This window comes from Macaca fascicularis, chromosome 7 (assembly GCF_037993035.2).
Source record: "Macaca fascicularis isolate 582-1 chromosome 7, T2T-MFA8v1.1".
NCBI classification, from domain to species: Eukaryota; Metazoa; Chordata; class Mammalia; order Primates; family Cercopithecidae; genus Macaca; species Macaca fascicularis.
The window spans coordinates 58,223,732-58,512,089 of NC_088381.1; the positions used below are offsets into that span (position 1 = coordinate 58,223,732).

General features: G+C 45.3%; 3 protein-coding genes across 5 annotated transcripts; 2 read left to right on the forward strand and 1 right to left on the reverse strand.

Moving 5' to 3' along the window:
• Positions 1-22,567: 22,567 nt before the first annotated feature.
• On the forward strand, positions 22,568-194,378 carry CEMIP (cell migration inducing hyaluronidase 1). The gene is made up of 29 exons (XM_005560260.4): positions 22,568-22,814; positions 115,949-116,058; positions 120,722-120,868; positions 121,722-121,860; positions 122,910-123,146; positions 126,280-126,459; positions 129,810-129,880; positions 130,843-130,938; positions 131,616-131,737; positions 137,484-137,616; positions 138,363-138,554; positions 149,085-149,260; positions 151,514-151,723; positions 162,399-162,604; positions 163,625-163,694; positions 164,593-164,721; positions 167,220-167,305; positions 168,227-168,358; positions 171,545-171,580; positions 171,662-171,817; positions 174,514-174,694; positions 175,895-176,110; positions 179,316-179,527; positions 180,466-180,651; positions 184,550-184,754; positions 184,924-185,010; positions 185,678-185,835; positions 189,668-189,768; positions 191,511-194,378. The coding sequence occupies exons 2-29, from the start codon at positions 115,965-115,967 to the stop codon at positions 191,636-191,638; spliced, it is 4,086 nt and encodes a 1,361-aa protein (XP_005560317.3). The 5' UTR covers positions 22,568-22,814; positions 115,949-115,964; the 3' UTR covers positions 191,639-194,378.
• A 26,469-nt stretch (positions 194,379-220,847) lies between these two features.
• Positions 220,848-231,804, reverse strand: MESD (mesoderm development LRP chaperone). Of its 3 annotated transcripts, none has more exons than XR_012415248.1 (4): positions 231,523-231,804; positions 229,115-229,167; positions 223,894-224,126; positions 220,848-222,156 (listed from the first exon to the last, which is right to left on the reverse strand). XR_012415248.1 is itself a non-coding variant. In XM_045395895.3 (3 exons), exons 1-3 carry the CDS (start codon positions 231,733-231,735, stop codon positions 221,898-221,900), a joined length of 705 nt encoding a protein of 234 aa, XP_045251830.1. In that variant the 5' UTR covers positions 231,736-231,804; the 3' UTR covers positions 221,020-221,897. The 3 variants fall into 3 exon arrangements, 1 of the variants encoding a protein (XP_045251830.1); XR_012415247.1 differs by having other exon boundaries at positions 229,115-229,170; XM_045395895.3 differs by lacking the exon at positions 229,115-229,167 and having other exon boundaries at positions 221,020-222,156.
• A 10,847-nt stretch (positions 231,805-242,651) lies between these two features.
• TLNRD1 (talin rod domain containing 1) lies at positions 242,652-245,712 on the forward strand. The gene has a single exon (XM_005560261.5). It carries the CDS (start codon positions 243,989-243,991, stop codon positions 245,075-245,077), a length of 1,089 nt encoding a protein of 362 aa, XP_005560318.1. The 5' UTR covers positions 242,652-243,988; the 3' UTR covers positions 245,078-245,712.
• Positions 245,713-288,358: the final 42,646 nt, after the last annotated feature.

Here is a 288,358-nt window from a genome sequence, read left to right on the forward strand (position 1 = left end):
GATTTCTGAGGCTATTTGTCTGCTGCTTGCATCTTCTGTAATCATTACCCCCCTGTTTTCTTCTAAACTATTTAGTAAATTTCCTTTCGTCAGCCAAATATCGGGAAATGATAAATTGACAATAACAGAAACTAAGGTGGCAAAGCCTTTTGCTTCATTGGTTTTGTCACTTGATGTGGATGGTTTGTATCCACTGGAAGCAGCTCGTGCTTTCCCAAAACTGAGGAGGGGTGTTTCTCCACTTTTTGCCAGGGTTTGGCTTGGGAACAGCATTCCTCTGAGAATTGCATGTGTGGTAACAGTGAGAATCCCAGGAAGAAAACCTCTGTTGGCTTCTGAGAGACACCCCTCCTGAGCTGCAGGCTTTTTCTAGAGCTGTTCTCCATCCAGACCTGGGGCCGGATTCCAGGTGTTCAGTTTCCAGTAAGTGGGGTAGCGGTCTCCTCTCTCAGTGCCTTACTATTTCTCCCTAGTCAAGAAGGAAAAATCAAGTGGCTACCTGACGTCCTTGCAAAGTATAGAGAAGGTATATGTATTATTTCTAATATATGAATTCATGTCTTACACTTGTGGAAATCTGTTTATAACTATTAAAGGCCTAGAAGTAACATTCCCAATCCTCCCATCTCAGCCTCCCAAATTAGCCACCGTGCCTGGCTAATTTTTATGTTTTTTGTAGAGACAGGGTTTTGCCATGTTGCCCAGGCTGGTCTCAAACTCCTGGCCTCAAGCGATCCTCCTGCCTTGGCCTCACAAAGTGCTGGGATTACAGGTTGAGTCTCCACACCCGGCATTTTGTACTTTATAAAACACTCTTAAGTTGCACTACTCACAGCAGAGCTACTTGATCAAGATGAAGCTCTCAAAATAAAATAGAACAGTAATATTTGAAGAACTAGGGGAAAGCAAGCACAAATTATCTTCAAAAAAGTATACTATGCCCAGGCAGTTATAAGAATAAATTCCTTCAAACTACTAAGAAACAATTCCGTAGTATATTAACAGTTCCAAAGGTGCGTGCACGCACACATCCATTCATACTCAAAGACTAAAGTGGAGCTCACATACAGAGGCAAAAGTGCTAAATAAAATACTGCACAATCAGTCCTCTATCAAAAGAACAATATAGCATGATCAAATTAGACTTATACAAACACATTAGGAGATTGCGTTACTTTCTGTTTACCAGTAGTAACTAGTTAGGAAGTTTCATGGCCAACAGACCTCACAATAGTAACACAGAAAACATACTCAGTGCAATAATGAACCTAGAAGATGTCGTGACTTCTGTTTTCTGCTTTGTGATGGTCCTGAGATGTGAACCACCCCTTCCATTGAAAACAACTAACACTACTGAATTAAATGGTAAAAATCTAAACAGATGCATAAACTGTCAAGAAAATAAGACCTGCGTGCAGACTAAATGCAAAGTAAAGATAAGAACTGACAGGGAGGAGGAGCACTGAAACTAGTTTTCTCTTTGAAGGAATTTGCTGGACTGGTTTATTCTGAACACTGGTTTTCCAGTCTGGTGAATCTCAGAGCATTGAACAAAACCTAGAGCACCCTCCAAGGCAGAAGATCTACTTGGAAACGATCCTCTTTTAGGGCAAATTCTTAGGATCATTTCAACAGACACGGAGAAAACATTTTATGGAATTCAATGTCCCATTTAAGTTAAAAAAAAAGCTCTTATTAAGGAATAGGAGGAAACTTTTATGTAGAGAGATTATCTCCAAACATAATAAGCATTATACCAAGAGGCAAAACATTAGAACCATTATGCTACTTTAGATTGGAAATTAAAGATAATATCCACTACCCTCACTGTCTTCAAAGTTACACAAAAATTTCTAGCAAGTTCAGTAGGGTCAAAAAAGGTAAAAAGATGTAAGACGTGGAAAAGAAGAGGCAGTAAATATGCTCTAAATCCAAACTATTGTGATGGTTGCACAACTCACACTTGTCAAAAAATCATTAAAATTTACATATAAAAATCGATAGATTTTATATGTAAAGTATACCTTAATAAAAATTATAAAAAGAAATGAAAAAAACTTATTTTCGGGTTATGATTGTCTATGTAGAAAATCTGACAGTATCTATAAATTATTAGATTTAATAAGAGTTTAGGTTGCTAGACACAAAATCAATATACAAAAATCTACCTTATTTCCATAAATCAGGAAAAATATTTAATAAGTCATAGAAAAGAAAAATGCCACTTACAATAGTATTAAAAAGCATTAAATACCTAAGACTAACACACCATGTACAAGACACGTTCAGGAGAAAAAGCTATAAAGACATTAAAGAACACCTAAATTAGAGATACACCATGTTTATGGAAAAGAGGTCTCACTATTTAAATACATCAGTGCTTCCAAAATAGATCTGTGGGGTTAATATGATTCCAGTCAACATCCCAATAGGCTTATTTCTGGACCCTGATTCTAGAAATGTGTGATTCTGAAATTTGTATGGAAGAACAAAGGGCTAAAAATAGCCAGAATAATTGAAGATGAAAAAGGTGGAGATAAATACCTTACCAGAATAAAGAATTCCACCTGAGAAATGTCAAGATTCAAAAGCCTCCATCCTTCCAATTCTGTAGTGTAGAAAGCCTTGCCTGACACCCGATTCTAGGTTAATGTCCCTCCCAAGTGCTGTCTCCATATTTTGTACTCCCCTGCACATCGCAGTTATCATTAATATACTTAATAATTTTTATATTATCATTAATATAAATAGTTTATTTGTGGTTCATATAATTCCAGAAGTTATAGCCATGTATTAAGACAAGAAAAATTTATCTGGGCATGGTGGCACATGCCTGTAATTCCAGCTACTTGGGAGGATGTCTTGAACCTGGGAGGTTGCAGTGAGCCAAAATTGCACCACTGCACTCCAGCTTGGGTGACAGAGGCTGACCCTGTCTCAAAAAATAAATAAAGTAAAATAAAATAAAATGGTTTTAAAAAAGGAAAAAAATGAGATATGTATATCTCATGCAGTAACACCCAAGAGAAACAACTGAAAGATGATTTAGAATTAATAACAGATTAATAAAATAATTGGTGACAAAATGAATCTTGAAACCTCAAAGAAATAAATTTTTAGATTTGATTTATTTAAAATATAAAACTTTCATATTAAAAATAGTATACTCTAATGACAAATTTGGGGTAAAACATTACAAAGCATATGATAGATAATGTAAAAATATACTTAGTTATCCAATGATTGAGACACTCCCTGTGTGAAAGAGCATAGGACACGAAGAGACTGTTCATAAGAGATTGTTGTCTGTAATAATCATATAGATTTAATTAAATAATCAAATATAGCAAATAACTACAGATTTAAATAGTAAAATTCCATTTTAAACAATGAACTTGGTACAAATATTTAAAATATAATACCCATTGGTGGCGAGGGTGTAGATAAATGGGTTCTCTAAAATTACACTGCTAACTTTATATATCACATAGGTACAAACTTACTAAAGTACACCTTGTCTCAAAATCCTAACAATGTTCAGTCACTTAATGTAACTCATTGTTTCTAGGAATTTAGCCTTAGGAAATAAGATGAGCTAGAATTATATGGGATAATTACTGCTCTACTCTTAGTAACAGTGAAAGCTCGCAAACAATCTGTTTTCAGCCATAGGATTTTAATTATTGTGTTTAAACAACGAATTACTCTGCAACCATAAAAGATAATGCCATAGAATAGTATTCAGTGACATGAAAATATTTTCTTTTTTTTTTTTTTTTTTTTTGAGACGGAGTCTCGCTCTGTGGCCCAGGCTGGAGTGCAGTGGCGCGATCTCGGCTCACTGCAAGCTCCGCCTCCCGGGTTCACGCCATTCTCCTGCCTCAGCCTCCCGAGTAGCTGGGACTACAGGCGCCCACAACCGCGCCCAGCTAATTTTTTTTTGTATTTTTAGTGGAGACGGGGTTTCACCGTGGTCTCGATCTCCCGACCTTGTGATCCGCCCGCCTTGGCCTCCCAAAGTGCTGGGATTACAGGCGTGAGCCACCGTGCCCGGCGAAAATATTTTCATAGAGCTAGGCATGGTGGCTCACACCTGTAATCCCAGCTGCTCAGGAGGCTGAGGCCAGAGGATCACTTGAGCCCCGAAGTTCGAAACTGCAGTGAGCTATGATCACACCACCGCACTCCAGCCTGGGTGACAGAGTGAGACTCTGCCTCTTAAAAGAAAAGAAAAAAAAGAGAGAGAGAGAGAGAGGCAATTGAATCTCATCAATAGAAATGTGCCTCTGTTAATGTTTTGGTTCATGGCCAGCTGTTTGTCCAAGTTTGGGGGTGTGGAGGAGGTGCAGGAAGCAGTGGGGGGCAGTCATATACATGAACTATTTGGTATTCACTTTTATCACATAACAATGTATCTTGAAAATCTTAAATTTTTTTTTTTTTTTAAGAGATAGGGTCTTGCTCTGTCACCCAGGCTGAAGCACAGTGGCACGATCATAGTTCACTGCAGCTCAAACTCTTGGGCTCAAGCAATCCTCCTGCCCCAGCCTCACATGTAGCTGGGACCACAGGTAATTTTTTTATTTTTCATAATCTCACTATGTTGCCCAGGCTGGTCTCAAACTCCTGGCCCCAAGTGATCCTCCCACCTCGGCCTCCCAAAGTGCTGTGATTACAGGCATGAGCCACCACACCTGGCCCTCTAAGTGTCTCCTTAATATACATTTACAAAGAGGAATGTCCCAACCCATTCTTCAGGATTCATGTGAAGTAGTTGTTATATACAATGGTATCAGTAAGAGCTTTTGTTATCATAATTTGTTCTGGAACACCACTGGATGGCACTATCTAACTCCCCCAGAAAATGCTGCTTTTACTAAAGAGAACAAGTATTGGGGTAAATCGCCTCCGCCTGTGTGTGAGGGTTATGCAGCCAATAAATGAAGTGCAAATAAATACCGCATTTCACTCTGTCCAGCTCTAATGCTTCCATGTGAGGCTTTGCCCACTAGGATTTCAGCAGGAGACACAGGCATTTCCCGTTGGAACTTGCCTGGAGCTTGCCCTGCTGGATGGGTTCCAGGCAGAGGGCCAGCCCTGGTGCAGGAGGCCCACCTGCTCCTGACCCTGTTCCTTTTCAGCTAGAGGCCTTGACCACTACCTGGGCCTCAGAATCCTGATGTGTGAAGTAAGGGGTCCATTTCATCTGCAGTTCTTCTATGTGTGTATGGTAAGACATACATAACATACAATCTACCTTTTAAACCTTTTTTAGGTGTGCCAGTTCAGGGGCATTAAGTGCATTCACATTGTTGTGCAACCATCACCACTATCCATCTCTAGAACTTTTTCATCATCCCAAACTGAAACTGTGTACCCACTAAGCAGCACCAACTCCCCATTCCCCCATCACCCAAGCCCCTGGCATCCACCATTCTACTTTCCGTCTCTATAAATTTGACCACTCTAGGTATCTCATATATGTGGAATCATTAAGTGTACTTGTCCTTTTGCGTCTGGCCTATTCACTTAGCATAACGTCCTCAAGGTTCATTCATGTGATAGATTTTGTTCCTTTTTAAGGCTGAATAAGTTTCCATTGTATGTATATACCATTGTATTAGTCCCTTTTCATGCTGCTGACAAATACATAACAGAGACTGGGCAATTTACAAAAGAAAGAGGTTAATTGGACTTAGAGTTCCACAGGGCTGGGGAGGCCTCACAATCATGGCGAGAGGCGAGAAGAGCAAGTCACATCATACATGGTTGGCAGCAGGCAAAGAGAGAGCTTGTGCAGAGTAACTCCTGTTTTTAAAACCATGGGATCTTGTGAGACCCATTCACTATCACGAGAACAGCAAGGGAAAGACCAGCTCCCGTGATTCAATCATCTCCCACTGGGTCTCTCCCACAACATGTGGGAATTATGGGAGCTACAAGATGAGATGTGGGTGGGGACACAGAGCCAAACCATATCAACCATATTTTCTTTATCCATTCATCCACTGATGAACATTCGGATTATTTACACCTTTTGGCTAGTATGAATAGTGCTGCTATGAACATGGGTGTGCAAATATGTCTGAGACTCTGCTTTCAATTCTTTGGGGTATATACCCAGAAATAGAATTGCTGGATCATATGGTAATTCTATGTTCAATTTTTGAGGAACCACCATATTTAATCTGTAATTCTTTAAAAAAAATTTTTTTTTCACTTTTTAAGTTCTGGGGTACACGTGCAGAATATGCAGATTTGTTACGTTGGTAAATGTGTGTCATGGTGGTTTGCTGCACCTATCAACCCATCACCTAGGTATTAAACCCAGCATGCATTAGCTCTTTTTTCTAATGCTCCCCCTTCCCCGCCACCCTCCCCTGACAGGCCCCAGTGTGTGTTGTTCCCCTGTGTCCATGTGTTCTCATTGTTCAGCTACCACTTATAAGCAAGAATGTGCAGTGTCTGGTTTTCTGTTCTTGCCTTAGTTTGCTGAGGATAATGGCTTCTAGCTTCATCCATGTCCCTGCAAAGGATATGATCTTGTTCCTTTTTATGGCTCCATAGTATTCTATGGTGTACATGTATCAAGTTTTCTTTATCCAGTCTGTCACTGATGGGCTAATTTGCAATTCTTAACAGGAGTCTTGGGATCTATGACCCCCTTTGACTCCTTAACAGGAGTCTTGGGATCTATTGACCCCCTTTGCATGCCATACTTTGGATGCCTGTATGGGCATTTTTCTGGGGAGGAAATCCACAGTTCCAGCAGAAGGAATCAATGATTCTGAAAGATTAAGGACATAGAACTAGATGGTTTTTACAGGTTCTTTAAAAATCAATGTTTTTGGCCTCTGAGAACTGTGAGAGAAGATTATGGAGAGGTTAAGGAGCTTGGATTTATCCCACAGTCAATCCCAGGGAGAGGCATGAGCTTGTTAGAACTCTTTGAGTAAGAAGGGAGTGTCTGGTTGTACCAGAGTGGAGTGTAGAAGCGTTTACAAGCCCAGAAGAAGACAAGACAGCGAAGGAGTCCTGGATGCAGAGACAGCAGGTCTAGCTGGGAGTTTTTGTGCCATGGGAACCGTGTGACCTTGGGCAAATCCCTTAACAGCTCTGGGCCTGTGCCTTATCTCTGGAATGGTAATAATTCCTTGACTACACAGTCAAGTAAGGATCAGGTGAAATTCTGTAGGTAGAAATAAATGCCTTGCAAGAGGTAATGGAGGCTTGGACCCTCTCATTAAATAGATGGGCAAGGTCTGGGTTTAAAACTAAACAGAAAACACTTTGAAAACTCTTGGGTAAGACAGTTTACCCTGTCTGTGCCCTCACTAGGTTGTTACTTTAAATCATTACTCTGCTGCTAAATGATTTACCATTTGGCTGGCCCCAGCTTGTTCACACCTGGCCCTGTCTCGTTCTGTCTGGGTGTGGGTGGAGATGGGCCCAGGGCCTCCAGACCTACACAGATATTGTCTTCTGTCTGAATCGCACCCTGCCAGACCTCCAGTCTTCAGGCTCCCACGTGCCCTGCAGATAGATCTGTGAGACACAAGTGGCTTCTGAGCCCCTCTAGCACATTCCAGGATGGGACCTGGAGGAGGTCAGGGTCCCTAAAATAAAAAGCCAGTTTGGGAAAGAAGTGGACCCTCTCTATGTTGGTATCAAAGCAAGGGCCAGGGGAGCCAGCTCAGAAGAGAGCAGAGAAAGATGTTTGAGAAGCCTGAGTTATATTTAAGAGGGGGGCTCAGAAGAACTTACAGGAAAGATGCCCTTTAAACAACTTTTTTTTTTTAATTTAAAACTTTAACATTTTATCTAAAGAAGTGGATAAAAGATATTTTTACAGTTTAAGGGGGAATAAAAAACCCATATTCCCACTATTGAACCTGAAATAGAATATTACCAGGACCTTAGAAACTCACTTTATCTTGTTCTCCCGCAATCACATTCTCTTTCCTTCTGTATTCCAGAATAACCTCTATCTTGAATTTCCTCTCACTCATTTTCTTTCCTATATAGTAAAAATGTATGTGATATATGTATATCTATATATGTTCATATGCATGTATCACATATGTATGTGTATGTATGTTATATAATCTGCTCTTTAAGATTTTGTACAAGTTTAATCCTACTGCTGTACTTTTCATTTGGTTTCTTCTTTTTTTTTTTTTTTGAAACAGAGTCTCACTCAGTCCACCAAGCTGGAGTGCAGTGGCATGGTCTCCGCTCACTGCAACCTCTGCCTCCCGGGTTCAAGCAATCCTCTTGCCTCAGCGTCCCAAGTAGCTGGGACTACAAGCATGCGCCACCATGCCCAGCTAATTTTTGTATTTTTAGTGAGATGGGGTTTCACCATCTTGGCCAGGCTGCTCTTGAACCCCTGACCTCGTGATCCACCCACCTTGGCCTCCCAAAGTGCTGGGATTACAGGTGTGAGCCACCCCACCCAGTCTATGAAATCTTTTGTTGGTGGACATTTAGGTTGTTTTCCAGGCTTTTGCTATTAGTTTCGTACATCTTACAACGTGAGGGACTCTGGTTGAAGGTTCTTAATTTTGGCAACATACTGAAATTACCTGAGAGGCATTTACAAGTGCTGATGCCTGGGGTGCAACCCTTAGAGATGCCAATTTAATCAGTCTGGAGGGGGTTCCAATGGGCACTTAGAAATTGAAAGCCACTGCTCCTGAAAGGGCTTCTCAATCTCCAGCGTGTACACAGATCACCCGGGGATGCAGGTTTTGACTCCGTAGGTTCATGGTAGAACCTGAGATTCCGCATTTGTGAGAATCTCCCAGGGACTGCTGGTCCACAGCCCCATCTGAGTATTGCTGAGTCATTGGGGATCTGCCTGTTCAGCTTCACCAGGTAATGCCAAGTCATTTTCCAAAGGAAGGGCACCAATTTACCCTCCCACCAAGAGAGGATGGGAGGTCTAGTCATCCACATGTGGCATCCTCTAACTTTGTAAATTTTTGCCTAGCGGATGTGAAATGTTATGCTCCTGATTATACATGAGAATAAGCAACTTTTCAGAAACATGTCATTTGTAAGTTCTATATTGTGAAATGTCTGTATATGACTCTTGACTACTTATTTGATAGAGTTCTATATTTTTCTTTACCGAAGAAATTATTTACATATTCTAGATACAAATCCTTTGTATATGATCAATATATTCTCTCCATTTGTCCTTTGAAGAGAATTTTATTTACTGATTCTTCCTCTCAGTGATATCCCAGTTGACATATTAGTTTCTAATTGGGAAGCTTCTAATTAGTTTCTAATTTCTTGCCACTCCTATATGAGCCATTTCAGCACTATCAACTTCTCAGAATCATTTAAGGAAAGATATATGTAAAGTGCAGACTGAGGCTAGGCATGGTGCCTTATGCCTGTAATCCCAGCACTTTGGAAGTCCGAGGTGGGTGGATACCTGAGGTCAGGAGTTTAAGACCAGCCTGGACAACATGGCGAAACCACATCTCTACTGAAAAAGTACAAAAATTAGCCAGGCATGGTGGTGGGCACCTGTAGTCCCAGCTACTCTAGAGGCTGAGGTAGGAGAATCACTTGAGCCTAGGAGGCGGAAGTTGCAGTGAGCTGAGATCACGCCACTGCACTCCAGCCTGGGCAACAGAGTGAGACTCTGTCTCGAGAATAAATAAATAAATAAAACAATTTAAAAAGAGCAGACTGAGGTCACTGGGCAATCGCCTAAGGCCAGGAGTTCAAGACCAGCCTGTACAACATAGTGAGACCCTGTCTCTCAGGGGAAAAAAAAAAAAAAAAACCATTTGGTGCATAATTAATGAACAATAAAAAAATATAATACACATTCTTTTTTTTTTTTTTTTTTGAGACAGAGTCTCGCTCTGTCACCCAGGCTGGAGTGCAGTGGCATGATCTTGGCTTACTGCAACCTCCACCTCCCGGGTTCAACCGATTCTCCTGGCTCAGCTCCCTGAGTAGCTGGGATTACAGGCACCTACCACCATGCCCAGGAAATTTTTGTATTCTTAGTAGAGATGGGGGTTTCACCATGTTTGCCAGGCTGGTCTCGAACTCCTGACCTCAGGTGATCCACCTGGCTCGGCCTCCCAAAATGCTGGGGTTACAGGCGTGAGTCACCGCGCCTGGCCCACATTCTCTTAAACAGACCTTATTTGCCAAGCTGACTGATGGATAGAATTTACTCACGCATTCATTAATTCAACAAATATTTCTGGTTCTAAACATTCAATTTGGTTCTGGGGGATGCAGCAGTGAACAAAGCTCCTGTCCTCTTGGAGCTTATATTCTAGTAGAGGAAACAGACAATAAACAAGTGAGCAAATAAAAAAATAAATTGTAGCACACAGTGTATTACACACATTTTGTTTTTCTCAACAACAAAAATGCTGAGAAAGTGATTAAGGGTGTCAAGTCTTTAGGCGTTTGGGAGGATGAGAGTGTAGTGGTTTGACATGTATCTGTGACGTTTGTTTACCTGAGCTTGAATTTTAGCTCCACCTGCTACTAGCTGTGACACAGGGACATTATTTAACCTCTCTGTGCTTCCTCACCTGTAAAGTAAGGATGATTTATTACTTACCTCATAACATTAATGTGAGGATTATATGAGCCTAGAACATACTGAGCTCTCAATAAATACTAGCTATTAATCATCTGGAGAAACAGAATGTTTTATTCTCTACTGAAAGGATTTTCCCCATGAGCACATTAATAAAAAGCCTCTTGGAAATGTATGGGAAATGGCATCATTCATTCAATGTGTACTGAAACTTGATTCATTCCAGGCCCTGAATCATGCATAAGAATGCCTTTTGTGTATAACGGTACACCTTGATTTTTAATTTTTTTAGTAAGAATTTTCTTTGTAAAAATTTTTATCTTTAGAAACACAGGAAGTGTTTTCATTTCTCTTCCACATATTTAGAACCAGTGCCCTCCCCTCAGAATGTCTCAATGCAAACACAAGCATGCACAGCTTTTCTTCTGAAGACAGCGTATATTTCTCCAGCAAAATGGTTGATTTTAAAAGAACCAGAATGGCCTGACAGTATCCAGCACTTCAACTGATATAAAAGGGAACAGTTTTAGGGTAATTTCACAAGTCAGTCTTTCTCTTTCTCACACACACAGAGACATACAGAAACACGAACACCACTCACCAATTGTTTCGTAAACTTGCTTGCCTCCTGTATTTGCAAATTACATCAGCTTGTTGACGTGGCTTATACTTTGACTAGAAGAGTTCATGTGCCCAGTCAGGATTTGCAACAAATACAGAATCACAAAACTAGGAGAGTCCTTGACAAATATCTGGTATGAAATTACCCAACATGGAGTAGGCCACAAATTTCTGGGGAGTAGGCAGGTGGTAAGGAAAAGGAGAGGAGAAGAGAGGAAGAATTACTGCAATATATCCTGGAATTTATACTTTCTAACCATTATCTGTAAATGAAATAAATATATTTCACCTACACATTGATGGTTCTTCTCTAACGTTTATGATTAATAAGCCATTCTACAAATTCATTTTACAGCATTTTTGGACTCACTGGTATCCTATTTTGTAAATATTTTCTTGACCAATAATTAAGTACAAATCCTATCATGTTGGATTCTAGTGGTTCTCAGAATGTGGTCCTTAGACCAGCAGCATCACCTGGAAACTCATTAAAAATGCAGATTCTGGCCGGGCGCGGTGGCTCAAGCCTGTAATCCCAGCACTTTGGGAGGCCGAGGCGGATGGATCACGAGGTCAGGAGATCGAGACTATCCTGGCTAACATGGTGAAACCCCGTCTCTACTAAAAATACAAAAAACTAGCCGGGCGTGGTGGCGGGCGCCTGTAGTCTCAGCTACTTGGGAGGCTGAGGCGGGAGAATGGCGTGAACCCGGGAGGCGGAGCTTGCAGTGAGCCAAGATCACGCCACTGCACTCCAGCCTGGGAGACACAGCGAGACTCCGTCTCAAAAAAAAAAAAAAAAAAAAAATGCAGATTCTAAGGCTGGGTGCAGTGGCTCATGCTTGTAATCCCAGCACTTTTGTTACTGGAAAGGGGTCCTGATCCAGAACCCAAGAGGCAGTTACTGGATCTTGCGCAATTAAGAATTCGGAGTGAATCCATAGAGTAAAGTGAAAGCAAGTTTATTAGAGAAGTAAGATAACAAAAGAATGACTACTCCATAGGAGGAGCAGCGACATGGGCTGCTCAGCTGAATATACTTATGGTTATTTCATCATTACATACTAAACAATGGGTGGATTATTCACGAGTTTTCCGGGAAAGGGTAGGCAATTCCTGCAACTGAGGGTTTCTCCCCCTTTTAAACTACGTAGGATGACTTTCTGATGTTGCCATGGCATCTGTAAACTGTATTGATGCTGGTGGGAGTGGCTTTTAGCATGCTAATGCATTATAATTAGCACATAATGAGGAGTGAGCAGTGAGGACGACCAGAGGTCACTTTCACTGCCATCTTGGTTTTGGAGGGTTTTGGCCAACTTCTTTACCACATCCTGTTTTATTAGCAGGGTCTTTGTGACCTTTATCTTGTGATACCAGTCCTGACGACCTCCTATCTCATCCTGTGACTTAAGAATGCTTAACCTTCTGGGAATGTAGCCCAGCAGGTCTCAGACTTATTTTACCCAGCCCCTGTTCAAGATGGAGTGGCTCTGGTTCAAATGCTCTGACACTCCTGAGGTGGGAGGATCTCTTGAGCCTAGGATTTTAAGACCAGCCTGGGAAACATAGTCAGACCCTGTCTCTACAAAAAATAAAAAAATTAGTTGGGCATGGTGGTGCGTGCCTGTGGTCCCAGCTACTGGGGAGACTGAGGTAGGAGGATTGCTTGGCCTTGGGAGATCAAGGCTGCAATGAGCTGTAATAACAAGCCTTTCAAGTGATTTGATCTGATTCATGCTATATTTAAATAAATAAGGCATCCTACTGAGAATTAATTGCTCTAGAAAGAGTTTTTAGAAGTATTTCCTAGAAAGGAAAAGACTTACTGTTCTTTGTTCATAGTAATAAGTGAGAACTGCTTTTAAAGCTGCCCCAGCCCTTCAGTGACAAGTTCCTTCTGTCAGTACACATGCTTCCGAAGGCCAGCCAATCAGCAACAGCCTCCCTCCAGGGACCATGCTTCTAAAGGTTTTTTATTCCCTAAAAATTCCCACCGCTGAGTCGGCCAGCCTCCAAGTCCTGCACTCCACAAAACTCTGCAGAGATCAGCAGCATGCTGTGTTCACTTCTCCCATTGCCAAGCTGCTATAGAGCAGCGGCCTCTTCCTTCCACAACTCCAGGCAAAAGTTGGATTCAGTCCAGAGGTCACCCCTCTGACACTTACAGGGGTATACATTGTAAACACATGAGGTGAGCCATGTGGGAGGTAACGCTGAGTAAATGTGTTGACTTGGAGAGGCTGTCACATTGCTGCGACACATACATACACCACACGGGCCAAACCAACCACATCAGCAGCCCTGTGGGCTACAGGCCATCAGTCTGCAGCATCCAAATTAGTGCAATCCTTCATTTCATACACTTAATTCATTTTAGGCAGTCCAGGAAGTATTAGGATGCTCTGGAGAGACAGAAAATTAAATATGTATATAAAATACTTATATATATAGTCATGTGCCTCATAATGATGTTTTAATCAATGATGAACTACAGTAGTGGTCCCAAAAGATGATGATGATGATGATGATGATGATGATGATGATGATTTTCTTTTTGAGATGGAGTCTCACTCTGTCACCCAGGCTGGAGTGCGGTGGTGCAATCTCGGCTCATTGCAACCTCTGCCTTCTGGGTTCAAGTGATTCTTCTGCCTCAGCCTCCAGAGTAGCTAAAATTACAGGCACACGCCACTAGGCCCAGCTAATTTTTTTGTATTTTTAGTAGAGACGGGGTTTTGCCATCTTGGCCAGGCTGGTCTTGAACTCCAGACCTCAAGTGATCTGCCCACCTCAGCCTCCCAAAGTGCTGGGATTACAGGCATGAGCCACCACACCCAGCCAGATTATAATATTATAATTTTACTGGACCTCTTCTACGTTTAGATACGTTGCCTATAGTATTCAGTACAGTAATGTGCTGTACAGGTTTGTAGCTTAGGAGAAATAGACTATACCATATAGCGTAGGTGTGTAGTAGGCTGGACCATCTAGGCTTGTGAAAGTACATGCTATGATATCCACACAATGATGAAATCGCCTAAGAACGCATTTCCCAGAACGTATTCCCCTCATGAAGTTATGCATGACTGGGTATAGATATATGAGAGGGGATTTATGAGGGGGATTGGCTCACACAATTATGAAGGCTGAGCGGTTCCACCACAGGCTGTTTGTAAGCTGGTGACCCTGGGGGGCCAGTAGGGTGCCCTAGTCCAAGTTCGAAAGCCTCAGAACTGGGGAAACTGATGGTGTAACTCTCAGTTGGGGACCGAAGGCCTGAGAACCAAGGGGCCAGTGGTACAAGTCCTGGAGTCCCAAGACTGGAGAGGCTGAAGTTCACATCTGCAAGGACAAGAGGAGGTGAATGTTCTAGGTCCTGGAGAGAGAGAGAGAAAGAGAGGGGGAAAAATGCTTTTGTCTCCTTTTCTGATTTATCCATGCCCTCAGCTGTTTGGATGGTACCCACCCACACTGAGGGTGGATCTTCTCCACTCAGTCCACCAACTCAGATGCCAATCTCCTCTGGAAACAGCCTCACAGACATTCAGAAGGGATGCTTTACCAGCTCCCTAGGTTTTTTGTTTGTTTATTTTAGACATGGAGTCTTGCTCTGTTGCCCAGGCTGGAGTGCAGTGGCGCAACCTGGACTCACTGCAACCTCCTTCTCCCGGGTTCAAGCAATTCTTCTGCCTCAGCCTCCTGAGTAGCTAGGATTACAGGTGCCCGCCACCACACCCAGCTAATGTTTGTATTTTTAGTAGAGACGAGGTTTCACCATATTGGCCAGGCTGGTCTTGAAGTCCTGACCTTGTGATTCACCTGCCTCAGCCTCCCAAAGTGCTGGGATTACAGGCGTGAGCCACCACACCCAGCCCTCCCTAGGTATTTTTTAATCCAGGCAAGTTGACATGTAAAAATAAGCATCACACAGGGGAAGGGAATTGCCTGAGAGCAGAAACTGATCTAGTGACAGCTTAAATACAGCCCATTCCCATGCTGGTGCACTTTGTATGCTTTGAAAAGAAGGTAGGCTGGGCGCGGTGGCTTACACCTGTAATCCCAGCACTTTGGGAGGCCGAGATGGGTGGATCATGAGGTCAGGAGATCAAGACCATCCTGGCTAACACAGTGAAACCCCATCTCTACTAAAAATAAAAAAATTAGCCGGGCGTGGTGGCAGGCGCCTGTAGTCCCAGCTACTCAGGAAGCTGAAGCAGGAGAGTGGCGTGAACCCAGGAGGCGGAGCTTGCAGTGAGCCAAGATTGCGCCACTGCACTGCAGCCTGGGCAACAGGACGAGACTCTGTCTCAAAAAAAAAAAAAAAAAAAAAAAAAAAAAGAAAAGAAAAAAGAAAAGAAGGTAAAGGATTTCATGGCACTATAAAAAAAATTATGCTTATGTTGTTGTCATTGAAACCATGAGGCGTGCACGTTGTAGCTAAGGGTATTGGCAAGTCTACTCCTTGATTATCTGTGGATGAGCTAGAGTACCTAAACAGCATTTTACCTATCCAGATGGCCCCTGAACAACCTGAGTTTGAACTACATGGGTTCATTTATACATGGATTTTTTTCAATAAATATATTAGAACATTTTTTGGAGGTTTGTGTCAATTTGAAAATACTTTCAGATGAACCTTGTAGACTAGAAATAATAAAAAATTAAGAAAAAGTTAGGCATGTCACAAATGCATAAAATATGTGTAGATACTAATCTATTTTATTATTTACTACTATAAAATATACACATATCTAGTATAGAAAGTTAAAATTTATCAAAACTTATGCACACACTTATAGACCGTACATGGCACTATTGTAAGTCCAAAGAAATACAAACATAAAGATGTAATATTAAACCATAACTGCATAAAATTATCTGTAGTACACGCTGTGCTACTGTAATGATTTCATAGTCACCTCCTGTGGCTATTGTGGTGAGCTCAAGTGTTGTGAGTATCCGCTTAAAACGCCCTGTGACGCTAATCATCTCCGCATGAGCAATTGTTTCTCCAGTAAATTGCGGATCTCAATGGAAAGTGATCTCTTGTGGTTCTTGTGTATTTTTCATCCTCTTTAGTGCAATACCGTAAACCTTGAATAACACCATGCCTCTACTGAAGCTGGAAAGGCTCCAAAAAAGCAAAGAAAAGTCATGACATTACAAGAAAAAGTTGAATTGCTTGATACGTGTCATAGACTGCAGTCTGCAGCTGCAGTTTCCTGACATTTCAGACAGAGGATTCATCTTGAAAACAGACATGTAAACTTATGGTATTGACACAGTACAGTACTATAAATGTATTTTGTCATCCTTGTGGTTTTCTTAATAACATTACTGTAGCTTCTTTTATTGTAAGAATGAAGTATATAATACACATAGCATACAAAATACATTTATGTTATTGGTGAGGATTCTGGTCAACAGTAGGTTATCGGTAGTTCACTGTATGAGGAGTCAAAAGTTATACTTGGATTTTCTACTGTGCTGGGAGTTGGTGCCCTTAACTCCGCATTGTTCACGGCTCAACTGTATTTTATTTTTTAAGACAGACTCCTGTCTTAAAAAATCTCTTTGGGATTATTGTATGAATTGTAACGAAGAAATGTTTATTTGTAGGTCTACTGAGCATCTACTCAGGTTGTCATTGTGCTGGGAACAGAAAGATAGGTAAGATGCATCCCTATTCTCCAGTGCTCACAGCTGGAGGTGGGGAGGTAATGGAAGACATGCAGGGTTGGGGAGATCAGAAAAGGTTTCCCAGAGACAGTGACATTTGAGTTGGGTCTTGAAGCATACCTTCACATGTGCCATGCAAAAAGAAATAAGAACTCTTGAGAAGTGCCCAAATTTTCCTGAAATGCACACATGGGAGTGTTCAGAATGCTGAAACCAGTAACAGGGGAGTGATTATATAAATTATGTCCATTTTAGGAAATGGCATGACACTGTAAAATAATGTGGAAAGAAATTTAAGACTGGGCGTGGCAGCTCAGCCTGTAATCCCAGCACATTGGGAGGTGGAGGCAGGTGGATAGCTTGAGCCCAGGACTTCGAGACCAGACTGGGCAACATGGGAAATCCTGTCTCTTCCAAGAATACAAAAATTAGCCAGTCTCATAGTCCGGTTTCAAAATATATAAATAAATAAATAGATTAAAATTAAAACAAGGAAAAAATTTATTAAAAATGCTAAAAAATGGGCCGGGCGCGGTGGCTCAAGCCTGTAATCCCAGCACTTTGGGAGGCCGAGACGGGTGGATCATGAGGTCAGGAGATCGAGACCATCCTGGCTAACACGGTGAAACCCCGTCTCTACTAAAAAATACAAAAAAAACTAGCCGGGTGAGGTGGCGGGCGCCTGTAGTCCCAGCTACTCGGGAGGCTGAGGCAGGAGAATGGCGTGGACCCGGGAGGCGGAGCTTACAGTGAGCTGAGATCTGGCCACTGCACTCCAGCCTGGGAGACAGAGCGAGACTCTGTCTCAAAAAAAAAAAAAAAAAAAAAAAAAGCTAAAAAATGAATAAATGTTTTAAAAATTTTTTGAAAAGAGATTTAAAATGCAGGGAAATGTGTTTGATATATTATTAAGTGAAAAAACAGGCTTATTATTATATACAATTTGGCATTTAAAAATTATTTACATTTTTCCTTTTTTTTTTAAGAGACAGGGTCTCTCATGTTGGTCAGGCTGGAGTGCAGTGGCTATTTACAGCCCTGATCACAGTACACCACAACCTTGAATGATTTTTCTGCCTCGGCTTCCTGAATAGCTGGGGCTATCGGCTCAGGCCACCACACCCAGTTTTAAATTTTTGACTAGGTAATAATTCACTTAGTTCAAAAAGAAAAAAATCACAAAAAAGCACATAAGGAAAAGTTGACCTCCCACCCCTCTTCCATCTTCCCACCCCTCAAGAAAAATCAATTGCCAAATAGGAAACCATATTATTAGTTTCTTGTGTGTCATTCTAGATAATTTCCTATGCATCCATAAATAACTGCAAATACAGAGTATTTTTCCTCCCCTTTCTTTTTGCACAAGTGGCAGTGTGCAGACATATCCTATATACATTGCTCCACACTTTAATTTTTTATTTTATTATATAAAATTTACCCTATTCTTGGCCAGGCACAGTGGCTCATGCCTGTAATCCTAGCACTTTGGGAGGCTGAGTTGGACAGATCACTTGAGGTCAGGAGTTCGAGAACAGCCTGGCCAACATGGTGAAATCCCATTTCTACTAAAAATACAAAAATTAGCTGGGTGAGGTGGCACACAGCTACAGTTCCAGCTACTCTGGAGGCTGAGGCAGGAGAATCACTTCAACCCAGGAGGTGGAGGTTGCAGTGAGCTGAGTTTGTGCTACCACACTCCAGCCTGGGCGACAGAGTGAGACTCTGTCTCAAAAAAAAAAAAAAAAAAAATTTATTTTAATCGTTTTTTAAACAGCTGCATAATACTCCATCATATAGATGCAACATTATTTAATTAGCCCTACTACTAGGCCCTTAGGCTAGTTTGTTGTTGTTTTACTATTAAAAATAGGGCTACAATGTATAACCTGGTGCTATTCTTTTCACACATTACAGCTGTAAGATAAATTCCTGGAACTGCTGAGTCAAACATTGTGTATGTTTTCTTAAATCTTGTCAAACTGCCCTCACAGGTTGTACCAATGTAAGCTTTCATCAGTGATGTATGCAAAGGTTTATTCTCCACCCCTACTGGCCTCCCCTGCAGCAGAGGTTGTATCAAACTTTTGGATTTTTGCCAGCCTGACAGGTATTTCATCATAGTATTAATTTGTATTTCTTCATTTATGTGCAAAGTCGAGCATCTTTTCAAATGTTTGGTAAACCACTTGGGTCTCCTTTTCCACTGCATGTATGTTATTTTTGTAAGAAACGCTCATTCGTGTATTCATTCCTTGACAGTGGACTACACGTGGACTTTATGTTAGACACTATAGGAGTTACTATAGGGTAGAAGGAACTTGAGAGACATAACCCTTGCCCTCTCAGAACATGCAATCTGATGGAAGAGAGTAATTTTGAGCTAGCTATTGAACATTTATGGAACACTTACATAAGTTATCTATTTGTGCAACTATATATATAACTTATACCTGGAAAAATGCTTGACTATATACTGAAATTAACAGAAATAATTTTTGAGTAGAAGTAATTTTTTCTTTCCTTTGTGTTTTTCTGTGTTTTTCAAGCTTTTGTAATGTACATACATTATGTTTGATGTTAGGTAATTTCTTTTCGTTCGTTGTTTAAGTTTTTCAAGGTTGGTTGGTTGGTTGATTTTTTTTACAGGGAACATGTATGACTTTTTGCAATGAGAAAAAAGGAAATAAATAATAATAAGACATCATATATACACCGTTTACCTATGTTTTAGACATAAATAAAACACAGGAAAGAAGAGATCTTTCTCTAGAGTGATGGTGAGTTTGAAGAGGAAGATGTAGAAATCCACTTTCAGAGCTGGAATTTGCTGTCATAAATTCCAGCACAGGCCTTCACTCACCAGAAAAACTGAGGACCTGGCTCTCCTCAGCTCGGCAGCCTCTTCTGTGTCCAAGACAGGAATCCAACAGCTCTGAGGGCTGGAAATCTGGCCTCCGGACCCAGGCCTGGGAATTTCCCTTTTCAGGCCCAGTGTCTAAGGGCGACCCCTGTTGGTGGAACTTAAATATGCTCATTATTGGTGAGTTGTTTCTCCAAGATGCCCAATTCAGTTTTAATTTTTTGTGGGTCTGCTGGAAACCTTGAGGCCCACAGCCCACTCACACACTACCCTAACTACATCCTGCTTCCCTTTTCTCCTTGTCCCCCACGCATTTACTCCAGATTTTCCTGGACAACTGGGTCTGGAGACTTGGCCTATGGAGCCACAGGTGTGGCCAACCTTTTAAACTGTAATAAGGCAGGCTACTGTAGGGGCAGGTGCTGGCTTTGCTGATCAGCAGGTGGAGTGTGAAGGTCCTTGTTTTAGGGAACAGATGTGGCATCCTGTCAGCAGACTGAGGATGCCAGACTTGGGCAGCTTGAGGCAACAGTGAACAGGCAGGCCATTCTACTGCACAAGGATGTAGCTGAGGGGACTGTATCCCACCTGAGGAAGGTGGGCTGGAGGCAAATGCAAAGAATGGAGGAAGGGCAGGCTTTCTGGGTGGGAGGTCACACCATTGATGGGCATTTCCCTTCTCTCTGGAGACTCTCTGCTGGGAGATTTCGGCAAGAACCAGAAAACCAACACAACCTTTCCTGACCAGCTCTTTCGTGTCTCTGCATTTATAAGAGCAAGACCTTGGATTGGGGAAGTGTGGGTAGTAAATCCGCCAGTGTCATGTTGCTATATTTATCCATAAAGAATTACCCGGCTCGCCCCGTTCATCACTGAATGCTGAATGGTAGTGCTGAATAGAGAAATGGCTGGAGAATCTGGTTTTAGACATGCGGAGCCTGTTTGTAATTCATCAGCATTGCTCTTTTCTCCTGGGTATCGGTCTGTGATAAAGAAAACTGGATACAAGAGGAATGTGCTGGGCATTTCAGTGCTTTGAGAAAACATGACAAAGCACTTCTCAGGGCCCATCCCTAGACAGGACCCTGCCTTTACCACTTCATCTCCCAGATGCCTGTGGAGCCAGCCCCTCACCAGAGAGCTGTCTGGCTCCACTCAGGCCTCAAATCTACTGTCTGTTGATGGAAAATCCTGCATGTCATGCCAAATAAGGCTGATTCAAGGCCGACCTTTCTCCATTTGGGCCAAATGCCCAGCCCCCCCAAACCCCTAACACACAACTGTTTGTGTGTCTGGTTTCCGGGGGCTCCTTAAGGAAGAAAAAAATAAACAGGAATCATGGTGAGGACTGGGGAGGGGCCCTGAGGGCAGGGAGGGGGCTCCAGTTTATTCGGCTGGAAAGAAAAGGCTGGGGAGGAGGGCTTGCCTTTGGATCCAGTTCATTACTTCCCAATAAATCAAAGAAGGGCTGAGAATCCTGACTGCCATCCCCAGTAAGGATCAAGTTCAGCTTTCTGGAAAAGGCCTAGAGGTGGATTGCAGGACTTCCCGGTTTAACCAGGTGACAAACGCTTCTGCTTTAGCCCAGGGGACATGATTACAGACTTCCACAGCTTTTGCCGACCACAGCCTGGCCTTAAAGTCCAGACCTAGATTCCCGAAGCTAGTGTGTACCGCACAGAATGGAGACCTTGCCTGAGGAGGTGGTTCTCAGAAAACACTGCCAGGAAGGAAGAAAGAAATGTATATTCTAGGAGGCCTCTGCTAACCAGGAAAGGGGGCTGAGTCACACTCTAAAAAGTGGAAGGGGCAGAGAGCAGGTATCAACGCCCTCATTTTACAGATTTCCTCACCTCCCTGCAAAAAAACCGCCCTGAGACTCAGACAGGGGAAGTAGCTGGCCCTGGTCACACAGTAGGTTAGCGGTAGAGTTGAGAGGAGTCTCCATATGCCCTCGGGATGTGTTGTGATGGACTTTTCCTACTGATACTGTTTCCTCTGGCAGGGGAATGTCTAGACCAGTCGCACCTTCTTGCTTTGACCCTTCAGAACTTTGGCCTGTCCAATTAAAGAGGCACAGAGCCCTCCTACCCACAGGAAATGTTTCTAACTTACCGAGCACCTATTATGTGCCTAGAACTTGGACTTTACTGATCCCATTTAAGTCTCACCATTCTAGTGAGGAAGCATCACAGAACCCGTTTTCCCGATGAGGAAACTGAGGCCGGGAAGGGTCTGAATCCAATTTCAAACCAAGGTGGCTTTCATTGAACACCCACGCATTTTCCTCTCAGATGAACTGCTAGGCCAATACCAAAATCTCTCAGGCCACTCTTTTGCTGCTGAGTTAAAAGAGATCCTGAGACTTAGCCTGGGACCCCGACTCGCGGAGATTCTGTGGCAGGCGAAGACCTTTTCTCCTGTGGTCCACTGCCTCTTCGCCTCGGAGGACGCCGCGGGGCGCGAGCGGGGTACGGGAGACCCTGGCTCCTTGGAGGCCCGGGGACTTGCTCTCCGCGGTCCGCCGAGGCCGCTCCACGGAGTCCTGTCCTCCAGCGCCCTCACCTGGCTGCTGCGGGCGGGACTCCGCGCACCCGGGCTCCGCGGGCTCGGGTCTGCGTCTCCCAGAGCCGCCGCCAGAGCCCGCCCCGGTCCGACCCGGGCGCAGGGCCCCCGCCCCACTTGGGCAAGGCGGGGGCGCGTGGAGGGAAGCTTCACTGGGGGGCGAGGGAGGGAGCTTCGGTGCCGCGCGGGCGTCAGGGGCTCCGCGGGGGAGGAGTCAGTAAAAGTGGCTATAAAAGCGGCAGCTCCGGCTGACTACCGGAGAGCTGGCGCGCAAGCAGAGCCCAGCGCGGTGCAAACGGACCGAGCCTGGCGAGCGCAAGCGGCGCGAGGAGCCAGCGGAGCTGAGTGCGGCCAGGGTCTGAACCCCGATTTCCCAGACGAGCTACCACTTCGCTTGCCCACGCCCCGGGTGCTCGCGGCGCCTGGCGATCAGCGACCAGACGCCCGGGGCCGCTGCGCTCCTGGCCCGCGAGGCTTGACACTGTCTCGGCCACCGACCCAGAGGTAAGAGGGCCTGGCTGGGGGCGTCAGGGATGAGCTGACGGCCCATGCCATGGTAGGAAGGTAAAAAGCGGGGGCTCGGGCCTCCACCCGGCATAGGGTAAGCGTTGCCCGCCTCAGTTTCTGTTTGTCTGTCCACCCTGTGCTGTGCTCTGACTGTCTGTTTGTCCATGCGTCTGTTGATGGGCACACGCCTCTGGCACTGACCTCTGTGGGATTTCTCTGAGATCTTGTGATGCTTTACAAGCTGCAGGTGCCGGGGGGCGCTGGAGTCCCCAGAAGGCATCCAGAGGGGGCAGACTCCTGCTTTCCGTAGATTTTTCCTCCTCTGAATGGCACCTGGGGCTTGAGCCCGGGAGAGTGTCTCGCCGAGGAGGGAGTACCACAAGGGTCGGGTCTCGGTGTCCTGCCGACTCGGAGCCAGCTCAGGCCGAGCGCTAGCGGGCGTGCGCCTAGCAACAGGTCTGCGCCCTGCTGCTCCTGCCTCAGCACGCTCTTCCTCCCGGTTTTCCTCGCCTCCCAATGCCTCCGGGACAGCGCTAGGCACCCAGCGACGCGCTGGCGCGGGGCCGAGCTGAGGCAATTGCAATGTTAGATGAACCCGGGGTCCTCTGCTGATGTTTAGACTGAGATTCCATACGTGGCATCACTGGAAGAAGGTTTGGTGGTCCCTGGCAAAGGACGTCGGCTGCAAGAAAGGTCGCGTTAGGTTGGGAGGAAAGGCAGAGTCCTGGCTGAGCGCTAGCCAGGTCTCCCGCTCGCCGGGAACGAGGGCCAGTGACATTCTGGAATGGACCCCGCGGGATGCGTGTGCTCATGAGAGAGGAGCGCGATGCGCCCTGGGTCCTCAGCCGCAGACACTCTCCGCGACAGCCGCTGTTCCTCAAGTGTCGGACGCTACGGCAGTCCCAAGGATCTCCGCCAGCTGCCGGGTTTGAGGTCCTGAGTCCTTCTCCAAGCAGCCAACGCTACCCACAGGTGAGAGCTCCCTTTAAAAACTACCTTTTGATGTGTGAGCCAGTGCCTGGCTGCAGCCCCATCCCGGGGACGGTGAGCCGGGGAGCGCGTCTCTCCATCCCTGCGGTCTGGAAAATGATCCAGGGCGCGCCCGAGGGCGGTGAGCCGGCGGCTCTGCGTGCCCAGGCGCGACGCCACCATGGACAGCTCCCAGCCACTTCCTCCAGTCGGGGTCTGTGGCCCTGGGTCTCTGGGGAAGTCGTGCACTTTCTTCCCAGACACAAGGCGTTGGGGCGCTGGGACAGAGGAAACGGACTGATAGTCCGAGGGGGCCCTCGACTATTACCACTCAGGAGGCAGCCCAGTCCTCAGGAGTCTCTGGTTTCTGACCACGTCCTAGCTGAGTCGGCAGGTGGCTTTCTACAGGACCTCCCGGGGGCACTCTGTGGTTCTCTGGCTTTTCTATGACACCACGGAGACCCCTCAGAGCTGTTAGGGAAGTGCGACCCCTGAGAATCCGACCCAGGCAGTGAGATAATGCCAGATACAATTATGCCAGACATAATTAGGGATCCGGCTCAAACTGTTTTCTGTGTAGGGCACAGGTTCATGTGTTCCATCAAATTAAATTATTTATTTAGTAAATATGGTATTGGGAGGATATATTAGTTTCGTGATTAATGATAGAATGGAGAAGAAATCAAATAGAACAAGTTTATAGAGAATGCAACCGGATGTATTTGCAAAAGCAAGTATGCTTTTCTGATCCTAACAGTTTTGTTCAAAGCCCATGACATTCTTAAAGCAATTTCCAAAGGCTCCTCTTTAGCCCAGTAGATGACTTTTCAAGTTGGTTACTTGAAACAGGGTGGAAAAACCTGTAGGGTTTAATCTGTGCATCAAATTAAAGGTCTCCCTCCTCTGGTAAGAAATGACACTGGATGGGGCTCTTTTTGTCATTTCCACCCATACAGAAGTGTGTATTTCCTTTATTTCAAAATTACAAGAAACCCAGGTCTGCTTTTTTGGTGACTGACAAAGGCCCATGGAGAGTAAAAACAATTAAACACTTCTTATAAAAAAATTTTGAGACAGCATCTGTGACTTTTGGAAAATTGCTCAAATGTTTTGTGCCTGTTTGCTGATCTGTAAACTGGGAATAATGCAATCCCATCTTGTAAGGTTGCTATGAGAATTACAGTAATTGGTACAACGTAAAGCATTTAATCCAGTGCTGAGCACAGAGAAATCTTTTAAAATGGTAGCAATTACAGGTATATTTTAAAGACAGTTGTGCATTTCTTTTGAATTATGTTCACCAACCCTTTGTCCTCTCTCTTAACCTAGTAACTGTTTGATAGGGGCTCCATCTTCACTTTATTTTGCATCCAAGAACTTGTTGATGGAATTGATGAAAATTCTGGAATTGATCACAATGCAAAAAAAATTCTTATTTAAAGACAAATGGAAGAATTTTTATGTGATAAAAATCAGTCAACTGTTTTCCCCTACCTATACTACTTGGAGGAAAGATAAAAGTAAGTCATTTTCAAAATATTATCACAGCCCTCTGGTTCAGATGATCAGTTCTTCCTGATTGTTCTCTCACGAGAATGCAAAGTCTTCTAAGAGGCTTTGTTGTCTTTCTGGGAGTGAAGTACTCTTGGGTATTGATGGGGAGTGGCCTCCAAGGCCTGGTTTCTAGATCACTCCCGGATGAAAGCTTTATGGAGTGGAACTTTGTCCAGGGGTTCACTGAGTGGTCATTGCCAAGCAGGAAGCACCTTACTTCATGCTTGAGCCTTGCTTAGGTGTGAGATTCTGACCAAGACACTTGCTCTGCCCAGAGCAGTGGGCACTTACTTGATCCCGGCTGGACTGGAGGGTCTCCTCCAGCTCTGCATTTCAGGGTTCTGTCTGGTAGACATCACTAATACATGACACACCACAGAAGTTTGGAGAATGCAATTGTATAGTACCCAATCTTCCAGTTAGAGTTTTTTTTTCACAAAAGTGTGTGTGTGCGCGCATGTGAGTGTTTTTATCCCTGTCAGTTTTACATTCTGGTGCTCTTAGATTTTTATTCTTCTCCTCCTTCTGCTCTTAATAGTGCAGAAGGAATCATAGCTTCTTCCATCTAAAAGGATTGGAGTCGAAGAATACATGCTACGGATGCTCAGAGTCTTTCTATGAGATTACTGATGACATGAATGGAGCAGGAGGATATGGGGCCTTGGATGACCTTGAATTCCTGACTGTCTTCTGTGGACTCCTATGCAGATTCCAGTTTCCAGCATACATTTGGCTTTCTGGTAAGAAAACTATTGAACTTCAGGACACTCTTGGAGTGAAGGGCCAAGGAGGGGAGGAACTGTCATGAGAAGTGGTAGAAACGAGCTCTTCATCAGTCCTGTGGCATTCTGCCTGTTGCAGCAGTACCTGAATCCTCAGGACAGACAGATCAAATGGCAAGAGTGGCATTCAGTGGGGAAGGCCAGCAGGATGGAAGGGGTGAATTCAATTATTCTCATCAGCCTCCTTTGAAGCCTGCTGCTTAAGTGACCTCTTTTTATCACCTGCTGTGGTATTGGCAGAACATCACAATTTGATGGATTAAATGCAATTTGCATTTGCAGTTATAGTTCAAAAGAGAAATGCAAACATGTAGGTTGGGTTCCTAAATGGGGACAAAGTTAAGTTTGTGAGCTACATCCACAAGACTGCATATCTTTTCGAAGTATGCATAGACTTTTCAAAGTCTGGACTACACATCTCTTTCTACATGATGGCACATACCCAGATGTTTGATCTTATCAGGGTAAAGCATCAGCTATCTCTCACTGCTTGGTTTTTGGCCCTTATCTGGAGGCAGTTTCAGCTTCCTTTGGACAGTGAATAGGAAAGGATCACATTGTTACTCTCTTGTATCTGGTTGGGTTGGCAGGAGGCTGGAAGTGGCAGTGGGTACCAGGGGAGACTTCTCAGTGGTGGATTCCTTTATACCATTTTGTAAGCTATTCAACTGGGCCTGACCCCCTTTCCTTAAAGTCTGGCAGGTGGAAACATTGCTAATTTGAGTAGGATGGTGACTATCATGGTGACTTTTATTAGAACTGTACCTCTTTGCTTTAGCCACTCTCTTCGGGGGCCATCTTATCATCTCTGGCAGGCCCTCTAGTTCTTCTTTTTCTTCTGTGTGCCCTGGCACTAGGCTTTGTTCAACCTTGGTTCTTCAGAAGGGAGGCTGTTTGCAGAGAAATGTCATCAAATATACATTTGCTGTCTGCTTAGTTCCCTTGGTGTCAGGAAACACACAAGCCCACCCAGAGGGAGAGGAGCTACTACTCCTCTCTGCCCCTGTTATTTTTTAGGGCCTGTGCCTAGGCTCAGCTTGACTCCAGGAATCTGAATCCACCCTTCCCTCCCCACCCCTGCAGGTGAGTGAGCCCTGGGGAGCACAAGCAGGCAGGCCTTCCTTGCACAGGCACCCGCTCAGAGCAAGGAGCTGGAGAGCCTAGCTCCTTGCACTAGAATGTCTTTGAATCTTCTGGAAAGGCAGTCGTATCATGGGTTTAGATGCAACTTCAGTTTAAAGTGCTTTGCCCAGACTTTGAAAACCTTTGAAGACCAGGTCTTTGAAAGCCCTGTGAATTTCTTTCTCTCCTGTCAGTAGCAGAGCCGTACCATTAGACATTTTCTGTTACGGAGAAAGCACATCTAGATAGTTGTTCTGGCATGGAAGGTGTCCATGCCAGATTGCTGTCTCACCTGTTTTTAGACATCGCACAGAGGGGAGAGGGCCACAGGCTTCCCCAGGAGCCTGCTGCACTCTTTGGCCCTCTCTGAGGTGAGGAGTTCATGCTGTTCTCCAGAGTCTTTGTGGCTGTAAGGTATGCACCCAGCCCTTGGGACAAGGAAAGTACAGTGGCCTGGAGGACAGGCACCCTTTTCTGTGGCTCTGCCAGTCAGGAAAGATGGGAACCATTGGAGTGTTCCTTGGGGACTGCTTTATGGGTGCCAGTCACTGTGACTGTACTCCTTGCCTGGACTATCAACCAGGACCTGGGCAGGTTCCTCGACTTCTCTAGTGGGGTTAGGTTAGACCAGTGCTTCTTAGACTTAAAATATGCCAGCAAATCATAGCAGCACATGTTAAAGTGAGAGTTATGATTTGGCAGATCTGAGATAGGACCTGAGAGTCCACATTTCCAACATGCCCCCAGGTGATGCTGCTGGTTCACAGAGCTGCCTTCAAGCCGTGGGGGCCTATGTCATTATGACATTGATGACTTTCTGTGATTCTGATTCCAATTCTTTTTGGTGTAATTTAAGTCAGTTCCTGTTGTCCAAGTTGAGGAAGCCCAGCTGGTCTGTGCCCTCCTAATGACCTTATAATGACCCTTAAAATTCTTGGAGATAATTATTGTCGCCCCTAAGCCATCTTATCAGCAGACTAAATATCTTGGCCCCCTTTAAGTTTCCACTTTTCCCTGTCATAATAAATTTTCCAAAGCTCTCTGGATCGAGCTACTTTTAAGTGCAAAATCGTTGTGCAAATGGCAATTTATCTTTGCCTGGCAGAGGCATTTGAATGTAATTTTGGTGGTATTAAGAGATCACTTGGGGAATTTCATCTAACTCTGGCTCCAGACACTGAGAATGCATGTTTACATTTAAACAACTATTTTAGACTCCAAAGATCACAGTTTCTTCTTTTTTGAACCTGAAAATGAAATTTAAGACCTAATTACCTTCCTCAACTCCCTCCCTGTGGCACTCCTGGGAGGATGAATTGGTCATCACCAGTACATTCTGGGTAGCCCAAGATACTGGTGTGCAATTGTGTTCTGTCACCCACCACCACAGTCGGAAGCAGAAAATAAGTTGAGTAAAAGTTTTTGATAATCTTCTATGAGGCAGGCCCTGAATGAGTCACTGAGAAGGCAATTGAATACATGGTTCCTGTTCTCAAAGAACTAACAGCCTGGTGAGGGGACAGACATCCCAGTCAGAAGTTGTTGTACAGGGTGATGGGGGCTAGGACAGATTAGTCAGGAGGAGTGGAGGGCAGAAGACCTGCTGGAGGAATGAAGAAGACCATAAATTCAGCCAGAGGAGATCCGAGGAAGCTTCACTGAGGGCATATGAGGAGAGTCAGAAGCTCAGAAAGGCCTAAACCCCTTTCTTCCTGCAACCTCTCAGGTGCATGAAGTTTCTTACCTGCCTCAGGTGCATAAGCTCCCTTACCTGTCCAGGTACATAAGCTCCCTTACTTGCATCATGTGCATAAGCTCCCTTACCTGTCCAGACTCCGGGCTACACCGGGCATAAGAGAGAGTACTTCAGAGCAGCCGTTAGGCCTCTTTCCTTTAGTCTTTTACACTAGTAATTTAAAAATTACTTGAACCACAGAATGATTTTTCCAATAAAATCTTAGTAAATCCAATTTAAAAACTAGATAAGAAGTGGCTGTGGTTGGGGGTGGGAGCTGATTTTTGTCTTGAGATCTCTCAAAAAGTTCCACAGAGCTTTTTGGGCTCCAAGGAGCACAGTCTGAAAAACTTCGGTCCTGGGTCATTTCATTTTGCTTTTGGCAGTCATATCAATAGTGTTAGCTTAGTTTTATTGCGGTTTGTGTTGCTGTGTCTTTTTTTTTTTTTTTTTGTGACAAAGTCCCACTTTTGTCACCCGGGCTGGAGAGTAGTGGCATGAACACAGTTCACTGCAGCCCAGCCTCCTAGGCTCAGGTGATTCTCAAGCCTGCCAAGTAGTTGGGACTAATTTTAGCTAATATTTTTGGACTAATTTTAGCATTTTTGTAGAGATGAGGTTTCATTGTGTTGCTTAGGCTGGTCTAAAACTCCTGAGCCCAAGCAATCTGCCCACCACTGCCTCCCAAAGGGCTGGGATTACAGGTGTGAGCCATTGAACCTGGCCTGCTATGTCTTTTTAACATTCTGGATGTCTTGCTGTGTGTGTGTGTGTTTGTCCATCAAACAATTTTCAGTGAAAATTGAAAACTGGAATTAAAATTAAAAACAGAAATCTGGAATTATCGCATGTGTGATAATCCAACAAAGATGGGGTACGTGGAGGACCGGTGGGAAGGGTTGTATAGGATAGGTGCTGGTCCGGGAAACTCCAGCTTGTAGCTGAGCATGGGAGAGACAAACAAAGCTGTGAGCTTTTTGCAAAAATAAGCTTCTTATTTACAACCTGGTCTGTTAATCTTTTTAAATCTCCCAATATTTTTTATATAAAAGCTGGTAAGGAAAAAATACCTTATTTTCAAGGTTTAAAATTTGGCAAGTTCTATCCAGGATCTTGCATCCTTTTTCACTGATGTCAAAAAGCCAAATTTGATTGATTGCAAGATGTTTTGAAGGTGGGGTTTGAAAAGAGGAGGCAAGTCAGATGGATAGGAATGGAAGAGCTCTGTTGCAGAGGCGCAGTGGGGAGTGGGGGCTCCAATTTTTAGCTGTGGCTTCTGTCTGCCTCCTACAAAGCTCTCCTCAAGGGAGAAAATGATACCCTGAATGGGACAGCACCCGAAGAGAGGCTGCCCCTCGCTGATGGGTGGTCCCAGAACTTAGAAAGGGATCTGAAGAACCCTTTCTGGGCCTGGAGCCAGCTCTAAAAACATGATCATATGAATTATTGAAGATGGTGAGAGTAAGGCTTCTTCAGTCTAGAGAGTTTAGACAACACCTTCACCACTGGAAGAACCCTTCTAGGTATGTGAGGAACTCTAGCAGAGGGAAGGGGCACCCTGGCAGAGGGGTTTCCCTCTAGGATGGGCATTTGCAGTTGCCTGGCGCTCCTTCTGCCAGCCATACCAAAACACTTGCCCTGGACAGTGTCAAGGAACGCTGAGTGTTGGTGGGTGATCAGCAGCATCTCTTTCAAAGGGAAGCCAGCCTCCTGTCCGGAGGCCTTTGCATCAGCCCACATCACCATAGCAACTGGAACATACTAAAACAAAGACTGACTCCCAGACCTTGGGATTCAGCCTCCCTCTCTCTCCTACTTCCTAGATTTTTCCTCAAAGCTGGACTTAGGTTGGCTCCTTGGTTGTGCTTGATCTCTTAGCACTGGTAACCACAGATCTTGGTTTCTAAAATCCCATGGAACAGTCTTGGGGGCTGGTCAGTGGTGAACCTGAGCCATCCACTTGTACACAGTGGCTGCTGCCTGAGCTCTCACCATGTGTGGACCCTTCTTCTCTCCAGCTTCCTGAGGAGGCAGTGGTAACTACAGGTGGGAGACAAAAACACTGATGCTCAGAGTTACAGAGGTGGTACAGGCTGATGCCCTTGGGTGTCTGTCTGGCTCCTAGTCCAAATCATTACTTGTTCACCTTCTCTGGAGGACTCTTGTCATGCTGTGATGGACTTATTACCAGCTTGGTCTCCTCAAGCCTCCTAAAGGCTCCCCTCAGGAGTCCTAGTGAATCCTGGGTCTCCAGTGCCTCCCAAGCCCCTGTTGGTGTGTAAAGTCATGCTCCTTCTTGTAAAGAACAGTAGGATTGAGCCCCAAAAGGAGTGCATAAAGGAGCTAGTTTGAGTGCACTATTAAAAAAAATTTTTTTTAAGGCCGAGTGCAGTGGCTCACACCTGGAATCCCAGCACTTTGGGAGGCTGAGGCAGCCAGATCATTTGAGGTCAGGAGTTTGAGACTAGCCTGGTCAACATGGTGAAATCCTGTCTTTACTGAAAATACAAAAATTAGCCAGGCATGGTGGCATGTGCCCTTAATCCCAGCTACCGCGGAGGCTGAGGCAGGAGAATTGCTTGACCCCGAGAGGTGGAAGTTGCAGTGAGCCGAGATTGCGCCACTGCACTCCAGCCTGGCCAGCAAGAGTGAAACTCCATCTAAAAAAAAAAAAAAAAAAAAAAAAAATTTCTTTTAGAAGAGGATGGTGGTTTATGACAAGTCTATTTCAAAGCTGATTGTGTTACAGGCGCTGAGTAATTCACTCTTATGCTAGTTTTCCAAAGGTTTGGGTTCAGGAAAACCTCAAACATAGTGGCTAAGTACTTTTCCTTTCCTTTCCTTTTAAAACCCTGTTTATTTTCAGAGGCGTTTAATCCATATGTTTTAGATCCATTTCCATGTTACTCAGCAAAAGATTGTTTTGCACCAACATTGCTGAGCCATGAGTGAGTCTGCTCGTCTCTCTTCCACTCCAACTGGTGCTTGCAGCTGAGCCCCATGCTCACGGCCAGACGACTCTAAAGCCTTATATTAGACACAAGGAAATGTAAGCACTAGAGGCAAAAGAAAAATCAATAATATTGACCCTATCTTTATTTAGAATTTTGATATTTCATTCATCGTGACATTTTTGGTGCTAATTTTGTTTTTTAAAGTGTTGCATTGCACGATTCTTTATATTGATGATTGAGCTTTCTGGTGGCCTCTTCAATTTTGCGCCCAAGGCAAGTGCCTCACTTATCTCACTCTCATCCTGTCCCTGGTAAACACCCACCTCCAGGGCCCATTCTGGTTGGAAGGTTAACATCCCAGTCAGTGTGGGTTCTGCTGTGGTCTCCCAGGCAGAGATCAGTACCAGAGACAAGGCAGACATGCCCTTTGGTGATCCTAAAGGCTCCTCTGAGCCCTGTTGATTTGAATTTGGGGTGTGGGACTCCCAGAGAAAGTGGAGAAGAGAGGAACGTGTGTCCTTTTCAGATTTGGCATCTGAAGTTGCTCTCTTCCCTTCTCCCTTGTTTCCCTTCCTTTTCGGAGAGGGCAGGAATTGTGGTGCTCCATAGTAGAGTGTTTTGCAAATTCTGCTGGGCTGATGTGTCACTCGTCTGTGACTGCTTCAGAAGACACTGAGTTCATCAGATTTCTCAATTCAGTTCCTGGTAGTGAGAGAGAAAGCAGTTGGAGGATTTTGGCTTTGGGACTTCCATATGCAGGGATTTCTTCTTGCTTAAATGATTTTTTAAAAATAAAAAGGCGTGGCCATCTCAGTGGTGTCTGTTTGGTTGGTAGCTTTGAAGAGGCTCGGAGATTCCTCTGACTACATAATTGTGGGTTATGTGTATGCCTGAACTTTCCAGGTGACTGAGAAACAGCTGAAATCTGTTCTACATTTTAAAATCATGGTGTAATGTTACAAATGGTAACACATTAATATATCCTGGAATTTTCTGAGAATGACCATGTAGTGAAGTTCATTTTTACTTTAAACATCTCCATATAAAATTTCTTTAAATAAAAAGCTATTTTTGACATACAAAAAAGATGATACTTCTGTTGAATCTTGCGTAATAAGCATGAACTCGAGCTTCTGCTCTGTTGAGGTTGTTTGAGGACATCACCCCTCTGAGCTCGGGGGAACAAGGGGCAGAGAGGCCAAGTCACTATTTGAATAGAGCCCTGCTCACGATGGGCCCTTGGTGGCCATTGTGGGATACGCGGTGCAGAAATCTGTGGTTTCCCTCAGTGGAGATGGCTTCTCATCTCAGCCACGTCCCAGTACAATAAAGAGTCCTTTCTTCATTCAGAGACAAGACCTCTACTTGGCTCAAAGGCAGAGACTTTTCATGTTCTGTTTTACTCCCAAGGGCTGGCACATAGTAGGTACTCAAATATTTTTTAAAAATTCAAATGAATGAGTCCTGCATCTGAGCACCAGCCCCCCAAGCATGTACATTTCAGTACATTTGATATTGACCCTTGTGTATTCTTCTCTGGTATTTGAATGAAACTAAAGCCTGCTAGTCAACTTCTCAGAGGTCTGTACTCCTGTGGCTTTATGGTTATTTCCATCAACATCATTAATACTCAGTGTTTACTGGGCACCTAAAACATTCAGACTTATGCAGAGAGCATTACATGCATCATCTTATTCAAGCTTCCTGACAACTGTGAACAAGACATTGTCCTGTTTTGCAGATGGAGACTCAGTGAAGCTGCATCACTTACGCAGCTCCAGGTGGAGGCCACTCAGCTCAAGATGGTGGAGTGGGAACTCGGACCTATGTCACCGTGAGTCCAAAAGCTCTTCATAGTAACTAATGTTACTTGAATCTTGGATTTTGAAAAAGCATGTTGAGGGGAATATTAGAATTCACAGTAGACTGGATTCGTAAAACAGTATTCATAGAGTTGAATTCATTGAGAGTAATTGCAACCCGAATGCACTCATCGTTGACCCACCAATTCTTTCTAGATACTTGGGATTCAGAGATGACTCCATTGCATCTCCCTGCAATGGAGAAGCTCACAGTTTAGTTGGGGAGACAGACAGACATTCAACTACCTACAATCCATGCTGTAACAGAGGCATAAAGAAAGCAATATGGAAGCACTACAAAGTGATGGTAAACGACTTTGCTGGGGAAAGAGACAAGGTAGCATGGAGGAAGTGATATTTAATTGGGCCTTAAAGAAAAGTACAATTTCTCCTAGGCCAGAGGATGGAGGGTTAAGAAGGAAGGAATATCCTGAACTGAATGCAGAGGATCAAAAAAAAAAAAAATATATATATATATATATATATATATATATATATATATATATATATATATATATATATATATTTAGAGAAGAGAAGAACTAGAAGTTTCCTGTGGCTGGAAATGAGATCATAAAGGTGGGGCAGGGCTGTAGCTCCTTGAAAGCTGAGTCAGGGAGTTCGACTTTTCACCTGACTGAAGTGTGTGATCAGTTGGTGGGCATTAGGCCCTTGTACCTGGTGGCAGGTATCTAAGGTTGGGCTTGTCTTCCTCCCTCCCAAGGGTGGTGTTCTTGGTAAGAAATACATTCCAGAATCCCACTCTCACTCTAGATTAGTGGATAATGTCACTGCTAGGGCTCAGTAAATACCCTTCAGCAAGAAGGATAACTGCACTGCCCAAAGTGAATTGTTGCTACCAGGGTAACAGGGCCCAGAAGGCGATAGAGAGAAGATTAAGTCAGGGTCATTTCAGGGGTCTTGTGGCTCGAGTCACTGCCAACATGAGGTTTCTTCACGCTGCAAGTAGAGGCTCCAAGCCCTTGAAGAAAATGTTCCGAGGCTCCTAATCCCAGGTCCTTGTCTCACAATATCCCTTTGGACTGATGCGCCCCTGTTTCCTGTATCCAGTCTCAGGGCTGGGGTGAGGAGGGTTTATCCTGTGGCCTCTGTGCTGGCTTTTCGTGAGTTGTGTAGATATTGTGATTTTTTCATAATTCTTCATGAATTCTTGGGCAAATTTCTAACTGCCTTGTTGACTGACCTGTAGCAGAGGTGGCGGAGGGAAAGTGGGATAAAGGGACAGCATTTCAAGTGAGACTCACCTTTGGGGAGGAGGGAGTAGTCACTACAAAGGGTGCAGATTCAGCTCAAATTTCGTCAAAGCTTAACTGGATGAGATGGATACTCTGAATGCAGTCTGGTCTGCAGATGCGCCCTGGGTGATCTTCCGGAGTCCTCATCTCTTCTCTGCACTGTAGTTGTCATCAGACATTTGGGTGATTTTAGCAAACCAAACGCACCCACAAATATTTTTTAGTGCCATCCCTGTAAGTGGACTTAAAGCAAATCTGAGTATGCCCACCAAGTAGCCAGAGGAGAGAAAAGTCACAAAGACTGGGTTCTGCCATTCAACAAAAACACGTTAAATTCAGATCACCAATATCTCCAAGATGGTTCTAATCAGACAAAAAGAGAGAAATGTGAAGTATTCCAGGAAGAGCCCCCTTAGGTTTTCTTGACTGCAAAATAAACTGTTCTCCATATTCTTTCTCCATCAGTTTGCATGCTCTCTACTTTATATATCTTCCTTGGGTTGTAGAATATTAGAGCTAGTATAATGAACTGGGAAGGGGCATAAGCTTTGGAGCCCAACAGTCCCAGTTATAAATCTACCTCCTGCACTGATTAGCTGGGTGACTTTGGACAGGTTACTTCACCTTTCTGTGCCTCAATTGCTTATCCATCCCCTAAAATAGGATGATTATATATTATTCTGAGTACTATGTGAACTAATACATGGAAACTTCTTAGAGTTATGATCTTGTACATACTAGGTATACAAAATAGCATGTCTCTTCCACTTGTCAATGTAGCTGATTGAATTAGCAGACACCGTATGTAGAGACAACCATGCTGTGACTTTGAATTTACAAACTTTAAACCTTTGACAAGCTATGGGCAGTAGCTGGTCCTAGAACAAGCATCTGAATGGCTGAGGCATATGCTCTAGTGGTCCCTTGCAGAGGAAGAGATTGTGTCTCCTTGGTGTGGTATCTGTCAAGCTCAACACTCCATGAGATCAGGAACTAGTCCATCTCAGTCACCATTGTATCTCCGGAACTGAGACATTCAGGCATGAACGTTATCCATAGAGGAGAGCTACTTACTAGCATTTCCTGAGATCTACTACTTACACTAACTTTATAAGTGCTTTACATATATTGGTAGGATACAGAATAGAGAAAGATAGTCCAAATCTTCTGACTTCTGGTGAAAATACAGTTTAAGAAGTGTAAAAAGCAGATTTGCTAGTATCTCTGTGCCCTGGCTCAGAATATCACATTAAGAAGGTAAATGTTGGAGCTGCAGGTTTTGAGATCTGCGTGGGTGGCAGCAGGTTGGTGCAACAGTGAAATTTGAAGGGCACAAACTCCTTGCCTAGCTTGGCTGTGTAACCTGTCCAATTATTTGCTTTCATTCCGGATGTCTTTCCCACTTCTGCTCTCTGAAAAAGGAAGATGTTGAGAGGCACATAATTAATTTGGGTGTGTAAGACCAATGCCCTCAAAGTTCCTTATTTACTTATCGTTATGTATAACTACACACATTATCAACATGAGGTTGAGTCTTCTGCGGTGGGTGTTTGTCTCTTACCCAAAGTAAAGGGAAGTGATTACCATTGAATGGTGGAACTCTGGTTATCACAGCCGGGTTTTCCACAGGTAGGACTACCCACAATATCAGAACAATTTATCCCTAATTATGGTTTTGGAAATGAAGCTTAGGTGAGCCCTTCCTAAAATGCATTTCTCAGTAGCATCACTTCCTTGAGCTGTTACTAGATATTCTAAGGTCAAACAAATTTGAGACAAACTGGGCTAAACAAAGTTGACCTGTTTTCATTTTCCAATATCTTTTCAATGCCTTTGTAAACCAGCATGCACCATGTCTTTCAGGGAGAGGTACATAGTGTATAGTATCTCTCAGATGTGTTGGTCTAGGGAATTCCCTTTCTATTTTCACAGAGGACTTTCTGAGACTTGGGTGCTGTAGGACCTATGTTGGGGAAACACTGAGCTAAATATTCAGTAGTGGGATAGGATGAAAAACAAACACCACATGCAACTGGGCATCCCTGCCAGAAATTCTTAATAGGTGCTCATTACAGTTTTATTAACACTAGGGTCCTCTTTGAACTTAAGTAGAATGCTTTTGTCAAGTTGTTTTTGTTATTTATGATTTTATTTTTAAGTCAAAGTGTGCCGAGTATGTTCCTAGTTTTGGGGATTTGAAAAGTGGGACAACTTGAGGTCAAAGACCCTCCAACAGTTTATCTTTGCCTTTCTGTTGTCTCTGATTTTTATCTGGTTTAACCACAGATAACCCAGTAGTCCTGCTTGGCCTCTAGAGAGGGTGGTAGCTTGTCCCAAATGGTCACCAATCAGAAATTTCTCCCTCACACAAAACAACAGTGAGCTTACAAAATTGTAGTATTCATATTCATATGACTATTTTCTTTTAACCGGAAGTTTTTCCTTTGCTTGTCTGACTCATTCACTCATTTATTCTCTCATTTAGCAGTTTACTGAAGTCAGCTTATAATATTGCAAAGGCTGCTAAGCTCTGGGGATGCAGCAGTGACCAAAATGAGCTGAGACCTGCCTGCATGGAGATTACAGTCTAGAGCAGTGCTGTCCTGGAGACGTACAATGGGTGCCACATTTGGAATTCTGAGTTTTCTAGTAACCCCACTAAAACAAAGTTTAAAAAGAAACAGGTAAAATTAATTTTAATAATATACTTTTTTTCACCTCATACATCCAAAATATTGTCACTTCAACAGGTAGTCACTATAAAAAATAATGAGATTGTTTATGTTTTTTATACCAAATCTTCAAAATTGGTATATATTTTCTGCTTACAGCACATCTCAATTCGGACCCACCATATTTCCAGTGCTTAATAGCCACAGATGGCTAGTGGAACAGTGTAGGTCTAGAAAGAGAGACAAATAAAAAAAATAGGTAAGAAAAAATCACGGGCATATGTGATTCCAAACTGTGGTCAGTGATATGAAGCAAAGTTGATAGTTTCGAGAAAAAAAAATAGGGGATCTGCTGCAAGTGGCTGGTGGAAATAGAAGTGGGAGCAGGGAGAGAAAGCCTCTTTTGGCAAGCAACATGTAGGCAGAGCCTAGGAGGATGGTGAGTAGAAGATAGAAAGACCAAGAGTGGGGACAAGGATGTCCTAGGTAACAAGGATGTGGAGAGGCCTCAAGATAGAGAGTGAGAGAAGTCCAGATTGGCTGGGGCAGGGAAAGTGAGGTGAGAAGCAAGGCAGGACTGAAGGGGAGGCAGGGGTGAGGGGGCAGCAGGGGGATCATGCAGCATCTTTTAAACCACGCTCAAGATTGTGAACGTCATCCTGAAAGCAATGGAAAACATGAAGTGGTTTCAAGCAAGGGAGTTACATTGTCTGATTTTTCTGTTTTTTTTTTTTTTTTTTTTTTTTTTTTTAAGGGATCCCTCTGGCTGCTCTCTGTCTGGGTAGGTGAGGGTGATAGGCAATAGTTGGCAAAAATAAATGCAGGAAGATGGCAGGGGATGCTATGGTGCTGGGCTGGGGACCTGGTGATGGTGGGTTGGAGTGGAGGCAGCAGGAAAGGAGAAGTGTGGGTGGATCCAACTGGTGTTTAAGAGATGAAATGGACAGACGGAATGGTGGAGTGGACATGGGATGAGGGAGAGGGAGGTGTCCAGGAGAACTCCCAGGATGTGGGATGAGCATCTTGGTGGATGTTAGGAAGACTAGAGTGGGTTTGGGCTGGAGATTATACTCCAGGACACCCTGGGCACGGCCAAGCAAGAAACCTTGCATCTTTTCAACAGGAGTTATTCATTGCTCTTGAAAAGCCAGGTTAGGTGCAGTGGCTCACACCTATAATCCCAGTGCTTGGGGAGGCCAAAGTGGGAGGATTTCCTGAGCCCAGGAGTTCAAACCCAGCCTGGGCAACACAGCAAGACCCCCATCTATAAGAAAAATAAATTGCCAGTTGCCGTGGCTCACATGTATAGTCCTAGCTACTTGGGAGGCTAAGGCAGGAGGATCACTTGAGCCCAGGAGTTTGAGGCTGCAGTGAGCCATGATTGTACCACTACACTCCAGCCTGGGTGACAGAAGAAAACAAAATTTTAAATGATATGGAGTTTTTTGTTATTATCTCTGAGGAAATAATACAAAATTACCTCTGATTCATTTTGCAATGTATTATTGCAGTAACACACAGCTTGTACCAGAAAATATTTTCATAAAGAGATGGCTTTTCTCACAACTTTAAACTTTAAAAATAGCATTTAATCAGAGCTTACTAGGATTTTAATTTCTTTGTTTGTTTATTTATTTAATTGTTTTTGAGATGGGGGCCCTCACTGTGTTGCCTAGGCTGGTTTCAAATTCCTGAGCGCAAGCGATCCTCCTGTGTCTGCCTCCTGAGCAGTTAGGACTATATGTACATGCCACCATGCCCAGCCTTAGCAAGTATTTTGAAGAGGGCTTTGAATTAGCTTCTCTTTGTGGATTACACTCAGAACTGTAGAGTGCTTGGTAAATGGATAGGGCTGCAGTGAAATCCACTGTCACTAATGTGTGTTCTCAGTGGGTCCATTTTTCATCCTGGAGAGCTCTGATGGAGAACTTGAAACTTAAGATGTAGTCAAAAAGAGACTGCCAGGAAATGAATGAGCAGACTCAGGGTATTCTGGATGAAATGCTCTTATTACAAAGACTCTTGGTGCATGTTCCATGTCCCACTTATGTGTTTGATAAGCCACCAATACATGTATCAGTCTGACCTGTTTACCGAAAAAGATACCAAGACTTGAGAGCTCTGAGTCACTGCCAGGTAGATCAATAAAACCATGAGATATTGCAGGTGCTTAGACCATTTATTCAGCAAACGTTTATTAATCAACCACTCTACACCAGACATGGAGAATGCAAAACCCAGTAACTTATGCTCCTACCTTTCAATCTGGGAGCATGGGGTGGGTGAGTGGAGTCATGCGAACACATGAGATTAATACATTTTATGTCTATATAAGGCAAAGAGTGGGCAGAAAAGTGGTACCTCATTATTCTTGGGGGAATTAATCTTTGACTTGAACCTTGCAAAGCATAGTAAGAATTCGTCTGCTGATTAGAGAGGGCACTTTAGCCAAAGGGCAATCAGATAACCCAGTACATCAAAGGAGCCATGAGTGTCTCAGTGTGGCCAGGGTGTAAGGATGAAGCCGGATGTGGAGAGAGATGGGGCTCTGACATGAAAGATGTCCAGAGAAGTCTTATTAGGTAAAGCTTGGAAAGGTTCCTGTAACACTTCATGGCACCAGTTTGATGGACCTGGCCAGAATTGCCTACGGGAATTGTGCACAGCAACCTGTGATTGTCAGAAACTGAGAAGTGGAGGTGATTGCAGATCATTATAGATGATTATAATGTACATCTACAATGATATAGGGTACAATGTGTATTTGAATATAATCTGGGATAATGATATCTTTGGTGTAGATACAACCTCCATCGCTATTCGATGCCACAGGGAGCACCTAGAGTGTTCCGGTGCTTTGCCAGGCATGAGCAGTGCTGGTGTGTGGAGGGTAGAGAGAGTGCAGGGAGGACAGGGGCATGCAGGGTCCAGATGCTCCTGGGGTGCTCATGGTCTAAGCGGGTAGAGAGATGTGTACGCATGAAAAGCAACAGTCACACTGTTCACTGTTCTTTTCTGGGCACAAGGGAGGATAATGCATTCCACACTTTCATTGTTAGTTGTGGTCAAGTGTCTTGTCTTAGTGAAATAGGAACTGAAGCTGTGTGTGTCATTTCTAGAAGAAACGTACAAAAACTAACACACGATTCTTTACCTCCTCTTTCCTCTGCTGCAGTGACTGGCAATGGTGTGGATGGAGGGGCCAGCTTGGGTGCTTAGGTGCACATAACAGCACAGGGTCCTCCACACACCCACGGTGGACCTGGGGGCTAGGTGAGAAAGAAGTCTTGCAGCTTTAGGTTCTTTATTACTGTAGCAGAGCATGACCCATCCTCACTAGTAAGCAATGCCAGGCAGTCTCCACTGTGTTTTAGGCCACTGTGTAGAAAGGAAATGCTCCTTCATTAATTAATTCATTCCACAAGCATTTGGGTCTGTGCTCTAAGCACTGTGTGAAACCAGCCTGGTTCTAAGACTTTTGGAGGAAGGAGCAATAACTAGGAGTTGGAGTGGTCAACAGAGGCATTTTATTACATTTTTAAAAAGAACCTACATGGTGCATGTGTATATACATATTACATATTTTTTCCATTATGTAAGCCACATAACCATGTTATTTCCTTATAACTTGGGAAATACAGAAATGAAAAAGAAAAACTCATAATCCTACTACTGAAGATAGACACTGTAAGAATTTTGATGAATTTTTTTAGTGTTATTATTGTATATTTTTTACATAATGTTGATAGAATTTTACCTTATACGCAACACATCTTAAAGTTGATTCATAGCATTTTCAGCTTTCAAAGTCATCTTTTTAATTGCTATAAAATAACATCAAATTTATTTCTAAATTTTTACTATTAAACATTTAAAATGACCATTTTATATACATTTTTTCCCAAGTTTTGCTGATTTCCATAGAATGATTTTTAGAAGTGTAAGTAAACAAGAAAATGGCCTCCAAAGATTTATTCAAATTAACACTCTCATTAATTGTGTACAACAGTGTTATTTACACTAATATTTTATATTACTATAACTTAAAAAATAATTTTAATAGGTGAAAAATCATAGCTAATAGGTTTGTATTTCTTTGATAACTGTAGAGGTTGAAAGCCATCCTACATTTTTGTTTACTAGTTATTTTTAGTTTTTGGGAATTATGTATTCATATCATATGCCTATTTATGTGGTATTCATACTTTTCTTATCAGTATGTCTGATCTCATTACATATTTGAAGTTTTCTCTCCTGTTCTTCCCTTTCAGTTATTTTGTAAAATATGTAAAATATTTTCATATTTGAAACACAGTTCAATGTGTTGATCGTTTACATATTGATTTCTTTTTTAAAGGTCCTGTGGATAGATTTTTACGTTCTTTGACCTGTCTCAAATTTATTTCAGTTCCTAGTGCAAGGAGAAACTCTAACACAATTTTCCCTTGAATTTACTAACTTGTTATCCCAGGACAGCTTCAAGGAACAATCTTTCCTTTATCTGTTGATTTGTCCTGCCAGTAAAAGCTTATTTGATCCAGTTATCAGTGTGGAAGATGACAAGAATAAGATAAAGCTAGCACAGTGGGAATTCAGCCAGACATTTGATCTGACCATCAGGGCAAACTTCAGAGATTCAATCTTAGCAGACCAAGCCTGGGTGTGTCCCAGGTTTTGCAGAGATGTGGCCAGCTTAGGGATGTTCTGAACTAGGGATTTAGCCAAGTGAGGATTAGCCTGGAGTGGCACACTGGGCTGCCAGCCACCTTGAGGGCACTAGATCCAGGCAGTCCCTGCATAGCACTGGTTGGGAGAGGAACTAGATGGCTCTTCCCTAAGGCCTCATCTGTGTTTCTCTCAATGAGTTGAGGCCTGAAAGGGGCCACCTTGGAACTCCCACTTGTGGCCCAGGCTAGGGAAGGCCTGGTCTGGAGAGAAGTCACAATTTTGAGTGTCATATATAGCTTCTTCTGCAAAATGGGAGCTTATGAAAGGTTTATTCACAAATAGTGTATGGAACAGAACTACCCTGCACAATCCTGTTACCGAGCATCTGCCTGAAGGAAAAGAAAACACTATATTAGTATCAAAGAGATACTTGCACTTATATTTTTATCACAATATTATTGACAATAGCAAAGATATGGAATCTAAGTGTCCATCAAAGGATGAATGGATAAAGAAAATGTATATATATGCAATGGAATACTATTCAGCCACAAAAAATAATGAAATCCCGTCTTTTGCAGCAACATGGTAGTATAACCAGAGGTCTTCATCTTAAGTGAAATAAGCCCTGACTTGATCACAAATTTTGTAAAATAATTTATTATTTTTTAGAGAGACAACATCTCTCTCTGCCACCCAGGCTGGAGTGCAGTAGCATGATCATAGCTCACTGGAGCCTGGAACTCCTAGGCTCAAGCAATCCTCCTGCCTCAGCCTCCTGAGTAGCTGGGACTACAGGCACACACCACCATGCCAGCTAATTTTTTATTTATTTTTATTTTCATTTTTTTGTGGAGACGGGATCTCATCATCTTGCCCAGGCTAGTCTTGAACTCCTGGACTCAAGTGATCCTCCCAACTCAACCTCCAAAAGTGCTGGTTTATAGGCATGCATCACTGCACCTGGCTGGAAATTTGTTAATAGTCTATGTTGAAGGGGTAGCTGAAATCACCTCACCATCCTCTGGGTTTCCAGAGCACCTCCATTCTTATAGCCCATGTGAGTTGTATGGTGGGGCGTGGTTCCATGTCCTTTCTTTCCCTCTGCCTGTGACTACCAAGAGAGCAGGGCTCATGTCATTTATTTGTAGAGTCTCAGGGCCTACTGCAGGATCTGACAGAGTCAATGACTGCTACCTTTGCGGAATGAATGAATAAAATCATTAATGGCTGAATGTGGCTGGTTTTTCCATGTCTTCCCACAGCTGGAGTACTTAATACTGGTTGAGACAACTCCTTTTAAACTGTTGGTATTTCTCTTCAATAAAGTCTTGGGAAAACCTTGACTTTCATGTCATTTTACTTTGGGACTTTTTCCAAAATCCAGGCTTTAGTTTTCATCAAACACATGTTATGATCATGCTCTTAAGGGGTCTTTACAAACCATCATCATGCTCTTGAGGGAGTCTTTTGAAAACCTTACTTTAGATCAGAGTTAGAGAAGAAACTCACATTCTAGTAGATTTGCAGAGTAATTGACATTCTCACCATCTCTGTTCATATCTGAAATATTTCAGTACTCGATGTGGGGACAAAAACATTGAGTTTACACCTTCTAATAACTTTCCAAAAACCTGTTATAAAGTAAAACTGTTGATTTGGAGGTTTGTAGATCTCTGGGGATATAGCTCAGCCTTGGAACCCAGGGCCTACCATAGCTGGGCTACACCTTCCTCTCCAGCTTCTTGTCCAGCTGCTTCTCCCTTTCATTTTAGACTCTAGCAACATCCCAGAATTGTATGGTCCTGTTGATGCAATGCTGCTTGTTGCCATCTTGCTGTTGTAAATGCTGCTTTCTCTGCTCAATCATCCAGCAAACTACCGTTCATTCTTCCTGATCCTGCTGAGGCATCCCCTTCTTTGTGAAGAGTTCCCTCTCTCTTTCTCCAATGTATCAGTAAGCTACTGCTGTGTAACAAACTACCCCCAAGGCAGTGGCTTGAAACAACTGTGTATTATTGTCCTGGGGGTCAACCAGCTGGTTCTGCTGATCTGGACAGGCTTGGCTAATCTCAACTCCCTTTTGTGTCTATCGGCAGGACAACAGGAGGCTGGCTGGTCTAGGATGGCCTCATTTATGTGTTTGGCATTGGCTAGCTCTCAATTCAGTGGATGAGGGTGACTGGGCCATGTGTCTCTCATCACCCAGTAGACTAGCCTGAGTTTGTTCTCGAGATGACTGATGCTGTTCTGTGAGAGAGAAGGAAAGCATGCATGGCTTCTGAAGGCCTGAATCTCAAAACCCAATGGCACACCAGCACTTCTACTGCTTTCTTTTGGCTGAAGCCAGGTCAGTTCACATTCAAGGGGAGGAGATTTAGACTCTACCTTTTAATGGGAGAAGTTGCATAGTTACATTGCAAAAGACAAGGATCTGAGGGGAGGAGGGAAGGAGAAGCGGAATGATTGATTGATTTTTGTGATCAATCCACTATACCCAGCTTTGGTAGAGGTACTTACTCTGTAGTACAATTGGCCTTCCATACTGTGGGTTCCATACCTATAGATTCAACCAATTGCAAACTGAAAATATTTGAAAAATGTTTGCATCTGCACTGAACATGTACAGACTATTTTTCTTGTCCTTACAGGATAATAATACAGGATAACAACTATTGACAAAGCATTTACGTTGTGTTAGGTATTATAAGTAATCTAGAGATGATTTAAAGTATACAGGAGGATGTATGCAGATTATATGCAAATACTGCACTCTTTTATATTAGGGACTTGAGCATCTGGAGAGTGTGGTATCTGAGGGAGTTCCTGGAACTAATCTGCAGTTACCAAGGGACAACTGTACTATTGTACTTGGAAGTACTCATGTGGAGTCATATTGTATTGTTTCTTTGAGTCCTAATTCTGCCAACATGGCTTGGTACTTGCATTAATCACAGCCTTCTATCCTCTGAGTGCAGTAACAAGGCACAGGGCACTGAGTGCAGTAACAAGGCACCTGAGAGTGGAGGTACCCAGGAGGCAGGCACCCTAAGGTGGGAAAGGGACATATGTACAGAATCATGGCTGCATGTCCTGAAGGCTGGCTTAAGCCGTCAATGGCTGCCGGGCAGGGTCCAAAGCCCAAAGGAAGCCCTGTTACCTCTTTCATCCTTCCTGATGGCTCTGCCTCTGCCTTCAGCTGGGCGTGGGCAGGCCCTACCCACTGAGGCTCCAGCCCTTACCCACAGTGTCAGCAATGCAGCCTCCAGAGGATCTGCTCAGGCCCTGCCCACACACCCGGATGTTGACAGGGGCATGGCTCCAGCACCAGCTCTAATGGATAGTCTCATCGCTTTTAAAATAATGACCATGGGGCGTGGGCTGGCGAGAGCAGTGACATCACTTTCCTGCAATTCTGGGTCAGTTCCTGCTGCTTTTCTCTGTATCTTTGAATGACTGAAATAAATCTACTGGTTGGGTACATTTCCTGGAAGATTTCTGACATGTTCACATGTCTATCTTGGAATGTGGTCAGGAGAGCAATGGCTTTGGACTTAGAGGTCCTGGGTTCAAGATTCTGCTACTAGCTTGCTGTATGACTTGGACTAGCAACTTAACTTCTCCAGGCCTGTGTTTTCTCATTTGTACAATGATGGGAGGAACACCCTTGGTTTTGTAAAGGAATGGTGAGGACAAACTGGGATCTTTTAGCAGAGCCACTGTCTTAGTTAGTTTGGGCTGCTATAACAAAGTTCCATAGATTAGGTGCCTTGTTAACAGCAGAAATATATTTCTCACAGTTCTGGAGGCTAGAAGTCCAAGCTCAGGATGCCAGCTTGGTGGGGCTCTGGAGGGCTCCTAAACACCATTATTCTTCATTCATGCTTCTCAGAGCCCTAAGGAAGAGAGTGATTCCTTAGTTCAATTGTGAACTGCTCTTGCCACTCTGTACTTCCTCATGTAAAGAAACCAGACTTTACATCATGGGTGACCAGTCCCGCAGAGTTGTACAGAACCTCCCTTGGGGCCACAGGATGGCTGGATTCTGTCCCCTCATATACAAGGAGGTTATTGGGATAGGATTTCTCCCTGAAACGAGTGTGTATATTCAGAAAGCTAAAGACGACTTCCCATGGTCATCAGATCACTAGGCAGGAATGCTATTCTCCTGATGGATGTGTGGAAAGTATTCAATTCAATTTTGACCCAAAGCTCCAGGCATTGGATTAGGAAATGCCAAACCCAAAACATTTAACTTTAGAATTTATGTTTTTAAAAAACCAAAATGAAAAATAATCTTAGAAGCAGCAAAATACTATAATGGAAATTTCCCTGGATGGGGAGACAAGGTGGTGAAGATGACAATGATGATGCTGATGGCCAGACACTGTGATGAGTATTTGTATTCATTATCTCCTTTAGACTTCCCAACAGCTCCATGCAGTTGGTTCTAGACTATCCAGATTATCTAGCTGAGAATAAAAAGGTCTGAGAGAGGTTAAGCAACTGTCCCACAGACACACAGCTAATCTGTGGTGTGGAAGAGATCTGCTGCCTGAGTTCAAGTTTGTCTTGGGCTCCAGACCCACAGGTCTCTGCTTTGCCTCTGACTCATTTTCTGTTATGGGTAAATGGCTGTCTTTGGACTGCGATGATCCCATCTGGAATATAAATCAGTTGGACCCTGTATTAGTCTGTTCTCATGCTGCTAATAAAGACATACCCAAGACTGGATAATTTCTAAAGAAAAGAGATTTAATGGACTCACAGTTCCACAGCTGGGGAGACCTCACAATCATGGTGGAAGAATGGAGAAGCAAAGGCACATCTTGCATGCCAGCAGGCAAGAGAGCATGTGCAGGGGAACTCCCCTTAATAAAACCATCAGATCTTGTGATACTTACTCACTATCAAGAGAGCAGCACTGGAAAGACCTGCCCCCATGATTCAATTACCTCCCACCAGGTCCCTCTCACAATGCATGGGAATTATGGGAGCTACAATTAAAGATGAGGTTCGGGTGGGGACACAGGCAAACCATATCAGACCCCAAGATCTCTTTTCAGCTCTAAAGTACTCTGATCCCTGTGTCTTGCATCTTGCAGAAGAAAATGATGCCTTTTCAGTGCCTTTTTTGTAAATAATATGACTGCATAGTTAGAGAATATGGGAGAGAGTGTCTCCTTTATTTTGAAGACATAACTGTGGTTTGGTGGAAAGAGTTCTGGACTAAGAGACAGGAGGCCTAGGTTTTACTTTTAGCTTTAATACCATGTGGCCATGTGACTGGAGGAAGGCTGACTCTTCCAAACTTCAGTTTCTCTACCTGAGAAACGAGAAGCTTGGACAGGACTGGCTCTAGGCTTCTGTCAGCTCTGACATTTGGGCAAGGATGCCAGGCACCTCATCTACTGCTCCAGATGTCCCAGGAGAGGTGTCCATGCAGGATTTCAACTTGCTGAAAGCACATGTGTCTTTCCTAATGAATGATTGGGATTCCTTCACAGGAGAAAATCTCAAAAACTCTGGGAAAGTCTCTAATGTCAGAACAAACTCATCTTCCTTGTATGATAAAACCAAGATCTTTCCTCTGGTTGATAATATGCAGAGACAGAGGTCTTGTCATAGTACTTGGACTAAGGGACAAGCAAAAGGGCCACACAGGAAAGGCTTTTGGTTGTTGCTTAATAAAAGCAACAATAAGGTTTTGGAAAGGCTTTAATTCATTGTTGATGTAGGAGGTAGCCAGGCCTGAACTTCTAGAAGATCCAAAGCTGGGAGCAAGTCACATGGCTGCATGGAGAGCTACCATGACCACCCTGGAACTGCATGTTTTCCCCTTTGTGCATTTAGCTAGTACTAGAAAGCCCCAATTCCTGTATCAACACCTATCCTCCCACCAGGTCTCACAACCACATGAAAGCAGGAGAGGCGGATTTATGCCTTAACAGCCCCAAGAACAAGCTTTGTGCACTGATAAAATCAGTGGCTGGCTTAGAGATCACATCAGCCCTGGAGAAACTGCTTCATGATTTGACAAGGCTGCTAAAGGCTGTTTGCATTCTGTGAGTCAGGTCCGAAGCAAAAGGAATACACAGAAGAAGATGATTATGGGTGTTTTGAAAACCTGCCCCTTCCTGCCCGCCTGGGACAATATTTACAAAGCAGACATGCAAACAAGCAGACCTTCTTTTTGGGTTTAAATTCCCTACTGAGCCAGGCGGTTCCCGTGCTGGGGTGCTTGCCCAGCACTAAGTTAGGTGTTTAAAAAACGCATTTGCCAGCCAGCTGCCTGCCTTCCCTTTGGTGATGACTGTGTGGTTAGGAACCTCAGGAGTAGTGTTGCTCTTGCCTGAGTAAGATACAGATTCTTTTTAAGGGAAAACATTCCCAAGGATGTACACTGTTGACTTAAATTACCTTGATTATTATGTTATTTAAATATATACAAACATAAAAACTAGGTATAAGTTCCTCAGCTTATAGTTCTTACACATCTATAAATCTAAAACAAATTTACAAATGATGTGCAAACAAAACTCTAACATGAATCAAATTTAAATTGTTAACATAAACTTGATATGCCAGATCTACCAATCTGGCTTCATAGGAAAAAGTTTTATCTCTCCATTTTGCGTTTCACTTGTTTTGGTCTCGGCTTATTTAATTTTGTGTATAAAGGACCATTGTTTGAGTCATACTGTGTCATTAACAGTTTTTTTTTTCCCCAGTTTTTAACACTGAATTCATATTAGGCCACTAAATTATTATTTTATTAAGTTGGTTGCTATAAAAGGAAATCTCCCAATACCTAACACTAAAAGAAATTTCAGATGCTGGTTAATGGAATATTCTACACTGTCTATTTACGTACGGGTACTGAATAATTGAACACTGGTGAGGGCAAAGGCAAGGTATGTAAAATGCGTCTGTGAGCAACCAGAATATCCTATAACACATTTTATTGGGGAGGCTGGCGTGCCCATACCAACATATGTCATGTGATGACTCAGTTCTTCTACCACTTAATTCGAATTACTGTGGAAACTTTTGAGGTGCCCAGGCATTGTGTGACCTTAACTTGGTCCAAGGTATTCACTAACACAGACGGCACTGAAATTTTGTGCAGCACTTCATTACAAGGGCTTATCCAGTTGATCTAGAAGAAAGGCTTGTATGACAGAGCCCTTGAGAATGTGTCCAATTCTGAAAAGTATTCTAGAGAGAAGTTCATGGTGAGCGCTCATAGAAGAAAAAGGTCTCCTTGCATTGTGGGACAGCCCAAGAGAACAATTTTCTTCCAGGAACCAGGAAAGAGGAGATGGGGATGAATTTGTCCATTTGATCATTTATTCACTAAATATGCATGGAATCCCACCTGTTTTACATACCTAGCAGAGGGGATGGGGAAAGGGTCGTGGTAAAATTCATATAATTGCTCCCCTGGACAGCTGCTTGGGAGAGTTTGAAAAGCTCTTTGCAGTTGCTTTCTGAACTAGATTATAAGCTCCAGAAGAAAATTAATCTCTAACATTTGGAGTTACATGACACTTTATGCATAGTGTTTTACTGTTTAATCATCTGCTCACTTTCTAGTTTTCTTTTCAAGTGACCGTCTATTTCTGGGAATTAAGTCCTAAGACGGATAAAAGTTTGTCACTTTTGAGAATAGTCTTGAGGATGTGCAGAAGCCTTTAAGGTCCCTAGTTCCTCCAGAGTGTGTGTTAGATGAGATAATCATCTGCATGTCTAAGTCCCGCTGTGTTTAGGAGAGAAGAGCCTCAGTTTACAACACAAAGCAACACAAGAAATAGTGCGTGGAAGTCAATTGGTGATCAATGTCAAATCAGTGTCAGAAACAAAAAGTATTACGAGTTTGGGTGAGAGACTACAATTGTGGGATGGGCTTTCTCAGAAGAGGTTTAAAGAAAAGGTGGGACTAGATGTAGGATAGGTGAGAAATAAATTATAGAGAGGAGGGAAGGGGGCATTTCAGGTTGAAGGAAGAATGGAGACAAAGTATCTAGAGAGGTTTTTTTTTTTTTTTTTTTTTTTTTTTTTTTGAGACAGGGTCTCGCTCTGTCACCTAGGCTACAGTGCAGTGGCACAATCATAGCTCACTGCAGCCTCAAACTCCTGGGCTCAAATGATCCTCCTACTTCAGCTTCCTGAGTAGTTGGGACTACAGGTGCATGCCACTACACCCTGCTAATTAATTTGTATAGAAACAGGGTTTCACTATGTTGCCCAGGCTGGTCTCAAACCACTGGCCTCAAATGATCCTCCTGCCTTGGCTTCCCAAAGTGTTGGGATTATAGACATGAGCCACCACACCTGGCCTGAGGAGAGGATATTTGTAAGAACTGGAGGGAGGATAAGTCTGGAAAGATAGATTGGATCCAAATTTTGGAGGCCTTGGAGGCCAGAACAAGAGTGTGCATGGTACTGTAGTCAGTGGGAGCCACTGGATCAACTGTTGAGGGACAGTAAGACATCATAGCTAAAGGCTGTCTTAAAAACATTGAGTCATCAAAAGGTTATCAGCCAGCACAGTGGCCTTCATTTAAAACATTTTCTTTCCATTTCAATGTTTCTGTCAGTGCTCTGCCATTGCACTGACGTTTATGAAGTCCTGTTTGTAGTAGGAACAGTAGATAGGTTGCTGAGATTGTGTCCTGAAGTTTGTAGGCACCTGTGTCCTCTGGAGAGAGCATGTGTCCGGGAGCACTTGTCCGCAGGCTCCTGCTGGCAGTGTCCACTTGATCTTCCCTCTCTCTGTCTCCTCTCTCTACCCATTGCAGCCCCTTGCCAAGCTTCATTCTAAATATAATACTTAACCCAGGATTTGTGGGCAGTTTATAAAACTCCTTGACTCTTGTGTCACTCTTAGTAACCCTTTGAAGTCAGGAGACTAGGCTAGGTATTTTTCTCTTTATAGATGAAGCTAAGGCTCAAAAGGGAGAACTAAGTCATCCAAGATCACCATGGCCTATTAGTATCCAGCATATTAGGTATGGTGAGTGGTGCATAGACGCTGACCGACAAGGCGGCAGACCTGATGCTGGGGATGGCCCACCTGCAGACTTCTACCACTGAGACCCTCACAGCGGTAAATGGAAGGTATTACATACAGCCCAGCTGCCTCCCATTGCCCCCACTTAGGCGGCTGCGTCCTTGAGCTGGGAATATAAACTGGCATCAACCAGCCTCCATCCTAACTTCAGGTCAGCAGGCAGGATTCTAGCAGCACCCATAGAGCTGACCCATGAGATTCACAGCATCTACCTATAACACACCTGTGAAAAATAACAAGCCAGGATACAGTGGTATCATCACAGATGAATAAATTATATAAAAAACAAAAGACAAAACTTAGGCCCACGAAAATGTTATGGAACAGAAAACAAGGAAATAACCATAACATGGAAAGGTAGAGAAAAATAAAACACAAAAAATTGTTACAGGAAATAGAAGTAGTTTGGATAGCATCTGCTTTGAACTATCTGCGGTAAAAAAATAATCAATTCTATGAAATAAGAGATAACAGGTTCAAGCGAAATAACATATGGGGAAGCTTTAAAAAAATACCCATAAAGAAGCCAACAATGGGCTAGGATGGTTTAAAGCAGAAACAGAAAAAATTAGAAAGTAGAACTGACTCTGCTAAAAATTGTCAGTGATTTAATTGATCAACACCATATGCTGCTGTCCCAGAATTGCAGAGAAATAGAAAGAAATGCCAGTAACTGGGGACAATATGATAAATATGAATGCTCGAGGATGAAGAAACAAGAGTAAGTTACTGATTTTTCTTACATTACTTACTTGTAGTCAGATGTGGGGATTTGCACAGTTTCATATAATGCTTGTGAAAATATCAATTGTATTGAAAGATTTAAAAATGGTTACTATATTAAAGCCAGCAATTTCACTTCTGACACCTGATGTTAAAGACTTTATCAGGGAAGAGCACAGGAATGCCTCTACAATAATTTTTATTATAGTGATGTTTATAATAGTGAATAACTGGAAACCTCCCAAATGCCCAGCTGTAGGGGAAAGGTTGAGTCAATTATTGTGTTTCCATATAATGTAATCATATGTAGCTATTTAAAATCTTGCAAAATAATGTTTATTTATACGGGAAAATGTTCATATTGTGAAGTCAGCATTTGAATCTATCTGAGACAGAGTGCTGCTATTAAATATTTCTTCAATCAACTAGAAGAAAATATAACAATTCCATTTCTATCAAGTGTGAATTTCCTTTTGCGGAATTGTTCTGGATGAAACTGATAGATTAATTTCATGGTACTGCTTAACAAATTGCCATACATTTAGCGACTTAAAACAACACCAGGTTGTTAGTTCACAGTCCTGTGGATAGGAAGCATGGTGCAGAGTGACAGAGTTCTCTACCCATGGTGTCACCAGGCTGAAATCAAGGTGTTGGCCAGGCCCAGTTCTTGTCTAGAGGCCATGGGGAAAAATCCACTTCTGGGCCCTTTCTTGTGGTTTGCTGAATTCATTTCCTTAAGCTGGTAGGACTGAAGTTCATTTCCGTGTTTGTTGTTAGCTGGGGGCTGCTGTAAGCACACAGAGACCACCTGTACTTCTTGCCATGTGTTCCCCTCTGCCTTCAAGTCAACAATTGTACAGCAAATACTGTTTGTGCTTTGAGTATCCAGGTTCTCTTTCTGCAACCAGCCAGAGAATACTTTCTTCTTTTAAAGGGCCCATGTGGTTAAGTCAGATTCACCTGAATAATATCTGTATCTTAAAGTCAACTGATTTGGGACTTTAATTACATCTTCAAAATCTCTCTACTGCAGTACCTACATTAGTGTTTGATTGGGTAACTGGGAGCAAGGTATGTGTGTAAACTGGGAGCAAGGTATGTGTGTATACCACATTCTGGGAATCTTGGTGGGGGGATCTTAGAATTCTGCCTGCCACACAATTGATAAATTGATTTTTTTTCTTAACTAATAATATGGATGTGCAATATTGTGACATTATGGAGACCAGGCTTCCTAAGATTTCATAAAGTCTTATGAAGCAGAAAAAGTCTTACAAATATAGCCTATAACTACGTTTCCCTTTTGATTTGGGTAAGATTGGCTTTGAACTCCCCTGAAGGACAACTTTCCATTTCCTTTTTTGAGTCACCTGTGTTCTTAAACTTGTATTTAAAATGGCTCACTGACTTGGCTCCTTGAGAACTTGTCTGCTCCTTGTCTATTCATCTATCCACCCACTAGTCTCTCCATCTACCAAATCACCCACAGTATATCCATCCATGTCATCCATTCAACAATCTACTCATTCATCCATCCATTCATCCATCCACTCATCCATCCATCCATCCATCCAACCAGCCACCCTCACATTCGGCTATCCATCTACTCTTCCAACCATCCGGCTGTCCATCCAGCAACAAAATTACAATTTCCCCATCCATTTGCCTACTCAACCTTCTGTTCATTGATTTGCCTATCTATTTACCAACCTACCCATCACCCAGACATCATGCTTCTCATTGATTTAATAAACTGCTTTGAACTCTAACTACATGCTGGGTCTTGTAGTAGACACCAGGATACTAGGATAAAGTCTCTTCCCCCAACCTACTTATTGTCTAGTGGAGAAATGAGACAAAAAAACTAAATAGATAGAATTCACATGAAAATTCGTATAATACAAGAATGTCAGGTGGTTTAGGAGCCCAAACTGGGGTAGGAAGTTTCTCTGGAAGTTGTGAAAAAAGGTACATAAACTGGCCCTTGGAGGATAAGCAGTTGTCCAATCCTGAATGAAATCCTGCAAGTTTTTACTGCATCCATCATGGAGCCTGGAGATTGCAAGTGTTCTCAGTCTCTATGAAGGTGACATTTTCCCAGTGTGACTGATGTACTGTAGAAATTACAGAGCACAGTCCTGGAGGGCTGGATTGATGGCATTGATTTGGCTCTCTTCTGGATATGGTCAAGTGATAATGACAGGGAAGATTGAGACATGCCAGAGGCAACCTTTCCAAACAGACAGTGATGAGTGTCTCATTTTAAATCACACTTCCTGTGAGCCTGGTTTATTTTATTTATTTATTATTCATTTATTTATTTATTTATTTTGAGACAGAGTCTCACTTTCTCTTACCCAGGCTGGAGTGCAGTGGCACAATCTCAACTCACTGCAACTTCTGCCTCCCGGAGTCAAACGATCCTCCTATCTCAGCCTCCTGAGCAGCTGGGGCCACAGGTGCTTGCCACTATGCCCGCCTAATGTTTTCTATTTCTTTGAAGAGATGGGGTTTCACCATGTTGCCCAGGCTGGTCTTGAACTCCTAAGCTCAAGAAATCTGCCCACCTCAGCCTCCCAAAGTGTTGGGATTACAGGCATGAGCCACCACACCCAGTCCATGAGCCTGATTTAAACCTGGTCCACAAACACCTGGCTTTCTCTGGTATAATTTGACCAGTTGCTTTGAGTGCCAGAGAATTTACATCACTGTGCCTGAAAGCTCACACTCAGCATGGTTTTTGCTTTGACTCCACGTCCTGGTTTGTTGTTTTTAGGGAGGGGCTTTCTCTCTGTGTTGCCCAGGCTGGAGTGCAGTGGCTATTCATAGGCACCAACATAGCACACTACAGGGCTGAACTCCTGGGCTCGAGCAAACCTCCTGTCTCAGCCTCTCCAGTAGCTGGGATTACAGGCGCATGACACCAGGCTGGCTTGATGTCCTGTTTTAACCCGAGTTGTTTGTAGCCAGCTTTGGCAAACCTCTCAGGAGCATATTCTGCACTGTTATAATTACCTGGGTGGTGGCCTGCATCTGGGGATCACTTAAATGCTTTCATCTTCAAGTCCATCTCAGGATAATTTCAATGAGAAGCTTCTAGGTCATTTCCATAGACTCCTCTTCCCCTCTTGTTTGTATTACAAACTTGTGTAAAAAAAGAGGATTTTGGAGACAGACTTGGATTCAAATCCTAGCTCTGCCATTAGTCAGTTGCACAGCCTTGTATACCCTTGCTAAGCCTCAGATCTCTCACCTGTATAATGGGCCCAATAGTACCTGCTTGTGGGCCTGCTGTGAGGATTTCTGGAGCTAGTGCATGTGAAATGCAAAGCACCTTTGTAAAGCATAGTAACACACTGAGAAAATGGGAGCTGCTTTTGTGGTTGCTGTTACTGCAGTGATTCCCAGGGACATTTGATATTTTAAATTACATTGGAAGAATTCTCATATTTTTTTCACAGGCAGAATTGGCTCATGGATCAGACTAACCAGATTTATGGTTAAACATGTTTATAAAAAACATGAAGTCATGTTTTTTTAAATGCAGCAGGAAAGCAAATCATTAGGTCTAATTTGTTAGGCTGAGAAAACACTGGAATGAAAGTGCTGTTAACAAACACTTAGCATAGGCTGGGCAATAATCACATGTGTTTTAGCTTGAAAGCTTCATGTGCCCTGTTGGAAGGGGTTGGGTCAGAGGCCTGTGATGGCTTCATTGAAAATGCAGAGTTGGAAATAGCCATCCCTACACTAGCATCATGCTGAAATCAAGGGGGATAGACTTCAAAAGAAATTTTGTGTTTTACATCACTGCCAGGTTTTCCCTTTACAATGCATGATTAATTTTAATTTTACTAATGCATTTGTTTTTGTCAATAGAGGCAGAAGATGAGGAATGAAAATAAGAGGTAATAGTAACTATCCCACTTGACCCTGAGCAAGATATCCAATGCTTCTGTGACCAGAAGCTGGTCACTTCTGGGTTAATAAAATGGAAGCAATAATAGCATCTCCTTCAAAAGGTTGTAGTGAGGGTTAAATGAGTTCATGCAGATGTGCTTAGAACAGTGGTTGGCACGTAGTCAGTGTTCAGCAGGTGTTAGCTGCCATCCTCCTCATCATCATCATTTGTAATAGAAGCAGCAGTACTGTCTTTTTTTTTTTTTTTTTGACAGAGTCTCACTCTGTCACCCAGGCTGGAACACAGTGGCATGATCTCAGCTCACTGCAACCCCTGCCTCCTGGGTTCAAGCGATTCTCCTGCCTCAGCCTCCCAAGTAGCTGGGATTGCAGGCACATGCCGCCACACCCTGCTGATTTTTGTATTTTTAGTAGAGACAAGGTTTCACTATGTTGGCCAGGCTGGTCTCGAACTCCCGACCTCAGGTGATCCACCCGCGTTGGCTTCCCGAAGTGCTGGGATTACAAGTGTGAGCCACCACACCCAGCTGCAGCAGCAGTACTGTCATAAGAGTAGGAACCTGAAGCACTCTAAAGGTGAAATCATTTCCTCAAGGTCCAATGGCAAGTAGAACAGTCCAAATTTGAACTCGGGCAGATGATTTCAGAGCCAGCAGTTTGAATTATGTTTTTCAAAATGATTTTGATGTTGTACAAGTAAGAATTAAAATTTATGTCAGTTACCAATATCTTTCTAAAAGACAACTTTGATCATTTTTCTCTCACTTAAAATCCACTAGCCCCTGGGCTTCTCAAGGGTGGAAGAGATGTTTCATTCACTGAAGTATCTCCAGTACCTGGCTCCACACCTGTTAGCAGCAAAGGTTTGTTGATCAAAGCTGAGACACCCTCTCCCATCCCTAAAAGGATAAAGTCCAAACTCTTTGGCTTGACACCAGAGCAACCCACGGCTTGGCCACCATCTCCAGCTCAGCCTCGTCCCCAGCAGTTCTCTCTCTGCTCCAGCTAGGGCAGTACATTTGTCATTGATTCCTTGGCTTGAAAGATCCTCTTCAAGGTTCATATGTTCCTGACAATCTCCTACTCTTCCTTCATGATCCAGCTCGATGTCACCCCCTCTTAGAATTCTTCTCCTGCCTCTTCCCTATTCCCCAAACCTCAGGGCAGAACGTATGGGTGCCTTGGAAGATTGCTCACTGAGGGTCTTCAGTTGTACCTCAAAAGATAGGTAGGCTTTGGGCCTGTGAAGAAGGGAAAGGTACCTTAGCCAGAGTGACAGCATGGGCAACACACAGACCTGGAGAATGAATGGCTGTCAGTGAGATTTCACTGATTCCTCCAAATCATTATTTTCTCCTGTGTGAGTTGTATTATTTCCTCCTCCCCATGCAGACTTAAATTCTAGGGTTGTGCTTTCTTTTTCTCTCTTTTTTTAAGAAATGGGAGTCTCACTTTGTTGGCCAGGCTGGTCTCAAACTCCCGGCCTGAGTGATCCTCCCATCTTGGCCTCCCACAATGCTGGGATTACAGACATGAGCCACTGGGCCGGCCCTATGGTTGCACTTTCAATACAGGTGGAGAGTGTCCCTACTGCTTTTCCTGATCCCTGAGAAGGTCTTTCCAAGGAGATCACAGTAGCAATTCATTTCTTTGGAAAAACTGGTCCAAGTAAGGAAAATATGCCATGTATACCTTATGGGTAAGACAGTAGAGAAACCACTGACCAGGATGCTGGGGGAACTGCATTCTTATCCAAACTCTGTCACTCACTAACTTTCAGACTAAAGGCAAATGCCTCAGCCTCTCTGCAATTAGGTTTCTTCATCTGAAAAATGGGTATCATGTGGCCTGCCTGGCCCAATTCCCAGTGCTGTGGTGAAGATCAGATGAGCAACACTGTCTCTATCTAGCTATGAGACGTTGGGAAAGGCATTTAATTACTGTACCTTGAATTCTTTGGTCATGAAAATGAGGCCAAGAATGCTTTCCAGATCATTTGGCTATGAGGATTAGATGAAGTAACATATGGAAAATGCACAGTACAGTGCCTGGTATATAGTAGATATTCAATGGATATTCTTTTATTTTTTCCTTCCTTCCTTCCTTCCTCTCTCCCTTCCTACTTCCCTTCTTTCTTTCCTCCCTCCTTCCCTCCTTTCCTCCTTGCCTCTCTCATTCCTTCTCCTTTGTTTCTTAGTTATAACAATGAGGAGTTAGAATAAATATCCTCTCATTAAAGAGTCTAAGTCTGTGCCTTTTTAAAAAAGTAAAGATCATAGTGAGATATTATTTGGAAACCCAAAGAAATATGATATTTTCCAAGTAGGAGGGAAAAGATCCAGCTTTTTTCTGCCCTGGGAGCTCCAGAAGTTTAAGGCAAAATGATAAACATGTCAGAATGACTTCTTTATTTCTATTTATAATCTTTGTCATACAGCTTGGTGGATGGTGAGGTGCTTTTTCCAGCATAGAAACTTTCCTTGGCCGAGGAAAGGCAAGAATAAATACTTTTCCTGGGATGAATCCATTACCGGTGCCCTCTTTCCAATATTCCTCCAGATTGAAATTTATGCTTAAAAATCCAAGTGAGTTAAGAGAGACTGTGACTTTCTAAAACAAACTCTTTTGCAATGCTATTTTGCTGTGAAAAGTCAGCGCTATATATATTTTTTTTTAAAGTTGTGATGGCTGCGTGTGGATTTCAGGGAAAAGTGGGTATATGGTAACCCTGAAGAATTATATCAGATCAAGACCACAGGAGAAACTTTCCCATCTCTGCAGGGCCCATTAAGCCCTAAATGCTTCCCTCCTCTGCATCACCACCCAGTGGTGGTTGAGGCAGGCTAGGCTAGCTCCCACTCACAGTTTTCCAGGGAGCGGAAAGCTCCGAAATCAAAGAAATGGGTCCTTGAGGGAGGCAGGAAAGTTGTCTGTCTGGACGTTTCTTCTGATCCCTGTCTGCTTCCTACTCCAAGGCCTCCTGCAGGCAGGAGTCTATACTATCACTAGGATCTTATCACCTCTCTTCTCCTTGCTTAAATTCTGCACCACCTAGGCCAGTCCTACCACAAATAAGCCACAATTCCTGGTCCAGGTCAAGTTGCTTCTCCTCTGGGAAGCCTTCCCTGATTACTTCAGATATCAGAATTTTCTTTCCTGGAATCTTCAAAAGATTGAATCGTCTCTGCTGAATGATCTCCTTCAACACTCTAACCTGACCCCATCAGCTGGATTGAAATTTTTCTCGTATATGTTTGCATGAGGAAGGGTGGGGATGGGTCTCAGGATGGGCACTGGGAGAGGAGACAGGTCAAACGAGTGTGAGAGGACATTGTGTCCTTGTACCTGCACAGCTCCAAGCCCAGCAATGAGCACAAACTAGGTGAGCAATGAGCGCAAACCAGGTGACCAGGAGTCATTAGGAGCCTCCAGTGCACCCTTACTCTAGGAGAGTAACTGCAAACAAAGCAGGAGACGGGGTTCTCTCTCCTCAGGCTTCAGCACAGAGATCTTATTTATATGCCTGAACAGAGCAAAGATAAGCCTATTATTATATTTTTATATTTGTAATATATACTTTGCCTACTTCCAGAAAAGAATGGAGTTGGCTGACAGTAAAGAGTTTATAACAAGGCTATTTATATAGAAATAGAAATGGAAAGCCATGGTGAAGGAGGAAGGAGCTAAAATGACGATACATTAACTGATGTAATTATTATGATTATAAACAGCGTGGAGCTGGGGATGCGGAAGGCTGCCCTGGAACATGTAGTGTCCATCATTTGAAGGAGAAGTGGGGAGAAAGTGGCTCAAATAATTGGATATTGCTTACAGGAGAATAGGATTTGCATAAATAATGTGAGAGTAGGCTGGGCATGGTGGCTCATGCCTGCAGTCCCAGCACTACACTACTGAGAGGACGAAGTGGGCAGATAGCTTGAGCTCAGGAGTTCAAGACCAGTCTGAGCAACATGGCAAAACCCCATCTCTACAAAAACAACGACAACAAAAAATTAGCCAGTCATGGTGGTGTGTGCCTGTAGTCCCAGCTACTCAAGAAGCTGAGGTGGGAGGATCACTTGAGTCCGGGAGGCAGAGGTTGTGGTAAGTGGTGATTTCATCACTAAACTCCAGCCTGAGTGACAGAGTGGGATCCTGTCTCAAAATAAGAAGAAGAAGAAGAAGAAGAAGAAGTAAGTAGAAGCAGAGAGGATTATGGGAACATTTGGGGGTATGTAGCTGACTGTGAGGATCCTGACAACTGCTGCAAAGATGAGCAAGAACCTTAATTTAGGAGGCTGTGGTGGCAAATTGTGGCTTTATTCTTGGATGATTGTGTTTGGTGCTTCTGGGTCAATTTTCAGACAATATTTAATTTTTCAGTGAGATCTATGACTTGCTTACATGCACCACTTCTTGTAAAAATTATATGATCAGAGCATATATATTTCCATTTTGGCGATAGGTTGTTGGCCAGTTAATGTAAAAGGTTTCAGTGTTTCTTAATTATTTAACCTCTCTGGGCATTCGTCATCTTATTTATATGATGTGGATAATAGCATTTTTCCTATTTCACATGGTTGTTGAGAGGATCCGATGGAATGACTAGTTGAAAGTGTTCATAAAAGTCAGGATAAGTAAAGCAATGCTGCAGGAACAAACGACCCCCAAATTTCAGCAGCTTACTACAAAAAATATGTATTTCTCACTCATGTTCATGTCCAGTGTGGGTCAGCAAGGAGATACTGTCTCTTACAGTCATGCAAGGCCCCTTGCTGGAGAAGCTGCACCTCCATATGTGCTTCCACTATCACGAGGGCAGAGGAGAGGGAGCATGGTGCATGCTCTGAAGGCTCTTAAGACTTCACATGTGTGACATATGTCACTTCTACTCATGTATCATCAGCCAAACCAAGTCACATGGCCATAGTCTCACTTGAAAAGGGGCAGGAGAAATGCAAACTTACCATGGGCCCAAAGGAGAAGAGAATCAGAGTATTTGTGGACAGTTTTAATTTTGGCACAAACTTGAAAGTACTTAGAATTTGCTCCAAAAATATATGAATATTTTCATTCTCCAAGCAGCTGTATTTGTATCACAACGGAAGTCCTGAACTCTAAGCTGCAGGCAGCATTACTGATGTCAGAATAGCTCATCCGTTTCAACAGGTCAACTCCACGATGTAGCAGTGGTCCAAACTGAAGCCAGTGCGCCACTTACTAGCTACTGCAGAGAGACTGGAGAAGTGTCACCTCTTGCCAACTCCCATTGATTGTTGGTGGCTTCTGGGAGATTTGTGTAAAGGATTGGATCTGGGGCTTGAAGAGAAAGAGTTGCAATTGACTAATAATGTCTAACATGGGAACAAGAAGTGGGAAGCGGAAGCCATTGCCAGGCTTTTGTTGTCCTTAATCAATTGCATCACTCAGAGGGCGTCACAGTAGCTGATGAAAGGATTTGCCTACAGAGATCCATCCTGGGGAGTGGCTTCCAAACTCTTCTCTTCCCAGTGTGCATTCCAGGGCCAGTCCACAGCTTACAAAGGACCAGGCTATGTCTGCATTGTCTCAGGTTCAGCCCAGCCTGGGCATCTTCAGTCTTCTTTGGCTGTACCAGGTAACACATCTTTCTAGAGACCCTGAGAGAATGCCATTTTCTGAGTTTCCACAGGCTAGCCAGAAAGGCTGTTAAATAACTCACCCAGCCAGTTATTTCCAAAAATACCCAGTCCTATTTTTAAAATGGAGGATTATATAATTCTTCAACTGGCCTCACTCATTTCCCTTTTTGCTTAGATGCCATGGCTGTCAGAGTGTGGTTAGGATCTCAGGCAGCCATGTAGAGGCACAGGATTTGAAATCTGCAGCCTCCTGAGACAGGAAGTTGATTCCACTCATGGCAGGGTTGGGTCCTGTCTAGTGGATGGTCACTCTTAGGGATGGTTCCAGATGTCTTGCTGGGTTCGGCTTGCTTATGTTTGCTTTAATCATGATGCCAGTAGTGTGGTTCAGGAGTTGCTTTTCATCTGGGATCTTTGTCATATCCGTTAATGTCTTGATCATGACAAGATGTGAACTGGAATGGGAACACTGGTACAATTCCTCAAATTTATGTTCACCGAGACCAGTGACAGCACACCCTGTATATTCCCCCTTTACCCTCTACAGCATTCATAAACAGAAATTGGGGACTTTAATCATTTTAAATGACGGGCTAGATTGCTTTCAGCCTATTTTGTTTAAAGGAGGAAAGAAAGGATCTTCTCTTAGAGAAAGAGGAAGGGAATGGGGGAACATTTATTAAGCACTTACTTTAGGCCCACGCCAGGTATTTCTTATACATTATGACATTGATCCTCATGAATATCCTTGAGCTATAGGTCTCAATAGCCCTATTTTGTGGATGGAGGAAACTGAGGCTCAGTTAAGTTGGTTGACTTGGTCACTTGGTCACAATAGGACAGAGTCAGGATTCAAAGGCAAGTCTGTCTGAAACCCTTCGACTTCTGCCCAACCAGAGAATTGAATTGTAGACATCTCAAAGTGGCCAGCATGACAAAGGTGGGACAGTGAAGCTCAGCCAGCCTTTCTTTTGCCCATGTTAATCTTTGATCCTCAGCTAAGGTCACAGCTCCTGCTCTGGACTGTTCCAGAATTCTGTGGGGCTGTGCAAAAACATGCCAACTCTTCTGTCTCCCTCTCTCTCTGAGTTGGATGTTTCTTTTCCCTGACTGATTTTCCTCTATTTAATCTGGAATTCTCCGGGGCAGTGGTATTCCATGGTAGTGCTGCTACCCAGACTGGTCAGAGGAAAGTGGGCAGCCTGTTCCTTATAAATACCATGAGTCACATGTCTTCCCAACTGCCAAAAATATTCAAGCAGAGCCCAGTATTCCTTTGGCCTGCATAAATTTTCTGAGGACTGGTAGCACAGTGTATCCTTTATATTCATAGATGCATGTGCTTTCCTGGGGTCTTCTTAGCTTAGGAACCTGGTTTTTGATGGGTCAAGGTTTCTTCCTTGATTCATCCAACCTGAACCACAGTCAGCATCATCAGTTACAAGGAGTAGCAGTGGATCCCAGCATAGGATGTGGATTCAGGAGGGCTGGCTTAGCTGCTGACTAGCCAAGTGACCCTGAATCCCCTCAACTTTCTGATCGTCAGTTTCTGAGTCTATAAAAGGGGGTAATAATAGTTATTAAGGACACAGGCTATAGAAGCTGATAGATCTGGATTGAATTCCCAAGGATGGTGAGAACTAGGTAACTGTAGTTAAGTCCCTCAACCTTTTCAAACCTCAGTTTTCTCACCTATTATAGAAAGGAAATTATAATAATACTTAACCCATTGGGATGCTGCACACAGCAAATGAACATAAACATGGGAACACTTAGGACAATTTCTGGTATTTATTAAATGTTAAATATGTTTTGAATATTACTATTTTATGTTATTATTAACTAATTTACAAGGTTGCAGTGAGGATCAAATAAACTAAAAGTGTGAAAGTGTCTGATACAGAGTTTGGAACCCAAAAGATGCTTCCAAATATTTGCACTTCATCATAAAGATGTGAAACCTTCGAGAAGGCAGTAGTTGGAAAGGAACTGTTCAAACAACAGGCTCTGTGCTGGTTGCTCAGAATTTAGAGATGAGCTTCACTCATTCCACTAGCCCCTTGGAGCACATAATCTCACAGAGAAATAGCTACTGGCAGGATGGCAGTGTGAGGAGACAGACGACTCAGAGGAATGAGGGAGTACGGAGCATGGGAGACTCATTCTTTCCTGGCTTATTGCATTCAGGAACCTTAATTTCTGTTTTATTCCCAGTGGTTTGATCTACCAGTGCTGTCAGTGGCCAGAACGAGAAGCAGAGGTCAAGTTATAAAAGGTCATGTTAGGAAGTTATGACCCATATATATATATATATATATATATATATATATATATATATATATGAGCCGTGGAAAGCGTTTAGGCAGGAGAAAGGATGAGTACAGGTGCATTCTGGGAAGATAGTTCTGGCAACTACATGGACTGGGTAGAACTAGGTAGATAAAAGCAGGGAGATAGGCAGGGAGGCTTTTTCCATCAACCAGGTGAAAATAATAGGGTCCAAAAATAGAAAGGCATATTCAAGAAGCCTATGAGAGATGAGTAGACAGGTTCATCCAAGAAGACAGGCTAAAGGGTTGCCACTCAATCAGACTGTGAGAGGGGACAGTGTGAGGGAGAGGGAATGAGGTCTTTGGTGGAGAAAAGACCTTTGTGAATCCCTTACGTCTCTTTCCCTCCATTGGAACTTCCTCTACTTAGATGTCCCCATGGGCCATTGAACAGGTTGGGGCTGAGAGGAGATGGAGGACTGCCTGAAGGCACAGCTCTGTGTGTCAAATCGCTGAAAGGGACTCTCAGGACAGTCTCCCCTTGGAATTAGAAAGGTATGCATGTCAGGAGCTCTTGGAAGCACTTGAACTTTCTAGAGGCCGCCATGTTGGAAGGCTGTTGTTTGCCATTGGGCACCTGAAGAGTGACACAGCTGGTTTCCTTTTCCTCCTGGTTGCTGCACCTTGAGACTATGGTACAAGGATTGGATCAATTCATCCTCAAGTGGAGAATAACTGGAAGTGTGTCAGTGTGTCCCAGTCTTACCTGGGATCTGATAGCCCCTGAAGCCATTGTACATCCAATTGGGTTTGACAGAAGCTCCCAGTCAAGACTGAAACTTTTATGCTTCTTGTGCACAGCTTCCTGGCTCCCCCAGATGTGTTTCCCATCAGTCTCAGTGCCGAGCCCAGAGCCTGGTTTTCTGCAGGCTCTCAGAGCATGGCTGTTGGCTGAATGCATGAGCCTCCCTGTTGTCTGCCCCTGGGGCCACCACCTCAGAGACCTTGCAGGAAGTGAGAGTGATTGATATTTGTAATGACCTCACAGTGTTTTGATGGTCTTCTCATATGTGCAGTCACAGCTCTGTCCCTTTCCAACCCAAATCCAGCCTGTGCCAGGCATCAGGTCTCTGAAACGAGGGCCAGGTTCCCCTTGGTGTGAGCCTCCTTTTAAGCTGTCACTGTCCAGTTCTTGTGCAGGCTCTGTTTTCACAAGACCCAGTCTTTCTCCTCGATTTTCCACATGAAGGACAGAAAAGATTGTGAATAAGCTCAGAGCAGAAAGCTCTGATCTGACATTAGCAGTGTCAATACCACATTGAAAACAGTGGTTTGCCCAGTGATGGTGAACACTATAAGGTGGCTCGGTTTTTGTAGGACCCAGCACAGCTGCTTGGCTAATGATTTGGTTTTATTTCCTCCTCTCATGTTGTTTGTGGCATCAAATGAGGATATTTCCACTTTGAGAGTATCCCTCCCCCCAGCATGGTGCCATTTGGTTTATATGCCTTGATTGACTTCCATCTGCTGCCACATAGGACACCTCCTCACTCTTGAGCTTTTCAAACAGATGGTCAGAAATGAGAGCCAAGTTTGAGAAACAGTCAAACTAAGTGAGAACATGGGGCTGGGAGTCCAGGGGCCAGAATCCAGGCTTGGATGAGCTACTGACTGATTGTGTGGTCCTGAAAAATTGCTTAACGTTTCTGGGCATCTGCTAATTTGCACATTAAAAAAATAACAACAATAACAACAACAACAACAACCCACAATCCTTTCTTACGCTAAGATTTAAATGGGAGAGAACAGGGTTTCAGGAAGGGAACTGGGGAAACGGTTTGTTTGAATTTCTTGTTGAAATGAAAGTATGCCTCTGTTTACACCCCTGGGGAGTCTCGGCCTGTGTGGTTTTTACAGATATTTGTATGTGTTAATTCCCCTTGAGCTAAGTACAAGTCATTCCATTGATGGCAACTAGCTTCAGACACAGTTGGAGTCCCCAGAGGGTTGGCCAGGAGCAATGTGTGTACCCGTATGAGGCCTTTGGAGATGACGCCATCAGTGAGAGGAATCTGCCCTGGTATTCCAGGGCCAGAATTAGTTGGGGCATGGATGGAGACTTGGGATCCTGTTGGCAACCACAGGGGTTTCCTGATATGGCTCTGCAGGGAATTCTCAGTCTTAGCTTAGCTTTCCAACAGGTCCGCTTTCTCCTCCAGACCCTGGGGACCCAGTCCCTTTCCCCTTCTATAATCCTCACACCACCCATGCCATCACTTGGGGTCTCCTGTCCTGAGACTAGATATGAGGAGGCCCCATTTTCCCAACTCAACCCTGATGGTGGGTTCCAGCTACACCAGGTATGGGTAAATCTTAACAGGTTTACTAATTTTTAAGATAGGGAGAGGCGATAAGAATGTTCTGTGAGTTGTATATTTGGACTGAGGTCAAAATGAAGGCACTTCCAGAGGTGAAATGATGAATACAAGAAAAAAAGACTATGGCTCTTTCTTTCACATTTACCATGCGCAACAGGCCAGGTGTGTGAACTCTCTCATCCACCTGTAAACTATCCCTGTCTCACAGATGGGAAAACTGAGCACCGCTGGTAAGTGATAAAGCTGAGATTTAACCCCCACTGTGCAGGCTCTAAGACCCCAGCACAGCATCAAGAAAGGGCCTGGTCAATGCCTTCCTGAACTTGGTATGTCTGAAGCACTGAACTCTCCCTGCTAGTGGGGCTATAAGTCTTTTCTTTAGCCTGGGACAGCAATTAGGCTTTGTCTTGCTTATCAACTCGAGTGAGAAGGACCATGAAGGCATGCTGAGGGGCCCTGGGGACAGGTGTTGTGTTTGATGAGTGACATCTGCCTGGAGTTTAAGAAGGGGAAGTGAGGGATGTTTGCTTTATGTTTCATGGCTGTGCTATAACATGCGAGGCAGTCTAGCCCACAGCTGCAGCTCCCCCACCCTCTCCTGCTGGTGCTTACCCACAGTGCCACCTGCTCTTGGCCTCTGGAGGCACATGGTCTTTTCTTGTTTGGGCCTCAGATTCTCATCTTTTGGGCTTCTGGGTGAAATTGTCACCAGGGCAGTCCCCTCTGTCACAGTCTCAACTGGCATCCCTGAGGAGTTCTGCTTGTTGCTCCTGTCCTCGCCTCTCAAGACCCAAGAGGACAGTCTCCAGCATCCTCTGCTCCAGACCTGCAGCCTCTTGCCCCATGAGCACTTGGAGTCATCCATGTCCCCAGCCGCTACACCTCAATTCAACACATCTGGATATTCTGGCCTCTTTGTTTGGAGGGGAGGGGGCAGGAGGTCTGCACCTTATTCTGACATCAGCAGCCTGGTCCAACAGGGTGGCAGGTTCTTTAATATTGTCTTGATTCACTAATTTACATTTTATAAGTAGTTTGAAAGATGGTTACTAAATAGGAAAGACTCATTATCTCTTGTCTTTGATTCTTCCCACCTCTTTGAGCTAGGTAGGGTGGGCGCTTACGTTTCTGGTTCCCACATAGTAAGCAGACTATTGGGAACAGACTCAATAGGCCCACCTTTCTCCAGCTCAGAACATGACCTCACAGGGCCTGTGGCAGAAGCAGTGTTTTCCTATGTTTGGACTCAGCTTTTATCATCAGATTGGGACATATGAAGTTCGGGAATATTCTTTAGCTGTGAACTGTGAGATTGAGTAAAATAGATCCTTTGACCCCCATTTGGGTCTGCATGTATTCCCCACCAGCTAAAAAGGGAAGAAGGGAGTGTCATCAGCACCCCAGGCTGCTCACGTCTTATCTATGGGCTGTCATAACAAACCTGTGATGTACATTTGAGGGGTCTTGGTATCACCATTTATAGATGAAGATAATAACTAAGAATTAACTGTGTACTGGGTGGGCATTATATCACTATGAAGTGTGTGTGTGTGTGTGTGTGTGTGTAAAACTTCATTTAATAACTCTCACAACAAACCTATGGTAGTATTACCTTCTATTTATAAATGAGGAAACTGAGGCTCAGAAAGGTTAAATGATGTGTCAAAAAGAACACACAGTAGGAAATAGCTGAACCAGGATAAAAATGTACAATTCCTAACTTCAAGGCCCAAGCCCTTTCCCCCACCCTCGGTGAAGCAGGCATTATTTTCTCCTCTTATTCTTGTAAATGTTAATAAGAATTTCCAGGACAGGGCTGGGCCAGAAAGGCCTCTGTCTGACCTGCTATTTAAACCACTCCAAATGCTGAGCATTGGCCAAGCCACAGCATGCATGGCCATGGTTCAAACAAGTAAGCAAAGCCATTGCGCCTTCTCATTAGCATCTGGGAGGAGAACAAAAGTGAGAGAGGCAAAGTGTCCATCAGCGATTTCACTTTGAAGCCAAGGCCCTGGATTTGCATCTGGCCAGATCTCTCAGATGTCGTTCAGGGCACAGAAGGGGTGGCAAGTGCAGGATGACCCCTCAGGCTTTAAGAATGCTCCCCATTCCCCAACTAAGATCTGCAGATAGCCCTCCTGTGCCGTCCTCTGACCATCACAGACTGCCCGAGGGCACATTTGTCTGTTATTGCCCAGACAACAGAAACATTTGAGATAAAGAAAAGATTGTGGGCACCTGGCCTTCTCTGTTTGTATGACATACAGACTCACCTTTTAGACTCTCACACCTACAATTGTACAAGTTGTTACTTAGGAACTTCACTGTCTGCACGTCTTTCCTTCTTCTCTGCAACTCCATCCAATCATTTTCATTCATTTAGTGTTAACCAAGCACCTTCCGTGTGCTTAGGCTGCTTTATGCACGGTAGGGAATTAAAAATATATGTGATCCTACTCTCAAAGATCTTATATTTTAGATACTATTGCATTTTCTCCAGATGCTACAAATACTGCATCATTTACAAAATTCATTTGCTGTCAAATTACCAGTCTGGGCGTTTTTGTTGTCTCTTTGGATTTATTCTGCATACAGCTCTTTTCTCTCATTTCCCCTGCCACCTTCCAGGTGCATAGTAACCGTTAGTGGCCTTGGCTTCTATGAGGCTTCTACATCTTGCCTTAGGATAAGCAAAGGGCTAGTTTAGAATAACCTGGTCAGTACCATGAATATCACTTAAAACTTTATGATGCTGTCTTTTGTGGCCATAGTAAGGGTTTTCCCGGATTTTCAGTGTACAAACTGAGTTACAGGTTTATGCAGCAACTCATGATCAGAGTAAGTCTGGCAGAGAACTAAGACCTGAACTTAAGCTGTAGTCTCTTCATGTTAAGAAGAGTGCTTTGGTTTTCCCTAAGACTTCTTAAGAATGCAGGCCGGGTATGGTGGCTCATGCCTATAATCCCAGCACTTTGGGAGGCCGAAGCAGGCAGATCACCTGAAGTCAGGGGTTCGAGACCAACCTGGCCAACATGGTGAAACCCTGTCTCTACTAAAAATACAGAAAATTAGCCGGGTATGGTGGCGGATGCCTATAATCCCAGTTACTCAGGAGGCTCAGCCAGGAGTATCACTTGAACCCAGGAGGTGGAGGTTGCAGTGAGCCAAGATTGTGCCACTGCACTCCAGCCTGGGTGAAAGAGTAAGACTCTGTCTCAAAAGAAAAAGAAAAAGAATGCTGAATGCCACATAGCAGTCCCAGAATCCAGAGGTAAAAAGTCTGGTCCAAACATCACATTGTCCAAAGTAATAAGGCTATACACAATTTGAATCATTTGATCATAGAGCTTGATTTGAAAGACATCTTTTGAACGCTAGAAGGGTTGTTCACTCCTTAGAATAAACCTATGGCTAATCATTTGTAAAGTGAATATTCTTATATAATGAATTTTTTTCTGGTGATGTAAATACATACTTCCTAGCCTATTTATGAATTTCACACATGGAGTTTTCTAAAAGCAAGGCATAGTGGAATTGAATCTTCTAAGAAAAATAGCAGGCACTTTGAGATGACAGGAACTGGTTTTCTTCCTCTTGTTTTTCTCAGTCTGTGTTGCAGGTGCTGTAATTAAAAATCAGGCTTTGGAGCAGGTCTCCACTGGAGTGGTCTTGAGTAGACTTACAAATGGCTGCAACGCTTCCAATGGCAGTTGATCTGTGTGAGCCAGGAATGGGGTAGAAATCTGGGGACTGGAATTTCAGTCTGAGTTCTGGATTGCTCATCTGCAACTGGGAACAATGGCCTCTTCCTCTTTTCCCTGCACAGAAAGTGGTTTGTGAAATTAAAGTGGAGAACAGCTGCTAGGAACTCATGCTGGGGACCCACAGTGGAGGCCACATTTTGTGATCCCAGAGGGATTCCCAAGCCCACCCCACAGCTGCTCCAGGCCTTCTCTGTTCTCCTGATCCCTGCCCTGATGGAGGCCTGACCCATCTGGCCAGAGTGCCTTCAACTCCTACTTTGAAATACCTGTCATCGCCCACATCTCTGGCCTTCCTCAGGACTTAGAGGTTGAGGGCCTTGTCTTTCCCGCTTGGGCCCTTCCCTCCCACTCCTTCCGTCTCCTGGGTTCCTGATATCTGAACACCCTCATATGATTCCTGATCCTCATTCAGCTGCTGCTGTTGCTCAGCCGATGCCTTTGGGAATGAGATACCTGCCTCTACCACCCTTAGCTCCCTGTCACACAGTTCCTCATTAGCTCCTGCTGTCTCACTTCTACCTTCGTGGTTCCACAGAGCCTCTCCTTTTAAAAGCTACCCACATTTTTCATCTTTCTGGACTGCCCTGCCATGTTGGGCACATCTTAGATCAGTTCTCAGACCGTGTTCCACGGAACCCTAGGGTTTACACAAAGGTTTCTCCGGAGTTTTGAGGAAAGGAGGTAATAAGCTGGTCTTCACCCTGCTTCAACCAGCGCAACTGCTCTTATCAATTAACTACTGGGATGTTATGAGGAGTTTCTTAGAACAGGGATTTGCTGCACAGGCTCTGAGCCTACGGTAGATGCACCTAGAAGGCCTGCTGTGGGGCTGTGCACAGCAGAGGCAGGAATTTCTGCAGGTTGACCAAATACCTCTAAGAAGTATTGGGTTTTTATGGGGAGTATGGGAAGGCTGGTAAACCAATGCTTCTTTTATGCAATTTCCCCGAATCTTACTGTGCAAATCTCTTCCCACAAATCTCCAGGCAGTTATCTTCTATTAAAAGCCTCTTGGGATTGATGCTTCTTGACCTAGTACCATAGAAGGGAGGTGTGTGTGTGTGTGTACATGTGTGTGTGTGCATGTGCACATCCTTCCAATAAGCAACCAGGCCACTGCTCCAGAGGTTCTGGCCACTCCTAAACCAGTTTTTGTGTTGTAAGGGGATCTGGGACCATTCTACACAAATGACTCCTTGTCTCACAATGTCTCATGGGCCAAGTTTCCTGGTCCAGGCTGATGGCTGGTCACTTTTACATCCGCCCATAAACTTCCTTTGTTCAACTCTCCTATTCTATTAGTCATTGGCTCAGCATTTTGTAATTTACTTTTTTTCATATTTATCTGTTAGCAACAAGACACAATTCAACTTCCTGCAGTCATTACTGTAATTAGCATAAAGCAGCAGCCCTTGACAGTGAGCATGGTTCCTGTAGTAGCCTGTATCCACAGTTCTTTGTCTCTTACAGTGTCAGACTGAGTCCAGGATGGAGTAAGAGCCAGGACTGGCATGCCCTGGAGGTGCCCTTCTGGTTCTAGGACTGTGATTTCTCTGAGCTGTCTGTTCTGCCCACGACTAAGGAAGGCCCCAGGACCCTGGAGCTCAATGGGACCAACCTTCCTATCCCCTCCCTCCTGCCTCAAGGGTAGTTTGAACAGGAAAGGGGCCCCTTGGAGTTGCTGGGGGATGAATGTCTTTGTGTTTTTTTTTTAAGGTGACTCTCTGCATTTTATTTCTTTCATCTTGTAAGCTCTTTGGAAGTCTTTGTGTTAACAGGAAATAAAATTATCTTTATTTGTAAGCTATGCTTTTAGCTTATCGAATCATGACCCCATGGGCTGAGTAATGTTACTAGATAGCAACGTGTGGAGGAACACAGATGACCTGGTTCAAGCTGTGTTTCTGCTACCTGCTTGTTGTATGACTAGGCACATCTGTTAACTTCTCTGAGGCTCAGTTTCCATATCTGTAAAATGGGTGCAATAATATCTGCTTGTATCTATTAAGTCATTCAACATGTACTGAACGTTTTATGTGTATTTTGCCTATACTAATCATGTGCTGGGTCCAGCCCTGACCCCATGGAGTTCACATGTAAGCGGAAGTAAATCAAGAGGTAGTTACCGTGCTGGGAGATTATGTACTGTTAGTTTTGAGAACCTTGGTCTAGCCTTCCAGCCTGGAAATTTGGGAGGTGTGGGAAACGAGTGGCCTCGGGAGGCTGATAGGACTCTGCATGTTTGAGAAAGAACTGGCTTTGGGTCTAGGGAGGAGATAGGGGGCACTTTCCGTGAAGGTGCTGAGGTTTAGGCAAGGCTGTGAATTATAGAACAGGAGCTCTGGAAGGTTTTGTGGGAGAGGCTCAGAGAAAGCATGGGGCGGCTGGGGGCTTGGAGGAGGATAGAGAGAGCCTGTGAGGATGTCTTTCTGGTAGTGTCTAAGGTCACCTGCCAAGCAGCGCTCAATGGGCTCAGTGGGCCACGGCACTTCCCAAGTGACTGATTCCAGTTTCGCGGTGGGCAGAGGAGTGCAGATTAGGGCTAAGTTGGGGGACAGGATACGCAGCGTGTTGGCTTGGGATCTCTGGGAGGTGGCACCTGTGACCTGGGCTAATCATGCTACTTTCAGAGTCAAGCAGCAGCCAGTGGGTAGGGAAAGACCAGCCTCTCTGAATTGGGTCCCACATGGAGGGCAGTGGTGAGCATTCCAGATGACTCCAAAGCTCCGGCTGGAATACCCGGGTTCCGACTGTATCTCCTTACAAAGACCTGCAGCTCTGTATGTCCAGAGGGGTTCATGCTGGGCAATGTGGTGGTGAAGGTCAGGTGTCCTCAAGCTGACCACAAGTCACAGCTTGTCTTTCTTGTCAGAGGGACTCTAGGTGCAGCTGCTGGCCACTGGGCTCATTCAAGGGCGTTAGTGCCAAATTCCTTCTCCCTGGCCTTCCTCACGCTGATCTATGTACAAATGGAGCTCCAGGGGAAAGGTGGATTTACAAAAGGAGTGACAGTGAGGAAGAGACAGAGATAGAAAGAACCTGTTGCAAACATTTCCCATCTATTGTCATTCAAGTGGATACTGTTTTAAGTATCACCTGTTCTGGTCATAAAAGACAAGAATGTGTTTGTAGAAGCTTCTAGGATGCCTGGCATACATCATGCAGAAAGCACCCTTCCAAGTTGGCAGCCTGCTTCTGTTTTGCAAAATCTGGTTTGAAAATTTTGCACTTTCCATATTTAGCAACATTTCAGTGGGTGTGAATTTATATTGTTACAGTCATGGCTAAAAGTAATTCATTCTTTGATCTATGTTGCCTATATGTTACTATATTAGACAGGACTTCAGGTTTCTGGAGCTTTGGTTTAATATAAACTCTGTGTGTGTGTGTGTGTGTGTGTGTGTGTGTGTGTGTGTGTGTGTGTGTGTGTAAGAGAAACAGACACTAAGGCATTGCTAGTTCCAACTGGTGGGACTTGCTTGTGATCTGTTTGGTTCAAAAGTTGGTCAAAACTGTAGGTTTGCAAACTGGCAGGATTCACTCCCAGCTCTCATTTTGACGTTTCAAATAAGTGCATGTTGTGCATTTGAATTAGATCAGAATGAGTATTGGGGGTCTCATTGAGGCACTCATACATGTCAGGATTTGCCACTTTGGAAGCTGGAGACAGTTAATATGTCCATTAACCTAGGGTCTCAAAGTGGCAGCTCATGAGTCAGATCTGGCCTGCAGTTGTTTTGTTCAGCCTATGCAGTCTTTTAAAAATCTGGAAAATTCACGTTAAAATCCAGATATTCCAGGTATTTCTTAAGGCTTAACTTTCTCAAAACTCAGTGATTTTAAAGAACAGTGATATTTATCTGTTTCTGAAATCTGTAATGTGGGCAGAGCCAACTTGTCTCTGTTCTGCATCAGCTGAGAGGCTGGGGCTGGAAGCATCTGAGGCTGGCTCACTCACATGCTTGGCAGCTGATGCTGGCTCTCAACTGAAACCTCCCCAGGGGCTACAGTGGCCTTTCCATGTGGCTTTCTCACAGCATGGTGGCTGCGTTCCAATGGTGAAAGTCCACAGAGAGAGAGAGAGAGAGACCCCCCCAGTGGAAGGCACATCATTTTTCTAAACGACTCTTAGAAGTTACACTTCTGCTCCATTCTGGTGATTAGAAGTCAGTCATTAAAGTTGGTTCATATGCACAGAGAGGGGAATTAGACCCCACTTTTTTATGGGAGGACTATCAAATAATGCAGACATGTTTTAAAACCAACCTGCCGACCTCTCATTTCTCTTGGGAAATTTGGGGACCCAGCAAGATGTGGCCTGAGCAGTGGCTGCCTCGGTAGACAGAGCATGGGCCTTCCAAATTGCTGGGTCCCCTCCGCCCACCAAGATATTGCACTCAACCCTTGTAGTCATTTGAGCTTGGGTCTGCCACTCTAGGCTTTCCATATCTGAGGGTTCAGACTCACTTTTCAGCTCCTTCAATTTACAAGGAATTCTCATTTTTGAAAAGTAACAACTCAGAATTTACTCAGAAGTAAACTTTTTCCCCCAAAGGAATCAGGTTATATCCAAACAGGTGATTTTTCGAGAACCAAGCAACTCATTACCCATCCTTCCTTTGGGTATCAGAGATGCAGTTTGGAGGGCTGTGTCGGGGGCATGGGCAGAGGCAGCCAGGATGACTCCTAGGTTAGTGGTAGATGGCAGAGCCTTTCTACACCTCCGAGGCTGGAAGGACTGACAGAATCCACTCAGTATATGTATACAAGAAAAAAACAAATATCTATGCAGTGCTTTGTGTTCAGTAATTGAGATTATTCACAAGAGGGCATTTAAAATTGTATTTAAAAAATCTCCAGCCTGGGTGACAAGAGGGAGACTCTGTCTCAAAAAAAAAAAAAATCTTGTTTGGCAGACATAACATACATCCAAGTGCACAGATCATAATGCACAGCTCAAAAAACTCCCACAAAATGAACATTACCAGCTCCCCAGAACCCCTCTCATGGCCCCTCTCTATCATGATCCCCTTCTTGCTCCTCAAAAGTCAACATCATACTGACCTCTAATACCATACTTGAGTTTTGCCTGTTTCCTCGAGAAACTGTATATAAATTGAATACTACAGTATGACTCTACTGTGCCTGGCCTATTTTGTTTATGGAAGTCTATCGTGTTCTTCTTGCTTGTATCTTAGTTTGTTCATATTCATTGTCCATAGTATTCCCTTGTAGGGGTATACCACCACTTATTTATCCAGCCTACTCTTAATGGGCATTTAGATGGTTTGCACTTTTTGGCTAGCATGAATACCATTGTCAAAGTGTGTATATTGGTTTACATTCTCACCAGTAGTGCATGAGAATTCTAGTTGTTCTGCATCTTTGCCAACACTTGGCTGTTAGTCTTTTGAATTTTAGCCATTCAGAGTGTGTTGTAGTAGCTCATTGTGGTTTTCATTTATATTTTATTTATATTTTCCTGTTAATTAATGGGGTTCTTTATAGGCCATTAGGATTTCCTCTTTTGTGAAATTCCTATTCAAGTCTTTTGTTTATTTTTCTGTTTTTTGTTTGTTCGTTTTTCTTTCTTTCTTTCTTTCTTTCTTTCTTTTTCTGATTAAGAACAGAGTTTGCAAGTTTCTGCACTATTTTTTTTTTCTTTTGAGACAGGGTCTTGCTCTGTCACCCAGACTGGAGTGCAATGGCATGATCTCTGCTCACTGCAATCTCAGCCTCCCGGGTTCAAGTGATTCTCGTGCCTCAGCCTCCTTAGTAGCTGAGATTACAGGCTTGCATCACCATACCCACCTTATTTTTTGTATTTTTAGTAGAGACGGAGCTTTGCCATGTTGGCCAGGCTGGTCTTGAACTCGTGTCCTCAAGTGATCCGCCAGCCTCAGCCTCCCAAAGTGCTGCGATTACAGACGTGAGTCACAGTGCTCAGCCTTCTTCAGCACTATTGATATTTGGGGCTGGATGATTTTTTATTTTGGGGGGCTATTCTGTGCATTGTAGGGTGTTTAGTGGCACCCTTGGCCTTCATCCACTAGGTGCCAATAGCACCCCCACCTCCCAGTTGTCTCCAAAAATGTCTCCATGGCAACATGTCCCAAGGGGGAAGGAAAAAGGGTAAAATCACCCCCAGTTGAGAGCCACTGATTTCTCTATGTATTCTGGGTAGGAACCCTATGTCAGTTAAATATTTTGCAAATATCTCCTCCCACTCTGCAGCATTCAGGCTCTTAAAGGTGTTTTTGATGAACAGAAGTTCTTAATGTAGTCCAGTTACCAATCTTTTTTTAAATGGTTAGTCCTTTTTTATTTCTGTTTCACACATCTTTGTCTGTCCTACCTTTTCTTCTGGAAACTTTATTTTTGTCTTTCACACTTAGAGCTACCATCTACATCGGGATTGACTTTTTGCATGGCCAAAATTAGAGTCAGACTTCATTTTTAAAATATGGCTATTCAATTGACTGAGCAACTTTTGTTGAAAACATTGTTCTTTCCTTATTGCCCTGGCGAGCCACAGTTGTCATAAATCAAATGTCTGTAATCTGTGGGGCTGTCTTTTATTCTGTTTCACTGATCCATTTATCTATCCTTGTAACAATATTACACTGTCTTAAAGACTTAGCTTTAGAATATGTCTTGATATCCAGGAGATTAAGGCCTCCCACTTTGTTCTTCGAGATTGTCTTTACTGTTCTTGGCCCTTAGCAGTTTCATACAACTTCTAGAATCACCTTGTCAGTTTCCATTAAGGGAAACATAGTGGGGTTTTGTTTGGGATTCTCCCTATCAACTTGGAAAAAACCAAATATTTACAATATTCAGTCTTCCAATTCATGAAGATAGGATCTCTCCATTATGTAGGCCTTTGAAAATTTGTCTCTTGCTAAAAAAAAAAAAAAAAAAAGCTTTTAAAAAAAAGAACATGTGGCAGCTTCTTATATTACTCAAGTGTTGTTATTTTTCAAAATAGGGATTGTTTGCATTTTTAGAAGATTATTTTTCTTGGACTAAAACCTATTCTGAGTCCTCATTGCAGAGAGAGAAAGAGAGAGAGAAAGAGAGAGGAAGAGAGCATGCAGCCAAATTTCTTAGCTTGGCATTCAGTGGGTTTAGCAAGCTAGTTCCAGCCTGCCTCCTGCCCTCCTTCCTATCTTATATATCTTTTCTTTGGGCCCTGTGAAGCTACTCCAAGTTCCCCCAATTCACCATGCTTTTGCTCCTACTGTCCTCTCTGCCTGGAATGTCAGGAAGGGCTTCGTGGAGAATGTAGTACCATTGCTGAGTTCCAAAGTAGGAATTTCTAGGCAGAAACAAGGGAATACCCATTCGCCACTAATGCCTAGCCAGGCCCAAGACAGGATAGGAGTTCAATCAGTATTTGCCCACCTGGGATATTTGTCAGCTCCCAGACCTGGGTAATAGGCAGGGGCCCTGCGTGGCCACCCTTCACCCTCTAGGGGCAGCCAATCTCTGCCTTTCTGGCTCACAGAAGGAACCAGTTTGTCTCAAACATGTGGAATCTACCAGCCCATCTTTCCGTAGTCTGCATCTACAGGGTGCCCATAAAGTCTGGAAACAGATATGATTTTGTTCATTACAGATTGGAGATGTCCTTGAGGACATTGTGTATGTTCACCTGTGTGTCCAGGGTTTGTGGGTACTTGGGATTTCTTAAGGGTTCCCTCTTTCTTAGGGACCTTGTAGGCTGGTGCTACGATCATCCACAGTCTCCCTTCTCCCACGGTCTGTTTCTCTCTGCCTCGCTGTTGCCACAGATAGTCTGGACAGATTAGAGCCTTGCCCCAACTTGAACCATGGATTTTTCTTTTCGAAATAAAACATAATAAAATTTTGGTGAAAATGGAAATATCTACATGTTTATTTTTAAGTGTTTTTTTTTTTAATGTTAAGCTTTTCGGTTGGTTGGGAAACATCAAAATAGGTCATGTGTAACTTGGTTTGCTCATAAAACAGAGTGGCTCATACTTGGTATATTTAGAGAGGAGACGGAAGTGATTTTTTTTTTTTTTTGCATTCAGTTTTTCTCTATTTTTCTTTTTAAACCAAAAAGTGCTTGGAAAATTTCTCCACCCTCTCCACTGCTAGTGCATTTTCCTGGCCTTAAAATTCTGGTACAGGCTTCTGTTGCCCAAACAAAAGAGTTAAGTGTGCTGAGCTTGGCTTGCCCTTCAGTGCCGCTTCTCTAAGAGCGAAAAGACATCTTTTTCAGGACTGGTGGTATTAATGGGTTGAGGAGGACAGTGTTCCGAAGGGCAGAAAAACACTTTCCTCTGTGATAAATTAAGGCAGTGATTTCAAACAAATTGTTTCGCCAGTGTCTAGCATCCCCCTTGTCTCTGGTTTTTGTCCACTTTGTACCAAATGCATTCATGAACATGGCAGACATTTTGCTGAAGGTCTCACAGGGAAGGACGACTTGGAGACACACGCTCCATAAAAAAACAGCTTGGAAACCTTCCTCAAATGTATTTGTTTTCCACAGTTCCTTCTTCCATAGTGTCCAATCCTATAAGTTCTTTTGTTTTTCCTTTTCCTCCTGGGTTTCCTGCCAGTCTTACCCTCTACCTCCATCACATCCAAAGGCTTCCCCGCTTATTATGCAGAGAAATTTGGTCTGGTGTCAGCTTCCACGCCCAGATTTTAATTTTTTATCCAACAGGGCATTCAGCAAATGAAGACCCTGCAGTTATCAGGACCAGAGCAGTAGGAAGTTATAAGTGATATTTTGCAGCAAGGCAGAATAATGTGATAGGATTGTAAGGGCTAAGCAGTGGAGTCCTAGAAGATGTTCTGAGCCCCTGGCTGCCTTGAGTTCTATTTCAGAAAGGTTATTTCTAATTTCTCCCCAGCCCCTAGCTCCAACTACCAGAGCCGGCCCCAGAACCACTCTCCCCTTCATTGGAAACAGACCCACACCCAACATCCCTATTATATCTGCAATCATCTGCTGACTCTGGTCTAAGGGATGTGTCTGGCCCTCAGCACAGTCTCTGAGGCCAAGGAGAAGATGAGGTTGCTAAAACTCCAGAGCACTAGCAGGCCCTCCTCAGTAATCCGTGGTTGCTCAGAATGATTTGCTTCATAAGCACTCCGAGATGTACAGATGGGGGAGAGTGATGTCATACCAGATTCCATGCATGGCAGACAAACAGATGGATATGCAAATGGAATGAACAAGAGAGATGGGAGGGGTGTAAATGATGGGTGGTGGAGTCTAGAATCAGGTAAGCAGAGGGTTTCTCAGGCTACTCTGGAAGAGGAGTTCAAAATGACAAGACCCAAAGAACACCATTCTTTATGGCAACCTGGTACAGAACACAGGCACCAGCTCATGTCTGTCCTCATAACACCCTTGAGAGGTCACTGGAGCTTAGGAAACCAGGTGTTGCCCAAAAACATACAGTCAAAACTCGGATTCTAATGCTAGAGTTCCAGCCACTTCACCAGACTGCCTCCAAGAAGTTGCCACCGGTTGGCTGGAACTCTTGTTCCAAATACTATCTGATGATATTTTCCTTCTTCCCCATATGCCTTCCATCAAGAGGAAGTACACAGATATTCCAGAGCATCTGACCAAGCATCCTTGCATTTATTTGGGGGCATTATTAGTGCTCATTTCTTTTCATTCAAGATGCCAGCCGTTGGGGGCAAAGTTGCCCTGCTGAGCTCACGGTATAGACATGGGCAGTTGCTAAAGTAATCCCTCCCCACCTGGAGGTTTCACCTTGCATCCCAAATACCACCCCTGCACAGACTGGGGTCTCTCGTTGCTTTCCTCTCTGCCCTCCACTGGCCACACCAACTTCCTTATTTACCCATTTTAGGTGAGAACACCCTTTCTCCCATGGACTTCTACCAGTGCATTTCCCACTCTGCCCCTCTGGCTGTCCCAGGTGTGCTGTATGCTACAGCCCCTCCAGGTTTCTACGCTGCTGCTGTTCCCTGCCCCAGACTCTCTGCTTGTCCAGACCCTGACCTGCGATGTGGAAGAGTGACAGAGGAGAGGGAATTCCAGGCAGAGTAGGAGCGGAGATAACCCACTCGCGGGGAGCGGAGGGTGGGGACGAGTCATTCATAGGGACTCCACACCCAGTTGGCTGGAGCAGCAGGTCTTGCAGGTCAGCCCAGCCTGTTAGGACCCTCCTTCCTGGCAGGGACCCTGCTGGCCCGTGGGCGATGCCCTTCTCCTTGGCGCTGCCTCCAGAAATGTGGCGAGGCAGCCGTTTTCAAATGTTTGTTTGGGTTTTCTGGAAGCTCTTTGAAGTTGGAATGAAAAATCTGCCTGGTGGTTCTGAAATGGCCTCTCCGGCGCAGCGGGCCTGGGTCCTGCAGCATTCCCTTGGTTCAAGGCTGAGTGCAATGCCACCTCCCATCACTGCCCAAATACACATGGTTGGATTGAAATTCCCAGGCACTTCATCAGGCCCCTTTAAGAAGTCCTCTTTCCTCTATGTTGTTCTATGTGCTTCATCCACCTCACTAGTCAGGAGGTCCTTGAGGATAAACACGCCTGTGTGATTTGTCTTTGTATTCCCAAGACCTATCCCAATGCCCTATACTCAGTGGCAACCAATACTGACACAGCTCTTTAAAATTCATTGAGTACTTCCATGTTCTCTCTTCAGATGTATAAGGAAGGCATTCCCATTTTGCAGAGGAGCACACTGAGGTTCAGACAGGTTGGGCAACTTGCTTTCAGTGACTCAGCTAGGATGGGGCAGACTGAGTATTTGACCCTATGTGGCTCCAAAATCTGTGTTCCCTGCCTTCTGCCCTGCTTTTTCTGGATAGCCAAAGAGCTCCGTGCATGTTTGGTGCTGAGGTATTAGGGGGTTTAAGTCACAGGGTGTCCAGCACTCAGGAGCTGAGGCCACCCTCAGGCGTCTTGGTTTGCAGCTGAGCCCTCTGAGGAGACAGGAAATGGAGGCAGCAGGACTCAGGCTGGGGTTGAGGTGTTTGGGGTAGCAGGAGAGGACAAGAAGCCGCTGATGTGGTGGCAGCCACACTCAGTGAAGTGAGAGGGGCCCTGGCCCAGAGGCCTGAAAGCCACTTCTCCTCAGCTAACAGGAATCGTATTCCATAGCACAGGAAACCTCTGTTCAGAGGAGGCCCAGTCAGGAGCAAAGGTTGTGGAGTCAAGGCTGTGAGTGTGTGTGTGTGCGTGTGTGTTTAATTTGTGGCTTCAACAGAGGGCAGACTTAAGAATGAATGAAATAGGCAAACAAGGGCAGCTTGTCCCAAGGGGGGGAGGGATAAGAGTGGAGCCAGAGGACACCAGCTTCTGAGGGAGTCAAGTGCAAAGTCCTGGGCTCCCTGCAAACTGGGCCCTGCAGGAGGGCCAGCACCCTCAGCAGCAGCGGAACCGGCCAGACCTCCTGGCGTCCCTCACAGCAGAAGGGTGGGCCTTCAGCAATGGGGCCCTGTGTAGTGGGAAAAGGCAACACTGCGCTTGCCTTCGTGGTTAACTGGGGCTGTACTGCAAATGCTTCAGGAGAGCCCCCGCAGGCTGAGAGGGACATTAGAAAGTTCCATCCCCTTCATCTGCCCACCTCCCTTGGGCTGTGGGCTGCGAGCTGCATGGGGCACGGGCACAGGCCTGGATGTGAGGGGCAATTCACCGTCCCAGGTGGTCGTTCCTTCTGGCTTTTTATTTGTCCAATATTCCTTCAGTCTTGGTTATGTCCCAGGCAAAGTTCTAGACACATTACACACATTTTCTTCCCTTGCCCTCACAACCACCCTACCAGGTAGGCACTATCCACCCCATTTTACAGCTGAGGACACAGAACTGTAAAAATGAAGAAGTGGCAAGTCCAAGGACCCCTAACTGGGAAAGGTTGGGTGGGACTTGAAGCTGCGGGGTCTTTTTGAATGTCCTCCTCTAAGGGGTCTCCCAGGCCAGCAGGGAAGAGAAAGTCATAAGCACCCAATTCTGGTAGAAGGCAGAAAGAGGAAAGGGGGGTGTCTAAGTCAAAAGGGGCTTCCTAGGGGCTCAGAGGGTGGTCCCAGAAAATCCCAGGGGATCAGTGTTCTCCAGGAGTCTTGAAGGGCAAGTGTGATATTCAAGTGTGATAGAGGAGAGGGAATTCCAGGCAGAGTAGGAACAGAGATCACCCATCCACTAGCGTTCCAATCACGGGGCGTGGAGGGGGACGAGTCATTCATAGGGACTCCACCCCCAGTTGGCTCAAGCAGCGGGTCTTGCAGGTCAGCCCAGCATGTCAGGACCCTCCTTCCTGGCAGGGACCCTTGCTAGCCCACAGGTGATGCCTTTCTACTTGGCGCTGCCTCCAGAACTGTAGCGAGGCAGCGTTTTCAAATGTTTGTTTGGGTTTTCTGGAAGCTCCTTGAAGTTGGAATGAAAAATCTGCCTGGTGGTTCTGAAATGGCCTCTTCGGCTCAGCGGGCCTGGCTCTTACAGCATTCCCTGAAGAAGTAAACAGGCCTGTGCACGGGGAGCTGCAGGGGCCACACTGCTGGATTGCTGGGTGTCCCTGGCCGAGGCGTGGGAGGCCAGCCCTGGGCCCTGCAGTGCCCGAGTGTTTGCCCAGGTGCCCTGGACACACTAGCCTAGGGTGCAGGGACCTAGGGCGCAGGCACTGCCGCCTGAGAGGGAGTCCTAGGGGGTCCAGAACAGGAAGTCAGTGGTGTTTTATGTTACATTAGGAACACAAGCAGGCTTCCTGGAGTGAACTGAGCCTTGTGGTCGAGAAATAGGCAGGCTTGGAGGCTGTCAGGCTTCCCGCCGTGCAGCCGCCATGCCTCAATTTCATTAGCTGACAAAGCAGTTCTCTGTCCTCACTGGCCACAAGGGGAGGAGGACACAGCTTTTGGAAACCTCCAGGGTGCTATCCCGGAACCTGGGGCCATAGCCAGGGACAGCTTGAGTGTTCCCTCCCGTCTCATCTCGTCCTCTGAGAGGCAGGCTGTGCCCCAGCTGAAGGGGGCAGCCGTGGCTTTGCCAGCTGATGGCTGCCATGTGGGAATTTGGACCTGGGCTGCCTGATCTTCAGATTTTCCAGCAAAGCTGGAAATCCAGATGTTCGTATGAAACTTTCCCGATTTAAACAATGTTTAAAAACACTATGCAGGACGATCTATACACATCTGCAGGCCAGACTTGGTTCCGAGGCAGCCAGTCAGTGACCTCTACTCTCCGCCTTCAGACACCCAGGCACCTATGCAAAGCACCCCGACAACAGTGATGGGGTGGGGGTGTAGCAAACGCTCAAGGAGGGACCCCGAGTCCACAGGCAAGAAAGGCATGGATCATCCTTCCCCTGCTCCTCCAAAAGGACAGGCACTACTCCACTTCTTGGCTCCCGTCCACTCTGTTGGTACAGACATAGGGGAAGGGGACGAGGGGTATGACTTCTAGAATTTGGACCTTGTTTCTCTCTCAGGCACTTTCACTTGCCCTTGGCGTGATCTCCTGCTGGTTCAGTCCACCTGGTATGTTTATCAGGAGGCTCTTTCTTCGTCCTTCCTTCTCTACTCTGTCCATGGCTTTCCCTCTTACAGGTCCTTGGTAGCTGCCAGAGCCCTCCCTCCAGGCGGTGTTGGCCAATGACAAGGCTGGGAGGCCAAGGCTGACCAATCAGAGCAGTTGGCCATATTGCTGGGAATTAACAGCAACATGGTATATGGGGAAAGCATGAGCTTTGGGATCAAACAGACCTAGATTCAATTCCTTCCCTAATTGGCCAAAAGAGCTTGAAACAGTTGCACAAATTTCCCACAACTCTGTTCCTCATCTGTAAAATGGGGATACTAATTCCTGGCGGGGATTACATACAAAGATGCATGGAAAATGTCTAGCACAGTGCCTGGGATATATTAAGAGCTCATCCATAATTGTCATGATCTGAGACAGTGACAACTATGGATGAGCTCTCAATATATTCTTGAGTTGCATGTCTATCAGAAGATGTTATGCCAAGTTCTCAACAGTCAACTTAGAAACACACTCTTAGAATAGAAACACATTGGGTACCATTTGTACATATCTCATAGATCTATTTCCATTTCATTTTTTACCTATTCTCTTTTAAACAAAATCATGGTGGATTAAAAGGTAATAAATTACGCACAAAGTAACTTCTCACTTCTCACTGCCTTTCATTTTTCTTCACCTCCTACTTGGCCTTTCTCCCCCACCAGGACCTTTACTCTGGTCTCCTGTGTTTGCTAATTCATTAGTCAACAAATGTTTACTAAGCACAAAGACTTGTTCTTTGTTCTCAAGGGGCTGACAGCTAGGGAGGGAGGAAGACAGAAGATTGCAGCAAGGTTGAGGATAAAGAGAAATCCAGGGTTGGGTGCAGTGGCTCACACCTATAATCCCAGAACTTTGAGAGGCCGAGGTGGGTGGATCACCTGAGGTCAGGAGTTCGAGACCAGCCTGGCCAACATGGTGAAACCCCATCTCTACTAAAAATACAAAAATTAGTTGGGCGTGGTGGCAGACACCTGTAATTCCAGCTACCGGGGAGGCTGAATCACTTGAACCTGAGAGGCAGAGGTTGCAGTGAGTCGTGATTGTGCCATTGTACTCCAGCCTGGGCAACAAGAGCAAGACTCCATCTCAAAAAAAAAAAAAAAAAAAAAAAAAAGAGAGAGAGAGAGAGAGAGAAATCCAGGGTGTGGAGGGGCTTGGAATGCAGAAGACATCTGGAGATCTTACAGCAAGGCGTGAGAGAGAATAAGGGTCATGGCAGCAGGAATGAGGAAAAGACAGATGCATGAGACCTGTAGAAAAACCTTCCAGGACGTCCCAGGGGTCAGGGGATGGGAAGAGCCAAGAGGAACTCCCCATTTCTCTTTAGATGATTGAGTGGATGACATTGTCACCAACTGAAAGCAGGAGCAGCAGAGAACATCTTGCTAGTGAGAGGTGATGAGCTGGACCATACAAGGTGACCTCTAAAATGCTGGTGGCACATCCAGGTAGAACCACCCTGTAAATGATAACAGTGAACCCACTACATGCCAGACACATGCAGAATGCCTTAGGTGTTGTATCTTATTTAATCTCCATGATGGCCTTATGAGGGAAGGCACCATCATGATCCCCACTTTTCAGGTGACTATTTTAAGGGTCAGAAATATTAAGTAACTCACCAGTCCAATGGTCACTGGTCCAAGTGAGTAGAGCTAGTCTGACTCCAGAGCCCATCTTCTTGCCCATTTCATGTATTTATTCAATTAACATTTATCAAAGACCTACTATGAGGCTGGCACCATTTAAATGCTTTGAATGTATCAGTCAAGAAGACCTGCCTTCACGCAGCTCCTATTCTCCTGCGCACATTGCCTCTGCTTAGAGACAGCTGAGGATATGGGATGACAGTGCTGGCTGGAGGAGCAGGGGGGCTGCTACACCCACCCCCACTCTGAAATCTCACTTCCTGGGTGAGGGACAGGTGCTTCCTTCACCCACCCACATCAGTCTATATCCCCATACTAACCATTTTGCTTTGGGCTAGGCCAGGTGGCAGAAGGAAGGACAGACACTTGAGAAGGACAGTCATAACCCTTCTAACCCTTTTGTAGCATCAGTCTCAAAGGATTTCTATATGGAGCTGGACATATCCCTCCATCTCTATCAGCTCATGGTGGGGACTGTGTGTTGAGGAGATCACGAAGGGGCTCTTCCTCTGGGCCCTCTGTCACCCAGCCCCTAGCAGCCCACCCAGGTGTCAAGAGAGAGGCCTGCCCCTCACTCCAGAGAATAGCTAGGATCTTGGTGGCATGGCACTTTGGAAAGTATGAGACCCCTCCTTGGTTTACAGAAGAAGAAACTGAGGCAGGGAACAGCCAGTCATTGCCCAAGGCTTCCTGGTGAATTAGTGACAGAGCCAGGTGATAATGCAGCCCGTGTTTGTGTTGCTTCACCTCAGCCCCAGATCCTTCACTCTCCATGGGGGCTGTTCTTGGGGAAGCCAGCTTTGCACTCCCACTTCCCTGGAAGGCAGAGCACTAAGGCTGCCACCCAGCAACCACTCAGGCGGGCCCACACAGTCCCGGGCCAGCCTCTCTGGCGCTCACACCCAGTGTCCGGAGCAGCTGGTCAGTGGGCGTGGAGTTCCTGCTTGTGTGCCCCCACCCCTGTTGTGCCCTCCCCCTGCCTGGGATGAGCTGCAGCTGCCTCGGGGCCTCTCTGCCTGTGTCCCCCAGCCAGCCTGTGCCCTGCTTTAATATCTCCTGGGGAAAATAGCTGGCAATGCTCAAGCGACGAGCAAAGGCCATTAAAAAAAAAAAAAAAGCCTAATGCCAGGATGAGGGGGCAGGAGGGGGTGGAAACAGCTGCAGTCTCCTCTTCCAAATTTAGCCAGGTGACTGCTTTGCCCTGCTCCTCCTTCTCTGGGGTTTTTGGGTGGCCATTGCCTCCACCGTAGGACTGTGTTCCTCAAAACCACCCCCAGATGACTCACAGAGCTGTGGCAGCTCAGAGAGGAATGTCTATTCATTTCAGCTGGGGCTCTTTTAAGCCAGTTGGACCTGACCAGCAGCTCCACCATGGCAGAACTGGGCTGCCTCCCACTTCCTGTGTCCCCATCCGATTTCAGGGCCTACCATCCCCAGAGTGACAGAAGATAGCATGGAATGAGGCAGCCATGCTCAGATATCAGAGGTGCTGAAAACATCCCGAGGCTGCTGTGGAAACACAGCAAAGATTGGGGCATGGAGCGGGAGCGGGAGCAGGAGAGAAGTCAGGTGGCCCAGCCTTGTGTTGGGAGAACAGGGCATGGCCCCAGCCCCAGGGTGCCCATGGGCAGAACTCAGCCCCAGAACCCAGCACACACCATATCCACTTCTCATTTATTCTCTAAGTGTTAGAAAGACCTTCAAATCAGCTCATCCATATGTTCCTAAGTATGAATGATTTGTAAAATGATGTTATGGATATATAGGGATAATATATATCCATAAATATTATCCATATACATATATGGATAAAGGTAAATTTTTCTGCATAACCAGTGATTTGACAATTATTTAGTGGGCGATGACGCTAATATCTGAGGAGGAATACCTTTCAAAAATATATTGAGGCTGGGTGTGATGGCACTTTGGGAGCCAAGGCAGGAGGATCGCTTGAGCCCAAGAGTTTGAGATCATCCTGGCCAATGTAGCTAGACCCTGTCTTTACAAAAAATTTAAAATTTAGCCAGGCGTGGTGGTGGATGCCTGTGGTTCTAGCTACTCGGGAGGCTGAGGTGGGAGGATCTCTTGAGCCTGGGAGGTCGAGGCTGCAGTGAGCAGTGATCACACCACTGCACTCTAGCCTGGTCAACAAAGTGAGACCCTGTTTCAAAAAAAGTAACCAGAAATATATTGAGCAAATATTGTGCTACACACAGTGTGGATGATACAGGGAGTATATGAACATGGCACTAAAAAACCTGTCAGTGGACCCTACTTGAGACAATATGGGACATGCTGATCATCACCTTTCTCTTCGTTCTGGTTTTCTGGTCTTCTTTTCTGGTCTCCTTCTCCTTGGTCTTCATCCAGGGAAGACAGACAGTTCCATGAAATGATTTTGATATAGTGGGATCTGGGACAGCAGGCATTCCAGCCTTTAACCCTCCCACAGTGACTTTGACTGTGACCTGGGATGAGGTGGGCAGGCCATAACTGAGGTGGAAAATCCTGTCAGTGAGCTAGATCGAGTCACTAGGCGGGGCTGGATGGGACCAGAAAAAATGGCTTAGACCCTGGAGTGTTGTGAAAAGACACACAAGGCAACTAGTGAAGCCAGCAGACATTCCAGCACCTGCCCTCCTCCTTCCATCCTCTAGATCTGGGCGACTCCTCCTGACACACCCACCTCATCAAATTCAGCCTGACCCTGTTCTGGGCAAGCATGCCCTCTGCCACATACACTCCCACCCCGAAACCTCACTTCCAGCCTGAGGGACGGGTGCTTCCTTTACCCACCCACCTCAGTGTAAATCTCCATACAGACCACTTTGCTTTGGGCCGGGCCAGGTGGCAGAGGGAAGGGGAGACACTTGGGAAGGACAGTCATGGAATACTTTCCATCTAAACCTTTGGCAGTGTCAGGCCCAGAGGGTTTCTATTATGGAGCTGGACATTTCCCCCATCCCCATAAACTCACGCACATAGGCCCGTGTGGGACATGCATTGAGTCGTTCACTTATAGTCACTCAACCAACCAGAGCGCTCTTCCCCTCCCTCTCTCTGGGTCAGTCATGCTTGTCCTGCAGGTCTCCAGATACCCCAAAGCAGGCTTTTCCTCCCCCAGGAAAACCTTTCCTGTGCTTCACCTGCTGGGTGGATCACCTGTCAGTAGTGCTTAGCCTGCAGTCATCATCGTTGTAGTCACAGGCCTCTGGAGCAGCTATTCATGTGCTTGGCCGTCTGAGTCAAGGGAACTGATGTTCAAACAGGGTGTGTGTAAGCTCATCTTCTCACTGAGGTGGTACTGATACTGCTCAGGAAACTAGTGAGGAGTGAACTTGGTGACTAACAGCAGCTTAGAGACAGTGCCATCTCTTTTCTCAAACCCGTGTGGAAGGGAGAAAGGCCTGCCTGCCAGTGGTCCTGAAGCCACTCAGTGGGAGCAGGATTTGAGTGATAAGTTCAAGATCTGAAAGATCAAAGGTGGCTGAAATGAAAAGGACACTTTCTAAGCATAAGTGTGAAGTTCTAATTCCTGGCTTAGCAACTCAGCTGTTGATACTAGAGCCTAATAATCACTCACTCTGGTGACAAGACTTGGGGGCTTTAGTCAGTGGTTTCCATTTCCTGGCTGTGCACTGGAAGCCCTGAGCACATTTTTAAAAGATCAAGTCCTGGGTCCCATACCAGAACGTTCAGAATGAAGATCTCCAGGAAAGGACTTAGGAAATTGTGTATTTTAAAAGTTCTCCAGGGGGTTCTTTTGTAGCTTTTGATTATTTTGGGGGTGGGGTGGGCAGGACAGGGTCTCACTCTGCCATGCAGGCTGGAGTGCAGTGGCACAATCTTGGTTTACTGCAGCCTTGACCTCCCCAGCTCAAGCCATCCTCCTACCTTAGCCTCCCAAGTAGCTAGGATTACAGGCATGCGCCGTCATGCCAGGATAATTTTTGTATTTTTAGTAGAGACGGGGTTTCGCCATGTTGGCCGGGCTGGTTTTGAAGTCCTGGCCTCAAGTGATCAGCTCACCTTGGCCTCCCAAAGTGTTGAAACTGCAGGCGTGAGCTGCTGCACCCAGCCCTTCTGTAGCTTTTGGAAACTAGTGAGGAGTGAACTTAGGGCTTTTTGGGAAGCATCATCTATTTATATCAATAAAGCAAATGTGAACCAACAGAAAGCTTCCGGGTTGGGGTGCAGTCTGGGCTCACCACAGCTCCAGCAATGACTCAGGACCATGTTGTGAAGAAAGTGAAGATCAAGTCCCTAGTCCCTTCGCTGCTGTACCACCTGGGAGTAGGACCCCCAGAATCCAATATTTCAGGTATTTCATCCACTCTAGCAACATGCCTTTGACAAAGAGCTGCAATTTGTGCCTGTGTGATGATTCTAGTCACCAAGGGCAGTGGCCAGCAAGGCTACTGAGAAAATAGATCCTCACTCCATGGGCTCAGAAGGCTGATGCTGGGACCATCTTCTTTCATTCTGGCAAAACCGTGGGTTTCTTCAGAATGTCAAAATGCAGAAGGGCGCTGTGGGTGGCAGGATGCTTGCTGGCCAGGTAGCAGATGCAAATCAGTGTCCCTGTCCACCTGGGAGGAGCCAGGAGCAGAAGGTGAAACAGTGAGCCGTGGAGATGCTCAGCTCTTCCTGAGATTCCTTCCATGATTTCCAGAGACGGTGAAGTCACGATGCACAGCTCTCCAGCATGTGCATCTCCTCCTCGAATGCCTTCTGCAGGGACAAAGAGGCTTTATCCTCAAGAGTGGGACACAGTTCTGTACCCAAATGTGGCAGATTGAATGGAGATAATGATCTTCAGAACTTTAAGAAGGAGATGACCCAGATAAAACAGAAATTGGGTAATTTATCAGAAAGCCTGGAAAAAACGTCTGAGAGGTACCCCTGCAGGAGACTGAGGTCTGGAAGAGCTGAGGTAGCGTATTCTTATTCTGGCCTCCACAAGCCACATGGACTCCTCCTATCTGGCCTCGTCGCCAGGCCTCTGCCAGCCTTTTTCCTATAGAGAAGCCACTCACGCTCCACAGTTCTGGGAAATGGACTGTGAGATTTAGTTCCTGGACAGCCGCCCCTCAGCTGTTCCTGCTCCATGCTCTGACACCTTGGGTTGGCCTCAGACAGCCCATTCAACACCTTGTAATACATTTATAGACCTGTGGCTCAGGAACAGCTGTGGGGAAGGGCAGAGCTTCAGCAGGCCAAGCCCCAAGCCTGTGGGGCCTTTTCTTCTTGCCTTGGACTCAGGTAGTGGCTGGCATTTCCAGGGAGAGGGCTGAAGTTCAGTTCACATCATCCCATTTATGGAGGATCTCTCTTGGGGTTATTCTTCCAAGGAGCATCAACAAGAAAGGAAGGAAGCCATCTCTTGATGTCCTGGAGCACCGCCTGCCCATAGATGAGAAGGGGTTCCCAGGTGGAAAGAAGGGGTGCAGGAAGCTGCACCCAAGATACCAGTTTCCCCAGCTTCTGAAAGTAGGGACAGCCCTGCAATATGGGGTGCAGCTGCCTAAGAGGGACTAAGTAGGCCATGCAGAGTCACTCCACGTGAATCTTTTCTGCGCTCCCAGAACTCAGACCTCAACCTCCTCACGGTCATTGTGTTCTCTAATGAGCGCGTGCGTACACACACACACACACACACACACACACCAGCTGCAGGGATCTCTTTAGACTTTTTTTTTTTTTTTTTTTTTTTTTTTTTTTTTTTTTTTTTTTTTGAGAGCGAGACAGAGCCTTGCTCTGTTGCCCAGGCCGGAGTGCAGTGGTGCTATCTTGGCTCACTACAACCTCTGCTTCCCAGGTTAAAGTGACCCTCCCACCTCAGTCACCCAAGTAGCTGGGATTACGGGCATGCATCACCACACCTGGCTATTTTTTGTAGAGATAGGGTTTCACTATGTTGGCCAGGCTGGTCTCGAACTCCTGACCTCAAGTGCTGCCTCCCAAAGTGCTGGGATTACAGGAGAATGAGCCACTGCGCCTGGCCAATCTCTTTAAAATATATCTAGAGTCCATGTCTCTCTCTTGATCTCCAGACCCACCTATGCAACTGCCCACTGCACCTCTACATGGGCCATCTGAAAGCACTTCTAATTCAGCAGGAACTCCCAGCCAGCTGGGAAATCTGCTCACCATTGCCTTGGCAAGGAGCCTACTCTCTACTCCAGCTACAAACCCCTGAGTCACCCTGGCCTCCTCCCTCTTGCTCACCCACTTCACGCCGTGGGATCGGTTACTGACTCTGCCAGTGACCTGAGAGTTCTCAGGCCAGTTCACTCCTTAGGCCCAGTTCTAGTTACTCGTGTGCTGGACAAATGAGGTGAATGAGGCTACTCTTAATCTAAATGTCCTGTGTAGTTGAGCAAAATGAGCACCAGAGAGAGAGAGACAGAGAGAGAGAGAGAGAGAGAGAGAGTAAGCAAGTAGGTTAACTAGTAAGTGCCCTGTCAAATTGCTGTTATCAGGGAGGTTCTCAAAAATGAGGCCAGATTGAAATATATGAAAGGAAGTGAAATACCTGAATGGATGGGAAGGGATTCCAGGCAGGGGAGCTGAGCAAGTGAAGGCAGAGAGGCAGAGATGCTCAAGGATGACCCAAGAGACAATGCATGGCCCACTGTGCCTGACACACGCTGGAAACGAGCTGGCCCAAGGTGTGATGAGTTAGGTAAGGGCCACTCTCTGCTAAGCCGTCAAGAGTTTGTAAGCAGTGATGGTGGGGAGAGGGCGGCACTGAAAGCTTTAGAACAAGACTGGAGCATAGTGAATACGTGTTTGGGAAGGTTCCATTGGCAAAGTAGTGTTCAGGGAGAGGAGGCTGTTATGGCTGTCCAGGCAAGGGACGGGCAGAGCAGGGAAATGTGAGGGTTGGGAGTGGGAGAGGTGGGAGGTGCATGTAGGAGGGGTCGGAGGGGTGTCTTTGGCGGGAGCTGGCCAGGGGAGTGATTCTTAGTCAGGGATTTTGGGCATGTGTACAAGGACAGAGTGGTGGCAGCTTCTTTATTGTCATCTTCTTTTTTTTTTTTTTTTTTTTTGAGATAGAGTCTCGTTCTGTCGCCTAGACTGGAGTGCAGTAGCACAATCTCAGTTCAATGCAACCTTCACCTTCCAGGTTCGAGTGATTCTCATGCCTCAGCCTCCCAAGTAGCCGGGATTACAAACATGTGCCACCACGCCTAGCTAATTTTTTAGTATTTTTAGTAGAGACAGGGTTTCACCATGTTGGCCAGGCTGGTCTCAAACTCATGGCTTCAAGTGATCCACCTGCCTCGGCCACCCAAAGTGCTGGGATTACAGGTGTGAGGCATCACGCCCAGCCGTCATCTTCTTATTATTTTCCCAAGGAGACGTGTCCTGTAGGGTGGGTGAGGAGAAGCCATGTTGTCAGGGACTTTGCTGCTCCCTAAAGTTGCTGATGTGGAGGGAAGGGGGTTCCTTTTCACTGTGGTGATCCCCACAGACTCACCTATAGTCTGGCTCAGTTTTCTCCCAGGTCTGTCTGCTCATCCCCTTACTCGTCAGGGCTCTGGGATTGTCAGTGACAGAAACCCAGCTCCAAGGCAACAGAGAAGGTGAAGGTGCAGATAATCTGAGATAGGATTGAGAAATGAAATTCTGGAAACACCTTTGGGGGAGGCAGGCTCAGGGACGGCTGAAAACAGGGCTGCAAGGCTCCAGTGCCAACAGGGAATGGGGCAGCTGATGGGGCTGCTGCCTTGTACTGAGTAACTTTCACCACAGCAGTGAGACAGATTTCAGACTCTTTCTAGCTCCAAACCCAGGATCCAGGGAAGCAACTTATTGGTCTGGCTTGAGTCAGGCATTCGCCTGTGGACCAGTTGGCAGGGGCCAGTGCCAGGGTGGTGCTAGCCCCCATGGGAGTCCCTGGAGTGACTCTGTGGGAGGGGGAGGGGTAGGTCATAGGGGAGGGGAGGCGGGCAGACAATCCTGGGGTCGCTGCAGCTCCACAGCAGGGCCAGGGAGCAAACAAAGGGTGAATGTAAGACAGGGATGCAGCCAGTGATTGGCTAACAAATCTAATCCCTCTCTAGGTGAGGTTCTTTTTAGAGTTAACATGAGTCATTTGTTCATTGATCTGTTGAGCATTGATTCTGTGATTCATCCAACAAGCCTTTACTGAATTCCTAGTCTGGGCCAGGCCCTCAATCAGAGATAGAAAAGGGAAGAAAATAAGGTTCCCTGCCCTCCAGTCGTTCATGTTCTAGCATGGGAAATCCACGTAATAAAATTCTATAATAATAAGAGACCTATGCTGAATAGAGGTGGAAAATAAGGAAGAAAGAGTGATTCATTCTTCTTGGAAATTTATTAAAGGCTTGATGGGTAGTAGGGTTCCTCCAGGCATTGGTGCTGGAGAAGAGCCTTCCAGCAGAAATAGCAATGTGATAAAAGGCACAGACCATGAGCTCATGTCGGACATTGGGTGAACAGGGGGTCTTCTGGTGGTACTAGCATGGCCAGAGTGTAAGTTAGAAGGTGGCGTGGGTCATGAAGCGAGAGAACAGGTGAGATTGAGTAGACATCTAGGGGCCACTTCTTGAGGGACCTCATACAGCAACACGGGTTTTGGAAGGGTGTAAAATACAAGATTTTCCTATGAGAAAGACTATCCTGGCAGCAGTGTAGGCGATGGACTGGAAGTAGGAGGAAACTGGAGATGGGCTAACCATCAGGAGGCCACCGTGAATGTCAGGATAGAGAGGTCCTCCTGCACTGAATAGATGATGAGGAAGTAGAAGGCTATGGGCAGAACTTCAAGGGGGACAGGGTAAGTTCAAGAACAAGGGTGAGAGGAGGCAAAGTTTGCAGGGCAGGAAGAAGTGCTTGATTGAGAGTTCACTGCTGTCTTCTGTTGGAATTGTTCGTTCCTTGGCACAGCAGAGTGGTGAGAAAATGCAGTGGCTTGAAATTCTGTTAACTGGGACCCTGGAATAGAAGTACCATTTGCCGATTATGTGAATTTGGACAAATCACTTAACCTCTGAGATGTGGTGGGAGTTAAACCATGTAATAGTAAATAGCCTGATACCTGGCACACAGAAGGCCCTTGAAGTGTGACATTTACACCAGAATCAGAACCTTTTTGGACTCCATGGGCTACTTCCAGTGTGTGTGTGTGTGTGTGTGTGTGTGTGTTGTAATTGGAGAGGTACGATTAGTAACTAGTAGAAGCAAAAATATTATTCTAGGTTGGTGCAAAAGTAATTGCGTTTTTGCTGTTACTTTTAATAGTTGCATATAGAAGACAGCATTTGCTTTTATGGCATTGGAAACATTCTGACTCAGCTTACTGACATTTCCTCTGCCATCGTCTTCTTTCATACTGAAGTGTGGTTTACAAAAAAAAAAAAATATATATATATATATATATCTCATTTCTCCCCATTCAAAGAAGGGTTTATGCCTCTGCTTTCATGTCCCAACATACTTTGAGGGATAGTTTCACCCCCTCCCTTTTCCCCTTGTATGCCAGGACCTTGGAGAACAGCCAAGTAAGGTGGTGCTTATCTCATTTTCAGTCCTGAAGGAGGAGGAAGATAAAGTGTGTGCAGTGTTAAGTGTCTGGAAGGCGTTTATTTGATTTTCAGCTTGTCTTTGTTCCAACATGGATTGAATGGTAAACACACGAGAGTAGCTCCCAATGGGTGCCTGAATAGCTGAGGGGCAAAATGTCCCAGTGGCCCACACCCACATGTACTATCATCATGAGCCCTTCAAGCCTGCACAACTCACTCCTGTCCAGCCCTGGGATACCGGGTGAGTCAGGAGAATGACTTCCTCTGTTCTTACAAAGTCCTGGCCACCAGAGATGGTACTGTTAGCACAGGAAAGACATGGAAAATAGGGTAGAAATCTATGCAGAAAAAAGTGTTTGTTGTGGCTGAAAGTTCCGATGCCCAGTTAAGACCCTGGGAGGAAAAAATCAGATCACTCATGTATGGGCTGAAGAACTAAGACTTTTGGTTGCAAGTAAGAGAAACCAAGTCTAGCTACATTTAGTCAAATGGAAAGGGGGAAAAAAGCAGGGGGTTTGGATTTACAATAAGGACATAGGGAATGTCTCCAAGCATCAAAGGCAGGAATACAGCCAGGCCACAAGAAGGGACTGAAACCAGGAGAAAAATAATCAGCCCAGCTTTGGTCCCTTGTGCCCCTGGTCCAGTCTGTTTGGCCTGGGAGTGAGAAATCTCGCCGAACAAGTGTGACTCTAGGAGGTCCATCCTGTGAAAGGGTGGATCACAGAAAGGGCTCTGGAACATAGTGGAGACCCTGGCTCAAGGCAGAGATTTGGGAAGCCTTACAATATGGTGGTCTTTGAAACCCTAAGAAGGGAATTGACCCAATTCAAATGGCATGGATCTCATAGTAAGAGGTAGGACTACTTGAGAGAGAAGATCAAAACAGAAAGATTAGATTCTAAGGGCTCTAGAACATAAGCTCTAAGGGCAAGCATTGTTTTCTCATCTCTCTGCTCTCCCAACCCCACCTCCCAGACTTAAGGACAATGGTGTATACATAAGAAGGACTGAATAAACGTATAGGTTGAATTGCATAGAATAGACATTATTATAGATCAAGACAGTTGAATATGGATGATTTTGTATTGTTCAACCTAATATGTGATGCACGAGCACTGGGTTGAATTGAGACTTTGCTTTGAATCTTTGTTATGGAACCTTGGGGCAAGTCATGGGCTTGAGGGTTTTAAGGTTATTCCTTGGACCCAGGTGCTGGAAACACAACTTCCAAATTTAATACCCAGAAGCAAACTGACAGAGGCAGGAACAAGCTGGAGTCAGAGAGATCTGTGTTCAGATTCTAACCAGGCACTGTCCCCTAGGCCTCTGCAGGCCCTCAGCGAGCCAGCAAGGCCTGCCCTGAGATGACAGTGCCACCTCCTCTCTCTGCCAGGACCACTTTCTCTCATTTTATGGAGAAAAGCAAGGAATAACTTTTTCCAACTGAAGCCTCTGGAAGATCTTAGGCAACACGGCCGACTACAGCTGAAACTAGGCCAGCATCCTGGGCCACAGCTCAGCTCTGCAAATGCAGCCAGAGCCTGAGGCAGGAGCTCTTCTTTCTGCCTGGCAACTTCTCCTGGCTATAAACCAAGCGTGGGCTACAGCCCCTGGGAGACCAGGCTGAAGGCCCAGGAGATACTTCAGGCAATTTGCAGTTGCTCCCTTGAATTCCATTTTTAATAGCATCTGTAGGGCAGGGAGCACAAGGGTGACCTGTGAGCCTGGTATCCTGACTTCTCAGGGCAAGACTCTTTCAAAAGTATGCCTTGAGCATACACATTTGTTTTCAGCAAATCAGTCTCTGCTCTGCCCTTTTGGAGAACACAGCTAACAATGGAAAATAACTTTTATATAAGAGAGCTAACTGCAAACCGGGTGCTTTCCTAAGCATTTCATATATATTATCTCTTTGAATCCTCTCGAAACCTCAATTAGGCAGAAGATACTTAACAGCCTTATAAGCTGCACAGGAATCTTAGCTTAAAAATGCAAAGGGAAGTCATGGGGAGGGAAAGGAGAAAACCAGGAAGAGGAAAAATAAATCCATGAGATAATGTTATAAAATATAGTGAAGCCATACCTACTTTAAAAAAAAACCTACAGAAATTTCCCAGACCTGCAGAGCCACTAAGTGGAACATGCAGGGGTCAAACTATGTCTATGGTGGCTCATGCCTGTAATCCCAGCCCTTTGGGAGGCCAAGGCAGGAGGATCACTTCAGTTCAGGAGTTCAAGACCAGCCTGGGCAACATGACATAGTGAGAATAAACAAATTAAAAAATTAGCTCGGCATGGTGGTGTGTGCCTGTAGTCCCAGCCACTCGGGAGGCTGAGATGGAAGGATCGCTTGAGTACAGGGATTTGAGGCTGCAGTGAGATGTGATCATGCCACTGCACTGAAGCTCTTTGAGACAGAGTGAGACACCATCTCAAAAAATAAATAAATAAAAATAAAAGTCAAAGCTCCTCCTCAATAACATTTAGTAACATTTATGGAACATGTGCTTACCTCACTCTTCCTCACAACTATTGTTTGAGGAAGGTCCTATTGTCACTAGCATCTTTCAGATGAGGAAGCTGCAGAACAGGGAGGTACCAGAACTTGCCCAGGTTCACACAGCAAATGAGTGGTGGAACTGGGAACTGGGCCGAGGACACCTGCCTCCAAAGTGTCTTGTTGGGTTGGAGAAGGATGGCGGCAAACACAGCTCATTCTTGCTGCATTTTGGTAGCAAAGTTGTGCCTTCTTTTTTTTTTTTTCTTTTTCTTTTTTTTTCTTTTGAGATGGAGTCTCACTCTGTTGCTCAGGCTGAAGTGCAGTGGCATGATCTCAGCTTACTGCAACCTCTGCCTCCTGAGTTCAAGCTTCTGCCTCCCGGGTTCGGCTCCTGTCTTGGCCTACCAAGTAGCTGGGACTATAGGCATGCGCCACCACACTCGGCTAATTTTTATGTTTTTAGTAGAGTTGGGGTTTTGCCATGTTGGCCAGGCTGGTCTCGAACTCCTGTCCTCAAGTGATCTGCCTGTCTCAGCCTCCCAAAGTGCTGGGATTACAGGTGTGAGCCACCACACCCGGCCCGTGCCTTCTTTTTGCTCCCAAATCCCATTTTGTTGGAGTTCCCTGAAGCAGTAATAGTAAGGCAATTGTGTGGTAGAATATATTAATGCAATTGGATATTCCTTTGCCATTCTAGGAAATGAACTACTGATACACACAGCAACGTAGGTGAATCCCGAAAGCATGTTGAGTGAAAGAAGTCTTGTACAAAGGTCTGCATACTGGATCATTCCATTTACATGAAGTCCTAGCAGAGGCAAAGTGAATCTATGGAATGTTTCTGGTATTTCTCACCTAGAATAGTGGTTGCCTCTTGTTGGAATTGGCTGGGAAGGGGATGAGGGAACTTTCTGGGGTGATGATAATGTTCCAGACCTTCCTGGGGATCTGGGTTTCAGAGACATACGCATTTGTCAAAACTCAACAAGTGTGTGCTTTAGGTTTGTGTGTTTTATTTACATGTAAAATTTCCCTCAAAAGATGAAAAAAAAAAAAAAGAATATGGAACTCTAGTTAATAATATGTAGGCTGAAGTGTTTAGGGGGAAATATTGCCGTGGTGTTTTTAATTTACTGTGAAATGCATCCAAAGACTAAGATTGATTTCTGGATGGACAGATAGATATGCACTAAAGAGGCAAAATGTTACTGGTAGCATCTAGGTTGTGGCTGTATTAGTGTTCACTGTGAGATTATTTCAACTTGGCTGTGAGTTTGAAAATTTCCATAGCAAAATGTTGGGTTGGAGGGAAAAGCGATTATGTGGAACCCTGGGGTCCCCTAGTGGTGAGTTAGGGGTCCCGGAGCTCAGAATTGCGAGCTGAGATTATGCAGTCAGGAACTGTTATCATTACATATCTCTGTCACAGCTCCCTGGCCCAAGTAAGCGTTAAAATATGCATTTCCCTGGGTCTCACTTTAGAGAGAGAATACTGAGGCCCAGGGAAGACCTGCCATGGTCTCTCAGGACCAGAACCCAGGACTCCCTGTTTCTGGCCACTCCTCCCAGCTAGCTTTATCAGACCCATTTTCTTTCATAGAATAGGGCCTTTTGTTCTATAGCCCAGGGCTGTAAATTTCACCTGCATGCAGAGATCCAGGTAACTGATCCCATCACAATAAGCTGGTGGCACCCAGGGCAGTAAAACAGGCCTATGCGTTAGAACCCCACCTGCCAGTGGCTTCCTGTAGGTGTATTTGAAGTAGTAGGAAACCAGAGGGGTTTCTACAAATAAATAACCCAAGAAAAGACAAGCCTGTCAGATCAAAGGAGGACTCTGGCCCAAACTTGAACTAAAATCAAGTGTGCCCTTTCGACTCCACTCTGGCTGGGCAGAGGGAGGAGTGGAGAAAGTCTATCTGCCGTGCAAACATTCCCTGTCTCTGCCCTTCCTGGGTTTGTGTGAGCCTGAGAACAGGAGCCTGGGAGGAAGGCTGCACTCTCTGAACTGCTGCCAGGCCCTGCCTCATGACATTCCATCCTGGCTTCCAGGCACAGCAGGTGCCAACAAATTGGCCTCTTGTGTGTCCAGCTCGTTCGTGAGCTGCACGCCTGTCTCGGGGCTCTCACATAAGCCCGCTAGGGCTCCCAGCTCTTTGAGGAACTTTTCACGGCATCCTCTGTGTTTGGTGGCCCTAGTGGTTAATATTAATTCTTCCTGGGGTAAGGGAAGAAGAATGGAAAGAGATGCACAGAAGCCAGCAGCTCTGACTCCTCTCATGGTGGGGAAGGATGAGGGCAGAAGGTGTCTTAGAGCAGAGGAAGGACCCTTAGAAGTTGAAGTTTGCAAACTTCACTGGGCACATTAGTCACTGAGGATTGCCAGTCAGTGGCCTGGGGCAAGACCTCTGGTTTCTAACAGGCTCTTGGGTGATGCTGATGTTGCTGGTCCCTGGACCACACTCTGAGTAGCATAACCAGTGACCAAATCCCTCCCCTCATGAAGTTTGTTGACAATAAGCAAACTCATTAGTGAATATATGATTATAAACTGTGTGAAGAAAATAACCAGGATGCTACAAAGGGTATTGAGGGAGGGACCTTCAGATAGGAAGAAGATGGCAGGAAAAGCATCTGTAAGAACAGGACTTTAGACTGGGACTTGAGGGTGAGTGGAGTAGGGAAAGCATTCCAGGCAGAAGGAGCAGCATGTGAAAAGTCCCTGGGGCAGAATCAAGCTTGCCATCATCAAGGAAGTGACAGAGAGGCCCATGTTGGATGGGTGGAGATGGGCGTGAGATGAGGCTGGAAAGTGATCAGGCCACACAGGGCTGGATAAAGGGCTCTGACTTCATTCTAGGTGTGATGGGAAGCGCTTGGAGGGTTTTAAGCAAAAATGTGCCACGATTCATGCTGGTGCGTCTGTGGAAGATGGATTGGAATAAGGTGGGGAGTATGCTGGTGGGTGGTTCTTCATGATTGTGGTGCACAATCCTTCATGAAATAGTCGTCAACCTTAGTGGCAGTGAAGGTTTTCATTCTTTCTGATGTCGGTCACATTTCCTAGGGAACTGCATGTTTTGGGGACACAAAACAATTGAGGAGAAGAAATCTTCTTTTCCAATAAAGTAATGTAAGGCCTCATTAATTAAATTACACTTTATGAGAGCAAAAAGACTTGTAAAGAACTAACCTTCGGCTGGGCTCGGTGGCTCAAGCCTGTAATGCTAGCACTTTGGGAGGCCGAGGCGGGCAGATCACCTGAGGTCGGGAGTTAAAGACCAGCCTGACCAACATGGAGAAACCCCGTCTCTACTAAAATATATATATATACACACACACGTACATATACATATACATATAAAATTAGCTGGGCATGGTGGTGCATGCCTGTAATCCCAGCTACTCGGGAGGCTGAGGCAGGAGAATCACTTGAACCTAGGAGGCAGAGGTTACAGTAAGCGGAGATTGTGCCATTGCACTCCAACCTGAGCTACGGAAGCAAAACTGTCTCAAAAAAAAAAAAAAAAAAAAAAAAAGAGCTAACCTTCATCTTTTTTTCTCCTGTTGGCTCCTTATTAGTTAGGATTGTTTCCATAGTGAATGTCAAAAACACAGCTCAAATTGGCTTAAATGAAAAAGGAACTTTGTTGGCTCATGCAATTGAAAAGTCCAGGGATAGTAGTAGCTTCAGGCATATTTGGGTCTGGGTGCTCAAGTATTAGCTTTCTCCATCTCTAGGCTCCACATTCCTCTGTGCAAGCTTCATTCTCAGGGATCCTCTCTCAGTATAGAGGCAAGTGTGGCCCCAGCAACTCCAGGTTTGCCAACCACAGTGGAATGAGATCCAGCTTTCCCAGTAGTTCCAGCCAATGTCCCTTTTTTTTGGCTTGGGTCATATGAACATCCCTGCACCAATCACAGCAGCCAGGGGAATGGATCTATCCGTTGGCCAGGCCAGGTCACACATCTACCTTAGGAGCAAGGTGGGCAGGTCAGCCCCAGTTGAGCCACATGGTCTGAGAGTAAAGGGAGAGATGGCTGCAAAGGAAGATCAAGGGGCTGAATTCGGGAGCAGGGAATGAAACCCGCAAACATCCTCCGTGGGCTCCTCATTCATTTTGAATGTAGCACCTTCTCCCATCAATCATTAAGGCTGGTTCCAATTCATCACATTTTGTTCTAAACCTGTGTCTGGATCTTGTCCCTCCTGAAGACATCTAGCTCTGGGAGCAGGAGGCATCTTGCTGGCAATGATGCCCTACCTGTTCCATCTCTCCTGCTGCTCCCAGAAGAATATGCCTTTGCCCAAGTCAGAAGGCCTTTGCCCCACAAGACCCTTGTTTCCAGTTTGAAGGACACCCCTAGTTCACAGTCCACACGCCGAAAGGCAATGGTGGGCCTACCCTGGGTCTAAACACAGATTTCAATCCATGGCATTCGTGCTGACTCCAGGTAGACTGTATCAGAATCGAATGGATTGTAGAGCACCTAGTTATTGTGCACCAAGAACTGGAAAATTGCTTGGTTTGAAAATCCCCCGCACATGTAGTGGTTGGAAGTATTGGAGTAGTGGAGGGAAAAAGCAGTTTTTCCTTCAGTTGGTGGAGAGAAGAAAACACGTTTTCCCCTTTCCACTGTACCTCTAGAAGGGCTTTACCTGCATCAGAATCTTTCAGGGTGTCTGGCAGGGGTGCAAATGCAGATTACTGAGTCCTGCCCCAGCTCCACAGAGTCAGAACCCTAAGGGTAGGGTGGATCTGCCTGCTTGTCAAGCTCTGCAGAGTAATCTCCCTGTTTCTCACTCATACACATGCACACACACACATACACATACAGGCACACGCACACACATTTTCTAGACCTTTCCAGCTCAGGTTGTTGGCTCCACCTGCTTTCAAGGCCTCTGGGTGAGTCTCTCTGGTGCTTCGTTCCCCCGTTCCTTTGTTTAATTTGGAAAGTGGGTGCTTTAGAATTACACTTCTATCATACAAAAATAGTTTGAACACACAAAACAGAGGCACACATATAGCCACTCCAATGGCAGCTAACATTTTCCAGGATCTTCTGGTTTTGAGAACTTCTTTCACGTCCAAGTATGTATGGTGTGGCCCACTTAGCTAGAGTCCAGCCTTCCTGGACCCTGTCACATTACCTGTCTTCTCTCTGGGCACTAGAATCTTAAAGACAGTTGTAAGTTGGGCCCACACTGTCTGGGATGATGTACTTGCAGTGCCTGGAGGCATCACTCCAAAAGGATTAGTTGTTGGTGTGAAAGCCATGGATGGGATGAGAATGGTACAATGCTTACTGCAGAGTTTATTTAAGCCAGCATTGCAGCACTGCAAACACCACATCCAGCGCTGGGGATTTTCAATGCCTATCTCACCTAACAGGTAATCAATGAAGCGCTGAGCTGAGTGGGCATCTGCTGCAGAGAAAGATTGTTTCTACAGCATGCCCTGCCTCAAACACTACACGTCCCTCCTATCCCTTCCCACCCCTACCTTGCCTCCACCCCAGTTTCAGCCACCTGAAACTGTTCATGTCTTATCACCCTCAACTTACCCTACCCCTTAGCTGTGCTGACCCCTCTGCCCTCTGACCTCACCACGCAGCTCCAGCCCCTGCCTACTGCACTCCCTCACACCCTTCTCTTGCTGTGTTCCCTCTGCCTATGTATTCCCATGGCATCTCCTAACCCCATTGTCTCTTTCTTCTGGTGCCTGCTCCACTGTCACCTTACCAGAGAGAGCTTTCCTTTCCTGTGCTTGATTTCTCTCTGCAGCTCTTTGTATGATCAGACATATATGGGATGCATTTCCTTGCTTATTGGTTTCTATTCTTCCTCCTGCAACCCCTCTCTCCAACAACCTTACTGTGAGCTCTAACCTGATCCAGGGCAGGGTCTTTTCCTGAGTTGTTTCCTGCTGTGTCTCAATGCCTAGAACCATCATGCAGTAGGCACTAATAATAAACATGAATTGATTGATTAAATTCCAGTGGAGACCTCCAGGCTGCACTCCTATTCCCCTCCCATTCCTCCTCTCTGTCCCTGGCAGTGGTATCTTTTAAAAGTACACATCGACTCATTCCTCTGGCTCCTCCTGTCCGCCGGTGCCCCCACACCCACGCTTTCAGGATAAAGTCCAGACTCCTTAACTTTGCACTGAAGGTACTTCATGAATGAACCCTGCACTATGCTCATCTTTGTTGATCCTTGGCACCTGATGTATTCTCCAGGCATCCTCAATCTCCTTAAGCACTGATTTTATCCTCTATGAAACAAAGCTCTTCCTGGGACTATGAGCCTCCCTTCCCCCATTGGGCCAGGAACCCCCCCCGCCCACCAGCGGGGAGAATGGGGCAAAAAGGGCCACTAAATAACCCCGATGAGGAGTGATGTGGGTCTTGACCCTGGTAGGAGGTGATGGGGAGAGGGCAGGGGGCATCTGGTACAAATTTTTCTTGAGCCTCAGAAACAAGTAGGCACACATAGAATAACTTCAGGCCAGAAGAAATGCCAAGTCAACTGCTGATGCTAGTATTTTCAGTTAACAAATACAACTGATGAAGTGTTTATTGCTACAATCACTTACCAAGCCAGTACAGTGCACACAACCAGCTGGGAAGATGCATAGCCCAGTGAGTAGACTTGGGTAGCTCCAAGTTCTGACTCAGGGTCTCAAGAGAGGCTCACCTTACCTTTGAGGTCTTTGAACTCTGTGATCTAGCTGCTCTTGGCATCACCTGACCTTTTAGCTGCTGGCTTTGAGGAGCCAGCCCACACCACATTTGCCCAGGGAACTGGGAATAAAAAGGCTCGTGGCGGGGCAGACTCCTGGGCTCCCCTGACCCTGGCAGACTTTCCCTGCCTGGACAAGAGCCAGCTGGCAGAGCCTTCTATGGATGATGCCCGGGGAAGCCAGAGTTGGGACTCAGGTCAACTTGTCTTTGACGTCAGGTGGCAGCTCCTCTCCTAAAATACCTACTTGCATCCACTGATTTATAAGGAAGCTGAGGAGCCTGGGTTGAGCTGGTGGAATTTAAACTGTCTTTCCAGATGAGGCTCACTTGTTTACAGACCATCTGATGGACTGGGAAGGCCAGACAGATGCTCAAATTCAGGAAAGGACAATGAGGCTTTGGAGAGAGGAATCCCATCATGGAAGAAGCCATCCTGTGCCATGCAGACTCAAAGTTGGGGCCGGAGGGACAGTCGGGAGAGGTTTAAGGTGGAGAGTGACCCAGCTACCCGAGTAGCATTCATTACCAGGTCCTAGGTGTGTTGAATGAACCTCTCTGTTAGCCTCCATAATACCGTGGGAGCTGGGTCACCTGGCTATGGAACATGTAACTGAGCATGGACTCTCCCTCTCCATGCAGATGAGATGGGCCACTTTCACTGTGAGGTAAAAGGCAGCTTCCAGGGCAGCCTGGGCTGGGGGAGAATCCCTCATGTCCCATGCACAAAGATAGCAGCAGGTGGATGAGGAGCAGGGGTGGAGATGGAGTTTAGCTAAACTCCCAGCAAGAGGCTGTGGCTGTGAAATCCCAGGATATTTGCAGCATGAGCTGGGACAGGATTTGTGTAGGCACCCGTAGGGAGTCCCAGAAATACCTGGAGGAATCATGCAAGAGGCCTGCCCTATAGGAATGAGTGAATCTCAGAGGTGATGGGTGTCTATGGCCTGGGGACTGAGGGCAGGGAAAACTGGGACACTTGGCTTACCTTTTATAGTGGGCAGCACCCTCTCCAGAGAGTCCTGGGATTGGTGAGAGAGGCCAGGACCCTTCCTTGCTGCAGCCTCCAGTCACTCCAAACTGTAGGAGCGGAAGGCTGGCCTCAGACTTTGTGGGCCTGGGAGTACCTGTATCAGTAACGAGACTTCCCCTCTTGCTTTATGATGCTGGAAGACAAAACCAACTTTAACAGGGAAGATACTCTTTTTTTTTTACTCAATTGAGGGTAATGCTTAAATGACAAAAAAGAGTAATATATATTTTTTAAAATCTGCTTAATGTCTCCAATTTCTACTTCAAAATACACCCACCTGTTTTGAAAGATGGTGTTGGACAAAGAGTTGAAATTTGCAGAGCTGGCAAATAGCCAAATTCATTTGGCAAACACATTCACTTAGTCCAATACTAACTGGGCAGCCTCGGTGTGCCAAGCTACTGAACTAAGGTCTGTTGGGAAGGAAAAATGTGTTCACGGAGTACTTGCCCTCAAGGAGCCCACAGCCCAGTGTGGAAAATGTTCAGGAACTCCAAAGACAGAATGAGATAAGTTTAAAGAAGGGTTTGATGAATATGATGTGGATGCAGAGGGAGAAGGAATTGATAGGAAATTTAGGGCCAGGAAGAACCCTCTATGGGAGAAATTATTTTATTTTGTAATTAAAACAAATTATGCATTTCAAAAGCTTGAGCATGGCAGCTGGGAGGATGGTCGGGAAGAGAAAAAACACTGAAGTCAAGGAAGCAAACATCAGAATGGGGGAAGGCCTTTGGGGGCCAGGAGGAAATTCATGGGACTAAGAATAGATCTGCTCCCCGGGTGCTGCATTTCCATCACCCTTTCTCCTCTTCCACAGCCCCTCGCCCAGCAGGTGTTGTGTTTTCATTCATGGAATCCCCCAGAAGGGTGGGAATGTAATACCAGGATGGGTAAACAAGGCCATATTTTATCTTTTAATCCCTCTCCTCTCCTGTCCCCTCCTTTGCCCTCCCCTCCCCTCCCCTATTCTCTCCTCTCTTCTCACTTCCCCTCCTCTCTTTTGGGAACTGTGCTTTGCTTGAATGTGAGAGACAAGCAAAGCCCCCTGGAATAAAACAATGAGCCAGGCTGCAGCGCAGAAATGACCTCTTCTCATACCCTGGCCCTCTGAGGTAGCAGGAACCTCCCTTTATCTGCTCCTGAATTCTCTGCTGTTTCAGGACCTCAGGACTCTGGCTTGGTGCATCTGCCACACTTCACATAATCCAGGCAGAACTTTTGCCTAGAGCCCAGTGAGGGACTCTCATTAGGTCATATTTGGGTTTTTTTCCCCAGGTCATAAACATATTGCCCGACAGGGGTGAATTTCCTGCATAAAGCCCTCTGTGACAAGCTTTCGAGAAAGCACCTCTTGTTTAGATGTAACACTCATCTGAAGACTCAGTTTTACCAATTTATTAGTGAAAAAGGCTACCCTAAAAGCCCACATAGTAAGCCAGGTTGATGGTCAGCTGTGTCCATCACTGCCCGGGAGGCAGACGTGGGTAATGGCGACACACTGACCTTTATGGAGTCTTCATCCGGGCTAACCCATGTACCACACACATTGCATGCATCATCTAATCCCATCCAACAGACCTCTAAGACAGCTACTATTATTCCCCCATTTTACAACTGAGCAGACAGAGGCTTAGATTGTTGAGTAACTGGCCAACTACACATACAGCCCTTAAGTGGCAGGTCGAGACTTAAATTTGGATCTATCTTGTGATAAAGCCTGATACATTTTCAAATATTTAGGAGGCTGACGAGTGTCTTTTTGGGATTTAATTAATACTCTGTAACTAACGGTTCTCAAACTTAAGCGCATATCAGAATCACCCGGAGGATTTGTTACAACAGCTTTCTGGGCTCCACCCTCAGATTTTTCTGAGTCACTTGGTCAGTAGGTCTGGAGTGGCACTGAGAATCTGTTTCTAACAGGTAGTATGATGCTGCTGTTCAGGGAATACCACCATGAGAACTGTCGCTCTGAACTGAATTGTAGCTCTAGTGTGGACCTAACTACACCACTCTGAGTAGTGAGGCTCAGAGCTGTTCCATAGAAGTCTGTGATAAATGTGTCCTCAACCTGTGATGTCCAATACAGTAGCCCCATATACAAGCTATGGAGCAGTTGAAATGTACCTCGTGCAACTGAGGAACTACACTTTTTATTTTTATTTTTTATTTTTTTGAGACAGAGTCTCGCTCTGTCACCCAGACTGGAGTGCAGTGGTGCAATCTTGATTCACTGCAAACTCCGCCTGCCAGGTTCAAGTGATTCTCTTGCCTCAGCCTCCTGAGTAGCTGGGTCTACAGGCTTGTGCCACCATGCTCAGCTGTTTGTATTTTTAGTAGAGACGGGGTTTCACCATGCTGGCCAGGATGGTCTCTATCACTTGACCTCGTGACCCACCAGCCTCGGCCTCCCAAAGGGCTGGGATTAGAGGCGTGAGCCACCACCTCCGGCCAAGGAACTACATTTTTAGTTTTATCTAATTATAATTACATTTACATTTATATAGCCACATGTGATTCATGGCTACTGTACTGGACAGCATGCAGCTGTGTCCAACCCTTTGAACGTGAGGACTTTTTTGCTTATGCGTGATGGTGGATATCATGAAAATTATGCACAGCCCTTTTTTTTTTTTTTTTTTTTTTAAGCTCATCAGCTACTGTTAGTGTATTTTATGTGTGGCCCAAGACAATTCTTCTTCCAGTACGGCCCAGGAAAACCAAAAGTTTGGACACCCTGCCAGATTTATCATTGTGGCTAAATTATTTACTCTTATGTTTAATCTCAAGTGAGTAACTACAGATTGACTTTTCATTAGGACATATCTGGTTTGCTAGGAGGGTCACGTGCATTATTTAGATTTCAGTACCTGTTGCACAGGGGGATGGGACTGGGGGATCCTTAAGGATGGGGATCTTACTTTCCTGTGCCCCCAACACCAGCTCAGTGGCCGCCCATGGGGTAGCGATGTGAGCTGAATGAATAGGAGGATGTGAAATAGTTTCAGAGCTACCTTTCCCATCCCTCCCCCACAGCTGATTGGTGGGGTGAGGAGGGATTTGGTCTTGATGGCACAGCAGGATCAAACGGGATTCACTCTGCCATGCTTGGGGATAGGGTGAGTCTGTGAAGGTGAATTTCTGTTATCACAGGGAACTGTAGCATCTCTCCTCTTTGGCTCTGTAGGTGGTTCCCCATTGGAAATTTCCCATTTCAATGTTTTTTGGGAAAAAGATAATTCAAGACTCTTGGCTGGGCAGGTTGGCTTATGTCTATAATCCCAGCAGTTTGGGAATCCGAGGCGGGTGGATCCCTTGAGGTCAGGAGTTCAAGATCAGCCTGACCAACATGGTGAAACCCAGTCTCTACTAAAAATACAAAAAAAATTAGCCAGGCATGGTGGTGGGCATCTGTAATCCCAGCTACTGGGGAGGCTGAGGCAGAGAATTGCTTGAACCCGGGAGGCAGAGGTTGCAGTGAGCTGAGATGGCACCACTGCACTCCAGCCTGGGTGACAGAGCGAGACTCCATCTCAAAAATAAATAAATAAAATAAGCCAGGTGTGGTGGCACATGCCTGTAATCTCAGCTACATGGGAGGCTGAGGCAGGAGAATGGCATGAACCTGGGAGGCAGAGGTTGCAGTGAGCTGAGATCGTACCATTGCACTCCAGCCTGGGCAACAAGAACAAAACTCTGTCTTAAAAAAAAGGACTCTATGGGTACATAAATAAAAGGTACCCAAGGCATGTGTTTACTATCCAAATATTGCTTTGAAGTGTTGTCTCAATAGAAACAGTAGGAATAAATGGGCCTAGTCTTCCCTTCTCTCGCCCTTCCTCCCAAGCAAGCAGAGTGACGGAGATGACATGTGTCCCATAACTTGAGCTCAGACAGTAATTCCCCTATCAGATACTGGATCAGGTTTCCATTTAGCTGCTCCTAATCAACAGGAGCAATTCTCTTCTACTCTGTGGGCCTCAGTTTGCAAATCTGTAAAATAGGGAGGGTGGGGGTGAACTAGATCCTTGCTGCTTAAAGCATCGTCCACCAACCAGCAGCAACAGCCTCCCCTGGGAGCTTGTTAGAAACGCAGAATCAGACCCTACCCCAGACCTGCCCTATCAGAATCTGCATTTTAACAAGTCCCCTCCCTAACACTGATAGGCATAAGAAAGTGCGTGCTGGAATAGGTGTCTTATTTCAGCTCCTACCTTCTGTGAGCCTGAAGCTAAACTGCAAGTTGTTTTATTTTTAGGAATTAGAAGCACAGTTTCTGGAAGAGAGACCAGGATTTGGAGGGCCTCTGGGGTTTTTGGTCTTTGCAGCAATGGGAGAGGTCTGGGCACGTGTGTTTTCAAAAGGTAAAAGTAACTCATGCCAGAGAAACATGCTTCTTGCAGCATCCTGGGATGCCACAATCTGCAGAAGCAAAAGGTTTTCTAAGTGCTTCTCTCCAAGGATGCAGACTGGGGTGCCCTGTCCCTGGGGCCCCTGCACAGCAGCCCCACACATCCTGTCTCAGGAGACTGTGCTGACGGCAACCCCTTTGAGAAAGGGCTGGCAGGAAGGAGCTCAGGGCTGCTGGGAGTTCCCCAGGCTTGGGACTCTTCCTGTGTTTATCTGTGATCCAGAGGGGTGCTTGGATTGTTCTGTCTCCCACCTCTTTCTTCTCTCTAGGGATACTGTGTCAGGACCAGGTGACCAGAGAGATGCATTTCTCTGTCAGGAGAGAGCTGGGCCTGGGGAGGAACAAGTGGCAGAAGGAGATAGTGGGGCGGGAGGCGGTGTTTGGCTGCCCCTTACCTGACCCAGGAGAGGAAGACAGGGCTCTTACTGGGCAATGTCAGAGAAGGGTTTCTGCATCACAATTTGTCAGGGAAGATTTCTGTCCTGTGGGAACAAGATCTCTGAGCTCTGCTTTCCTGTTTCCATGATTTCTGGTGTCCACAAAGATAGACTTTTGTGTCCTTAGCCAGAAAAGAATCTTAGTGGACCCTGTGCAGGTGATCCAGTCCTCCAGGAGTCATGGCATGGATTTAAGAATCTATGAACATGTGACTAGGTCACAAAGGAAGGGGGAAACGTAAAAGCTTCCCTGACCACAAGAGAGCTGGAGGGAGATTCTTGCCCATCTTCCCCCAAGCTCACCCAGGCTTGGTTTCAAGATCATTATGTTGTCTACCAGGGCAGAGAAATGGCTCAAATCAAGCATTTACTCTTCCCAGTAAACCTGGGTGAGAGATAAGCAGGGAGTGGTGTTATTATTCCCATTTTATAGAATGTGGGTTCTGGAGCCAGACCACCTGGGTTCAAATCCTGACTAAGCCACCTACTAGTTCTGTGACCCTCGGCAGAACCTCAGCCCCCACTCCAGGCCTACAGAATCAGAATCTGCATTTCTCAGCAAGACTTACAGAATCAGAATCTGCATTTCTTCGAAAGACCTACAGAATCAGAATCTGCATTTCTTAGCAAGTTTCCTGGGGAAACATAGGTGCACACTGAAGTTTGAAAAGTGCTGGCTGTATAATCTCTCATACTCCTACCAGTGCCTATATTCTGAGATCCTGAGATTATGCTGCAAATGATTGAATCCTTAGAAGCACAACTTCTGGAGAAGAAAGGCAGGCTTTGAAATTTGTCATCTACTTCCTGTGTGACCTTGGGCAAGTTAGATACTTTGTGCCTCAGTTTCCCCATCCATAAACTAGAGATAATAATGATACCCAGCTCAGAGTGTTGCTTTGAGGTAGTAAATTAGTCAATATGTGAAAAGTGCATAAAGCAGTGCCTTGCACCTAACAGGGCCCTGGTAGTGTTTGCTTCAATTATTACTGTTATTATGACAGATGAGAAACCTGTGAGCTTCAGAAAAACTAGGTAATTTACTCAAGGATGCCGCATTAGTTTGCTAGGGCTGCCATAACAAAGTAGCATGGACTGGGTGAATTCAGCAGCAGAAATGTATTTGCTCACAGTTCTGGAGGCTAGAAGTCTGAGATTGAGGTGTCAGGAGGGTTGGTTTCTTCTGAAACCACCTCTCTCCTTGGCACGTAGGTGGCTGTCTTCTCCCTGTCTCTTTACATGGTCTCTCCTCTATGTCTGCGTCCTAGTCTCCTCTTCCTATGAGGACACCGGTCATATTAGATTAGGGACCCACCCATATGACCTCATTTTACCTTAGTTACGTCTTTAAAGGTCCTGTCTCCAAATACAGTCACATTCTGAGGTATTGGGGGTTAACATTTCCACATATGGATTTGTGGAGTGCACAGTTCAGCCTGTAACAGATATGTAACCATTAAGTGACATATAAGCATACACAAAACTGTGCCCAAGAGAATTCACAAGGGTGTGGTTGGTTCCAAAGCCTGCCACCTCTCAACAGGAGAAAAAGTGACCTATATTCTCATATGTCATTTTAAGGGAAGTGTTCAGAGTCATTAGGCTCAAGTAAAATATTTCCCTTGAACTTTGCTAAGTGAAGCAAAGAGTGACTGTCTAGATTGTGCTATCCTGTCAATGGTACCATCTCTTTATCTTCCTTTGCCTAAGAAGATAGCAGCTTGCCATTTGGGAGTGTAGTTCCTTGTGTACTTGCCTCTCTCTCCTCTTGCCAGTAAGATACTCGAGAGGCAGGATTCACATCCGATTCCTCTCTGTACCTCTCAAAACTCCTACTCCCGAGACCAGTGATATATATGAGTTGACATTTTTCAAGTTAGCAAATCTCAGTTGACCCTCACAACAATAACTCCTGGTCATCAGTAGTGTTATTCCCATGTTCACAATGATAAGGCACAGAGAGATTGAATGGGCTGCCGGAGGTCACACAGCTGATGAGAGCCAGGGTTGGAATTCAAACCCAGATTTTCAGGTCCCATCTCCCATCTCTTCTCTCATGCCACAGACTGTCCTTGATGCCAAGAGCCCTCATGGCTGAGCACTGACCACGGGGCACAGTGCCTCTTTTGATTCTCACGTTGACCCTGGAATTTACAGTGCATCATCTCAGCGTTACAGACTTTTAAATGGGGTACAAGTGGCCAGATGGCACCCTCCATGTGAGCTGCATGGCTGGGATTGAAGACTCTGGAGCCCCTGCTCCTGGCTACCCCACTGTCCTGCTAGTCACTGAGCTGAACCTTGCCTAGGTTGGCTTAAAGTAAGAATCACCTCATGCAGTGTGGGTAGGGATGGGGATGGCTGTCCTTCTGCTATCTTATCTCAGGAACTTCCAGGTCACCCTGCAGGTCTCATCTCGCCTCCTGCCTCAGAGCTTAAACTGGCCCTTCCTCTTACCTCCTGCTCCCTCTTCTTCCAATAATCCCTAGAAAAGATCCTAGCTTCCATAGCCTCTCTGGACAGCAGGAATCCTCGTCCCCATAAGGTTGAGGATGCCATGGGAGTGCCATTGCTCTGCAGCCTCTCTGGAGGCTCCTGTAACACTTGGTTTCTCTTCCCCTGTCTCCCCTTGCTCTGCAGGTGACAAGCCCTGGACTCCGGTGCAGCTGGGGCTAGGGCTACCTGAAGGGAGAGCAGAGACTCAGGTGCCCGGTGAGCAATGGCAGTGAGGAGCAGAGAGCGATGCCAGCAAGCAACGCCTCCTGGCCCTGTTTTTGCTCTTGTATCTCTTGACCCAGTGAGGCCCAGCAACCACGGGGACTGAGTAGCAGTTGGATCCGGGGGCAGCCGAACTTCTGGAAAATTTTAGCTTGTTATTGTGAAGACTTGTGGAGTATCCCAAAGTGCTGGCTTTCGGAAACGGGTGCCTGCATTTTCTTCTGCACAGGCTCTGCTGAAGGAGTTTGCTGCACCCTTGAAGGGACAGGCAAGCTCAGGTCCTCATGGCTCGATCTCTGAGCAGCCCTCTAACCCAGTGAGGACAGCGGTCAACCAGTCTCCAGCTAACAGCTTCCTGCAGAGACTTCCAGCATTGTTAGCTAACGTGCGCTCTTCTGAGGCCTTCAACAGCTGGGAACTGTTTCAAGACTATCTTGCCAGCTAAGAAGCGGAATCCCAGTTCTTGTTGCCAGAAAGCTTTTAATGGCCAATGGAGAATGCTGTCCTCCCTTGGTGAAAGAATTCCCAAGAGAAATTTGGGCATCTTTTAGGATTCACTTCAACAGAATGTTTCTCTGGACATGTGTCTTCAGGCACTGGAAGCTACTCAGGGGCAAGAAAGCACGGATGACCCCTTGCTCAGCAATGTGGGATTAGCCTCTTTGGGCAGGGCCATCTCTCTGCCCCCAGTGGCTTAGACAGCTGGCTCTGAGACATAGCAGAAGGTCTCACAAATGTTAGGAAAAGGAGGTTGAGCATTATTCCTCCATGTGGAATTATTTTTGCATTTATCCAGAAAGTGACTATTTTTTGGTCTTTGAAATCACCTGTGATATAATTAGAAGACATCAGAGATTCAATGTCCATGTCACCAACCTCCCTACTTGGTACCTGGGAAGTCTAAGGTCCACAGAAAGAAATGTCTTAATGAGGGTCACCCAACAAGTTAGGGCAGGAGGGATACCCCCACCCAACCTACCTCCCATACCCTGCCGCCTCCAACCTTGCTGTCTGTCATCTTCCTTTACCAAGGAAGGGCTCTTCTGAAACCATGATGATTTGGGGCCCTTTGGCAGCAGACAGCAAACTATTAATACCTTTGGTTTTTCTAAACTGGTGGAGATCTGAAACCAGGGTTCTGGCTTTTCTCTGGGGACCATAAAATGCTCCTATTCCTGGGGTCCCCTTCTTTCTATTGCAAGGAGCATAAAATGGAGCACTCCTCTTCTGGGGGCCATGGGAAAGGAGCCATTCCCAGATGCTGTGATGCGTGACTTCAGCAATCTGGCTGAAGCGACTAGAATGGGCCCTGTTGTTCTCCACAAAGCAGGCTTGGGTCAGGCAGGGTGGCTGTTAAGAGGACACGGCCAGCATTGATTCTGGGAGTATCGTTTCCTCCCTCCCCCGGCCTCCCAAGCACACCTGTGTGGGAGGTACCAGGCAGAAGGCCCAGTGTTCTCCTTTCAGACCCCTTGGCTGTCCCAACTCACTGAACTCGCACAAAGAGCTTCACTTTGAACCGAAAGGTCAGGAGTGATCAGATTTTTCACTGAGCTTGTTCAAAGGGAGGAGCCTGGGCTGGGTGAGATAGATTTGGACCCTTTTCTCAGTGTGGGAGAGTATCTGTTTGTTCCTGGGCACAACTACAGTCATATTCATAGGAGGAATTGGGGAGATGGCATAGAAGCTGCAGCTGGCCACCCCCAAAGCTCATCTAAGTTCTCTGTGTGTGCTACAGAGGACTTGAACAAAGACATCTCTCTGAGTGATATTATAGCCTGAAAAGGAAATCTCACATCTTTTCCTTTATTAAGTTCCTGTCTTGAGGTTTACTTAGACAGATTCCCATAGTAAACTTCTATATGAGTAAAAGGGAAAAAAATAACAGTGGCTTAAATAAAATCGAAGTTTAATAAACTAGAAGTTTAATTCAGGCCAGAGATGGTGGCTTACACCTGTAATCCCAACACTTTTGGATCACTTGAGGTCAGGAGTTTGAGACCAACCTGGCCAACATGGTGAAACGCTGTCTCTACTAAAAATACAGAAATTAGCCAGGTGTGGTGGTACATGCCTGCAATCCCGACTACTGGCGAGGCTGAGGCAAGAGAATTGCTTGAATCCAGGAGGTGGGGGTTGCAGTGAGCCGAGATCCTGCCACTACACTCTAGCCTGGGTGACAGAGCAAAACTCTGTCTTAATAAAACAAAATAAAATAAAATAAAATAATTTAATTCTCTCTCAATAAAATGAGTCCATCATCTAGGGCTGTTTTCATTCTACACAGGGTCGGGACCTAAGTTTTCTCTCTGCTTGCATTGGCATCCTCAGTGCATGCATGGCTGCTACTATATGGCCCAAGATAGCTGCTGAAAACCCAGCCATCACATCTTCCTTCCAGCTAGCCGGAAGGAGCAGGGAGAGAAGAAAGTCTTTCTGTCCTTCCTTCAAGGGAGTTTCCTGGAATTCAGACACTATACTTCTGCTATATTGGCCAGAGCTGAATTCCAAGGCCACAACTAATGCAAGGGAGACTAAGGAATGTAATCTTTATTCTAGGTAGCCATGTGCTCAGATAAAAACCAGGGATTCTGCTACTGAGGAAGGAGAAGAAAATGAATATTGGGGACAATTAGCTATCTTTGCCACATCTTCCTCCTAGATAGATAAGAAGAGGGTTTATAACATGCAGGCATCTATATTTATGTTTTCAATATTAATATCCAAGGCTGGATTAGAAGCATAGACTGATAATGTAAAGGTTAGAAATCATCCAGTCCACACCCTCATTTTAAAGGTTAGAAAACTGAGATCCAGAGAGATTAAACAGATCATCTGAGATCACACAGCAAGTTGGTGGAATCTAATACCCAGCTCGTGTTTAGTGGGAATATTTTTGTTCTGCTCTGTTTCTTAGCTTAAGAAAAAAGCTTCATTCTGGAGGGGAGGGAGTTTTGAGTGCCAAGGATGAAATTCCATCTATCATTCGGTCTCTGAGCTGCAGGACACAGGCAGGACAACGGTAGGGTTTTCATGCCCCAGTCTGCCCAGCCTTGAGCTGTGGCAGCTGGGGAAGCCACTGGTGAGGACGCTGCACTGGAGTGTGGGCTGGCTGGAGTGTGCACATTCTGGCACTGCCTGTCTCCGTGTCAGCCCTGTGTACTGATTCCAGCCTGCCAACGCTGCATGTCTGACTCTGTGTGCTTCTCTTTCAGGGAGCACGCTGCCAGGATGGGAGCTGCTGGGAGGCAGGACTTCTCCTTCAAGGCTATGCTGACAATCAGCTGGCTTACACTGACCTGCTTCCCTGGGGCCACATCCACAGGTGAGCACTGCAAACAGATGGACCTCTGTATCTCAGCATGGAAGGCACGGCCCCTCACCGGAGCAAGGCTGCTGTTGGGGGAGCCAGGAGAAGGAGCCATAGGAGTGGGTCAGGGTGCCTGGGCCTTGGCCCCACCTTACTAAACTCCTTGGTCCCCAGCACGTTTCATCCTGGGCTTCAGTTTCATCATCCACAAAATGAAGGGATTGGACTAGAATCAGGGGTTGCAAACTCAGTGCCTACAGGAGCCAGGTACCTGATACAAATGAGTGAAGCTGACCAGGCAGGGAAACACTTTTCTCAGTTCTAGCCAATTACTACTGTGGGAAGGTGGATCCCCTTTTGCAGGATCTGAATTTTTCAGAGAAACCAGAAATCTAGAGCTTTATGTAAAATCTCCCTAGTTTTTAAATGTTACCAATGAATTCAAAATGTAAAAACCACTCTAAGAGGCTGAAAAAAAAAATAAAACCCCACATATCTGAGAGATATCTTTCCAACTCTGTCTGGACCACCTGGTCTCAATGCTCCCTTCCTGCTTTGGTATCTTAGGATCTGGGTACATTAAAGTACTTTTCAGCTGTGATGCTCTAAGCCAGGTTTAGATCTATTTTTCTATCTCAACATTGTCAACTTTTTCTTCAAGTGATTTTCAGTTAACATCTAGAAGTGTAAGGTAAGTTTTCTTGGGCTACAGGAAACACTGATCAGATCATCCAAACTTGGGACAGAAGACAGTGAGAGACAGGGACAATTTTTAAATTTCAGATGGGGGTTTAGTGCTACAATATTATAATCACCTTTGATTACTCTTTTATTAATGCTATTTTTATGTCCATTGAGTTGGATGCTTTTCTATAAGAATAAAGAACCTTACATCAAATTTATATTTTGTTTTTCTCTGCCCATTGATAGAAGAAAATAATTGATAACTAGTGAAATTCCTTCACTGTGATTTCTTGAAGAATATTTCTGATCCTTAGGGGACACAGCAAGTAGCTTTTTTTTTTTTTTTTTTTTTTCCTTGAGACAGGGTCTCACTCTGTTGCCTAAGCTGGAATGCAGTGATATGATCATGGTTCACTGCAACCTCTACCTCCTGGGCTCAAAAGATTCTCTCATCTCAGCCTCCCTAGTAGCTGGGACCACAGATGCACACCACTATGCCTGGCTGTTTTTAGAAGTTTTTAGTAGAGACAGTGTCCCACTATGTTGTCCAGGCTAGTCTCGAACTCCCAGGCTCAAGGGATCCTCCAGCCTCGGTTTCCCAATGTGCTGGGATTACAGGTGTGAGCCACCATGCCTAGCCAGTAGTCCATATTTTAACTTTCCAGGCAATAACTGGCTATATTACCTGAATTCATTCATTTATCCTTCTTTCATTTATTGAATTAACAAACACAGAGTGAGCATTGACTCTGTGCCAGGAATTGGGTTTGGGTTCATCTTTTAGGGTGACTTACCCTAAAGGTGATCCACCTTGGAGAGGAGCCCTCAGGTACTTCCCTTGATTATTTCTTCCCGCATCCTGGCACCTCTCTTGCTGTTTGCATATCAGCCATGTGGAAAGGGGCTGAGCTTCTGGTTCCCTCTGGCCTGTGCTTTTCTCTGATGTCAGAGGGATGTAGAAGCCAACCCTTGCTATTCATGCTCCAAGTAGGTCGGGCTTGCATTCCCTCTCAATCCCGCTTCTAGTGGCCTCTCCTGGGAAAGTGAGGGTGGTTGCCATGGTGATAGTTCAGCAAAAGCCCTGACCCTCTTTAGACACTTTCTGATTCATACAAATGAAAAGCCATGACACTGGCCTTCACTCAGAGGAAAATGTCCAGCTCCAAAAAAGGAGTGTCCATTCAAGGCCAATGTTGCACCTGCTGTGCTTTAGCGGTGGTGTCAGAGCTTCTGGAGAGCTGGGATGTGTGGTCACACAGGTCAGACTGACCAATTTCAAATCCGGATGCAAAGTCTATGCAAACTCCTGCACTTGGAGAGTGAAAAGGACAGTCAGGATTGTCCTGGCAGATGTGGACTACAAGGCTGCAAGGCTTTGTCCAATGGAGTTGCAATGGCTCCTTCCAGCATACTCATGGCTCCTTGCCTGGACCACTGGGATCCTCAGCTGGCCACATATGTTCACCACATGGCTGGGAATTCACCACCTTGGAGCCTGACACTCTTGTCCAGGACTTGATGGAAGGCAGCCCGGGGCCTCTGACTGGCCTCTACTGGAAGCCAGCCAAGCACCTGACCCTGTCTGGAGATAAAACCAGCAGTGGCTTTCGCAGCCCAGCCCTCAAGACCATCCTTGGCTGCTCAGTATCACTGCAGAGAGCCCACCCCACCGCTGGCAACTCTGCTCTTACATTAAAATGGAAAGTCCACTGATGAGCAAACCCACGTCTTCCCAAATTTTTTCCTTTTGTTGCCACTGCTTGAGCCCCTTGATATTTACAATAGCTGGAAGAGCTACTTTGGTGAAACTCTAAAAAATATGAAATTCTTTTCTTAATGAAAGAGATCCAAAGCCTGTGCTAGGGCTGACAGCAAGGCAGAGGGAGCCTAGAGGAGGGTTGTTATGGGGCTGGAAGTGGGGATGAGGATGAGATCCAGCCAGCGGACACTGAGTGCCTACACTCCGCTTTGCAGAGAATAGAAGGGCCAGTAGCTGCCTTTGGATGGGCAAAAAGGACAATTCAGTGTGGGTGTGGGGTCTGTATCTGGTGCTTTTGAGTGCAGATGAAGGGGGAACTTTCTTCGAGTTTTCCTTGACATATATAAATATGGGACAGACACTCTTACTCTGGAGATAGCTGAATGAAAATCAAGGAGCATTTAGAACTGACATGCCAGTAATTGCATTGTATTACTCTGTTTTCATGCTACTGATAAAGACATACCCGAGGCTGGGTAATTTATAAAGAGAAAGAGGTTTAATGGACTCACAGTTCCACATGAGTGGGGAGGCCTCACAATCATGGTAGAAGGCGAAAGGTACATCTTACATGGCAGCAGACAAGAGGAAATGAGAATGAAGTAAAAGGTTATTCCCCTGATAAAACCATCAGATTTCCTGAGATGTATTCACTACCATGAGAACAGTATGGAGAAAACCGCCCCCATGATTCAATTATATCCCACTGGGTCTCTCTCAAAACACATGAGAATTGTGAGAGCTCCAATTCAGGTTGAGATTTGGGTGGGGACACAGCCACCATATCATGCGCTGAAGCCAGAGTTCCTCCCAGGGTTCGTGGCACCCTCTTTGCTTGAGAGACACAGCCTTTCCTAGACTCCCTTCTTCAAGGCCTGACCTGTGAGCTTGCTTCCATTCCTTCCAGTACCTGCCCCAGAGTTTCTCATCTGAAACCTTGCCCTGCCATGAGCTTACCTGCACGTCAGCTTCCCGCCTCCTCACCACCACCCTAGGTTATTTTGAAAGCTACTGTTTCATACTTCACAACCTTCTGGTCACAGAAAAAAGAAGGGCACCGGGGCTTGTTCTCAGAGCCAGTTTGTTCTCATCTTGTTTTGTCCATTGTCTCTTCCCACCTGTTTGCCTCTGAATTTTCCACGCTATTGATGGAGATTGTTCCAGTCCCTGTGACAGCACCAGTCCTCTTCACTCAAGCCTTGTTAGCCATGTGAACATAGAGACTTCTTCCTGTGCTTCTACAGAGGTCAGGGAGAAGTGCCTCTGCAATACCCACCCCACCCAGGTCTTTTTAGACTCAACTAAACATATCAGACTCATTAGGTGACCACATGTCACACTGGTCATCAGGCTCCTTTGGAAAATATAGAATGGGAAACACAGATGCCATCAGAGCAGCATCAGGCTCCTCTCTTCCATGGGAGTGGTCCTGGCAGCCTTCCAGACAGCCATCCAGAAGCTGTTGTCTTTGGTTCTCCAGGTGACAGCTCAGGGGAAAGGAAATAAGACTAACTGGACAAGTGTGGAGACCACTGTGTCTTAGAAGCCTCATGCCCCACTGGAGCTAGTAGCAACTCCATAGATGTAACTTTCAGGGTTCTTGCAAAATGTCCCATTATAAGAGTCACCGCACTCAGGGAAGCCTACAGTGTGACATCTCCACCACATATAAATATAAACTATAGTTCCTCCCAGTTTAGATGACATTCACCAATCAGGGGTCACTTTGTTATAAACAATGTTGCTAGGTAGCAATTTATATAATATTGTCTTTCTCAGGTTTCCAGGGGAACAGAGCTAGAAAATTAACCAAAGGTCTAATTCTTATGCAGAAAGGGAAAGAGCTTTATTAGCTATTCAAATGTTGCTTTCCAGAAGACAGAATATCTTGGAATCTGAGTAGTCTAGGTAAATCATCGCGTAACTTCAGAGTTTGGAATGTCCTGAGAAGCCATCTATCTACCCTTTATTTTGCAAATGGGAAAACTGAACCCAGAAAAGGGAAGTGACTTATTCACAGATATGTGATGAATTCATGCAAAATATATGACTGGTCCCCAAGGTTCCAGCCTCCTATGTCAGGAGGTTTCTCAGCTCTCTAAGGTCTTTCTTTTAGCTCTAACAGAGAAGAGGCAGGGGCCTTAAAGATGCATGGGAGTCCCCCTTTTGGCCTGTAGCATTCCTGCTTGGTGAGGCTGGTAGATGGGAACAGTGACATCTCTCTGTCCTTGGCAGTGGCTGCTGGGTGCCCTGACCAGAGCCCTGAGTTGCAACCCTGGAACCCTGGCCATGACCAAGACTACCATGTGCATATCAGCCAGGGCAAGACACTGCTGCTCACCTCTTCTGCCACAGTCTATTCCATCCACATCTCAGAGGGAGGTAAGCCAATCTCTCTCTGCTGCTCCCTCTTCCCTCCACTGCCCCACAACTTAGCAGATAGGATGCAGGTTGCCATGAGCTCAGATGGACAGAATAAACATCACATGATTTGGGTTCATGTTGGCATTTGGTTGTTTGAGATAACCGTCAGTTCTGAGCTGTTAGGAATGGCTTGTCGGAGGTCCAATCTTAGTGAAAGGAGCATTTATAGAGGAAACTCCTTATTGGTGTTTTGAGTAATTCTGCTTATCTTACCTTTAGAGGCCTGGTCATTGAATGCAGTACATGCAGTGATGGCATTTGAGCAGACAGACATTATTTACACATTGTAAAGCAGACAGCATAGAAAAGGAATTACAGCCAGCCCTCTGTATCTGTGGGTTCTGCTCATGAATTAAATGAATCCCAGATTGAAAATATTCCAGAAAATTTGCACCTGTACCGAACATGTACAGACTTTTTTTCTTGTCATTATTTCCTAAAAATACAGTTTAACAATGATTTATACAGTATTTACACTGAATGAGGTATTATAAGCAATCTAGAGATGATTTCATGTATATGGGAGGATATACATAGGTTAGATGCAAATATGCAAATACTATGCCATGTGAACTAGAAACTGGAGCATTCATGGAGTTTGGTATCTGTGGGAGGTGCTGGAACCAATTCCCTTCAGATACTGAGGGATGACTGTACTTGTAAGTACACCAAGCATAGAAATGTTTGGAAGATGTGCCTTTTTGCCTGTCCCGGTGAGATGGGGGTTGCTTAGGGAGTCTGCCCTTGGCTCTGATATAACCTTACCCTTAACACTGTGTTATTAAACCTCCCCCCAATGCTACCTCTTCAGGCAAGCTAGTCATTAAAGACCACAATGAGCCAATTGTTTTGCGAACCCGGCACATCCTGATTGACAACGGAGGAGAGCTGCATGCTGGGAGTGCCCTCTGCCCTTTCCAGGGCAATTTCACCATCATTTTGTATGGAAGGTGCGTAGACCACTCCTACAGATCAAATGCCACCCGTGGATCTGACAAGAGGGAGGCTTTCCAAGACAGAGAGAGAGGCAAGAGGGCAAGACTTGCCTGTAAGATAGGAATCATTCTGTCCTGCCAGATGGGGATCATGAACAAGACAGACATGGTGATTTGGGAGAGCTGAAGTCCATGAGGCATGTTATTTATAGTGGCCTGGATGCTATACTTGTTTTAGAGATGGGTCTGCCAGCCTTTCAGCTATCTTCCAATCCTATCATGTTCAGGGAGGCTCTGCAAGTGTTTATATAATAGGCTACGATGGACAAGATACAGGAAAATTCCAAGTGGTACTTGCCCCCTGGCTGTGTTCCCTCTTTAAACAATTGAGAGTGCTAAGAAGTGAGAGCCAGGAATGCACAAGGGTATGCAGTTCATGTCCAGGTGATTCTGCATCTGATATGGACCAAAATACAAAACACTTAGAACTGAATGGAAGACGTGCCAACCTGTGAACTAATAATTGGCACTTCTGCTTGGCCCTGAGGGCTTTATTTTGGTCTGGCTTAGGAAGATTGGGTTTCTAATGTTTTTGTTGTTATTGTTGTTGTTGCTTTGAGATGGAGTCTTGCTCTGTGGCCCAGGCTGGAGGGCAGTGGCATGATCTCAACTTACCACAACCTCTGCTTCCTGGTTCAAGCAATTCTGGTGCCTCAACCTCCCAAATACCTGGAACTACAGGCGTGTTCCACCACACCTGGCTGATTCTTATATTTTTAGAAGAGATGGAGTTTCACCATGTTGGCCAGGCTGGTCTTGAACTCCTGACCTCAAGTGATCTGCCCGCCTCGGCCTCTCAACATGCTGGGATTACAGGCATGACCCACCATGCCCTGCCGCTAGTGTTATTTTTACTGACCTTAGGTGATAAAAGTGTAATTGGCTCTATGGTGGCTATGGTGGGGAGTCAGGGAGCTGAGCTGTGACTCCTAGGTTCCCTCTGGGTTCAGTATCCAGTAAAAGAGATGTGTCAGCCAACTTTGGGGAGCTGTTTTCTCTTGCAGGGCTGATGAAGGTATTCAGCCAGATCCTTACTATGGTCTGAAGTACATTGGGGTCGGTAGAGGAGGCACTCTTGAGTTGCATGGACAGAAAAAGCTCTCCTGGACATTTCTGAACAAGACCCTCCACCCAGGTGGCATGGCAGAAGGAGGCTATTTTTTTGAAAGGAGCTGGGGCCACCGTGGAGTTATTGTTCACGTCATCAACCCCAAATCAGGCACAGTCATCCATTCTGACCGGTAAGGTTTGCCTTCACTTAAATGTATACTCATTCATTCAAAGTACGCTTATTGAGTGTGCTTCCTGGCCAGGTGCTGCTCTAGGTGCTGGGAGAACAGCATGAATGAAACAGACGGAAATCCCTGCCTTCAAAGAGTTCTGTCCTTCCCCAGGCATTGGCCCAGTGATGCTGAACTGAAGAGGAGCAAGCATACACACAAATGTACACATAACGTAGTTTCAGATTGTGATAATTGGTAGTAAGTGGGAAAAATGACAGAGTGAGATGCTAGAGTGTAACTAGGGAAGACCACTTTGGATAGGGTGGTCAGGGAAAGGCAGTGTAAGGACGCAACATGTGAGCTGAGAAATGAAGGGTGAGGCTATGTCAGGGAAAGAGTGTTCAAGAGAGAGAACAAGTGCAGAAGGCCAGAGGTATGAAAGGGCATGACATTCTCAAATTAAGGAAAGGCCATTAGAGTGGTGGGAGCACTGCGAGTGGCGCAAGAGCAGCATGCAGTCACTTGGAAGTTACAAATGGGGATGGGACAGGACCTCGGAGGCCATGATAAGGAGGTGGGTTTTCTTCTAAGTGGGATGCAAAGTCACTGAAAGGCATTAAGAAGAGCGTGAGCTGATTTAAAAGAACTTTCTGGCTGCTATGTAGAGAATGGTTTTAACTGTGGAGGCAAAAGCAAAGACGGTGCAGGGGGTTAGGAAGCTTCTGCTGTGGTCTAGGCAAGACATGGCAGTGGTGAGACCCAAAAGGAATGACGGTTAGTGGATGTACCTGTGAGATGTTTGGAAGGCAGCATGGGCACGTGTAAGCTGGCAGATTCTGCCAAGGCTGGACCTTCCCTGCAATCCCAGGGGCTCTCATCCTGGCCCTTCAGAGGGAAGGACAGAGGTGTGGTAGACAAGCAGAGACAGAGCAATCCTGGGGCTGCTGGGGGAGGGAGACAGGCATTCCTCAAGAACAGGGCCCAAGCTGTGGGTGTCACCATGAAGGCAGCAGGAGCCAGCTGTGGTCAGGGACAGGGTGGGCAGGAGCTGAAGTGCCTGCTGGTGCTCACAGACACCCAACATTGCTGGTAAACATTAGTACCTTTAATAGTCACTGGACTTTCTCCCCGCAAAACACTGTTCATCACTTTACCTGTCAAATATATTCAATCTTCATCAAAATTCTGTGAGGCAGGTTCTGTTATTATCCACCTTATACAGATGAAAGCACTGAGGCTCACAGGGCTAAATTTACTCAGTCACAAGGTTGGAACGTGTTGGAAATGGGATTCAAACCCAGGTGTGCCTGTATTGCCTCCATGGGCTGCCTAGTGACAGCCATTTGCCTTGCCCTGAGACTGAGCAAGGTTGAGCCCACAGGAAACAGCTGATGCCTTGATTGACACAAAGTATGTCAGCGAGCCCCTGCCTTCATACTAGAGAGGATGGCCTCTTCAATTGTGTGCTGATCTTTTTGGTGCTGTTTCTTAAGTACAACACTGTTACTTGCAGAGATCTAACTTAAAGTTTATTTACTGACCTGTTAATGAGAAGTGATCTGGACAGATGCTGCGGAGATGGCAAGGACAGAACGTCTGTTTGTTCCGAATATCTTTTACCTAAAGTATGTGTTGGAGATCTCAATAATCTGATAGATGAATGTGTATGAGTAAAGATATTAATAAGCACACACGCACACGCACGCACACACACACACACGTAAATGCAAGCAAAAGTCATCTGAGAAGGTCACTCAGAGAAGCAGGAACTTAGGTCAGCTCTTGAAAGGTAGTAGGTGTTTGATCAGGTAGAGAAAAGGTGGGAAGGAATGATGAAGACAGGAGTGGGTGGGTGAGGTGGTCACTGAGAAGCACTAGGCTTGTAGCAGGAGCTTCCTGGGGAAGGTCAGCGGAGGGTGCGAGCTTAGGTGGGACTGGACTAGATTGTGCCACAGTTAGAAACAAGTGTGAGGACCCAGGAGCAGCTATCCAGCTACCACTGGTACCAACATTGTTTTTCTTTTCCAAAAACTTCCTTAGATTACTTTTCCAGATTCATTTTAGAACTATTTTCCTTAAGTTCCAAGACATATTTTTTAGGAATTTCCACTGTAATTGCATAAAATCTTTATCCTTACATGGGGAAGAGTTTGAATCATTACAAAATTGTGTCTTTGCTTTGTAAATTATTCTCACCAGAAGTATAGATTTTTTGTGTGTGATTTGTATTTCATGGATATTTTATGTGCATGAGGGTAGGTTATCAGTCAATTTGGAGATTATTAGTTCTTGCTCTTATAAGAGATCTGCTGTCTAACATTGCACGATACTGTATAGTACACTTAAAATTTTAAGAGGGTGGATCTCAACGTAAGTGTTCTTACCACAATAAAGTAAAATAATTTTTACTTTATTAAATTATTAAATTAATTAATTTACTTTATTAAAAATTTATTAAATTAATAAAGTAAAATAATTTTTAAAAAGTAAACAGGAGAAAATAGCAATGCAACAACATTTACAATACTCAAATGTTATATGACTGCTACTGTGTGAATCAAGATTACATTTTAATGATTCTAAGATGCATTATCATAAGAATCATTAACAGGTCAATAAATAAACTTTAAGTTGGATCTCTGCAAGCTGCTCTAGGGGTGGGAGAAGGGATTTGGGATAGTCTCCATGTCATTTCCAAGAATTCTAGTACTGGTGTTTTAGTCTAGATCAGAGATATAAATTCCTAATGCCCTAGCTATCTGAACTAACTCCTAAAGTCAGGCTCTTGCAAGAGGCATGATCCTCTGCCTCCAGGATGAAAAGGGAACATCAAAAGGCCTAGACCTCAAGTATGTGACCCACTCAATGTCCTGGAGCTTGAAGTCTTCACTGCTGTAATCATTTCTTTGGCATTTTACTTAGCGAATGAACATTATGGTCAAGTCATAACCCTTCTTCTTGGCTATCCCTGTATGATATGCAAAATAATGAAACATGCTTGCTCTTTAAAGAAAAGGCTTCCTTCTTTAAGAATTGTAGCCCTGGGATCATCGGATAGCATGTTAGTTGTTGCAGCACAGACATGTGCTTAGAGTTCTCTGTTTTGGCATCTGTCAAGACTATTCAGATCTCTTCTCTCTGCCCTTTTTAGGTTTGACACCTATAGATCCAAGAAAGAGAGTGAACGTCTGGTCCAGTATTTGAACGCGGTGCCCGATGGCAGGATCCTTTCTGTTGCAGTGAATGATGAAGGTTCTCGAAATCTGGATGACATGGCCAGGAAGGCAATGACCAAATTGGGAAGCAAACACTTCCTGCACCTTGGATTTAGGTACTGCCCCTCACTTCGGCTTCCACTGGGCTCTGGAACATTGAAGCCACCCTATCCCACTGAGAATTTACCTTTCCCATCTCCTCTCCCCGTAGCTGTACCATCCTAAATGACCTGGTGGATACAGGCATTTGCATTTGACATCTGCATTTGGCATATTTGGGGATTGTTCTTAAAGAAAGCTTGTTTTTTTCTTACAAGCATAGTTCACTCAAAAAACACAAAAGCTCTGTGTTTATATGAACTCATTCATTCAGCCAGCCACTTACAAAATATTAAGTGAGTATCCACTGTGTGTAAGAGCCATGCCTCCAATGCACAACTAATATTCATTTTCCCTTTCTTTGGCAAACGGATCATGTAATGGCTTGGGGATTGGCAGATAGTTTTTCAAAGATTATGTGAAATGTTTCCGCTGAGGCAAATGCCCAAGGAGAAGCAGCCCTTTGACATGTTCTAGTGTGTGTTTTGTTTGCCTTGGAGTGCAGCATCATGCCTGACATTGGCATGCACACACATTGGCACCAAGAGGACGCTGCTTGCCCCATAGTAAACACACCTTTAAAAAAAAATTTCATTTAATTTAAAGTTCCGGGATGCATGTGCAGGATGTGCAGGTTTGTTACATAGGTAAACGTGTGCCGTGATGGTTTTCTGCACCTATCAACCCATCGCCGGGGTATTAAGCCCAGCATCCATTAGCTATTTGTCCTGATCCTCTCCCTCCCTCTGCCCCCGCCCCTGCCAGGCCCCAGTGTGTGTTGTTCCCCTCCATGTGTCCATGGTAAGCATGCCTTTTCATCATGTTGAATCAAATCTCAGCTCAGTGGAAAGTTGAGGTTATCTGTCCCACGGCTGTTTAGAGATTATGATGCTCCCCACTTCAGCTTCCCGCATCTGGGAGCAAGATCAGAGGGAAGCCAGAGACTTTTCTGGGCTTGGAGCAAAGCAATTTTGCTGGCTGGGCAGAAATTCCCTGGGCAAGGGAGGGGAGTTCCAGGTTCCAGAGTGCATTCTCCGACAGCCCAGAGACTACTTCTTCTGGATGGGAAACTCAAGCAGGAAACTTAAGCAGCCAAAGATGACAATGATACCTTGGCATTGCAAGTCTCCTTTGTTAGCAAACACTAAGTGCACTTCCATTCTGTTGTTTTATAAACCAAAAGGCCAGTTTATTAATTTACAGTGAGAGTTAGAAACACCAGGAAGCTGACTACTTAGGGCCTCAGCAGAAGAAGAAAGTGGCTAAGGGCCCAAGATCTGGCAGCCGGTGGCCTGAGTTTGAGTCTGGGTTGTACCTCCTAGGAGGTGTGACTGCAGGCAAGTGACTCATTCTCTTTGCCTGGTCCTGAGTCTGTAAAATAGGATATACCAGCAGCTATCTCAAAGGACTATGGGACAATTAAATGTGATAATATGAGCAAAATATTTTTCATCATGTCTGGCACAGAATAAGCACTCCATAAATGTTAACAACTATTTTCTCCTTATAAACAAGAGCCACTGGAAAGATGGGCACTCACCATCTTTTGCTAGGGCGGTTCACATGGGCAAAGGAGATATGTAGGCAGGAATTACATGTCCACACCTCATTTGCATAGAGACATTCTTTGAGTGATAAACTTAAAGCATCGAAAATCAGTAGGAGAACTGAAACTTGGACCCTTCATTTGTTCACACATTCAGGAAATGATTATTGAACACATACTGGTGGGAGGTACTCGGTTAGACCAGGTGTCCTGAGCTCTCGGGCGAAGGCAGGTATGAATGGAAATTGGTGACGGGGCATGAGAGAGCAACAGAGCGGGCAAGTGGAATTTAGTGCAGATGAACACATGAGGATGAGACCAAGAAAGTTCCCATAGAGAGATCAGCAGCTTCGGAGGCCCAGGGGCAAAAGTATGCCTCTCCCAAAGAAGGTGGGGATGGTCAGGCAGTGGCAGTATATGAGAGAGGGCAAGGGATGAGAGGTGAGGCTGGAGGAGGGCGGGAGCAGAGGACCTTCGATTCTGTGCCAAGGAGCTTCGATTTTATCCAAAGGGCAATGGGGAACTACTGAAGGATTTAAGCAGGAAAGTGGACAGTCAAATCCCCAACCTCAGTTAAACACCGTTCAATAGTGACTCATTTTCCAAGACAAGAGATCAAAACAAGAATAATGAGAGCTATTCAGCACCAAAATCGATTGATGGCTTATAGTAAGAGAGGGCTACTGTAGGGGAGGAAAACCTGTTTCCTTCTACTCTTCTAAGTTCTTGGCTGGAGCACCTGCAACAAATCACTGATTAACAGGAGAAAAGCACACAAATGTAGTAAGTTTTACACAACACAGGAGCCTTCATAAGGAAACAAGGACCCAAAGAAACAGTTAAACCTGAGTATCTGTACACGAGGTTTGATGAAGTGGAGAGCTGTGGGAAAATGTGGTAGGACAAGGGGCTTGAGTTAAGCACAGTAAACAGGGGAAACTTAGCAAGGTCTCTGTTCCTTCAGTTTCCTCTTGGCTTCCTTCTGTGTTTGGGGATAAGGATGATCTTTTTCTCAGAATAAGGAAGGCCCTCTCACATAAAGGTCTTAGACCTGCTTCAGGGGAAAGTCAGAAACACCTTCCTGCCATTTCACAAATTCCTTGAGCTTGAAATATTAAATATGCCAAGTTGCCATTTTGGGGGGTAGCATGTCCTGAATCCCATTACTGCATTAGGCATTATGCAAAATGCCTAAAACAAAATGGGGTAAGAAAACTTTCCTGCCCTAAACCAGCATGTGCTTTCATGGAGGAAAGATGGATGTACAATTTTTGAAAACCTTAAACCGTTTTTTGCTTCCCTCCCCATTAAGAAGAAGAGAGATTTCTCTCCTTTCCACGGCCCAAGGCAGATGGCTAGGGTAGTCAGTCACGTTAGCCTCTGGTATTTTCCTCGAGCTCAACTCTAGGGGAGCTGAGCATGAGAGAAATAACCTTTCTCTCTTGGAACATGTTTTCCTGAAGGTATCCAAGCACTTGCTTCAGGACATAATTGAGCTTGGCGGGAGGTATGGTAGGTCTGTTGGCTTGTTTGTTTATTTGTGATTCATACTCCCATCTTCTGCCAGAATGGAGCTGAAGAGACTCACAGGGAGCAAACATCAGGCAGGCCAGCGAGCGAGGAAGCCCAGAGGAGTGCTTGCAAAGAAAGGTGCTTCTTCTGGAGAAGAGAAGCCCAGCAAGTGAACGAATTTCCCCCAAACAGCAGGGAGGGACCCTCTTCCACCTGATGCTGCTTCAACTCTGTTCCATCCCCCCACACCCTGTGCAGGTTCAGACTTATGCAGAACTTTACTTTTTGTTATTTGTTTCTTTATTTCAGACACCCTTGGAGTTTTCTAACTGTGAAAGGAAATCCATCTTCTTCAGTGGAAGACCATATTGAATATCATGGTAATACATAGCTGGCTGGAGGCCTGATTCCCTCCAGTGTCTCTCTGACCAAGAGGTGCAGGGCTTTTCTGAACAGCTCACTTTTCTCTGAGCATGATTGTCCAGCTCCCAATGCCTAGATGAGTGAGTAGCCGCTTAACTGGCCACCTTACATGGAAGTGGCAAAGGCCAATGCTGGCCAAAGACCCATCACTTGCGATAATATTTACCTTTTCATGGAAATCTTCACTGACTTAATCTAAAACCTAGAATTGGCATAGAAAAGATAAGAACGGAGATAGAGCCAGCAGGGTTGGTACTTTAAGAGCTAAAACGAGGCCAGGTGTGGTGGTTCACACTTGTAATCCCAGCATTTGGAAAGGCTGAGGCAGGTGGATCACTTGAGATCAGGAGTTCGAGACCACCCTAGCCAATATGGTAAAACCCTGTCTCTACTAAAAATCCAAAAAAAAAAAAAAAAAAAAAAAAAATTAGCCAGGCATGGTGGCGGGCACCTGCAGTCCCAGCTACTTGGGAGGAGGTCGCACCACTGCACTCCAGCCTGGGTGACAGAGAGAGACCCTGTCTCAAAAAAATAAAAAATAAAAAATAAGAAGAGCTAAAACAACACTTTAGATGGGCTTTCAGGACACAGTGGTAGCCTCCTTTGCCCAGCAAAGGCTGTGGGAAGCGCTGCAGTTCTAATGCCAAGGAAGAATTCAGACCGTGAGACACGCTGGAGTTCTACAATCTGAATTCGTTGGGAGGCTGGAACTAAACTGTCAAAACTGAAGCAAAAGAATGGATGATAATCTGCTTCCCAAGTGAATGAATGTCCTGATTTTCTTTTATCTACTTAAAAAAATTTTTTTAAAGAACTGAGTCAATGTCCATGTGTGTAGGGGGATTTCCTTGCCTTGGAATCATAGCTTTTTTAATTTGGGGGTCTATCCAGCTCCTAAAGGGTCTGGTTTCTCTGACAGGACATCGAGGCTCTGCTGCTGCCCGGGTATTCAAATTGTTCCAGACCGAGCATGGAGAATATTTCAATGTTTCTTTGTCCAGTGAGTGGGTTCAAGGTGAGGAGTTTCAGACAATTTGGTGACCCCTAAGAGTGGGATAGAAGACCAGAAATCACTGTCTTTTGCAGAACTAGGATTTATCTCTTGTACCAGTAGGACCACTTAAATTTTTGCAGAATCAACTAAAAATGTGCAACCAAACGTTGTCTTTAATTAGTCAAGCCATTTTAGCCCATAGCCCAGAAGGATGTTGTCCTCTGGCTAAGATTTCAGTTTCACCTCAGTCAGGGTCTGTGGCATTCAGCTTAGTTCACAGAATATCTTTGATGTGGCAGGCAATGGCACTGAACAGGAAATGCAGATAGGAATAGAACCTGCCCTTCAAATAGCCCACACTCAAGGACTACAGAAAGCAGCAATCCTAGTTGCAGTCCTTGGATGATGGGTTTACAGATGGACTTTCTTTCTTTTCTCTTGGTTTATTTGCTTTTGCAATAACAAAGAATATAAATTGCTTTTATAACAGTAAGAAACTCATTAAGAGAAACTCATTTTTTAATTAAAACGTGGGAGTGTAGGCAGATTGATTAGAACCATCCATGCCCCAGCCTGGTGCAACCACAGACAGATAATATTCAGTTCCCATGGTACTGAGGACGCTTGGAGACACACTGAGTGTGACTTGCCCTCACAGGCAACCTCCTGTCTGACTGTGCTGTTTGCTTTCTGCCTAGATGTGGAGTGGACGGAGTGGTTCGATCATGATAAAGCATCTCAGACTAAAGGTGGGGATAAAATTTCAGACCTCTGGAAAGCTCACCCAGGAAAAATCTGCAATCGTCCCATTGATATACAGGTACCAAACTCACAGCAAAAATAGAAAATAGAAACGTGTTGTTTTGAAGAGGACTCTATAGATCACAGACATTCTTGCCACTTGTGTGCTGTGATTCTCATGGCCCTCCTGTGAGGTAGGTCAGTCAAAGAGTACTGTTCCCACTTTAGAGACTGAAGCAGAGGCTTACTATCTGCCCAAAAACCAGGGCTCAGATTCTCTCCTGGGTCCAGCTTCCGAGTTCCTTCTCTTTAACTTGCTTCTTCAGCCATGGCTGAGTGTGCCCCCACCACAGGGATGGGTTTGGCCTCCCCAGCCTCACTTCCCAGTCAATTTCCTTAGGGACCTTGAGTGCACAGGATGCAGCTAGGATTTGGGGTGCAGGCCAGGCCAGCCCAGATGTAGAACACACGCACAGCCTTGTTCTCAACTGAGCTAAATCAAAGCCAGCATTCATAGAATGGACAGTGTTTGCTCAAAATCTTCATTGGAGTTAATTCCATCTGAAGGGGACCTTGATGTTCTCAGTTGGCCCCATCCATCAAGAAAGTGTTGAGTAAATACACAGGCCTCACCATTCACCAGCTGAGCCAGTGGGATACTGGGCTTTGGGAACAACAGGAGAGACAGGAGAAATAGGCAAGGTAAGTGAGATTTATTTCCTTATGTCCAGTCTCATTCCAAGACAAGATTTGAGGCTGCTTAAATGCTTGATAGAGAATTAGAAGTCATTTGAGCTGGGCTCAGTGGATCATGCCTGTAATCCCAGCACTTTGGGAGGCTGTGGGGAGATCACTTGAGGTCAGGAGTTAGAGACCAGCCTGGTCAGTATGGTGAAACCCCTCTCGACTAAAAATATGAAAAAAAAAAATTAGCTTGGTGTGGTGGCGGGTGCCTGTAGTCCCAGCTACTCAGGGGTCTGAGGCAGGAGAATTGCTTAAAGCTAGGAGGTGGAGGTTGCAGTGAGCTGAGATCACATCACTGCACTCCAGTCTGGGTGACAGAGCAAGACTCCGACTAAAAAAAAAAAAAAAAAAAGGCATTTGAGAAAGGCCATTTCCACCCATTTTATCCTCCTTCAGCCAATAAAAAGAGCTACCACATTTGTACAACACTTTTTCCTAGAATATCAAAGCTCACATCCCAGGTCAGCTTGAGTCCCAGGCCATCTGTCTGTGCTTTCACCCCGCCACACCATCCTGATCAGAACTTCTGCCCTCTGTCTTGCATTGTAGGAAGGAGCCCTTATCCAAGGGAGGAGCCTCTGTACTGCACTTAGCAAAGGCTGAGGAAAACTTTCTCATTATTTGGCTAAGGCTCTTCCCTTCACATGGCTTCAATGTTATTGAGAAGGATTTACCCAGATTAAGTTTCAAGTTGCAGATTCTCCTTGGGTCCAACAGAATCAAAAAGCACTGATCCCCCACAGCACATTCTTTCCAGATTTAATTTTAATTTTCTCTCGTAACCTTGAATGTTCCAGCTTTAATTCTGAAATAGCCATAATCTTATCCCTCCAGTTCACTTGACCACAGGAAGTCTAGCTCTTTACCAACCTCCCCTCTCCAAATACTTCTGGAAATGCTCAAGGAATGCTTACGTGGTCTACAAATCTTTCCCGGTGTTTGCTCTGCCAGTTGTCTGGCTCCAGACATTGTTGATTGGAAGACCACCTCTCGGTGCCAGGAAAACAGCATTCCTTAGACATTCTCCACTCTTGCATTTACTTTGCTCCCAGCACAGACACAGGCCCTTCCTTGAATGTCCCAAAACACAATTAAACCCATGCTGAGAGCTCCGAAAGCCAAGACCCTTCATAGGGACCCAACCCTACACTCTATAGCTATTAGTCTGTTGCCATATTTCAGGGCCTAGTTTTCTTCCAACAAAAAGAGTTCCCTTGACAATACATTCCCCATGTTCGAGTTCTCCATTATTTGAGGTTCAGAGAATAGAAGATCCAACAGCAGTGTGGTCCCCTTACTCAGAAGCTTAGGAAAGTCTTCCCACAATGAAAGCATTCAGAACTCCCAATTCCATAATAAGACCTTTGGCTTTTACTTGGCAAAACCAAGGTCTATTGAGATGGTCATCTAAGAGGTAAGAGTCATGTGCCTCCAAGGGTGAATTCAAACCTCCATCTCTACCGACGAGAAGATGTTGTCATGCTGGAAAGATCAGTCTTACTCCTAATTCTCGCCACCAATCTTTAATCAATGGTCATCCCCAGACTTAGCTAGAGCATCTCTTCATACTCATCAAAGGTAAAAATGGTGATACAGAATATGCTCCTGGATGTTTCCAAGGCCAGAAAAACAAAGCCAGTCTTGTTTATGGTCACAAGAGGTGAGAGAAGCAGGATCTCCTCCTTTTTAGCAGGTGACAAACGCATCAGCCAAAAGCTAAATGACCTAGTTAATTAACCCAGGGAGAGACTAAGATGAAACAGCACTTTCCACATGCTCATTTTTGCCACTATTGCAAAAATGCAGTTTTTCTCTGGTCACCTGGTGCCTCTCACCTCCCCAGGCCCTGAGCTCTTACGTGCTCCTCTTCCTGCTTGTGTCTGCCCCCAGTGCCCAACTCCGTGTCATACACGGTGGGTCCCAGGATACCTGCCATGCACTGACATAGCCAGATCCTCTGGGCCAGGGAGTGTCAAGGACATTTGCAACCTAGGCAAGATTGGAGGAGGCAGGTTGGGAAGAAAGGGGAAGCAGCAAGACTGCACAGTTGACCTTAAGAAAAGCTTTTCCAAGATCTGATATTTTGTGATTCTGAAAAAAATAATAGTAACAAAAACACACTGTTTCTATGTCTTGCCCTTCGTTCAGTTCTCCTTGGCTGAAAGTTCTCTTGCCTCCCACCTTCTCTCTTAAAACCCAGCCACCCTTCGAGGCCAGTGGGATCTACTGGACTCAGATTTCCTTGGGGACATCAGGCAGTCTGTGTGTTCCCCACAGCAGCTGGTGCAGTGGCTAGAGGTCGGCCTGATGGTAATGAAAACATATTTTGAAGTCAGAGAGATCTAAGCCTGCCAGAGAGATCACAGCTCTACCACTTGTGAGGTTTGGCATATCAGCAAGTGAGGTGCCCACAGTGCAAAATTTAAGGCAGCCCGCTCCCTCCAGTGCCAACTCAATACTTGCATGACCCCAAGAGTGGGTGCTGCCTTAAATTTTGTGCCCTGGGTACCTCACTCACAGTCTTGTTACTTAGTGCCTCAGTTTCCTCACAGTAAAAATAGGGCTAATAATTGTTTCCTCATGGGCATGTTTTGTGGATTCAGTGCAGTGAAGTGTGCAAACCGAAAAGTGGCCCACACATTTTTTATTATTTAAAATTAATTTATCAGCCGGACACAGTGGCCCATGCCTGTAATCCAAGCACTTTGGGCGGCCAAGGTGGGTGGATCAATTGAGGTTAAGAGTTTGAGACCAGCCAGGCGCGGTGGCTCACGCCTGTAATCCCAGCACTTTGAGAGGCCGAGGCGGGCGGATCATGAGGTCAGGAGATCGAGACCATCCTGGCTAACACGGTGAAACCCCGTCTCTACTAAAAATACAAAAAATTAGCCGGGCGTGGTGGTGGGCGCCTGTAGTCCCAGCTACTCGGAGGCTGAGGCAGGAGAATGGCGTGAACCCAGGAGGCGGAGCTTGCAGTGAGCCGAGATGGTGCCACTGCACTCCAGCCTGGGCGACAAAGTGAGACTCCGTCTCAAAAAAAAAAAAAAAAAAAAAAAAGAGTTTGAGACCAGCCTGGCCAACCTGGTGAAACCCTATCTCTACTAAAAACACAAAAATTAGCTGGGTGTGGTGGCGGGTGCCTGTAATGCCAGCCACTCGGCAGGCTGAGGTGGGAGAATCGCTTGAACCTGAGAGGTGGAGGTTGCAGTGAGTTGAGATGGTGCCATTGTACTCCAGCCTGAGCAACAGAGTGAGGCTCCGTCTCAAAATAAATAAATAAATGAAATGAAATGAAATAAAATAAAATAAAATAAAACAAAATTATTAGTTATAATATTGATAATTATTTTGTTACTAATTATTATTACCAGGAATAATAATAAACTCAAGTCTACTTAAAGATCTGTTTCTCTGAATGACGATGGATTCCCTTTTACTCTTCTTATCCAAAACTGAGGTCATTCTTCAGGTTAGAAAAAGGAAAAAAAGAAAAAGCAGCAGAATTGAGTAAATGTTCTCCTGGAATTATTGTTGGATATTGCACCTGGAAAAAATCTCCAGCTCCCTTCGATGATGTTTCCAGGCTCAGTTCTCAATCTTACGGGGTCTCCCATTGAAGAACATGCTAGCCTCAGGGGAAAATGTCAGGAGGCCGGAGGAGCTGGGCTTGCCTTAACTGACCTTGGGCTTACATCTGAACCCATCAGCGTTGACCTCCGTGTAAAAAGCAAGTTTGCAACCCCTGATTCTCTGGCTGCTGCGGAGACCACCTGAGATAGTGGGTGTGAGTGTGTTTTTGCAGGAAATGACTGAGTTTTAATTGTGGCTGAACTCACATCCACATGGCTCTTCTTCCAAGCCAAAGATAACGGATTTGCTGGGTTTAAAACAATGTTTCCTAAAAAGTCTCCTCTTTTTTTTTTTTTTTTTTTGATCGGCTATACTTTCCTTCCTTATTACCCCAGTCTGGTCCCTTTGGTCTCTATGCCAAAGATGACAGCAGCTACAGCCCTTGCTCTAAATTGCATGTCTCTGAATGATAGTCACGGTCAGGATGCAGACACACCCTGGCTCTGGGATGGGCCCTAGCTGGCAGGGATCGTGCCCTCCTGGGAGCCTGCTCCCTAAATTCTCCACCTGGCCTTGTGGCGGCTCACCAGCCAGCCCTCATCCACTGAGACCTCACTCTGTGCCAGGCCCTGGGCTGAATGCTGGGGACAAGGGGGCAGAAACCAGCTCCTTGCCCTCCCAGAGCCCACCATGTGGTGGGAGGAGGCAGACATTTGAACAAAAGACATTAGGTGGCTTCCACCTTAGGGCAAGAGTGGATGGGGCTTAGAAGTGTTGCGCTGTAGTTACATAAGTCTGGGTTCAAGTTTTAGCTCTGCCACCTACTGACTTTGTGATCCAGGGTAAGTGACTGAACCTCTCTTAGGATGAGTTTCCTTATCTATAAAAGTAACAGCAGCCTCATAGTTTTACTATGAAGATGAAATGAAATAATATAGGTAAACATCTAGCTTTATAACTACACAAGTGGTTCTCAAACTTTCTTGCCCATTAGAATCACCTGGGCAACTTTTTAAAGTCCAGATTCCATGCTGCACCCCAGACACAATCAAATCTGAGACTCCAAGGATGGGGACTGGGCATGAGTATTTTTTAAAGACTCCTCCCCAGGGGATGTGGAACCATGTTTGGCCTGTTGGCCGCTGTTCATGGTGCTGGTAGAGGTGGTGCAAACTGTAAAAAGTGGCCAGCCCAGAGCCTAGAAGAGTGGTTACTTATTGTAGATGCTCCATAAAATGTTCACCCAGCCATAAGCAGTAGATCACTGGTTTCAATATTGAGTACTGTAGGACCTCAAGCCAGGCATTTATCTATTCCAAGACTTTAGGCTGTCTTTCTCATAACAAAAGTGATGGGGGCAATCATTGGGATAATCATCTCAGGCAGTTGTAAATAGTGTTGCAGCAGGGACAATTTTAGACCTCTGAGTATATGTTTAGAACATTAATCATCACCTTCCTTCTTTATAAAAAAAAAGTGACTTTGCTCTGTAATTTCTGTGTCATTCCCAGGCCACTACAATGGATGGAGTTAACCTCAGCACCGAGGTTGTCTACAAAAAAGGCCAGGATTATAGGTTTGCTTGCTATGACCGGGGCAGAGCCTGCCGGAGCTACCGTGTACGGTTCCTCTGTGGGAAGCCTGGTAAGCAGCCCCTTGTCGGGGATGCAGATGCAACTATGGCTCGGTTCTTTGAACTGGTAGCTATGCAGGCAACCTCCAGACATCTCAGTGAGACAGTACTCCTAAAGGAGAGCACTTTTGTGACACAGGAGCAGTGGGAGGATCCTTGGAGTTGGCAGGAGACAGCAGAACCCCACCCTGCCCATAAGCCTCTCAGGAAAGGGAAGGGCCTGGTCCAAGACAGTCAACGTACAGATGGACAGAGCTGTCCTCCCCTGCAGAGATGTGCAGCTCTTTGCCTCTTTGGGTGCTATTATTTTAAACCCAGTTCCTAAGGTGCTTGTTAGAAGAGATTGGAAATGGTTGGGTTGTTCTCAGAGGCACTTGGCCATCTCCAGAAGGCAGTCATTAGGAATGAAAGTTTAGGGGGAGAGGTTTATGGCAACTGAAAATAATAGTTGAGAGGAACTATATTTGTTTTACATCTTGAGCAAAGTCGGTGGGGTGAGGCAGCCACATTTAACTCCAGCTAAGAAGTTAGTGGAAAATTCCCCTGCCCAGAGCTAATGAATGGCTCTTTTCTAGTAGGGTTTTTGTTGACTTCAAAAACCTTTACCAAGAGTGGGATGGAGCAAGCTAGTGATTTGGGTTTTGGATAGGCAAACCTGGCATTTAGTTATTTATGGAGGGGAAGGGAAAAAAGAGATAGCCAAAAGTTTGCCAAGGGCAAAGGCCTCTATCTCAGTCTTTCCTGTTTTGGGTTACAGTGAGGCCCAAACTCACAGTCACCATTGACACCAATGTGAACAGCACCATTCTGAACCTGGAGGATAATGTACAGTCATGGAAGCCTGGAGATACCTTGGTCATTGCCAGTACTGATTACTCCATGTACCAGGCAGAAGAGTTCCAGGTTCTTCCCTGCAGATCCTGCGCTCCCAACCAGGTCAAAGTGGCAGGTAGGACTTTTACTAACCCCTTCGTAGACTGGATCAATCTGAAAATTGTTAGGCTTAAAGTAAAGTGAAATTACAACAAATCTGTATCAGTCAGCTATGGCTGTAATAATGCTGCATAACAAAAAAAATCTTAAAACCTCATGACAAGTCTTTATTTCTTACTCATGCATCTACAGGTTGTCTAGGGTTCAGCTTCTCTAGACTGAGCCTGACTCCAGGCTGAGAGCTGGGTTCAAGTCACTTCCATATGACTCCCATTCTTCCCAAAACATGTTCTTCTCATGGGGGAGGTTGCAAACTCCTAGTGGTGAACAGAAACACAGAACTCTTAAGGCCTAGGCTCAAAGATGGCACATTCTCACACTCACATTCCACTGGCTAAAGTAAATCACATGGTAAAGCACAACACAAAGAGGCTAGGGAAGCATATGTCTCTCATCAAGTTTGAGGGGGAGGAAGTGAATATTTGTTAGACAATTATTCAATCTACTACAAAATTTTTAATCTCTTCTATCTGTGGATTTGGGGTTTTTCTTTTTCTTCTCCTAAATCTTGATTTAGATATCCTGTAACTTATGTTATGTGAGGTTACTGGAATCACAGATTGTTAAAGGTAAAAAAGACTTCAAATATAATCCAGGTCAATTATTCTTAGTAGGGGGAGTTATGTATCAATTAGAGTTCTTTGGTTGTAAGCAACAGAATCCAACTTGACTATCTTAAGCAAAACAGGAATTTACTGAGAGGCTATTCAACTAATTGGAGAACTAAAGGAAAAGCTGAATAACTAACCTCCAAAAGGACAGGGAACAGGGTAGCTTCTGGGATCTGGGTAGCAGGAACTAATGGACTGCATCCTTAAGGCATCATCTTTAAGAACCATGCTTAGGCCCTGGGACACAGTGCTCAAAAGTCACCTTCCAGGGAGAGAACATCTGCTTGGGCTGGTGGCTTGTGTGCTCACCCTTTGGCTAGGAAAGACAAAAACCATCATTGAAAGTTCTTCTAAGACTGCATCAAAGGGATAAATGGCTATTCCCCAAAGGAAAATTGGTATGTATTACCAGAAGAAAGGGGAATCAACATGTAAGGGGCGTCAAAAATATCACATGCTATAGGACCATAGCACCTGGAGGAGTATTCTAATATGGGGTTGGGAGAAAGCCCATGGATTGAGAAAGCGTATCCAATATACTCACCATATCTACTATTTTGGAAACAAATCCACAGAACATAAAATTCAACACAATCTTCTTGGCTGCCTGAGATGTGCTTGTGGAAGAATCTGTGGTGGCAAAGTTTAAAAAATCTGAGAACACTGATGGAATTCAGTCCTCTTATCTCACTCATAGGGGAAGTGGACCCTAGAGGTCATGTGGTGGAGACAGTCCACAAACAATGTGGCTGTGATGTCAGCGTGCCCACCTTACACTTCAGAACCTGAAAAAGAAGGCTTACGTGTTTTTGAGGCAGGTGGTAATTTGGTGAGTGTAGCTAAAGAGAGGGAAAGAAACAGCAGCTTGTGGGTAGAGGCCGAGATGACTAGACATTTGTTCCTTGACAAAGTAGCAGAGTCTGCTTTTTAAAATGACAGTGTTTGAACCCCTACATTATTTGCAAAAGGTTTTGGGGTATCTTACCATAAACACAGTCCAAGTAAATCTGGCAACGAAGGTAAAAAAAGATGGAAGGAGAATAAATTCAGCAAAACCAGAGGGGGAGGTGACTAAGATTAGTGGAAGAGCAGAAGATACTAAAATAGACAATAAACTTTATCTCTGAGCTCCTTGGCAGCCAGAGCAAAGAAAGAAACTTCACCAATTACTTAACCATCATCCACTGAAAGGAAGGCAACAAGGAGCCCAGAAGACCAAGAGGGACAACTTTCTCTTAGTTCTGAGCCACTGAGGAATTTGCCACAAGGGTTTTCATAAGAAAGATATTCACAACAATGTGAGCAGCAATGCTGGGAGCAGTTTTATGCAAAGATGCCCTCTGTACGGCTATTTGCAGTTTGACTCCTCATAGTAGACGAGGACATGTTGTTGGTCACATTCTCTAAAGACGTTTTGAAGAAGACATTTTTGGCTTGGGTTTTGTTTGGCAGAGGCAGAATAGAATAAAAATGTGGGCTTTGGAACCAGACATCCGGGATTTGGGTTCCAGGAATGCCAGTTATTTGCTGTATGACCTTAGACAATTACATAATCTTTCTTTATGTCAGCTTCCTCATCTGTAAAATGGAGATAATGATCGTGACTACTTCATGGGATTATTGTGAGGATTAAAGGAGTTCGTATATGTGAGGCACTTATAATATTGCCTAGCACACAGTAAGTGCTTAATGAGTGTTAGCTCTTATTATTACCATTAGGTGCAATAATTTAGCAACTATGCTTAAAGATGGGAAAGGAGGAAGGGGCGTGGCTAACAGCAATTTATACCAATTCTGCTCCTTTGAGACATGCAGGTAGAGGGTGTTGTAGTGAGAGGGAAACAAACTATTTCTATCATTATTATTATTATTACTTTATAGAGACAGAGCCTCACTATATTGCCCAGGCTGTTCTCAAAATCCTGGGCTCAAGTGATCCTCCCCGTTCAACCCTCCCAAAGTGCCGGGATTACAAGCATGAGTCACCACACCTGGCTATCATCATTATTAATGAACACCCGAGGTCTGTCATAGGCCTGCAGCTATTTCTGTGCATGTCTCCAGTGCTTCAAGGTGTGAGTGTGCATGTTGCACACTTCCCCCACCCTTAGCCTGGGCAGGTGGCCTTGTCCCGCCCTTCCTCCACGAGGAGGTGGGCAGGAGTATTTCATCATGTATTCAACAAGCCATTAGAAAGCACATACAGGCCGGGCGTGGTGGCTCACGCCTGTAATCCCAGGACTTTGGGATGCTGAGGCAAATGGATCACAAGGTCAAGAGTTCGAGAGCAGCCTGGCCAACATGGTAAAACCCCGTCTCTACTAAAAATACAAAAATTAGCCAAGCATGGTGGCTTGTGCCTATAATCCCAGCTACTCAGGAGGTTGAGGCAGGAGAATTGCTTGAACCTGGGAGGCAGAGGTTGCAGTGAGCCAGGATCATGCCACTGCACAGAGTGAGACTCTGTCTCAAAAAAAAAAAAAAAAAAAAAAGAAAGGGAAAAGAAGGAAGGAAGAAAGGAAGGAAGGAAACACATACAATGTGCCAAGCTTGTATACGGCATGGTGAGCAAGATAGACGTGTTCCCTGTCCTCAGGGAACCTGCAGTCCAGCAGTGAAGATAGATATCCACCAAAGTATTATTCCAATCAAAATAGAATTCCAAAATAGAACGATGACAACTGCTATCAAAGTGGGATATGGGAGGTGCTGGGAGTATAGAAAAGGGAGATTTGGCAAAGACAAACAGGCATGGGAGTCTTCCCAGAGGAATGAGTGACTGAGCTGAGACAGAATAGAAGCTACCTAGGGAGAAGTACTGTCAGAGGGGAACATAAAGTTGAGGGGTGCATGGTGTGTTCCAGCTACCAAAAGGCCAGAGTAGCTGAAGTGGAGAATGGGAGAGCTGCATGGGGCTCGAGAGAGAGGGTGGGGCCGTGGTGCAATTTGGGGCTTTATTCTGAGTGCACAGGGAAGTCACTGAAGGGCAGAAGCTTACTGGATTTCCCTTGGCAAGGAAAGACTGTCTAGATCTATGTTTATAGGAGGGTGTCAAGAGAAGCAAGTTCCTAATGATTGTTAAACCCTTGGGTCTTCACTGAATGACTATGTGTCACCCAGGGACAATTGTGAAGAAGCCTCTGGGAGGTCAGATGTCCTCCTGGACTCTTGGCAGGAGTGGCATTCAGACCATCTGAGCTAATGTCACTATTCACTGTAAGATGATCCATGGGCCTGGGGTAGCGTTTGGGCTATTTAGGAGGGTGAAAGCCTGACTGTGAGCCTTTGCCTGCATGGAGGTGAGAGGGCGTTCTAGGGAGAGCTGCTCAGGGTTTCTTCAGACCAGTCCTCATCTGCACCCCAGGGTGGGTCACCCTGAGGCCTGCATGGGTGGTCTCACTTTGAGCAGGTCCTAACAAGGCAACTGTGGTGCCAAGGGTGGCCCTGAGAATGGAGAACCTGTGTGCATCAAAGCATTTCTGCCTCAGCCTATGGTGGGGTTGGAGTGTCCATGGAGGAGAGCTGCTCTTCTTGATCACGTTTGACCACCAGGGTCAGCTGCTTCTGGAGGTCCCTGAAGGCTGGACAGAATGCAGGGGGGCAGCTCCAGGCCCCAAGTACCAAGCAGGAGAGGATAAGTGGAGAAGATGCTGCGCCCACCTCAACACCCTCTATTTTCCTTGGGGTTAGCACTGCCTGTGCTTGTTTCTCCATTAGCCCCACCCCAGCCTACTGCCCCTCCCTTAAAGACATTCAGCTCGGAGCAGCCACCTCCTTTGCTCTGCCCGGGAGCTGTGGGGCCCCCATGAAAACAGCAGCTCCTGGTGAACAGCACCAGAAAAGCCCCAGGTAGGGGTGCATGTGTGTGAGTGTGTGAGAGTGTGTGTGTGTGTATGTGTGTGTGTTGTGTCTGTCTGTTCTGGAGAGGCTCCTCCTATTCATCCCCAAGCCCATTCTCTGGCTCTCCATCTCCCCGTTGACAGGATCAAGGACTCCACCCGCTTCTCCCTTTTCTGTGAGCACCCCCACCCACCAGCCGTCTCTTAGGCTTCTCTCCCCCAGGCTGGCTGCAGACAGGGACACAATCTATCTGGGTCCTCCTTCCTCATTGCTCCCAGATTTCATTCTACAGGACTGTTTGCATTTCCCTTAAGGACTTTCTGATGGGAAACAGATGGGGGTAACATAGTAATGAAAATGCATGAATCACCTAAAAAAAAATTTCAAAATTTTGTCAACCACAGTATGATTGCCAACACCTCACAGTGTGGCAGTTAGAACTCCCCTCCCTTGATTTTCTGCCCTGTTGTCTTTACCACCTCCCCACTTTGCCCGTGAACACCCCCCACATCTTTAAAGAATGCCGCTGTTAGCTAGAATTAACATGAATTTCGTTTTCTGTGATATTCCAAGTGCTTCACATAAACCATCTTGTTCACTCTTCACAACAACCTAATACAGTAGGGACTACTGTTTTCTTCATGACTCAAATGAGGAAACTGAGCCATATGGTGGCCACCAGCCACATGTGGCTACTTAAATCTAAATTGGATTAAATTAAGTTAAAAATTCTATTCCTGGCCGGGCGCAGTGGCTCATGCTTGTAATCCCAACACTTTGGGAGGCTGAGGCGGGCGGATCACCTGAGGTCAGGAGGTCGAGACCAGCCTGGCCAACATGGTGAAACCCCGTCTCTACTAAAAATACAAAAATTAACCGGGTGCAGTGGCTGGCACCTATAACCCCAGCTACTTAGGAGGCTGAAGCAGAAGAATTGCTTGAACCTGGGAGGCGGAGGTTGCAGTGAGCTGAGATCGTGTCATTGCACTCCAGCCTGGGGGACAAGAGCGAGATTTTGTCTCAAAAAAAAAAAAAGAAAGAAAGAAATAAAAATTCTACTCCTCGATCACAGCAGCCAGGTTTCATGTGTCCAGTAGCCACCAGTAACTAGTGGCTACCATACTGGACAACCCAGAATAAAGCATTTCCTTCATCACATGAAGTTCTAGTGGGCGGCATTGATGTAGGGTCAAGCAAGTCAACAGCTGAGCCAGGATTCCAACTCAGAACTATCTGGCTCCAAGACTACACGCGCTGCTTCATCCTCCCTCTGTGAAAGCCCTTGTACCCAAGGTCTCCACATGAAGATGACTGTGGGGAACCTGGGTTTATGTTTGCTTTCTGGGGCCTTCCAGCTTAAGTCCCTCTGGACTTGTCCTCATACCCGATCTGAGAAGGTTAGGCCCCATCTCCCCAGACTCACTGAGTCCTGCTAGGTCTGAGCTACACGTGCACACTCTGGCTCCTTCCATTGGAAGGTCCTTGATGTTTTTTCTTCTCTTGACCCCAGGGTGCCTAGCACCTTGTGTACCCTGTAGAGAGGGGTCTGCAGGTTGTGGAACCAGGACACCTGCAGAGTAAAGACTAGGGTAGGTCGGCATCTGCAGTCCTGTGCAGGGCAACTGTGCAGAGCCCCTCTGTTTCACAGGCCTCCTCCCCCCTCACCCAGGTGCTCACGGCTCTCCTGGGTTATTTGAGACAAGGCTAGTTTGGCCACATCTGCTTTTCCCTGGTTGGGCTTCACGTATCAGTACTTTGAGGAGGAAGGGAGGAGTGGTGGCTGGTGGGAGAATTCTGAGGCAGGAGGTGGTGCGGGGGAGTCAGGCACACAGTGTCCCTTGTCTCTCGGATAGCAGCCTGGGAGTGGCCAGTGAAGACGGCAACAGGACAGATAAGGTGGCTGCTGCAGCTAACAGCCATGGCTAGGTCTTGTAAAAGATTCTGATAGGAAGCGCCGCAGCTGGGAAGACGGCTGTTGGACTGAAATATTCTTGCAACTCTCAATCTGAGTTATATTTCCTTGGCTGACAGAAGTCTGATAAACACAGTGCCTCCACCTACCTGACAGTCACTCCTACACCCTGCCCACCTTCCTCCGTGGAACAAAGAAAGATGCCAAATTTGCTATCTACCAACTCCCGTTATTATAGGTGTGAAGCCAGCGGTGGGAGCCTTGGAGATGGTGCTAGTGACAGCTGCAGGTGTCATTTCTGTTACACTAGCCTCCTACCATATGCCAGGGGCTTAATTTCTAAGCACATCCCATGGATTAACTCATTTAACATTCACAGCCACCTTTTGAGGTATGTGCTATTATTATCTCCATTTTATAGATGAAGAGCCTGAGGTTCCAAGAGCTTAAATACACTCAGGGACTCACAGCTGTGAGCTGAGTTGGAATCTGACCCTCACAGCCTGGCTCCAGAATTACAATCCTCCCCATCACACTATCTTACCTCTGCAGCCACGTTCAAGACCGGATCCCTGAGGAAGTTCCTCTGGCCACCTATGAGAGCAGAAACCTCTAGTCAGCGTCCTTCCTGGACACCATATTTTAAGGTGGATGCTGGCAAGTTGAGAGAAACACCCAGAGCACCAGGATGCACGTGCTGTGAGGGATGGTTGGAAGATGAAGGATGAGTGTCCTGGAGGTGGGGAGGCTTGGCCTGGTTTCCTGGCTCTGCTGAGCACTGCAGGAACTCCCATAAGGAAAGACTAACACTGAGTGTGGTCAAGGAGCACATCACTGAGAAGGAGAAACTGGAGCTAAGTGGGACAAAGGGGAGAAAGCTTTCTGCAGGTAGAGGGAGATACACTGATGAAAGCAAAGGCATGTTCAAGGAAGGATGATGGTCTGGTCTGGCCGGAACAGAAGAGGGTGTGTGGGAGTGATAAGAGATGAACCCACAGGAGTTGGAGTTTCACTGTGTCAGCCCCTTAGACTGGTAAACAGGGAGCTGAGTTTTGCATGGAGACCTCTTTGCCATCCCCTGCCTGGCAAGACTGATCCTGCTGCTCTCTGTGCCTGTTCCCTCAACATGCTCAACCCATTGGGGAGTTTGGGAAGTCTCCTTCCTTTCCTTGGCGAAGTTTGCTCTGTGCTCTCAGGATCCACTCAGAAGCCAGTGCAAAGCTCTTTTTCAGAAAGATTCTGCACCCCCACACTTGGGAAGGCCCCGTAACTGAAGGCCACAGAGCTGATGGATGGGAGATGAGTCAGGGATGGAAGGAGAGGTTTTTCTGAGGGTGGCCAGAGGGAGCCCTGCTTCTGGATCTCAGAACTGTAAAGACACATGGCCCTGTAACCCAAATGAGAAGCCATGTTCAATGGGCTGTCCTGGAGGAGGGAACTCCAGCATTCTGCAGAGTTAACTCATTTCATATCATTTCCCCTGGTCAGTGTCAGAACCCTGGATGAAACGGAAGGCCTGACAACTTCCATGTATGGTGTCCACTCCTGACCCCTTCGGCAGGGCACAGAACTTTTTGGCATCTGCATATCAGGGAGTAAGAGTCCATGGCAGTAAATGGAATCTTTCTAAGATTATTATTTTTTAATGTCTGATACTTATTTAAAGAAGGATCCTGTGCTGGGTGTGGTGGCATCTGCCTGTAGTCCCAGCATTTTGGGATCCCCAGACAGGAGGATTTTTTGAGCCCAGGAATTTGAAACTACAGTGAGCTGTGATCACACCACTGCACTCCAGCCTAGATGACAGGGCAAGACCCAACCCAGTATCTAAAAAAAAAGGAGGACTCTGTGATAGATGGAATAATAACCCCTAAATATATTCATGTCCTGATCTTCAGTGCCCATGAATGTTAGCTTATGTGACAAAAGGGACTTCGCAGATGTGATAAATTAAGGCTCTGGAGATGGGAGATTATCTTGGATTATCTGGGTGGGCCAAATGTGATCACAAGGGTCCTTAAAAGAGGGACATGGGAAGGTCAGAGTCAGAAGAGAGTGACGTGATGACAGGGGCAGAGACTGGAGTGATGCACATTAAAGAGGGTGGAAAGGGTCATGAGCCAAGGAACACAGGCAGCCACTCAAATCTGAAAAGGGCAAGGAGCAGATTCTCCTCTAGAGCCTTCATGAGGAACCAGTCCTGTTGACACCTTGATTTATCCCCATTAGACTCATTTCATACTTGTGACTCCCAAGGCTATAAGAGAATAAATTTATGTTGTTTTAAGCCACTAAGTTTATGGTAATTTGTTACTGCAGGATAGGAAACTAATACCAACTCCATGGGAGATATTTTCTCAAATTTGCCGTTCATCAATTTCACATCTTGAATAAGATACTTAAAAAAAAAAAAAAAACAAAAAAAAAAAAACAAAACCTACAATCTCACTGAATCTGCAGAATCCCAAAACGGTAAACATCCCTAGAAACACTGCAGGCACACAGGATATGTGCAGGGTGAAGGGGCAGGCAAGGGTCTCAGCTCTTCCTGTGGAGGAGACAGCAGGACAATGTCACCGTAGAGGGTGTTGCTCAGGGCTAATTATAACCATGGTCTTCATATGTGAACACTGGCAGTGTCTGGGGGCTGAGGCCGGTGCTCCATTGCTCCAGTCAAGATCACAGTGAAAGCCAAGCCGTATAGGTGGTGTGGTTCAGGCTGGGAATCCACATGGGAGGTTATTGCTGTCTGTAACTGCATCCTCAAATGGAAAAGAAAGTATCCATAAGCCAGGTCAGCAACCTCAGTGACGAGCCCAACAAATTTAGAGCTCGCCTAAGATCTCTTTATTCCATAAAAGATTGTGGGATTGTTGTGGAGGCAGAATTTGGGGCTATAAATCAAAGGAAGTTCTAAAGTTTGAACTCCTGTCACCCTGCACCGTTCTTGAGATGCATTTTCTGCACAGAGTGGAGAGGAAGAGACTGCATTTGGCAAGAGATTGAGTGGAGTGATGGGAGGGAGAGAATGGAGAGAAAACGGAGGGGTTAGGTGCAGACCACAAGTTCAGGGGCTCTGATTACAGCGGGAAAGAGACTGGCAATTGCTAGGAGAGGTAGCAGAACTGGAAAAGGTCTTTTGTTTGTTAGTTTTTTAAGGATGGGAAGGTCTAGAGAAGTTTGAAGATAGAATATAAGGAGCCCAAAAGAAGGAAGAAATGAAATTACTAGTGCAGGGAGTCCAGGGCCTTAAGGATATGGAAAGGGGTGGGACTGGGGGGTCAGTGCACAAGTGGGGAGAGCATCCTCTCCACCAACACCAGAGGGAGGGCAGGGGATGGTGAGGAGCTCAGTATAGAGTCAGATGAAGGCCCTTCTTCCCTGCTCCACGTGGTACCATGGAGGCATCCAGAGCCAGGCCACAGTGGTGGATGCAGAAGCTCCAATCTGGCTCTTTCTGGAGCCCCAGGCTGTAGATACATACTCTACATGAGGCTGAGGTAAGCAGAATAGGGATTTGCCTGCTTTAACAGATTATGAATTTGCACTGTTCTAAAGCAGGGGCTTTAAAGACAGAGAGGATCTGTTTTATCTCCCTAACATTGGCAATCTACGGTATCATCCAGAGACCAGGTTTCTTCTCTCCCATTGCTCTGCCGTCTTTGGGGCATGGTTCTTACCTGCATGGGTGAGGCTAGCCTGACAGCCCCCAGGAAAGAGCAAGAGGAGGGCAGTCTGGAGGTGGCACTTACCACTTCTCACACCTTACGGCCACACCTAACTGCAAGGAGGCTGAGAAATGTCATTCCCTTGGGTGGCCCTGTGTCCAGCTAAAATGCGGGAGTCTAGGACTGAAAAGCAGAAGAGGAGACAAATATTAGGGGACAATTAGCCATTTCTGCTAAGGGCTTCAGACCTAAGCCTGTGTAGCTGTGAGATCTGGCTGTGCATGCAGGCGTGTGACTTCACCTCCCTGACCTTCATCCCTCTGTAACATGAGACCACTGTGCACACCAGTCATGGTGATGAGTAAGCAGTAGCCATGGAAGCACCTGGCATGGGCCCGGAACTCAGTGGGTATGCAGTACCTGCTGTTGTTTACCTTCCTCCCTTTCTGCCCTAGGGAAACCAATGTACCTGCACATCGGGGAGGAGATAGATGGCGTGGACATGCGGGCAGAGGTTGGGCTTCTGAGCCGGAACATAATAGTGATGGGGGAGATGGAGGACAAATGCTACCCCTACAGAAACCACATCTGCAATTTCTTTGACTTCGATACCTTTGGGGGCCACATCAAGGTATGTATCAGTCTGGCAGAATCTTTCAACCCAACCAGGAGAGTTCCCATGATGTCAGCCTCTAGGCGGGGCTTCTTGGTAGGGATGAGGGTCGGGGAACAGGAGGTGGGATCAAGGGGAGGGCGCCTTCTGGAAGTTTGAGAAGTCTTATGTATTATCCATTGGTGTGCAGCTCCCCCTACAAATATTTGGGAATAAGAGAGATGACAGAGCTAACTCGACAACAAACAGCTCTCTGCCACGTGGTACACATCACACTGTTTCAACACTACCTTCATTCCTTGTCTTCATTATTTCATGACTACTTCATTATTACTTCATTATTGCCCTGATCACTTCCTAAAAGAACTAGCATTTAACTTGCAAAAGGTCACATTTACGATAGATCCATTACCATATAGATAAAACAATAAGCAGGTGAGAGGAACTAGAAGTTGCAGCATTGGCTGGGCATGGTGGCTCATACCTGTAATCCCAGCACTTTGGGGAGCCGAGGTGGGTGGATCACCTGAGGTCAGGAGTTCAAGACCAGCCTGGCCAGCATGGTGAAACCCCATCTCTACTAAAAATACAAAAATTATCTGGGCTGGTGGCGGGCGCCTGTAATCCCAGCTACTCGGAGGCTGAGACAGGAGAATTGCTTGAACCCAGGAGGCAGAGGTTCAGTTAGCCGAGATCACGCCACTGCACTCTAGCCTGGTGACAGAGTGAGACTCTGTCTCAAAACAAAAACAATAACAATAACAAAAAGAAGAAGTTGTAGCATTAAATTTACCTGTGAATTTCCTGGTTAGAGTCAAGACAAAGAAGAGACGTAGTGAGCTGCAGGGTTCTTACTGCACAATATAGAAAAATGGTACTAGTTTATTGGTGCTTACGTTTTCCTAGTATTAAGCTCAAAGAGGAATTTCTTTTATATCACAGTGCAAAGTGACTTTCTATTGTATTGCTTAAGATACCCAAAATTTCTTCATGTGGTAATTGGTTTCAATGCCGATAGCATAATATTACCTCGGAGTTTTGCGAAGATAGTTCTCTTAAAGCTAATATCATGCACTTTAAGGATAAGACTTTTTGGTAGTGGAACTGAAGAGACAAATGGAGTGAAACTTACAGCATTCACAATGGGGGCCTACTCGCATTTTATGTGAGATAGTGCTTTGTCACATAGGCCTGTATTATAGGATTTCTATCATCCCTGGTCCCTACTAATTCAATGCTAGCAGTGCTCCCCAGTCATTATCACCACGAAAAACACTTCATATATCCACTCGTCTCCTGGGTATGGGGTGGGGCAGAGGCGACAATACTGTCCTCAGTTGAGAAACTCATTAGTGAAACTAAAGCAGAAATAACAGGTCTATGTTACACAAGCTGCTGTAGCCCCCTTTCCAATCCTGAGAGCAGTCCCTGAGTGATCAGGGGACTCTTTCCCACTGAGCTCAAACTAGCCTTCAGAGTCATTCTCAACACAGCTCTCCAGGGCAGCCACTGCTGGAGTTGACACTCCAGTTGACACCTATTTTTGGAAGAAATGGTTAGCATGCCAAGATTATCCTTCTCTAGTAGAGGTTAGCTGAGCCTGACCTTTGACAGGAATCATTTTCAGACTGTGCTTTCATGGTGAACACCTGGAGGGCAGGAATTCCGTGTGGTCAAGTGGTTTTCTTGAGCCCAAAAGGAATGACTCTAGGCATATCATGAAGCGAGTGTGTGGCATCCCCTCTGCTCACACACATGCCACCAGAACATGGGCTCATGAAGATTCCAGAGTCGGTGTTCCCTTTCCCTCTGCTAGGAGAAGGTCTTAGGTGGGAGACAATGGCAAAGGCTCTTGCTGCTCCATAGTTCACTGTAACCTGGATTCCCCATGCTCATAGGGCATGCTTTTTGCTAGCCCACTCCTCTAGATTATCTTGGAGTTATCCTTTGCTCCTAACACTTGATGGTTTGGGGACAGGAAAGGAGGGTCAAAGTGAGCCCCAACTATAGAATAGCCCTTCAGAACATCTCATTTCCAAGCACTCCATTTCCTCACAATGTCCTCTGTCATTAGCAGCTCCTTGCCTGTCTTCCACAGTATAAGAAGGGCCAGGCATTCTAACCCATTTGCAGAGAATATCTTTGATTTACTGAGTATTGGGTGGGGACTGACAAAGAACAATGCCTCTGCATCTTCGGAATATGGGCACTAGCCAGGGAAATCCCAAAGCATCTCATGGGCTCCTCTGACTCTTGGTTCTCCTCTCCTAGTTTGCTCTGGGATTTAAGGCAGCACACCTGGAGGGCATGGAGCTGAAGCATATGGGACAGCAGCTGATGGGTCAGTACCCGATTCACTTCCACCTGGCCGGTGATGTAGATGAAAGGGGAGGCTATAACCCACCCACATACATCAGGGACCTCTCCATCCATCATACATTCTCTCGCTGCGTCACAGTCCATGGCTCCAATGGCTTGTTGGTAAGCACCTCCTTCCCTCAGGGAACTCTGGGGATGGGCCATGAATGGTTAGCACTGGAGGGGTGTTTGGATGTAGACATTTAATCCAGGGCCTTTGGGGGTTGAACCATCCTTAGCTCAGGTTTTAGAATGATATCAACTGGGAGCAGATCACCAACCAAACAAGAAGGAGAAAATAGAGGTTTGTCCTTACCAAAGGTACCAAGCAGAGATGGGAGAGTGATTACTTTGTGGTGGTTTCTAGGAGTCCAGTTTTTCCTGTGCTTCACTGGCATAACATGAAATCTGGAGATCATTCCGCCACCACACAGCATGACAGCTCTGCTAACTGCAGACAGGGGGGTCACACAAGACTTGGCTGTGGTATCTACCCAACAGATTTGAGATGGTGACAACAATGGGCTTTTTTTCTTCTGTTGAACCAAGTGTACCTTCAGAGCAAATTCTGCTGGGAGAAATACTCTCATTAGCAAATTGGCATGTGTATCAGAGGCTTGTCTTGATTTCCACAGATAATTTTGTTATACTAAACTGACCTTTCTCTAAGTGAACTACATTTCTATCCTCTATAAACTTTAACACTGGACATCACAAAATGGCACCCTGCTAGCTGAATCTAGCAACCAGATGTGTTTTGTTTGGCTTATACTGTGTTTAGAGAAACATTTGAACATTTTTACACTAAATTGATAATTTTACACTAAATTGGACTTTCTTTAAATGAACTACACTTTATATCCTCTATAAACTTTAAAACTGGATGTCACAAAATGACACCCTTCAAGCTGAATCCAGCTATACAATGTGTTTTGTTTGGCTTAAATAGTGCCAAGAAACATTTGAATTAGTTTCCATCATTTAAAAATTAAGAGATTCTACATAAAAATATGGATTCCTGTCTTCTTTTGAAAAGTAGGATGAGTTGGCAATGCCTGTCCTGCCTCCCTGCAAGGCAACAATGGCTTGGAGCAGAGTCGAGGCTGCCTCCACTAAGACAGGTGTGCGTTCTCCAGTGTGCAGCAGGCCTACCATGGCTGTTACAACTACTATAAATCCCCCAGGCCAGTGCCACTCCTTTCATTGCCTGCTGGCCCCTGTGGGCATTTGCGTTTGTAACCCCTGCTTTAAACCAAGCAGAGCAAGCCTCACCAACAGGCATATGGTTATGGGAAAATAAGGAGGCTGTCCGTGTGACACTGGTGTGGTTCTATTCCACGTACTCTTCTATTATAAAGAGTGTCTGTTGTTTCTGTGTTTTAAATGCTCTGATTTAAAACCTCCCACTGAGTAAAGAGAAGAGATCCACAGCTTTGGAGCCCAGTCTAGGAGGGCCTGGGTTCAAGGGCTTGATCCACAGATTGTGAGCTGTAGGACCTTGGGCAAGTAGCTTAACTTCTCTGAACCTCAGCTTCCTGCTCAGTCAAGTAAAAAAAACAACACCAAACACATAGGGCTGTTGTGAGGATGAATGAGATGCAGGTAGGTTTCATGTGGAGGTACTGTCCACACATGAAGGCTGATTCTTCCTAGCAGGTGGTAGAGGACTGTGCTGGAGCCGTTGCTGGAAGCTATAGGAATTTTTTCTGGCTCAAGGAAAAAGGAAAGGAGAATGTTTTCTGGCTAAAGCTGAAAGACATCAAGATTTACAATAAATTCAGAATGTCAGGGATGAGCATGGGCTCTGGAGCCAGACTTCCTGGGTTGCAATTAGAGTTCTGCCACTTACAAGCCGTGTGATCTTGGGCCAGTCATTTTACCACTCTATACTTCTGTAAAATGGAGAGGATGGCACTGCTTACCCTACATGGTTGCTTCCAGGATTAAGCAAGCAGAGAACACAGAAAGCATGGAGCCCAGTGTGTGGCCCACATTTTGCCTTGGGTGCGGGCCTCAGGTCTGTCCTGCTCCCTCATGTGATTTGCAGAACCAGTGCAATGGATGCAATCACACCTTTCTCACACAGGGTGGTGATGGCAGTCAGGATACATGGTGAAGAGAATAATGTAGAATTGGTTAGGAAAGATAACAGGCCTCACTGAGTCTTTGGAGCTTTACTTGTTCTAAGCATTTTCGTTGAAGTTCTATTCATAAATTTAGTTTAAATTCACCTACATTCAACTTTATTAAAAAGAAAGATATTAAGATTACCAGAAGCCTGTGATTACAGATCTGGAACAGTTTGAATGGAAGCTCTTGTGAATCTCAGGGAAAATACACACCACACACACACACATACACACACACCCTGGAGTGTGGATGTGTGGCTGTGCTTTCTCACACACTTGCTGTGTGACTGCTGGCAAGCTACTTAACCAGGCAGGTCTTCAGTTTCCTCACACATGCTGTGGAGAATGTGATGGCTTCCTCTCAGGGTGGTTCAGTTAGAAAATACCTGTGAAATGTTTTTGGCTGTCTTTGGAATAGCAAACCTTTCTCAGAATGCTGAGCCCAGGTCTCAGCTGTAGCAATGGACTCAAAAAGGGGGAAGTGGCACAAGAATTACTGGTGGCAGGAGCAGAGGCCTTGGGCACTCTAGGACACCCAGCAGGGCAGTGTTGAGAGTGAGCATCCCAGCAGGGCTGCAGCCTGGGAGAGGCTGGGAGAGGCTAGGAGAGCTGGGAGAGGCTGGGAGAGCTGGGAGAGGCTGGAAAAGATGGCATAGGCCTTGAGCCAGGAGTGTAAGTTCGTGAAGATAGTCTGGGGGAGTGAGAAATGTGTGGGGTAAGAGGGAAGGCAGCAGATCGGGGGTAACCCACGGGGCTGTATCTGGAGCAGCCACGTGGGTTACTTGTACCCACAGTGGAGGTGGACTCTTGGAGCTAGAGCCTTGGACAACTTATCAGAACCAGAAGACCCTTGCTGCCCTGTATGCCAAAGTCTCCCTCCAGCCTGGCTCTTAGGGATGCCAGCTGCCAAACTGGCAGGGCCATTGTCCAGACATTAGGTGGCCGAGGTACCAGTTACAGCCTGGTCCTAGTGGCCACGTAGGACTCCAGCCTCACTCAGCTCAGGACTGAGCTTGTTGGCCAAGCTGGTGGGTTAGAAGTTGAAGTTGCCCTTGAGGCCTTCCCAAGGTAAAACCAAATTGTCCTGGCTTAGAATCTAGATGAAGTGCAGGCCTCTAACTCTCTAAGTCAGACAGACAGCAGGGTAATGCAGCATATTCCAGTGTCCTTCCCTAAGATCTCCAAGAGCCATCCCCCACATGGGAATTGGGTTTTATGGATTGGCACCTCACCCTGTAAATGCTCCGCCACTGGGGCAGAGATTTCCACATTCGGAGATGCTGCCTTGGGAACTGGATGATCTCCATAGGTATTTCACATTTGCTTCCCTCATTTTGGCTTGAAGGATTTACTCACGCCTGACTATGTTTGGAAAGACGTTTTTAGCTGATGGGACAAAAGGAGGCCAAATACAGACAAAGATGAGATCCTGATTTGGAATGCAGAGGCCACTCAGTAGCATCAGAGAAGCCTTTTTCCTAACACCATCCCTGATCTGAAGGAGGAAGATTCCAGACAAGCAGATACTGGCTTGGGAGAAAGAAGGGTTTCTAGGTGTGCAGAGCTGAGAGTGCCTTAAAGCCTGGCCCTGGGCTGATCCTACAGTGTCCTGGAAGCCCCTTGCTCATGAGCTCCTCTCTCCCTGCTGCCTGTAGATAGGCTCTGATATCCTTTATCTTCAGAGGACAGCTTCCTTCATCCCTAATTCCCCCTTGGCCAGCCACCTTTGCTCTTTCCCTTTCTTTACCACCAACTCTTGGGAAGGGTGGCCTGAAATTCCACCAACTCCTGCTTCTTACTCCTGTCCTGACACAAATGTGGGCTTCTCAACTTTTGCTCTCTCTGAGCCTTGGTGATGGTTCTCAACAATGTCATTCAAAATGTCACCACCAAGCTCAGCAAACCCACCGCTGTCTCTCCTTCTTCATTCAATTCCTAACTCTTTCTTGATATGGCAGTTATTGTGGGCTTCAGTAGAACATTGAGGTAAAAGAGCATAGAGTCACAGAGACCTGTGTTTTCATCTGCCAGTGTGGCCTTGTGGGACTGATGGAAATTTTCTGGGACTCAGTTCCTTCCTGTGTGAAGTGAGGATGATGATAGAACTAACTTCAAAGGGTCTTTAGGAAGATTAAACCAGACAATGTATATGACATAGTCAGCAATGATATTAAATAGTATTACTTATTAAATAGTATCACTGTGTGCCTCTGTATCTAACTGTGTTCTGTGTAAACATCTCTGGTTCTGTAAGATAGTAGCAAGTATCCAAACAAACAAAAAGAGACTGGCCTCTGTAGTTAAAAGACCTTGGCAAACACTGCATACATGTCTTCTTTCCCTGTTTTGGAAATTCATGATGAGTGCTAGCAGAGCAAAGGCTTGCAATAAAAACACATGCTTAGCTTTGGTTATCCTAGCAATGCCTAAACTCATTCGCGTCTCACAAAGCTGGTGTTCTGTAATACAGTTTGGAAAATGCTTCTCACTGTATTGATATTGTCAATGGTGTCTTTCTTGAAATGCAATGGTTAGCACCAAAGCTGCAGGATGCAGGCAGATGTGGGGTGCAGTCTGCCTTCAAAGGAAGGCTCTATGGCACAGTATCTGTAGGCTGGATAGCGGGAGTGGGGGATGCAAAATGGGCCCCCACTTCATCTTAACATGTGTTTCTCAACACTGAGGCAGGACATAGGGGGAATCACCTTCCTGTTTTTCCTGGAGGAAATGAATCCATTCCAGTACTTTTGTGGAAGCACAAAATGACTTCAATATGGGTTCTACTTGTTTCTTCCTCCCTTTCCTCTTTAAGGCAGAGAATGGGAGAAGAAACCATGCCCTTTCCTTTCCTTCTTTTCCTCCTTGTGCATTGCTCAAAATGTTCTATCTTTGACATAAATGCTCCCAATAGCCACAAGATGCTTGAAACCAGGATGTCCCCAACAGGCTGCTACATGTGGCCCTGCAGGTTGTGCCCTGCACTGCTCCAGGGGTGCCATCTATATGGACTGCAGCCAGTCCCCAAGTGCCCCAGCCCCAGGGACACATCCTCCCTCTGGCATCCTATGAAAGATGGCTGAGCCCTCTGTGTATTTGGCAGGAAATCCAGTGCCCTCTCTCCCTGACTCACAGCTCTGGAATTTGTGGGAGAGGCTTCGGCTTTTCCTGGTTACCTCCCTCTTTCAGTTTCTTGAATTCACATTCTCACTCACTTCTTGATTCATGTAGCTGCTCTCAACTTGGAACTGCTCAACAGGCTCACCTCTCCTGCTACCTAGACAGAACTGATTTATCAAGACAGGGGAATTGCAATAAAGAGTTTAATTCACACAGAGCTGGCTCTATGGGAGACTGGAGATTTATTATTACTCAAATCAGTCTCCCCCAAAATTGGGGGATCAGGGTTTTAGGGATAATTTGATGTTTAGGGGGTGGGAAAGGGGGAGTGCTGATTGGTCGGGTCAGATATGGAATCACAGGGAGTCCAAGCTGTCCTCTTGTGCTGAGTCAGTTCCCAGTGGGGGCCACAAGGTCAGATGAGCCAGTTTATCCATCTGGGAGGCACTAGCTGATCCATTTAGTGCGGAATTTTAAAAATATCTCAAGCACTAACCTTAGGGTTTACAATAGCGATGTTGTCCCCAGGAGCAGTTGGGGAGGCTTGGAATCTTGTGGCCTCTAGCTGCATGACTCCTAAACCATAATTTCTAATCTCGTGGCTAATTTGTTAGTCCTACAAAAGCAGTTTAGTCCCCCCGTAAGACTGGGATTTGTTTTGGGAAGGGGCTGTTATAGTTTTTGTTTCAAAGTTAAACTATAAACTAAGTTCCTCCCAAAGTCAGTTTGGCCTACGCCCAGGAATGACCAAGGACAGCTTGGAGGTTAGAAGCAAGATGGAGTTGGTTAGGTCAGATCTCTTTCACTGTCATAATTTTCTAACTCTTGTAATTGCTGCAAAGGCAGTTTCAATCTCTCCTTTCCATATGAACCCAAATATGAAACCCAGACCCTTGTCCTTGATTTCCCCAAAAGTTTCATTGGCCCAGGGCTTTTACTGGTGGATTGGGGTAAGAGATGCAGAGGGAGAGGGGGTACACTAGAGATCAGCACGGAAACCAACAGTAAGACATGGAGTAACAGGTCCCTCTATAGACCAAACGCTTCCCCCTAGGCTACTGCCTCCCCACCCCCAACCAGGTTATTGAGTTCTTTTCCCCTCCTCTTCATTCTCCCATCCTCCTCCCCACCTCTTCTGGGCTGCCTTAGAAACTCATTCCTTTCCTTGTTAGGCAGAGTAACTTGGTTGTCCAGGTTTTTTCTTCCACCCGGTTTTAATTTGCATATTCAAAAACTCATTAAGACACTCACAAACAAATGACCCACCACTCTACTCTATGGCAATCTTCTTTTCAGCAGTTCAAAAAGAAATTAAAAAAAAAAATGGCAGAAGATTGGAAATGCCGGTCTTCTTTATAACATGGTTGTATTTGTTGTCGAGTTTCTCAATCACATAAATCATATCACACCCACCCTAGCAGGCAGAAACAAGTAAAGTTCACTTCTATCTGTATTTGTTTGTTTTAAACAGCAGTTTCTTTTACTTGCTGTATACAGGTTGATGGTGGAAATTATTACATACAGATATGTCCTGATTTGCACAGAATGGTCCATTTTTGACCTGTTGTCCCAGCTTAACTACTAATCACACCTCCTTCACTTCAAAAGTGTCCTGGTTTAGACCATAAACCAAATAAAATGGTCACACCCTCCCCCGCCACTGAAGCAGTCCCTGCTGGCTCTTTCTAGCTCTGTGTCAGGCAGAGCCCAGGAATTTTCTCCTTCACAATCTCTGCCTGGACCACACCTAAAAACAATTGAAGACTTAAAACAGTGTTCAGGAATTGCTTTCACAACTACCAACCAACAGTAGGGAGGAAGATATCCAGAAGAACAAAGGGAAAAATACAATTTGTGCAAAAGAATGGGGGGAGAACTTACGCATTACTTCTGGTTGGCACACATAGGGACTGAATGGCCACCTGTGAATCTATATGCATGTTTGTTTATGCAGCTACTGTTTATGTATCTGCTATATCTATCTATCTATCTATCTATCTATCTATCTATCTATCTATCTATCTATCTATCTATCTATCTATCCATCCATCCATCCATCCATCCATCCATCCATCCATCCATCCATCTATCTATCTATCTATCTATCTATCTATCTATCTATCTATCCATCCATCTATCTACATCTATCATCCCAAGCTACGTCACAGTTTAAATATTTAACTCTGGGTAATGTTCTAAGGAAGAACAATCTCAGAATGTTAGAGCTGGAAGAAACTTTAGACATCATCCTATCACACAGGGACACTTAACGCAAGTCACACACAGCAAGTTTGTGGCTGAGTAAAGACCTGAACTTGTGTCTTCTACCCCCACTCCAGGGCTGTCCTCGGCCTTATCATGCTTCCCTCTTGATTCTGTGCGCCATCCTCACCCCACTCCTAATGAGAAGAAAGAAATGCAGCCCAAAGTGAGAGCACCTTTTTCTTTCTGGCATTGTTGAGTATTGATTAACACACAGGTTATGGACTCAGACAGATGGGGAATCAAGTCCCAATTCAGTCCTTGCAAGAGAAGTGATGTGGGGCAACTTTCTAAGTCTGTGTCACTTATAGAATCGTAGTTGCCATGAGGTTTAAATAAGATAACATGTAAAAACATTTAGTATCCAATAAACAGTGATCATTTTTCTTCCTTTCAATGAGGGTTTTTCTCTCAGGAGTTAGTTTCTTTCTCTGGCATTTTTTAGAATAAGAATGTACCTAACTCATTATTTACTCCTATTCAGAGAAAGACTACCCAAAGTATGATCCACACAGCAGGGTAAATGGGTTCCTAAGATTTAGAAAGAGCTATGGGCAGGAGGCAGGGGGCAGGAGGCAGGAGGCAAGAGGCTTGAGTTTGATCACAGCTGCAGAATGAGGTTGCTGAGCATCCTGGGACACTCCATGTCCCTTCTCTGGGCCTTGGGATCCTCCTTTGTAAAGTTGAAGGCATTACACTTGACCTCAGATGTTCTTGCCTTTTTCTCCCATGCTTGTCTGTCCAGGCTATTTATAATAAACTTTTCGAGCTTAATAGGAGAAAGGAAAGCAGTCCCATTGGCTGACCTTGATACTGATTGACTTATTAAACAGGTGAGTAGGATTCAAGATCACACCCTTGCCTATTACTAAAGATGAAGGGAAGGATGTTTATTCAGAAGAACAGAGAGCCTGCCTGGAACAGAGCTACATGTATGTTGGGTTCTCCCTTATGGAGTGAGGACACAGAAAACCATGCTTCTAGCCTTGACCTTCTACATATGGCTTATGTGACCTTTGGCAAATCACTTACCTTCTCTGAGTCTCGTTTTCCTCATCTCTAAAAAAAATAAAAATTGAATAGAGGATGGTGTGAGATTTCAGCAAGATTAAAAAGTATAAGAGGCCAGTCCAGTGCTGGGATATGGAGTGTGGTTTGAGGATGCTTTTAAAGGATGGCTGCCTGGGAGTTGGGGAGTAGGCGGCTATTATATGAAAGACCCTGGGCCAGGTGCAGTGGCTCACGCCTGTAATCCTAGCACTTTGGGAGGCCAAGGCAGAAGGATTGCTTGAGCCCAGGAGTTTGAGACCACCCTGGGCAACATGGTGAAAGCCCAACTCCACCAAAAATACAAAAATTAGTCATTCGTGGTGGCGTACACTTGTAGTCCCAGCTCCCCGGGGGACTGAGGTGGGAGAATGGTTTGAGCCCAGGTGGCAGAGGTTGTAGTGAGCCGAGATCACACCACTGCACTCCAGCCTGGGCAACAGAGCCAGACCTTGTCTCCAAAAAAAAAAAAAAAAAAAAAAAAAAAAAAGCCTGGAAGGAACTGTGGTGTCTACATCAGGGCCTCTCAATCAGGGATGATTATGTCACCCTTCCTCCCTTCTACCCAATGGAATATTTGGCAATGAATGTCTGGAGACATTTTTGGTTGTCACAACTGAAGAGGTTTTCCTGGCATCTAGTAGGTAGAGACCAGGGAGGCTGCTAAACATCCTGCAATGCATAGGACAGCCTCTCGAAATGTTCACAGTGCCAGGGGTGGGAGGTGGAGGGTTGTTGCTGGTTGGTATGTGGATTTTCCGGTGATGGCATGGTGGCAGGTACTGAATAGGTATGTGTTGAATTGATGTCATCAGGAAGCAGGAACTCCCTTGGTGGATGACATCATTGGGCAGTCTGTACCCAGGGGTGGGGATGAAGGGTGTAAGATAAGGGAGGCATTTCTCGCCATTGCCCCACTGTGTAACAGGCCACCTTGCAAGGAAGTGAGCATCTCTCTGGAGTGTCTGAGCAGAAGTAGGGTACCTGTTTGCCAGTTATGCTTGGGAACAGAGTCTGGGATTGGACAGGGAGGTGGGGCCCAGGCTAGAGGCCCTCTGAAGACCTGAGTTCTGAGATTGATGAGTTTAGAGATTCAGACCCAGAAGGGGCTTCAGAGATCATGGAATTCAAGTCCTTCATTTTTGCGGTGGAAAAAAAGTGACTGAAGAGAAGATAGGAGTCTTGTCTGAGATCCCCACGCTGCTTGGATGTGCTGCTGAAACTACATCCCTGGTATCTCAATATCCATGCAAATATTCTTTCTGCTTTCCCCACTAACTGTGTATTCCAAAAAGGAAACCAAAGAGCTGGAGTTTGCAGCCCTTTCTAGTTCTGAACCCAGGTGTTGCACATGTGGCTTGATATGCGTCTTGGGCTAACAAGCTGGCTTGGATTTCTGGGTGAGGGTACAATAAGGAGAATCTATACTGGTCTTAATAAAAAGCACACCTGCCCCAGCTCAGGTGCTGCTCCTAGATGAAGTTCCCTCGTCCACCCTTCCTCAGTGGGATCTCCTCTGTGGAGTCCCTCCATGGTAAGTCCTTGTACGCAGGGCACTCAGCTGTGTGCTCCATCGAAGTGGGTGCGCATGGCCCAGCCCATGGCCTCCTCTTGGATTCACCTTCTCACGTATGATATCTTGCCCCCTTTCCTACCCTATAGAGCCTCACCACCCCCAGCTCCTCCAGCTGGAAAGGGCTTTTAAAAGTCACCATCCCTGGCACAGCGCAGTGGCTCTTGCCTGTAATCCCAGCACTTTGGGTACGCAAAGCAGGTGGACCACGAATCAGGAGATTGAGACCAGCTTGGCCAACATGGTGAAACCGGGTCTCTACTAAAAACACATAAAAAATTAGCTGGGTGTGGTGGCACACGCCTATATTCCCAGCTACTCAGGAGGCTGAGGCAGGAGAATCGCTTGAACCCTGGAGGCAGAGCTTGCAGTGAGCCAAGATTGCACCACTGCACTCCAGTCTGGGCAACAGAGCGAGACTGCATCTCAAAAAAAAAAAAAAAAGTCACCATCCCACCCCATGTCCCACTTTCCCCAGGCCTATCGCTTGTGTCCTATTCATCTCCAAACCCCCAATGCTCCTCCCAGGGCCCAGTGTATGGCTGAGACTATTTAGTGTTTGTTGAATGAATGAATGAGCACATGAGACTATTTAGTGTTTACCGAATGAATGAATGGGCACATGAATAACTGGATGCTTGGTGAAACATCCCTGTCTTGACCCCTGCAGACCAAGGACGTTGTGGGCTATAACTCTTTGGGCCACTGCTTCTTCACGGAAGATGGGCCAGAGGAACGCAACACTTTTGACCACTGTCTTGGCCTCCTTGTCAAGTCCGGAACCCTCCTCCCCTCAGACCGTGACAGCAAGATGTGCAAGATGATCACAGAGGACTCCTATCCGGGGTACATCCCCAAGCCCAGGCAAGACTGCAAGTAAGTGCCTGGACCCCTCTCTGTGTGCTGGGGGGAAGGGGTGTGCATGTGTGAGCATGTGTTCACTCAGCTCAGCCCAGCACCAGACTTCTGCACTTTGGGGCTCTGAGCAGCTTGGGCCTCACAGCCCTTAACCACCTACTGCTCCCGCTTCCTGCAGAGCAGGTGGGAGGGTGTCTTCTCTCTTCTCCCTTCTCAGTTTGCCTCATGTGCATTTTTCTTGTCCAAAGAGGACCCCTGTTCTCATCTGTGGGGCTTCCCTTTATCCACACAGTGCCCTTTGATGAGAGGAAGTGGCTGTCACCTCAGCTGCCACGGAGGCCCCAACCACACGGACCCTTTTCTAGATATGGAGAGAGAGAGACACAGAGGCGGGGTGGTATCTCTCTGCAGTAAGCCTTCCAAGTGCAGCGCCCCTCCCTTAGAAAGGACTACTTTCCTGGGTTCTTCTGACCTACAAGTATTTTAGAGCCAATCCCAGACATCACTTGCACACTGCTTCTATTTTCAAGACTCGTGCTTTTTTAAATTTCTGAACATTTTAAGTGCTTAAACGAGCACCACACTTTAATTAGAAAACCGGGTTTCAGAATAAGTCAATTATTTCTCAGATCTCTGATAAGAGACTCTCAGGCCTCCCAGCACTTTGGGAGGCTGAGGTGGGCGGGTCACGAAGTCAGGAGATTGAGACCGTCCTGGCTGACACAGTGAAACCCCGTCTCTACTAAAAATACCAAAAAAAACAAAATTAGCCGGGCGTGGTGGCAGGTGCCTGTGGTCCCAGCTACTTGGGAGGCTGAAGCAGAATTGCGTGAACCCGGGAGATGGAGGTTACAGTGAGCTGAGATTGCGCCACTGCACTCCAGCCTGGGTGACAGAGCGAGACTCTGTCTCAAAAAAATAATAATAAAAAAAGAGACTCTCAGGCCAATATCAGAGTGCCTGACCTGCACCTGCCGTGTGGCAGGATGACCCCTGGTGGCCTTTATCTGACTTCAGGTATCTCTGCCCTCCCTGCAGTGCTGTGTCCACCTTCTGGATGGCCAATCCCAACAACAACCTCATAAACTGTGCTGCTGCAGGATCTGAGGTGAGCAGAAGTATCCCTTCTTTGGCAGAAAGTGAGGGTAGGGACTGGAGTCTGGGAGACAGCTCCTGAGGCTTACCTTGAAGTATCTGTGCTCTGAGCCCCAAGCCCAGATATCCATGCAGACAGGCTTAGCTACAGTGAAGAGGAAAACAACAGACTGGGGGTGGTAGGGCAGGGGGTGTCCTTTGGACTTGGTTTTAAAGGACAGCCCTGTCACTTCATAATACACTGGTGACCATAGTTAGTGAACACTGAATGCTTTATGTATAATAAATCATATTAGAATGCCATGATTTTAGCTTAGAAAGGTACCTGACGTATCAGTGTTGTAAGTTCACATAATTTGATTTTTATAAGAACCCAGTGACGCAGGTACTATTATTATCCCCATCTGATAGGGGAGGAAGCTAAGGCTAGGAGAGCTGACATGCCCAGGGGCACACACACAGCTGGGAAGTGGCGGCCACAGCATTCCATCCACACAGCCCTGCTCTCACCCACCCATTCATGCTTCTGGCCTTCCTTGGGACCCTGACCTTGACCTGGAACTTAGCTTCCTTATCTGTAGAATGAAGGGGAAAGCAGACAATGAAATCTCCCTGTGTGTCAGGAAGAGGAGTTTAAGCCCACAGTGATTGAAATGCAACAGTTCCGAGCCATGTCTGATAGAGTAGGAACCCATGACGGGCTTCAACTCTCATGGTGGGCTCTACTTGTCACTGTTTTCCCTCCAGACTGGACCACACGGAGGTGTGTGTTGGGGGTAGGCATTGAGGGCTGGTGTGGGTGACGGCACTAGATACTAGACCCACCTCCAGCGTGGGCTGCGTGGCCACCTTGCCCAGGAGCTCTCTGAGGCTGAACGCTGTGGCTTTTCCCTTCTGTCCTTCCCCAACAGGAAACTGGATTTTGGTTTATTTTTCACCATGTACCAACGGGCCCCTCCGTGGGAATGTACTCCCCAGGTTATTCAGAGCATATTCCACTGGGAAAATTCTATAACAACCGAGCACATTCCAACTACCGGGTAAGTCCTTCCAGACTGCGCCTCTCTGGCCAGCCTCTCGGTCCCCTTCCCAGGCCTGCAGATGATTAGAGCCGGGACAACCAGTTGGCGAGAGCTGGGAACAACTGCATTCTTAACGCTGGTCTCGAAGAAAATGGAGCAGCCTTGTGAGGCCTCCCAGGCCATTGGCCACATTCTTCACACAAATCTCCTGTGGTGGTTCCTGCACGGGCATGGACTTAGCATATGGCCAGAGCCAAAAGGAACAAGTTGTGCTTTCACTCATGCTGACGGGGGGAGAGCTTCTCTTGGTGGCCCCTGAGCTGGGCACCTGAATTTGGTTTGCAGTTCACTTGGCGGGTCTGGGTGTAGTCTCAACCATGAAAAGTTAGGCCTGATCCATAAGCTGAAGGAAATCAAGACGTGGCTCTGAAGGAAGGTGGAGGCAGCATTGGCATCCTCTTTGCTGTTTGCCCTTGTCTTGTTTCTTGGGAAATGAATGGGTTGCTGCATCTGTACAGAGCTCAGTGGGCAGGTGGGACACAAAGTCCTCAGTCATCTTCATTTGCTCATCAATATGTCCTAAGCACCTGCTTTTGTGTCCAGCACCAAGCTAGGCACTGGGGGACAGAGGGCATACCAAGATGACTGGGATCTCAAGTCTGTCAAGGACCTCCCAGTAAGGACAGCAGTCAAGACCAGAGTCGTGGGGCATAGGAATGGAGCTTGGAGCATGGCTGAGACCAGAGACGCTGTTTGTGGGGGCAGAGGTGGTCTCAAGGATGCCAGGGCAGTGCACAGGCAGACTCCCAAATGCCTAGGCTGGTGTTCTGGTCCAATCCCTAATGATACCAATGAAGAAAAACTGATGTTCCTCAAAGGAAACGGATACATTCAGAGTCAAAAAGTAAAAATATTTGTAAAAGCCCAACCAGAGAGAAGACCAAAATGAAGAGATACAGTCTCAGAATAGATCTGTGCTTACACCTAGGAGATGGGGTGGGGCAAGGGGCGAGCAATTGCAGGGTGGGGCAAGGGGTGAGCAGTTGCAGAGTGGAACGGCAGAAAGAGAAGAAGAGTCCCCAGGCAGTGTCATATCCCAGGAACTAGGAAGAGGGTAGTGTCATCGAGCAGTGAGCAGAGGTGTGGAGGACAACAGTCTCACCTTGACAGAGGAGAATTAGTGCAGGGTATCAGAGAGGGCATTTTAGAGGCTGACATGGCCCTCAGAGAGCTGTCTTCATACAAAGGCAGGTGCAGGGAGCATGCTGCTGTTGGTGGCAGGGGGAACAGTGGAGAGAATGTGTTGGCTGCTTGTCAAGAAACCCCCCACTCCCACCCCTTGGGAAGGCTTCATGAGAAGAGAGGTGGGCCACATAGAACCTAGCAGGTGTGGAGAGGCTGGAAAGGGGAGGAGTGCATGCAGGTGAATGGTTTCTAACAAGCAGGGATGCAAGGGCTTATGGGTGGGGCGGGGGTGGGTCTTGAGGAAGGTGGCAGGTCTCATTCTCTGAGGCAGGGAGGGAAGGAGTGAAGAGGAGCCTCCAGCTGGATGATTCAATTGTCTAAGCTAAGGAGGAGGTCCCACCCTTGGTGTTCATGCCCAGTAAGCCTTGACTCCACATCCACAGTGAGAGGGACCTGTTCCAGGAGGCTTCACCTGGGGTCTCTTATTGGGTCCTCATAACCATCCTGTGACATAGGTGTTACTAGCGCATTTTGCAGATGATATCACTGAGGCTAAGGAGGTGAAGGGACTTGCCCAGTCAGTTAGTGGGAGTAGAGCTGTGAGTCAACCCCACATCATCTGACTCACATCACTGCTGCTGAATTATAAGCCAGAGGGAGAATGACATGACCACAGTGCCCTCCAGTTATCTAAAGAAGAGAAATCTGAGTTTGAGCATTCACAAGAGGCCAAGAGAATCCAGAAAGGAATGAAGACTGAATGGTGGCCTCCCTGGGCAGCATCACTCAGCTGCCTTGATTTCTCCCTACCCCATGGCTGACAAAGTGGACATATTTAGAGTCAAACAAGAAAGCCAGATTCTGTCTTCAAGACAGACAGGAGCTAAAATGAGACTGTGGGAAGGTCACTGTCCCCTGTCCAAGGTAACGATGGGACTTAGGTTCAGCATTTGCTTTAAATCACAGCAGATAAATTTCCTCCGAGTGTACACCTGTTGTTCTTGACTTGGGGCCTGGGCTGTCCAAAGCAGTATGGGTTCTGCACATGGACTTTGCCATTTGGCCTTGGACAAGGTATATAATCTCTCTAGACCTCACTTTCCACATATGCTCCTCAAAGAGGTCAAATATTCCAGATTTGGTCTGAGCAATGCAGAATAAGGCAGCATCTTCACCTACCTTACTGTAGATCCTCTACTTCTGTTGATGCAGCCTGAAAACAGAGCCGGTTTTCCTGGAGCATTCAGAAGTATGCAGTGAGGCTGAGTGTGAGAAGATGCCTTTAGCCCACAGTAGAAGTTAATGTGTCCCTCAATATCTCTTCCCTGCAGGCTGGCATGATCATAGACAACGGAGTCAAAACCACTGAGGCCTCTGCCAAGGACAAGCGGCCCTTCCTCTCGATCATCTCTGCCAGGTACTCAGCCATTGGGAAGACACAGTCCATGGTGACCTTGCACTCCAGTTCCTGCCTCCCCCTCCTTCAATCACTCATTCATTCCCTGAGCATCTGTTGAGCCCTTGCTTTGTGCTGGGCATTGAGCTATATGCTGGGGGTACAATGGTGAAAACCTGAGCAGAGTAAAGTCTGAATTAGGATTCCAGCTCCAGTAGCCAAAGGAAGATAGAAATTCCCAGAGGTTTCTAGATCCCTCAGCAAAGTGAATAGCTGGTAAGTCAGCAGAAATGAGCAGGGCCACAGTAGGTTGGGCCAGGATGAAAAGATGAAGAGAATAGAAGGGAAGAATTTTACCATCAATTTAATGGGAAAGAACATGCAGGTCATGCCTATAAATAAACCTACTGTTCAGTTGAAAGCCAGGGGCAACTTTTAAAAGGTGCTTTAAAAACCTCAAGGTAATTAGCAAAACCAATCTCCTTTAAAGAGACAAGTTGCTTGCTCTCCATCAAAAGTGGGTAATATGGTAACATGATAGTCCACTCCGTTTTGTAGCTAAGAAGTGCTCAGAAAAGGCACTAGTTCAAGGTGACCTGCCAGTTAGTGCGAGAGCTGGGTATCTCCAGACTCTTCTCCTGGGCCACGAGGACTATGTCGCATGCCCTTGTGGAAATGGCTGTCTGAACTTTCCTCTGTGCTTTGACCCACTTGGGGGCAGGTTCTTCAGTATGTGAGGAGCCTGCATGGGCTGATGGAGGAGTGACCTCTTGCTTCTGTGATGAACTCAGAAAGTTCATTCCAGAGCCCAGGCAATGCAAATGGGTTTCTGTTTAGTCAGTGCCTTCCTAGGCACTGTGAGTAGAGAGAGGCTTACAGAGCCCAGAAGCAGAGGTGTGCCCCCAAAACCACCACCTGTGCCCTCCCCATGGTGTGCTGCAGATATAGCCCTCACCAGGATGCTGACCCGCTGAAGCCTCGGGAGCCAGCCATCATCAAGCACTTCATTGCCTACAAGAACCAGGACCATGGGGCCTGGCTGCGCGGTGGGGATGTGTGGCTGGACAGCTGCCGGTGAGTCAGAGTGGCGTGTGGCTTTGGCACAAAGGGGGCATGGCGCGTCTTCCCTCAGCCCCCCACAGAGAGAGGAGAGCAAAACAGAGAGGGGAAGCCAGACATACTGACGTTTGGCCTTCTGGTCCCCCAGCCAGGCAGGGGCATAGAATGGTAGCAGGCAGTGGCCAAAAAACAGCAACAACAAAGAAAAAATCAGAAAAAACAAAACCTAAAAGCAGCATATTGGCTTCAGCCCATAGTGCCAGGTGCTGCGGGTTATGATTTGCTTCCAAATAGTCATTGGTCTTGGCTCTCTCAAGGTCACACGGCCCATCAGCTAAGGGAGGGAAGAAGAAAGAAGCCAGAATATTCTGGGCACTTACTGTGTGGAAGCCTTAGTTGCATTTCTTTCTTACCATGTTTCTCAAACATATAAATTACAATCTCCATTTTAGAGATGATAAACTGAGTTTCAGTTTAGTGAATTTCCCAAGGTCATGCAGTTAGCTAGTGTTTGAACTGGAACTTGGAGCTACAGTTCACTGGACTCCAAGACTCAAATGAAAAAGGCAGGGAACGCTGAGCTCTCATATGAAGTCCCTATATAAGTGACTGGCACATGCTGGACAAGATCCAGAAGGCACAGTCAGCAGAGCTGGGATTTGTTTCCAGGGAGTATTGTGAAATGTCTCCTTGTCTGCCTTTTGTGTTAAAAATGGGAAATCAGAAACCCTATTAGGAAATAAACATATTTCTCTATTTTATTGTGACCAAGTAAAGGAGAAATAAAGGTGAAAGGGAACAAGATAAATTGAAAAGTATGTGAGGAGAAAAGCAGAGACACAGCATTGACAGAGAAGAGAGAGAGGGAGGGAGAGAAAGGCTGCTCCGATATGCAGAGATCTGGGGAGAAACTGACTTAGCAATGGAGCCCCAGGAAGATGCATGAGAGACAAAGAAGGGGAGGTGCAAAGGCTTTCGGGTCTCCCAGCCAGGCAGGGGCATAGAATGGCAGCAGGCAGTGGCCAAAAATAAACAATAAAATTTTTTTTAAAAAAAGTCAAAAAAACAAAACCTAAAAACAGAGGCAGAGAGACTGAGGGGGCCTTCTTTTTTTTTTTTTGAGATGGAGTCTCACTCTCATCTGTGATGAGTCACCCAGGCTGGAGTGCAATGGTGTAATCTCAGCTCACTGCAACCTCCGCTTCCTGTGTTCAAGCAATTCTCCTGCTTCAGCCTCCCGAGTTACTGGGATTACAGGCATGCGACACCACGCCCAGCTAATTTTTGTATTTTTAGTAGAGATGGGGTTTCACCACATTGGTCAGGCTGGTCTCAAACTCCTGACCTTGTGATTTGCCCACCTTGGCCTCCCAAAGTGCTGGGATTACAGGCGTGAGTCACTTTGCCAGGCCGAGGGGCCTTCATTTTGCAAGAAAAGAAGTCATTCGTTTTAAGAAGAAGGGACGGGAAAGAAGAGAGCTGATTCTGGGTTTCTGAAGGGCATTTAGGGGAAGGGGACAGGGTTGTTCTGATTGGCTCTAGAAGGCAAAAGTGATAGGCATGGAGCAGGTTTCAGCTCTGGAGAAGGAAAAGCGTTCCTACCATATAAGACACCAGTCTATGTGATAAGCTGCCAGGCTCCTTATCCCTAGAGCAGACCCTAGAGCATCCTTGGGAGGGGCACTATGCAGAAGGTGGGTGGAAGCCTTGGGTTGAAGAGAAACTAGATGGTGTCAATGCCAAAATTCTTCGCAGTATCCTAAGTTCGGTAAATCTCTTGGTTCTGGTTGTGGGCATTTCAGAGTTTAGGTCCCTAAAGAGACGGTGAATGCCAGATTTAGGGCAGTAAGAAAAATTGCGAAGACCCCTCCTGCCAAAGTGGGTGTGTCTTTTACTCTCCCACCAGACTCATTCCAAGGTAGCCTAGGATCTGGCTGGCACCAAGGCTGTGGTCCTATGCGTGGACAAGGTTGGTGCAATAGAGGCTGACAGAAGATAGGGATCCCTTCAAGGATTGGAAGAATGAGGGAACCAGGAGCCGAGCACTGGGGGACAGAAGCAATGACAAAAAGCCATGGAGCGGTCTGGGAGACAAGACTCAGGAAGTTTTGGAAAATAAATGGAGTAGACAGTGCCCTAATGATGGGACTGGAATGATTCATTCGAACTAAATGTGCTTCAGAAAAAGAAAAAGGTCCATGTGTCTGAAAGAGGGTGAGCAGAGTATGAAAAAGTACATTGGGAATTAGAGAGCATGCCGGCCACCGGGACCAGCCTGGTGCAGTTGTTGTGGATTCACCAGGCCCTTGAGCTTGGATCTATGAAGGATATAAAGCCATGGAAATTTTAGGGAGCAGAAAGGTTGGTGAGAATGGCACTTTGAGATGAGCCTGGTAGGGTGGACAGGACAGATGGAAGGAGCAGAGGCATGGAGACCAGTTAAATCTACCCCTGGGACACAGGAAGTGAAGGCAGCCACCGTATTTGGCCCTAGAGTCTGTGGTAGCACGGACCCAAGACTCAGCTCTGGATTCTGTGTAGTCCCTTGGCCCTCGCAATCAGACACCCCCCAGGAGCATGCTCATCTGACCCCTAAAAAGGGCAGAGGTGAAAAGGAGCTAATGAGATGGTTCCAGCGCAATTGCAAAATGACTTCCTGCCCTTCTCAGGGCCAGCATCTGCCTGACTTCCCGGAAACTTGAAAAGTAGCTATTGTTGCCTCTCTCTATGGCTGAAACAGTAGTGAAGATGGTAAAAGAAAAAAATAGAAGTGCATTCACATACTCCACCTTTCCCTGGTGCTGGTCCTGAGAGCGGACCAGCTCTCAGGTTCTCCTGAACTCTCAAGTTCTCCTGATCCAACCCCAAACTAAGTCCTGGAATCACAGAGGATAGGGCTGGAGAGGGAGGCTCATGGACCCCAGTCTGCATGCTGTCAATGCCATTGAACATGGAGAGCCACAGAGGTCACTGTTTTCTCTCTAGAGTCAGAGTTGGAGTGGGAGGGGACCCAGAACATCCCCTTCCTGTGTAGAACAGGAGAGCCACAACTCCCAGAGCACACCTCTGCTTACAAAGAGACTCCTTCCTCTGCATGGTATTCAGTTTGACTCCAAGGGCAGGGAAGTGTCCTTCTCTCCACGACTCCACTGAATGTGAAGCCAGGACATGCTCTGACTATCTATCTGCTCTTGTCCACAGGTTTGCTGACAATGGCATCGGCCTAACCCTGGCCAGGTAAGGGCAACTGTCATTGTATTTGGACCTCTGTGGGATCTTGTCTCTGGACATCTCACCTTAAACATCTTCTCTCTACAGTGGTGGAACTTTCCCATATGATGACGGCTCCAAGCAAGAGATAAAGAACAGTTTGTTTGTTGGCGAGAGCGGCAACGTGGGGACAGAAATGATGGACAATAGGATCTGGGGCCCCGGTGGCTTGGACCATAGTGGAAGGACCCTCCCTATAGGCCAGTAGGTTTGCAACCATGTAGCTCCTTGTTCTGAGTGGCTTAACCTAAGTGGCTGTGTTGGAAGGGAAAAACTTAATGGGTAGTTTCTACCTGTTGACTCTGAATTCTTCTGTCCTCTACCAGCCAGAGGAATCATTGAGCTGACTGAGACTAACAATTAAGGGATGAAATCTGGAATGGGGAGAGAGAAGTCAAAAAATGGTGTGGAATATGAGTCAACAGGGTAATGTGGCCATCAAAATGCGTAATGTGTTCCTGGGCTACGTTAATGGGAATTTAGTGTCTGGGATCAGGGATCATGAGTCCTTTTCTCTGACAGCACACTCACTTGGAGTGTTGCATCCACTCCTGAGGATGGGAGAGCGATAGAGTCTGGCCAAAGCACACTTAAAGGAGAATAACCAGGAGGGTGACAAAAGCTGAAGCCATGTCACATGCAGGTTGGGGTCTTCAAACAGGAGACAGGATCATCACTTTGGGGACAACATGGGGGATATTGTTGCATGTTCTCAGAGCTGCTGTGCACATAGGGGATGAGACTCATTCTACAATGGTCCTTAGGGTTAGTTTACTGCAAGAAGGATGGATCTTTTTACATCAGATATGCTCAACAACAGAATAGCAGGACTGTCCTGAGGAGTCCTGGGCTCTGCAGCTGGGGAAGTTCAAATGAAGGTCAGACAATAAGCAGGTGGGTGGAGAGTGAGTGAGTGACTTGGAAGGTTGATGAGCAAACAGGGATAATGAACTCAGTCAATTCCTTGGAAAGCCACAGGCTGGGTCAGTGGTGAGGAAATCTCCCTTCTTCTGCTGGTGTTTCTGCTCAGGTGTGAATTTAAGCCAGAGAGCAAGGTTCAGAGCCTGTGAGCAGCATGGTGGTCCCTGTGCTCCTGATGATAAGATCAGCCCTTCTTGTCTTTCTAAGCTTTCTACTCTTTCTCTAGGAAGATGTAATTTCTACTACTAGAGCCAGGGCACAAAATACACATTGACCTAAAACTTCCAACCCAAGTGGACATGGAAAAGACTTTGCAAAGGCAAAATCATGATCTCCTTCAGCACGAGGTGGGAGAAGCCCTTCCTTCTGTCTAACCTGAGTGACGGATCAGTCCCTTTCAGCATTTGTATGAGTGACCCTGAATCTGCACGTTCAGGGTTTCTTTGCCAAGAGTTAGCAGCCTCCCAGGGCCAGAATGCTCTGATGACTTCCAAAGGTGATCCTGTTTATGGAAACCTATCAGACTGAGGCATGTTCCTCAAATTGCATCTGCAAGTAGGAACCTAAGACCTTGCAATCCTCATCATGGTTGATCCATCTTGTATAGAGCTGGGTCAGGCTGAAGTGTAAAACCTAAGTATAGAGCTAGTAAAAATGGACTGTCTCCAAAATATGTGAAATGAAAAAATGCAAGGAGCCACCCCATGAGAATCAGGATTCTAGGTCATGATGTTAATCAATTATAAACATAAAAATATAGAAATGCAAGGAGTCTTTGGTGCCCGCTGAAGGCATGTTACCATGACTGCTGTGGCTAGGGTCTTCCTCAAGGAACCATATTGGAAAGGAAGGGAGCCCAGGGTTGAAGATCAGGGACAACTGGAGTATGGTCTCTCCCTGTGGGCAGATATTTTTTCTGCTTCTTTTTCCATCTTTCTATCTTTTCTTCTTTATATTTACTGTGGAAGAGAATGGGCTTGACCCAGATATAGAGACACCAGCATAAGCATACATGTTGGGTTTGGAGAAGGAGCAAGCCTAGACTGGGGCCAGGCCCAAGAAGGGCCACCAGGAAGCCCAGCCAACCTCCCAGACCCTTGTTTCCTGTGCTCTGCTCAGGAGTCTGAGACAATGGGAGAAGTGTGTCTGAGCAACCTACTCCATGCTAGACCAAGGCAAAATCTTTAAGTCACCAGTTCTTGTCCAGTCTCTCCTACCTCCACGTCCAAGCCTGTGGCCGCTTCCTACCTCCTTCTGGGTCTCAGGGCCTTCTTGGGGTTCTCTGTCAGTCCACAGTCTCGCTTTTCAGTGGGACCTCCCTTTCTTCTAGGGGTGCTGAAAATGTTGCCTTACAATTACTTTTATCACATGTTTATCACCTTCCATTCTGTGTTCTTTTCCCCTCTGTTTCCCAAACCCAGCACACTGCCAGTGTGAAAGGCTTACTCACAGAGGAGAAACTCATGTGGGTCTTAATCTGATTAAATTGTTATAGCAACTAAAGCTAAGGCGATAATGACTAACAGCTCTACCTTCCCAAGAAACATATTATTGGCACGCTCCAGTGGTATTTACAGTATTTACCCAATGACTCTTTATATAATGGAAACACTGGGGGAAATGTTGAAATACAGGACCATTCTCCAAACTCCAAACCAGCAACTAGATGGATATTCATTCACTCATCCATCCATTCATCCATCCATCCATTCATCTGGCAGTCATTCATTGACAATTAGTTTGTCTATACATGCTTTAAATTAATTGATGAATTAATAATTCATTAATTAATGAGTCAGTAATGATCTGGGGCGGGGGGAGTTGCTAGAGGTGGGGATCAGGAATGGTTTTACCCAGGAAGTCTCTGCTACCATCCACCTCAGAAGGGGCAAACAACATGGCGTTTAGACTGACATCTTACTTCCTTAACTCCATAGGAATGGACAACATTTAGACTGACATCTTCCTTAACTCCATAGGAATTTTCCGATTAGAGGAATTCAGTTCTATGATGGCCCCATCAACATCCAAAACTGCACTTTCCGAAAGTTTGTGGCCCTGGAGGGCCGGCACACCAGCGCCCTGGCCTTCCGCCTGAATAATGCCTGGCAGAGCTGCCCCCATAACAACGTGACCGGCATTGCCTTTGAGGACGTTCCGGTGAGTGAGGCGCCACGGCAGACTCCCGGCAAACCCAGACTTTGGATGGTGATTCACAAGTCCCCTGGGGCCCAGAGTTTGAGCTATTGCCACCACCGCAGGGGTTGAAAAGCCTCCTCCAACTAGGCTGGGCCATGTCCCAGTTTGCTCTTCATCCAAACTGGAAAAGTACAAGCGTAGGTTGCCCCACAGGTCAGGTCTGGGTAAATGCCCGCTTGCTCTCTCCCTGCTCAAAACTCAGGCCAGCCTCCAGAGGACCCCGACGTGTGGATCGAGGTTCCTAGGCTGTTCCTCCAAGGGTCTTGACTTTGACAAACTGAGTCTTATGACCAGGCCACCTGAGTTGGCACAAAGAATCTAACAAGCCCCACAGTTTCCAAGGGAAGTCTTAACTGATGATGTTCTGTTTAATCTCTCCCCAAGAGCAGACTATAAACAGAGCCTTCCTTGCCCTAGACAGAGAAGGCAGAAGAGGAGCTGAGGATTAGGAGATCAGGAGCAAGGGCTGCCCCGTGAGACCAGCCGGGGCCAGGCCTCCTGTGCATTTCCTTCAGGTTATGGATTCCCAGACTTTTCCCTCCTCCTCCCTGCTCCTGCCTTTTGCCTGTTTGCCCAGTTTCTGGCAGGCTGAGGGAAATGATGTGAAACTGAAATGACTTAATATCTTTACTCAGGCGACTGAGGGCCTGAAAAAGGTCAGTCATGGAAATCTGAGAGGGCCCATGCTGCAAAACTGTCTTCCTGAAACATGCCACACACACATTTTCTCCCGCACATGGATGCCCCCGTGTGTGTGTGTATGTGTAAACGTGTGTGTACCCTTTCTCATACACACATCACCACCACCTCCCTCTCACACACATTCACACTCACAGTCCTCAGTCCCCCTCCTCCATCTCTGCAGTTGGTGAAGCCTGTGTGTCAGAGCAGTCTCCAAGCTCACCCACAGCAGCCAATCCTCCAGCGAGCAGAGGCCAAGAGTGTGTGCTAGGTCTGGGAGTTGAGGCACGGTGAACCTTTGACTGTGACTCTGGTTGCATCGGAGGGGTCAGCCTTGCGGTTTCTCTCAGTGCCCGAGAGCATCTTTGTTTTGGCTGGCTTGTAATGTCAGTGGAAATCGGAAACCTCGCCCTGGCCTGATGACGGCTGCAGTTTCCCTTCACCTTCTAGCCCTGCCTAACTTTCCTGGGCTCTGTTTAGATTACTTCCAGAGTGTTCTTTGGAGAGCCTGGGCCCTGGTTCAACCAGCTGGACATGGATGGGGATAAGACATCTGTGTTCCATGACGTCGATGGTTCCGTGTCCGAGTACCCTGGCTCCTACCTCACGAAGGATGACAACTGGCTGGTCCGGCACCCAGACTGCATCAATGTTCCCGACTGGAGAGGGGCCATTTGCAGTGGGCGCTATGCACAGGTGGGGACACCTTTCTGGGGGCCGGTCACTCACTTATTCACTCATGCAACAAGCATTCACTGAGTGTCTACTGTATGCCTAGCTCTGTCTCAGGGCACAAAGAGATACAGAATTTTTTTTTTCTTTTTCTTTCTTTCTTTTAATTTTTTTCCTCTCACCCAGTAGGATTTTTACAAAGTTAAAATCAAAACACTTGGTAAACAGAATGCTTAGAAAAAAAAGAACCCTCTGGGTCAAATGCTTCGATTCAAGTCAGGTTCCAACACTTACCATTGGACTTTGGGCAAATTACTTGGACTCTTGGAGCTTCAGTTTCCTCACCTATAAAATAGTTGAACTTTCCTAGCGAGATTTTGGGGGTGGTTTCAGAAAATACATGTAAAATGTTTCACCAGCCCTATCCAATAGAAATATAATGCAAGCCATACATGTAATCTTAAATTTTCTGGTAGCCATGTTAAAAAGTAAAAAGAAACATAATTTAATTTTAATAATACTTTAATTGTATTCAAAATACTATCATTCAACATGAATCAGTGTAGAAAATCATTAAACAGTTCTTGTTTCTTTTTCTGTCTTCAAAATCCACTGTTGCCCACTCAATTTTCAATGAAGGGAAGTGTAGTCCTACTGAAACAATAACGTTGTGTTTAATGTGAATTTTTAATTTTATTTTAAATTTATTTTTGCATTTTTATTGCTATATAGTATATTCTCTTGGAGCATGCATGATATTTTGATACATGTATATAATATGTAATGATCAAATCAGGGTAATGGGATAGGAAAAAATATTTACATTGCTTTTGTTTTGAAATTTAAATGAATTAAAGTTTAAAATTCAGATCCTGAGTCACAGTGGCCACATGTCCAGTGCTCAGTGGCCGCATGAGGGACAGGGCAGGTCTAGATGGTGCCTAGAATGGGGCAGAACTGAAAATATTAGTTAGCTATTATTATATTATTGTTACTTCTAGTATTTTGATGAATGACTAATGAATAAATGACTAAGGGCAGAGAGGCCTGACAAAATGAATTGTCAGGTTCACAGTGAGCCAGATCATCTCAGAGAGTGAAGGAAACATGTATGAATGAAGACGCTGTCTTCAAAACTATCCTACAAGGCAGGCATTATTATCACCACTGTGGGTGTCAGGAATTGGGGTGTTAGAAAAGAGCTAAATGGTGGTTTGGGTGTGGAGGAGTGATAGGAGAGGGAGATAGTGTTGGGCTGAAGGAAAAGGGCCATAAGGGGCAAAGGGGGCACAGGGTGCAGCTGATGGGGGTCAGGTGCCAGCGGAGGTGGCAGGGCTAGCATTTAGCAGGAAGAAGGACCACAGGAAGACTGGGGCAGAGGGCAGGAAGCTGAGGGTGTTTCTCTCTGCAGTAGAAGGTGATGTCATGTGCTGAGAATTTGGGGATTGGGCTTGAGGAAAGTAACCTCCAGAGAGTGATAAAGATTTGGAAGAGCTGCTGTAGAGAGTGGAAAATGTTGACAAGAAGCTTGTGGAAGGAGCACCTGGCAGTGTTGAAAATCTAGCGGAGACTGGAGGCGGTGCATTTGCAGAGGCATCTCTCTCCCAGGCTGTGGGATTTTCTCAGCTCTGCTCAAGAGCCCTGGGAGAGGCGGAGCTGTGCAATGAGTCAGGGGGAGGCTTCTGCTGCAGGTGTGGGCAGAGGAAGGGCCAAGATCCTAATGGGAGTGAGTGGTTGATGTGATGGTCTGAGAAAGATAAGAAGGGAAGTGGAGTCAGAAGGGAGCTGATGGAGGACAGTCATGCCCTGAGTAATTGAAGGATGACCAAACCCTCAAGCCTGGCATCCATGCTGTTAGCATTACACAGCCTCAGCTCAAGGTCTAGGTATCCCATACGGAGCCTTGATTTTCCTTCCCACACTTTCTTTCTGATACGTTGCTTATCTTCTGTGAAGAAAAGCTCATTGTTAGAGCTTGCCAGATTATCATAACTGGCAACTGGTTAACTGTTATCCATAGTATTTTCCCTTCACTTTACATCTTACAAAATGCTTTAATGTATCCTTTACCTTCTGATACTCAGGGCAACTCCCTAAGATGGGCAGGGTTGGTTTCTCTTTCCATCTTATATGCGATAAAACTAGAGAGGAAGATAACCACTTCTTTTCAAAAGCACAACATCATTGCACATTGGTGTGATTGTCTCTCTTGGCCACAGTTATGGGGATATCGTTTTATGAATTTGGGATGTGCCATAAAACAGGACACAGTGGGTTTTTTTTTTGTTTTGTTTTGTTTTGTTTTGTTTTGTTTTTTGAGACAGAGTTTCACTCTTGTCCAGGCTGGAGTGCAATGGCGTGATCTTGGCTCACCACAACCTCCACCTCCCAGGTTCAAGAGACTCTCCTGCCTCAGCCTCCCTAGTAGCTGGGATTACAGGCATGTGCTACCACGCCCGGCTAATTTTGTATTTTTAGTAGAGACAGGGTTTCTCCATGTCTGTCAGGGTGGTCTCAAACTCCCAACCTCAGGTGATCCGCCCACCTCGGTCTCCCAAAGTGCTGGGATTACAGGCATGAGCCACTGTGCCTGGCCGACACAGTGTTTTAAACCAATGCTGGGCTAAAGCATCCAGGCTCTTAGGTCCCTGGATCTCAATGGCTGACAGTCTTGCTTTCGGTTTTTCCTCTGAAATGAGGCACCATTTATTCATGCAGTGTGTTGTGGCACCACAAGGACTGGCCTCAGGGGCCAGACACTGAGAGGGAGTAGGAGGGAGAAATAGGCCAACACACCCAGGCACTCTCTCAAATGCAGGCAGAGTAACTGCCAGTTATAGGCGAGTTGCATTTTATGGTAGAATTATAAAAGTTCTCTCTTTCTCTCACTCCCTTCCTCCTCCGTCCACATCTCTGTCCTTTGTCCAAAATTTGCCATCTGACTATTATGCAGGCTCTTCTCAAATATCCACTGGAAGCTCAACAGAGCACTTTTATGAAGATGCACAGAAAGCATTAGCTGGATTACACAGTAAGGCCTGGGCTGTGTCCACCAGCAGAAAGAGATGTCCCCTTATTTGGCCTTTCTTTCATTCAAGCCTTCTAAAAAGGGTTCTGTAAAGAGAAAGTGCCTTTGAAAGTGCAGTCTGTAGTCAGATGTTAACCAGACACTCTTGGAATAACCCTTTGTAATAGCCTCATTGTGTGTTTCCTTTTTGGGTTTTAAAAGATGTACATTCAAGCCTACAAGACCAGTAACCTGCGAATGAAGATCATCAAGAATGACTTCCCCAGCCACCCTCTCTACCTGGAGGGGGCGCTCACCAGGAGCACCCATTACCAGCAGTACCAGCCGGTTGTCACCCTGCAGAAGGGCTACACCATCCACTGGGACCAGACGGCCCCCGCCGAACTCGCCATCTGGCTCATCAACTTCAACAAGTGAGTGGGTGCCCGGCCAGGAGCAGTGAGATCTGTGGGCAGCTGCTCTGACTGAGCTCAAAGCTGATAACGATGACTTGTTGCAAAGTCCTGGCCTTGTCTCTTATGGAACCACAAGCTAGCCCATGTGATTGATCCCTGCAGGAGTACCTAGAGGGGCTGACATCACCCAGGAGTTAAGCATTAAAGGACACAGGCCAAGCCCCCGCTCCGGCATGGGTGACCTTGGGTAGGGCATGTAACCTCTTGAGCCTGAGCTCCTTGATCTTTGAGTTGAGGATAGTATTATCGTGCAGGAGTGCAATGAGGATCTAGGGAGATGAGGTATGGTGGGCACCCAGGACCTGGCATTAGCGAGTGCTCGATAGATGGCAAAAATATCTGGGTATTATTGTTACCATCCTACAGAGAGAGAAATGAGGTTCTGCGAGATAAAGTGATGAGGGTGAGGGCATCTAGATAGGGCTTCCTATATTTAGATTCAAGTATTTTCTATGCACATTATTTACTTGTCACAGTATTTCTGTGAGACGGACATTGATCAGATGTGGGAAATGAGACCGCAGAGATGAAATGGACCCTACAATCAAGCTGGACCCAGAAGGGGCTGAGCCTAGGTCCTTTGGATCCTGTGCTCTTTAACTACAAAAAGAATGTCTTTTTCCCAAAGTTCCATACGGAGCACCCCCAGGGTTGGCCCTGGAGACACACCAGTGAAGCATTCAGACTCTCTGCTCACAGGCGGCCATTGTCTCTCCCTCGCTCCTTGAACACTGCAACTCAGTCGCCATGGCAGCAAATGTTCTTTCAAAATTTCCCATACAAAAGTGGAGGTGTCATTTGGTGGAGGTTTTTTGGTCTGTTTCTCCACGGCATGCTCCAGAGGCCCTGTGGCCTGGACACCCTTGCTTGTAACCTGACTCTACTTCCAATCCTAGGGGCGACTGGATCCGAGTGGGGCTCTGCTACCCGAGAGGCACCACCTTCTCCATCCTCTCGGATGTTCACAATCGCCTGCTGAAGCAAACATCCAAGACAGGTGTCTTTGTGAGGACCTTGCAGATGGACAAAGTGGAGCAGAGCTATCCTGGCAGGAGCCACTACTACTGGGACGAAGACTCAGGGTGAGCAGGTGCCCACCTGGCTGCAGGAAAGTGGCTCGACCTCATCTTGTCCCCTTGGCCTTTCCAATAAGTCTGAGAACAGCCATGTAGTTAATGCCAATTAATGTAAGACATGTTTCTAGGCATTTTGATTCTAAGGCTGGCTGTCCCATACATTAATGACATTTTTAAAACTGTTAAGCTTTAAAAGTAAAATAAACACTCTATTAAATATACATATACATGTAGGGAATTTACATATTTCAAAAAAAAAAAAAGTGAAGGCAGTAAATCTTAGAATCCAGAAAACATGGTACATTATCTCAAATCCTCACAACAACCCACTTGGAGCAGAGGATTAAGAGATGGGCAGCCAGGCGTGGTGACTCACACCTCCCAGCACTTTGGGAGGCCGAGGTGTGCGGATCACAAGGTCAAGAGTTCGAGACCAGCCTGGCCAACATGGTGAAACCCCATCTTTACTAAAAATACAAAAATCATCTGGGCATGGTGGTGCATGCCTGTAATCCCAGCTACTCAGGAGGCTGAGGCAAGAGAATTGCTTGAACCTGGGAGGCAGAGGTTGCAGTGAGCCAAGATTGCGTCATTGCACTCCAGCCTGGGTGACAGAGTGAGACTCTACCTCAAAAAAAAAAAAAAAAAAAAAAAAGAGAGGGAGAGAGAGAGAGTGAAAGAGATGGGCAAAGAAGGCACAGGGAAAATAGGAGAGACTTCCTGAGATCATAGCATAAATTTGACCCAGCTGGATTTGAACCTAGATCTGTCTCTCTTCAAAGCCCCTCACCCTTTTACTAACCTGCACTAGGTTCTATTCAATAGAGATATAATGAAAACAGAGTATCTGTTCCTGGGAGTTCTTTGATCCCCTCTCTTAAAAAGAAATTTAGTCTAATATCTTAAGAATGCCAAGCCAGCTCCACAGCAATGTCGATAGCAAACTGTGAGGAGTAAGGGTGAAAGATCATTTGATGGCCCGTTTTCTATTCTTATATGGAAGCCAATGATAAGGAAACTGATAACAGGTGATCTGTCTTATTTATGGCTCCATCAATTTGATTAAGGGAAAATTAAAATTTAGAATCAAAAGTATAAGTACAATGTTGGGATGGGAGGGCAATAGAAAATACCTTTCTCCCCACACAAGCGCTAAGCCAGTTGGGGGCAGACAAGCTGGCAGGTGAAGAGGAAGCGATCCATTTTATTGATGATAAAGCTGTTGGAGAATAGAGCTTCCCAATATCGTCCCCAATTTTACCTTCTCCGCCGCAGGTAGCACTGAGCACAGGCTCCCCACATAGGGCCCAGCCCCCAAACCTCAGAGCATGTAAGACAGACCAGAGTGCCCCTGCTCTACGGGCTGAGCCAAATACCCAAAACCAACCAATTATGAGACACTCTCTTCCCATGGGAAGAAGTGGATGAGGGGAGGGACCAGGGGCCAGGAGTATTTAGGAAAATCCTCCCATATGAAAACCAGAGGAGGAGGAATGAGATATGCTCCACATACCACTAGGAAACATTATGATTAAAGTAACAGATGTTGATAAGGTAAAGTCCCTGGGATACCATCCATGCAGATTTTCTTCTTTTCGGCTCGTGAGCTGAAATGTTCAAAAGATGTGAAATTTTCAAATGGAAACTTCCACTAAGTAAGTTGAACCTCTTTGATCAAAGTCTTAAAAATCTAAGGCTTGTCCGCTTGTCACCTTAAGCACATTTTTTTGGTTGGTAGCTTAGCTTAGCCCTATGCCTGTTGATCATTACGTTGTGTTTCAATTCGGCGATGCCTTAGGGACCAGGAGTTGGGTTATAGGGGGTCTGTTTCCCGTGGAGAACAGCTGCAAACTGTTGGGCTTTTAAAAATCTTTCTGCCTTATACATTTGTTATTTTTTATATTCAGAGCACCTGCCTTTAGCAGCTACCTTCTAATAATCTACTATGGGCTAGGATACTTAACAACTAGCTTGCTATAATTAGGGGTAAAATTAAAATAAGTCAGCTGAAAGGGAGGGGGTTTCAAAGTGTGAAATACATAAGCTGCCATTTTTTCCAGGTTAAAAAAACTCTTAAGTGATTGTAGCTGTGTTCTGGATAGCTAAGTTTGCTTAACACCACCTCAGTGAATTATTATAATGATTCTTACTAAATAATAAACAAGTATATTATTTAAGGTGCACAGCCATCAATAGCGCTGCTCTGCAACATTACCTGGTCATAGCGAGGATTTGAGCACTGGGCTGGCAGGTGCCCAGGCCCATGCTGCTTTTGTGCCTCCCAGGGCCTTGCAGTTCAGCCAGCTTGCACACATCCAAGTTGTAGGTCAGGATTAGGGAAGGCAGCTGCTACCTACCACGGGCTGGATGGTCTTTTAGGTCACTCCCGATTTAGATAATCTGATATATAATGGCAACAGAGAAACCTGAATACTGTTAAGTTTTGTGCAGAAGCCTCAGGACCAATCCCATTTCTGTGCCTTGGTTCCAGGAGTGGTTTGGACCGTGTTGGGAGCCTGCAGGGAGACGTGACCATGGGCAGCACTGAACTGCCTTCCTCCTAAGCTGCTCAAAGTGGGTGCTCACCTGCCTCCCCAACTTCCCCACCATGCGGGCATGGAGCACAGATATGGCTGCTCTGCTGTCAGCCCTGAGCACGAGGCCTCTGTAACAGTCAGTTTCTACTTTATTCTGAGATCACTTGATGTGGATGGCTTGAAACATAAAACCACTCAAGGAAGCTCAGATTAAGTGGAGGTGCTACAGAGAGAAGACCAAGGGGTCTTCAAGAACTAAAAACCCAGTTGGGCCTCACGGGCTCAGGTGCTGAAAACAACAAGGAGACAGCCTGCCTACCCCTTGTGTCTCTCCATCTCCCCATGTTCACACACATACGCACACATGCTTGGCCTCTTGTTTCAGCTACTTGCTACAAACTGCCTTCCTCTGGCGATTCCTTAGCAGGCACGGGGCACAACAAGGTTGTCAGCCCCGACTCCATGTGGTCTTTTAGTTCAAGCACCAACCAGTGGTGGACAAGACCTGCTGGGTCCCATGAGAGTGAGAATCTTGGTTACTGGGTAGCCAATCCATGGCCCCTCTGTGAGTCCAGTGTGTGCCCCTGGTCTGAGCAGCTCTGTGGTAGGGGTTTGGAGGTGATGGCATTGTGGTGCAAACCCAGCTCCCTAGTCTGAATGGGCTCAGTGAAGGCTTGGTCCCTAGAGCAAGATGGGTGGTAGATACCCCATATCCTATCTTCCCATGTTTCAGATGCAGGACTCAGCCTGCGAGTGCTTTGTTGCACTAAAAGAACAATAATGAATCCCAAGTGAGTACTGTGTTTTCCTTACAATCTGACTCCCTGTAACACTGGGTCAGCTTCCTTTACAATAATAATAATTATTTTAAATAAATTATAAAATAATTTTTGGAATAGATTATGGTTTGGAGAAAAGTTGAGTTAGGAAGACAGAGCATTTCCTCACCAGTCACCATGCTGGGATGGAAAATGCTGGCTCTGTCACCTCCCAGCTGTGTGGTCCTGGGTGAGTCACTTCACTTCCCTGAGCCACCATTTTCCCATCCAGGAATTCAGGATGATAATAGTACCTACTGGACAGGATTGTTTGAGGATTAAATGAGATATGTTGATTTACTATGTGTGCACGGCATGGCACATAAAACGTGCTCAGAATAGAATTGCCATTCTCATAGCTTTTTCTTCAATGCATTTGTTCCTTATTTCTCCAACTACATACAACTCTGTGATAGACATGGTTCCATTCTATAAGGCCGCTGGGTCAACCTGCTGTGACCAGCTCAGAGTAAATATCTCGGTGGGTGAGAGGAGAAGGGGGAGGTTTGAGTGCCCAAGCAAATGCCCAGCAATGCTCCTTGTGTGCAGGCTGTTGTTCCTGAAGCTGAAAGCTCAGAACGAGAGAGAGAAGTTTGCTTTCTGCTCCATGAAAGGCTGTGAGAGGATAAAGATTAAAGCTCTGATCCCAAAGAACGCAGGCATCAGTGACTGCACAGCCACAGCCTACCCCAAGTTCACCGAGAGGGCTGTCGTGGACGTGCCAATGCCCAAGAAGCTCCTTGGTTCTCAGCTGGTGAGTGGCCGACAGCAAGCCTGGACCCCTTTGCCGTCCAGTTAGGCCCAGACCCAGTTAGGTCCCTCACTCAGCTCCACAAACCATTTCCTGTGACTGGGGATACAGGAAGAGTTGGGGAATGACCACCCAAACCTAACAATTGCATTGGGTTCTATGTGTTTTCCAGAAAACAAAGGACCATTTCTTGGAGGTGAAGATGGAGAGTTCCAAGCAGCACTTCTTCCACCTTTGGAACGACTTTGCTTACATTGAAGTAAGTGCCTCCGGCCCCTGGAGGATTAGGGTTTGCTCAATGAGAGGTGATACTGTGTCCTGGAGCTGCTGTCACAAATTCCTATAAACTGGGTGGTTTGCATTAAACAAGAGAAAGTTATTCTCACAGTTCAGGAGGCCAGAAGTTCAAGAGCAAGGTGTTGGCAGCAGTGGTTTCCTTCGGGGGCTAGGGGCGGGGAACCTGTTCTATGCCTCTTCTCGCTTCTGGTGGCTGCCGGCACTCCTGCACACTCCTCGGCTTGCAGACACTTTAATCTCTGTCTTTATGTGGACTTTTCTCCTGAGTGTCTGCGTCTCACCTCTCCTCCTGCCTTTTTTTTTTTTACAAAGGCACCTATCTTTGAATTTAGGGCCCACCCTAAAAATCCAGATGGTTTCATCAAAAAATCTTTAACTTAATTCCATCTGCAAAGATTGTATTTCCAGATAAGTCCACTTTCACAGGTTCCGGGTGAACGTATCTTTTGCAGGGCCACTATTTGACCCACTACTGAGGGCTACAAAGAGTTAAGTGGATAATGGAGTTTATGCTTTGAACAGCTGCATAGGCAACTTCTGCCTTCAGGGACTGCTTGGGAACCACCAGGGCAGGAGAATCTTGGGGCTTTGGCACCCAGCCTCACACCTGGATTGCTCTGACTCTGCAGGTGGATGGGAAGAAGTACCCCAGCTCGGAGGATGGCATCCAGGTGGTGGTGATTGACGGGAGCCAAGGGCGCATGGTGAGCCACATGAGCTTCAGGAACTCCATTCTGCAGGGCATACCGTGGCAGCTTTTCAACTATGTGGCGACCATCCCTGACAAGTGAGTCTGTGCCTCTGCTTCTGGAATTGGCTGCTGGCACAGCAGACCCCTGGGCAAGGGCCCCCTCCCTCGCACAAAGGCCCTCATCACAGATCAGTCTGGAAAAGCTCAGGCAGTCTCTACAGCCTGCCCACAAATCATGGGTGTTGGACGAGAGTGTCCTTGCCTGTGGACTCTGGTGTTGGAGCCGGGCTGCTGTGAATGTAGGTCAGGCAGAGGCAGGCGGGACAGCCCCGCTACACATGGGAAGGTTGCCCTGGCCCTCTTCACTACACTCCCGGCATGATCTCATCCCCTCCCACACCTTCAATACTATCCAAGTGCTGGTGGCTACTATCTCCAGCCTGGATCTCCTTCCTAAGCACCCGACATTCCAATCCAACTGCTACTTGGACAATGTCACCTGGACGTCTTGTATGGAACTGAATTCTCAGCCTTTTAAAATGTTTAACCTCCCAAACCAGCTACTTCTTCAGTTTTGATGAAATCATCACAGTCCATCCTGATAGCTAGGCCAGAATCTGGGCATTCTGTTTGACTCCTCTTTCTTTCCTCCACACACTATCAATTCCACCTGCATTACTGCTCGCCTGCTGGTTCCCTCCACAGCATCCTCTCTTCTGCTGCTCTGCCCAGGCCTTTGCTGGTCATCACCAGCACTGTTGGCATAGTCTCCTAACGGGCCTCCCTCTTCCAGTTGCCCCAACTCCAACCCATCTTCCATATTGGCTGCTGGTTTAAACTTCTTAAATGTAGGGAAAACCTGTGTCCCCTCTCCTTAGCAATCTTTGGTAATTCCCCAATACCTTACAAGTCTCCCCACATTGCCTCCTTGGTGAGGTCTTTTCCCATCCAACCCAAAAGTTCTATCTCAGCTGGGCACAGTGGCTTACACCTGTAATCCCAGCACTTTGGGAGGCCGAGGTGGGCAGATCACGAGGTCGGGAGTTTGAGATCAGCTTGGCCACTATGGTGAAACCCCGTCTCTACTAAAAATACAAAAAACTTAGCTGGGTGTGGTGGTGTGCACCTGTAGTCCCAGCTACTCGGGAGGCTGAGGCAGGAGAATCACTTGAACCCAGGAGGCGGAGGTTACAGTGAGCCAAGATTGTGCCACTGCACTCCAGCCTGGGTGACAGAGCAAAACTCCATCTCAAAAAAAAAAAAAAAGTTCTACCTCTGCTAAAGCACTACTCACAATAGGTCTGGTGGACACATCTGTTGCCCCATGAAGAGTGTGGCCTTCTCAATGTTGGGGCCGTGTCTAACTTCCCTTTGCATTTCTAGCACAGAACATGGCTAGTTAAGTGAGTGTACAGTTCACTCAGGAGCCACAACCTGGTGGAAAGTCTAAGCACTTCATGTGGTACCTGCTACATAGTAGGTGCTTAGTAAACATTAATAGTTATTGAATGAAAGCAAATGTACTTCCCAGATGCTGACTCCATGAGGGGCACGATGTGAACTGGGTACCTGGTGAGATTTTGGATAATGGGATTTTGCTTAACCACATTTACTCCCTCCCTCATTCCCCCATCAGATGCTCCTTCCGCATTCTATTTTTCATATGCAGATTCAGCCAGAAGGACAAGGTTGACCAAATTAGGAAAAATAGTTATTATCTCGAGATCATGCCGTTTTGGGCAGAGGATTTTCTTTTGAAATGGAAGAAGAGGATGCAGAAGCTTGGAACAAGAAACTAGACTGCAGTGCTACTCTGTTTGGAACCGTGTGCAAGGCTCCTTCCAGCCCGAGCAGCAGCAACTCTCTGGGGGAAGCCCTTACTGGAATGGGCCACTCCCTGGGCTGGTGCTGGGTACCCAGGCAGGCATTGGTACCACTAGACCCCTCTCTAACCTCCTGGAAAGCAGCAGGGAATGAGGCAAGGCAGGTCCTGTCCTACTGCGGCTACGGGCCTTGCCTAGCCTGGCCCACCCTTCCTACCCCATCCAGCAGGTCACTACTGGCCCCAGGGTTCTGGGGAGAGAAGAGGGCAGCTGCTCACACCGTAAACATCTAGCATGGCTTCTGGGAGCTGCCTGTGCCCTGCCACTCTGTGGGAGACTCCGTGCTGGCTGGTGCACGGGCTTCGAGGCCACGAGGATGGCATACCAGGCAAAGAAGTGTGCCCAACACAAGCAGGCTTCTGGGCGTCAGTGGGAGGCGGTGGGGACAAAAGAAGCCTGTCTCTCTGTCCCGCTCATGTGAGCTAACCTAGGTCCCCATCAGGAGGGCAGGACCTACATTTGAGTCCCATAAGTAGGAAGGTTGAGCTCCAACAAGGGACCATTAGCTTTTGTTCTGAAATGAAACAATGCAGAAATATCCTCCAGAGAACAGATCCTGAATCTAGAGTGGAGGATGTGTTAGCGATGAGCCCTCTCTCCTTAAGGGGCCTCACCCTACCAACCCTTTGGGCCTCACTCTCCAGCCTTCCTCAAGGGCCTGAGGCAGCCCCAGCTCCCTTCCTATCTATCCTTATTTCACACAAGCCCTTTGCATCTTAAGATCTTTCCTGCTGCTCCCAGTGGGACACAAATAGGGGTAACAACAGATTCCAGAATCCTATACAGTTTTTCCATGTCTGGACTGTGGTCTGTGGTTACAGAGTTCCTTTGAGATACGAACTGGATGCCCCATTGAGCTTCTGCCCCATTTCTATTCCCAAGGGAGGTGCTCACTTCCTCCTGTCTGGCCCAGCATGCTGAGTCTGCCACTGTGAAGGCTATTTTCCCAGCACTTTGGACTGAATACACCCCGAGGCAGGGGATAGACACTCCTTATTCCCAAGTTGAACTTTTGCAAGTTGGGACCTTCAGGCTGGACACACACATTGCTCCAAACCTCTGCCTCTTTCAAGCACATTTCCCTTTGGCAGGTCCTCTGAGATACTTGGTAACTATTTGCTTCAATCTCCCCATTTGCAAAATAGAAGCAATAGCCCTGTCTTGCCTGACCAGAGAGAGAGGTGACATGAACATAAGAGGTCAATCTGAGCTCTTGATACAACCCGAGCATCATGGTAACGACATGGTGTTCTCCCCAGAAAGACTTCAAATCTGGCCATGCTCTTCCTGCAGCTCAGAGGAAGCTGGCTCTGGACTGTACTAAGCCTGTGTCCATCGAAAGAAGACAGCAAAAGAAAGATGGGCTCCAAGAGAAATCTTCTAGCATGGGGCTTCTAGAGCTTTAATGTATATACGATCTCCTGCAGATCTTGTAAAAACGCAGATTCTGATTCAGAGAGTCTGCAGTGGAGGAATTCTGTGGTTCTAATGAAATTCCAAGGGATGCCAAATGGAGCTGGTTTCTAGAACCTTCAGGATCTACAGGAGCCCCTGGATGGTTTTATGATTTGACAGATGCCCCCCTCCTTCTTCCCTCACCTCCTGTCTCTCTCATCCCTTCCTCCTTCCTTCCTCTGTCACCACATTTCTATGTGGTCTTACCTAACCAGGGCTGAGAACGTTCAAGGGAAGAGATGCATATTGAAGTCCTACTGTGTGCCGAGCCCTGGCATGGCGTGCTCTGTTTACAGCCTCTCCTCTGTTTGGAGAGAGACATATAAATGTGGTGAGCTGAGTCCAGGCTTGGAGAAGGCCGTGGGCATCAACTGTGGCCAGATGTGTGGGAGGGAGCTCAGGATGTTCGTCACCACATGGAAAGAGCCCATCAGCTCAGAACACAGGAGAGGCTGCCCTTTCCTGAATCCCTGGCCAGGCCTCTGGGCACTGCTAACTCCAGTCCCACCACGCACAACCCAACATCCCTCCCCATGCCCACTTGCCCCAGTTTGCCCTCTCTCTGGTCTAATTGTTTTCTTCTCTCACAGTTCCATAGTGCTCATGGTATCAAAGGGAAGATATGTCTCCAGAGGCCCATGGACCAGAGTGCTGGAAAAGCTTGGGGCAGACAGGGGTCTCAAGTTGAAAGGTAAGGGTTTGAACTGGGGTTTAAATTGACCCCAAAACCAGAGAAGGCAAATGCCTGGCATGGAGGTTGCTGTCGTCTTTTGCTGAGTTGAGAACATGCTTTGTACTAAACTTGGGTACAACCTCAGAATCCCCCACACAACTAGTGGTCTACTGGAATGGATGGGCAAGATGCCACCTGTTTACCACCCCCGCACTGCAGCAAATTTATTATAACTTGCTACCAGCCACTGAAAGAAAATTGCTAGAGTTGTTCACTCATTTGCTTGGAAAGTGGCCCTTTATTCAACAAAAGCATCATAAGAAAAGTAGCTTAGCCTCACCCTCCTACCCAATTCCTGCTATTCAGACTGGCCAGGGGTCCTGCATCTTCTTCAACATTCCAGCTTTTGTGTAGTCCTTTGCAGCTTGCAAAACTCTTATTTGTTCCTCTGAGATAGGTAGATGAAAAGAAAACTAGAAGCCCAGAGAACCTACATGGTTTGTCCAAGGCCAGGCAGCTCTTTGGTGGTGAAGCCTAGCACAGGTTTGCAGGCTGTGCTGGAACAAGCCATCCAGGAGGGACCTATCAGCATGACAACCATTATATCACAAAAACTAGGTGCAGGGAGAGTCCTCAGAGAGGTTGTGTGGGCGGTAGAGCAGCTCCATGGGCAATAATGATAATGATCATTGTGGTTCTGTTTAATGTTCAGCCTTGCACTTTGCAGAACATGTTATAATTATCTCACTTACTCATTAATAACCTGTACACCAGGTACTATTATTTCCATTTAAGATGAGGACACCAAGAATTTAACAGCCAAGCCACTTGTTTAAGGTTAGGACTTGGATCCTAATCTTCCTAACTCAAAGCTGGGCTTCTTAAGTTATACAACATCCTCACTATGGAAAATATCAAAATCAGAAGCCCATCATATGGGGCGATAAGAAAAATCAGAAGCAATGCAAACCCTTCAAACCAGCCAAAGGAGAACATAAGGAAAAGAGAAGTATCCTTTCCAGCCCAGTCCTGGAATCATTTTGGAGTCTCTGTCTTTTAAATTAAGATCCCGGTTGCCAAAAGTTGATGTATGTAAGGTGACCTAAGTTGAATGGCACTTTCCCGGTGGTGATAAATGCATGTTGCCTGCCAGGATGGGCTGAGTATAGATGTGGATTCCCATGCCCCTTGGATGCTCAAGCTCTGAACTGCAAGATGGGGAGTGCTGTGTGGGGTTCAGGGGGTTAGAGTTCTAATGTGGGCTGCACCATTTACTACACACTCTTGGTCAAATTCCTTCACCTCTCAGAACTCCTTCTTAAGCCACAGAGTGATAGGGTGGGGGAGGAGATCTTGTAGATCAATGCCATCGTCTGATGGATGGGAACACTAGGCTTCAGAGAGGGGCAGGGACTTGCTGGTGGTCCTAGGGGCAGTTCGAAGGTAGGCAGGTTCCTAGGAGGTCTCCTCCCTTACAATTTGCCCCATTTCCTGCTGTGCATGGCTCCCCTGTCAAAAGCAAAGCCATCACCCTGCCTAGGTGGCATTGAGGCTCAGGTGAGACCCTGCCTGCCCCATACAAATGCATGTCAGGCACCATCAGTAGCTGAGCCCAGAGCTCTTCCCAAGGGGCCACAGTGCAGTGTGGCTGGGGGGTGCCTGGTAGGGGTGGGGGACTGGCGATGGGGAGCCCTGGAACGGGGTAGGGAAGCCGTCCTCTCATAGGGCTTTTGCTCAGGAGACTCATCATTGCTTTTCAGAGCAAATGGCATTCGTTGGCTTCAAAGGCAGCTTCCGGCCCATCTGGGTGACTCTGGACACTGAGGATCACAAAGCCAAAATCTTCCAAGTTGTGCCTATCCCTGTGGTGAAGAAGAAGAAGTTGTGAGGACAGCTGCCGCCTGGTGCCACCTCGTGGTAGACTATGACGGTGACTCTTGGCAGCAGACAGTGGGGGATGGCTGGGTCCCCCCGTCCCTGCCAGCAGCTGCATGGGAAGGCCGTGTTTCAGCCCTGATGGGCCAAGGGAAAGATATCAGAGACCCTGGTGCTGCCGCCTGCCCCTACTCAAGTGTCTACCTGGAGCCCCTGGGGCGGTGCTGGCCAATGCTGGAAACATTCACTTTCCTGCAGCCTCTTGGGTGCTTCTCTCCTATCTGTGCCTCTTCAGTGGGGATTTGGGGACCGTATCAGGAGACCTGGGTTGTGCTGACAGCAAAGATCCACTTTGGCAGGAGCCCTGACCCAGTTAGGAGGTAGCCTGGAGGGCTGGTCATTCACAGATCCCCATGGTCTTCAGCAGACAAGTGAGGGTGGTAAATGTAGGAAAAAGAGCCTTGGCCTTAAGGAAATCTTTACTCCGGTAAGCAAGAGCCAGCCTGACAGGATTAGGACCTGGGGTGGAACTGGCTACCCTTGGGGAAGAGGCAAGCCCTGCCTCTGGCCGTGTCCACCTTTCAGGAGACTTCGGGCAGCAGGCTGGGACTTGGACTAGATGACTCTCAAAGGCCCTTTTTGTTCTGAGATTCCAGAAGTCTGCTGCATTTCACACGGTACCTGGAACCCAACAGTGGAGGAAAACATTCCTTTCCACTGATATCCATGATGCTCGGTGCCCAGGGCACACGGGATGGAGAGGTGAGAACTAACGCCTAGCTCGAGGGGCCTGCAGTCCAATGGGACAGGCAGTCAGGTCCATGTGCACTGCAATGCCAGGCAGAGAAATCACAGAGAGGTAAAATGGAGACCAGTGCCATTTCAGAGGGGAGGCTCAGGAAGGCTTCTTGCTTGCAGGAATGAAGGCTGGGGGCATTTGCTGGGGGGAGATGAGGCAGTCTCTGGAATGGCTCAGGGATTCAGCCCTCCCTGCCGCTGCCTGCTGAAGCTGGTGACTGCAGGGTCGCCGTTTGCCCATGCCTCTCTGGCCCACTCATGATGGAGAAGTGTGGTCAGAAGGGAGAAATGGGCTTTGCTGCTTATGAGCACAGAGGAATTTGGTGTCCAGGCAGCCCCGCCTCTGACTCTGAGAGGGTGGAGTGAAGTCCACAGAAGTGAGTTCCTGCCTTGGGGCCTCATTTGCTCTTCATCCAGGGAACTGAGCACGGGGGCCTCCCAGAGACTCTAGATGTGCTCACACTCCCTTGGTCTGGGATTTCCGAGCTGGAAATATAGAACATATCTAGTCCAAAGCCTTCATTTTAACAGATGGGGAAAATGAGCCCCCAAGATGGGAAAGAACCACATAGCCAGGGGAGGGCCCGGGGAGCCCCACCCTAGCCCTTGCTGCCACACCACATTGCCTCAACAACTGGCCCCTGAGTGCCCAGGCACTCCTGAAGTAGCTTCTGGAAATGGGGACAAGTCCCCTCGAAGGAAAGGAAATGACTAGAGTAGAATGACAGCTAGCCACTCTCTTCCCTCCTGCTCCCAGCGCACACAAACCCGCCCTCCCCTTCGTGTTGGCGGTCCCTGTGGCCTTCACTTTGTTCACTACCTGTCAGCCCAGCCTGGGTGCACAGTAGATGCCAACTCCCCATTGGTGCTACCTAGCTCTCCTGTCTCTGTAGCTCTACAGGTGAGGCCCAGCAGAGGGAGTAGGGCCTGCCATGTTTCTGGTGAGCCATTTTGACTGATCTTGGGTGTCTGAACAGCTATTGGGTCCACCCCAGTCCCTTTCAGCTGCTGCTTAATGCCCTGCTCTCTCCCTGGCCTACCTTAGAGAGAGCCCAAAGAGCTCCTGTAAGAGGGAGAACTCTATCTGTGGTTTATAATCTCACATGAGGCACTGGGGTCTCCCTGGGTCTTGTGATGAACTACGTTTATCCCCTTTCCTGCCCCAACCACAAACTTTCCTTCAAAGAGGGCCTGCCTGGCTCCCTCCACCCAACTGCACCCATGAGACTCGGTCCAAGAGTCCATTCCCCAGGTGGGAGTCAACTGCCAGGGAGGTCTTTCCCACCAAACATCTTTCAGCTGCTGGGAGGTGACCATAGGGCTCTGCTTTTAAAGATATGGCTGCTTCAAAGGCCAGACTCACAGGAAGGACCTCTTCCAGGGAGATTAGCGGTGATGGAAAGGAGAGTTAAAATGACCTCATGTCCTTCTTGTCCACGGTTTTGTTGAGTTTTCACTCTTTTAATGCAAGGGTCTCACACTGTGAACCACTTAGGATGTGATCACTTTCAGGTGGCCAGGAATGTTGAATGTCTTTGGCTCAGTTCATTTAAAAAAGATATCTATTCGAAAGTTCTCAGAGTTGTACATATGTTTCACCATACAGGATCTGTACCTAAAACTTTCTTTCCTAAACCATTCACCAAGAGCCAATATCTAGGCATTTTCTTGGTAGCACAAATTTTCTTATTGCTTAGGAAATTGTCCTCATTATTTCTGTGTGTAAGACTTAAGTGAGTTCGGTCTTTAAGGAAAGCAACGCTCCTCTGAAATGCTTGTCTTTTTTCTGTTGCCGAAATAGCTGGTCCTTTTTCGGGAGTTAGATGTATAGAGTGTTTGTATGTAAACATTTCTTGTAGGCATCACCATGAACAAAGATATATTTTCTATTTATTTATTATATGTGCACTTCAAGAAGTCACTGTCAGAGAAATAAAGAACTGTCTTAAATGTCATGATCGGAGATGTCCTTTGCCTTGCTTGGAAGGGGTATACCTAGAGCCGTGGACATTGGCTCTGGTCTGGAAAATTTTGCTGTATTATAGTAAACATACAAAGGATGTCATTATCTTGTCTGTTTCATTTTCTATTAAAATGGGCTTCATTTTATCTAGGGATAATAACTTATCTAAGGATAGCCTAAGATAACCAGTTATCTAAGGATAGCCTAAGATAACCAGTTATCTAAGGATAATAAGGCTGATGAAATCACCCCATGTGTCTGCCTTACTTCCATGGCCTTATTCCCAAGAGCTAGTCATATGTCAACATCCTACTCTGCCCTGCCCATGGCGGGGGGTGGGGGGCGGCGGGGGGATGTCCATAAAAGCAGGTGGAGATGGTTCAAAGAAAGAAAAGATGTCATTCATATGGCCAGTCATGTCCAGAACATGATGCATCCTCCACATTTCTAAGCGGTCAGGAGGCTGTCACTTCAACTCCCCTCCCCGATGGGGAAGCCAAGCAGAAGCGGCACTCTGTTTTCCTCCCAGGCCCTGTTTGGCCAGAGGCCAAACACATGTTTGACAAGAGCATGGGGCTGAGGTGGCAAAAACAAGTCCAAATCAAACTGGCAGACAAGAGAGGTAGGCACAGGTAGAGGGCACCTCAAGCAGTGCTGGAAGGGGTCTGGAGGGGAGACAGTGAGGGGCAGAAGTTACAGCAGGTGAACTGGGAGTGGTCCGGAACTGCCTGTCCACAATGGCAGCCACTAGCTTCATGGGGCTACATACATTTAAATTAATTTAAATTAAATGCAATTACAAATCCAGTTCCTCAATCACACTGGCCACATTTCAAGTGCTCAATGGCTATGTGTGTCTAGTGGCTGCCATATAGGATAGAGCCGATATAAAACATTTCCGTCATCACAGAGAGTTCTCTTGATGATTTCCAAAGAGCTTCTGGGTCTTATAATTGAGGTTAAAAACAAAACAACTATGTCTCGTGTGTGTGTGTGTGTGTGTGTGTGTGTGTGTGTGTGTGTGTGTGTGTGTGCATCTGCGTATGGTCAATCCACTTAAAGGGGCTGGTACCAGACTGGTGGTTTTAAGCTGCCAATACACAAATATATCTGGTAGACTAGCTTTGGGCATAAAGTCAGCTGTGCAGTAGAGAGTACATGGCCTCTACCTTCAGGAAACTTTGCCAGGAGAAAGAGATTACATTTGCACACTCAGTCAACAAATATTGTTGCACCCCTGCTCTGTGACAGGCACCATGCACACAGAGGAACACAGAATGACCCCATGGAGAACATGAAATTATCTGCCCAATGAGTGGTGTGGAGGGGTTCTGAAGACGGGGAGTAGTTATTACCTGGAGTGGTCAGGGAAGGTCAGTGAGTGGAAGTAGGACAGGTGTTGGCCTGAGAGAGGATAAGAGAAGGGCCTTTTGTAAGAGGCACAGTCTGACAGAGGGTCAGCTATCAGGGTGTGGGCTTGAGGACACCTGGACATAAATCAAGGATCAGTCATGAGAGGCAAAGTGGAAGGTGGGTTGGACCAAACACAGGGCCAGCTTTAGGCCCTACTGACTGTGATGATAGGGGGTGGCGGGTTACTAATGACTTCTCAGCCAGAAGTGTCACTGAGTGAAAGAGAGCACAGCCCACTGGTTCAGTAGGTGCAATAGAAAAGGCATCCAGGGAGGACTAGGAAAGCAGACGCCAACGAGGAACCATCAAGTAACGGGACACTGCACCCAGCCAGACATGCAGCAAAAGAAGCCACAGAGAGGTCAGGGTGGAGGGACAGGCAGGCACTTCAGGGTCCTTCAATATTTGTCCCTGCAATAGTCACCAAATCCCACAGGTAGTCACTGTGCAATGCATTAGGTGACCAGTGGGCACCTCCCGTTCCTTCCACAGGGAGACAGACAGGATGCTCTGCTCTGCCTCACCAGCCTGGGAGGGGACAGGTCAGAAAAGTGTGGCAGATGAAGTTTTGCAGAATGCATAGGAATGAACCAAGTGAAGAAGGGCGAAGAACATTCCTGGTGAGGCAATGGTGCTGAAAAGGCCTGGAGGCCATGTGTAAGAATTGCTGGAGGAAAGGGGATGGGGCTCCTCCTCACAGACTGGAGGGGAGAAGGCGTGGACGTTAACTCATGGAGGCTGGGGTGGCTTTAGAAGTCAGTGCAGTGACAGCTAAGAACATCTGCCTAAAGAAAATGCAATGGCACAAAGCCAGAAGCAGGCGTTGGGGGAATTTTGTCCCCATACCCACAGGCACACAGGGTATGCTGAGTTGAGCACACAGGCAGTCTCTGAGGTGGCATATGCCTGCATCTCCAGTCTGGTCACCCATTCCTTCCTCATCCCCAGTCCCCAGATGAACCCTAATTCTCATCCCCTCCCACTGGTTCAAGGATTTTAGAGTCCTCATAACATGGTGGATGACCTGACCCACCCTGCCCTCTCTCCTCTTGGCTCATGCCTACTCATGTTCCAGGACGTAGCTCCACACAAAGCCTTCTCTGACCCATGCCTGGCAGCTTTCTCCTTCCTCCTCTGGGTGCAGAGCCCAGTGCCTTGATATTGCGCCCCCTGTCCCAGGCTGTCATTCACTCCTTCCCCCAGACTGTAGCCTCCTACAGAGCATAGGCCACAGGTTTTCCCATATCTGGCAGAGTTCTGCTGGGTAATGTATGCTTGCTGTGTTGAACAAAGGCATAAAAGCTGACCCTGGCGCAACCCTCCGGCCTCCAGTACTGAAGTCAAAATCCCGATGCCCTTTGACCCCATCCTAGCTGTTTTAGCCAGGAGGCCAGGTACGGGGCAGGCATTTTCTCAACCACAGAGAAAGGAGTAGGATGTGGGTGGTGGGAAGGGCTTAATCCTGGGAGGATCAAGTCCACAGACACCCGGCAGTGCCCTCATTTCCTCAGGGCTGGGTTGGGGTGAGAAGGGGAGCAGACAGAGGGAATGGTGAGGGCTGGGGGAGGGGATGGAGGAAGGGAGGAGCTCATTGTCCCAGGACCTGCCCTCCCTCACAGAAAACAATCAGGAGCATCAAACAGAATCAACAACATGCATGACTCAGCTTTGAAAGCTATAAAGCAGCTTGTCTAACCCACAGCCAGTGGGCTACATGCAGCCCAGGATGGCTTTGCATGTAGCCCAACACTAATTCGTAAACTTTCTTAAAATATTATGAGATTTTTTTGCATTTTTTTAAAGCTCATCAGCTATCGTTAGTGCTAGTGTATTTTATGTATGGCCCAAGACAATTCTCCTTCTTCCAATGTGGCCCAGGGAAGCCAAAAGATCAGACGCCTATGCTCTAAAGCCTGCTACTCAGTGTGGTCCATGGGTCAATGGCATCAGCATCATCAACAGCAGCCGGGGGAGGTGGTTCACACCTGTAGCCCCAGCACTTTGGGAGGCTGAGGCAGGTGGATTGCTTGAGCCCAGGAGTTCAAAACCAGCCTGGGCAACATAGCGAGACCTTGTCTCTACTAGAAAAAAAAAAAAAAAAATTCAGCACCACCCTGGAGTATAACCAGGAGCTGGTTAGAAATGCTCAATCTCAGGCTCTCCCAGATCAGCTGAATCAGAATCTGCATTTTAAGAAGGGACCCAGGGTAGTTGTTTGCAGAGTAAAGTTTGAGAAGTGTGGTTTTTTGTTTATTTTTTTGTGAGACAGAGTCTTGCTCTTTAGCCCAGGCTGGAGTGAAGGGGTGCGATCTCGGCTCCCTGCAACCTCCGCCCCCCAGGTTCAAGCGATTCTCCTGCCTCAGCCTCCTGAGTAGCTGGGATTACAGGCGCCTGCCACCACGCCCGGCTAATTTTTTTGTATTTTTAGTGGAGACAGGGTTTCGCCATGTTGGCCATGGCTAGTCTTAAACTCTCGACCTCAGGTGATCCACCTGCCTCGGCCACCCAACGTGCTAGGATTACAGGCGTGAGCCACTGCGCCTGGCTGAGAAGTGTGGTTTTAGGAGTCTCTAAGAGACCAGGCACAGTGGCTCATGCCTGTAATCCCAGCACTTTGGGAGGCCACAGCAAGAGGATTACTTAAGCCCAGGAGTTTGAGACCAGCTTGGCAACATGGCGAAACCTCATCTCTACAAAAAATACAAAAATTAGCCAGGCGTGGTAGTCCTGTGTGGTCCAGGTGTGCCTGTGGTCTCAGCTACTACAGGATCACTTGAGCCCGGAAGATGGAGACTGCAGTGAGCCGAGATTGCACCACTACACGCCAGCCTGGGTGACGGAGTGAGATCCTGTCTAAAAAATAATAAAAAAATAAAATTAAAAAGACCCTAAGACCCTAGGCAGCAGGTTTAGAATGGATTTTATATAAGGCTGCCCAGCTCTGATGACATGAAGTGTGGTGAACAGAAAGCTCTGGGCTAAAAATCTGAAGGCATCCAACTGCTCCCCTTGACTGCAAGATTCCTTTGTTCTTCCCCTGGTCCCCACACACTAATTACTGAGGACAAGGAACATGTCTACAGAAAAGTCAGGCTTAGGTGTTATTCATGGTGAGAACAAAAGAAAACAGTTCTCTGACACACAAAGGCTTAGAAAGAGTAGCACTTGGCTGCTTTTCCAGAAAATGTTACTCTAAGGTATTTTCTAAATCAGATAGAGAAACAAAATCAAGAATTTAAAATTGGGGTAAGGGGAACAGGAAAAAAAAAGCCAGCAACCAACCCTAAAACCACAAAGATATTGCAATAAGTTTTATAAATATAAACACAGAATTCGGTGCAAAGCCAAAAGCAATTTTGAGATAGACAATTGTTAATATTTACAAAGGAAAATTGGGTTTTACAAACCCGGGATATACGGTAATAACAAGCACAACGGATACAAGGAGGGAGTGTGCAGAGGGGGTGGCTGTGTTAAGCTCTTCATCTTCTCTCTCTGTTTTTTTTGTTTATTTGTTTGAGACAGAGGGTTTTGTTTTGTTACCCAGGCTGGAGTGCAGTGGCATGATCCTAGCTCACTGTGACCTCAACTTCCCAGGCTCAAGTGATCCTCCTACCTCACCTCCTGAGAGCTAGGACTACAGGCTCAAGCTACCATGCCCAGCTATTTATTTATTTATTTATGTATGTATGTTTTGTAGAGATGGGGTCTCATTGGTTAGCCCAGGCTGGTCTCAAATTCCTGAGCTCAAGCAATTCTCCTACCTCAGCCTCCCAAAGTGCTGGGATTATAGATATGAACCACCATGCTCGGTTTCTTCATCTTCTCTTGTGGGAGGAAATTGTTTCATGTTGTTTTAGACATTAACAGATTTATAATTATAGGTTTAAGAAGGAAAAAAACCTAATGATGATAATGAATAGCATTTAAAAATGTGACATCTCCCCACCACTGCAGAAGAAAAAAACAAACAAAATACAGCCTCTATAAGGAGAGGTGTCAGAAAGATGACATGAAAATGACAGCACAGCACCTGGGTAAAAAGGAGTCCAGCCACTACAGCAGTAACAGTACGTAACCAACCTAGGTTTCCCAGCGAAAAATGAAAGATCTTCAGGTTCTATTAAGAAAACAAAATTAAATTATTTGTTGCCTACAGGCTTACCACTATAAACATTGGCTGCTTGAGTATGGTCAGTTTTTAGAGACCACCTTTCCTCTCTTCGTATTTAGCTGAACTTGCTTAGCTCCCATGATTGGAAAAAACTTGGCAATCCCCATCCAATGCAACACACACACACACACACACACACACACACACACACACACAATTGGCTCATGCAATTACAGAGACCAACAAGTCCTAAGACCGGCAGGCAGTACACAAGCTTGAGACCCAGGAGAGCTGATGGTGTAACTCCAGTCTGAAGACTGGCAGGCTTGAGACCCAGAAGGAGCCAATGTTTCAGCTCAGCCCAAAAAGCAGTGTCTCAGCTCAAAGGTTGTCAGGCAGAAGGAACTCTCTCTTACTCAGCCTTTTCGTTCTATTCAGGCCTTCCACTGGTTGCATGAAGCACCACTCCCCCACATTAGGGAGGGCCATCTGCTTTACTCATTCTACCAATTCCAATGTCAATCTCATTCAGAAACGTTCTCACTGAAACTCCCAGTATCATATTTGACTAAATCTCTGGGTAGCCCCTGGCCCAGTCCAGTGGACACATAAAATTCACCATCCCAGATTGCCTCTTTCCTTCTTGATTTCCTCAAATTACACAAACACAAAGAAGTTATTTATAGCGGAATTTTGCTGAAGATTTAGGAATACGGCATAGCAACAGCTTCAAACAGAATATTAGTCATCATTTCCCAGAAGTTCCTCTACCCTCCCATTCGCCTCCACACACCTTAAGTAAATTCCTGAGTCAGGCTGCTACTAGAACATCAGAATTCTCCTTGCCTTATCAGGTATAGAATTGTTGCTCTCTCATCAATAAAAAGATTGGTCCCAGACATTTCTTTTATTTCAATTAATTAATTAATTTAGAGATGAGGTCTCATTCTGTCACCCACGCTGAAGAGCAGTGGTGCGACCTTGGCTCACTGTAACCTTCACCTCCCAGGTTCAAGCAATTCTCCCACCTCAGCCTCCTGAGTAGCTGAGACCACAGGTATGTGCCACCACACTCAGCTAATTTCTTCTATTTTTTGGTAGAGATGGGGTTTTGCCATGTTGCCCTGGCTGGTCTCAAACTCCCGAGCTCAGGTGATCTGCCTGCCTTGGCCTCCCGAAGTGCTGGGATTACAGGCATGAGCCACCGTGCCTGGCCTTAGGCATTTCTTTTCATATCCAAACAGTCCTCAAGATGCTCTGCTGAGCAAAGAACTCTCTCTCAGGGGTCACTACCCTTCAGCAGTAGAAATGATCTGCAGAGGCCTCGCAATTGCAGCCTGTCTTCAATGTGATCAGGTTGGGAGCAGGATGGTCTTTTCAAGGTCTTTGATGTGTCAGTTTATGGAATGGGAATTGCTGAGGCAATAGATGACAGTTACCCCCATGTTCTGTGGAAAAGCTCCTAGAGTAGCTGTGAAGGACTTGGTAAGAAGTGGTGACCCACCTCCAGGCTAAGGAAGAGAAGGCTGGAGGGTCACTGAAGGGGTGATGCCCTGAAGGAAATTTACAAACAAGTCCATGTGCTATTGGGTTTCCCCTCTCTCAAAGGGTGCATCTGTAAACCCAGTGAGAGGTTCCAAGAGAACTCCTCTTGGGGAGATGGCAGAGATTTACAAAAGGAAGAGACTGACATTTTACTTCTCATTTTACTTTTAGGCACACTTTCTGAGTGCCTAAAACTCACAGGTCATCCAGCTGCTGTTGGAGCTGGGGGAGACAGTTTTCTGGAGAGCCTGCCTTGCATGCCTGTCATGTGGAAGGGTAGAGGTTGAAGGTGTCTCTTGCCCAGAGATGACCAAAGGCAGATGTAGGCTGGAGCTGCTGCAGTGCCTGGAAGGATGAAGGGCAGCCTCTGGGTCAGTGTACTCACTCCTTTTGGCTGGGCAAGGATGTGTGAGGCTTCCCACGAGTCAAGTGTACACTGTGGAAATTAGTGCAGCCCTACTGTGAGCTAGTTTGAAAGGGCCCTGTTGGAAGTGGCTGCCTGCTTAGGTTAAGGGGTTCCTGATAGAAAGAGGATATAGGGTAACTCTAAGGGGTTTCACCAGTATTCAGCTGGAAAATGTCTTGCTCAGATCAAAGTTGGTAAGGGGGATCTTGGAATATTCTCCAAACATGCCAAACAGGCAATAAATGACACCTGCCATAACAAAGGACACTTACAAACCCTCTTTCTACCATAACACAAATTATTAAAGATTTTCTTTTTTTTTTTTTTTTTGAGACAGAGTCTCACTCTGTCACCCAGGCTAGAGTGCAGTGGCACGATCTCGGCTCACTGCAAGCTCTGCCTCCCGGGCTCACGCCATTCTCCTGCCTCAGCTTCCCGAGTAGCTGGGACTACAGGTGCCCGCCACCACGCCCATCTAATTTTTTGTATTTTTAGTAGAGACGGGGTTTCACTGTTAGCCAGGATGGTCTCGATCTCCTGACCTCGTGATCCGCCCGCCTCGGCCTCCCAAAGTGCTGGGATTACAGGCGTGAGCCACTGCGCCTGGCCTATTAAAGATTTTTAACCCCTCTTCTTCCAATCCCCCCACTTATGTGCCCCTGCTGGAGCCAGCAGGAATAGGAAGAGATGGGAGAAGTGGAGAGAAAAAGCAAAGTGGAAGACAAAAGAATAGCTAATGTCCCCATTCTCTCCTGGAGGTGCTCAAAAAGAAGTGGGTAAGAGCAGTGGTGTGCAGGTAAACTCAATTGGAAGCAGGGGTAGGGGGGTGGTGGGTGGGAGAAGCCCTGTTTGTAGTATTTGTTGATGCCCATAGTATAAATTCTCCCATCATGGCTGATTTTCAGCTGCAATTGTTTCACAACCAGCTTGTAAAATTCCTATTTAACAATTGGTTTTTACCAGCTGGTCCCAGTCAGCTCATCACTGGCAGAAGACTGAGTCAACAAAGAAGGTTTAAGATAGCACTGAGTCCAGGCATGGTGGCTCACACCTGTAATCCCAGCACTTTGGGAGGCCAAGGTGGGCAGATCGCTTGAGCCCAGGAGTTCAAGGCCAGCCAGGGCAACGTGGAAAAACCCCAACTCTACAAAAAACACAAAAATTAGTTGGGTGTGGTGGCACCCGCCCGTAGTTCCAGCTACTCAGGAGGCTGAGGTGGGAAGATCACCTGAGCTCAGGGAAGTCAAGGCTGCAGTGAACTGTGATTGTACCACTGTACTTCAGCCTGGGTGACAGAGAACATCCTGTGTCAAAAAGAAAAAAAAAAACAAAACAGCATGGAGAAAAAAAATAAAACTCCTTCCCAGTTTGTACCTTTCAAGATCAGCACATTCAACCAACCAATTACACAAAGTGGGAAGAAAGAGTGCAAGGACTTACACTCCCTTGGAAAGAAAGAATTAAGCTGTTAAAATGAAATTCTACTTATTTGCATCTTTTAAATAATTATTTCTCCTTCATATTCTAGAGGGAAAACACTCGATATATGGTTGAATAATGACACAATGTTGGGGATCAGGAATGCTTTCTTAAACAAAACATCAAAGGAAAAATCATCAAAATTGGTTGATATGCCTACATAAAATTATTGAAACTCTAAACAATATTGACAGTAAATAAACTGAGGAAATGAGTTTAAAATACATATCCCAGAAAAGAAATTATTATCTTTGGATGTCTAGTCATCTTCTGTTTGCCTCCAGATCAATTCTACATCCTTCCCTGCCCTGTATAGGCCCCAAGAGGCCAAGACGTGTCCAGCAGCCGTTGCCTGGCCCTCTGGCTCCCTGTTGGGTTTGGCCAACTGGCAGCACCGTCAACAGATGGAAGGGAGGAAGGAAAGTGCTGGCTTAGGGAATTCATGCCACTGTCTCCCTTTTTACTGTGTCTCTGTGAGTTGACTGTATCCCTCTAAGAAAGATGAGCTTTGGTCAGGAGTCCTTTCCCGGTCCCAGTAATTGCCCTCTCTCTCAGCATCCAGGCTTAGCGGTGGTAACTGGCCCCCACTTTTGCAAGCCCAGGGCTACTGCACTACTCTTTGCTGGGGTCCCTAAACTGTATGCACACAATTTGCAAACAATCCTGCCATTAAATGCTCCTTTATCCATGCCATCTGCTTCCTGCTGAGATTCTGTTTTTATATATGAGAGGCTCTTACAAAGCAGTAAGGAACCAAAAAAAAAAAAAAGAAAGAAAGAAAAGAAAAACAACAAAAGGGGGCCAATTTACATAAGAAAAAATATAAATGGCAAAATGGCAAAAGATATATTTAAAAACTAAACCTTGTTGGTAATTATAAAATGCAAATTGAAACAACAGTGAGATGATATTATCCACCTAGTAAACTAGAAAATAGTAAAAAGAACCATAAAAGACAGAAGAAATGAATGCTCTTAGACAATGAGGATAGAAGAATAATTTGGTACAAATTTTCTATAAAGCAATTTAGTACTATGTAAAAATGACTGCAAAATGTATTCAGATTTTGGCTCCAAAATTCTGTCAAAGAATTTATCCTAAAGAAAGAGCTACAGAAATGCACAAGAATTTATGACAAAGATATTCACTGCAGCATGTTATATGATGATGAAAACTGTAAAACAACCTAAGCAGTCAATAATCAGATATTGGCTAAATATACCATCACAAAGAAGATGAAAGAAAAAACACAGACAAGCAAATGTTGAGAGATTTTGCCACCACCAGGCCTGCCTTACAAGAGCTTCTGAAGGAAGCACTAAACTTGGAAAGGAACAACCAGTACCAGTCACTGCAAAAACATGCCAAATTGTAAAGACCATCCATGCTAGGAAGAAACTGCATTCATTAACGGGCAAAATGACCAGCTAGCATCATAATGACAGGATCAAATTCACACATAACAATATTAACCTTAAATGTAAATGGGCTAAATGCCCCAATTAAAAGACACAGACTGGCAATTGGATAAAGAGTCAAGACCCATCAGCATGCTGTATTCAGGAGACCCATCTCACGTGCAAAGATGCACATAGACTCAAAATAAAGGGATGGAGGAAGATCTACCAAGCAAACGGAAAGCAAAAAAGAACAGGGGTTGCAATCCTGGTCTCTGATAAAATCAACTTTAAACCAACAAAGATCAAAAGAGACAAAGGCCATGATCAATTCAACAAGAAGAGCTAAGTATCCTAAATATATATGCACCCAATACAGGAGCACCCAGATTCATAAAGCAAGTTCTTAGAGACCTACAAAAAGACTTAGACTCCCACACAATAATAATGGGAGACTTTAACACTTCACTGTCAATATTAGACAGATCGAGACAGAAAATTAACAGGATATCCAGGACTTGAACTCAGCTCTGGACCAAGCGGACCTAATAGACATCTACAGAACTTCCCACCCCAAATCAACAGAATATACATTTTTCTCAGCACCGCATCACACTTATTTATTCTAAAATTGACCACATAATTCGAAGTAGAACACCCCTCAGCAAATGTAAAAGAATAGAAACCACAAGAAACTGTCTCTCAGACCACAGTGCAATCAAATTAGAACTCAGGATTAAGAAACTCACTCAAAACTGCGCAACTACAAGGAAACTGAACAACCTGCTCCTGAATGACTACTGGGTAGAAGGCAGAAATAAGGATGTTCTTTGAAACCAATGAGAACAAAGACACAACGTACCAGAATCTCTGGGACACATTTAAAGCAGTGTGTAGAGGGAAATTTATAGCACTAAATGCTCATAAGAGAAAGCAGGAAAGATCTAAAATTGACACCTAACATCACAATTAAAAGAACTAGAGAAGCAAGAGCAAACAAATTCAAAAGCTAGCAGAAGGCAAGAAATAACTAAGATCAGAGCAGAACTGAAGGAGATAGAGACACAAAAAACCCTTCCAAAAATCAATGAATCCAGGAGCTGGGTTTTTGAAAAGATCAACAAAACAGACAGATCGCTAGCAAGACTAATAAAGAAGAAAAGAGAGGAGAATCAAATAGATGCAGTAACAAATGATAAAGTGGATATCTCCACCAATCCCACAGATATACAAACTACCATCAGAGAATACGATAAACACCTCTATGAAAATAAACTAGAAAATCTAGAAGAAATGGATAAATTCCTGTACTCATACACCCTCCCAAGACTAAACCAGGAAGAAGTTGAATCTCTGACTCTCTGAATATTCAAACAGGTTCTGAAATTGAGGCAATAATTAATAGCTTACCAACCAAAACAAGTCCAGGACCAGACAGATTCACAGCTGAATTCTACCAGAGGTACAAAGAGGAGCTGGTACCATTCCTTCTGAAACTATTCCAATCAATACAAAAAGAGGGAATCCTCCCTAACTCATTTTATGAGACCAGCATCATCCTGATACCAAAGGCTGGCAGAGACACAACAAAAAAAGAGAATTTTAGGCCAATATCCCTGATGAAGATTGATGCGAAAGTCCTTAATAAAATACTGCCAAAACGAATCCAGCAGCACATCAGAAAGCTTATCCACCACGAACAAGTTGGTTTCATCCCTGGGATGCAAGGCTGGTTCAACATATGCAAATCAATAAATGTAATCCATTACATAAACAGAACCAACGACAAAAACCACATCATTATCTCAATAGATGTGGAAAAGGCCTTTGACAAAATTCACCAGCCTTTCATGCTAAAAACTCTCAATAAACTATATTGATGGAACGTATCTCAAAATTATAAGAGCTATTTATGACAAACCCACAGCCAATATCATACTGAATGGACAAAAACTGGAAGCATTCCCTCTGAAAACTGACACAAGACAAGGATGCCCTCTCTCGCCACTCTTATTCAACATAGCATTGGAAGTTCTGGCCAGGGCAATCAGGCAAAAGAAAGAAATAAAGGGTATCCAATTAGGAAAAGAGGAAGTCAAATTGTCCCTGTTTGCAGATGACATGATTGTGTATTTAGAAAACCCCATCGTCTCAGCCCAGAATCCCCTTAAGCTGATAAGCAACTTCAGCAAAGTCTCAGGATACAAAATTAATGTGCAAAAATCACAAGCATTCCCATACACCAAGAACAGATAAACGGAGAGCCAAATCATGAGTGAACTCCCATTCACACTTACTACAAAGAGAATAAAATACGTAGGAATCCAACTTACAAGGGATGTGAAGGACCTCTTCAAGGAGAACTACAAACCACTGCTCAAAAAAATAAAAGAGGACACAAACAAATGAAAGAGCATTCCATGCTCATGGATAGGAAGAATCAACATCATGAAAATGGCCATACTGCCCAAGGTAATTTATAGATTCAATGCCATCCCCATCAAGCTACCAATTACTTTCTTCATAGAATTGGAAAAAACTACTTTAAAGTTCATATGGAACCAAAAAAGAGACTGCATTGCCAAGACAATCCTAAGCCAAAAGCACAAAGCTGGAGGCATCACGCTACCTGACTTCAAACTATACTACAAGCTGCAGCAACCAAAACAGCATGGCACTGTTACCAAAACAGATACACAGACCAATGAAACAGAACAGAATCCTCAGAAATAATACCACACATCTACAACCATCTGATCTTTGACACACCTGCCAAAAATAAGCAATGGGGAAAGGATTCCCTATTTAGTAAATGGTGCTGGGAAAACTGGCTAGCCATATATAGAAAGCTGAAACTGGATCCCTTCCTTACAATTTATGCAAAAATTAACTCAAGATGGATTAAAGACTTAAATGTAAGACCTAAAACCATAAAAACCCTAGAAGAAAACCTAGGCAATACCAATCAGGACATAGGCATGGGCAAAGACTTCATGACTAAAACACCAAAAGCAATGGCAACAAAAGCCAAAATTGACAAATGGGATCTAATTAAACTAAAAAGCTTCTGCACAGCAAAAGAAACTACCATCAGAGTGAATAGGCAACCTACAGAATGGGAGAAAATTTTTGCAATCTATCCATCTGACAAAGGGCTAATATCCAGAATCTACAAAGAACTTAAATAAATTTACAAGAAAAAAAATGACCCCATCAAAAAGTAGGCAAAGGATATGAACAGACACTTCTCAAAAGAAGACATTTATGCAGCCAACAGGCATATGAAAAAATGCTCATCATCACTGGTCATCAGAGAAATGCAAATCAAAACCACAATGAGATACCATCTCATGCCAGTTAGAATGGCGATTAAAAAGTCAGGAAACAAGAGACACTGGAGAAGATGTGGAGAAATAGGAATGCTTTTACACTGTTGGTGGGAGTGTAAATTAGTTCAATCATTGTAGACAGTGTGGCAATTCCTCAAGGATCTAGAACTAGAAAAACCATTTGACCTAGCAATCCCATTACTGGGTATATACCCAAAGGATTATAAATCATGTTACTATAAAGACACATGCACATGTATGTTTACTGTGGCACTATTTACAATAGCAAAGACTTGCAACCAACCCAAGTGTCCATCAATAAGAGACTGGATAAAGAAAATGTGGCACATATACACCATGGAATACTAAGCAGCCATAAAAAAGGATGAGTTCATGTCCTTTGCAGGGACATGGATGAAGCTGGAAACCATCACTCTCAGCAAAATATCACAAGGACAGAAAACCAAACACCACATGTTCTCACTCATAAGTGGGAGTTGAACAATGAGAACACATGGACACAGGGAGGGGAACATCACACACTGGGGCCTGTTGTGGGGTGGCGGGCTGGAGGAGGGATAGCATTAGGAGAAATACTTAATGTAAATGACGAGTTGATGGGTGCAGCAAACCAACATGGCACATGTATACATATGTAACAAATCTGCACATTGTGCACATGTACTCTAGAATTTAAAGTATAATAAAAAAAAAAAAAGAAAAAAACAAATTGGCTAAATACATGGAGGTATATCCTCCTCCCCAAAATAAAGATTAAAAATGATTAAAATGTTGATAATTAGATAGAGCTGGGTTACAAGAAATGATGACCCACTCTATTTTTTGTGGGTACATTTAAGATATTTCCATGATAAAGTTTTTGAAAATTAGTAATAACCATTTTAGAAAATACTTAGCATTACCAATCAAGAACTTTAAAAGAATCATCATTTTTTTGGACCTATTAATTACATACATATCTGGGAATTTAGCCTAAGGAAATACAGCATGGGTATAAAGATGCTCATTGTGGCATTATTTATGATGACTTGACAGGTTCAAATAACCTAAATGTTCATCTACACAGAAATGACCAAATAAATTATAGTCTCATTTGATGAACTATTAAACTTCATCAAAATAATATTTACAAAGGGTTTGTAATAACAAATGACTCATTTGCAGAGTCAGTGGCAGAGGCCCTTTGGTTTCTGAAAGTCACAGAGTATTACAAACAGAAAGACCTGTGAGCGCAATGGGCCCGGCGCTCCCCATATTAGAGGTGTATTGACACACACACGCGCACACACACACCAACCAAGCTCCCACCCCCTCCTGTTGTGCCACTGCCCCAGCTTCCAGACTGCCTCTGTGTCCACTCATGCCTGCTCAAATCTCAGCTTAGTGGCCACCTGCTCCAGGAAGCTTTTCTCTGGCCTCCCTTGGAAAATCCCTGTTGCAGGCTACCAGCACCTTGCACAGTTGCCACTGTACACTGTGGGTGGGTGTATTTGATTCAGGCCCTCTTCTTCCATACCCTGCTGCCTCTCTGCTCCAGAGCCTTTGCACCTTTTCCCTTCCTCCTGATTCTGCATCTCAAAGGCCCAAAGAACTGGCTTGAAGTGGCAAACTCCTCCTCATTGGGCAGTTCCCCTGGTTAAATTCCTCTGGGAAATGCTGGCCCACTCCAACTGAGGCCCATTGAGGTGATGCACTCAAGGCATACATTGATTTTAAAACTAGAAGTCGGAGCCCTTGGCCGGGTGCAGTGGCTCACTCCTGTAATCCTAGCACTTTGGGAGGCTGAAGTGGGCAAATCACCTGAGGTCAGGGGTTCGAGACCAGCCTGACCAACATGAAGAAACCCCCGTCTCTACTAAAAATACAAAATGAGCTGGGCATGGTGGTGCATGCCTGTAATCCCAGGTACTCGGGAGGCTGAGGCTGGAGAATCACTTGAACCCAGGAGGCGGAGGATGCGGTGAGCCGAGATCGCACCATTGTACTCCAGCCTGGGGAACAAGAGTGAAATTCCATCCTGCCCCCTCCACCAAAAAAAAAAAAAAAAAAAAAAAAAATAGGAGCCCTCAGGGAGTTTTAATTTAGAGCAAGGATCTCAGATAATTTGTAAGGAAGGTTCTATCCTAAGGGAGTCAGGGACCTCCTTTGCATTAGAATAATGATCCCTATTGTCTTGTTTCTTCCAGACCCTGGCATGTAAATCCCAGGCCTGGCAGGACTTGTCACCCTGTTTATAGAAGAGTTGAGGCCCAGGTAAAGCAAGTATGGCATTCAATGTCATCCAACTTGGGGCTGAGGTAGGAGGCAGGATCAAAGGGGTCCCAGTGTTTCTAGGCCTATGGCTGAAGCTGTCTCCTGCAGGAAGAATGCAGGCTGGCCTGAAGAACAGATGCAAGGCAGACCAGATGTCCCTGGGCATTCCTTACATTCCACCGACTGCAACCCTCCTTGGCTGAGAGCTGCCAAGTCCGGGCTTCCAATTCATCAGCTTGGAAACTTCACCTCAGAAACTTCGGCAGACTTCTCCGGAGAAAACGAAAATTGCCCTAGGTCTGCCAGGGAACAGTTGATTCAACAAGTTGATTCAACAAGATCTATGGAGAGTTGACCAAGTGGCCCCAACTGCAGGCTCAGGTTTTCCCAGATGCTGGATCAAATGGAAAGGGGTCCAGCATCTCAAGTCTCTGGCTTGTGACACTTGCGTGGGACCTCCTGAAATCTGCCTACCAAAAATTTCCTTGTACCAGCAAGCAGCATGGCCAAACTGTAGTCTCCTGCAGACCCCCGGGGACTCTGGCAGCTCTGCCCCTTTCAGGGCAAGCCATCTCACCTGAAAGCAGGTCCTCAGCCATGCAGGTATCTGAGAGGAGAGCACCAAGGTGGTGGGAACGGCAGATGTTTCTGCCTGGAAGGAAGCTGACCTGCTCTGGTCTGGCATACCCTGCACTGGGCAGGTGACCATTCTCCTTCTGGAGCAATCCTCTGTGGCCCATGCAGAATTCCATCCCAGTCCCTCCCTTGGAGTGTTAAGCCACAGTGAAAACAGCAGTGCCTCCAAAAGAAAACAGCCCAGGTGGGATCTTGTCCTGCCTCTTCCTAGCTGTGACTCTGGGAAAGGGGCTTAACCCCTAGAAGCTTCCAACTTCACCTGAAGCACAAAACACACACACACATGATAATAGTTAGCATGTACTGAAAGCTGTGTTGGCCGGGCACAGTGGCTCACGCCTGTACTCCTTTGGAGGGCCAAGGTGGGAGGATTGCTTGAGCTCAGGAGTTTAAGACCAGCCAAGGCAACATAGTGAGACCCCACCTCTTTACTTTAAAAATAAAATAAATAAAAAAGAAAGCTGTTAAGTGCTTCACAGGGACTTGCTCATTTAATCCTTGTAATACTTCTCTGAAATGGGAGCTTTTATTAGCACCTACAGGCCTAGATGAGTGAAGTCCTTAAATAACTTGTCCAAGATGATACAGCTAATAAAATGCAGAACTGGGAAGTCCAACTCCAGAACTGTGCTTCAAAGGGCCTCATATTAAATGTTAACTAATACCAACCTTGTGGGGTTATGAAGGGTAAGTGAGGACGGGCACAGTGGCTCACACCTGTAATCCCAACACTTCGGGAGGCCCAGGTGGGAGGATTGCTTGAACCCAGGAGTTCAAGACCAGCCAGGGCAACATAGGGAGACCCTGTCTCTACAAAAAATATTAAAAAATTAGCTGGGTGTGAGGGTACACACCTGTAGTCCCAGCTACCCAGAAGATTGAGGTGGGAGGATCACTTGAGCCCAGAGGTCGAGGCTGCAGTGAGCTGAGATTGTGCCAGTGTACTCCAGTGTGAGCAACAGAGTGAGACCCTAACTGAAAACAAAATGAGAGTAAATGAAATAAAGTATGTAAAGACCTGCATACAGTGGGTAGCATGTCACAGTTAGGTAAGGATGTCCAGAGCCTGCACACAGTAGGCACACTCGATGCTAAAAGACATCGCGTATCTTTTAATATTCAACCTGTCAATACCAAGAGGGCAGGGACCTTTCCTGCCTTGCTATCTTTATCTCCACTGCCTGCACACTTCCCGAAACTTATTCGTGTTCAGCACTTACATGGGGAGTGCTTGTACCAACACTTGGCACATGGGTCTGAGAAGAGGTCCAGAGAATGGGAGCAGCCCCTTTCCCAGGCAGCTTACGGTGGCTGGTGTCAATTTTGAAGTCTGCCTGCCTGAATTTAAATCCTGGGTTTGAGGCCGGGCACAGTGGCTCACACCTGTAATCCCAGCGCTTTGGGAGGCAGAGGCGGGTGGATCAGTTGAGGTCAGGAGGTCGAGACCAGCCTGGCCAACATGGTGAAAACCCGTCTCCACTAAAAACACAAAAGTTAGCAAGGTGTGGTGGCGGGTGCCTGTAATCCCAGCTACTCAGGAGGCTGAGGCAGGAGAATCGCTTGAATCCGGGAGGCAGAAGTTGCAGTGAGCCAAGATGGTGCCATTGCACTCCAGTCTGGGCAACAAAGCAAGGCTCTGTCTTTTAAAAAAAAAAAAAAAAAAAAAAAAAAAAAAAATATCCTGGCTTTGTCACTGCCTTGCAGCATGACCGTGGAGAAAATACTGAATGTCTATGTGCCTCAGTTTCCTTGTGTGCAAAATGGGGATGACAGTATCTACCGCATAGGGCTGCTTGCTACGAGGATGAAGTAAATTAATATTAGAACAGTACACATGGATGAGATAATCCCTTAGATTTCCAAGAGAAATTCAGAGAGAGAGGTGTATGCAGATTTTCACAGATATTTTGCAAGCACAGACTGGGCAGACTGTTAATTAAAATAATAGCTGAAGAATTATCACCGAAGGATCAGCGGCAAATGAGAGCCAGACATGGTGGGGAAGGCCATGAGGCACAGCCGGTCTCTGCTGCCCCCTAGCGGGTACATCCTTTACTTTTTAAATTGACTTTCCTTTAGGAGATGATATACCACTACAGATAGCTTTGGAGAAGGGTTCTAGCCAAATCACTTTTCCAAGCTGTGCTTTGGTTGTATGGTGGAGAGAATGAACAATTCTACTTTGCTTGATAGGGGTCTTATGAAGTAGTAAAGGCACTCGCTGGCCTTGTGATCACTGGCAAGTCCCCTCCTCTCTGGGCTCACTCACCTGTAAACTATCTACTCCTCCACTGCAGGGCAGGTGTGAGGCTCACATGCAGTGCGTAATGGGAAGTGATGTACTTTTTGACATCAAAAACATGTTCTTCATTGTAATTATCATCGTCTTCCTCTCTGCTCCCTGGCCCCAGAGGAACTTCTCCATAGCTAACTTAGCCACTCCTATTCTTTGGAACTTTCCCTCTCAGACTTAGTCAAAGAAAATCAGAGTCTGATGGTAGTTACAGCAGTAAGAACAGATTTAAATCAGGAAGTATTGCAATAAGGGGAAAGAGACCTCAGTACAGAAGTGGGCTCAATTCTGAATACAGCATGCACAAACAGGTTTCTACCCCACCCGAGGAGCAGGATGGGGGGCAGTAGATGGAAAATGACTAAAAGGAAATGTCAGGGGTAGGATGGACTCTGGTTAAACAGACCTAACAGGATTATGCTGAAGGCAGGCCTGGGTGATCAGATATCACCTGGGGGTGGGGTAGAAGATGGAGAATTTGATCAGATATTAAAAGTGATTAGATATCAAGGGTAAGAATTTCTCAATAAATTGATTAACAGGATTCTTGCTAAAACGGGCAACTCAAGCCCCATAAGAACGGACACTGAAAGTCAATGCTTCAAGGGCTTCAAGGAGCCTCACTGGAGCCTGGTGAAGAAGAGAATATTTGTCAACTTCTATCCCAAAGGATTCCTACTGCAAGTGTATGTGAAGAGCTTGATCTTTGCCTGCTGAAAATGCCTTTCAGCTCCAAGCCCTGGCCTCACCCTATCTGGTCAACAAGGTACCTCACAGCCTAGGATAGGAAAACGTTGGCCATCAGATTGCACAGTCAAGGGTTAATTTCTATTTTCAGTAAAGAGCATTCACATGCAAGGCCCTAGAAATGACAAAGACCCCTCCTTAGAAACTTTAGTTGGGCTCCTCTGAGCCATCTTCTCAGCTAGGCCTTGACCTTGGACGGCTGAGCCCAGCATTAGTAACAATCCTAAGCCAGTTAATAAGAATCCCCTTGCCCCTGCTATCTAATCAAGTTCCTGTTAGTAATTCTCCACCCACTGACCCCCTCACTCTGCTCTTCTGCTATACATCCCCAATTGTCTTCACTGTATTCAGAGTTGAGTTCAACTTCTTTCCCTTATTCCAATAGGAGAAATAAAGTCTGAAAATATTTTTTTTTTTTTTTGCAGCCAGGGTCTCACTCTGTCCCCCAGGCTGGAGTGCAGTGACATAATCACAGCTCACTGCAGCCTCTATCTCTCAGGTTCAAGAGATCCTCCCACCTCAGCCTCCTGAGTAGCTGGGATGAAACAATAATCAGGGACACAGGAAAAAGTAAGACCTGAGACAAGTAGGACAATGCCTGTAGTCCCAGCCACTTGGGAGGGAGGCTGAGGTGGGAGGATTGATTAAGCCTGGGAGGTAGAGGTTGCAGTGAGACAAGATTGCACCATTGCACTCCAGCCTGGGCAACGGAGTGAGATTCTGTCTCAAAAAAAAAAAAAAAAAAAGAAATCGACACCAAAGGACTAATCTTAAGGAAGCAAAACTGCTCATTTCAACATTATTGATAATTGTGGATACCTTAAAATAACTCAAATATAGATAGAGCACAGATACAGGCCCGGTGCTGGGGACTTTACACAAGTGCTTCGTCTCACTCCCCCACATAGATGGATAAGCAGAGATCAGGAAAAGTTAGAGTGAGAGGATCAGACCGCCTGCAGAAACCTCTTCAAAGTAGCCCTAGGGAAAAGTTTATCATAGGAATCCAGAGCTCTCAGAATTCAAGGACAACCTGAATATCAAAACTCAGGAGGTCAAACACCCAGGGCAAGTGTCGAAACTTCACTAGCACACATTCTTGTAATTCACTGTGGCTGCTGCACTATTAATGCCTCAGCTATCAAATCATCCAGTCTCTGCTGAGAGGATCTGATTTGCCAACCTGGTCAATGGTGACCTGGGTCAGACGCCCACCTCTGGTCCAAAAGACCATGACCATCCAGGGCAGGTGGGAGAGCAGGGCAGGGCTATGCATATAAACAGGGCAGCCAGAGCCATGGGTAGAAGCAGATGCTCCTAGGAGATAAAGACAGTGAGGCAGAGATTGGACTCAGGCATGTGTGAGTAACAGAGCCATGCCTGGTCCAGCCCTACTTACTGTCTTCACTACATCAATCTGTTAATTAAAATTATGGCACAGCAAAAGGATGGGAATATTACACAGCCACTAAAACGCTGAACGCAGAGACCAGGCAGCAATATAAAAACTTCATTACAGGCTGGGCGCAGTGGCTCATGCCTGTAATCCCAGCACTTTGGGAGGCCAAGGCAGATGGATCACGAGCTCAGGAGTTTGAGACCAGCCTGGCCAACATGGTGGAACCCTGTCTCTACTAAAAATATAAAAAATTAGCCAGGTGAGGTGGCAGGCACCTGTATAATTCCAGCTACTTGGGAGACTGAGGCAGGAGAATCACTTGAATCCAGGAGGTGGAAGTTGCAGTGAGCCAAGACCGCACCACTGCACTCTAGTCTGGGCAACAGAGCAAGACTCCGTCTCAAAAAAAAAACACCAAAAAGCAAAAAACTTCGTTACTATGTAATGTTGAGTGGGAAAATCGTAAATTCTGTTTCTGCTATGATGACAAATACGTGAATATAACACTCAGAGGTAATGGTCTCAAAGGGAGCTTGGCCAAATGAAAACAGCTTGGGTAGCTGGGATGGTGTGATGGTAGATGAATTTCTTCCTTTTATAGTGAACTTTTAACATTGCTGTGCTATTATTTTAATAAAAATAAAGATTTCAAGGTGGGTGAGTCACTTGAGCCCAGGAGTTTGAGAGCAGCCTGGGCAACATGATGAAACCTTGTCTCTACGAGAAAACAACAACAACACAAAAAAACCCCACAAAAATTAGCCAGGCATGGTGGCATGCACCTGTAGTCCCAGCTTCTTGGGAGGCTGAGGTGGGAGGATGGCTTGAGCCTGGGAGGTTGAGGTTGCAGTGAGCCATGACTGCACCACTGCACTCCAGCCTCAGCAACAGAGGCCCTGTCTCAAAAAAATATATATATATAAAATAAAATAAAAATTTCAGTTCTTACTATGAATGCAAAACCCTGGGATTCAGGGACTATGAACTTTTAAGCATGAGGACATAAATACCAGCCACAGACTGCAGGAGAAGGTGGTGAATCTGCCCCCTGGCTCTGCCAGCTCCGCCTCACCCTCGTCACCCCTCGACAGATCCTGTATTGAGTGTTCATCTTTTCTTCATCATGGTTTTTTTTAAAAAATGTTTTTTGTTTTTATAACATACTGCATTAAAATATTATTTAATTACCAAGTTTTGTGCTGCCCTTCAAATTGCGTGAGTGGGGCAAGTGCCTCCTGCTCTTGCCCAAAGCCACATATTGCATGACCTTTCCTTCTCCTCCCCCACTGGGGAGGAGAACCCTAGTCTAGGACACTCAGGAAAGCCACAGGACAGCAGAGGCTACCTGTCAAGCAGAGCCACACACAGCCTTGTCTGAGCCCCTCTCCTTTCCGGTTCAGCTATAGGAAAGCTGAGAGAAGGCAGTACTCCACCCTGGAGCTGCAGCTCCTGGGGAAGCAGACAACGCTCAGATATGGAGGGAAAGGAGCCAGTGAGAACTTACCTATAACACTTGTGCAGGCCAAGGTCTGGGAAAAGCTGTGTCTGCCTAAGCATGAATAAGAGAGGAAAAAAACAAAAAAAACAAAGATGTGGTATCTATCTAAACATTTTGAAATTAGAAAACAGCAGCAATAAAAGAATGTAGCACACAAATACAGATAATTATTCAATTCTGGGGGAAAATATAACCCAAGGTGAAGATTCCCCATTTGGATTTTTGAGTGATAGAAGTTAATAAAAACTTGAATTTTAATAAAAACAGCTCAAACATGAGATAAAAATGGAATATTAAAAAATATAAAATGCGTATCAGAGCAAAAAAAAAAAAAAAGATACCCAAGATACCAACACAAAACTAAAGCTAACAGAAGATAATTTTTTCCAAAATAATGGGGGAGGGGGGAGCTGAATCTGCAATCAATTAGAAATTACACACCATGCTCTAGAAGGATTAAGAAAAAAGATTCAGGAAAAAAAAAATCAACACTAAGACTTTTCCTAGAAAAATTACTAAATGTTAAGTATGAATTATATAAGCAAAAAGGAGCTGAATGCTATTTATTAATTTAAAACAATTATTTTAAAATTTAAATTTTTCAATTAAAAAAAAGAATGAAGAAGAATTCCTAAGGAATCTGATACAAAGCAGTCTTAAAGGAAATTTAAAAAGAAAATAAGTTACAAAATCCCCCAAAACAAAGAAACACAAAAACAAATTTAAAAAAAGAAAGAGAAAAAGCAGTCACTTCTAAGGGAAAGACAGGGGTGGCCTCACACCTCTCCAATGGAGCCATGTGTAAGAAGGGCTGAAAGGTAGAGCTGGGTGTGGTGACTCACAACCTAATACCAGTGAATCGGAGGCTGAGGCAGGAGGATTGCTTGAGGACCAGCCCAGGCAACACGGTGAGACACCTCCATTTCTACAAAAAAAAAAAAAAAACACACAAAAAAAATCCTAGTCAGGCATGGTGGTGCATGCTTGTAGTCCTAGCTACTCGGGAGGCTGAGGCAAGAGGATAGCTTGAGCCCAGGAGTTTGAGGCTGCAGTGAGCTATGAACACATCACTGCACTCTAGCCTGGGTGAGACAGCAAGAGATCCTATCTCTTAAAAAACAAAAAACTCCCAGGGGAAAAAGCAAGGCTCAGAAATGTCCTACCCTGCATGCTTTTGTCCAACCACAAAGGTGGACATCATGGGTACAGAAGGTGGATACTATGTATCTTGTCAGTGTACAAACACTATTAAACAATAATCAGGGACACAGAAAAGAGTTTGTGAGTTCCTTTCCCTTGTTCACTGGTTAATGCATACTAAGTTGGTTTAATTAAAAAAAAAAAAAAGAGGTTTAACAGTATAAAGGAAACCACCAGAAGTACAAAAGCCACAGTATCACCATCAAAACCAGAAAGCCTGAGGATGAAGGAAGAAGGAAAGATGTATATATCTAATACAGGTTTCATAGTCGATAGTCAAAAGATATCATCCAAATTTATTAGATCACTAGATATTAAAACAAGAGAAAAAGGAAGACAAATTTGTTAAAAACAGGACATTTCCCCCCGCTATTTGGGAGGTTGTGGTGGGAGGATCAATTGAGCCAGGAGGTCGAGACTTCAGTGAGCTGTGATCCTACCGCGCTCCAGCGTGGGCAACAGAGTGAGACCTGTCTCAAAAACAAACAAACAAAAAATGACATTTCTCTCAAAAAAATTTTTGTTTTGTTTTTTTGAGACAGAGTCTCACCTCGTCACCCCAGGCTGGAGTTCAGTGGTGCGATCTTGGCTCACTGCAAACGTCCGCCTCCCAGGTTCAAGCCATTCTCTTGCCTGAGCCACCTGAGTAGCTGGGATTATAGGCGCGCACCACCACACTTACCTAATTTTTAGTAGAGACAGGGTTTCATCATGTTGGCCAGGCTGGTCTCAAACTCCGGACCTCAACTGATCCACCCACCTCGGTCTCCCAAAGTACTGGGATTACAGGAATGAGCCACCGTGCCCAGCCCAACATTTCTTTTGCTCGTGAATCTGCAGACTGTTTTCTCAGGTCAGCTTACGCTAGCTCCCCTCAGTGTCAACTGGGATGGCTTGAAGGCTGGGGCTGCAAATGTTTAAATCTTCTCCACAGGTCTGTGCCTGGGCTGGAAGACTCATGCAGCTCGGGTTGGAGCAGGTGGGCCTCCTGGGCATCCCTCTCTCCACGTGAAACTCTGTATGCAGCCTCTCCAGTATGGTGGCTTCAGGGTAGCCAATTAAGATATGGTTTTACAATCTATTAAACTGGTAAATGTGATGCCCAGAGCTGGCAAGGATAGATCTATTGCTGGCAAGGGTAAGCTGACTAAACCACTTGGGAGGGCAATTTGGCAATACACACCAAAATGTTAAATTCTGTTTGTTCTAATAATCTAATAATTCTACTGCTAGGAATTTACCTTTCAGATATAAACAAAAGTGTACCAAAATATTTTGTATGAAAATGTCCACTGCAGCACTTAATATATCAGCAAAAAATCTGAACACTCAAGTGTCCATCAGCAGGGACTCTGGTGGTTCAAACCTCACCACCACCCTGCTGATGTAGGACACCTTCAGCTATGGCCTGCACTACTGAAGCACCTCCCAGTTCACAGCTCACACCTGCTGGGGTCCTCTTCTAATCACTTCTCCTGTGCAACCAGTGTAACTTGGACTGCCTTTCACACTCATCCCATCACAATTAAGATCCACCAGAGGGTCCCAAATTCCTACCAAACTCCATATGCTACTCCAGCCTGGGCCTGCAGTGGGCCCCAGCCTCCCCGTTGGCCTTCCTGCAGCCTCTCCCTCTGCCACTTCCAGCCACAGGGTCTGCCTCTTCCAGCCACAGGGTCTTAGCTCAGACTGTTCCCTCTGCCTGCCTTACTCTATTTCTCCTTTCTTCCTCTTGCCCTCAGAGAAGGCCTCTGGCTGTCCCGACCTGGTCAGGGAAGATTCTACCTCCCACTACCCTGCCCCTTTCATACTTCTAACAGCTGCCATTTTACTTTGTACGTTACTGACATTTGTCTTCCCCCACCAAATCACTGAGTTTTACAACAGCAGAGGCTGTATCTACACTGTCCTAGCACCCTGTAGTACCTAGTACATAACAGACACACAGGAACTACTGGCTGAAGTGGGGGCACACTGCATAGGAAGCAATGAGACAGATCTGCACATTCTGACAGCAGAAGGCTCCTAAGTGGAAACACCAGGTACAAGGCAGAGTAAAAGCTCTGTTACCTTTTGCTTAATTAAAGCAATTATCTCATCAAAACAGCTGCTTTACACTGGGCCATTTTGGCTATGCAGGACAGTAACCCATTCAAATTGCCCTAAGTAAAACAGAAAAAGCCCATGGACAGGGTTTGTTTCAGCCATGGCATGATTCAGGGACTCGTTTATGCCACCAGGGTGTGGCACTCTCTCCCCACTGTCTGTGTTGGCCCCACTGTCAAACAGCTCTCCTCTCCAAGGGCGGGGCCTACAACAGCTCTGCTCCAGGTTCAAAATGCAGAAGAAACAAGAAAAGCCTCTTTCGGGGCCTAGTACCCTAGTACCATAGATCACACAAGCTTCATCCTGGAGTGGGCATGGCCTGGAGGGTGCGGGGACTGCAGGACAAATGTCCCATCCAAAGTAGAGAACTGAGAATGCAGAGGGTGTGGTTCTTTAGAGGGAAATGTGAACAGCTACCAAATTAAGGGGAAACAGAAGCTGTGAGGCCAAAACAAACATACATCACCATAAGTACATTTACGTAAGTAAATGTACTTTTTTTGGTGGGTGGGCAGGGAGGGGGATGTGGGGGGACAAATTGTTAACAGCAGCTTCCACCAGGACAAGCTACTGGCAGCAAGAGAGGGCTATACCTTTCACTTTGTACCATTATTTAACACTGACATTTTCTAACCATGTAATGTGCTATTTTTAATTTCTTCAAATCACAATTGAGGGTTTTTTCCAAAGAATTTTAGTTCTTAGAAATGACATCTGTATATAAATGTTCTAACTCTTATTCAGAGTAGGCTCTAACATATGAACGGCAAAATCAGACATTAACTCCATACAAAAGCACAGATTTAGGCACTTTATCAAAGAAAAATGTTTAGAAATAAATGAGGTTACTGAGTCTTCTGTCAAACTCTGCAAAGGACTCTGATTCCCTACTTACATCCTTTAAAACTGTCACATTAAATGGAGCATATAACTCCTCGACACCAGCAGTACCCTTTCCTAAATAAGGAAACAAAACAGAACCCCTAACTTTACAGACCACATAAAACCTGACGGACATCAAGAGTTCTCTTTTACTGATGAGTGAGATTCAAGTCAAAGAAATTCAATACTACTTAGGATTTCAAGTGACATATTTTCTGTTCTCTGCATTTCCTGCATAGATTTTGTATTTACACACCCTGGCTTCCTGGCTATATATTTAGATAGATCTGAGTTCACAAAGCACATTTTACTTTTAACATAATGAAAATGATGTACATGGCATGAAGAGTTTTGACTCAATTAAGTCAAGAGTTTTAAAGACTTCTCCGATCAGAATTTGCTATCCTTTTAGTTGACAGAAAATAAAAAACATGGACACAGAAGGCAACCCAATCAGAGCAGGTGCTTGGAGGGGAGTGGAATCTCAGTAGAGTTGTTGACTCACCACGTGTAAATGGGAAAAAGCAACACAGTCATATTTCCGTGTTAGGTAATTTTACAGTAAACATGAATTTGTCAGTGTCCAGTATTAATTAGAAAACACCTGTCTTCTTACTTGAAGCCTATTAGACAGTAATTCTTTGACCACAAACTGGTCATGTGGCAGACCCTTTCTAGAAGAAACTAGAATGTCAACCGGTGTGCAGTTTCCTGAGACCACTCCCACCCCACGAGCTGGGCAAACAGCTCTCCACATCCACCTGTCTCTCCACAGTGCGCCACTGCTGCCCCATCACAGGTCTTCTCTTTTATTCCCAGCTCGATTGTCTTCCTTGGAAGCCCGAGATTTCAGATCTCCTTCCTTCTTGTTTTTGCCCTTGTCTTGCTTTGTTTTATTTTTCTCTTTGCTTCCTCCTCCTTTGCCAGGGTACACCTGGCCCTCCAGAGTTACATCAGCACACCTGTCCTGACCGACCAAAAAGTCCTTGATCTCCCAGGCGTAGCTCCCATCGCGAAGCATGAAGATAGCACGGTCTGATCCCACAATGAACCTTGGGCAGAGAGACGCAATCAGACAGTCAGCACGTACTAGTAAGGTGCTAATGGGTCGGAGCAATTCTCTGGCACTTATCATGTTTATTTCAAATTCCACATGAATATGGAACAAAAAATTGGATTTTCCAAGGCCTAGCAGCTACTGATATCTCATGCATGAAAATATTAGCTTGCAGAACTATTAAATACCCAGCTCAGAACAAGATAGGAACAGACATTGGATGTTTCTTTGTAGTATAAATGGATGCCCATGTTAAAAGCAAACATTTGGAAAACCTCTCTAGGACACTGCAGAGGTGGCCCAGGGGCTGCTGCTGGGGAGGTAAAGAGGCAGCTTCGATCTGATCTGTATCCGTTTTATATTCTAGAGTGTCTAGTTACAATTTTATGGGACAAAAGGCTTGTGCTGATAAAGGTGGAAAACCAATGGCTTAGAGTGGGTCATGGTAAGAGGCTATGAAGGACTCAAGAGGACACTTGGTTATTGGACAGAAATCCTAGCTCCGGAGCTCAGCAGCAAGCAGCCCAGCTCGCCCACACTCAAAAAGTCCCAAGGAACAAAGCAGAAAGAATGAGGCCTGGGTGGAGTCCTAGTGTGGCCAGCAGGCATGATTCTTCTGTTCCTTAGGGACTACACCACGTGTTCCCCCTTCAGTTTATAACGCTCCCACCGCTCCACAGAGACCAGTGGGCCTTCCGGAGCACACATCACCAAGACATTTATTTGCTCTGTCTAGGTGTCTATTTAAGCTAATTGAAAATATTTTGCTGGCCGGATGTTCTCTAAGTACTCCTCCCATTTCTTGTCATTACTTTCATATTTCCTAGACTAGAATATTTGCAGACCCCAAATTTCAGAACTGTTCTTGAGGAAAAAGAAGCAGATTTCTTAAAATTGTACCTCAGAACCATACTCAGGTGTGAAAACTGAGCTTCTTCATATCAAATTAGTTATCTGTTAACAGCATGGTCCGAGCTTTATGTGTGAACATAGCTACACACAAAAGCACTCTCCACTGAGCAGAAACTTCTAGCAGAAGAGGCTAAACTAAGCTATACACCCTTCTGTTCAGATGAAATAAAAGCTAAAGATTCAAAGATAAATAAAACTTTAGGATCAACTGAGACATTAAAAAAAAACCACACACAACAGGCACAGTAGTCAATGCCAGTAATCCTAGCACTTTGAGAGGTTGAGGTGCAAGGATCACTTGAGGCCAGGAGTTCAAGACCAGCCTGGGCAACATAGTGAGACCTCGCCTCTACAAAAAATAAAAACAAAAACTTAACAGCTTTTACCAACAAATGCTTCCACCCCCGACCCCCCACAAGATGCAGTCTTGCTCTGCTGCCAGGCTGGAGTGCAGTGGCATGATCTCAGCTCACTGCAACCTCTGCCTCCTGGGTTCAAGTGATTCACCCGAGGTCAGAAGTTCAAGACCAGCCTGGCCAATACGGTGAAACCCTGTCTCTACTAAAAATACAAAATTAGCCAGGCGTGATGGCGGGCGCCTGTAGTCCCAGCTACTCGGGAGGCTGAGGCAGGAGAATCGCTTGAACCAGGGAGGTGGAGGTTGCAGCGAGCTGATTGCACTCCAGCCATTGCACTCCAGCCTAGGCAACAAGAGCGAAACTCTGTCTCAAAAAATCATCATCATTATAATAATTAATAAATAATAAAGAAAAGACCCAGCACAGCCTATGATTTTCTCAGCTGGTTGTTGGTGCTTTACCTCTGGACGTCATAGTTGGCATTGAAAAGGCTGCCCTGCCAGAGGCTCGTAATTTCCTCTGTCTCCTTCTCAGTGGGGCTTCCTGATACCGTGACAAACATCATGAGAGTCTTCCCTTTTTTCGTCATTTTCAATATGCTTTCAGGCTTGCTTGGGTCTATCTTTGAGAAGTCGACCGGTGCTGAGGGTCTCTTGTGTTCTGGAAGATCTCCTTCTTCAATTTCATCATCTTTCTATCAGGTTGGGGGAAAAGCATCAAACCTATCATCAGAATCTTGCTTTTTAACTGGTACAGGCAAAAACATCTGCATGATGTCAGGTGCATGTATATGACTTAAATTACAACATAAAAAGGAAAACTAGGGATTTTCTTCCTCTTCTTAACTTTCAATACAGTCTAAGTTTCAGGTAGCAAATACTACCCAAACCCAGGTTACCAATCACAGAGCGCCCCCATGTGATGGGTTTCTAGAGCTTTTAAACTCTCATACAATCTACCCAACATGGTAGGCTGTAAAAATGGCCACATTCTGGTATGGTCATATGATGAAATACTTCACAGCAACAAAGAACAAATATTGTTACATGTAACAAATCCCAAAAACGTTAAGTGACAGAAGCCAGGTACAAAATAAGATTTACTATGCAATTCCATTTATTTAAAATTCAAGAATGAGCAAAACTAATTTAGGGTGACAGAAATTAGAACAGTGTTGCCTGTAGAAGGGGGACAAGGTAGGATTAACTGAGAATGACACAAGATAACTTCTCTGGGGTGACGGAAATGTTCTATATTTTGACAGGGGTGTGGATTATACAGAAATATCCATTTATCAAAATTTATTGCAGGCCAGGCACTGTAGCTCAGCTTGTAATCCCAGCACTTTGGGAGGCTGAGGTAAAAGGATCACCTGAGGCCAAGAGTTCGACATCAGCCTAGGCAACACAGTGAGACTCTGTCTCTAAAAAAAAAAAAATTAAAAAGTAGCCAGGCATGGCAATGCACACCTGTAGTCCCAGCTACTGTGATGCACACCTGTAGTCCCAGCTACTCAGTAGGCTGAGATGGGAGAATTGCTTAAGCCCAGGAGTTAGAGATCAACCTGGGCACCACAGTGAGATCCCATCTCTTAAAAAAAATTTAAAAATTAGTCAGGTGTGGTGGCAGGTGCCTGTAGTCCTAGCTACTCAGGAGGCTGCAACATGAGGATCGCTTGAGCCCAGGAGATCGAGGCTGCAGTGAGCTATGATCATGCCACTGCATTCCAGCCTGGGAGACACAATGAGACCATGTCTTAAAGATTGCACTGTATACTTAAAATCTGCAGTCCATGTATACCCATTTCACTTAAATAATAGGTATTGTACAAAAATATTCAATTCCAGTTAGCAGGTTTGCTTTCTGTAGTGGCATGGGTTAGCCATTCTGAAACTATCTTATGTGACCTCTAGGATTGAGAAAAGGAGTAAACATATTGAGGATAATGAGAGCCAGGTTCTTAACTTCTGGAAATGAAACTACAAATATGAAAGGGGGAAGAATGAGCCCTGTGGTATTAGGCTGGAATTGAAGGTATCAGGAGAAACTCAAGGTTTTTCATAGATTAACAGATGAGTAAACAGATAGATGGATAAAAATATGTAAAAGAGCCTGGGTTCATCGGAGAACAGGCTTATAGCAAGGGAGACAGAAGATGAGCCTAGAATAATCCTGCATCACAAAGTAGTAAAGTGCTCGAAGAATCGTGGAACATGTCAAAATGACACGGAAGCCAACTTGAAGCAGCTCTCAGGGGCCAAATTTGAAATAATCTCAGCATCAAAATAAATAATAGTATGACTTACAACCCCTCAAACAAATGTTGAACCCATAGGGATAAAAACAAATGAATAAATTACTAATACAAAATGGTAATTTTTTTTTTTTTTGAGATGGAGTCTTGCTCTGTCACCAGGCTGGAGTGCGGTGGCAAGATCTCGGCTCACTGCAACCTCCGCCTCCTGGGTTTGAGTGATTCTCCTGGGTCAGCCTCCTGAGTAGCTGGGATTACAGGCGCACGCCACCACATCCAGCTAATTTTTGTATTTTTAGTGGAGACGGGGTTTCACCATGTTGCCCAGGATGGTCTTGATCTCCTGACCTCGTGATCTGCCCACCTTGGCCTCCCAAAGTGCTGGGATTACAGGCATTAGCCACCATGCCTAATACATAGAATATAGAATGACAGATAAAAAAATCTTTAAAAGAACCAGGTTCTGGAACCAAGGAACCAGGTTCCTTGGAGAAAAGGCTAATGCCAGCGACTGAAAGAAATGAACTATTGGCTAGGTACGGTGGCTCACACCTGTAACCTCAGCACTTTAGGAGTCTGAGGCCGGAGGATCACCTGAGCACAGGAGTTAAAGACCAGCCTGGGCAACATATCAAGACCCCATCTCTACCAAAAATAAAAAGAAAAAAGAAAAAAATAAATGAAGTACTAACTGATACATGCTACAACACAGATAAACCTTGAAAATATTATGCTACGTGAAAGAAGCCAGATATGAAAGACTACACATTCTATGATTCCATTTACAGGAAATGTCCAAAATGGATAAATCTGTCGACAGAAGGTAGATGAGTGATTGCCTGGGGCTGGCTAGGGAGTTGGGAGAAAACAGCAGGAGTGGTTGAAGGTTTCTTTTGGGGATGATAAAAATGTTCTAAAATTGATTTTGGTGACGGCTGTAAAACTCTCCGAAGATACTAAAACTAAAATGCACATTTTACATGGGTAAACAGCCTATGGCATGTGAATTAAATCTCAATAAAGCTGTTACCTAAAAAAAAGAAAAGGCCACTAAGTCATTCTTACTTGGTGCTTTTGACCAATCTCTGAAGGGCCAAGATTTAAGATACCATTAATAATGTACTATATTAAAAATAATTTTAGTAAAAAATAAAAATGAAAGAATTCTACACAGTGCTTGAAGGTGATCCATACTGACATCAAACCCGGGATCTGGTTTCAGTTCTACATAACTAGCTTTGTGACCTTGCCTAAGAATCCTTACTCCTCGAGGCCTGTTTCCTCATCTACAAAATGACAAGCAGAACAAAGTGATCTCCAAGGCCCCAGTAATGTGACCACATGTAACGCACCAACCTTCTTTTCAACTCTGCCACCCTCTCAACTGACATGTTTCTTTCTCATTTTGCTTTGAAAGAGTCACTGGTGGCGACTTGCAGACAGGAGCATGGGCTGTGCTGTCGGATGGATGTGCTCCATCACTATGCAGCCTTGTGCAAGTTACTTAGCCCATCTGAAAATAACTTTCCTTACCTACAATGGAAAGGTGAGGGCAATAACAGCGTCTCCCTCCTAAGGTTTGTTTGGGGATGTAATGACTTAAAGGCAAACAGTATTCAGTACTGTATCTGTTGGCTATGACACTGCTGACTCCTTAGGCCTCTGTGATCTGGCCTCCAACCACAATCACCACATGGAAATTACACTCTCAAAGTCGCAAAGGACCTCCTAGTTGCCAAATTCACAGGTTGTTTCTGTCTTTATCTTAATTCTCCATAACATCTGTTATAGTCTCCTCAAAACACTGCAAGAGTTTTAGTTGGTTCAATACCCTAGAATATTTGCATTTTTCAGACTGATTTCAGTAATAATCATGAAATTAACTCAGTAGGTCCCAAGCAGCATTTTTTTTTTTTTTTTGAGATGGGGTCTCACTCTATTGCCCAGTTTGGAGTGCAGCGGTGCTGGTGCAATCCTGGCTCACTGCAACTTCTGCCTGCCAGGCTCAAGTGATCCTCCTAACCCAGCCTCCTGAGTAGCTGGGACCACAAGTGCATGCCACCACACCTGGGTAATTTTTTTTTTGTAATTTTGGTAAAGATGGGTTTCACCATGTTGCCCAGGCTGGTCTTGAACTCCTGAGCTCAAACGATTCACCCACCTCCGTCTCCAAAGTGCTGGGATTACAGGCGTGAGCCACTAAGCCCAGCCCAGCATTTCTTTGTTAATGCAAATATAATTAAATAGTCGTTAAGTCTAGTGTATATAGTATGGGTAAAAATTGTTTCAAGAGACTTAAAAAAAAAGCGGCTTTAATTTCCATTTTATATGTCTGTGTTTCAGTTACATTAAAAAAAAAAAAAAATTGCAAAATAGTACCCTAATGAGCCTGGAGGACATTAGGTTAAGTGCAATAAGCCAGACACAGAAAGACAAATACCGAGCATTCTCATTCTTATGTGGGACCTAAAATAGTTGTGTTCACGTAAGTGGAGATTAGAATTGCGGTTACTAGAGGACGGGAAGGGGAGGGGAGATAGGGAAGGAGGATGGTGAATGGATACAAAATTATACTAGATAGGAAGAATAAATTCTGGTGCTCTATAGTATTGCAGGATGACTATAGTTAACAATAATTTATTGCATATTTTCAAACAGCTAGGAGAGAATTTTAAATGTTCCCAACACAAATAAATGATTAATGTTTGAGGTGACAGATATGCTAATTATCCCGAACTGATCATTACATTGTATACATGGGTAGAAATACAACGCTGTACCCCATAAATATGTATTATTATGTTAGTTAAAATTGAAGTGTAAAAATAATACCCTAGATGTACATAATTAACCGCTTCTACCCTTAGTCTGGGTAACCTAACCTGTTATGATCAGTGTGTCTATGTTGAAAACAATCCAATCTTTATCCTGTGGCAGAGGTGGGGCCAGGGACAAGTCTGGCAGTCCCCTGACTCCAGTCCTAGCCCTGCCTCCAGGCCAGTCTTGCATTTTCAATTGGCTTTGTAGCTCCTTCATTACTGTTTGCCAAAGTCAAAAGCTACAAAGCTGAACTCCCCTTTCTGCAAATCCTCTTCTTCCTCCTATGGTTTTTGATATAAATAATAAGTGACATCCACTGAGTAGCTACTAAGTTCCAGGCACTCTACATATATTATCTCCAACCTTCAGAACAATCCTACTAGGCTTCCATTTAATATATGAGGAAGATAATGTTCAGAAAGGATAAATGATTTAGTTAATTTACTCACATGCTAGAAGTACAAACCACATTTCTGGCTCCAAATCCCTCCAACTGCCCCTTCCCATTATACCTGGCTATCATAACGTAAAATGAAATAACCACCTTTGGTTTTTCTACACCAACTGGGACTCAGAATTAGTTCTAACACAATGGAAGGAATTCTCACCTTCTCTCCACACATCTGAGGCACAGCCTCTCATTGAAGCACTGTTTCTCACACTGCTGGGGAAGGAGTGAGGGTATGGATTTAGAGACGGTCACAAGAGAAGAACTGCTTCCTACAAAAAAAGCACCCACAGAGATGGATATGCTCTCCCACATAAAAAACACTGCTACTGGGGAAGGGTCCTCATGTCTGTAGAGTGTCTACAAACATTAGCTCATTTAATCCTCATGGCATCCTGCAAAGCAGGGCATTCTCTGGCTTTACAGATACCTAAAACTAGGATCAAGTAGCTAGTGAGGGGTAAAGTTGAGTTCAAAATCTGTCTTTTTTTTTTTTCTTTGAGACAGAGTCTCACTCTGTCGCCCAGGCTGGAGTGCAGTGGCATGATCTCGGCTCACTGCAACCTCTGCCTCCCTTGTTCAAGCAATTCTCGTGCCTCAGCCTCCCAAGTAGCTGGGATTACAGGTGCCCGCCACCATGCCTGACTAATTTTTGTATTTTGAATAGAGATGGGGTTTCAACATGTTGGCCAAGTTGGTCTTGAACTCCTGACCTCAGGTGATGCACCTGCCTTTGCCTCCCAAAGTGTTGGGATTACAGGTGTGAACCACTGCGCCTGGCCAATCTGTCTTTTTACCATATTATGTGGCCCTGCTGTTCACAAAATCAATCAGTTGCCCAGGCATGGTGGCTCACGCCCATAAGCCCAACACTTTGGGAAGTCAAGGTGGGAGGACTGCAAAGGCCAAGAGTTCAAAACCAGCCTGGCCAACATAAGGAGACCCTGTCTCTATAAAAAATAATTAAAAAAACAAAATCAACCATCAAGCCATGTTAAAAGTATAAAAATCTCACATTTCTCCTTTCTACTCTGCTCCTGCAGTTTCTAGCTTAATCCACGTCTTCCTCACCATCCTTCATTTGCACTTCTGTTCACCAATATGTATGGCAGTGCAGGTAAAACAGTTCAAAGAACAGGCTCTAAAGTCGTGACAGATTTTGAAACTCAACTAGCTTGCTGTGCGATGTGGAGCAAGTTAAATAGCCTCTTTGTGCCTCAATGTCATCATCTAGAAAATAGGGATAAGTAGCTCCCTCATGGATGGGTAAAAGGATTAAATGAGATAATGTGTTTTTCTTGGCCTGCAAATTCTCTCCCTGCTCATCCATCCTGTTATCTACTGTTCCCAGTGCAATCTTTGTTCATCTCTGCAGCACCTCTTCGTCTAGCTCAGGGTCTGAGTAGGTCAAGGGGAGGATTTCTCATGAGGTGATGTTCTCAATCTGGCAGATCAAAAGGCTTTATTTGCTGTAGTCCAAAAAGAGAAGGATATTGCAAGGGAGATGGTGAATGGGGACGTTCTCTCTACACTCAAATCTACCCCAATCTTTCCATCAGCTGCTGATAACCACATGAAAACACAGGACTGCATTCTTCTAGTCAGATGAATCAGGTGGTATTTTAAACTTGTGTCTGAAAGTCTTTCCTTCCTCTCCCAACACACACAGAGATAATCACAAAATAACAAACATCAGTGTTGGAAGGAATCTTAGGAACCATCCAGTAAACCTCCTCACGTTGCAGATAAGGAAATTGAGACCTAGAAACTAGACATGCCCAAGGTTCCACAGCTATGCAAGTCAGCCAGGACAGTACAATCACCTCAGGAAGGGGGAAAGGCAGCAATGTGATTTTGGCCAGTAATCTTTACCTTAAAAGCTTATTACACACTCCCTGTAACTGCACACTCTGGTCCATCCAAGTGACAAACGAGAAAACGTACTCTCCTTTGAACAAAAAGCGTGAGTTCCACGATACAGAGCCACTAGCCATTGCTACTTCTCCCCTCAGTAAAATAAATCCACCCACAAAAAACACAAAATTCCCAGCAGGGACATACACCAAAACAGGAAGTCTAACATTCTACTGATTTAGAAGACAGCTGAGATAACCATTAAGGAAGACCATCTTCACTGCAACCCACTCTCCCACCCACTCACCCCAAAACAAAAGGAAAATGAAAGAAATGCTCTTTAGTAGAATGGGAAAGGTCTCTCTCCCCGTTTGCAGGGCACACTGACCACAAGGATCAACGCAAAGACAACCAGGGCACTGAAAAGTGAAGGGAGAGCAAGGCTGAACACTGAGGGGCTGACCCCTGATTGGAGTGGCTTGAGAAGTGGCAGGGGGAACAGGGCACTGGAATGAGAGAGGGCTGGAGCGAGGGTCAGCAGGGCGCGCGAGAAGAGGAATGGAGGGTCAGCAGTGGCTTCAGTGGGTAAGGGTTCAAGGCATGAGTAGAGGAGGTTAGGGGGTCAGAAAGGTCCCAAGACAGAATGGGTAAGGGGTCAGTGGCAACAGGGTTCCGGACAGAGAAGAGCCAGGAGGGTGTGAGCGCGCCGCGGACCTCCCACTGCTCCAGAAGACGCGCCATGTCTGCATCATTGTAATCGCGAATATCCTTCTTCTTCTTCCGGGGAGGGGGGGTAGACTTGTCGGGCGTCCCGGGCGAGCCTTCGGCCGCGCAGGACCCAGGCGGTGGTAGCAGCAGCAGCAGCAGCAGCAGGTCAGAGGCCCAAAGCAAGACCACGGCCTTGCGCGCCCAGCTGGAAGCCGCCATTTTGGCCTCGCCGCGCAGCGCCGCAGACAAGCCGATCCCACCTGCGCGGGCCGCCCGGGCCCCGCCCCCGGCCGCAGCCGGCGCCGGACCCCGCCTTGCACACGCCTTCCTCTCCGCCTTCCTGAGGCCCCGCCTCCCGGCGCTCGCTAGCCTACCGGGCCCCGCCCCGTCCCATTTCCTCGGCCCCCGCCTCTGGAAGTCCCACCCCCCCGCCATTTTGGCCCCGCCCGCCCCACTGGCTCCTCCCCTTGGTCCGGCTGAGGCGCTCTGCGCCGGCTGGGTGGGTTCCCGAGTGCTCATTTTTCGTTTTCCGTCAGAGCCCGACCTTTTTCTCTGGAACGCACAGGCCAGGTCCAGAAGTTCCTTCAGGGCCTCCAGGAACCATTAACCTACGTCCCTGTTGACCTCAGTTTCTCGCCTGTGAAATAAATTGGAAATGGAAGTTCTGGAGGCTGCTTCAGCTCTAAAAAGCCCATTTCTGGATGTCAGACGTTTATCCTCAGTCTCTTGCAATTTCCTTTGAGAATAGCCAGTTAAAAAGAAGTGAGTGGCAGGTAGGGCAACTTTTTTCAGAAAGTCAGAAATAGGTCGAGCCCACTGCTTTCCTTATCAATAAAGAGGATTCAGTTCAACCAGATTTCAATATTTGTCATCTCCTAAACTTGAAGGAAAAAAAAAATTTTTTTTCAAAAAGATTACTATTCATCCCCAAAAAAGCTTGCCTTTCTTTGATTTCAACTTAATACTGTGGGCTCTGACTAATCCTTGTCAAGGCTGAATCACGCTACTTTTTGTTTCTTAAAAAGATTTTGGCCAGAGATGCTTTTGAGATTCTTCTTGTTTTAAACAGCTCATCAGCAGATGTCTTTAAAATGTTTAATTACATAAGAAGACCTTAAAAAAAAAAAAAAAAAAAAAAAAAGGCCGCACGGTGGCTCACGCCTTTATAATCCCAGCACTTTGGGAGGCTGAGGTAGGACGATAATTTGAGCTCAGGAGTTTGAGACCAGACTGGTCAGTAAAGCAAGACCCCCATGTCTAAAACAAACAAAAAAACCCTTTCATTCTTTATACTGCTGCACAGTTTTATTTGGTATTGTTACATTAATAGTTTATTTTCTTATTGATGGGCATTTTTTTTACCAATTATTCTGCTATTACAACAAAAAAGAGCTGTAGTAAACCTTTTTCAAGCCTTGTTTGGATAGGATTAGTAGGCTACATATAAAAGAAAACTGACTTTTAAAAGTGGCTTAAACAAGATAAAAAGTTTGTGATTGATTTTTATTTCACAGAAGCAGTGGAAACTCGAATCTAGGACTGGTATGGTGGCTCCTCAGCCATCTGGTACTCGGCCTCTTCCTCATCCTTCTATCATATTGGCCTGTGGCTTCCACCATCAAGGTCACAAATTCCCGGATGGCTACTGGAGCTCCAGTCATCAAGATGATATTCAACCAGAGGAAGGGAGATGGAAGGCAGGCCAAACCAAGCACACCTTTCAAGTGGAGTCAACTTCTTTTAAGCAGCCTACTTGAACATTGCATACATTTCTGTTTACATCTCATTGGCTGGAACCTAGCTCTCCAAGGGAGGCTGAGAAATTGTCTTCTAGTTGTATACATTGTCATCTCAAATAAAATTAGGATTGTAATAAAGGGAAAAGAATAAAGTGGAGGTTGAGTAGGCAACTACACCTGCTTTCCTTCACTCTTAGGACCAATGCAATTTAAATTCTCTCACACTGTAGGGGTGGCTGATAGTCTACATATTCATGCATGCATCTGTACGTAAATGCGCTAAGCTATGACCTTTCCTATTGACATTGAGCAGAAACAACTCGTAAGAAAAAGATTTTTTCTTTTGTGAAATCATAGGGGAAATGTCATGAGCTTTCTCCCCAGAGCACATTGCTCCACCCAGTGGCTTGGAGCCCTATCCTGGTGCAGTCATACTGAAAAACATGCACAGCTGTGGCCGATCATGTGCTCTGTTGGGAGGGGTCACCCTGGTAATTCATATTGCCAGTTTCAAAGTTAAGGGGCAAAGGTGCTGGGGTTCTTGGCCCACATATCTAGTTATAGAGAATAAGATCATTGGAAGTTTTACAGAAATTGTTGGGAATATGTAGAAAGTTTCAGGGCTGCTGACTTTCCTCTAAGGAGGAAATCAATTCAGTATATAATCCACTGATGTGAAAACATCTGGATCAACTGCATTTTCAACATTTGGATATTTGAAACTTACCTTAGTGTTTGGAACTTGATTCCATTCAACTCAGGGGGAATTTTATTTACCAAAGACCTACTGTTAACCAAGAATCAAGTGAGGCTCTGATGCAAAAATGAATATAATGAGATCCTTACTCTTGCAATTTTGGACTGGCAGAGCAGATAAACAATACACAGTAAATTTCAGGCAGATTACAGGAGATCCAGGCCCAAAGGGATGATGTGATGAAGATGATAATATCTCCATTTTAAATAAGAGGAAATCCTGGTTTTAGAAGTATACAATTTGTCTGAGGCTGCACAGCTAGTGCAGTGGCAAGGCAAGAATCTAAGCCGAGGTGTACTGGACAACAAAGTCCAGTCTTTCTTGGAGTCCTTCTTCCACCACAGCACCATCTAGGTTAATCAGTGAGGCACTCAGGATAGTTAAATTGGGTGCCAAATGGAAAATGGGTTGAAAAGTCTGGAGCCAGGAGCACTCAGATGGGACAAGAGTCTCTGCCAGGTCCCAGGTGGTGCAGTGTAGGCTGGAGAGGACAGATGTTAAAGGTTGTGTCCTCATGGCCTAAGTAAAGCCACAAGTCTCTTCAGTGCTCTGAGGTTAATACTAACCCCACCTCTAAGTGATTCAGTGACTGCTGGATGGTAAAGCTGAATCTCAGATATAATTAGTGTCTTAACCTGAGCTCATCCTGGCACGCATCATTCCACAACAGAGGAGGGTGAAACAAAACTTTCTAGTACTATTTGGAAGCAGGCTGGGGTAATATTGAAAATGTTGAAAAACTGGAGTAAAAATGACCAGGTAATCAGAACAGAGGCAGATGAGCTGATGGGTACAGTCACCACTGTGCCAAACATTAACCCTCTAATGACTGACTCATGGGAAGGCATAGGAGGAGGGGCCTGGGGATGGGCTGAGAGAGGTAATGAATATTTACCATTTTGCACTTTTGCTGCTTTTTAATCCAATGTAAGAACAGACATACTGCATACTTCCTGGGCTTTACGAGCCCCTAAATTTACTCACTTAAAAAATTTAATTACATAGAAAGACATGAATCATTCATTGTAATTGTTAAATATTGGTAGCAACTAACTGGTTGCCTTTTGTTGGAATTTCAAATTTTCAGTAGACAATGTGACTGGCCCAGTCTGAAGCAGGTGTCCATTCCTGGTCACCACCATTATCTGTGAGCAGAAAAGCATACTTACAGGGTTAAACATAATAATATTTGTGTTTTCCTAGCTGGGCATGGTGGCTCATGCCTGTAATCCCAGCACTTTGGGAGGCTGAGGCGGGCAGATCACCTGAGGTCAGGAGTTTGAGACCAGCCTGGCCAAGATGTTGAAACCCCATCTCTACTAAAAATACAAAAATTAGCTGGGTGTGGTGGAACCTGTAATCCCAGCTACTCGGGAGGCTGAGGCAGGATAATTGCTTGAACCCGAGAGGCACAGGTTGCAGTGAGCCAAGGTTGTGCCACTGCATTCCAGCCTGGACGACAGAGCAACACTCTGTCTCAAAAACAACAACAACAACAACAACAACAACAACAAAAAACTTATAAATCAGTAAGGAAAAGACGAAAAACCAAATGAAAAATGGGCTAGGACATGAATGGGTAATTCCCAAAACAATAACTATAAATGGCCAGTTCACATATAGCAGAAACAAAACATAACACAGAATCTCTCTAATATAAAAAAAATGCAAATTCAAACATCTTATAATTTTTAAATTATCAGTTGATCCTGGATAAAAATATAGACAGTATACACTGTTGGCAAGGCTGAGGAAAGAAGCCTTCTCATTCACTTCTGGGGGGATGGAGTTTGCTGCTTGAAAATTAGGTGAAATGTATCAACTCCCCTTCCCCTTAAAAAAGTGCATAATCTGATTAGCAATTCCACTTCCAAGAACTTGACTCTGAGGAAACAGACAATGAAAATAATAGTAATGCTAATAATATTGAGCACTTACTATGCGACAGGCACTCTGCTGAGTGCTTTCTGTGTATTTCTTCACTTACCCAATGTAACAAGCCTATAACACTCTCCATGAGTGGGGAAAACAACTCTAAGTGTTGCAAAAATTGTAGACTATAAAATCTACATTTACAGTTGCAAGCTGTATTCCACACATACGATGGGTAATATGCAATCATTAAATATATCATATATATTTGTTGCTACTAAAGATGTTCATTTTATACTATTAAATGATTTTAAATGCTATTAAAATTATACAGGTATATATCTATGTATAGGAAAAGAGCTGCAAATATGTATATGATGGCTGTCTCTAAGCAGTGAGATTCCAAAATATTTTAACCTTTTCTCTGTATTTTCTATTTTTCTTCACATCTAACATACATCGGTTGTGGTGTGTTATTTTTGTTTGTTTGTTTGTTTTATTGAGATAGGGGCTTGCTCTGTTACCCAGGCTGGAGTGCAGTGGCATGATATTGGTTCTCTGCAACCTCCACCTACCAGGCTCAAGGGATCCTCCCACCTCAGCCTCCCATACCACACCTGGCTAATTTTTGCATTTTTTTTTTTTTCTTTTTTGAGACAGAGTTTCGCTGTGTAGCCCAGGCTGGAGTACAGTGGCGCAATCTCAGCTCACTGCAACCTCCGCTTCCCAGGCCCCAGTTCAAGCAGTTCTCCTGCCTCAGCCTCCTGAGTAGCTGGGATTCATGGCACATGCCACCATGTCCAGCTAATTTTTGTATTTTTAGTAGAGATGGGGTTTCACCACGTTGGCCAGGCTGTCTTGAACTCCTAACCTCGTGATCCACCTGCCTTGGCCTCCCAAAGTGCATTTTTTCTTTCTTTTAAAGAAATAGATTTTCACCACGTTGCTCAGGCTGGTCTAGAACTTTTGGGTGCAAGCGATCCACCCACCTCGCCCTCCCAGAGTGCTGGAATTATAGGCATGAACTGCCGCGCCTGGCCCACTTGTGCTTTAAAAGGAGAGACACACACAAACACTGCTGCTCACAAAATGTGAATTGGTACCCTTCTTTCCACCAAGATGTAAGGGGGAAAAATCTAATTTCAATAGAAATTATCAGAATAATACATGTAATTCAAATTATCTACAATACTGCAATGGCCTTGAAAATTTGGGGATGAGATCTGAATCTCCAAAGAAGGCAGGACTTTTCTCTGTGTCATCTGAAAAAATTACGTGTACTTTGCAGCATAGATATATGCAGTTATGTTTAGAAAATTCAGTCTGTTTCCAAAGAATCACCTCCCTGGACTGTCCCAAACAAGCTGTAAGAAAAATGAGGTGAACATACTTGCTAAGCAAACAGGCCTCCGGCCTCCCCTTCAATCTTAGGGTTGTGAGCTTTTAGATCATGACCAGACCTAGACTGTACCCCTGCTGTTGTTTCATGAATGTCCATGACTTTCTGTCCATTACTGAATGAAAGTTGTGAGCAGTCAGAGTTTGGTTCAATAAAAGGGTGCCTTTCTTGTGCAGAGATTTAACAAATGAAATAATTCATTACCTATTGCCATAAACACTCAATACATTAAGTGTGGGGGGAGATGCACAGATCAAGTCCCTGCCCTTACAGAGATGATAGGGTTGTGGAGAGAGATACACCAACAGTTACAAGTACTTGACGTCACTCTGAAGATGAGCAGGCATCACAGTGGTTACAAGAGGGGAAGAAATACCTGGGTCTGTCTGAAGGATCAGGGAGCCTCCTTGTGAGGCACCAATAAATCTAATCACTCTGTAGTTACTGAATACCAGGTACCATGCGAGATGTCAAAACTTGGTCAGGCATGATTAGTGTTAGGAGTCCAGGGTGCCTGAAACTTAGCACTTGTTTTTTCTCTTCTCCAGGATGCTGGAAAATGGAAAATACATCCAAAGATGACTGGCCACTAGATGAATGGGGCACAGTATTAATCTGTGCAAGCAAACTTTGCCTCCATGAGGGTGCTCTGGCAAACTACTGCAGAAAATTCCAGATCTCCTAGACTTCAGGACCTGCAGGCTCAGGTATGCCTGCCAAGGTATAATTGGTCCAGCACACAGGGTCCCTTACACACCCAGCTGCAAGTGAACAAAGAGAAAGCATGGAGGGAGGGAGGGTGGAAACTGGGGCTGGGGAGGAAATGGGAGTGATGTGTGAGGTACTGCCCCGGTGTTCTTACTGGATGGGAACAAAATATACCAGAGAGCAAGAGGACATGCCGGGTAAGGAGAGCGAGCTGTTAAGACAGTGATCTTGTTCCTTGGTGAACCAGGGGCTGTTGTCATGCATCACCTATGACAATGAGGGAATCTGGGGAAAAGAGGAAGAGATATAAATTCCACTCTTTTACAATAGATAGTGAAAGGGAAATAATGAAGGGTGATGTCTGCATATGTATAAGATAGCCTGAGATGTAATTGGCCCATTTGTGTGCACAAAAGCAAAACAGAGGGACACTGCTCCAAAGAGAACAATAATTAGGGCACAGAATGCCTCATATTGACCACCAGGTGGCACTACAGACCAAACACAGCTTGGTTGTTGGTCCAGAAAGTCTGGGGTAGTGTAAGTTGGGTATCAAAATGCAGAGTGGCCAGACAGGCTCACACCTGTAATCTCAGCACTTTGGGAGGCTAAGGTGGGAGGATCGCTTGAGGCCAAGGGTGTGAGACCAGTCTGGGCATCATAGTGAGACTGTGTCTCCAAGACTTTCTCGCTACAAAATAAATTTTTGATAGAATGAAAAGATCCAGAGTGCTTACAATGGAATACTGTTCACCCATAAAAAAGAAGAGAAATTCCCATGTATGCTACAATATCAAAGAATCTTAAAGACATTATGTTAAGGCTGGGCACGATGGCTCATGCCTGTAATCCCAGCACTTTGGTAGGCCGAGGAGGGCGGATCACGAGGTCAGGAGATCAAGACCATCCTGGCTAACATGGTGAAACCCCATCTCTACTAAAAATACAGAAAAAAAAATTAGCCAGGCATGGTGGCAAGTGCCTGTAGTCCCAGGTACTTGGGAGGCTGAGGCAGGAGAATGGCATGAATCCAGGAGGTGGAACTTGCAGTGAGCTGAGATTGCGCCACTGTACTCCAGCCTGGGCAACAGAGCGAGACTCTGTCTCAAAAAAAAAAAAAAAAAAAAAAAAAGACAACTTAGGTGAAATAAGCCAGGCACAAAATAACAAATATTGTATGATTCAACTAACATGAGGTACTTAACAGTAGTCAAATTCATAGAGAAAGTAGAATGGTGGTTGCCAGGGACTGGAGGAAGGGGGAGTGGGGAGCAGTCACTTAATGGGTATGGAGTTTCAGTTGGGGAAGATGAAACATTTCTGGAGATAGAGGATGGTGATGGTTGCACAATAATGTACTTAACAATGCGTAAGATGATTTTGTTATTTTACCACGATTTTAAACATAAAAACAAAACAGAGTGCCCATAATGTTCTCTTGTACCAAGTGGTGGATGCACCTTCTAAAACAGGTAAGAGAGTAGGTAAAAGATGTTTCCCCAATCCTGCCTGTCTCAGCCTGTCAGTTCCACTTGTCCTGCCCAAATCCTCAGTTCTCTTTGTACCGTGTTCACTTACTTTTCATCAAATGCCTATTCAGTGTAGGCCTTGAGCCAGTACTGAGAATGCATTCTCTAGGGGCCAGGCCATTTACCAGCTCTCTATCATCCACTCCATTTACCTTCCTCCAGCCAATCCCCAGCCCACACATTTTCCGCTTTCTTCTCTCACTCAACATCCATTAAAAAAAATATATATACTATCTTAGTCCATTTGAGCTGCTATAACAAAATACCTTAGACTTGGTAATTTATAACTAACAGAAATTTAATGCTTACAGCTCTAGAGTTGGGAAGTACAAGATCAAGGCCCCAGCAAGGGCCCATTCCTCATAGATGATGCATCCCCTATGCTGCTGTATCCTCCCATGATGGAAGGGCAAAAGAGGTGAACAGCTCTCTCACACCTCTTTTATAAGGCCACTAACCCCATTCAAGAGGGCTCCACCTCATGACTTAACCACCTCCCAAAGGCTCACCTTGTAATACTGTCACACTGGTGGTTAAGTTTCAACATATGAATTTGGGGGTCAGATCATAGCAAATACTTTTGATTTATATTTATTTTAATTTTAAGAGAGGGTTAGAAGGGGTAATAGGTGGAGTTTTCTAAAGAAAAAGCCATTGCTTGAGTGACTCTAAGGGCAGACACCAACAAGCCATCCTCTAATTAGACTAAAAATATGCAACAGCAACAAACAACCCTCAAATCTCTGTGACTTAACACACCAATAGTTCACTGTGTGCTCACATTACATGTCCACAACAGATCAAGAGGGTCTGCTCCACGTGGTCACCTAGGCTTACAGAGGCTCCACCAACTAGAATGCAGTCTCCATGGTACTTACAGGAGGGTAAGAGAGTGGAGAATTACAGATTGGCTTTTCATTGTCTCAGCCTGGAAGTAACCTACATAGCTTCCCCTTACATTTCATTGGTCAGAAAGAACCACATGGCCCTGCCTACCTGCAAATACTGTATCTGTGAAGCCCAATTATCTTTGCTATCGGTTTTTTACTCTGTGCTCTCACTGAACCAATAGTGAAATTGTGACTGTTTCTTGTGAATCTACTCCCCTCCCTGGACTCTAATCTTTAAGAGCGGAGGCCTCATATTACATATCATGTTAACTTTGGTGCCTAGCACAAGACTGGTGCCCAGTGATTGTGGAGTGAATGAACAATGGGACAAAGTAAAGGTGAACCTAAAGAAAGGTGAAGGCAGTGCCTGGGAAGATCAGTTTAGAAGGAGTTTCCCTATCTGAAAAATGAAGCAGGGAAGGCCAAGAACACAATGCTATCAGTTTTAAAAATGAAACCAAACCTCACTGAATAGAGTGGACAGTCTGTGTGTAACACAACTCATTGTTGGGGTGGGTTTCCATCAACAGCAAAACAGACTGCATATGTAGAAGAAAGGGAAAATAGGACCCCCCAGGGGCACTAAGTGGCTTTGGAAAAAAAAAAATCCCCTGGTCTTAGAGCAGCCTCATGAATAAACTAGGCACAGAAGAGTCTGACTTCCCTCTCATAAATTTTTGGAGCTAAGAGGGACTAACGTGCAATTCCTGCGTCATCATGGAAAAACCTTGACTTATCCAACTGTTTTTGTTTTTTTCTCTTGTAGAAGAAGAAAGGAATTAATCCTACAGAATTGCTTCCTATTTCAAGTCAGTTTTATTGACCTCGCTTTGCAAAATAAGTGGGTTCATCTGGATTGTAAAGATATTTAAGGATACTTTACGTTATAAGTAGGATGACTATCCATCCAGGTTTGAACCTGCTGTTCATGGTTAATTTATTAATAGCATGTCTCACAGTTCATTCACAGAAATGCTTGGATACGGCCGATAAATTGAAACGTCATTCTAGTTAAAAGTAACATTTTTAACTGACTGGAGAAAGGTGACTTGGAGTTCTAGGAAGGGACAGAGAACAAACATTTCCGTTGGCTCAGCACGCCCAGCCTGTATTGGGCTGGGCACCTTAGCGTACCTGTTTCAGGACTGCGATACTGGCGTTTTGCTGGGAGTAGCCCAGGTGTTTTAACCACTTCCTGAAAAACAAGGTCCGGTAAAAAGAGGCTGGGAGTAGGCGTGGGCTCCTGTCCCTGCCATATGCTGTCTTCCTGATCTTGGGAAGTCATTTCAAGCACCTAATCATCAGTTTCCTTATCTGTGAAACTGGAGTAATAACGTTTCCCTCCAAACACTGTCTTATTTAATTCATTTAACAGCAGCCACTATTATTCCATTATACAGACGAATAAATAGACGTTATGAGGGGGCAAACTGCGCTGATCAAGGCTCATAATTCTAACAGCTACTGTTTAGGAGCCAAGTACTCAAGCAGCCTGTGCACAGTCTCTAATTTCTAGAAGAGAAGGCGGATACTTGGAGCGATAACTTAACAAGGTCATGGAACTCATAAATGGCTTGAGAAAGGCTGATCCTAGGAAGTCTGGTTCAGAGCCCGCGCTCTCACTGCATAAGGCATATTTCAAGGGAGGAACGGGCAAGCATCTAGCCCTACTCTCGGGACTCCACATCCAGTGCTCTTTTCCTCTCTTCGTTACACTGCACTGCTGGTCAGAAACCCATCGCGGAAGCGGATCAAACACAACAAAGGGCAGGGGGCGTTGGAAAAACTGGCGAAGTCGCGCAGACCGAGATGACCCGCCGGCCCCAACAAATCACCAGTGGCCAGTATCGAGTGTCCTCCTGCCTTCAGCCCGGAGGCCAAGTCACCTTTTAGAGTTCCTCTCTTGGCGGGGAGGAAGCCCCCTGGTCCGGCTAAGAGCTTACGTAATGCCCGCGGGCGGCTGCGCCCCGGTCTCCCATGGGTGTGCGCAGCGCCCCCAGCCCGGGGCAGGCCTTCCCCTGTCCGCTTCCCCAGTCTCTCGGCCCACGACCATGGGGGGGTCCGTGACCACCGGCCCCACGCCGGTGGCGTCCGCGTTGGGCGGCGGCGTCCCCCGCAGCCACCCAGCTTCCCGGGGGAGGAGCAGCGCATCGCGCAAGCATCCGGGAGCGGCGAAGGGGGCGGGAGGAAGGACGAGAGGAGGAAGCGGGATTTAAACGAAAGGCGGTGACGCCACACAAAAGATTTCTATAGGCTCCAGGGAGGTTACGGCCGAGGCGGCGGCGGCGAGCCCGGGGGCGAGGCGCGGACGGGAAGAGGAAAAGCCTCCGGCAGACCCTGCGGGCGGCGGCACAGCCACGGCCGCGCTCCGAGGTGAAGCCGCGCGCGGAGAGGAAGCGGGTGTTTTTCCCTCTGCCTTTCGGCCCCCGCCCTTCCTTTCAGTTTCTCCCCGCTCGCTCGGAAGTTGGCGGTTGACAAAAATGGCAGGAGCCGGGGCCCGGGCCGGTTGCCGCAGCGCCGCGGGGACCTTCTGAGTTGGCCCGGTCGCAGGGAGACTCGTGCAGGGGCGTCCGATGCGCGGGGCCCGGGGTCTCGGGAGAGCTCAGCCGCTGCGGGCCCCAGACGAGGAGGCGACAGGGATGGACTCGCGTCGACAGCCAGCGGCGGGCCGCCGGGCGCGCGGTCTGGGAGGGCGTGCCGCCGCGGCGCCGGGCCGCGCGCTGTGAACCGGCGAGGCGGGAAGGGGCCGCCGCGGCGCTCGGCACGCCCGGGCGTGGCGGGCGGACGAGAGCTTGAGAGCGATTCGGGCGGCCGCTGTGCGCAATCAGTGCAGGCTCCCGCCCGGCTCTGACTCGGCGCGGCAGCGACAGCGCGGGCCACACCCTCTGCCCTGCTGCCGCCGGCGCCGCTTCCAGAGAGCGGGAGGCAGGAGATGCGCCCGGGGCGGCCGCGCGTCTCGGAGAGCCAGCCCCGGCCGCCGTCGCGGGGAAGTGCCGCCTGGCGGGGTCACGGCGCCTGAAGCCCACGTGCGCCGCCAAGCCCGAGGTGGCCTCGAGCGCGGCGGCTGACAGCAGAGTCTGCCTGTGCTGCCTCCCGCGCTCCTCCCCGAGGAAAGGATTTTGATTTCAAAGAAAGGAAGGAAGGACAACTCCCAGCTTCCCCGTCCCGCCCTCACCTCTCTGAGGGCCGGGCCAGGCCATGCCCAGGAAGGCGGCGGCGGCGAACCAGCAGAAGGGACTTTCCTGGCCTCCGGGAGACGAGGAGCGCGGACAGTGAGTTTGCTCTGCCGCGGTTCATGGTTCCTGCAAGCCCTCTAGGAGGCCGAAAGCTGCAGCCCCTCCCCTTGCCCCGAAGAGCCTTCCGCGTTCTCTGGCCCTCGGGCCCACCCCGCGCCGCCCGGGCTCCCGCCGCCGCAGCCCAGTGCCTTCTGCCCGCGGCGGTGGATGGCATGATGGTGCGAGGAAGGCACCGCGGCCTTGGCCAGCTGAGTCGCGACGGCCGCCGGGGCGGCGGCAGTGGCCGCGGCAGCGGCGGTGGTAGCGGGGTCCCCAGCGGCATGCCAGTGCCCCCCGGGCGCGATGGCTAGCGGCAGCGCCGGGAAGCCCACTGGCGAGGCGGCTTCTCCGGCTCCTGCGACCGCCATCGGCGGGACCAGCTCGCAGCCGCGGAAGAGGCTGGTATCCGTCTGCGATCACTGCAAGGGCAAGATGCAGCTGGTAGCCGACCTGCTGCTGCTGTCGAGCGAGGCGCGGCCAGTGCTCTTCGAGGGCCCTGCCTCCTCTGGTGCCGGCGCCGAGTCCTTCGAGCAGTGCCGGGACACCATCATCGCGCGCACCAAGGGGCTCTCCATCCTCACCCACGACGTGCAGAGCCAGCTCAACATGGGCCGCTTCGGGGAGGCGGGGGACAGCCTGGTGGAGCTGGGCGACCTGGTGGTGTCGCTGACCGAGTGCTCGGCCCACGCGGCCTATCTGGCGGCTGTGGCCACGCCGGGTGCCCAGCCGGCGCAGCCGGGCCTGGTGGACCGCTACCGCGTGACGCGCTGCCGCCATGAGGTGGAGCAGGGTTGCGCCGTGCTGCGCGCCACGCCGCTGGCCGACATGACGCCGCAGCTGCTGCTGGAGGTGTCGCAGGGCCTGTCGCGCAACCTCAAGTTCCTGACGGACGCGTGCGCCCTGGCCAGTGACAAGTCACGGGACCGCTTTTCGCGCGAGCAGTTCAAGCTGGGCGTCAAGTGCATGAGCACCAGCGCGTCGGCACTCCTGGCCTGCGTGCGCGAGGTGAAGGTGGCGCCCAGTGAGCTGGCGCGGAGCCGCTGCGCGCTGTTCAGCGGGCCCCTGGTGCAGGCAGTCAGCGCCCTAGTAGGCTTCGCCACCGAGCCGCAGTTCCTGGGTCGCGCGGCAGCTGTGAGCGCCGAGGGCAAGGCGGTGCAGACCGCCATCCTGGGCGGCGCCATGAGCGTGGTGTCGGCCTGCGTGCTCCTGACCCAGTGCCTCAGGGATCTGGCGCAGCACCCCGACGGGGGCGCCAAGATGTCGGACCACAGGGAGAGGCTGAGGAACTCGGCCTGCGCCGTGTCTGAAGGCTGCACCCTGCTATCTCAGGCTTTAAGGGAGAGGTCTTCGCCCAGGACTTTACCGCCAGTGAATTCCAATTCTGTGAATTAGCACCCCACCCCCATACCCCTTCTTCCACCCCCAGACTAAAGGAAGATACTCTGCCCCTCACCATTTATACCAAAGAAATCATAGGTGAAACCCCCTACCCTCCCCAACATTAAATGCTCGAGAGGAATCTTAAGGCAGGGCCATGCACACAACCTGCACACGCACTTGGAGGGCCCAGGTGTCTGTCCACCAGGCCCCACGCAGTAGGGACTGGAAGATGGAAAATGTGTCATCTGGTTGCGTTATCACTCCCGCCCCCTACCCCAGCCCGTCTTCCGGAATTTCTCAACTAAGTTTGATTATTGGGCAGGAAGGAGGTCATGGGTTCATTTCATTTTTTTGTGTTTTTAATTAAAAGAAAGGTTACCTCAGTTTTCACTCCTTAGACATGGATGTAGCTACCTTTTTTGTATGTCTTTTTTTTTTTTTTTTTTAAGCAATCGTGTTGAATTAGGAGTATACTTAGTGTGGAAAGGGTATGAATTTGCCATGTGATTTGCAAATGGGGGGAAGCTACTGTGAGTGTGTGTTTTTTTAATTTACACTATAGAGTGATTTTTTTTCCCCCAACGTCAAGTTTTTACCTTGCATGTACTGGAGTATTTATTTCATCTATTAAAATGTTATGTTTCTCAGATGGCTTTTTGCAATTATTGTTGATTTTTCAATAATTGTAATTTTGCATGCTGTGTATCATGTATGGGAAGGTTCTGTGGGAAGGCTATTTCAATAGTAGTGAGGCAGGCCCCCAGTTCGCAAGCCTTTCTACTTTTTCCTCAAGAAAAAGTACTGCTCAAGAAGTACTCGCTTGAGCAGCCTAGAACTGAAGAGATGACTATGCATAACATTCTATTTTCAAAGGCAGGTGACACAAATGGGGTTGGGTTATGTAGAGTGCTTGGGACGGTTTTGTCTCATTTTTCCTGGAAAGTGATTTAGCTCCCTTTGTCTCCACTTATCTTTCCATCATCATGAACAGTGGCTCAGGCTGCTTGAATTCTGATTTGTATTCTGCCTATCATTTTTAGATTAAAGCACTTCCTAATCCTGTGTGGTATGCCAGTCTTCTCAACTCAGAGTCTCTATGGATGGAACTGTAAAAGTACTGTATATCAAGTGAGAATAGTTAGCATCTTTTATGTACACAGGTCTATTCAGACAAGATCCTCATGGTTTCAGAAAAGATATAGAGAGGGTCCTAGACTGCTTAATAGAGGAAAGAAGTATCACGGAAAGCTTGTTAAGAACGTTCTAGAGCCACAACATAATTGTAGGCCAAGGGCTTATTTTTGTGACCTTGATCTAAGATAATGCCATGGTTGATTGTGTGTTGGAAGAATCTTTTCATTGAAATTTGGAGTAATATTAAGGTAGTTTTTTTTTCTGTAGACATTTTTAGGAGTCTTTTTGTGTGAGTGGTGGTGGAGTGTGTAGTTTTGTTGAACCTAGTTAAATTCTGAATATCTTCCCACTAAAAGCACAACAAATCTATTTACAGTGCCTGAAGCCTGGGAGGGCCACATGAGTAAAAACTCATACGTGCTTTAGATTTGTTCCATTTACATTTTTCTTGGGATTTGTTGTGCTTAAACCTTTGCAGTTCTCACAGATCTGAAAAGAAAGCATTTTTTACTGTAATACATAGAGAGAACAAAGTCATATTGACTATTTTATTTGTTTGAATCGCTGTTTTTATTACAAGGACATGAAATGCACTGTATAAAAGTCTTCAACCTGTGTTGGGTAAGGCTAGGACTGTTTCACCGCCCCGAATTTGAAATTTGAAAAAGTCTTAAAGTGGTAGGGTACTTACATTTTTGAAAAAATGACAATGGGAGCAGTTTTTCTCTCTTAAATCCTGGTAAATTTCGGGTTTTTGAAGGCTTTAAAAAATGAAAATGACCTTGAGCATCTTTATTCCTCTCCTCTGCCCTTTAATGTTGGGATGGGGTTCAGGATGAAAGGGAGGTGGGATTCTAATTCATGGGCCAGTGACAATCCTGCATGCATATAGAAATTTTTATTTGTTGAATGTACACAAGTAATGATAGAGTTTGATTATATGGTTGATTTTCATTTATCCTGTGCCGATCACAAAGAGTAAACTGAAAGGAACAAACGTTAAGTAAAATAAGGGCCAGGAATCTGTAAATTTGATATTAGATTAAGAAAAAAAGAATTGCCAATTTTTTTCCTGGACTCTTTCCTTGCAGAAGCAATTTTCAGGACAACTCAAGCCAGGAAAAAAATAAAAAATAAAAAAAATAACTTTCCCTATCTGTTTGAATGAAGTTAGCTAGTCACTAAATGAATTTTGAAACCTCTTACCTAAATAATAGTTGCTCTTGGTGTTTCTGTATGTTCTACATTTGGTCATGTAACATGCATAATCTCTATCCTCTGACGTTGATAAAAGTTCTAAACTTAAGTGTTTTCACCGCCCCTGCACCCCCCACCTCCCATTTATAAAATAAAGTTCAGGGCTTTTCTTCCAGCAGGTGTCTTGAAATGAATTCTGCTTGTACTTTTTTCCAGCAGATTTCTAGAAGCCAGAGTGAGGAATGCCAGGCAAGGGAATTGGGCACAGGTCTTTGATATTTTAACTTTTCTCTAATGTCCCAGGTTGCTAAACTTCTTTTTAAAATAGCCCCTGATGTTTAAAAAAAGCAGCATCTCAGACCTGTTTCATAACAGGGTTTAATAAGGTCAGCAGAGATACTGGTTCCAGGAATAAAATCAGAGTGGCCTGTTTGTTTGTTTGTTTGTTTGTTTTTTGTTTGCTTCTTAATTTTTAAACTACACTAGGGTTAACTTAAGACATTAATCCTTGGGTTCTTCTGACTCCTGAAGGCAAGTTTTCTTACACAGGCTTAACGCACATCATCTTGACCAGGGAATGTTGAGAATCTTCTCCCATTGAATGGTCATAAGAAAAGGAAATCATGATGGCTAAGTTCTTTAAAGAAAAGACATTATTTATGATAGTCAACTCAGTAAATGGAACAAAAACAGTCTTTCAAACATAAGACTTACCCAGAAAAAAGCACAACTCTGTCTTTCTTTGCCTGTTTTAAGTATAGCCTTTATTATCCATTCTGGGTGATGTTAGGAAATACAAAAATTATGTGATATGTGTGTATTTGCCTTCTTCCCTACCCCTCACCGCACCCCCACCCCATCCTCATTTTTATAATTCTGGAAGCATCAGTTACATCTGATTGGTTATTTTACACACTTTTTTTTTTTTGAGATGGAGTCTCCCGCTGTTGACCAGGCTGGAGTGCAGTGGCGCGATCTTGGCTCACTGCAAGCTCCGCCTCACGGGTTCACACCATTCTCTTGCCTCAGCCTCCGGAGTAGCTGGGACTACAGGCGACCGCCACCACGCCCGGCTAATTTGTGTGTGTGTGTGTGTGTGTGTGTGTATTTTTAGTAGAGACGGGGTTTCATTATGTTACCCAGGATGGGCTCTATCTCCTGACCTCGTGATCCACTCGCCTCGGCCTCCCAAAGTGCTGGGATTACGGGCGTGAGCCACCCCTCCCGGCCTTTTTTTTTTTTTTAAAGCTGGCATAGGGATCTAAAATATTTGGCAGTTTGGAACAGCTAATTTTAACAGAAACACCTGTTTTTCCGAATGAATGTGACTATGGTAACATGCAGATCAGACAGAGGATTTGAGAAATGACTGCCAAAATTCTTTCTGAGCTTTGCTTAGTGAACGTGGAAGGATTTAGAGAAGAAATCCTTAAAGATTTAGTTGCATTTTCACCTGGGGCTGTTCTCTGGGCTGCCTTTTGGTTTGCAGCAACTGGAAGAGGCTTTAAGGAGACCATCTTTGAGTTTCCAGTGTGGGCACAGGTATTTGTGTTCCTCCCTGGCAAATTCTTGTCTTTACTTAATTTTTTTTTTTTTTTTGTAGGACTCTGTGTGCAATTAATTGCTCCATTTTGACTAAACAGGGTTTTACTTTAGGGTTCTTTAGATAGGTGAGTTGTCTGCTTCGACTTCAGTGGCAGAGGGCTCTAAGATTTAACTGTCTGGGTATTATAAGGAAAAAGTGTGATACTAGTGTCTATGATTGGGGTCAGTTTAATTTAACTGTGGACCCCTTAAGGTTAAGGGCTATAGTGCCCAGCATGTGTGTAATTTTTTTTTCTTTTTTTTTAATGAATCTGTATATAAGATACTTGCAGCAAGTATACATAAGCAAGTAGTAAAATTGTTCCTGCAAATGAAAGTTACAATGGTCATTCATTCGGCAAATATTTACTGGGAACCAACTGTGTGTGCTACTAGACACTGCTGGTGCTGGTGTGCAGCTGTGAGTGAGATGTGGGGGAAGGCTGCTTTCTAGACTCAGTGCTAGACTCAGACCAATCTCAGCTTGGTCTGTGGACCCTCAGTGTCAGTCTCATCCTGGGCCCTACCTTCAATCTATTCCATCAGAAACTCTTGAGGTGTGACAATTTGTGTTTTATCAATCCCTCCCAGTTGATTCGGATGCATGCCCACTTTGGAGAACCACTTGCCTACAGGGGCTGTGGGTTTCTCTTTTATTCTCTGTCAGGTCTGAGTCTAGAGTAGTTCTCTATCAGGAGGCATCAGCATTTCTGCAAATTACTTGTTTGCTCAGGTGGTTTTGTTCTCCTGGATATTTTGAGACCAATTTCTCCAGATAGAGAAGATGTTATTTCTCCAGATAGAGAAGACAAGTTTTTCTCTTGTTAATTTGAAATCTTTGAGAATCCAGGTTTTTCTTTTGGAGAGGGGGATGTGATTACAAGCACAGGGTTCTTCCCTACCTCCCACCACCCTTTTGAGATGAACTGAAATCATGTAATAGTGAACTGGCAAAACAGCTTTCTATGTTTTTACATGTTGTTGACTCTTGTCCTGGAAAAGGGAATAGCAGACGGTCTAATTAAAATTCAGCCCTTTAGCTCTTTGGTTGCCCAAGAAAGAACACTTTGATACTGAGTTTGTAAAGTACTATATTCAGAATCGGATGTAGTATACAGACTTATTCCAAAGGTCACTTTAAGTATAACCAAAGTCGGCAATATACTCAGGAAATATACTCTCTAAGGCTGACCATGCGCCAGGAATTAGGATGATCTTTTAGAGTCTAATTCCTCAAAAGGGTGGCCCCAGAAGCTGGCATTGGTATCACCCAGGAACTTGGTAGATACACAGACAATTGGCCCGCCCTGGCCCAGACCTACCCAATTAGAGCCCTCTTTTTGACAGGTCCTCCCAGTGATTTCTGTCCCATAAATATTTGAGAAGCAGATAAAAGCAGTGGCCATGACTGAATCATAGTTTCATTGTTTACTGTGGGAACCTAGGCATTTATTATGTTTACTTAGATCTTTTTGGTTTATAAAGTGCTTTCATGTGTATTATGTAATTGGGTCCTTAGTACAATCTTGTGAGGTGGGCAGGTATTACCGTGGATGTCATCTAAACATTTGTGCCTTGCTTTTCCTATTGTAAAAATTAAATGAATTCACATGAAATGTAAGTCCTTGTGATGAGCTTTATAAGACTGGTACCTGCCAGGCATGGTTGCTCAGGCCTGTAATCCCAGCACTTTGAGAAGCTGAGATGGGTGGATTGCTTAAGCCCAGGAGATCAAGACCCACCTGGGCAACATGGAAAGACTCTGTCTCTATTAAAAAAACAAAATGATAGCCAGGCATGATGGCATGTGCCTGTAGTCCCAGCTACTTGGGAGGCAGAGGTGGGAGGATCACTTGAGCCTGGGAAGTCGAGGCTGCAGTGAACCATCATCTCACCACAACACTCTAGCCTGGGGGATAGAGCAAGACCCTGTCCCCCCACGAAATTAAAAAAAAAAGACTAGTTCTGTCTTCTTCATAAAGTCAGCAAAAGTATGATCTAAAAAACTGAGTTAAAGTCAGTTTTCCTTAATAACCTTGCCTTTACCCTTCCAGTAATTTGACACAGCAAGTGTACTATAACATCCTCAAGGATGGCCCAGATGATGAGCATAGCTCTGTTTTCTCCGTCTCCCTCTGGGACGGATTCTGTGTGGTTTCCAACCTCCTATCCAGATTCTCTGAAACATTGGGTATCTTATAATTTTAAAAGCATGTCAGTCAAACATTTTAGACTTCAGGTAAGATTTGAATGCTAATTAAGATTTGTTAGCGTAATTTAAAAGTGAATCCATTTACTGATCTTAAACTTTATAATTCATAGTTTGATTGACAAGTCTGTTTAAATGTCAAAGATAACATGTATCCAGATTTTGCTGAAGTAGAGGAGCATTTTTAAATCCAGTGTTTCAGGAAGGGAAATATATATGCTGTGCATTCAAGTTTAATGAACATACTGACCTGAAAAACTGCTGAAATTATAGTGCATCACCTAAGCTTTAATAGCTTCTGATTTTGTTCTAATTTTTCCAAATATTAGAAGGTACTCCAGATACTATTTAAGTGAAAAATCATTTAGTTACCTTGTCTCTCTTACCAATTTTTTAAGAGACCTACATTGATGATAAACCTCCAGAAATTGGAGATTATTATAGGAAACCCAGGTCCACTTAGTGTTCACTGATGCCCTTTCAGTTTAACTTTTCTCATTTTGATGACCATCAGCTTCCTGTTCTAAAATTAACTGGCAAGTCATTCTAGCATCTCCCTTCAGATAGTATTTTGGGTTAATGATTTTTCTAAATTTTTACTTAGCAGCTAGGTTTTACTTAAACATTCCTTCTCATGCAGGTTCCATGATAAAGATACTTCTAAAAACATAAGCATGCTTCTACTTTAGTTATCACTTCGAATTTGATTTTTAAGGTATGTGGGCATTTTGTGTTTCAAATGCAATGCAAAGCTCTCCGTAAAACTGACACAAATAGATCACCTGATATTTTAGCTGTCTTCATGATGGAATCATACTATTCTGGAGCAATATTTATTATACTGTTTCTTTAAACTGGTTCTGCTGTGATTATTATGTAAGTGTGGCTGTGACGAAGGAGAGCCCCATGAAGATGGCTTTATATTCCGTTTGGCTCAGCAACAATGACTCTAATAAACCAGATTGAAATGGGAGTTTTTCCACCTTAATTATCCACATAACTGAAGTAGATAGGTAAACTCAACTAAATAGATAAGAAATAATTTTAAAGATTCATCCTTTTTCTTTTCTTTTTTTTTTTTTGAGACAGTCTTGCTCTGTCACCCAGGCTCCCAGGCTGGAGTGCAATGGCATGATCTCAGCTTACTGCAGCTTCCGCCTCCTGGGTTCAAGCAATTCTCATGCCTCAGCCTGCCAAGTAGCTGGAACTAATTTTTGTATTTTCAGTAGAGATGGGGTTTCACCATGTTGGGCAAGCTGGTCTCGAGCTCCTGACCTCACGTGATCCGCCTGCCTTGGCCTCCTAAAGTGCTAGGATTACAAGCATGAACCATAGTGCCCACTAAAGATGCATCCCTACAGGTGGCTCAAGTGTTCCAGTTCCCCTCATCCCTCTCTTTTTGGAGGGCAAGCAAAGCTTCTTGCCTACGAAGGTTTCTAGAAACACTGGCAATTCTTGACTTCACTGGGACGTTTTGCTTCATCCTGGGCAGCCACAAAACACCTTCTAGATTCTCATTATTAATAAATGAATGCATTAGCCCATTGTCACATAGGGGCAAGTTGCTGGTAATGACACTTACTATGCCATTCATTAGTTGGGTCTAGAATAGTGTCAGATTTAGCAAGGCCAATGGTAAAAGTTTCTGATTTAGCAAACATTTACTAGGTGTCTGGGACAGTATTAGGCATGTTCTCTGTATTAAAATATTACCTTACTTAAGGAGTTACTCAAAGTCACCCAACTACCGTTAGAAACAATCCCAGAACTAGAAGCAACCCTAGAAACCCAGTCCTTTGTCTTCCCCAATAAAATCAATTTGAGATGCCGTTTGTCAGGCTTAAGACATTTTCCAAGTGCATCATCCTTTTGTGTTATATTTACATAACTGGAGAAAACAGAGGCCTAGGAAAGCATAGCATTGAGTACTCATTGTTCGAGTGACTGGGAAGTAGTATGTAGGCATTGCCATGATGCACCAGAGCATCTTCTCTTTAGGTGTGATAAATGGTTTAGGTTTGACAGTATCATGGGTGTTGATTCTTTCCTGGTTATACGAGAATTATTCACTTTAAATGCTACAAGGAAAAAGTTTTAGAAAAAAACTAAGCCTATTTGAATTTTTTTTTGTTGTTGTAAACATGTCCATGAAATCCTGTATGGTCTGAGCTTCTATGGCTTGTCACATTTCAGAGCTGAGAGGCTAGATGCTTCCACCATCTTACAAATAGCTTAAGAAGTGAATTCTGCATTATCTATTGGGAGTTCACTTAGAGCTTTTGGAAGAACGTCCCAATTGCCTAACCTAAATTGTTCCTTTTGCATTGTTTTGCCGTGTGTGTGTGTGTGTGTCTGAGGGGAGAATGACTCACAAACTCCATACAAAGTACAGGACGTTAGTTGGAGCCTCCTGGGGATATCAAGATACCGGGATCTTTACCATGGATTTTTCAACAGTGTTCAGTAGACCTTTCTTAAGTCTGACTGTACAGAGAAGATGCTGAACTTAACAGTAAGTGTTGGGAATATGAAGAGCTTAGAATGCAGTGGAAGTGATAGCAAGATAAAACACATTACAAGGGACCAGGATAGGTGCCATAATTTATGTTCCTAAGGATCCTCTAATCTAGATCTTTGACTGTTTGGGGCCTCTTAGTCCCTAGGTTTGATCATCTGGATATATTATCCTGGTGACCAGGGAGAAGGATGTTGACATCAGAACCCCTCCTTCCTACTCTCAGTGCCAGGCGACCACATATAATGTAGGTGGGAATTCCATCGAATCTGTTTTCTGTGCAACCAGAGGGCAGTTTTTAGTTAGAGATTGCAGGTGCCTTAAAAAGTTGGTTTTATTCCAAGGCTCAGGGATCATTTTCTGTTCTGCTCTTTGATTTTTTTTTTTTTTTTTTTTTTTTCCCCAAGACGGAGTCTTGCTCTGTTGCCCAGACTGGAGTGCAGTCGTGCAATCTCAGCTCACTGCAACCTCCACCTCCTGGGTTCAAGCAGTTCTCCTGCCTCAGCCTCCCGAATAGTAGCTGGGATTACAGGAGAGTGCCACCACGCCCGTCTAATTTTTGCATTTTTATTAGAGATGGGGTTTCACCATGTTGGCCAGAGGCTGATCTCAAACTGACTGGTCTCAAACTCCTGACCTTGTGATCTGCCCTCCCTGGCCTCCCAAAGTGCTGGGATTTCAGGCATGAGCCACCATGCCTGGCTGCTCTTTAATTTTGAGGTGGTGTAGATGCAGAGTGTGACGCTATTCCTGAATGGGATCTGTACTGTAGGAAGCAGAACAGCTTTCCCCCACTTCACTGAAGTGGCTATCCTGACCTTGGATCAGCAGCCCTGGGTGGGGCCAGTGGGCCCAGCTCACTTGCAGAAGAGTCCTGAGCCTGACTGCCTGCCATTGTTGTGGATCACCAAGAACTGAAGTGGGCTCCTGAAGATGCACCTGGCTGGCTGTTAGACTGGGAATTTTTCAAGGCAATCTGCTTGTCTTTTTCATCTGTCATCCCTAGAAGGTGACCAGGATGCTAAGTTGTTTGTTTAATGAAAGAAAAACAATAGCTGGCATTTTTTTTTGAGCTCCTAATATATATGCTAGAAACTTTACATTGTGTCTCTCAGGCCTTAAAGCAACCCCTTTGAGGTATGAAGAGTTGTTCTTATTTTATAGGTGAGGATGCTGAATTGAAACCACTTGCCCAGGGTCAAAAAAACTAGTAAGTAGGGAGATAAAGGTAAGAATCAAGGTCTTGTGACAGAGACAGCATTCTTAGCCACTTGGCTACAGTAAATGAATGATTTTCAGGATTCAGTCCCTCTGCCCATTGAGGTGAAATGCTCCTCAACTCTGTTAATTTTTTAACCTTTCCTATGACGATTCCTGTGGGTTTCTTCCTAAGCCTCACTTAAGCCTTTGGTCCAAGCTCCTCTTGGACCATTTGTAGAGGGCCCTGGATGCCCACAGGAACCATGCAGACTCGAGCAGAGTTGATTCCATGGACAGATGGCTTTCCACCTGCTTCATGATCCTGGTATCCTAAGGGATACTTGAAGAAGATCAACCTCTGGTTTGTCAAGTAGCTTCCACTTGGATTTCTAAAATGCAACTGTCTTTGCTCTTCACCTACTTGCAACACTTCTGTGGTTCGCCCATGGACTTTAGGATAAAAGGCAAACTCCTCACTGAGGCATTTCTAACTCCTCACTGAGGCATTTCTAGCAGGTCTGGTCTCTCATAGTCTACCCATAATTGTACTTTTTAGAGGTCCTTCCAGTGTCATGCTCTCTTCTTGCCTCTGAGCTGTTGCACAAGCTGTCCCTTGGAACACTCACCCTACATCCTGCTTCTCCTTAACCTGCTTCCGCAGTCCTCAGCCTGGGTAACACCCTCTCCTGCAGGTCCCTGTAGTACCCTGCTCTTTCCCTATGTTAGTATTTATCAAGTTACTGTAATTCTCTGTTTACCTATGCATGTTCTCAGTATGGATCATCATCAAGTGGTGGCATCATCTTTTTATCTCCGGTGATTAACGCAGTTGCCTAACACATATGAGGCTCTCAATAAACATTTCTGCATGAACAAATGTAGGGTTTATAAGTCATATCAAACTTTTAGAGATGAAAGGCCCCAAGAGTAAAATAGTTCATTAACCTTTTCCTTTGGCTAGATTCCCTTTAGTCAGTTACCAAATTCTTTCAAAGTATCCTTTCTCGTACCTTTGGCATCTGTTTCTTCTCCCCAGCTGCATAGCCAGCATCCTAGCCTAGGCCTCTTGTAGACCCTCACCTGAACAATGCTGCTTAATGAGTCCTTAGCTGCAGTTTGGATTACCTGCCCAAATTAGGCATGCTTTCGTCACCTCCTCCCATTAGCCATGTCTCTTGTGTAGTAAATCTAGGCCCTAAACTGCAACTTCACATAGCCTACTTACTGAGTTCCGACAGCATGCCACTGGACTGGTCCCACAGGGAACAGGACCAGGCCCTTATTGGTCCGTGGCACTCATCTCCCACCACCCCCAGCCTAAGCCTCTGTTCCAGCATGATGGGCAGAACTCAGGCCTTTTCCCGTGCTGTTCTTATTCCTATGTCTGTGCATTTGCTTTTGTTGGTCTCTTTATGTGAAATGTTTTTCCTGTCCTAAACACGTGGTGACCCTTTGAGCCTAGATGACTCCAAAGACTAGGACTCTCCATCTGTGCTGCAGAACAGGGCGGCCTTGGCATGTCTGGTCTTTTGTGGACTTTCCAGGGATCTGGGTGGCTTCCAAGGCCCTGGATGGCCCAAATTCTCTTCCCTCAACTGGTCTAGGTGCCCCAGGGCCTCGCCTAAGTTTGAGCTCTGAGCTGGTGGACTGGATGCCAACCCGGTGATGATTCTTGCCCCTCTCCTTAGGGCGGTTTTAGGTCTAGCAGGGGTCAGGAAACAAAATGCCACCTCGAGAAGGGCGTCTTTTCCCACAAATGAACTTAGAACCATATTCCCTGGGGAGCCCTTGAAATCAGCGTGAGAACTGACTGAGGGAGTGAGTCCTGGCTTTGAGTCCCATAATTGTTATAATACAGAAATTACTCATGACTTTCCATAATCAAGTTTTAGTTATAATAGCATACTTAAGCTGGGCTCTGGGGTGAGCTGTGCCTACTAGCAATCTCTGCCTACTTCTTTGCTTTCCAGGATTGGGCTCCTGTGAATGGAGGAAAGAAGCTAAAGCCTTAGGGAAGAAAAAGAGATCCTATGCCAAAGCCACCAGGGAATGCAGGGGGACCCTCAGGTCAGCAGCAAACTGGCATTTGGGCTTTTGGGCAAATTAAAATTTCCAATGTGCAACCAACCGCCCATTTGAATCATTTTCTTAATTTTTTTTTTTTTGCATTTTATCATTGATACTGTCTGGAAATAAAAGATTATGTTTATCTTAGCTAAATTAAAGGGATTGTTTAAAACAAAGGTATTATATCTATTTAATTATTTAACTTCTTCCTTCCACATCCTACCTGCTCCTAGCTCAGCGTTTCCAACCACTAGCGCTGAAATTCTGATTTCAGTGAAGTAATAAGCAGATACAGTTACCACAGTCAATAGCCTCTGATGATTTCCATAAAAAGTGAAATGAGTTGCTCATGTCCCTTTTCTGGTGGTGCAAATTGATGAGGATCATAAGCACACTGGATGGGGGTGGGGGCACTGGGACACAGCTGGAAGCCTTGCACTTGCCACAAGCTGAGTGGCTGTGGTATGGGGTCCTGGTGTGATGGTCACCAAATGATCCAGCCTCTCTCAGACTGTGATTTCCAGCTTTGAAAGGAATTCTGTGAGGACTCAGTGAAAGGAATAATGACTTTAGCGATCCAGCTTTAAGCACCTGCAAAAGCTTGCCATGGGGCTGGGAGATACAATCTAGGCTCCTGTTCTCCCAGCACAAGGAGGAATCACAGCTCAATATGAAAGGGCAATTGTGAGAGGTGAATAATCTGTGCTTTCTGTCTTTGGACCTCTCTGCCCTCTCCCCAAACAATCCTCAAATATTTCTTATCCTAGGATGCCTGCATCCTAATCCCTGAGATTAGTTCTTAGCAGCTGAAGGCAGGCTCACCAACCTTCTCAGAATAGTCCTGCCTTTAATTTCCCCAAGGGAATCCCATTCTCAGCTCAATGCCTTGCTTCCCATCTCGCTGGTTCACTGCCAGCCTGGATATACTTGAGCCATTCAGCTTGCAGTTCCTGGCAACCTGCTCTGGGCCAGGCATCAGTGATATAAACGTAAGACCTATTCTCCATGCTCAAAGAGGAATTAATGGAATTACTGCTCATAGAACATAACTTGTTCTTCAGTAGCAATCACTGAAACCTTCAAATCCTGCAAGGCTCAGAGGACTAAATCTAAGGTAGTGCTTATTGGGGCAAAACACACTGGGACAGAAATCTGGACTCGGCACCCTTTGAATCACTCAACTGGCCTCTCTATGCCCTTTATTCTCATGATCCCGTCTGTGAGCACCAAATTCAAGCCTTGCCCAAGAGGGAAGATGTCATACTTGGCTCCCAGACAATCCATCCAACTCATAACTGAAACTGACAAAAAATTATTGAGCTTGTACTTGGTGGCATGTTCCCTGGGAGGGAAGTTCTCTGTCCCTTTAGCATTGTGATGGGGTCATTCTGGGAAGAGGGTCGTGGTTTACACAGGGTGTGACTTCTGTCTGTATAAATGGGCCTTACTTTTGAACATTGGTAACAACATGCTCTGGCTTAGTTATTATTTTTGGTACTAAAGATTGGGGAAGTATGTGAATTCTTTTGTAGACGTTAAGCCTTGAGGCCTGTATGGAACTGAGATGTGGGAAGAAGTAGAATTTGTGAGTTGCAACAATTTGGTGCTGAAAGTTAGAGCAGTGCTTAGTGCTTAGAGGTTTCTACTTCTGGTACAATTTGGAAGCCTTTGGGTATTACATAATGTCCTGGGGAATAGGGAGTTGGCCTTAATTGTCACCCAGTTCAGTGGTTCCAAGATACTGGCTGAGGACCAGAGCCTATGTGTGTCAAAGATTTCATCAATCTGAGCAAAATGGAAAACAGAGGACTGTGAAATGTAAATTTACTAATAGTACTATCATGGACTTTTCTTTATTCAGGGATTATATCATTTCTTAGTCTTTGTTGTTAAAAGCTCATTTCATGAATGTAATGGTGTTAGTTTTAATTTTAAAAACTATTCTTGCATTGCAAAATTATTTATCAACCTTATTTTGGTGCTTCCAACATTTAGAAAAAAATCACTGTGTTCAGAAATCTTAAAGCCTGAGAACTACTGACCATGACTACCTATGAATGAATTTTTTGGGTTTTTTTTTAAGAGACATGATTTTGTTCTGTCCCCCGGGCTGAATGCAGAGGTATAATGACAGCTCATGGTAATCTCAAACTCCTGGGCTTAAGCAATCCTCCCACCTCAGTCTCCCAAGTAGCTGGGACTACAGGCATGTACCACCATGCCTGACCAATTTTTATTTTATTTTATTTTTGTAGAGACAGGGTCTTGCTTTGTTGCCCAGAACGAGGCTGGTCTTATCCTGGATAAGGATAAACTTATCCAGGAGTTTATCCTGGCTTCAAGCGATCCTCCTTCCTCCACCTCCCAAAGTGCTGGGATTACAGGTGTGAACCACTGTGCCTGGCCCCATGAAATATTTTGAGTCCTAGGGTTTTTTCCCCGCCCAATATTCGTTTGAATTAGTACAATCATTTTTTTAAAAGCATATGTGAAAATATTTCCAAAGGTGAATCCAAGTAAATAAGCATTTCTTAAGAGTGGGGACATCCCTTGTTACAACAAAACCACTACTAAATTTTGTTAGTAAATTCATCTTCAATTTAACCAGCTTAAGGAAATATGACTGTATACTCTAGATATTCCAGGTCACTGGTTCTCAAACTTGGCTGTCCATCAACATCACCTGGAGAGCTTATTAAACACAAGTTGTAGGACCCCACCCCCAGTTTCTGAATCAGTAGATCTGGGATGGGACAGGGCCTGAAAATTTGCACTTCAGACAAGTTCCAAGTGATGCTGAGGCTGCTGGATGGGACCACACTTTAAGAACCAGTGGAGTAGGTCACTGATTATTAGTCTTGGCTGCCCAGTGGATTCACTTGAGGAATTAAAAAAAAATACTGATGCCTGGATCCTATCCCCAGATATTCGAACACCAGGATTCTTAAAAGGGCCCCAAGTGATTATAGTCAGTAGCAAAGTTTGAGAACTACTGGACCATAGTGATTTCAGCACAAAAGTTTCTCATGTTAGTGTAGTATGGGGGAGAAAAGGGAGAGAGACTTGGTCCACACAATCACCCAAGTACCCAGGCTGGTAGAGTTGATGCCATCTGGAATTCATGATCTTTGTGCCTGCAGCAAGGAAAAAGATAGCCTGTTGGTTCTTTAATGATTCTACTCAAAAGGGACTCAGAAGTGTTCTGTGTCACAGCTAATTGGTCAGAAACAGTCATGTGCCCTAGCTGCAAGGTAACTGGGAATTTAAAGAAGCACATGGCATTTGGGATCAGTAAATTTCTCTGCCTCAGTGACACTTCCCTGATACAGTGTAATCTTCTATGGCTTGTCTTAGGCTAGTTTATGTTGCTATAAAGGAATACCTGAGGCTGGGTAATTTATAAAGAAAAGAGGTTTATTTGGCTTATGGCTCTGCAGGATGTACAAGAAGCCTGGCACCAGCATCTGCTTCTGGTGAGAGCCTCAGGCTGCTTCTACTCATGGAAGAAGATGCAGGAGAGTCAGTGTGTGCAGAGATCACATGGTGAGAGGGGAAGTAAGAGAACAGGGGAAGATGCCAGGTTCTTTTTAACAACCAGCTCTTGGGGGAACTAATGGAGTGAGAACTCACTCACTCCCCTCTTCCAGGGAGGGCATTAATCTATTCATGGGGGAATTCACCCCCCAACCCAAACATCTCCCATTAGGCCCCACCTTCAACATTGGGAATCAAGATTGAACGTAAGATTTGCAGGGATAGACATCCAAACTATAGCAGGCCTGATGCAGATGCCCTTCTAAAAGATAGCTTCTCAACTGATGCTTTTACAGGGACCTTTTTCTGTCATAAAATTGCCTACCCATTGTAGACAATTTTTAAAAATTAAAAAAAAACCTAAAAAAAAAGAAATCTCTATAACATGCTACTACTGGGAGATCACCATGCTTAATTTCAGGCATATGTCCTTCCAGTAATTTTTTTCTGTACATATTCTTTAACATGGTTAATTGCTTAGAAATTATTTTGTAACTTTTTTTTTTTTTTTTTTTTTTGAGGTGGAGTTTCCTACCTCAGCCTCCTGAGTAGCTGGAATTACTGAAATTAGCTGAAATTAGCCCACCACCATGCCTGGCTAATTTTTGTAGTTTTAATAGAGATGGGGTTTTGCCATGTTGGGCAGGCTGGTCTCGAACTCCTGACCTCAAGTAATCTGCCCACCTCGGCCTCCCAAAGTGCTGGGATTACAGGTGTGAGTCACCGCGCCCAGCTGTAACCTGCTTTTTTTTTTTTTTTTTTTTTTTTTTTTGCTTAGTATTTTACCATTTTGTTAAAATCAAGCGAATTAAAGTGTTATAAAATACTATTTTAATTCTACTGCATGGGTATACTACAGTATAATTGGTCATTTCCTCCTCGTTAGAAATTTTGGTTGTTGTTTTGTCAATAGCTTACTATTATAAGTAGTATTTGCATGAACATCTTTATAAACAAATTCCCCCCATATTTCTGATCATTTACTTGGATACATGAACAGACTTATTTTGAGTTATCTGTTATTATACAGCAACCATTTCTGTACTTAGTAATGCATATTTAGTAAGTATTAATACTATGCAAGGCATTGATAGAGAAATGATTGAGCTTGGTCCTTGCCTTCTCTAGTATCTCAGAGTCTAGCTGGGGAATAAGATAGAAACACAACTAGCCCTAATCCCAAGGAGAAAGAGACCTAATGTTATTTCTTCAAGTGATTTTCCCAAAACCATCCTGTCTATGGTACACAAACTCCTAGAACAATGAGTCAGTGCTCTCTGGCAGTCAATGGTTAAGAGCTGTAGCTGGGGCTCACCTCTACCTCCCTGCATGACCTTGAACAACTTCCCTCTCTAGGCCTCAGTTCCCTCATCTTTAAATGAGGGCATTAGACTAGGTCATCTGTAGTGGGGCCATTCTGTGCCCACTGAATAGTTGAAGGGTATGAGTCAGCATGACTGTGTACTTTCCTTTTTTAGGTGTCTAATTATGTCTAGCAATCTGGGACAGGCTCTTTAGGGACTTGCTGGAAGGCATTGGGATGGCCCAGGGTCCATTTCTGCCATGGGACTCTAGGATGACATCTTTGTACAAACCAAATTAGTAATGAAAGAGCAGGGTCTGGGCTTATAGGCAAGGAGGAGCTGAGAAAGAGCTCTTAACAGAAGGAGTTTAAAATGAGGGGCAGTTTTTTGGCATCGGAAGTAAATATTAATGCTAACAATAATCAACAGCTATGCTTGAGGTACCTCCAAACCCATTACATACATTATTTCATTTGGTAAGTGTTTTTAACCCCATCTTAAAAATGGCGACCTTGAAGCTCAAAGAAGAGACATGAACTGCTTTGTGGGTATTGCCGTGGGGAAAGTCAGCTTATCGCCAAAACTGCAAAGAAAAGCAAAAAAAGTGAACTCTTTTTTTTAAAGAATTTTAGTTACTTTCTTTCTCCTTTTTCCTTTTTAAATTTATTTAAAATATTTTCCTTTACTTTTATTTTTTTACTCTTTTTATTGTTTTCTTTTTATACTATATTTTACCTGGTACTATCCCTACTGAAAAAAAAATTGTTATTTTTAGAGTCTAAAGGCTGAGGTCAAAGTCTAATGAGGGTATTTTATGGGATTTCTTTAGAAGGATAATTGTAATAATAAGCACTTTAATCTTAGATGCTATGTTTATAAAGGAATAGCCCTCCCTCCCTATCTTTCCCAAGAGTGCATTTTTCCCTCTGCCACAAACTTGCATCTTTTTCCACTTACAGTTTTCTGTTTTCATAGGGATGCTTTAGGATGAACCAGAGAAGGCCTTACCTCACATAACAGTTGATAAAAGCTGGTAGTTTAGAGCCTCAAGTGCAAGTGCATTTTGCCTGTGGAAAACATACTAGAACTGCTGCTTAAAATCCTCAGGCAACCCCCACATCTTCATTCACCAAAATGTGGTTCAGCTGAAGCACAGAAGCTCTTCTCTGTGTTGACAGCAAAAGAGTGGAAATGGAAATGGCCAGTTTGCAGAGAGGAACAGTGACTCTAGCCAGGCCCCTGAGTTGGGATATGGGAGAATTTGTCTTCAGCATCATCTTCCTTGTTAATTTCATATCCTTTGCCCCAGGCTTTCCTAATAATAACTGACACCTACATGATACTTTCTTTGTTCCAGGCGCATTTCCAAGCACTTAGAATTGTTCCTTGGTATCTGTGGGGAATTGATACCGGGAGACCCCCTTGAATACTAACGTCCCCGGATGCTCAACTCCCTGATGTAAAATGGTGTTGTATTTGCATATAATCTGTGCACATCCTCCTGTATACTTTACTGTTATCATTTTGAGATGGGGTCTTATTCCATCACCCAAGCTGGAGTGTAGTGGCACAATCATGGCTCAATGTAGTCTTGGCCTTTAGGGACTCAGGTGATCCTCTCACTTCAGCCTCCTGAGTAGCTGGAACTACAGGTGCGGGCTACCACATGGGGCTAAGTTTTATATATTGCAGATTAATTTTGCAGATTGATAATTTACCACCAGCGTGTGAATGAATCATACATATAGTCTTCATCTTCACAGATTAACTTCTATTTTTTTGTAGAGATGGGTTTCACCATGTTGCCCAGGCTGGTCTTGAGTTTGTGGGCTCAAGCCATCTGCCTGCCTTGCACTCCAGAAGTGCTGGGATTATAGGTGTGAGCCATTGCACCCAGCCCTGTATACTTTAAATTATATTTAGATTACTTATAATACCTACTACAATATAAATGTTATGTAAATGATTGTTATACAGTGTTGTTTAGGGAATAATGACAGTATAAAAAAGTCTCTACTTGGTCAGTTCAGACATCAGACATCATTTTTTCTTTTCTTTTGTTTTTCTTTTTTTGTTTTCTTGAGACAGAGTCTCGCTCTGTTGCCCAGGCTGGAGTGCAGTGGTGGATCTTGACTCACTGCAACCTTTACGTCCTGGGTTCAAGGGATTCTCCTGCTTCAGCCTCCTGAGTAGCTAGGACTACAGGCATACGCCATCATGCCCAGCTAATTTTTGTATTTTTAATGGAGACGGGGTTTCACCATATTGCCCAGGCTGGTCTGGAACTCCTGACCTCAAGCGATCCACCTGCCTTAGCCTCCAGTAGTGCTGGGATTACAGGTATGAGCCACCACACCCAGACATCATTTTTTCTTTCAAATATTTTCTATCTACAGTTGGTTGAACCCACAGATGTGGAGCCCACAAATACAGAGGGCTGACTGTATACATTAACTCATTTAATCCTCATGATAACCCTAGGATTATCATCTCCATTTCATAATAAGGAAACTGAGGTCCAAAGAGGTCAGGTAGCTTTTCTAAGATCACAGCTGGTAAATGATAGAAATGGGATTTGAACTGGGCCTTATGATTCCAGAGTCCATGCTCTTATGGATGTTGCTACTCAGAGTCTTTCAGTGGAATGCCTATCTGGCCTAACCCTCGAGTGATCTGTGCTCCTGAGTTAACTATATGCTTCAACTTCCAATCAAAAACCCTGAGTCCCTTGTAGTAGCAGATTGCTAATTTACTACCAACATGTGAGTGACTCACATAGTCTTCATCTTCACACATGGGCTTCTAATTTTAACAGGATAGTAGGAATGCAATAGATTGGTAGAATTTTAATGAGACAATATGAAGTGAGAGACCTTTAGGAGTAGATTAACCCCATTTTTGAGTCCGCCTCACCTCGTAAGCCACTTCTGCTAAACTGGTCTTGCTTTTGATGATATCTTTACTTTTACCTCCCAATTTTTTCACAGGGCCTTTTTTGTTTGCAAGAATGGACCAGGTGCGGTGTCTCACACGTGTAATCCCAGCACTCTGGGAGGCCGAGGCAGGTGGATCACTTGAGGTCAGGAGTTTGAGACCAGCCTGGCCAACATGGTGAAACCCTGTCTCTACTAAAAAATACGAAAAATTATCCGGGTGTGGTGGCAGGCATCTGTAATCTCAGGTACTTGGGAGACTGAGGCAGGAGAATCACTGGAACCCCAGAGGCAGAGGTTGCAGTGAGCCAAGATCGTGCTACTACACTCCAGCCTGGGCAACAAGAACAAAACTCCATATCAAAAACAAAACAAAACAAAACAAAACAAGACTGTAGGGAAGCAAAAAATGTGAGGGAGGTTTTGCACATGGAGGGTTAATAAATTTAAGATGGCAGGAGTTCACAAAAGCCCATAGAACATACTGTCTTTTTATTGCACTCTTGCTATGTACTACACACTTTACATACATTCTCATTTCATACAACACCTTTATGAAATATGCACATTTAAGAATCAGAGTCTAACAGACTTTAGGCAAGTTGCCCAAGGTCATATAGCAGATGAGTAGCAGAACCAGAATTTGGACCCAGGACTCTTGACTCCAGCATTTGCAATCTCAAATCGTGTTTCATTGTCCTTTTTATGGCTTGTGGATGACTGTTGTTGTGAGGATGATCAACGGTGCAGGGTCAGAAATGCAGTTTTGACTCCTATTGTTGGCAGGCAAATTACTGCTTGCTTCTGCTAATTTGCTTCCTGTCCTGCTTAGGCTGCAGCCGCGGCAGAGTTTCGTTGGCTCCCTGGGCAGCTGTCCTGCCAGCATTACCTCATTCCATCTTGAACCCTCCCGCAGCCCAGCAGGGAAGGGCTGAGAAGCGTGTGGCCCAGGCCAGAAGGCCAGGAACGAACTGCCTCAGCAGGGACTCCAGCCTTGATTATCTGAAAAAACGTGGTTTGCTCAGAGAAGCTTTTACCCAAGAGGAAGGAAAACTACGGCAATCGAGTTTCAGCTGACCTTAAAACCCCTGTGATCTTAGTCCTCGTCATTTAGTGAATTCTGTGTATTACTCAGCTTCTCCATTGTGTAGCTGGAGGAAATATTCATGCTGTGTCATCTTTGGTAGTCAGTGGGCAGTTTTCTCCCTGCCAAGTTTACTTTTTCTGTATTTTGAAGTTCAAGATCAGGTTGGGTGTTTGAGTGATCTACATCTGGGAGCCAGAGGAGGTTTTGTATTCAATGGTGACCAGCATGTGTTCCCAGCCTAAGCATGAATGAAAACAGTTCAGAACATTTTTTTCTTCTCCAACTCCTTTCAAGGGGCACGTGCCCATAAGGCCAACCCTGAATGATTTGGGCAAGTAAGTATGGACAGCCAAAGATCAGAGGAGAGAGGAATTGGATGAGGCTAATGTCAAGGTCTTGTCGGGAAGGCTAAAGAAATCTGAGTTGGTCCTGGGAAGAATGAGCAAGATGGAATGGGCTTGGGCTTTCTGTCTTACTCGGGGTTGCCGGCAGAAGCCACAAGAGTGTCCTGACAATGAGGGAGGAGGGGACCATCTGCCTGGAGAATTGGCTCATTAGGGAGCGCACAGACTAGGCAAAGTTGGGAGGGACGTGTGGCCTGATTTTTATTCAAAGAAGCTGCATTTTATGACAGACTTGATGATGGTGGACTGAAAGTTTAAAAGGAAGATTATGATGAAAGCAGACATCCAGACCAAACACTTTAAAGGAGCTGGATGGGACAGACAGGAAGTAGGGAGCCCAGAGAGGTGACAATTTCATTCATAACAGGTCCCAGGGGTTGAGGCCCTGACTGGGGAAGTTAAGCAGGATAGAAGGAGACAAACGCCAGCCACACAGAAGAAAGATCGTATAAAGCCAGACTGTGGTGGAGGCAGGGGGAAGGAGGGGTTGGACACCTCCGAGGTGCTGCTGCGGAATCACTAACAGAAAAGGGGCTTTGATTTAAAGGTGAATGGTAAACTTTTCCTTTTTCTAAGTAAACTTTTAATTCAAACGTAACATATATACATGAGAAGTACACAAATCATGGGTATAAACGTCGATGAATCTTCACATAGTGGACACACTTGTGAAACCAGCACCTAGATCACGAAACATCACAACCATCACTGCAGACCCCTCCCCTGTGTCCCCTTCCTTTTCCTCACACCTCCTGCCAAGGGTACCACCACCCTGACTTCTAAATACCTTAGGATTACTCTTGTTTTTCATTCAATATGTTGTGAAATTTATCCATGTTGTTGCATATACTTGCAGTTTGTCCATTCCCAATATTGCACAATATTTCACTATGTAAATATAATGCAACTCTTTTATCTCATCTGTTGTTGGGAGACATTTGAGTTGTTCCCAGGTCAGCAGTGTTAGGAACAGGGCTTCTGTGAGTACAGTTGTGAACGTGTGCTCCTAGCCTACATGAACGTATGTCTCTTGGTTGTGTACCAAGGAGTAGGCTTGCTGGGTTGTAGGGCATGCACATGTTCGGTTTGCATAGACATTATCAAACACACCCATGGGATTTTGTTTTGTTTTGTTTTGTTTTTGAGACAGTCTCACTCTGTTGCCCAGGCTGGAGTGCAGTGGCCCCATCTTGGCTCACTGCAACCTCTGCCTCCTGGGTTCAAGTAATTCTTATGCGTCAGCCTCCCAAAAAGCTGGGATTACAGGTGTGTGACGCCACACCCGGCTATTTTTTTGTATTTTTAGTAGAGATGGGGGTTTTGCCATATTGGCTAGGCTGGTCTCAATTCTGGCCTCACGTGATCTGCCTGCCTCAGCCTCCCAAAGTGCTGGGATTACAGGCGTGAACCACCACGCCTGGCCTACATGTGGGATTTGGTAATTGAATTTTAAGTAGCAGGTATGGAACAAGTTGGTGGATGGGGTTAGGGCTGCAGCTCTTGATAGGTGAAAGACGAGTTTAAATTTTGTATCATGAAAGAAAGTTGAAGGAGCATCTTACTTGCTTTTGAGGCACAGCTCAAAGTCACTTTAGTCCTTGAGCAGTGTACTGGAGCTGTGAGAGAGGGGACCACACTCCATCCCAGCAAAGAACTGCCAACAGTCATGTTAGGTTTCCTAGATTCTCAGCTAGGAGGATCCCTAGGCCAAGTTTCTTTGTCTCTTCCCCTTAATGGAGTATGTGGAAAGTATATATATTTTTTAGTTTTGTTTTTTTTGAAGTGTTGGACTTTTCCCTGGGTTTATGACATGTGCTCCATTGTACTAATCCATTTCTCACAGTTCCATCTTTCATAGCAATTCACATAATTGCTGCAATTTTAACATTCTGGAAAGTATGTAGTGGGGGAGGGGCACAAGAAGATCTGGCAGTTTCTGCTACAGCTAGCTAATGGCTAATGGGGGTGCCCCATAGATCTTTGTGGCAAAACAAAGAGCTAGACAGTGCAAAACAAGCCCTGGAAAGAACAGGGTCCAGCAGGAGAGGTCTTCTTTCTCCAGGGAAGCTTTTGTCTGCAGACCAAAAAAGGAGTTTTCAGACTCCTTTGCATCTTAAAAAAAAAAATTCTGTCTTCTGTACAACTAAATACTTATGTAGCCCAGATGTTAGCTGGAGGCCTCCCTACCCCACAAGAACTTTGCAAAATTAGCTCAAACCTCTATCAATTCTATGGTCCACAAAAGTTGAAATTCTTCCCCAAGATTTCTCCTAATTTTCAGGGAACTTATGCTCAGGGCCATGTGGTCCTTTAAAGTTTTGTTACCCAATGTAGGTCCAGAGACCAGCAGTGCCGCTGTCACCTGGCAGCTTGTTAAAAATGTAGACTCTCAGTTTCAACCCTGGAGTCTGGATATACTGTTATGGTTTGAATGTGTCCCTTAAAGTTCATGTGTTGGAAACTTATCCCTAAAGCAACAATGTGGAGAGGTAGACCTTTAGGAGACAATTAGGTCGTTAGGGTTCTGTCCTTGTGAATAGATTGATGCTGTTATAGCAAGAGTTGTAAAGAATACATTATAAACAATGAGTTTGGCCCCCCATCCTCCACCTCTCTTTCCCCATGTAATACCTTCTGCCATGTTATGACAAAGTAAGAAGGCCCTCACCAAATGCCAGCTCCTTGATCTAGGACTTCTCAGCCTTCATAATCATGAGCCAATAAATTTCTGTTTATTATAAATTACCCAATCTGTGATTTTCTGTTTCAGCACAAAACAGACAAAGACACTTACCGAATCAGAACCTGCATTTTCCCAAGGCCCCCAGGTGATTTGTGTGCATGGCATAATTTCAGAAACACAGCTATAGGGGAAGAGAAGAGGCGCTAGCATCTAACAGATCTGGGTTCAAATCCTAGCTCTGGCATTTAGTAGCTGGTGACCTAGAGCACATCACTTGCCCTCACTGAGGCTTGGTTTCCTCCTCTGTAAAATGATTATTGCACTCTCGATGCCACAGCGTATGGAAGCCGATAGATTGCCAGGTGAGGTAATACACAAAGCTAGCATTTGGAGATTCTCTACAAATATCCTCTGTCCTTCCTGGACTCACCCAGCCTCATGCATCCTCTCACATTACAAGGCTTCTAGGGATCCCAGGGATGCCTTCTTGCCTGACTTCAGCAGGGCGGCATGCATTACATTTTTCTGGAGATAATGACAGTGGGCATGCATAACTGTTCGTACTCTCTGGCTTCGCCCATTAATCTCAACACTTACTGTTGTGGTACAGGCCTGGGTATATACGACAGAGAGGGACAGGGCTTTTCATTCCTTAATCTATGGATGGATGAATTCCATTGCTAGCATAATATAATATGGATGCAGGTAACCATGCCTCTATTTCCACTGTGTTTAAAATGTCATAATATATAGCATAGCATAGTTAGGGTTTGAGTCTTCCCACAGTAATGGTACCTAAGGAAGGAGGTGAGGCCTCGGAGAATGACTTTAGTCTCTTGGTTCAACGCAACAGAAACCTGGCTTAAATTAGCTCGTACAAAAGTGGGTTGGTTCATGGTCTCCTAGAAGGAAATGAGCCAAAAAACAAAGGCATAGCAGGGCCTCAGGAAAAAATTAAATCTTGGAACCTTGAATACTTAGGGACTTGCTCTCTATTTTTCTTCCGTTTCTTTTTGTGTGTTAACTTCATTCTCACTGACCACCAGACTTTGCCCAAATAGTAAGAAATGTGACCACCATTTATGGTCCATATGATGTGAAACGGATATTCTATATCCATGTATGAATAAATGATTGTTATCTATATCTAGGTCTAGGTCTGTATTTATATCTATGACAATATAAAGTAGTTCTTCACACTAAAGAGTGAAATAAGTCCAACATATCAGAAGTGCCCTTCCTGTAAATAAAAGCAATCTGCGTTTCACTCTCTCATTTGGGATTTGTTTCCAAGTTACCCACAGCTCAGATCCTCCCTACATGCCATCAGAAGGTAACCAACCCCCAGTGAAAAGGTAAAGAATAGTCTATAAATTTGGTGGTTACAACATCTTAAAATGAAGAGGGGCAGTAGTGCAGAAAGAAGAATTGCCAGCGCAGTCTAGAGAAAGGAGACTGGGGGAGTGGGCAATAAGAATCTTGGGAATTTGGAAGTGGCAGAACCAAATGCTACAATCTCTGCATTGCCAATCAGTAGGAGCTAGAAGGATAGTTTGATCCTGACACCTCCAGTGGGAATTAATACTTAGGGAAAAGAAGTATGTCAGAAACTAAGGATGCAAGTGGGCCTTGGGAAAGCATTCCAATATTTGTACCTTTACAAAAATCATATACTAAATTAAGATAATAACATTTAGCATACTTCATATTAGTAACAATAAATATTATGTAAGGAATTCCCATTTATCATTCCTTATTTGATACGAGCTTTTTAGAAACTTCTTCCTCCTCCATTTTAACTAGATGGTTGTAAATTCATTTTGTATTGCTACCAAAGATATGCATAATACACCAGCATCTGCACAGTCTCTGCATCCTGTTTAAAACCTCTCTATTTTTAAGATATAGGATTGTCAGGTTCTGCTGCCAGTTCTCGCTGGGTTCCAAAGATCTTTTCCAGGTCTTCCCTCCCAACAGGGGTGTTCTGAAGTGCTCTACTGCAGGACTTCTCAAACTGTACTGTGCATGTGAATCCCCCCGGGGATCTGGTTAAAATGCAGACTCCTACTCCACAGGCCTGCAGTGGGGCTGAAGGTTTGCATTTCTAATGAGCTCTCAGGTGATGCAGAGGCAGCTGGCACAGAGACCCCAACTTTGAGCAGCTCAGCAAGGCTCTCTGTGACCTTTTCCTTCACTGCAGTTGGCTTTATGCCCCCCAGTCCTTCAGCAGGAGGCTTCACTTCTTTGCCATCTGCTTGGCTTCTTTTTCTAGCCCCCACATTCTCATCTTCTAATTATCCCCAACAGGGGTGCTTTGCTTAAATAAAATTTCCCCAGGTTTCTCAGGAATAAAATCAGAATGGCTAGAGTTTCTCGCCAGGGAACCTCCCCAGTGAGGATAAGGAGTGAAGGAGCGAAAGGCTGGGAGTAATTGGACAAGGAACACAGATTTTAGAAAAGGAGAGTCAGCAAGAAGTAGGTGTCATGCTAGGGTCAGAGGATCTCAAAGGGTCTATATTGCTTCAGGACTGGGAGAGTCCGAAATGAAATTCCAGTCATGTAATTGTGACTCAGCCTGTGGAATGAACTTTGTGTGCTCACTCATACACGATCTTTTCCTTCCTGGTACTCACTTGCCTACCCCCTTGTAGTTAGGTGGGGCCATGTGATGAATTCTGGCTGGCAGTTTGTGAGTGGAAGTAATGTGTATCACCCCTATGCTGAAGCATTTACCTGCTGGTATAAGACCCTTGAGCACTCTTGCCCTGCTGCATTGATGAAGAAGGCCACCTGTTTCAGTGGTGCAATATAGGATGTTGAGCCTTTGTCAACCTGTTTTGCTGAGTCATCGTTGCTTTGTCAGCCTGTTTCATGGGTCATCATTGGTTGAGTGATCAAGACTTACACCATTGTTTGTCATTGCTTTAACTAGGAGCAGTGTTTGTTACTGCAGCAAAAACTAGCTTATCCTGACTTATACTGCACAGTGAGAGAGGGAAGGAGGAAGCACAGAGGGAATTAGTGAAGCTTCATGGAAGCTCCCCCAGGTACAGACTTAGACCATATATAAAAGATGGAGGAAGCAGGGCTGCCTCCCAACAGAGCTCAGGAAGAACGGAGGCTTAAACTAGAGCTTAAAAAGAGCAGAGGCTTGGGAAAATGCTGATCTCATCAGAAGGAGGTTTTATGGCTCTGTATAGATTAAGAAGAACAGGAAAAGGAAAGACACATTGTTTGGAGGAAATGATGTAAATATACGAGGGGACAAAGAGGAAGCAAAACTGCTCACCTCCTACTTTGCTTCCATTTTCCATAGCAAGGGAAATAATTTTTAATCTGAAAAGGATGAAACAAAGGGCATGAAGGGGGAAGTGGCGTTTAAGACATTAGACACTGAGCTTTGTCTCTTCAGCATCTAACATTGCACTGGCACAGTGGTGTTGCTCAAGAACATTTGCTGAATGAATGAATACAAATATGTGAAGGGGTATGAAGAGGGTCTAACTTATTTTATTGGATTCAAGTCTTTGGGCCCAGATGAATTAAATTCCAAGGTCCTGAGAGGAAGTGCAGCTGTGAAAGCAGAAGCAGTGTTAGTAATCTTCCAGAAATCAAGGGCAATGGGAAAGGGAAGGTCAGATTAGAAATCTGAGTTCTTTTAATAAAGGGAGGAAGAAAGGGGGAAGCCAGAGCCTCTCCAACAGTGAATTAATTTTAATGTCTGGCACAATTCTAGAAGCATCTATTCCCATTTCTCTTCTAGAAATGAGTCTATTAAGTTGATGACTTAGGAACAACTGGGAAATAAAATAGTTATTGGGAGTCTGTTTATACTTAGAATCACTTATTTTTATTGAGGACTTACCTAGTGCCAATCAATGTGCAATCAACAATTGCACAGATTATTTTAGTCAACGCTCATCATCATCTAATGAGGCACCACATTCTTACAGTTGAGGACAGGGATCATACCATCAGGATCCACATCCTGCTCTCCCTGACTCCAAAAACAGTGCTCTCCACCATGAAGCTGCAAGAGCCCCCACAACTGGTGGAGAGCTGTTGGGGGAGAGGTGAAGACTGGCTGGAGGGTGGGATAAGTTAAAGCCCCTTCACCTGTGGCCACAGAGACCACCCTACATGCTGCCCTATGTTTACAAAATCAGAATGGCCTGGAAGTCGGCGTGTGGCTGAAGCCTCCCTCTTGACCAGGATGCACAGTGGAGCTTCAGAACCACTGCATAGGAGGATGGAAATGGTGGTCTTCACCAATTTGAAGGACACTGACGTGAAAGAAGAAACAGGGAAGATAATTAGTGTTATTGTTTGGATATTTGTGCCCTCCAAATCACATGCTAAAATGTGATCCCCAGTGTTGGAGGTGGACCTAGTGGGAGGTCATGGGGATGGATCTCTCATAAATGGCTTAGTACCCTCCTCCCGGTAGTAAGTTCTCACTCTATTAGTTCACGTGAGATCTGATTGTTAAAAAGGGTCTAGGTCCTCCCTCCTGTCTCTATTGCTCCCATTCTCACCGTGTGACACCCCTGCTTCTCCTTTGACTTCTCTCATGATTGTAAGCTCCTTGAGGCCTTACCAGAAGCAGATGCCAGCTCTATGCTCCTTGTACAGTCTATAGAACTCTGAGCCAAAATAAACCTCTTTTCTTTATAAATTATCCAGCCTCAGGCATTCCTTTGTAGCAATGCAAAATGAACTAGTGCAATATGTTAGCTTGAAATAGCCAATTTCCCTCTTGTTGATTGTCATCTGTTGATTTTTTCCTTCTGTGCAGCCTTAGCATCATTAGGGGAAAACCTTAGGCTGATTTGCTCACAGGAGGGAGAGGACAGATGCATGACAGAGCTCATGGAGCAATGGGAAATTATTGTCAAGCAGAAATGAAGTGTAGAAAGGTGCTCAAAGGAGAGAAAGATGGGCAAGAGGTGCAATTAATTGTCTGCCAGTTCCTCATGCTCCCACGCTGCCCCCAAACACCACTAGAGTCTAATTCTTGAGTGGGAGCGGTGGCAAGTAAAGACACACACAAGTATGAGAGAATCCCAGAGCATGGCATGTTTGCAGCTTCCCAAGGCATGTCCTGGTAAAATTCCAAGCTCTTTAAAATCCACCCTCAATTTTCCAAAGCAAATTCTGTATTAATATCTGGTCATATTTAAGATGCATGTCATATTGTTCCAAAACCCTTAGTGCATTTCCCAGCTTTAATAACTTCAGAAGTATAAATGAAACAAACTTACAAAAGAGGTTATATAAAAATGTAATTATTTAAATTCCATTTACACTTACTGAATTTGTGAATTTGAAGCAATATATTTTTTAATTTGACATTTTAAAAAATGATAGACTCCTCTTGCAGATGGTAAGCATTGACTGAAACAAACAAAAATGGGATTGTTCTAAATTCACAAAACTAAAAAGGTCTAAAAGAAACTTGAATAACTAAAACTTCAGATGATTTTTTTGGTAAGTTTGCAACATTTGTTTACACTTCTGCAATGATTAAAGCTTAAAACTGGCAGGGCATGGTGGCTCATACCTGTAATCCCAGCACTTTCAGAGGTCGAGGCAGGAAAATTACCTGAGGCCGGGAGTTTAAGAATAGCCTGGGCAACACAGTGAGGCCCCATCTCTAAAAAAGATTTACGAAGTAGCTGGACATGGTGGCATCTACCCATAGTCCCAGCTACTTAGGAGGGTGAGGCAAAAGGATGGCTTGAGTGCAGGAGTTTGAGGTTACAGTGAGCTATGATTGTACCTGCTGCACTCCATCCTGGGTACCTGTCTCCAAAGAAAGAAAGAAAGAAGAGCTTAAAGCTTCTCTAAGATTTTGGAAACACTGTGTAAGAAGACAGTTTCTCATCCTCCACTGTCAAATTACTTTGCCAGCTGAATCTGCAAGCTGTGCAAACAGCATTCAATACTAGGAGCTGTGGGTTGCTTATCAATGACCAATCAGGACTTTGAACTTTAAAATTCTGTAATCATTGCCAAGTCCTCAGGCGTATTTGGAGTTTCTGTTTCTTTGGCTTCTGTTTCTGTGTGTTGGCTTGTTTTATGAATTTTGGTTTGTTTTGTAATTTATAAGAGCTCTGAGATCCAGGTAAGCCTATTCCCATAGTGAAGCAAAAGAGGTGCTGTGTGTGTATTTTAAAAAAATTTCATCATGGAAGCTTTCAGAAATACAAAAAGTAGTATAAATCCCCATGACCCAACCCCAATCACTATGAATGTTTTATTTATTATTTTGCTGAAGTATTTCAGAGCAAATCATAAATGTGTAAAGTTTTGTTGAGCTTAAAAAGACAGCTTCAGTATTGGAAATGGAACCAAATAGTATTAGGGTAATTGTCGGAGAGAGAGAGAAAGAAAGAACAAAAGAGGGAGGGTGGGAGGGAGAGAAGATACTGAAATAGAAGAACATCCACAATGAGATTCCTATATTTATCCCCTCATTCCTTCCTGGTCCCTTTCCACAGTTTTCTCTACTTCCCACCTACTTAGTTCTTTACTTTGAAATATCAACAACCTTGGCAAGCAGATACAGACGAAGGTTTTGTATCAGAATGAAGGAAAAGGAAGCCCGCACTCTTTTCTGCGTCCTTTTAGGCCTCTCTCCTGCCTGTCTTCCCTTGGAGTTTGCAGTCTCACTGTCAGGCCTTTAAGGAGCTAGGTGGCTTCCTTTCCCTTTTCTTGTGCAGAAGGAACTTAACTCTTAATCCTGGAACATAGCCATTTTTCCTTTGCTAGCAAGGCTTGGGAATAGGGCAAGGAAAGGAAAACTCTATATAGTGGAAGGGATCTGTCATTCCTTGGGGACACATCACCCTGGAACAGCATTTCCTCAAACTACAGTTCTATGAATGTCTAGAATTCTGATTAATGAAACTAGGATTTCCACCAATAAAGCTCCCCAAATTAGTTTGGGGCACAATATTTACAAGAAATAGTAGCCTGTTAAAAACTTAAATGATATGCAATAAAAATAACCCTCTTTAACTTTATCTTAGTTTTAGTGGAACTTTTTTCTGACTACCTATTAATATCTCATTGTATATTAGTTTTTTGTAAAGCACAGTTTGGGGAATGCTGTCTTGAAATTAGTCTTTCTGATCTGAAACAACAGGGTGGGATAAATCGCCTCTCCCAGCTTGGTAAGGGACAACTCATTCCATTTGGATATTTAGATGTGATGGAAGGTCAGAAACCAGAGAGTCAGAGCTGACTAAGGGGACATAGGGTCATTAGATCCAACGTGGAGTATACATGGTGATTGCAGAGGGCCAGTGTGATTACTGGTTAAGGCAGGCAAAGCCACCAGACAAAGCAGAAAAGAGGGGTACTCAGGTGCCCACTGGCAGCCTTGAAATTGGTGTGCGATCCTACAGAGACCCGAGTTGGGGTCAAGGGAGCCTGTTGCTCTGGTGGCTCAGGGCATGGGCTGCTGAGGCTAGGGTGAACTCAGACTTGCTCCTAGAGGCCTATGGCCAAAAAGAACATTCATTCTTGAAACAGCAGTGCAAAGACCACCAGCCCAAGGGAGGAGTTAGAAGAGCAGAGGAAAAATAACCCAACAATTATGTACATATGTATGTATTTTTATAGCATGTGTCAGTAAGGAATTTTTACATTTTCAAGATGTTTTAGAAGTAAATTAAAAAGCAATCTCAAAAGACAGCATGATATTTAAATGATTTCATCGCCCACTTTTAGCACTTTCAAACTATGTCTTTGCCATTCTTGAGATCTTAATTTTGATTCATTCTCAAAATTGTGCCACTCTTTTGTGAAGACTACGCTGTTGTTTTCTTGGCATTTAGCTTTGTAGAGACCAGCTTGACCTGTGTTCCTCTATATATAATTTATTTTCTTTTAAAGACCTAGATTCTTATGGAAATTTATTTTAACTTTGAAAACATTTTAAACTTTTTAGTTTGAAATAATAGACTCACAGGAGGTTGTTAAAATACTACATAAAGTACTGTGTATACTTCACCTAGCTTCCCCCAATGGTGACATCTTACTTAATAATATCTATTTATTTGTTTATTTATTTTTAAATAGAGTTGGCATCTCGCCATATTGCCCAAGCTGTCTCCAACTCCTGGGCTCAAATGAGCCTCCTGCCTCGGCCTCCCAAAGTGTTGGGATTACAGGCATGAGCCTTGGTACCTAGCCTATAATACAGTATAAAAACCAGGGCATTGACATTGGTACAATACTGTTAATTAGTCTACAGGCTTTTTCTTTTTTTTTTGACAAAGAGCCTTGCTCTGTTGCCCAGGCTGGAGAGCAGTGCTGAGATCTTGGCTGACTGCAACCTCCACCTCCCGGGCTCCAGCGATTCTCCTGCCTCGGCCTCCCGAGTAGCTGGGATTACAGCACCGCCATGCCTGGCAAATTTTTTGTATTATTAGTAGAGATGGGGTTTTGCCATGTTGGCCAGGCTGGTCTCGAACTCCTGGCCTCAAGTGATCCACCCACCTCAGCCTCCCAAAGTGTTAGGATTACAGGCTTTATTGTAATCCCAATCCTTTTATTGGATTACATTCCCTTTATTGTAATTACCATGAGCCACAGCACCCCGCTGTTTTTTGTTTGTTTGTTTGTAATAACATGCATTCATTTGTGTATGTTTGTGTATGTATAGTTCTATGCAATTTGAGATTAGATTCCAACATTTATCTTACAAATCTTTTCCTTCCTTTGAGCCCTGAAGCCATTGCCTTAGTTCAGGTCTCACTGTTTTTCACCTGTAAGATTCCAGTAATCTCCCAGCATCCTCCATTCATTCCTCTATTCCCTCTCATCCGTCATGTACCCTCCTGGCAGAGTTATCTTTCCAAACTATAAACCCCTATTTATCTTCCAGCTTTAAGGCTTTCAAGTAATCCTCTATTGCTACAAGATAAAGTCTAAACTGATTTTGGATTTTGCCCTTGTATTTCTCTCTCTGACCCTACATCTTTCTCACTTATAATCTGCACTCCAATTGCTGGTAGCTGCCTTGCTGTACTTTTACTGGGCTTATGCATTCAGACATACTTTTCCTCCTGTCTAGAGTACCTTCTTGCCTTTGTGCATCTGAAAAATTCCTTCTGTTCTGTCAAGAATTTGCTCAAATGCTGCCATTTTCTGGGAAGATTTCTCTTCTTTGCTCCCATAATTTCTTTTTTTTTTAATTTTAATTTTTAAGTTCAGGGGTACATGTACAGATTTGTTATATAGGTAAACTAGTGTCATAGGGGTTTGTTGTACAGATTATTTTGTCACCCATTAGTTGTTTTCCTGATCCTCTCCCCGCTCCCACCCTCCACCCTCCAGTAGGCCCCAGTGTCTGCTGTTCCCCTCTATGTGTCCATGTGTTCTCATCATTTAGCTCTCACTTTTAAGTGAGAACATGTGGTATTTGGTTTTCTGTTTCTATATTAGTTTGCTAAGGATAGTGGCCTCTAGCTTCATCCATGTTCCTGCAGAGGACATGATGTTATTTTTTATGCTCCCATAATTTATTTTTCTTGCCTGTTAATATAGCACTTCTTGAATAGCTGTTTCTATTCATGTAGGCATACATTAGAAATGTATTCAAGCAATAGAGTCCTGAGTATAAATGGCGGCTTAAACAAGTGGAGGTTATTTTTCTCATAATAAGATATGCAGACGTAAGCAGTTCATAGGAAGGAAATGCACTCACCAATGTCATCAGGAACACAGGGACTTTACATATTACTCCTCCGTCCATGGTCTCTGGCTTGTCACCCCTTCATCACTAGATGGCTGCTGTATCATGTCTACATTCCAGACAGGAAGCAAAAAAGCTGTGTGCGAAGCTGTCCCTCTTTTCGTGTTATAGCAAAAGCTTTTCCAGAACACCCCTCAGCAGACTTCTGTTTATATTTCCTTGACCTGAATTGTATTTCATAGCCATTTTTAGCTAGAAGGGAGAGTAGATAAACAAGTATTTCACTCCACAATCTCTATAACAGAGAAGGGCAAGGGAGAGGAGAATTGGAATTATGTGTAGAGTGAGTCAACCTACAGTGTCTCTCCTATATACAGTGTCTCTGTTGGACTGAGAACTACCTGCTAGAAGATGGGAGTATTCTATTAATACTAATTTCTGTTCTGAATTCCTTTGTGTCTGTTCTAGTATTTGGCCTTTGGTAAATACTTCTTTGAAATTCATAAATATTTGCTTTATTTTGTTTTTAAATTTTATTTCATGTTTTGTTTTTTTTTGAGATAGAGTCTTGCTCTATCACCTAGGCTGGAGTGCAGTGGCAGGATCTCGGCTCACCACAGCCTCTGTGTCCTGGGTTCAAGTGATTCTCGTGCCTCAGCCTCCTGAGTAGCTGGGACTACAGGTGTGCTCCACCATGCCTGGGTACTTTTTGTATTTTTAGTAGAGGCAGGGTTTCATCATGTTGGCCAGGCTGGTATTGAACTCCTGACCTCAGGTGATCCACCCACCTCGGCCTCCCAAAATGTGGGATTACAGGTGTGAGCCACCGCATCTGGCTGAAATTATAAATATTTGAATGAACACATGCATGCAGTATACCAAACATTAAGAAAAATAGGAAGGGTTTTAATTTTTATTTTGTTAGAGAAAGGTTGTTTTTCATTCACAATCTGAAGCTGTGCACAGGTATACAAACACAAAGAGACATAGATTTGTGTGCTATTAGGCAGAATAACAGTAGCAGTTAGGGCCTAAAGCCTCAGGTCTGTTCTCTGCCATTCTCTGTAGGTTACTGTCTTATTGGTGTGAGAAGAGGGGAGACTAGATCATAGGGCAACCAATAACCCTTTTTTTAAAAAAATGGAATTTAGCTCTTGTTGCCCAGGCTAGAGTGCAGTGGTGTGATCTCAGCTCACCACAACCTCTGCCTCCCGGATTCAAGTGGTTCTCCTGCCTCAGCCTCCACAGGTGCCTGCCACCACGCCCAGCTAATTTTTTGTAATTTTAGTAGAGACGGAGTTTCTCCATGTTGGGCAGGTTGGTCTTGAACTCCTGACCTCAGGTGATTCACCCACCTCAGTCTCCCAAAGTGCTGGATTACAGGTGTGAGCCACCATGCCCAGCCATAACCCTCTTGAGTAGCAAATGCTGACTAGACACATGGAGGAGGAAAGAGGAGGAAAGAGGAGGGTCAACTCAGAGAGAGGGGAGCAAAACTGGGGTGTGCCCACAAACCATCACTTCACTAATGGTCTTTAACTACTTGGGAGAGATTATATTCTTTTGGATGGTGAGACTGTTCCTATTTTGCAAACCACTGTAAATTTATTCTTCTATGTTGTAATTCCCTTTAGCTACCCAAGCTCTTCAGTAAAATGAACCTCACACATACAGCTGTATGAGGTGGTGTTGTGGAGGCCCATAGGATAGTGAAGATTGGGCTTTCCCAGGCCACCCTCCCGGAGGCCAGTGTGGCAGAAGCAACCCTGCATGGACACAGATAACTGTGAACTTGCTGGGGCTGGCTCAGCAAGTGAAGATGGGATATTATGGAACTGTCAACAGCAGCACTGACAGAAGCAGGAGGGGACACACCTGCCAAGAGAGCGACTCAGGATCAGACTCGGGGCTCATAGCAAACCCTATCATCTCCAAATATATTGGAGAAAGGAGTCTCTGGAATGGAGACGAGGGATGAAGAGAGGGTTGCCAGGATCCAGTGTTGCATCTTATGAATTGTGACCTTCAGCAAGTTACCATCCTTTCGAAATCTTATAGGACCAACACCACAGGGTTATTGTGAGGAGAAGAGGAGAAAATGCACAGGACGCACTTAGAACGTAGTTAATGCTCAATAGTTATTACCACCGTCTTGGAAATCTTAAGTTCTACTTCTTATCCCTCATTATAAACAAGGGGAAGCTGAGCCAAAAGGGTGTAAAGATTGTTCCAAAGTACAGTGCTATGTTGCCATAGTACTCTAGGCATAGCTTCATGTCAGCCCTTATCATATTGCTCAAAAATTGTTTTTGTACCAGTTTCCACCACTGGACTGTTATTTGAAGGGCAAGGGCTGCCTAAGCCAGCTGACACACCTGACACAGGGCACATGCCACAGCATGTAGTATTGCTCAACTAATGTTTGTGGAGCTGAAGTGTCACACAGCCAACCTCTCCACACTCTTATTCCACACGCACTACCTCCCTTACCAGTGTGACCTCTCCCCAACCTCTAACCTCTCCTCTGGCTGTTTGAAGTGTCCTGGAAAACCTTGAGCAGACGTTTTCATTCAACAAGGACTTCCAAGGGACAACCACCCTTTCCCTTCCTGTCCGTTCTTGGGCAAGGCAGAAACTCTCAGTTCACAACAGGAAACCAATACCTTTGTGCTATCAGAAGACATTTCCTTCACAGCACAAAACGTCTGAGTAATAATTTCAAGCCGGGCTTCACCCATTTCCTGTGAAAGGAGGCAAATTTGCCTATCCTTGTCCTGGAGAGCCCTGGTTTCCCAGGCCTGCAGTGGTGCAAAGCCTTCTGCGCTGGGAAGATGAGTCTATCTTCTCCCTTTCACATACCAGATCCAGCATCCTGTGTAGCAGACACACTTGGGATGGCTTCTTAACATTTATCCAGAACACAGTCACTGTGACTAATTTGTGCCCTGTTCTGAGTATATTTCATAGGCAGCTTTGAGAGTACAAAACTCCTGGTTAAAGAAAGTCACAGCTTTTTCTGAAAGTCGAGTCAGTTTGGCTACCAGTAATTAACAGAGGTTGGGGCCATGAAAAGTCTGTGGGGCTGATTTTCAGTAGCTCCTTTGTAACTGGTTTTTGTCTGTATGGAAAAATGACCGGTTTTTCCTGACCCTATGGTCCATTCCACTGTCTTGGGGCAGGGGTTAGAGCACCCGGGACAGATGACACTATACACTCTTAGGATTCTGAAAGTAATCTAGTCGTCCTTAGTGATCACATTTGATCTTTTAATGTTAAGTCTGGGAAAGTTAAGGGACACTCTTATTCAATTGCCTCTATTTTACAAAAGGGAACACTGAAGCCTCCAAAGGCAAATGACTTCTCAGAGGCTGCAGAAGAGCAGCGTCAGAACCAGGTTAGAATTCAGGTTTCTTCATTTTTAGGAACATTGCCTTCCCTCCTCCAAAGATGAACATTTTGAATTCCAATCTTTTAGTATTGTCTTAGAAGCTTCTTATATGGGTAGCAGAATTCCTTGTGTTTCTACAAGAAAAGTCGGCAGGAACTCCTGGGTTTTAGGGAGAATTTAGACGAACCTTTTTCTTCCCACACCACGTTAGGCAGGAAGGGAAGGAACAGGCTTATTTTGAGCAGCTCCAGGCAAAGATATTTAATCATATGAGGTAGAAAGAGTTCATGAGGGAGACAGTGATCAGCCAGCTTACCGTCATGGTGGAAGGTTAGCCTGTCCGCAGCAGTCAAAGCAAAGTATGCCTCCAGTTTCTACAGCGGTCAGTGGTCACGCCTCATCCATGGGGGCTAAGCTGGAGAGACCAAGCAGAAGCATCAAGCATGCATTTATTGGTGGTAAAACTGGCACTGGGAATCATTCAGTTTTGAGAACAAGGATGCAGAATCTGTAGAAATCAATTGGCCGGGTGTGGCAGCTCACGCCTGTAATCCCATCCCAGCATGTTGGGAGGCCGAGGCAGGCAGATCACCTGATGTCAGGAGTTCAAGACCAGTGTGGCCAACATGGTGAAATTCCGTCTCTAAAAATACAAAAATTATTTGGGCATGATGGCAGGTGCCTGTAATCCCAGCTACTCAGGAGGCTGAGGAGGGAGAGAATTGCTTGAACTCAGGAGGTGGAATTTGCAGTGAGCTGAGGTCATACTATTGTACTCCAGACTGGACGACAGAGGAGACTACATCTAAAAAAAAAAAAGAGAGAGAAATCAATTGACTGAAAGAGGCACTAAAAGCCAAGACTAAGAGTAGTAAGTTCTCTAAAGCGAGAAGGGGAGGTCCCAGATCTTGTGGGACAGGAATAGTGTAGGACATACAGGTAACCATGTGGACTAGACCAGAATTGTTTCTCTCGCCACACTGGTTTCAGTGCCTTGCCAGTGCCTTAGGAAGGAGAATGTGTCTGAATGCTTGAATCTAAGTATGTATTCGGTTGGTGCAAAAGTAATTGCAGTTTTTCCCATTACATACATTTTCCCGTTTTCAGTTCAGGGAGTGGGCTTCACCATTTTCTGTTTTCTTTTCTTTCCTTTGTTTGGGGATGAGGAAGATGGGGTCTCTCTGTTACCCAGGTTGGAGTTCAGTGGCTCTTCACAGGACCTATCAAAAGGCACTACAGCCTCGAACTGTTGTGCTCAAGCAATCTTCCTGCCTCAGCCTCCCAAGTAGCTGGGACTACAGATGCGCCACTAGGCCTGGGTAAATTTTCTTTTTTTTTTGGGGGGGGGGATGGGAGTCTCTCTATATTGCCCAGGCTGGTCTCAAACGCCGGGACTCAAACAATCCTCCCATCCCAAAGTGCTGGGATTGCAAGCGTGAACTACCATAATTGGCCTCCATGTATTTTTATAGACAAATGCTTTATCAAGCAGGGTCCTGAACAAATGGCATAGCCAAATTTGGATAATTTGAGGAGAATTTAATAAAGGGAGAAATTGCAAAGGTGCGGAGATTAGGGAATTAGTACCATCATGTGGGGCTTGTATGGCTCAAAGGGAGAAGGGAAGTGAGCAGTGGGGAAATCTGGAAGGAGACAGTCTTATGAAGGAAATGCTTTGAAGAGAGCAATGACTTTTGGTCAAGGGACACAGTCACTTGCAGGAAAACTCACAGGGAGAAACCCGGAGAACAAACGCCCTGACCTCACTTTCCTCCCTCCAAAGCCAACAAGAAGCCAGAGAAGCAGGGGGCCGATTGACACATTGCACACAAACCAGCCTCCTGGGCACGACATCAGGGGTGGGAATTGGAGAAAGGGGATATCTGGAAGGGTCAATGGGAGTCTTCTGGCATGGTTACTTGGACTGCACAGTCCCTAGCTGATGCTGCTATTGGCTATGCCACTTATTGTGCCCACATGTCTTTTAGGGAGATTTGTGCAAAGAGAACAGGGCCAGGCATGTTTTATTTATTTGCAATGAGGGCTTTGGACTCAACTCCCTCTGTGGACCCCCTGGCCCTGGTGAGCTGCCCAGGAGCCCACTTGAACTACAAAACTCTCCCAGCACCTCTGGCCTAAGCCAAAACTAAATAAAGGCCAAGTGACCTCCTCAGTTCATTGCTTGCCCTAAGGCCCACACCCTAACCCTGGTCCTTGCCAGCCCATGAAGAGAGGAGGCAAGGAGGACGAGGAGGACAGTCTCATTAAGGTGAAGAGAGTGTCTCATTTATCTCTAAAGTTTGGAGCAGCTAAGCCACCCATTGCCATGCGTTTCCTGGCATGGGGCCCCTCCCAGGTGGGAGGCAGCCCCAGGCCTGTCATATTTCACATGCACAGGAGTCCAGTTTGCCAGTGTGTAAATCCCAAGAGAAAGACCATGCCATTACAGAGCGTTAAGAAAAAAGATTGAACTATTTTTATAAATTATAAAAGTAATACATGCTCAAGTAAAAATCTCAAAATTAAAAATACAGAATGGTGTAAAACAAACAATAAAAAGACTTTTGCCCACTCACCACTCTCGTTTCCTAGAGTTAAAAAACTGCCCTAGGGCTAGACACGGTGGCTCACACCGGTAATCCCACCACTTTGGGAGGCTGAGATGGGCGGATCATGAGGTCAGGAGTTCAAGACCAGCCTGGTCAACATGGTAAAACCCCATCTCTACTAAAAATACAAAAATTAGCCTGGCGTGGTGGTGAGCATCTGTAATCCCAGCTACTGAGGAGGCTGAGGCAGGATAATTGCTTGAACCCAGGAGGTGGAGGTTGTAGTGAACTGAGATCGTGCCATTGCACTCCAGCCTGGGCAACAAGCCACTGATCAGAGATCTTAAAATTGGAAAGGGTGTACATCTTAGAATGAATGAAAATATGAACAGGCTAAAAAACTGCCCTGGGTTCTTTTATTTCCTTCTATAATTTTATATACAGCTAAACACATTTTTAAACATAGGTGGGGTCATATTGTACATAGTATTCTGCATCTTGTTTTGTTTTAGGTACTTGACCAACATATGGGCTGACTGCTAACATAGTCGCAACTGAAGATGATCCAACCTCGATGTGGTCCAACCTGGTCAGGGTTACAAAAAAGTCCAACCAGTACACATTTTTATGAATCTGCCATCATCAGATACTGTCCATTTGCTTAACTGCTCAGTCTACAAGTATTTATTGAATGTTTGCTATGGTTCACTGTGCTAGGCAAGAGGACTGGAGAGTTGAATAACATGGAGTTCCTACTCTGGACTTTATCTGAGGAGGGAAACAGATATATGCAGGTGATATGGTTTGGCTCTGTCCCCACCCAAATCTCATATTGAATTGTAATCCCCATGTGTGGAGGGAGGGACCTGGTGGGAGGTGATTGGCTCATGGGGAGTGGTTTCCTCCATGCTGTTCTCGTGATAGTGAGAGAGTTCTCATGAGATCTAATGGTTTTAAAAGTGGCACTTCCTCCTTCACTCTCTCTCTCCTGCCGCCTTGTGAAGAAGGTGCCAGCTTCCCCTTCATCTTCCACCGTGATTGTAAGTTTCCTGAGGCCTCCCCAGCCATGCAGAACTGTGAGTCAATTAAACCTCTTTTGTATATAAATTACCCAGTCTCAGGCAGTTCTTTATAGCAGTGTGAGAATGGACTGATACAGTAAGTGACTATAATTCAGCATGGCAAGCATGTTGATACATATGTGAAGAGGGTAATATGGAAATCCTGATGTCAGGCACCTCACCCAGTCTGAGTTGGGGAGGAAATCAAGGAAGACTTGCTCGTGGAGGTGATTCTCTAAATTTAAGCTTTAAAAAGTTAATAAGAATTGGCTGCAAGAGGGAGGCAGTGGAAGGAGAAGCCCTGGTGAAGGGACAGCAGGAGCACAGTTCTGGAAGCAAGATGCAAACTTACTCTTATTCTGTTGGAACATAATGCATGAGATAGAAAATAGCAAAGAGGAGTTAAAGAGGTAGGCAGAGGCCAGACAAGAACAGATGTTGTAGGCCATGGTAAAGAGTTTGTATCCTACCTAGTATGCAATGGGAGAGCTACTTAAGGGTTTTCTACGAGAAGCATCATTGTAATTATGTTAGTCAAGTTAGGCTAGGTTCTGCTATAGTAACAAATTACCCTTGACTTAAGTGCCAGTGACTACCACAACAAAGGCTTACTTTTTGCTTACACTTCTTGCACAAAATAGAACAGTTGAGGGCCCTGTTCCATATAGTCATTCAGGGATCCAGGCAAAAAAGGCTCTGCTATCTTGTAGCAGCACCATCTGGAACATGGTGATCATATTAACAGGGAAGAACAACTGTGCTTTTCAGTGCCTGTAACTGAAGATGACTCACATTCCTTCTACTCACATTTTCATATTGGAGCTGGTCATATAGCCCCTTCCCTCCCAACTACAAGAAGGAGAAGAAAGCATGGAAGAGGCTGGGTGCGATGGCTCATGCATATAATCCCAGCACTTTGGGAGGCCGGGGCAGGTGGATTACTTGAGGCCAGGAGTTCGAGACCAAACTGTCCAAAATGTGAAACCCTGTCTTTACTAAAAGTACAAAAATTAGCTGGGTGTGGTGGTGAGCACCTATAATCCCAGCTACTTGGGAGACTGAGACAGGAGAATCTCTTGAACCCAGGAGGCGGAGGTTGCAGTGAGCCGAGATCCTGCCACTGCACTCCAGCCTGGGCGACAAACAAACAAACAAACAAACAAAAAACAAGGAAGAGCAAATGGGGACAAGGAGGAAAGACACTATCCTCACTACAAACAAAATATGGAATTCCAAACACATAGTGGTCAAGGCACAGAAGATGAATTTCCGTGGTTTAAATCCAGTGGAAGAGCAATTTGTGGCAGTAACTTAGGAGAAAGATAACAAGGTCCTAAATCAGGCAGATGGTGGTAGGAAGGGAGTTGAAGGGAAGCAATAAAGAAATATTTGGAAATACAATTGACAAAACTTGGCAAGCCATTTAATGGGCAAAAGTAAAGGTGTTGAGGACAACCTGCAGTTTTCTGTACTGGGCAGCTGGGGGTAGGGGAGATGTTCACAGATCTAGAGAATGCTGGAGGGGAGCAGCTTAGTGGGGAGGATGAAGTCAGTTTTGGACATGTCGAATTTGGCATACTAGTGAGGTGTCTGGAAAGGGGATTTCTAGCAGAATTGGATATGTAGTCCCAGAGCTCAGAAGAAAGATCTAAGGGGGAGATTGCTAGGTGTTGAAATCATGAGTATAACAACTGGTAAACATGACAGCAGGTGATAAATACACAGTGGAAATATGTATGCACTGAGGATTTATTATGTTCTGTGTCTGATCTGTGCACCTTATGTGTATTATCTTATTTAAACTTAAGCAGTCTTGAAAAGGTATGCATTATTATTATCCCCATTTTAGAGGTGAGGAAACCGAGTCAGAGAGGTAAGTATTTTCCCCGAATCACACAGCATGGATTCACAGAGCTAGGATTCACATCCTGGCATGTCAAACCCCAAAACATGGAGCCTGGGCCTCATGAAGGGAATGAGACTGATCTTAATCCTAGTCAACAAATCAAAGGACATAGAAGAGTTTTCTAGGTTGGGGCAAGTGCTTCAACAAATTCTAGGAGCTGGGAACGAACATTTCAGTGTTGGTGAGCAGGGAGGATCTGATCTGGGCTGGAGTAGAAGCTTCTTGATGTCAGGCACATAGCATGGCTTGGCTTCTGAGACCATGAGCAGGGGTTTCCCTTTCTCCAGCCACAAGTTCCTGTCCCCTTATCTGTAAGCCACAGTCCAGCACCTATATCTTGAGTGTGCATGCAGTGTGTTAAGTGCAAGAAGCACACAGAATTGAATAAAATGCCTGGTTAGGTCTCCTGCTTTGTATTTTACTCTAAATACAGTAGTTCATATTTCCTGCCTGTCATCAAATTGGTTTGGGCCTGTATCCCAGCATGCCAAGTTCATTCTGACACTATCATTTGTTTGTTCAAATAGTTTTCATGAGTGAGCCATCTGCAATCTCAATGCCTGGCAGTGGGCCTCCTCTATGGGATATATCAGAGGCAGGGTTGGGCGTGGAATCAGGAAATATGGTTTCCATGCTTAACTCTACTCCTCACTAATGATGTCACCTCGAGCAAGTGAGGTAATTTCTCTGCCTTCTTGTCTTTTAATTGAGCATAGTAGCACTTACCTGAAGGTACCATTGTGACTTTTGGATAAGATGATGTGACGATCAAAGCGGAATGCAAAGATAGCAGTGTAATTGATTCAAGTCACTGCTGTGTTCTTGTTAATTCCAT

Excerpts from the sequence above, each read along its gene's own strand:
- MESD (XM_045395895.3), bottom strand. The coding sequence starts at position 231,735 with ATGGCGGCTTCCAGCTGGGCGCGCAAGGCCGTGGTCTTGCTTTGGGCC. Across the intron at positions 224,127-231,522 it reads GTCTTCTGGAGCAGTGGGAG|AAAGATGATGAAATTGAAGA; the intron begins GTCCGCGGCGCG and ends CCAACCTGATAG. Across the intron at positions 222,157-223,893 it reads GCCAACTATGACGTCCAGAG|GTTCATTGTGGGATCAGACC; the intron begins GTAAAGCACCAA and ends TCTCTGCCCAAG.
- TLNRD1 (XM_005560261.5), top strand. The coding sequence starts at position 243,989 with ATGGCTAGCGGCAGCGCCGGGAAGCCCACTGGCGAGGCGGCTTCTCCG.
- CEMIP (XM_005560260.4), top strand. The coding sequence starts at position 115,965 with ATGGGAGCTGCTGGGAGGCAGGACTTCTCCTTCAAGGCTATGCTGACA. Across the intron at positions 149,261-151,513 it reads CCTTTGGGGGCCACATCAAG|TTTGCTCTGGGATTTAAGGC; the intron begins GTATGTATCAGT and ends CTCCTCTCCTAG. Across the intron at positions 164,722-167,219 it reads GAGCACATTCCAACTACCGG|GCTGGCATGATCATAGACAA; the intron begins GTAAGTCCTTCC and ends TCTTCCCTGCAG.